Raw genomic sequence first — 288,358 nt, 5'->3', positions numbered from 1 at the left:
GTATTCGCTTCTGTTCTGATTTTTCCCCTTCCTCCCTCCACCCCCTCCCCCAGATGGCAAGCAGTCCTTTACATGTTAAATAGGTTACAGTATATCTAGATACAATATATGTGTGCAGAACCGAACAGTTCTCTTGTTGCACAGGGAGAATTGGATTCAGAAGGTAGAAATAACCCTGGAAGAAAAACAAAAATGCAAGCAGTTTATATTCATTTCCCAGTGTTCTCTCTTTGGGTGTAGCTGCTTCTGTCCATTCTTGATCAATTGAAACTGAATTAGCTCTCTTATCGAAGAGATCCACTTCCATCAGAATACATCCTCAAACAGTGATACACTCCTTATTGAGAGGATCACATATAAATAGAAGCTTTAAATGGGGCACTGCCCATCCTGCTTCTAATATACTTTGATCATTTACCTTTATTTAAAAATTGTCAAAGGGTTTTGCAAAAATCAATGGTAAAAAAATTATCAATTCATATTTTTAGAAAATTAAAAAACTTCAATAAGAAAAACATTTTTTTTAATTGTCAGGCTCTACAAGGAAGTATTATCTGAATTAAGATTTAGGTTAAAATTAATCTTTCCAATCCCCCATAGTTGCAGTCCCTCTTTAAGGTCATCTTCTAGTTCCACTGTATATGTCTCATACAATCATTTAATTTGCATGTTGTCTCCACCAGTAGAAGTTAAGTTCCTTGAGGGCAGGAACCATGTATTTGTCTTTCTTGTATTCCTCCATGCTCATCAGAGTGTCTAGCATACAGTAGGTGCTTAATAAATGCTCCTCATTGGCTAATTTTTTTTTTCTTGAAAGGAGCAACTTTTAAGTGTTGACAGTAAGATAAATGATTAAAAAAAAATCTTATTAAGCACATTTTACTCGATGCTCGGCCAAGCCAGAGGCAAATAATTATTTTTCCCCTCAATGAAAGGCACATTACTTTAATAGTCATCCTGAATGTTTTAGAATTTCGGTATCCAGAAGAACCTTTGGGCAGAGCGGACTTTTCGTGCAGACCTGGTACGCCAATGCTTCTCTCATCAAATCCATCTGGGTGATGGCAATCAGTCAACACCAGTTTTACTTGGACAGGAAACAGAGCAAAGTAAGTTACCAGATGTATTATTGTAGAGGGTGGGGGGATCCAACTCCCTTGTTTAGTTTCTAAATAGAGGATATTATTCAATTGATGATAAGTTGCCTGCAGATGAGAACATCCCAGAAATTTCCTTTTGATGACCCCGTAGTCTTTTTTAAAAGTTTTTCTGAGGGAGGGAAATAAGATGTGGAAACGTATAAATGTGCGAAAACTGACATCCAGTTCACATGCGTCTCAGCATTTGTGCTTCTTCTGTAAGATTAAAGGCAGTGGGTTGTGAAGCTGTTGTGATAGCATGAGTAACAAAAAAACAATTATGAAAAACCAGCCCACATAACAATGTATACAACATTCTGGCTAACAATGTAACTAGTAATCCTTCCCTACAGGTCCCCACACCGCTTGCAACAAAGAAAATGTCATTAAGTCTAACCAACCCAGATCTATCTAATAATGTGTACAACATTCTGGCCAACAATGTAAGCAGGGTTTCTTACCCATAGGTCCCCACACCACTTTTAACAGAGCCTTGGACATTTCTTTACCCCCTCCCCACCAACAGGAAGGATCATTTGCCTTCTGAGACCAAACTGGTTACTTATGTAATCTTTCCATTACATTCTCTAAGAAATCTAGAACCATGTCATTGTCTTTTCCTCTTATCCTTAGTTGGGATGACAATAAAGAATTTTCTCTTGGCCCCTGCAGGCAAAAATTCCCTCCGCCAGGAGTTTAGATGACATCGCCATGGACCTAACTGATACAGGCACACCCAAGGTTTCCAAATTGATGACTTTGGAGGCAAAAACTCAGTTCATCATGGCAAGCAATGGTAGCTTGATCTCCTCAGGTAAGCTATTAGATTAGAATGGCTTCTAGTCCCTTATTCTGCCCATTGTGACTTTGTTAGCCCTCTCTGCCTTTTAAAATATGTTGTCTTAAGCATAGCCGTCTCACGGAATTTGTGATTGTAGTCCTCATTTTTTTTTTTTCAATCTATATTTTCCAATTCAAAAGAAATCCCTCAAATTGAGGGAATCTGAAGGACCTCTCCTGCTTCTTGACATATTCTGATTGTATGACCCTTCACAAGTCACTTAATCTCAGTTCCCCCAACTAGCAGGTTGCAGAGAAGTTGTCAGTCTGCATCAATAGAGGAAATGTTCATACGGGGAATTCTCTGAACTGACGAAATTACAGATCTGAACTCTCAAAAAATAAAATTTAATAAAAGAAATAGCAAATAACAGATTTTAACTTTGTACAAAATTGTATATATTTAGCTTGCCTAAAATAGGTTCTTATCTTTCAAATCTCCTTATATAGTTGAGCTCATACTTAGAACTTTGTGGGAACCCCTCATGACAACTCAGTAATAACAGTCTTCCATAGCTCCCTATTGCCGCTGAAATAAAATACAAACTTACTCCTAAAGTTGACATTTAAAGCCTTTTAAAAGGAGATTTCGTTTCTGTCTACCTTTCCATGCTAATTTATTTTATTCCCTTTCATGCAACCCATGTTTCATCAAAGCTGAACTGCTAGCCCTTTCCTAAATGTAAAATTCCACCTCCCTGCGCCAAGCTTTCAAAAAGGCCATTCCTGCATACCTGGAATTTACTCCCTTTCTCACCTTTGCCCTTTGGAATTCTGTGTTTCCTACAAATTTCCATTTGAGCACTGTCTTGTTTGATGATCCCTTTCCAATTTCTAGTACCCTCTCCTTACTCCTACCCCCAAATAAAACATATATTCTAAATGCTTTCTGTACATTGCATCCATGAGAGATAAATAATACTTTAAAATATGTTTCCTGAGGGCAGCTAATGTTTTGTTTTAAGTTTTGCATTTCCAATTCCTAGCATATAGTAGGAGCTTAATTGTTTGTTGAGTTGAATGAAAGGGAACGATGGGATTGTCTTTTTGCTGTACCTCCCATCTCCATGGGCAAATGTCTCCTCACTTTCACCTCAGAAAATGAATTCTCTTCTTTATTTTATCATAATTTCCCAGAAACACCATCAAATATAGCTTGGCCTGCTGGAAGAGAACTGGATTTGCAATCCCTAAGTGTCAGCTCAGATCCAACTTCTGCTTTTTGCTAACCGTGTGGCCCTAAACAAGTCTCTTAACTGGACTTAACTTGTTTCCTCACCTGTAAAATGGGGATATTAACAGCAACTTCTTTGCAAAGTTATTCTGAAGTAAAGATTAGATAATAAGAGTCAAATACCTGTCAAGTGCTTTGCAAACATTAAGCTCTATGAAAACATCAGCATTATTATTATTACTCTTATTCAGGCCCGTTTTAGCACCAGCGTCTATTCGATGGCCAGAATCATGAGAAAATGTTCTTCTGTTTCCTTTGATTATGTTTAGAAACAAGAAGAGAAGAAATAAGCTCTCATTTAATAGCTGGTTTTGGCTCTATGGCCTTTGTTCTATACAAAGGAAGGAAATTTGATTCTCGAAAAACTCCCCTGCTCTCCCCTTCCCCCCCAGTTTTTTTTTTTAAACAAAGGAATAAATAATCAACCCTCTTTCTTCAGGTTCTCAAGACTCAGAGGTCAATGAGGAACAAAAGAGAGAGAAAATAATGGAACTGAGAAAGAAAGAGAAGCTTCTCCAAGAAAAACTTGTGAAGAAAATGGAGGAACTTAAGAAGATTTGCCTGCGAGAAGCAGTGAGTGACCTCCACTCCATGTCCTCAGCCTATTTTGACCCTTGGGTCAGTGACACTCATCCCATCTCACTTCCTTCCCCTTTATAGGAGCTCACGGGTAAGATGCCAAAGGAGTATCCACTGAATTCAGGAGAAAAACCCCCTCAGGTTAGAAGGCGTATAGGCACGGCGTTCAAACTGGATGACAACTTGCTTCCCAGTGAGGAGGTATGCCCCTTGTCTCGGAAGGTCTCAATGGCAATTGGGAGGAATGGCAGGGGGGAAGAACACTTTTGGCAGACTCTGGTCAGCTTGTGGCTCATTACTCTCCTTCGTTGATCTACTTATTAATCTCAGCAGATGTATTAAAAAAAAAAAATAAAGACAATTGGATTGATTGTTTCCTTTAACCAACAAAACAGGAGCTAAAAGACAAAGCCCTGAGATGAAAATGGAGATTTCTCTCTTCCCTGAACAGTTTTCAGGAGAGAATTATACATCTTCCCTTCTTCCCCTCAAACAAGGATAAATGGACTTGTTTTTTCAAAGCCTCTGGACTAGAGCTCACAGTGATGTACATGGAGCCCCAGGGAGGTACAGCCTCGACGTGGTAGTGATGAAAACACAGTGAAACTCTGTGCTTTGGAAACATGGTAGCTCCAGCCCTCCAAAGTAAATCACACCCCCACCCCACTCCCAAAGACTATTTGATAAATGAGGAAGCATTGTGGTCGAGTGGGAAAAGTGCTGAATTTGCAGTCAGACAATAGAGGATTGATTTGTGGGTTGCCTCAATGTCCCCTTGGGTTACTTTCTGATGAAAGTGGTCAGTCACGAAAATAGAGACTGTCTTGACAGGAAAGTAATAGTGATAGTCTCGAATTGCAGAATGAAATATACGTTCTGCAAATATAATCCATGTGGGAATTTGTTTGACTTAGCTGAATATTTATTATATGGACAGTGTTCTTTCCCTTCCTTCTTCTTTTCTTTCTCTTCCTTCTCCTCTTCTTCTCCCTCCTCTTCTTCCTCCTCCTCCTCTTCCTTCTCCACTTCCTCTTTTTCTTCTTTCTCCTCTTCTTCCTCTTCTTTCCCCCTCCTCTTCCTTCTCCTTTTCTTCCTTCTCTTCCTTCTCTTCTTTGTCTTCCTTCTCCCCCTCCTCTCCTTTCTTTCTTCTCATCTTCTTCCTTTTCCTTTTCCTTCTCTTCCCTCTCCAAAAGTGGAGGGTAGGGATAGGCTAGCAAAAGAAAGAGGATTATTGAGGAATAATCAATAAGAAGAAGAAGGAAACACAGAGAAGCAAGATAGCTTTGAAAACTACATGTTGAATTGATTATATACTTATAAAGGAAAAAGGGAAAATCTATATTTATTAGAGATCTGCATTTCCATGTTCGATTCTCTTTTCCTCTTTTAATTTGCATACGGTAATGACTATTGGAGGGGGGAGAGAGGGGGAAGGCCTCAGTACAAAATAATTTATTTTAAAAGAAGGAACTGGATTTGAATCTGGTCTGAAGTAGTTGTGTTTTGGGGAACAAGTCATTTGTGAGCCTCTCAGAATCTCTTGTTTCCTCATCTGTGAAAAGAGTTAGAAACACCCCAAGAAAGATAGAGTTGTAGTTCTTTTAATTTGGCAAATTACAAAAACAATAGCGGTTTACACTGATATAGTCCCTTTAAGTTTGCCATTTGTTTTCATGTACATGTCATTTATATACCACAAACCCCCACAAGTGAGATTGGTAGGCAGACACTCACCCATATTACAGATGAGGAAACTGACTTAAAGGAGCTTCTTGACTTATTCACGTAGCTAGTAAATGGTAGACCTGAGACTTGAACCAAGGGCTTCCATCTCCCCAAATTTAGCACTGTCTCCACTCTGCTGCATTCCTTTTTTTCTCACTCATGAGCATTCCAATGAGGCAAAACCCACAGGGACTCCTTGTACTCCAATCTAGAATACGCATGGAGTTAAATCCATGGTTCCTCTGCAAAGAACACAAGCTTTTTGAGGAAAGGGACCTTTTATGTCTAGTGTTGGTTTTGTGGCAGGACAGTAGGAATGATTTTGAATGAAATGGAATTATTATTGTGCAGTTCTTGAGTCTGTATTTGTCCACCTGGGTCTTCATTAAAATACTCTCTCATAATCATACAGGATCCTGCCTTACAAGAGCTGGAAAGTAATTTTGTCATACAACAAAAACTGGTGGAAGCTGCCAAGAAACTTGCCAATGAACCGGACCTCTGCAAAAACGTGAAAAGAAAACGGAAGCAGGAGTACGCGGATGCTGTGAAGAAGCTACAGGAGATTGAGAATTCTATCAATGAATACCGAATTACATGTGGCAAGAAACCAAGTCAGAAAGCAACCCTCATTTTACCAGGTAAGCACCAAGCAAGCCACAACTTCTTCGTTTTAAGTTTTCTTTAAGCCTTTCCAATGGGACTGCACAACAAGCCTTTCCAAGTGACTTTTTCACATAGCTGAAGGGTGGATGGAAAAATCGAGGCTGGAGAGGAAACTTTGACAGGCCAAGAAACAATGAATTCAGAAGCCTCCCAAGAATGTGGACTGCTTAATTCAAATAAACCTGATTTTCCAGGGCCTTGCTATGCCATAATTTTGTCATCATTGGGTGGAATCGGTTTGACTTTTCCGGACAAGCCTAGTTTTGTAGATGGATTTTTGGTTTGTCGGACTATTCCTGCCAGCCAAAAGTTTTAATTCATAGAAGAGAAGATGATCTGCATCGGAGCTCTGCTATAATTTGGGGAATTAAGGTGCAGATGCACAAAAGTTTTTCATGCCTGCGTTTTCTTAGGAAAAGCTGGCTCAGAGACTTAGGTAGGGTGGGGCTTTGAACAAATTCCTTCTTTCTGTCATGACCAATTAATCAACCTTGAAGACAGAGGTACAATATCTCCAAGATTTCAGGTATATCCGAGTCTACCTAAGCATATGGTTCCTAAAGCAGTTATTTATTGCTTTCTGATGACAGGAAACATGAAAGAAAGGAAGCTTGCCGGCCATATTCAGCCACAGCAAGAGAGTCTAGGATGATTTGGCTCTTAAATTATACATGAAGCAAAGGAACTTGGTAAATTGGTTCACAGAGGAGCCACAATCTGGGTTTTTATTCCAATCTTTTGTCCATTTTTACCTTTGTTGTTTGATGTAGTGCTGGAAATATTGGTGATATGATAAGAGAAGAAAGAGAGATTGAGGGAACATAATGACAAAGAAGAAATGGCATAATCACTTTTTTTGTGAGCAGATAAGATACTTAAGAGAATGAATGAAAACATTAATCAAAACATTCCAATCCTAAAAATATGACCATGAGTTTATTTCATAGGGTTCTGGATGGTACAGACCATACATGCACACCTGAGCCAGGGAAGGCTCTGCCATTGTTGCAGATTTCAGATGGGCATGCTGACATTTGGCGCACCAGATGGCATAAGCATCTGAGCATCTATTGACGGGAGGAGGGGATTGATGTTATTTTTTTTATTAAAGAAAGAAAACTGATTGTCAGACAGCTGACCAGCTTGTCATTATGCCTTTAGGCTTTAATTCCTGCTAATTAAGAAAAAAAAAAAAAAGACTGCATGGAAATAACCAAGATGAATATTTAAGATGCACAAGGTTCCCTTCTTGGTGACTTTTTAAGGTGGGGAGGTACTCTTTTGTCTCCCTACTTGTCGATCAAATCACTCCTCTTAGGAAAGGCTTACTGCTTTTTCTGCATCTTTTTCATCAACTAGAAATTTCACTGAAGGATTGTCTTTGAACTGGTCTACTGATTTTTCAGGCTTGGGTCCTTCCCTTTGTCATTGTCCTAGTGCACCCCTCCATTTCGTCACTACAGAGTTTAAAAGAGACCTTGAAGAGAGAACTTTTATATTAAATGTGTAGTAAACTTTTTCAGTGACTACTGCTGCTACTAATATTAATAATATCTATTATTTTAATGGTGCTTTAAAATTTTAAAGGCAAAGTCATTTACTTCTGTTAGCTGATTTGATCCTCATTACCCCTGGGGCTGATGTTATTTGTAGATAAGGAAACTGAGGCTAAAAGGTTAACTACTAAAGACACACCGATCATATGACCATAAGATTATACCCTTAGTGATGGAAGAATATTTTCGAGATCACCTAGTCCAACCCTTTCATTATACAGATGAGAAAGCATGGCTCCAGAGAAGTGACTTGTCCAAAGTTGCACAAGTAATGAATGGAGTGGCAAAGTCAAAATTTTAACCCTGGTACTGCCAGATCCAAATATAATGCTTTTGTGACTGAATCACACTAATTCCCCATAGCTTATGAAATCACAAGCTATGATTATGTGAACAGCAAGGTATGATGGAATGAAGTCTGAGTTTGGACTCATAGGACTTTTTTAGATGGTGGCCCTATCATTTCCTACTAGCTAGTTATTTTGGGCAAGTAATTTAACTTCCCTTCTCTTAGATGAGATAACCTTCTAGGTTCCTTCTAGTTCCTAGTCTGTGATCTCATGAGCTACATTCATTAAACTTAAGAGCAGGAAGAGAGCTTGGAAGGATAGTGCTAAAGTGAGGATGATGGGAATTATATTGCTTCATTTTGCAGTGGCTCGATGTTAAGCTTGATAATGGCTTTCATTGGACCAGAGGGTGTCAGATTGTATAAAGGATGGCAGGAAGGAACCAAGATGGGAAATTGAGGAAACATTCATATATGTAATTCACGTTGCTTATCACTCCCCCCAAAAGAAGTCTTGGATAGAAAAGCTAAATAGATAATTGTTCTCAATGTGTTCATTTGAAAAAAAGAAAAAGAAATGTTTTATTATACTTTACTAAATACATTCTATATTTAAAAATTCTTTTTAAGAGATTAAATTTTCCTTCACAGAAGATATCATCCCATCTGAAAGCAGTTCTTTATCAGATACAACAACCTATGATGATGGTGAGTTTTTCCCCCTTTTTTAAACATGACTTTTCTTTTTAAACTTAAAAAAAAAACAAAGTGTTTCATCTTTTCTCACTTTTAAATTCTGTGTATTACTGAGAATTAGAATGTTCTGCCTCTTATATTTTCCCCTCCAATAGAATATAAGTTACCCATTCGAAGATAATGGATATTTTGGTTAATTGAACATATGATATAAGATTATGGTTTTTCAGAAAATCAAAATGGAGCAGAAAAAAATAGAGCTAATTTCAATACTAAAAGTGAATATATTAAATATTTCTTGGATTTCCGAAGAACAGCAGCAGATCATATGGTATAGTATTTCTTGTTTTATAAAACATATCCCTCTTGATATCCCAGAAAAGAGATAGATAGCCAAAGTATCATTATTCCCCTTTTCTACATAAGGACGCTGAGGCAAATGAGTTATCCCAGCATTATATAATCAATAACCATCTTCAGGATTTGAACCCAGGTCTTCTTTACTCCAGATAGCTCTTTAAAGATTGAGAATTGGTAAAACTTTCCCAGAGTCAGTAAGCATTTCTTAAGTGCCTACTATGTACCATACATGGGGCTCTAAACACTGGGAATGTAAAGGAAAAAAAAAATTCTGTTCTCAAGGAGGAGATGATATATAAACAGCTATATATACAAGCCAGCTATGGGAGACAAGTAGGAAATAAACTAAAATTGTGAGGAATTGGGAAAAAGACAACAAGTCGTTTGTTTTAAAAGTGGTGAAATAATAGTCCCAAGGCCATGTTGTTTCAAAGTGGTGAAATAATAGTCCTAAGGCCATGTTGTTTCTCTGGCAAACTTTATAGATAAATTTGATTTGAGAAACCCCAGGTTATGCTCTTGTTCAATATGTCTTCCTTCAAATTTGGTAGGTGACTAAAGTTCCTCCCTGTCAGAGTTACTTTTTTTGTTCCTTTATCTTGGGACTCCTCTTTCTCAATGAAGATAGTCCTGAGAGAGATGATACAATAAATCAAAGACCATAGAAGGGGAGAAGTAAAGGTAGTTTCTGGGATGGTGACAGAAGGATACAGATAAAGGGGTGAAGAAACAGAGGTAAAAAGTAAAAAGAGGGTAAAGTTACCAGAACTGAATCTGTTTTCAGGGCTTGATTTGCTGGAATGTAATTATATTTCCTCTCTTACACATTTTCACTATTTACCCATTCCAATGGAGTGATTCTTTTCGAGGAATTGACCCATTTAGTGACGCAAGAATGGTTTCAGACCCTGGTGGGAGGTGGGGAATACTTTCTTTTCCATTAACAATTTCCCCCCACTTTCTGAAGGAGGATGCCTTTACATTACAAAAGAATGTGTTCTTTGCTAGGTGGTCAGATACATTCCTTTTTAGGTTTTGATAAGAAATCTTCTCATTTTTCACAGCCAACGACTCCTTCGCTCTCCCTTCCCAACGGTCCAGTTCAGTTCCGCATTCTCCAAGAATTCCTCCACCCAAGTCTCTTGGACTGGAAAGAATTCACTTCAGGAAGTCTTCCATGAATGAGCAGCTCATGGAAGGAAGGCAATCCAGGTAAGATGCTGGATGCTAGTTTGTTTCTGTTACCAATTCAGCAAATTTTTATTAGTGCTTACCCTATGGTCAGCACTGCCAGGACCAGCATCACTTTGGGATTCTTTTCTCAAGAAGTTCAAAGCTTTTCCATCTTTGACCTTGTTTATCCTACCCATTTTGCAGATTGAAAAGCTAAGGCCCAGTTATAAAGCTTTTATTTCCTAACAGCAAATAGAATTGTTCTAAGGGACTTTTTTAAATGAAATTTTATTTTTCCCCACTTTATCAAGCAGTTATTTTTTTTCTCCCTCCCATGTCCTACATACACAAGAGGAGGGAGGGGGGGATTGAGAGGAGGAAGTGAAAAGAAAACCCTTATAACAAATATTCATTGATAAGCAAAACAAATTCTTATGTTGGACACAAGCAAAAATTAAAAAGTATTATCTCTGCATATTGGTCCATTGCTTCTCTAAAAGACAATGGTAAAAGATTTTTTTAAGTGGCATTTAACTATTTGTGTCTTTGTTAAATTCTTTTTCATTGCTGTTAAAAGAATGAAGAATTAAAAGTGTTAAATAAAACATGAACAAAAGAATTTTTAAAAGAATAAAAAAAGAATTAAAGAATAATAAATATATTACTGCCTATTTGTTTTTTCCTTGAGGGCAAAGTCTTTTTTAATTTTACCTGTGCTCCCAGCACTTAATATCATGCCTGGCACATAATAATAGCTGCTTAATACTAGAAATTCAAGAAATTTCTTGTTACAAAGTCCATTTTAGAAAGCCAAATAAAGAAATGTTGGGGATGCCAGATGTGCATTGTGTACCTTAATCTCCTCCTCATCTCTAAAATCCTGGCTGCAGACCCGCCGGGTATAGTCAACAAGATCTGGATTCAAAGCCCATCTCACTTATTAGCTTGTTTGTTCAACAAATATCTTTAGTTCATTTTTTAAAAATTATATCTTCTATGACTCAAAAGAAATATGTCCCAGGAGTATTAGCTTCTTCTCTCTATGCAAATGTGAAATCTTTGTAAAGCATTTTCTAACTCTTTATGTGTCTGTGAGCCAGGATCTGAGATTTCTTTCCCTTTTCACCAACTCAGATCACAACCCCATCCCTAACTTGATTGAGGCTAATTAATGTGATTTTATCAGGGGCACCTAGCTAGAGTTGGGATTTGAACCCAATTTTTTGAGACTTCAAGTCTAGTATATTCTTTGGTACTCTACTGTACCTGTCTTGTAAGTATAAAGAATATAATACATGCAAGCGATTGTTGCTGTTCTTTAATATTCATTAATTCATTAATATGAATTAATATTCATAATTGAATAATATTCAATTAATTCATGAATTAATATTCATTTAATATTCATGCATAAAAACAAATGAGGTTCCTTCTTTTTAGCATCCACCCAGTTTCCTTTGGACTCTTGGTAAGTTGAGTGTTAACTGCCGGTTGCTTTATCAAGGGTATTTCGAAACCAACAACTAACAACTGAATCTCTTCTTTTTCCTAGAGAAATATTGTCAACACATAGCAGTCCCTATAGGACCCTGGAGAGGCGTTCCCAGGGAGGCAGAAGCATGCCGACCACCCCTGTTCTCACCCGAAATGCCTACAGCAGTAGCCATTTAGAGTAAGAGTTAGATATTAATTTGGGTTTATATTTTAAATAAATAAATTTATTTATTTATTTATTGGGAGGGGCAAAGGGTGTTGGATGTATTTAAATCAGGAGAAACGTGAATCTTATTTTTTTAAAAAAAATAAGGATTGCCATTGTTCTGTATCAGCTTATATTCATGGGTTTCCTTTTTTTTTTTTTTTTTTTTTTTTTTTGGCTAAGGCAGTTGGGGTTCAGTGACTTGTCTAGAGTCACACAGCCAAGAAATGTTAAGTGTCTGAGGGCAGATTTGAACTCAGGCCCTCCTGACTTCAGGGCAAGCGCCATCTAGTTGGCCTGGGTTGACTTAAAAAAAAAAAAATGTTATTTTCTTACACTCTTTTGCTAAGAGAATGCTGTAGAATTTTTTTCCAGTGGCATATGTGATTTTTTGCTACCAGATAAATAGCGTAGCATCTCCCAGAAGAAACAGAGAACCAGACTACAATCAGATTGGAAGGCTATAGCCTCACTCCTTAATCTTTGACCTAGAAAGAGTGGTTGGATTATTTTTGTTTTTTTCACATTCATGGGAAGGTTGCATGTCCCTCGCTGAGCTTCCCCATCCTCAGAGAAAGAATTTGGATCATATATTTTCCTAGGTTGGCTTTTCTCTGCAGTCCTGTGAGCGTGTGGGATAATAGTACGTGTACATATAGAGAGAGAGAGCGTGAGCGCAAGGTAGAGATGAACTCTCACTGTCGGCCTTTGTCATTCGGAGTATTATGGGAAAGGGAGCTCAGTTTGGAATTGGGACATGTGCTGTGTAATCTTTGACAAGTTCCTCCTCTCTATAAAATGAAGGACTTGGACTAGATGACGTCTAAATTAACTTCCAGCTCTACATCAATAATGCTACCTTGTTTATTTTAGCTTTGATACTACTTTTAAAACACTACTAAGTTATTAAAACTGTAGATTTGATTAATAATCATTAATATAGTTAGTGTTTATTATATTATATATTAACTTATGACTCAATAACTTAATATATTAACAATAATTATATATTAGTTATTAATATGGTAGTATTTTAAATAAATTTACTTATTACAAATATAACATTATAAGCCACAAAAATAAGAATATTATTTTAAGAATAAAGAAGGGGCGCCTCCAGGCACGGTGTGAAACCTTCAGAGGTTCTCTTCTTGCTGGTAATTGTCTTTCACGAGTCCAATTTTCGCCTCTCCAGGCCGGACTCGTCCCCACAGCACTGCAGACAGCGGAGTGGAAGCCTGGAGTCTCAGACGCAGCTGCTCTCTGAACTCGATGACGACAAGCCGTTCTTTTCCCTTTCCAAGTCCCAAAGAAGCAGCAGCACAGAAATCCTGGATGACGGCTCCTCCTACACCAGCCAGTCGAGCGCGGAGTATTACTGCGTGACCCCCAGCGCCGGCCCGTACTACACCACGCAGACCTTGGACACGCGCACGAGGGGCCGGAGGAGGTCCAAAAAGCACCACGTCTCCGCCTCCAATTCCGGGAGCATGCCCAACCTGGCCCCCAAGGACGCGAGGAACGGGGGCTACCCAAAGAGCCAAGAACAGCCCTCCTGCAGCTACTTTATTTCTGGCTACCCGCCATATGCCGACTATGACCTTTATTACAGCGGAGGGTATGTTTATGAGAATGACACGGAGGGGCAGTACAGCGTCAACCCTTCCTACCGCTCCTCAGCCCACTATGGCTATGACCGGCACAAGGAGTACCGCGCCTACCACGAGGACGAGGTGGACCGCGTGCCCCCCAACCCGTACGCAACCCTGCGCCTGCCCAGGAAGGCGCCCGCCAAGTCCGAGCACATCACCAAAAACATTCACAAGGCCTTAGTTGCGGAGCACCTCCGGGGCTGGTACCAGCGAGCCTCCGGGCACAAAGACTTGGGCCACAGCTTGCCCGCCAGCTTCGACTCGGACCGGGGCTCCCAGAGGAACCTGGGCTTCGCTGCTCTGCAGGTGCCCTGCTCCCCAAGCAGCCGCACGTCCTCCTACACGTCAGGTAATGGGGGAGCTGGGGCTCGGGGACCTCTTTTTAAAAGCCACAGAAAATGAATAGATTAGGAGCCAGCAATGGAAAGACTTCCTCATAGAATCACAGATTTAAAGCCAGAAGTGACTTTTGAAAGCATTTAGTCCCAATTAAAATCTCTTCTATGGGAAAACTTTCCAGTCCCTCTGTTAATGCTCTCCTATTTATCCAACCCTAGATTATACCCGGTTGTTTGCTTCTTGTCTCGCCATGCAGACTGTAAGCTTCCTGAGGGGAGGGACTGGTTTAGGTTTGGTGGGTTGGTTTTTGCATTCCTTTGCCTCCCCAGGGCTCAGCTCTGTGCTTAATAAATGTTTAGTGCATGATTTAGCATAATTCCTTAAGAAACGGAGGCCTCAAATGGTCAACTTGCTTGCCAAAAGTTACCCTGAGAGGAAACAACAGAGTTGAGAATGGAGGGAAGGAGGAAGGGAGGGAGAGAGAGAAAAGAAGGAAGGAAAAAAGGGACGGAGGGGAGAGGGATTGATGGAAAGAGGGAAGAAGAAATAGAGAAAGAAATTTTAATTCTAATGGAGAATAAACAACATGTAAACAGATAAGTAAATGCAAATAACTGTGTTTTTAAAAAAAAAATTACAGACACTATGCAGATGCAATTAAGTAAGTTGAAGGAGAGCACCCTGTCCTGATAATGGATGGTTTTGCTAAGAGGGGTGCCTGAGATTAGCTTTGAGAGAAGTTGAGGTACTTTGAGCTGGGATGGAATATCATGCTCCAGGAATAGAAAGTTAGCAGTTCTCTTAGATCTTTGAGGTTGTGAAGGGAGCTGGGTGAAATGAGTCTGGAAAGGGAGATTATGAATGGCTTTGAATGACAGGCTGGGGAATTTGTAATTTATCCTTGGGCAGGAGGGTGGTGCCATAGTATCTGATGTCTGGAAGACTCTCCCTGAGTTCAGACCTGCTCTCATTCATCCACTAGCTGTGTGACCTTGGCCAAGTCACTTAACCCTATTTGCCTCAGTTTCCCCGTTTGTAAAATGAGCCAGAGGAGGGGATGGCAAACCACTCCATTATCTTTGCCAAGAAAACCCCAAAAGGGGTCACGAAGAGTCAGACGTGACCGAAACAACTGACTTTGTTGTTCAAAGTATATCATGGATCTCTTTTGTAGTCTAATGAAGTCTGTGGGACCCTTCCTCAAAGTAACGTTTGTAAATATATGATATAAAAAAGGATTAAAGAAAACTTATCATATGGAAATAGAGTCATCCGAATATTTTTAAGACTTTAGTTGACCACAGGTTAAGACCCCCTATTCTAGGAGCAGTAGGAAGGGTTTTGGACAGGGATGCAACACCAAATTGTTTGACAGCTGGTTGGAAGGTTCCTTGGTGAGAGAAGGGGAGTGAAAGCAATTTGGAGGGATTATTGCAATAGCCCCAGATTGGACATGATAGGACCCTGTACTAAGGCCAGACAAGGAGAGAAAGGGGCATGGCAGATGGGAGCAGTGTTGCGGAGGAGAAATTTGGCATTTGGCAGCTGGTTGGACATGTGGGATAAAAGAGAAGGAAGAGTTAACTGAGATTGCAAAGCTGAGTGATCCTAAGGGTTCGGATGACCTTTCAGAGTAGCCAAGTCAAACTCCAAGAGAAGTGGATGCTTAAGGGCACACATTGATTTAGAAAGCCAGAAAGTAACATTTTTTTGTGTCGTATTACATTTTTATAATTTTGTTCAATATTTCCCATCGATGTTTAATCTCTTAGTCCCATTGGAGAGTTTTGTGGTAACAAGTGATAGGGACCCCACATTTGATATCTGCTTTAGAGAAGTAAGAAAATTTAGTGAAGTAGCTAGATTAGCAGGATAATGTTTTGGATAAGTCTGATTATAAGAAATAAGAAGATAGAAAGTTGCAAAATGAGATTTGATTTCAAAGGGATTAACTAAAGTTTAGCAGAGAATACAATATGGACTAAAAAACCCTCAAAATACTTGATTTATGATATGGGTAACAGGAAGAATTCTGGGAATCAGAGGGTCACTTCTGGCAGAAAACTAAGGAAAAAAAGTCCTCATTGAAGGATTTAGAATCAGAAGAGGAGGAATTATCAATGGAGGCGAGAAGGACCCATTCTCAGAATGGGGGACAGAATACACCAAAGACTGAAAGGAAAGCGCCCTTGGAGAAACTTATTATTCTATATGTTGGAACATAGAATCTAGGAAGGTGTGAAATTGGCCTGGAAAGGCAGGTAGATTGGAGCCAAATGGTGTCCAATGAATGCCTTCAGGCAGCCAATAAGCATTAAATAATCACCTACTGTGTGCTTTTCAAAAATGAGACAGACTCTTCCCAGGAGATTGTATTCTATTGGTAAACCACATACAGAATGGATATAAATTAACTTGGGAGGAGGAAAGCAGTAGTAACAGATGAAAGGGGAGAAGGATGCTATATTTTACTTTTTGAAACAGTAGACCTAAGGAGTTCTTGGTAATTAACTTCCCTCTATTAATACAAATTGATACCTATTCTGCCAATAATCGCCTCAAAGGGCAAAGGCTAGTTACCCAGAATGACACATCCGGTAGGTAACGAGAGAGAGAGATTGCTTCTTAATTCCAAAGCCAGCTCTCTGCCCATGAGACCGGGCCAGCCTTTGAGCTTATGTTCTGTCCCAGTGATCAGAGCGGTCTGTCCTTGTCCCTGCCTGCAGGCAGGACCTCGGGGACATAGGAGGTGAAAATTTGCAAGAACCAAAAATAATAATATGAATTTTCTTTCCTCTGCTCAAGGAACTTGTAACTAGATCTCTCTGATTGTGTTCCATAACTGTATTTCAAAATTGTTAGCTGCAGCACTTTTTCAGCATGCTGTGACATCCTTCTTCCCCAGCTCCTGGTTTTAAGGACTGAGGAACCTTCTTGTTTTATTCATTTCTCAGATTTCTATGAAGCCTTTTCTGTAAAGTTCCTCTGTGAATCAGGAAGTGGGTAAAAGGAGAACATTTCCTGAACATTTTTAAATCCCAAATTGATGGCCAGGGATAGGGGATAGGGAGGGGATAGGGGTGAGGGGGAAGAGGTGACAGTAGGGAGTCAAGGGGTTAGATGGGAATGGGCAATGGTGAGGCAAGGCCAGGATAGGGTCAGAAACTCCCACAAGTTCAAGTAATTCTGGTTGAGGTTGTAGCAAAGTAGGACAAAGGTGAGCTGTCAAGTTGGATGACCTGAATAGGAATTAGGCTGCTTTGGATGTTACCTGTTTCTAAGTAGTTTGAGTTACTCATTTTTTAAAAAATGACTTCTTTCATCGTTATTAGGAGTCGAACCACCTGGCTTCAAATCCTAGTAATCCTGAAAATTTCTTTTTTAAAGTTAGATCTCCTAATGGAATGTTTTGTGCTTGAGAGTTATCCATTGGAGACTTTTGTGTGTGTGTGTCTTTGTATTCTTCTGTCCTGGCAGAGTTGCTGATATATACCAAGGGTTTAATAAATGTTTATTAATTTAATTGAATGGAATGAAATAAAGAATAGTTGACATAATGTCAACCACTGACAATGGTTGAAAAATCATTTGCTATTAAATGAAAAATCAAAAGTCCTATTTCTTTTCCTTAAGACATGGGTTCTTGTTAGTTTGGTTATTGATATAGTCAGTTATGCTAATGGTTTTCCTAATATTGAACCAGCCATGCATTTCTGGTATAATCCTACTTGGTCATAGTATGTTATCCTGGGGATGACTTTTTGTAATCTCTTTGCTAATACTTTATTTAAGATTTTTGCGTCAATGTTTATTAGGGAAACTGGTCTATAATTTTCTTTCCCTGTTTTCTCCCTACCTGGTTTAGGACCATATCTATGTCATAAAAGGAATTTAGGATATGAGGTCTAGCTGGGTCTGAGGCTCTAAGATGGAGGAAAAAACATAATTATTATTTATTAGCATCAACCTCCAACTCATATTTAGCGTTTCTTTAAATTATTTTAAAACACGATTTGCAGACAGGGCCACAGGTTTCATCAGACTGCCCAAGGGGTCCACCAAAGGACAAAATAGTTCAGAAACATGATTTTTAAAGAACTGTTAAAGAAGGTGGGTAAAGAGTGTCATTTTTCAAGTAATGATAACAAAGTATGGATCATTAGCTCTGGGGTATTTGGGTGTTTATTAGTCATGTGGTTTAATGGCTGGTCCAGGCCCCTTGGCTGATTTTTATGAAACAGAACTCTGGCACCATTGCTGTTGCTTCCATTGCCTTCCCTAAAGTTATTTGGTCTTTGTGCCCTGGAAACCAATTAATCAACCATAAAGCTTTTATTAGATATTTCCTAAGTGCCAGGCACTGTGTTGGTGCTAAGAATCCAAGCACAGAAATACAAGTCCCTGCCCTGGAGGATTTCTGATAAAGAGGACTGACCTCTTAAAAACATCTTATGCACAGTGGAATAAATGGAAGAGTAAAAAAGCATTTATTAAGCACTTATGCTGTGCCTTTGGTATACATTGGTGTTACGAGGACTAGCCTCTTAAAAATATTTATGCATAATAGAATGGATGAATGAAAAAGCATTTATTAAGCACTCACACTGTACACTGTGGTATACATTGGTAATTAAAAATAAAAAAGCAAAATAATCAAGGAGGTCACAGTCTAATTGGGAATAACAGACTCTTCTGCTGATTTGTGTTTCTCCACTCTACCAGAAGAGTTGTTATTAGAGACTCCCTAATCATCAGCACTCTTGTAAATGGCCATATTCATGGGAAGGTAGAAGAAAGATCCAGATCCAAAAGCCAGTAGAATGGGCACATCAGGGAGAAGTTGGCATCCAATTGGAAAGAGGGAAGGCAGCCTATTGGCTTTTAAACTTTGGATTTAAACTTTGAAGAGCACCAAGGGTTCTAAGAGGCATCAGGGAAGGAGATAGGCTAGGTCTGAAGGGGAGCGAGTTGAGAAATTAAAACTGTGTGTGAGGAATAGTAAACATTGTTAGCGTTTGATTTTTCAGTCATATTTGTCTATAAATCTGATGCTTTAGGACAGGGGTCCTCAAACTACAGCTGCGGGCCAGATGCGGCAGCAGAGGACGTTTATCCCCCTCACCCAGGGCTATGAAGTTTCTTTATTTAAAGGCCCACAAAACAAAGTTTTTGTTTTTACTATAGTCCGTCCCTCCTACAGTCTGAGGGACAGTGAACTGGCCCCCTATTTAAAAAGTTTGAGGACCCCTGCTATAGGACTTTCTTTGGGGTTTTCTTGCAGAGATACTGGAGTGGTTTGCTATTTTCTTCTCTAGTTCATTTTACAGATGAGGAAACTGAGGCAAACAGGGATAAGTGACTTGCTCAGGAGCTAGTGATTTGTCTGATCTGATGAAGATGAATCTTCCTGACTCCGGGCCTGGTATTCTATCCACCATGGCACCGCCTCACTGCCCTGTGATTATTCTTGTCCTTTCATTACCTACAGAAGGACATTCGCAATCACCTCATCTACTTTTTATTTTACATTTGAGGGAATAGGTTAGAGTAATTATTAGGAACATAGAGTGGTTGGTCAACCCGTGCCAGAAACAGTCCTTGCCCTCAAGGGACTTCCAGTCTAATGGGAAAGGCAACATGGAAACATTAGGAACATACAAGAAAAGACTGGTGTAGAGTAAAATGCCTGTGTGGTCCTGACATGGATCAGCTTCTGACTCCTCCCTAAGTTGTAGGGTCAGCAGGTCCATCCCCAGCATGGAGGAAAACTGGTTTGGTAGAATGCCTGATAGCTATCCCTGAAGCCCGAGATGACGTCAGGCCTCCAGGTTGTTTCTCATTCCACTTTACTCCCTCTGTTGAAATCAGTCTTCTTCCCTCTGAGCTCCTCCCTATTCGGTCACCTGGACTAGGTAGGAGGCAGGCTATAAAATTCAGAAAAGGTTAAATTTCTTCACCCAATTTATTAATGCTTTGGGTTACAAAATAATAGCTAATTGTTCCACTCATTTTGCATAGTGATTCTTTAAAGAGAAGTAAATCAGAGGCTTCTTATGCATTTATCCTTCTCAGAACATCTGCATGAGGCAAGAAGCAAATGTCATCGTTCCTACTTTATTGACAGAAGGAAGATGTGGTACATCCTTCCATCATCCATTCTGGAGTGGGCAGCTTCCACGATATTAAGAAGCTGTGATTTGAACTTTTGGAGGCATTTTTTCTATGATTTGGTCTCCTCTGCCTGTACCCCATTCTAAGTTTAGGGAACTAGGAATTGGCTTAATGATAACTTCAGCGGTTCTTGATATCTTTGCAGACTCAGCAAGTAATTTTCACATTTCTTTGTTGTTTGTTTCTAGTGTCTTCCACGACTGCATCCGGAAACTGGAGGACACAGATAACATTAGGGTTAGCGGATCCTCTCTCACATTCTACTTACAGCAGCTGCTATGGCAATGTCTACAGTCCTTTGCCACCTCCAAGCAGGTGAGAACAGATAGTTAAATAGTTGTTCGAAGCTTCAAATAGTTGTTCGAAGCTTCTCAGTGACCCGCCCCAAAGCTGAAGATCTTAGTTCATGGCTATATGATTTTCTTAATTTTTTTAGAAAAGCTTTCCAGGTTATATTGATAGGAACCTACAGTATGCTGAATGTCTTTTTTCCTGTGTATATAGAATAATATTATTCATATTGAGTTACAGAATTTATTCTTTACTCTATCCCTGACCCCCAATTGCTTACTTTCTGTAGCATAATAGTAAGTGATGTTCATATAGTGCCTTTCAGTTTGCAAAGCTCTTTACACACAGAATCTCCTGTGAGCTTCTTAACAACCCTCTGGGATATGTAGTGTGGGTGTTTTTGTGATCCACACCTCTGATTTCATCGGTAACTTTCCAATATCGAAACTTAATCTACCAGTGTGTATATGTAACTGTTAGGAACTTATCCAAATCTCAGAGGATTCAAAAAATTAAGTAACTTTCCTATATTCATGCAGCCCAGTATGTCAGAGGCAGAACTAAAAAATTCAGGTTTGGGTTTTTTTTTTTTTAGTTTTAAAATTTTCATTTTAAAATTCAGAACCCTAAAAACAGCAAACTAAATAAGCATTTTTAAATGGAAAACAGAACAGAGGGATTAAATTACATTTTAAAATTAAATTATCTTTAAAAGCCTTGAAAGTGCTATATAAACGCTAGCTATTGTTATTAATGAATTAAAAGTAAATGAAATTAAAGCAATTTATTAAAAGTAGATTTCAAACATCTCAATTCCAAAGGAGCCCTTTCATTACCAAAATTCCTATTAGACAGTTGGCAAGCTTAATTTCAAGCAAATGCTAGTGTTTATTTCTGTCTTGAACCTGCTTCCTCTAAGAAGTGACAGAAGCAACCAGCTGTCAATCTACCTCAAAGCCAGGCTTTCATAAGAATTCAGAGAAACACAGAGTCACAAAGACCTAGTTTGTTTGTTTGTTATCCATTGGGGTCTGTGATTTTATTGGTACAGAGAGCAACTTCAAAGTCTTAAAATTGCTCTGTCTACATGATGTCTTTACTGGCAGAATGGAGAGTGAATTGATTGTATTCTGTGGAATCAAGCCTAAAAGGATAATTTATTTCCAAAGCAGTAGCAGCAATTCTCATTCACAAGTATGGGACTAGTTATCCAAATTACAGAGAGTTTGCTCAATTTAAAATTTTAACGAAAATGTCATCACCCGTCATCACCAGGAAGTCAGATAAGTTCAGACAACTACTAGTAATGCTTAGAACAGAGTAGAGGTATAAATCACCACCTTGAACTTAAGCCCAGAATTTAGACTTTTCTTTTTTCTCCCTAAGGGAAGGGTGTTCTAATCAGGTTATATTGTAGTTTCACAAATAATTTTCATATTTATGGGATGTCTCACTCGCCTTTCAGGCTCAGTAAAGATATATGAAACATTTTTTTAAACTGGATCCAAGAAACATTTGTGACTTCTTAGACACAAATCTTGTCAGAGCCTGGAAATATTGTTTCCCCCAAGAGAGCTTGTTCCTTTAAGATGATAATTGTAATTCAGCCTGTCCATGATGCCCTGATAAAAGGGGTTGGCCTTTTGAAAAGAAACATGATTAACTGGAAATTAGAAGCTATTTGCCAGGATCCTTATTGATTTGCTATAGCTATGTACCTATATGAGTTACTAAAACCATCTGATTTGCCTTAACTCCTACCGAGAGGAAATACAGTACATAAAAATAAAAAAGCAAATGCTTGAGAAGACCATCTTTTGAAAGGTTGTAAACCTGTGAAATTTTCCCAAACAGACACAGTCATCATTTAAAACTAAGAAAGGCAATATTTTCCCAGAAGAAAGAGAGCCTCACTGATGAAGTGCCCAACTGATTAAACTTTTTCATGATTTCACAAACTAAAAGAAGTATTTGAGATTCTCACCACCAAATCTCTCCCTATTTCAGTAACTTGAGTATATGAGCCTTAGGAAATTGGATTTGTGTTGTCATCCGAGGCCTGGTAGTCTACCAGTGTAGAGTTTATCTCAATCGCACCTTTTGATCTTGGGACAGAGAGATGCAGAGAGGACTTGGACATATTTCTCCAAACTAGAAATGGCTAGGATAGCTTAATGAGACATATAAAACAAAATTCTGGAAGACTGGTGCCTAGATGCAGAATACAGTATTCATTTGGGATTTCTTTGGCACTACTTGGATGACCTTGAACTTGGGTTCAGTTTTCTTCATCTGTAACACTGACTCTTAATGCTACAATTCAGGTCCTAGTCCTGTGGGCATAACATGGTATGTTTTTCCTTCTTGAAGTGACTCTTCTTTTACTTCCTATTTTCCATTTCCCTTTTCCCCTATCCAAGACCACCTATCACTAGGCAGAACAAAGAGCTTCTGTCCAGGCGAATGGTTGTATCTGCAGAAATGAGCTCATTTTTAAATTCTCTTATGCTCAATATAGCCAACGGTAGTAAGTACAGCCTTTTCCATTTGTGTGCATTGCTTCGTGTGTGACAGATCTGTTTGCTCTTGTTAATAAATAGTGTGTGAAATTGGGGAAGGATCGCCTTTGGGTTTCTTTTTTTTTTTTTTTTAATGCCCAGGAAAACACTCAACAAGTTGATCAGAGTTGCCTATTTTCCCTTCAGTATGCTTCAAAAAAGTTTTTCTCCCCTTCTCTTTAAGGCGTGGAAATAAAAAGTGAATCTTTGCTACTAATCCCTTAACCTTCTAATATTTTTGTGCCATTGTAAAGTGCAGTAAAGTAAAATGCATCATGGTGGGATGGCCTTAGTTTGATAATTTCATCTGCCTGGAAGCTTTCTAATTCTAATTTTGCTAGGAAATTCTGGTTAGTGAAATGCTAAAGGTTAAAAGGGAAGTGGGGAAGAACCTTTGTCTTGCCCCGATACAAGCCCGAAACTTTGGAACACCCGCTGAATTTCAAAATGTTAGTTCTCATACTAATGACATTTGGTTTTTCTACTAATTTTCCTTCTTGTTTTTGGGGAGTTGAAGAGTACATACAGAGATGGTCTCAGGGCGGTAACTTTTTTTCGCATTTCTTTTTATAGACAGTATGCCGAAGCCAGTCAACTGGACAGTACAGATGGGAACCGGCTGGAAAACAACTTGGACAGTAACGAACAGAGGCTCTTTTGGCACGAAGATTCCAAGCCCGGAACATTAGTCTAAGCTGCCACCTTGACCATTTTTATTCAAGCTCTGCATTCTAACCCCAGTGTGCCTTGCCCAATGTGCTGTTTTTCTGAAAAGAAATCCTCTTCTGAGATTCCCCAGACTTCAAAAGCCGGAGACGACACCATTTTAAAAAATATTTTGTTTTTACCACCGCCACACCACCAAAACTCCCTAAACTTGTTCTTCAGACTCCAGCTGGTTGGCGTTAACTGAGCAAGCTTTAGACTATGGTTGGGTGCGTCTTTTTGTTGCATTTTTTAAAAAATCCTCGACAAGTTCGAGCACTTGGTTGAAGTATTTATGTTGAAGAAGCACTTTTCAGGTGTCGTAGGCTAAACTGCAGATCAAAAAGGGGGAGACTCTTTTCAAGAGAAAGCAGGAACTTTCAGAGCACAATTCCGATGGATAAATTGAAGAAAAGCAACACTTGAAATTTTTTTTTTTTTTTTAGGCATATGAGGACTGGCAGATTTTAGACAGTATTGGAAAATTTACTTGAAGTAAGGATAGATTTTAATGGAGGTCGAAATAGGTTTTAATGTTTTTTAGGGCAATGTACAGAGAAATGTTTTTTGTGAGCACTGTGAAGCGGATTCTGGGGGGGAGAACTGGGATGACAGGTGAGGGAGGGAGGGAGGGAAGTTCAAGAGAGGCTTGGGAATTGCTGTTGCAGCTTCAAATATGACTATTTTTTTTCACGGTAGCAGAATTGGGAGATGAAGCAATATGTTCAAATCATTTACAAACGTGCTTTGTGCATTTCCAAAGGTACCATTTCACTGTGCCGATGAGCTCATTTTGTCACACCGAGCTGCATGGTGAGTGACTGTTCGATTGGTAATGATCCCATTGGGCTACCATTTTTCACGGCCACTGGGCTAGGGATTGCCTCCATTGTCATAAAGTTCTAAAGAGGAAACACTGTGATGGCCAGTATTTTAAGGTGATGCAAAAAAAAGAAAGAAAGAAAGAAAGAAAGAAAAAGAAAAGAAAAGAAAAAAAAAAAAAAGGAAAGAACCCAGCACCCAGAACAACTGTGCCTTACAATTGTGGGCATTAGGATAGAGCACCACTGTCTGAGCACTAGGTGCAATTCTAAGTCACCCGGTGATATCAGTAACAGTGTTCCTTTTTAAATAATAATAATAATAATGAGCTCCCACGATGCAATTGATTGAATTATGAGGCGAAAAGCTACCTCGTATTTTCTATGGAGGAACAAATAGAGTCAATGCAGGATTTTTCAGAAGCACTCACTTTCTTTGTAAAAAGGATTCTTGTTTCTCATCTGCACTGTGCTTCAGAATTCCATCAAAGGTGCTCTGTTTTTTTTTTCCTTTTTATACAGATGATTAGTAACTCATTGTATATATTGTGAATAGAAATGTTTCTGATAGACTTTTTCGAACATTTTTTACCTATATCCCAAAGCATGTAATATATACATAAAGATAGATTTGTTAAACTGGTCCTTAGTCATTTGTATCATTAGAAATAAAGTTTTGTTTTGTTTTGGTTTTGTTTGGGGGGGGGGGGTGAGAATTAAAACAGAATAATTAACTTAATTCCTTTTTTTTTTTTTTTTTTTCGTATTTGTATAACCCACTAGAAACAGAAATGCCCTTTTGCATATTTTTTTTCCTTTTCCAGCTCTGAAGACCTATTACTTTCACATAGGTCAATAAACTGAAAATGTGCTACGGAAAATGTTGAAGTATTTGTCACTTTTTAATCAAGGGTATGAAGGAGCCATTGGAATTCTTGTTTTGAGTAAGCATATTAGGTCAGATTTTCCTAGGTTCAAATCTTCCCCCAGACACGGGATCTTTGTGACCCCGGGCAAAATTTTTTTATCTCTGCCTTAGATTCCTGCAAGATGAAGAAATTGAACCAAAGTCCCTTCCAGCTCTAGACTGAAGAATGTTTTGTGTCCTCTGTGGGACCTAATAATTATAGTTTGACAGAAATCTAATAGGATCTTAAACTTGGTGAGAGGTAGCATTGTATAATAGTTAGAGCCAGCGTTGGAACCATATTCTGGCTGTGTGATCCTAGACAGTTCTACTGGCTCACAGTGTTCTAGGAAACTTCCTAAATTGTGGAGGAGAGGCTAATCCTCAAAGGCAAACTCCTCCTAAAGAGATTTTCTTCCTCTGGAGAATTTTGTATAGGAAGAAAATACTGGGTTCAATTCTTTTCCCAAAAAATGACTGGGAAAAGATGTTGAGGGGCATGTGACCGGGATAGTAGCTAGCTTTGGGCAAAAGGACTTTGGGCAGGATGCTGAAGTGCTCTTCCTGTTCCCCCCACTCTCCCTCCACCCCCAACCTCCAAGAAATGAAGTGAGGGTCTGATTCTACAGGAAGATGTACACAATCTGATTTCACCAACTGTCCCTTGGGAAAATCAGTGGGTAGAGGCAGCCCAAGCCACGGTCTGCATTTTATGCTCTTCTGTGAATCGCCGTCTTTCATGAAATGAGCATGTTTTGAATTTTAAACTCATAGCAATAAAGATGCAAGGGAACTGGGGGATTATGCAGCCCAGTTCCTGTTATACATGAGGAAACTGAGTCTCGGTGGTTATGGGACTTGTCCAGATTCACACAGCTCATAAGCATCTGAAGCAAGATTTGAATCCAGGTCTTCTGTCTGCAAATCCAGCATTATTCTGCTGTTCAATAAAAGCATGTCTTACTATGGCATTAGCACAAAGAATTTCTCCCCAGTTGAAACAACTATAGAAATGGGAACATAGAAGACCTGCTTGGGTAATATGGCCATCTTTTAAAAAGTAATAGTGTCAGACACGTTTGTGTGTTAATTATAAAGATAAAATGACAAGACAAAGATGGTATCGAAAGTCTCAGTTTCTTCACTTGTAAATTGAGAGGGTTGCTCTTGGCTGACCTCAAGATTAATGCCTCTAATAGAGCTAGGATCCTTTTGTCTCGTTCTCCCACCAAGCTGCGTTGCCTGTCTGGGAAGAGTCATCCCAGCAATATATATCATCATTGAATAACATTCACTAATGAAGACCATAAATCATATTTCTATTATAAGAATAACAAAGAAAACATTTTTTAAATTTACAAATGAAGACAGCAGAGGTAATTTGCTACATCCAGCTTATTACTTGTTTGTGAAGATAGGTATAATTTAAATGTGGAATGCGGGGGGAGATATAGGGGAAGGGATGAGGATGACGAAAGGAGGCAGGGATTGATCTAAAGAGCATTGGGCTTAGAGGCTTGGATGTTTAAGTATATAATTGTATATTGATTGTAAAGCATAGTGCTTGGCACATAGGAGATATTATATAAATGTTTTCTATTATGATCATTAAAGGACCAGTAATTTGATTGCTTTGGGTACCTCCCTCCAATCTTATAGATCACCACCTCTCTGTAACTTCAGTTGCCCTTGGAGAGTTGCTGTGGCAATTCATTACCCTGAAAGCAATGGAGAATTGAGACAAGAGATTGGTTACCATTATCCTTTCTGGATTGGTCAGAAGCTTGATTCCACTGATAAAGCCTTTGAGAAGCCATCCCTCTCCAATCAGTCTTTCACTCATCTCCCAAAGTAGCCCTCCTAAAAATCATGACTACACCATTTCTCAGTTCAAAAACCTTTCCAGGTATATTTCCCATCATTCCCTTTCATGGACTCTTAATTGTCCTGCTGGCCAACTCCCAAACTCCCCCAGACCCTGTATTTTTGCACAGATGGACGCAGCATCTTGAATATGGTCCCTCCACCTTCACCACTTAAAATCCCAAGCTTTGGCCAAAGCTTATTTCCGATGCCCCTCATGACTTGCCTTTCCAAAGCCCTCTGTTTGTGGCTCTTTATTCTTGTGTCCAGTCTAGTAACCCTAATTCTTAACATCCCCTTTTCATAATATTTTAAAATACATAAAATACTTAGATTGAAAAATATAACCAATTATCTTGAAATACAATTATCGAAATATACCTTTTTAAAGTATACAAATCCCAGATCTAGATTATACACTAGATGCCCTAGTGTATAATCTTTACATATTGTACCCTGACTGTTTCATTGTTTCTTGCTACACCCAGCACTTAGCATACTGCTTGTACACAGGAGACACTTAATAAATGCTTATTGAATTAGATTGTCAAGATGAGACACCAGAGAAAGATTTTTCTGAGGGAATCCATGAACAGAAAAAAAAGAGCTAAAAGGACACAACAAAGATCTCTTCCAAATTTCTCCCTCTGCCCTTTTTATAAATGGGAAAATTAAGCACCAAAGTGAAGTGATTTGGCCCAAACCACTAAACTGAGCCAAGTTAGGACCCAGGGACTCACATGCCCAATCTTGTGCCCTTCCCATGTTACTCCCTACCGGGAAAGGAGGGAATAAGCACTTCTACAGTGTCATCCATGTGCTAAGTACTTTACAAATATCTCATGTGATTTTCACAAGAACCCTGGGAGGTAAGTGCTATTATCCCATATTACAGATGAGGAAGCAGGTTAAATGAGGATCATCCATCTATTAAAGTGTCTATGGCTGGATTTGAATTCAAGTCTTATTGGCTCCAGACCTAATGTTCCATAGATGCACCATTGGGCTGTATAGTCAGCAACAAATTTTAAAAATTGAATAATTTTATAATCAATTTTTTTCCACACCAGTAAATTGCCTTAAGCAATATCACAACACTCAACAAAATATTGATCAGTAGCACTGAAATATTTCCATTTCTCAAGGAAAGAGAAATTGATATAACAGAGTTGGAGCTACAATATTCTAGGTACTATACTTAATTGAAACGCATCTGCATCTCGGATGTGCTTCTGCAGGTTCACCCCACCCCCGCCTTTTTTTTTAAAGCAGTCAGGTGATTCAGTTGCTAGATTAGGAGCTCTGTCCTTAGAGTCCTGAGTTCAAATTCAGTCGCAGATGCTTAATACCTCAGTGATCTTGAGTCACTTAATCTCTGTCTGGTTCTATTTCCTCTACTATGAAATGTGTACCAGCCTCCCAGAGATCATGGAGATAAACTGAAGTAATACTTAGTTTAGCACTGCATCTGACACATAATAGGTGTTTAATAAATGCTTTTTTCCTCTTCCCCTTTAATGGAGTAGGTGCATGGTAATAGGCTGGGTGGAGTAGTGGATAGGACGCAGTAGATAGTGTCTAGGATCTGCCCTGCTGTAGACTAGAATTCCAATCATCTGGCCTCACATCTTTACAAGCTGCTTGATCACCAACAAGGCATTTTTTCCTCAAAGTCCAGGTTTCTTCATCTGTAAAATGGGTATTGTCGGCTCCATCTCAGGGATGTTAAAAGGAAAACATTTTGCAAACTTTTAAAGCACCATATAAATGAGAGTTATCAAAGGAAGCCTGTCCATTCTTTTCCAAAAAATAAAAGAGAATTAAGCCGTGATCATAGTCCTTCAAGAAAATTATCCGTCATCTGAAAAAACAAAAATGACTTTGTATTTGTTCTTCTTATGGAAGTTCTTTCTATTCAAATGAGGCAATATTTGTACAACATTTGGCACAGTTCCCCACTTCCATCCTCTGTTCTCAGAGTACAACCTGCCTTCTTGGAGTTTTGCTTCAAATGCAAGTAGGAGATAGGAGACAATCACAAGCTCTTTCCCTATTTGATCTTAATTGACTCTCCCTGTGAGGTGCTGATACCCATTTTACAGATGAAAAACTTGAGGCTCACAGAGGTTTCATGACTTGTTCAGTCACATAAAAATTAAGTTTCTGAGCTGGGATTGAGAGCCAGATCCTCCTGACTTCAGGCCCTCGTGTTCCTTTCCAAGCAAGATGCCTTACTCTACAAAGGTCAGAGGATTACAGGTTTCAAGTTCAATTGGAACTCCGAGGCTATTTAGAACTATTCCATTTTACAGATAAGAAACATTAGGCCCAAAGGAAGGTATTTATCCAGGATCTCACAGATTTGAAATCTTCTGATTTCAAATTTCCATCAAAAAAGCTAGCGTTTGGGGCAGCTAGGTGGTGCAGTGGATAGAGCTCCAGCCTTGAAGTCAGGAGGATCTGAGTTCAAATGTGATCTCAGACACTTAACACTTCCTGGCTGTGTGACCCTGGGTAAGTCACTTAATCCCAACGATCTCAGCAAAAAAAAAAAAAAAATATAGCTTTTGTCAAGGAAGCTGCTCTTGTGGGCATAGCCTGTCCAACGGTGATAATTGCCCATAATAACAATCCCAACAACTGAAGGAATTCTTAGTATTTCAGAAGAGACCTGTCATTCTTTTGTGTCTGGGGTGGGTCTGGGAGATATTTGTGATAAGCACTCAAGCCCCACCCCTGAAAGGTCCAAGTGCCTCTTAGAGGGTGGAGTAAACAGGTATGGCATTTGAAAAATGTCTGGGGAAGGTGGATGGGTCTGGGACCTCACCTCGTCCAGCAAGTCTCCCTAAAAATAGCAAGACCCTGGGACCGAAGGGGTCTCCAGCCTTTCTGCACCGTGCAGCCAATGGAAGGAAGGCCACGGCTTAGGAGAAGGTAGTGAAAAAAAAAAGCTCCTCTGGGCTGGGAAATGACAGCATCAGTCTGAAACTGGGGAACCTCCAGGGTTAGTCCCGAAGCACAAAACAATCCTTGGCCAGCAAATTTCCCATTGTACAGCAGCTATAAAAATGGAGAGGAGAATGAATGATTCAATGGCTAGATGGATGAATGAATGAAGAAAGAAAAAATAGTGAGCATTTATTATATACTGTTTTCATTGAAGAATGCTGTGTTGCTTGACCTGCTGTTAGGTGCCTTGAGAAAATGCTGAGAGCTCCCCTCTTGATTATATAGCCTTTCCCTGACCCAAACCTTCCGTTCCATCCTTATTCGAGCTCTTCTCTGGGAGGGTCAGAGAATTATTATCTGCTTTTGATAATTATGGAAATAGAGGCCTATAGGAATAGGTGAATCCTGTGAGCACTCTTACTACTCCTCTCTAGACAGGTTATTGTACCTCTGTCTGCCTCAGTTTCTTTGATTGTAAAATGGGGATGAAATCATAAAGTTCCCAGGGTTGTTGTAATGATCAAATGGGATAACACTTGTAAAGCACTTGTTATAGTGCCTGACACATAGTAGGCAGCTAAATGCTTGATCCCTTCTCCCTTCCTACAGTGAACAGAGTTCAAAGCTTAGGCGCAGGGGTCCTCAAACTTTTAAAATAGGGGCCAGTTCACTGTCCCTCAGACTGTTGGAGGGCTGGATCATAGTAAAAACAAAAACTTTGTTTTGTGGGCCTTTAAATAAAGAAACTTCATAGCCCTGAGTGAGGAGGAAAATCATCCTCAGCTGCCACATCTGGCCTGCGGGCCCCTGGAACTTAAAGGATAGAACCTATGGATTCAAATCCCAACTTTTACACTAATTTATGATCTTAGTCAAATCACTTAATCAGTCTGAGATTTCACTTCCTCCCACACAGGCGGATTAATTAATTGATATGTTCATTCTCTCCAAAGACACAGATCACAGCTCATCCTCTAAATGCATTTACCAAAAAACCAGTCGTTTGCAATTCACAGGGTTGCTGTGGCAAAATAAAACACTATGTGTGTGATTATAAGTTGTTTTTATTATTCTCCCAAATGAGAGATTGATAGAAAAAAATGGCAGACAATGGCACCCAAGGGACTAAACAATACATAAATGCTGATGCAGCTCAGCCTCGCCACTGGGCCCCCATGTGAGCAATAAAGAGATCACATGAGATCAATTTTCCTGTCTTTTATTTTTTGAATGTTTTGTTTTCACACTAGTCATTTCCCTTAATCTTTCCTCTTCCCCAATTTAACCCTGAAAGAACACTGCTTTTAGAATAAGGGAACCAGTATTCGAATCCTACCTGGGACTGACCTTTACTACCTGTGTGAACAAGTCCCCTGCTTCCCTCATCTAGAAAAAAAGGAAGGTGCACAGACACCCTCTGAGTTACATTCCAAGCTTGCTTCTGTGACCCTCCACCCCCTGGAGAATCTCTCCTTTTAACACTTAAGCAATCCAGACTTTGGAGAGCATTTTACCCAATCTCATAATCCCGCACCTCTCTACTAAGAAAAGGGAGATGTTCATTGTAAAATCTCTAGACCAAGACTATTCATTGCCTCTTAATGGTGTTATTGTTTATTATATTATATTTACATTACCTTATATTATAAGGTATGTTTGTTGTTGTTCTGATTCTACCTTCTCTATTCTACATCACTTTATTTTTTAATGATTATTTTTATTTAAAAATCACCAATTCCTCTTTTTCTGCATATCCAAAGCTGTTTTTCTTTCTCATTTTTTTATTTTGAAAAAAATTTCTTTACACCATTTTCCCTTACACTCACTTCTGTTCTGTGTCACTTTATACGAATCTTCCCATTTGTATCGGAAATGTTGAGATTCACCACTTTTTGAGGTGCACAAGTGAGCTCTCCAAAGCGGAAGGAGACAGGAGGCGGGAGCCTGGCAGAGAAGGAGGGACCCCGCCCAGCTAACCTGGACGCACAGTCCCTTCCCACTGTTCTCCTGACCCAGCACAAGCTCAGCCTAATGACGTGCCGGCTCCCGGCCAGGATGCTCCAGCTGCGGCGGGGCGGGCCACCTTTTATGTCCCTCCCTGGGGCAGCGGGGGAATTAACGAGTGTTTGCAGATCCCCTGATGAAAAGGGAATGATTGTCATCCCCTTTATTACTATCATTGTCACCGTGGCTGTTCCCATTTATTTACAGCGCCTGTTCTTTCTGGGAATCCTGGAGACCCAAGGAGACGGACTTTGTAATGGGACCGAGTCCGCCCAGAGGTCCATCCTCTCACCTCCCCCATCCGCGCGCGCTGTTTGCTTTTCCCCTAGAGAATTACCGGGCAAACAGGTATGGAAAACAAGGCTTGAGTCTTCACGCTGTCAGATTGACAGGTAGTTAGTTTCCCAGCAACTTGTTGGGTCAACGAGGACACCTAGAGGACGGTCTCTGCAATGTCTTTTGCCTTGAAATCGTGTCCCAGATGTCTTGGATTGCGCCTTACTCTCCTCCGCGCACTCAGTGTTCCAGAGTGCCCCGCGTTCTGTCCTTCCTTCCTCCGGTCCGCCTCCAAGGCTGCCTTCAGAGCTTAGCTCACCCAACGCCACCTCCTACAAGAAAACTAGCCTGCTTCCCTCACCTCCCGTTTTCTGCATTATTTTGTAATACAAATGCTGTAATATTGCATATTGTTTCGTATTCAATACAAATATTTTATCTATTTGCTTCTGCAAATATATTCTGTTATTTATAAACAGAATTTTACTTTATAGTATGTCGTATATATTTATTATTTATCACATCATTTATTTTATTATTTATGTATTATGTATTATAGTGATATTCATTTTATACAAATGTTTTCTATGTAAAACATAAAAATATATAAAACATTTCGTATTTTCTTCTCTGTCTACATATTGCTCCCTCCCCGATTGAATGTAAGAGCTGGAGGTATTTTGTCAGGACAAAGAGGTATTTTATCTTTGTCCTGACATAGTATTGAGTAGCACATAGTAGGTGCTTAATAATTGTTGATACATGAGTGGTTTCCCTTCACTGTTTTATCTTTGTCTTTGCATCTCCAGCTCCTGACATAGTATTGAGTAGCACATAGTAGGGGCTTAATAATTGTTGATACATGAGTGGTTTCCCTTCACTGTTTTATCTTTGTCTTTGCATCTCCAGCTCCTGACATAGTATTGAGTAGCACATAGTAGGGGCTTAATAATTGTTGATACATGAGTGGTTTCCCTTCACTGTTTTATCTTTGTCCTTGCATCTCCAGCTCCTGACATAGTATTGAGTAGCACATAGTAGGGGCTTAATAATTGTTGATACATGAGTGGTTTCCCTTCACTGTTTTATCTTTGTCCTTGCATCTCCAGCTCCTGACATAGTATTGAGTAGCACATAGAAGGTGCTTAATAATTGTTGATACATGAGAGGTTTCCCTTCACTGTTTTATCTTTGTCCTTGCATCTCCAGCTTCTGACATAGTATTGAACAGTACATAGTAGGTGCTTAATAATTGTTGAATACATGAGTGGTTTTCCTTCAGTGTTTTATCTTTGTCCTTGTATCTCCAGTTCCTGACATACTTTAAGTAGTACATATTAAGTGCTTAATAATTGTTGACTACATGAGTGGTTCCCCTTCAGTGTTTTATCTTTGTCCTCCAATCTCCAGCTCCTGACATAGTATTGAATAGTACATAGTAGGTGCTTAATAATTGTTGAATACATGAGTGGTTTTCCTTCAGTGTTTTATCTTTGTCCTTGTATCTCCAGTTCCTGACATACTTTAAGTAGTACATATTAAGTGCTTAATAATTGTTGACTACATGAGTGGTTCCCCTTCAGTGTTTTATCTTTGTCCTCCAATCTCCAGCTCCTGACATGGTATTGAATAGTACATAGTAGGTCTTTAATAATTGTTGAATACATGAGTGGTTTCCCTTCAGCATACCTTTTCTCCCAGGTCATTATTCCACACCTAGCATCTAGAATCTATTCTGAATCCAAGGGAAATTGTCTTATGGAATCATAATTCAATAATAATAGTAATATTTTATAATAATTATTAACATTGTGTTTTTTCTATTTTCAAAGTACCTTACATTTTACAATTAGTGTGTGGAACATTACAATAGACTTGTGAGGCAGGTGCTGTGAGTATTATTATTATTCCTATTTTACAGATGGGGAGATTTGAAATTGAAAGAGCATAGAAAGATGGCACAATGCACGGAACATCGACTCTGACTGAAGTCAGGTGGACTTGAGTTCAAATCCAGCCTGAGACATTTAACACTTACTAGCTATGTGACTCTGAGCAAAGCAACTTAATGTCAACTGGCTTATCCCCCTCCCCCAAAGATATTAGCATTATATATTATATATATATATATATATATATCTCAAAGACAGTTAAGTGGGACCTAGTAAACACTTAATAAGTACTAGTTGACTTGTTGGCTTGGTGATGTGCAATACAATGGTTGAAGGTTGACCTGGATTTCAATGTCATTTCTACCATCTGGATAGCCTTGGACAAGTCTCAGCTTCCCTATCTGTAAAATAAGGGGATGGTTCTTGGGGACTTAAGGTCTCTTTCAGCAGAGTCTTTGAAACCATCCATGGTCACGACACCAGGTCGCCACTCTAAATATAGGGGAGGAAACCCAATCCAGAAGTTGGCGCTGCCATAGCTGCCATATGACATTAGACTAATGACACTTCCTTTCTTACCTACAGAAGGACAGAGTGAATTAGATGATCATAGAATGATAGCCTTAGAGATAATTAAATTTAATTTATTTTACAAGTGGCAAAAATGATTTCTGGACTTGCCAAATCCACATAGATAAGAAGAACTGATGTTTTTTAGAAACAGAATCACAGCAGGTGAATCCAAAATGAATCCTTTTACCCAAGTCTCTCTTTTATAAAGTGATTTGTTCATCATCAAATAAGTATTGGTAAGGACACCTGAACCCAGGCCTTTGGCAGCACGGTATGAATTTTGTTCAAATCCTGCCTCAGCAACTCACTAGTTATATCACCATGAGCGAGTCCTTAGATGATCTGTGCCTCAGTTTCCCCATCTGTAAAACAAGGGAGCTGGAGTCAGTTTCTGCATTCTTTTTTCAGCTCTAGATCTACCAGTCTATGAGTTTTCTGGCTCCAAGCTCAATATCCTGTAGACTCCCAATATCATTCCAATATTTAATGATTCAATGATACCCCAATTTGTATCCAAATTCCAAATGACACAGGTTAGACAAAGTTAGGGTTTTTTCCTTAGGTAACTCAATTCAAGGGTGCAGATTTCCAATGCTTTTTTTCTTCCTAGCCACCTTCCTCACCCCCTGCACCCTGTCCCCCAAGGTACTAGTTTTAATAAATAGATCCCAAGAATTTAAAGATGGAATGTATCTGCTGGATTATCCAGTTCACCCTCTTGCCAATGTCTACTGGAGAGAGAGTCCAGAAATTCCTTTCCTGAGCACATTTCAGAAATATTAAATTGATATGATGCATTGCAGGGGCCAAAAGATATCTGTAACTATTTTGGATAGTGGACTTAAAGGCAGAGGGCACGTCTAGTTTTACCAAATGGCCTTCTGGGTAGTGATCTTCTGGGAAACTGCAAACACAAGTTGAGATACCCCAGGGTTCATGGTTTTGCTGTGTGAGCTGCACAGCGCACACACATTAGTTGGAGAGGAACAGCTTTGGATAAATTATTCTTTTATTTCCTTTGCAAACACATGCTGACTGTGGGATCCTGGGCAGGTCACTTAACTCCTAGTGATCTGGGCAACTTTCTGAACTCTGACTTGCAGAAAAGGCTTGGATTTGGACTGATAGGGGAAGGTCCCTCACCCATGGATTCTCTGCATCAGTGAAATCAGTGAAGATCTGGTCTCCATCCCTAGTGAAACAGAAATCTCTCCAAGGAGACCCTAGTTCTTAGGAGCATAGAAAGCTTACTCTGCCTGAGTCAATCACCCGCGTAGATATATAGAAAACCTGGTTCTAGAAGTTCATGGGGACATAGACTAGAAAGGCACAGTTCTATACCTTTATATGGAGGGTGCTAGTGCTGAGACAAGCAGGGTTGAGTGACTTACCCAGGTTTACACAGCTAGTAAATGTCCTGACTCCAGGGCTGGTGCTCTATGTACTAGAGCATCTATGGTTCTCTACTTGGGAGCATATGCAGGCATTCTGTAACTGGTTTGCTTCTTTTCCCTTCCATTAGCTCTTCATTGTTTTTTTCCGCATTAAAATGATGACTTGATGATCTTCTAGTCTTTTCTCCTTCCTCCCTCCCTCTCTTCCTTCCTTCTTTCCTCCCCTCCTCCCTCTTTCCCTTCCTTTCTCCTTTCCTCCCTTCCTACTTTCTTTCCTTCCTTCCTTCCTTCTTTCCTTCCTTCCTTCCTTCCTTCTTTCCTTTCTTCCTTCTTTCCTTCCTTTCTTCCTTCTTTCCTTCCTTCCTTCCTTCTTTCCTTTCTTCCTTCTTTCCTTCCTTCCTTTCTTCCTTCTTTCCTTTCTTCCTTCTTTCCTTCTTTCCTTCCTTCCTTCCTTCCTTCCTTCCTTCCTTCCTTCCTTCCTTCCTTCCTTCCTTCCTTCCTTCTTCTTTCCTTCCTTCCTTCCTTCCTTCCTTCCTTCCTTCCTTCTTCCTTCCTTCCTTCCTTCCTTCCTTCCTTCCTTCCTTTCCTTAGCCCCTCCCTCCCCCGCCTCCCTTCCTCCTTCTCCCTCCTTCCTTCCTCCTTCTCCCTCCTTCCTTCCTCCTTCTCCCTCCTTCCTTCCTCTCTCTCTCTCTCTCTCTCTCTCTCTCTCTCTCTCTCTCTCTCTCTCTCTCTCTCTCTCTCCATTCCTTTGTTTGTTTACATAGTCATTATTTTTTTTTGTAGTCCCAGCACTTAGCTCTGTTTGCTTGCCATACAGTAGAAATGCTTGTTGATTGATTGCTTGATTAATAGATAATAAAAATTAATAAGAAGAATGTAGGTTAAGAGAACAGAAATAAATTAATGGAAAGAGAAAAATTAAAAGACAATCACTGGGGATACAGAATCTTTAAAAGGATTCATTCACCCATTTATTTAAGAGGATAGATCCTAATCTAGTTAAATCACCTTTACTCCCCTTTCTTTGTCCATTCTTATCACATGCTATTCTCATCTGGGAATGGACTAACTGGGGGGCCTGTGTACCTATTAAAAGCGCCCTCCCTCATTTACAAGGTGGCAGTTAATGAGTTTATTCAGGTGTTTCCATGAAGTGAGTGTTTCCTGAATTCCTCCCCAGCTCCAGTTGAATTCTTTATCCCTACCTTACACTGGCTTTCTCTGTTGGATTTCAGAGATTTAGAACTGAAAAGAAGCTTGTAGGCTTTCTAGTCCCACCTTTCATTTTACAGATGAGGAAATTGAGACCTGGAGGAATGAAATTTTCTGAAGATCTAGAAAATAAAGTCTTTATGCTAAAGTCTTGGCAAGTTCAAATGGTTTAACATCAGAAATGTGGTTTTATCAAAGAAAATGATATAAAAGATGATATTTGACCATATGCTTTGTTGCTACATCTAAGATCCACTGGTCCTTTCCATTTGACTAAATCTCATACAGATTGTCTCCCTTCCATATAGATTGTGAATGAATGAAGAATTTAAAGAACTTTAAAATTTCTTTTTCATTCATTCATTTTCTCTCTGTATCCATAGCTTTGCACACAACTGGTTTTTTAATAAATATAGGATGTCCTTATACTCTTAGTGCCATTTTAAGATATTTGAACTTAAAACGGCAGGGAGACACCCTTGATATGTTGAATTATATGCACAGATTTATTCATAGCGGTGTTAGTTAAATCCTCCCTTAAGTCTATGCTGAGTAGAAGTGGAAAACTCATAATTATTGAAATGCAATTTTAACCTTGCTGTGTTGTTGTGTCCAGTCTTGTCGGATTCTTTTTGACCCTCTGAACTATCCTGTCCACAGGGATTTCTTGGCAAAGATACTAGAGTAATTTGCCATTTCCTTCTCCAGTGGATTAAGATAAACAGAGATTAGATGAACTGCCTTGAGTCCCACAGCAAGTCAGCATCCAAGACCAGAATCGAACTCAGGCCTTCCTGATTGCAGTTCCTGCATTCTACCCATTGAGCCACCTAGCTGCCACCTAGGCAAACAGAGGTTAAGTGTTGTACATACTCCAATAGTACAGAGTTTAAAATCTAGACTCATATGTCTTTTCAGTTGGTTAAGTTTTCAAAATTCGTGTGTCCAAGTTATGCAAATTCCCAAAGCTAATTAAAATGATCCCTTAAAAAAGCAGGGAAATCTCACTCTCATACAATTAAAACAAGTTACAAATGCTATTTGAATTTAACCTCATAGGCGAGAAGGCCTTTTAAGTTCTTCCCAACCCTAAATTTCTGCTCTTTTGATCCTGCTATGGATTCAAAAGATCTGGATTCATACCCAACCTAATGTTTATTATTTACGTCAAATGAAATAATGTGTAAAGCTCCAAGCACAGCGAAGCTATATAAGGCTTTATAAATCCTATTGTTTTTACCTGTGTGACTCTGGATATCACTTTCCTTCCTTAGGGACAGCTAGGTCAGGCCTGGAGTCAGGAAGACTCATCTTCATGAGATCAGACATTTATTAGCTGTGTGACCCTGAGCAAGTTTGCCTCAGAAAATGTCAAGGCACTCCACTATGTCTGCCAAAAAAAACAAAAAACAAATGAGGATCACCAAGAATTGGATATGACTAAAACAACTGAATTACACTAAATAATTTCAGGTTAAATGAAGTCTAAAATCCTTTGAACCTCCTATGACTGCAGAAAAGTTAAAAGAAGATGTCGTACAAGTTTTGTCACTTTTATAATGTTAGTAAAGAAAAAAAAATCAATCAAATCCTAAGTGACATTTACTGTGGATCTGGCTAAATTCCAGGAGAGCTGTCACTAATGACTGGAGAATCAAGATAAATAAGGTTCAAAATGTACCTTCCTCACCACCCAAGACCTAAGGAAATAGAAATGCTGAGAGCACCATTTCCTTTGATGAAGGACACCTTGGCAGAGGGGAAAGTGGTAAGAGGTTAGTTCTGTGAAAGGAGAGATCGTTCTGAAATCTTGACCTGAAGTCCTTGCTCAAATACAGGGCAGCAACTGCTCATTTTTGCCACCAAAGGGATTTCTCCCCCAAAACAGAAAAACACTCTCACTAGATGTAAATTATTAACATTAAAAGCAGCCATAATTTCATAGGCTGCTAAAGGTCATTCAGTTCAATAAACATTTATTGAATCCTAAATTTATAATTTAATGTTTAATAAACAAACAAATAAATAGTGAATGAGTTAAATTAAATATATAATAAAATTAGTCCTGGTCTTCAAAGACCTCAATTCCCTTGGAAAAGAACAGCTATAATAAATTCAAAATATATTCAAGGTAAATACAAAGCAATTTCAAGGGAGGAGAGAGAGATCACTCACTATCTTGGAGAATCCAGAAAGACACTTCAGAGAAAAGCCGAACTGTGAGGTGGGGTGCGTGTCCATTTGCATCAGGATCGCCTCATTTTTGGAGTGTGAATCTCACTCTCGATGGGAACAAGCTAGTTTTTTTTTTTTCAAGTGAGGAAACTGAAGCCAAAAGAGTTCAAGGATTTTGTCCAAGGATTTGAACTTAAGGGATCACTTAGTCCAATCATCATTTTATGGATGAAGAGTTAGTGATGTGATGCAATAGAAATAGAACTGAATTTAAGGTCCTAGGATCTGAGTTGGAATCACAGCTCTGCCATCACTATCTGTGTGACCTTGGGTAAGTTATTTGGGGGGCAATAAGGGAACCTGAGGGGTTATATCCTAGACTTGGAATCAGGAAAATTTGAGTTCGATCCTGCCTCATTCTCTTTCCTCTGTACTATATGCCTTTATGTCCTGGGTAACTGACTGTGTGTACATACATGCGTATGCATCTGTGTATATATGGGAGCATTGAATATGTGCATATATTTTCCTTCAAGAAGAGAACTAAGAAGACAAAGAGCGAGGGATTTTATTCATTTATTTTTATTAAAGCTTTTTATTTTCAAAACATATGCACGATCTAAATTCCTAAAGTTAAGAGAGCTGCAAGAAGAAATAGACAGCCAAACTATAATAGTGAGAGATCTCAACCTTGCATTCTCAGAACTAGATAAATCAAACTACAAAATAAATAAGAAAGAAATTAAAGAGGTAAATAGAACACTAGAAAAATTAGGTATAATAGATCTTTGGAGAAAACTGAATGGAGACAGAAAGGAGTATACTTTCTTCTCAGCAGTTCATGAAACCTATACAAAAATTGACTATATGTTAGGACCTAAGGATCTCAAAATCAAATGCAGAAAGGCAGAAGTAGTAAATGCATTCTTTTCAGATCATGATGCAATAAAAACTACATTCAATAAAAAGTCAGGGGAAAACAGATCAAAAAGTAATTGGAAACTAAATAATTTCATCCTAAAGAATGAATGGATGAAATGGCTAATCCAAGAAAATGACAATAATGAGACAACATATCAAAATATATGCATGGATAATTTTTCAACATTGACCCCTTGCATGTCCTTGTGTTCCAAATTTTCCCCTACTTCCCCCACTCCCTCCCCTAGATGGCAAAAAATCTAATATATGTTATACATGTTAAAATATATGTTAAATTCAATATATATAAAATCATATTTATACAATTCTCTTGCTGCACAAGAAAAATCAGATCAAAAAGGAAAGAAAATGAGTAAGAAAACAAACTGCAAGTGAACAATAACAAAAAAAGTGAGAATGTTATATTGTGATCCACACTTAGTTTCCACAGTGCTCTCTCTGGATATAGATGACTCTCTGCATCACAAGATCATTGGAACTGCTCTGAAGCATCTCATTGTTGAAGAGAGCCATGTCCATCAGAATCGATCATCGTATAATCTTGCTGTTGTCGTGTATAATGATCTCCTGTGTCTGCTCATTTCACTTAGCATCAGTTCAAGTAGGTCTCTCCAAGACTCTCTGAAATCATCCTGCTGATTGTTTTTTATAGAACAATAATATTCCATGACATTCATACACCATAACTTATTCAGCCATTCTCCAACTGATGGGCATCCATTCAATTTCTAGTTTCTTGCCACTACAAAAAGGGCTGCCACAAATATTTCTGCACATGTGGATCCCTTTCCCTTCTTTAAGATCTCATTGGGATATAACACTACACAGTTTGATTACCCTTTGAGCATAACTCCAAATTGCTCTCCAGAATGGTTGGATTCATTCACAATTCCACCAACAATGTATCAATGTCTCAGTTTTCGTCCCCTCCAACATTCATCTTTATCTTTTCCTTTTAGCCAATCTGAGAGGTATGTAATGGTATCTCAGAGTTGTCTTAATTTGCATTTCTTTGATCAATAGTGATTTAGAACACTTTTTCATACAATTAGAAATGGTTTGAATTTCTTCATCTGAAAAATGTCTATTCACATCCTTTGATCATTTGTCAATTGGAGCATGGCTTGAATTTTTATAAATTTGAGTCCATTCTGTATATATTTTAGAAATAAGGCCTTTATCAGAACCCTTAAATGTAAAAATGTTTTTCCAATTAATTGTATCCCTTCTAATCTTGTCTGTATTAGTTTTGTTTGTACGAAAACTTTTTAACTTAATATAATCAAAATTATCTATTTGGTATTCACTTATGAGTTCTAGTTCTTCTTTGGTCACAAACTCCTTCCTCCTCCACAGATCTGAGACATAAATTATTCTATGTTCTTCTAATTTGCTTATAATATCACTCTTTATGTCCAAATCATGAGCCCATTTCGACCTTATCTTGGTATACGGTATTAGGTGTGGATCAATGCCTCGTTTTTGCCATTCTAGTTTCCAGTTTTCCCACCAGTTTTTGTCAAATAGTGAGTTTCTATCCCAAAAGCTGAGGTGAAAGGCATTTCTTTCTATTTGAACAGACTAAGTTGCAGAAGCTCTTACACATGAGCTGCTAAAAGACCACAGTCTCCCACTGCATCCAGGGTCATTTCTGTCATCCCAATCTATAACTGGCCACTGGACCCAGATGGTTCTGGAGGGGAAAGCGAGACGGGTGACCTTGCCCAGCTCTCTCTCACTTAAATCCAATTCACTTGTATGTCAGAGTATCACCTCCCTTATGTCATAATTGTCTTAAAGGTTGCAACCATGCTATGGGTCATGAGATTTCTATCATCTTCTGGGTGTGGCTGAAAGGGGGAGGGCCAAAATTGGAGCCTTATCTTATATTGTATATAATCACTCATAGCAGTGTCAAAAGAAACTGATGAATTTACAAAGCAAATAAGTGAAAAATCACAGGGTCATAAAAACAGACTGCACTTGGAGACAGAGGACCTGAGTTTTGTCTCCCACACTTGCTAGTTCCAGGACAGAAACCTCCCTCTCCTCCCTCAAGTCATTTTCCTCCAAGACTCAGCTTCCTCATCTAAACAACAGGATAATTAATAGTGATTGCTCTATCACCCTTACAGGATTGCTTAGAGTAAGTTGTTCTGCGTATTGTATGTGAAGGTGACTTATTTCAAAATAATTCTAATTTCCACTTGGTTTTGCCATGACAATTTTTTCGTTCCAAACTGCCTTTGCATATTTTGTTTTGGGTAAAATATAAACTATTTTTCTATCTCTAAATCCATTTGTTTTAAATAAGCCCAAGATTCAAAGTACTTTTAGAATTAGCTTCTGAGAGACCCCCAAGAGCCGACTGTGTGAGCATTCATACTTCAGAAATCACACATGCTACTGATGACAACCTTATGAGGGAGGCAGGAGCAGAATTTATAAACTACTTTACAGAAATCATAAACTTTTGGAAAGTAGCTATTTTCCACAGCACTCCATTCTCATGCAGCTTCCAAAGTGTAGACTATGTCAGGAAGCAAGATATATAATAGAGTGTTGGGCCTGGAATCAAGAGGACTCCATGATCTCAGACTTTTATTAGCTTTGTGATCCTGGGCCAGTAACTTCACTCTATTTGCCTCAGTTTCCTCATCTTTAAAATGAACTGGAGAAGGAAAAAATAAACTGCTTTAGTATCCAAGAAAACTCCAAATGGGATCACACAAAGAATCAGAATATATCCTTGTTTGCTGAGACTCTCACCCAATCCCGTATTAGTGATTCTAAGGCTATGTGGAATTGTACCCATGGAAGGTCTTATACTCCTAATTTATTCAGAGAACTAGGAGGATCACTTCCAAATTGACTAAGAATACATTTAAATCAAAACAAGTGCATACTATGGACAGAAATTCTGAAAAAAGCAGCAGGACTTTGTATTCAAATATGCAAGAATCATACATTTGATGCCGGTGTCGGGATTTACAGCAATAATAGCTGGTGTTTATATATGGTGCTTAAATATTTACAAAGCACTTGAAATATGTTTTCTTGTTTGAACCTCATATTCCCTCAATGAAGGACCTACTGTGGATATTACACCCATTTTACAGGTAATTCAAGTTCCTCTGAGATTTGGAGAAACATATAGAACCCCTTGGATAGCTTGTGGGAACGAGCATCATATTTTAGATTTGAGGAAAGGCAAGCTTATTCACAGAATATGGCAAACTTCAGACTGACTCTAGGGGAGGTTGAGACACTCCCAATGGTGACTTCGAATAGCGACTCAGATTTGAGGTAGTGAATTGGATTCAATTCTCTGACTTCCCTCCCTGCCTCAGTCTCTTAATCCCTAAAAGAGAGAATGGTCTCATGCAAAGATCGGAGAAAGGACAATAAAGGTTCAAACCTTTCCTTTGCCTACTTATTTCTCTGATGGTGCTCTGTACATGGAATGTTATCCCTTTCACCTCTGCCTCTTACTTTCCCAGGTTTCTTTCAAATCCAAGCTAAAATGTTACTTTCTACAAAAAGCCTTTTCTGATCCTTGTTAATTTTAAAGTCTTCTCCCTGCTGATCATCTCTCATTTATTGTGTTTTTCTAGTTTTTACATAGTTTGCATGTTATCTTCCTTATTAGATTGTGATAGAACAAGGACTGGTTTTTTGTTTGTTTGTTTTTGTTTATTTTTAGTTATTTATTATTTTTATTATTATTATTATTGCCTTTCTCTATTTTCCCAAAACTTAGCACAGTGCCTGGCTCCTTGTAGGAGCTGTCTGTGGTACATAGACCATAAATAGGACAGGGGTTTTAAGCTTGGTGAAAACTTAAAATAACTATGGGTTTTTATTGTTGATGCAGTTGGAATTTTGTTTTGTTTTGTTTTTGGTGATCTAATGTCAAGTGTCTGAGTCTGAATCTGAACTCAGTTTTTCCTCACTTCAGGGTGAATACTCTATTCCCTGTGCCATCTAGTTGCCCCCTTTATAATTGTGAGAGAATCGCCTTATTTTTCATTAATTTTTTCTAATATCTCTTTTGAATTTTATTTTATTTTTAATATTTAGTAATTATTTATTTTTATTAATATTTCTAATAAAGTTTATCCTTTTTGGGCCCTTTTCTAGATTATTCAAAAGCTTCAGGAACTCTCCAAAAGTGAGGGACCAATAGAGGTTTAGGCCAAAGGAAGATCATAGGTCAAAGGAAGGAAGTCCATAGTCCATGGATAGTGGGGAAATAGAGGAGGTAATGGTCTTAAAGCATCCAGCCTTGCCAGATAGTGCCATCTATTGCCTAATAAATGCAGATAGGGAAACTAAAGCTAAAATGCTACCCATGGTCACATAAATGAAAAATATCAGAGGCAGGATTCAAATCTATACTTTATGTATATTTGTATAATCATTAACATATATTTTATGAAAAATGAGAATGCCATCCTTATTTGATTTTTAGTAATAGAAAATACCCAGAATGGAAAAAAAAAAAAAAAGAATGCTATGAAAGCAATGGAAGATCTTGTAGGAAAACCATTAGTAAAAACTGCCCTATGGTGAACAGATGCATTTTCCTTAAGGTTCCACCTAAGGCTGGGGATGAAAGAAAGCCAAGTCTGCCTTGGGAGAAGATTCATTGGTTTCACAGGCTCCTCCCTTTGGGGGCTCCGATTACTTGGTGTTTGTTATTGTAAAGACACCAAGTGACCCTTGATAATCCCCCTATTGCATTACAGTGGGCTGCAGTTGGAAACAGTCTCCAGATAAATATTTTTCCATTTTTGTCTCCTCCATCATACATGCAAGAATGTTTAAAGGGATTCTAAGTTAATGTTACATGGAAATATTTGCTGAGCAGCATAAAGAGGGGGGGATTTGACCCCAAAAGATAATGAAAAGTGGTTAAAAATAATGTTTATCAGGAGAAAGTATGGAAGCCAATGGTGCAAAATATGTTGGGAAGCATTTAGAGTCAGCATATGTCCCATTAATTATCCTAAAAATAGAATCCACTCAACAAGTCAGGTGCTTAAAGAATGGTTTTTAACCACAAGGTCACGGAACCTAGGAGGCGAACTCCAAAAGAAGGAGCTCCATACCCTTTTATTTTTCTAAAAACTGAGTTCAAGGGCTGGACTCTTGAATGTAAACTCTAAGGTTCAGGGGATTGGGTTTATCCCAAGATCTACTCACATGTTGCCTTGAAGAGACTAAGAGTTTTCATAAAACGGTAGTTGAATTATTGAGTCAAATAGGAAGTGGGAGTGGGGAGGAGAGGAAGCGCACTGGAAATTAAAATAGCTGATTTCCAATGCCTACTTTGCCCCTTATTCTTAGAGTTCATTACTTTGGTCAAATTATTTTGGGCCCCTTAAGCTCTGTTTCTTCACTTGTAAAATGAGGAGGTTTAGTGTGCTGATTAATTGAAAAAACCATAATGATCTTAGAGAACAATGTTCCCCCTTTTTAACTGAAATATACCTTAGTCTTCTGAAACAAGAGGTGGGGGACTATCTGGGCATAATAGTGCATACACTGTTACATTTGGCACATTGCTTTTGCTTGGTTATTTTTGCTTGTCTGTGGTTTGTGAAGAATCAGTTGGAGTGGGAAAAGGAGATATTTCCAGAAATGACCTATATGAAAACCAAAGGCATCATTGCAACATGCACTAAGGTCCTGCTTGGATTTGCCCATTCTAATGGTTTGTACAGAGCATGCTCAGATATTCTCTGCCAGCTTCTAACCTACTCTAATCTTCAGCAAGGAAGGAAGAGGGTGGGTTGGGAGAAAGAATGGGAATCCTACTTCCAGAAATGCATAGATAATAATGGATTGTGTGATGAAGTTACCTAATTGTCTGCTGAACCAGAAATCTGCTCTTCCTTTCGCTTAATGAGTCAATGAATAGAGAATGGAGAACCTACTTCGAGAGAGCAGTGATCCTGGTTCATGACTGTGGCTGGATGCAGGACACGGAAGGACCATAGTCCCTGATCAGCGGCTATATTATACAGACATAGTCTACACACATTTATGTGTAGCATGTGTATGTATAACATATATACATACACATGTGTAAATACATGTGCACATAAACATGTGTATATGTACATACGTGTCTATACTTTTTAAAAAATGAAGCTAAGATCTTCCAGCTCCAAAAGTCTGCTAAAAACACTATATTCACATGAAAAAAGGGCTCAGTTTACATTTGATGTGCTTCGAAACAGAAAATTTTACCTTAAATTTGAAGGCTTTTTTGTTTGTTTGCTTTGCCTGCAATTCTTGTGAAATCATCCCTGCTATTTGTGCAAAAAGAGTGGGAAGAAATGAGTGAGCAAAAACGAGTTCATTGGGAGGGATGCTGGGACCTGCTCGTTATTAATGGGCAACCTCACCCAAAAATGGCTAGGGTGGGCTCCCTCTAGCCGGTGGCTGTGGCAGGAAGCCCATGGTGCCACGCTAGCTGGTACAATGCTGTTATTTTCAGTTCAGCCTACTCAAAAGAAGCCAGGCAACCTCTGACGCCCTCGCTGCCGTGTAAGGGGACACCCTGGGCGCTCTCCAGCCTGCATACAATCCCAAAGCGATAAGAACTGGGTCCTGCTGGGGGGAAGGGGGCAGAGAAAGGAACTGGCACGGCCTTCAGTGCCAGCTAGTTTGCCCCAGGAGAAATTGTGTTGCTAAACCAGAAAACCAAATTAATGGGCCGGGACAAATGAATTTGCAACAGCACTGTTTGTTTTGTCTGTCTTGGTTAATTATTCATGCTCTACAAAGCACCCTATGCCCTGGCTGGCTGGCTACAAGCCCTTCCATTCCCTTTCTCTGTAGGAACCTCGGCCAAATCTACAGAAGACTAGAACTTTAATTTAAATAGTGGATTAAAAATAGAAAATGTACAGTTCCTGGGCTTTCTTAAAAGGGATCCAGATTTCCTGTTGCCTTCAAAGGCATAGAAAGTAACCAGCCCTCGTGAATATCCTAAGTAACTGTACCTTTTAATCAGTTTTGCACACTATATCTAATTTTTAGATTTTTTTTTTCTTTAATGGACTATGGGAAACTCTTTGCAGTTTTGATTAACAGACTAAGGAAGGCAGACAAGACTGGACTAATAGAAGATGAATGTTGTAGTGACATTTAGAAACGATTCTGTTCCCCCCCAATGGCGGCAGCAAAAGCTCGAGGGAGAGTTTCCAAGTGATTATGTGGAAGTGGTACCTGGACAAAAGGAAGATGGATAACCAGAGGTGGAGACTCTTCCCAGCCTAGCTTGTAAGCTGATGCCTCGAGGCCGCCAGGAGGAGAATTGGATGAGTCTTCTGAGCTCCCCCCAAAAAGGAAGGAGGGGGGATGGCTTACATTAGCTGAGCCACCTGGCTAGATTCTGGATAAGCCACTGGTATAAAAAATTCACCAGCTGTAACTGAAAAAGATGAAAATTTTCCATTTGGAACTTGATTTTAAACATCTTTGCAGGAAGAGGAACTATACAAGTAGGACTACCACAAATGGTTTTAAATGTTAGGATTAGCCATTTTATTTCACTAAACATCATCCAATTTCATAATTTAATTCAGAAAAAAAGATGAATATGTTCAGAGAAACATGGAAAAATGGATAGAATGAAGGAGAAGAAATTCAATTTTGTTCTTTTTAATAGAAAAGGGGCTGGCTCTGGAGTCGAGGACCTGGATTTTTTATCTCTCCTTTAATGTTTACTTACCCGTGCTTTCCTGTGCCTCGGCTTTGATTCTATGACTAAATGATGTCCCTTCCTAATTTATGAATTAAGATCAATTAAACATCTTCTACATTCCAGGTATTCAAGATAGAAATGCAAACAAGTCCTGCCTGCCTTCAGAGAGTTTGTCTGCTGGGAAGAATGTGCCCATATATGTAAATACAATATATATATATTGTATATATATATACTTATATAAATACTATACATATATATATAAATACTATATATATATAAAGTAAATATCTAGTGATAGCAGGAGGATAAGAAACACTAACCATTGGGGAAAGGCTCATAGAACTAGGAGAACACTATGTATGTGGAATGCAATGACTAAAAGCCCTGCTCTGAATAGTTATGGGAACCAACAAGTCTTAGAAAGTAAATAATGAAATAATAAATTTCCCTCCTCTTTGCAGCATTACATGTGCAAAATGTTGTAGTCATATCAGATATAGTTACTATCCAGCTATCACTTCCTTAACTATTTTGATTTGTTATAAGACAAGGTCTGTTGATGGGGGTATAGGGTGCTGTATCCAGAAATGACTTTGATGTGAAAAAAAAAAGCATCAATAAAATTTACTTCAAAAAGTTTTGTATCCAAGGCATTATATTAGAAGCTAGAGCCAAAAAAAAAAAAAAAAAAGAAAGAAAAAAGAAAAAGAAAAAGAAAACATTCCTGTCCTCAAAAAGCTTACATTCTGCCTACTATTACCACTACTATTACTATTACTATTACTATTACTACTACTACTATTATAACAATTACTACTATTACTATTACCACTACTATTACTATTACTACTACTATTACCACTACTACTACTATTACAACAACTACCACTATTATATTTACCACTACTATTACTATTACTACCATTACTATTACCACTACTACTACTATTATTACAACAACTACTACTATTACTATTACTACCATTACTATTACCACTACTACTATTACAACAACTACTACTATTACTAATGCCACTACTATTACTATTACTATTACTATTACCACTACTATTACTATTACTACTACCACTACTACCACTACTACTACTACTACTACTACTACTACTACTACTAATTAACATTTAGATGATGTCATGTGACCCTAGAAGGATACAACATATACTCAAATTAGAATAATCAGTGCTGTGTTAGAACAGCACTGTGTTCCAGAGCTGATTGTTAAATTTTGAATGTGAATATTTACACCTTGGAAATCAGCAAACACAATCAATTAGGGCTTGATTTATTGTTCTGTTGATTGTCTAGACTTTGGAAATGAGGAAAATGTTAATGATGCAAATTAAACTTAAATATATCTTGCCTATATTCCCCTCTCACCACCACCACCACCCCAAGCTGGTTGTTAAACATTTACCACCTTGTCACTGAATAATACAGGGGAGAGTATGTGGAGGGAAATCTCAGGGAAATTTTAGACAAACTGCTTTTTAAAATGTTTGATGAGTATAAATTTAAAACTGGAAGGAGTCTTAGAGGCAGTCTCATCTAACCTACTCGTTTTGCAAATAAAAAAAAAAAAAAAACAGTCCCTGTGAGATCATGATTTCCCCAAGACCCAACAGATTAGAAGTAGTTGGGGGAAGATTTTTTTTTAATAGCCTTTTATTTACAAGATATATGCAGGGTAATTTTTCAGTATTGACAGTTGCAAAACCTTTTGTTCCAATTTTTCCTCTCCTTCCCCCCACCTCCTCCCCCAGATGGCAGATTGACCAATATATGTTAAATCTGTTAGAGTATAAGTTAAATACAATATATGTATACATGTCCAAACAGTTATTTTGCTGCACTAAAAGAATCGGACTTTGAAATAGTGTACAATTAGCCTGTGAAGGAAATCAAAAATGCAGGTGGACAAAAATAGAGGGATTGGGAATTCTATGTAGTGGTTCATAGTCATTTCCTAGAGTCCTTTCGCTGGGTGTAGCTGGTTCAGTTCATTCCTGCTCCATTGGAATCAATTTGGTTCATCTTATTGTTGAAGATGGCCACGTCCATCAGAATTGATCATCATATAGTATTGTTGAAATAAATAATGATCTCCTGGCCCTGCTCATTTCACTCAGCATCAGTTCCTGTCAGTCTCTCCAGGCCTTTCTGAAATCTTCCTGCTGGTCATTTCTTACCGAACAATAATATTCCATAATATTCATATATCACAGTTTATTCAACCATTCTTCAATTGATGGACAGCCACTCAGTTTCCAGTTTCTGGCCACTACAAACAGGGCTGCCACAAATATTTTGGCACATACAGGTCCCTTTCCCTTCTTTAAATCTCTTTGGGATATAAGCCCAATAGTAACACTGCTGGGTCAAAGGGTGTGCACAGTTTGATAACTTGTTGAGCATAGTTCCAAATCTGGGCGAAGATTTAAAGCAACTCCTCAAGACTTGATTTGAATCCCTGTACCATCACTTTTAGAATCCACCCCCATTACATTCACTCAGTTTTCTCACCTTGGTGCAAGGATATGATTTGGAAGCTCAAAGAGCACAATGGCCATGAGCCAACTTGGGTAAATACTCTTCCACAGCATAATGCTCATTTGATGTGTCAATGGGCAGGGAGTAGAAGGAAAGCGTGGAGACCACAGCAGACAAAGAATTTTCTGAGCTGGAATGCAGAAGGAAGGATGGCGATCAACAACCTAACTGTACTTTTAGCAGGTTTTAAACAATTGAATGTTGACACTCTAGCAATGAGAATTTACAGCTTTCAAGATGACTCAGTGAGTCCAAGAATGAAAGCCTTTAATCTTGGCTCTGACAATTCGAAGATTTGTTTGCAAGAAAGGGAAGGAATCCATAAAATGCATTAGGTTTTGACAAGCCTCAGCAGAGCTGGTGGAAGATCTTCACATTCATTTCCAGATTTAAGACCAGGATCCTTCCCATCCTTGAATTTTCTTTACCCTATAGAACAGTTACTTCGCCTAATCATAGAGATGGTGTTGGTTTTCAAGTGACTTGAGTTCTACCTGAAATTTCATCCCTAAATAACTAACCACATGTCCTGGGATGAATGCATGACAAAGCTTTCACATTATACCTTTAGTCCTGCAGATTCATCTCTAGAAGCAAATTATTCCCCTCTCAGAAAGTTGCTCCTGCAATTTAAGTATATTGCAGTTTGAGAAAATGAGGGCTCTAGATAGGGTATTGATTCAAGTTAATGGGGAAGAGACTCTTGGGAATTGGGAGATAATTGAAGTTTGATATTCAAACTCACTAGTCTGGGGCTGTCACTGCTCCTCTCATCCTGACAGAGTGACTTGGAGGCCTTGAGCTTTCCCAGAGCTTCTTCATTTAGCAGAATGGGGAGGCTACTAGGATTATTACAATCCCATACACATCTTCACCGAAATACTGTTGGCCCTATTCTCTCATCTTTTGAACGAACTTAATAGTTTTCTTGATTTTGGATTCATTTTCCTGCTGACCCCCAGGCAACTGGGGAAACCTTACTCTTCCTCTCCACTAACAGGGCTCTCTCACTGAACCCACAAATGTGTTCAGAAGAATCAGTCTTCAGAGAGATTGGCCACCTAGAAGAGAGTCTGATTTTTTTCCCCAGCTTTTTGACTCATTAACTCTCATCTCTGCTCATGGGAAAATGACTCCAAGTTTAGGTGTTACCTCGTGTCTGCAGTGTCCCCAAAGGGAGGAGGCCAAAAGTAAACAATTTACAATATTAATCAAGTTGACACAGTTGTGTTTTTAAAATTTTCCTATACATAAAAGAAATGCTTACTAGACTCACAGCTGAGCACTGACAAAAAAGACTCAAACTAAACAAACACCTGTATAATTTCTTGTCTGCAGGGATGTTGATACATAACCTTCTCAAACATGAAGCAATTTGTAGACTGCTGATTAGACATTTTACATTTATCTGTCTCCATCAAAATTATATCTTCTGACAAGATCAGTGATTGGGCTCACCCTTTAGCCAGAAGTCATCCTCTCCAAGAGTGTGGACGGTTACTGATGACTATTTCCAAAGGGCCCAAGTCTTTTACTAACACATATGTTCCGTCAAAATCAGGAAGGAGAGCTTTGAAATATGCTGTTGAAACCCTGGTTATATTTTTAAAATTTTTATGGCAGTAAACAATGTGCATAATGTTTTTTATGGAATCACAGAATCTCAAAATTGGAAGACACCTTTAATGACCATGTAGGTACCTGTACCTGAAAAAGGTACCTTCTATAACACACCTGACAAAGGAGTCATTTGACTTTTGAGGGAAGACTTCCCGTGAATGAGAACTTACTTACCTAAGGTAACCAAGGAAGCTCTACCTTTCTCTCTTTCCTACTTTCCCACAGGATAAAAAAGGGTCAGTCTTCTCCATTGCATCCAGGATCATCTCCAGTTGTCGACAATCTATATTTGGCCACTGGACCCAGATGGCTCTGCAGGGGAAACTGAGGTAGATGATCTTGCTCAGCCCTCCTTCACTTCAATCCAATTCACTTAAAAGTCATGTCATCCCCTCCCTGATTTCATGGTACTCTTCAAGGACAACCCCCCACAACTCCCCACTTTACTACATCCACTTTTTAGCTATCTTTTGTTTGTTTTGTTCACTCATTAAGGTAAGCCCTTTAATGGCAGGCCTGTTTTTCTTTTTGCTTATATTTATATTCTTAGTGCTTAGCTCAGTGTCTGGCATATAGTGAGCATTTAATAAATGCTTGTTGAGATCACAACATAGCATTTTCAATATTTTTGTTGTTGTTTGCCTGCGTTTTACTTTTTTTCTATTTTTTTTTCCTTTTTGATCTGATTTTTCTTTTGCAGCAAGATAGTTGTATAAATATCTATGCATATATTGGATTTAACACATATTTTTACGATGTTTAACATATATTGGATTATTTGCCATCCAGAGGAAGGGGTTAGGAGGAAGGAGGGGGAAATGGAATGCAAAATTTTGCAAGGGTCAATGTTGAAAAATTATCCAGGCATTTGTTTTGAAAATAAAAAGCTTTAATAAAAAATAAATAAATGCTTGTTGACTTGACTTGACTTGCACAAAGCCTAAATTTGCCTCTGTACAACTATCCATCATTGCACTGAGTTCTCTAGGACCAAGTGGGATAAATCTACTCTCTCTTCCATCTAACAACTCTTTAGATACTCAAAGTCACTTATCAATTAAGTCACCAATGAGCAGTCCCTTCTCTATGGCATCATCAACTGGAAGTCCTTTGCCATTTCAATGGTTCCTCTGGATACTACCCAGATGACTAGTGGCCTTTTTCAAGTCCTACTGATGCTATTTTCCATGAGTATTTCCATATTTCAAGGTATTATTTATAGCATCATAATATTCTATTATATTATATAACATAATTTTAAATTATTAAACCATTTTCTCTTTGTAGTACATATAGATTATTTCCAGATATTAATTCAAATATAAATAAAACAGCCTTATATGAAAGTTTTATATAGGAAGGTGCTTTCTTTTCACCTCATCTTTTATGAAATCTTTAGGATAAAGTTCACTGTGTGAAATGATTGTTATATCCTCTCCAAAAAGTTTTCCACAGTCTAGTCTCACCAACAATGTAATAAAGTACAAATTTTCTCAGTTGGAGTGAATTAATGGGGGTGCAGTCTAAAGGTGACTGGTATGGTGGAAAGGGTTCAAATCAGGTCTTGAGGAGCTGCTTTAAATCTTGGCTCTACTACGTCTAATCCATTGGATCTTGGGAAATCATGATCTCACAGGGACTGTTTTTTTTTTTTTTTTCATTAGCAAAATGAGTGGGTTAGATAAGACTGTCTCTAAGACTCCTTCCAGTTTTAAATTTATGCTCATCAAACATTTTTAAAAACAGTTTGTCTAGAATTCCCCTGAGATCTTCCCACACACACCCTCCCCTGTATTTTATTCTGTGGCATCCTGGTAAGTGTCTAACAATCTGCTTGCCAGGAGGACTATGGTGATAAAACAACCTGCCTGTAAAATAGCCCTGTTTATACTGAATTGTATTTTTTCCCCCTATTTTTGCCCTCTAGGATTTAGTGCATTCACTTGAGGTGGTATCTTAAGGTTGTTTGGACTTGCATTTCCCTCTTAAGAAATTTGAGAATCTTTTCATGCAGTTATTATTTATGTCCTTTAACTATAACTCCATTAGGGAATGTGTATTATTTTAAAAGATAGTTATCTGTTCATTTGAACTGCAAATAGTTTTCCCAGTCTGTTTATTTACTTCTCATTCCAAAGATACTGGTTTCTGTTTGTTACACAAAATCTTTTCATCTTAGTATAATCAAACATATTGATTTTGTCTTCAACAATTTCTTCTTTTTCATTGACTAATAAAAGCATTCCTCTTTTCCATTGTTGATATATCTGTATATATTACTTTGCCTTCCAATTCATGTTTTATTATAGTTAATTGTAGAATATAATGTGAGTTATGAATACAAATCAACTTTTTTTTATTATACATCTATCCAATTTCCCAGTTTCATTAAGTAGAAATTATATTTCCAGTGTTTTTATAGCCTTAATTTGTGAAATGCAAACCTCTTTTGTGCATTAAGTTTAATTTCTAGATTTCCTGGTGCTACTTCCTCAAGTTAGTTTCAACATTTTTCCCAGTATGAGATTTTAAAATAATTTATATAAATTTCAAATTGTTTTAATAAATTCTAATCTATTTATTTTATATATGTTCATGTTTAATATACATTTATTTTATATTATTATGAAACATTAATAAAATTTCCCAACATAAAAGTTTTCATATATCTTTTATTTATAAGACATTTTGAAATCTTGTATAGGAAATCCTCATTTTCTCCTTCTCTTTTTCCTGAGTTTGTCTGTCTACTTTTTCTATTCAATTCAGTTCAAACCAACAAACATTATTAGTCACCTATCAGGTGCCAGATAAGCTGCAATTGACAATTGATTAAACATCAACTATGTGCCAGGCTAATTATGCCAGATACTAGGACATGAGAACAAAGAAAGAAACTATCCTAACTTTTCAGGGAACTAAAATTCAACAGAACAAATCATCCATCACCTCAAAGTGTTTTGTTTTACTGGGAAAATATAGCTTATACATAGTATTCAGACTTCATTAGATCTGTTATCTCATCCCTCCAACAATACAAATTGTTACCTGTCCTCACCTGATCCTGTGTAACTCTTGTTGATATCCTCTAATAATCCTCTCTTGGGAGTCCACCCAATGCTGAGGGTCTTCCTCCAGATTTTTTGACAGTAAATGAGTGCTACTGGATCAGAGATCAAAGACGCCATCTTTCTACTTTCTATTATCCTTCATTCTCTTTTCCTTTTTTTCTAATCTCCAATCCCCTGTGGTGATGGAGAAATTTTGATTTATCTAAGACTCTGATAATCTGTAATTTACAGCCATATAACATAGCCAAAAAGAATAATGGGATTTTTTTAAAGATGAAATTTTGTTTCAGAGAAGAAGTAAGAATCATTAAAAGTACTTTTCCAAATGTGCTTCAATCCATTCTCTTTCATTTTTGGGTGTAGCTCATTAAAAATGCACACATATACATATATATATATGCTTCATACATTACATATGTGTATATGTATAGCTATGTATGTTTTAGGAAGGTGTGTATTCAGATGATCAGCTCTCTTGGGGGTCCATTCAGCTATATGATATTATCTAGACATACAGTTTCTAAACTGTGTTCTGATGAATACTACAATGAACTCTTAAAGGCACTGAAGAATATTTTAAATTTCTGAAGCAAACATAGTGGATGAATGTCTGCTGCTCATTGCTAATGCTAAATTAATCCAAATTCCATTTTGATACTATATTTTTACAAAACTGTAATAAAAAGCCAATATTTTTTGAAGATTAATGTGGAATTGAAAAGGATGGTGGCAAACTGATTCTAGGACTTGAAAAGTTGTTCAATGCCCAAAAAGTACATACATTATATTAGTAAATAAATGTGGTAAAAAAATGAAATAAAGCTTATTTTTCTTTCAGATTATGTGTATTTTTTAAATGGATACTAGTTTATTAAGACAAAATTTTATAATTTATATTATATTATACATACATATAAATTATACATGCAAATCTAATCAGTTTACCCAGTCTAGAACATAAAACACATGAAAAATAATAAAATGAAAAAAGTCTAGAAAGATAATTTGGAGTTGGATTAAGTCTTGGTTTGGGTGCTTGAGTCTTTTCAAATTGTCCTGGCTCCCTTTAGCAAATTGCAAAGGTGTCGGGGATAAGGAAAATCCTTTCAATCATTTGTGTTCCCCCTTAGATTTTTGAGAAAATGAATAAAAAGAGGTAGTTGGTAGCAGAGAAGGTGATGATCTTTCTCCTACACCCCACCAACAATCCAATAACTATGTTGGCTTGAATTGCCCTTGAACCGCTCACCCTCTTTTCTGATCCTCCAACATTCACTTTGTCAGGTCTTGCTCCCTGTTGTATTTAAGCACTTTCTAAGGGAAAGCTTCAGGGATCACTAGGAAAAAAGAAAAAAAAAGTTAAAAAGTGCAGAAAATGGGAGAGGGAAAGAAAGGGAGTAGAAAAGATAGAGGAGAGAGAGAGAGAGAAAGAGAGAGAGAGACAGAGACAGAAAAAGAGAGAGAGAGAGAGACAGAGAGAGAAAGAGAGAGAGAGAAGAGAGAGCCAAAGAACAAAAAGGATGGAGAGAGACAGAGACAGACAGAAGCATGGCAAAGATGTTGATATGGTTCAGATTCACATCACACCCATATCTTGCCTCTCTGCCAGGTTCTCTTTTTCCTCTTGCCTTTTCTCCAAGGTCCAAGCCAACCTGCATCTTGAGTAACACTATTCAAAGATCTCAATGTCTCCTGGTATTTCAATCGACTAAAGTGTTCTGTCCTTGTGCCTTTCACTGTTTTATACCACTGAGGTGTGCTATTAACTGTCCTTTTTTTCCATCTGTGGGAGAGTTGAATTTTAATGAGGTAAAATGAGACCCAGAAAGGGGTTCTTTACATTTACATCATAACCCACAAACTTTTAAGTGTAGAAAGTTTAAGGCAACTTCAGAGTGAAAATAACCAGCCCCTTAATCCAAAATAACTCCCAAACAAAAATATTATACAAAATAATTTCCTTCTGATTTCTCTAGGTGAAAGAATAATTAATACATCTATATCTACAAAAGTGTAGTTTTGTCCTTTTGCATTAGCCAGAGTCCCCAAACTTCAGATTTAGAAGGTCTCTCTCTTCACTGCCATCTGTTCTAATCAATATCAGAAAAAATACCCTCTACAACATATTTGGCAAATGTTCATCCTTTGAGTAGAAACCTTGAATGGTGAGGAACGAATCATCTCTAGAAGCAACCCCATTTCATTTGGGGATAACTAATTAAGAAATGTTTTCTTATATATCAGGATCTGAGAGTTTGAGCAAGCAGGGACCAAAAAAGGCAATCTAGTCTAACTCCTTCATTTTGCAGATAAGGAACTAAGGCCAAGAAAAATCAGCTAATTTGTCAGGACCACACAGTTGAGAAGTAGAGGAGAGGGGGATTTGAATACAGGTCTTTCTGATTTCAAGTCCAGTGCTTTATCTACTCTATAACCTCAATGTCTGTCTTGTTCCAATCATTGGTCCTAATTCTTCCTTTTGTGGCCACATAAAAATAAGTCCAAATTGTCTTTAAATTGACAGACTTTGAAAATTGAAAATATTTAGAACAGCTACGAAATCACCAATTCTCCAATAGATCTGTGATGCTTTGATGTGAGCAGTCTCTCCCAAGACACAGTCTGTAATCTAGCTCTATCTGTCCACTCTGTGCTGCTCTCATCACATCCTCCCAAGGGATCATCCCCATGGATTCCACCTTATGCTGAAGATATTCTTTGTGTGCTCTTTACTTCTCAAGAATATTAGTGACATACATTGTTAATCCATTACTTCTTTTCTCCTTCTTATTTATATATAATTATTATACAAAATGATATGGCCCTCATTGTCAGCCATTTCCATGGCATCCATCAATCCACACATTCTTAATCTATTGTATGAACCCATTTTATGAGGAACTAGTTTGCACAGTGGAAAGAGTGCCAGGAAAACAGGAGATCAATTCTAGCCTCAGTTACTGACCAATAAATGTTCTCATTGTTTTTTCCTCTTTCCCTTTTGGCAGTCTGGGAAAGCCTTCTCAGAATAATGTGTTTGAATGTATAAAATAAAATACCTAGTATTATAAAGGAAACCTATTATATTATGAAAAGGTGAATTTTTCTCATCAATTTCATAGATCCCCTAAAATCTATTGAGACTCCAGGTTAAGAACTCCCATTTTAAATAGTTTCTCTTTTGTAATGTGACATATAAAAAGTCTGAGAGACATAATTTCTAGGCAATTAATCATTTTATTAACAAAAGAGGTTGGTGACATTCTTAAATACCAAAGTTTCCTCATGGAACCCATTCAATGCTTATGTGCCCTTGAAAAAGTGGGCATTCCTGAGGATAGTAATGGACTTGGATTAGTTAACATGTAATGAGAGAGAATATTATGAGAGCTGGAACTATCCTAATGAGGGTCTGGGGGGACAGATCTTGGTCATATCCTTTACTTCCAAAATACACCCAGCTTTGGGCAATCTAATCCAAGAAGTTTCCTCAACCCAAATGTGAATAGAACAATTGGGTTTTCTTACCTGGTTGGGCCTGAATAAGACTGAGGAGAAAATTAATCCAATCTCAGTATCAGCAAAGTCTTTCAGTTGCTGGCCTAACTTAGTAAAGAATAAGGTTTCAGGAAGGGATAAATCCCGTGTCTCTTCAATATTAACAATTGGTCATTTAATAATCATTTCTCTCAGGACTTCCTTGGGCCATGAGGACCACGAGTGATCTTCAATTTTATTTCCTCCAAGACGGTGGAACTCCATGTCTCTTAGAATATACAAACACAACAGGAAGAAATCATGGTCTTCACTTTAGCCATGCCCTAATTTATATTTTCTCTATATCTTTCCTTAGCCAAAGGATTTCACTGCTTGAGACCACAAATGCAGCAAATGAAAGGTAATTACTGAGTTAAAGTTTATCTGATTGCTAGAGGCTAACTCCTAACAATATAATAATATAATGACATAATATAATAATAAAAGTACTTTACATTTGGATTGTGTCATTCTAATCTCCCTGCCCCCCATACATTGCTTATGTCAACACTTCCAAAACCGCAGACTTCATCATTTTCAGGGACTTCCTCTGCAAACACAGATTACAACTCCATCTCTGGGGCACGGTCCCATGGGGGGTTCACCAGCTGCTGGCCAGCTTTCTAGGTTTCCATCTCTCTGAATTTAGCAAGGTTGGCCCTTGGAAGATAACCAATCCATGCTTGCTGTCTTGGTGAGGGGAGAGGAGGAAAAAGAAGGAGAACATTTTGGAACACAAGGTTTTACAAAGGTGAATATTAAAAGCTATCTTTGCATGTATTTGGAAAAATAAAATACTATTTAAAAAATAAAGATGGGGCAGTTAGGTGGCGCAGTGGATAGAGCACCAGCCCTGAAGTCAGGAGGACCTGAGTTCAAATTTGATCTCAGACACTTACCACTTCCTAGCTGTGTGACCCTGGGCAAGTCACTTAACCCCAATTGCCTCAGCAAAAAAAAAATAATAAAATAAAAATAAAGATAGACAATCTCAAACGCTTATATTTTAAGTCTTTGTGGACCACAAACAACCCCTTGCATCTCCTCCCCCCCCCCTCAAAAAAAAAACCACCTTAGAATTCCCTCCATATCAAGATGAAGCATGAAATTAGGAGAGGGGTGAAATTGCATTTATGAATTGTCTCATTTACGTGCCTGAACTTTAATGCCCATAATTGGCTAATGAGCATTTTTTGTGACATCAGCTTTGAAATCTTACTTGTCTTGGAAAGAAACATTCTATTGACATAATTGCCTCTTCCTTTTCTGATGATATCTAGATTTGACTATAAATCTTTTGTCCAAAGCAGGTCTATTTACTTTTAAGGAGTCCAACTAAACCTAAAGCTGAACTGGAAACCGGTCAGAAACAAATACCTTACTCTTAAAAATTATAAAATTACAATTTTATAATTTCATTTATAAATTTATAAAATTATGATTTAGTAATTTTTATGGAATCTGCCTGAAATCAGACAGGATAATACACTGATTTAAATATAGGAATACTCCTAAAATAAAATTTAAAAAGAGTGATTTTATTATATAAGGCTGCAAAGGACTTCAGTGGTCATTTAGTCTAACATTTCATTTTGAAGATAGAGAGACTAAAGCCCACAGAGTTTTAATCATTTATCTAAGGTCACATAGGGAGAGGAAAAAGGAAGTGGATTTATTTAATTGAAAAGGATTTTCTCTGACTATCTTATAAAGACCATTTTATATATAGGATGGCCACATCAAGTGCTTATTACAGGATCATAGCCATCATAAATTTAGAAGTAAAAAGGATCTTAGTACTTATCTTGTTCAATACCCTCATTTTACAGATGAGGAAACACTTATAACAGTTCAGAGTCTGTTCTTATGCATGGTCTTAGGAAAGCCACTTTTCAATTTTCTCCTCTGTAAAGAAAAGGTCAGATCAGATAAGTACTAAGTACCCAAGCAGAGTTGGTGAGAGACTGTAACTAACAATTCTGCTTTGGATTGAAGAAAGCTTTGAAAATCAATTTTATATGCCTTTCCTCTGCGAGGATTATCAATTGACACTATATCTATATATATAGTTTGTATGTATGTGTATGTCATTGTACTGTGAGCTCCTTCAGAGCAGGGATTATTTTTGTTTGTGTTCCTAATGCTTCGCACAGTGTTTGATACATAATAAGTGCTTAATAAATGCTTGTCAACTTGTTGATCTATCTATATGAACAAAAATACTTTTCTGGTTCTGGGGTCTCTTATCTAAGAGAACTAAAAGAACTTTTTTCACAAATTCAATTTGATGAACATTTATCAATCATTTACTATTTGTCAGATATAGTGTGAAGTGCTAGGGAGGACAAGATTTAACATTAAAAAGTCTCTGCCCTCAAGGAGTTTACATTCTACTATCATGATTGTGGCAGTCAACTTTTGTTTTATTTATTTATTCAAGAGGCAATTGGGGTTAAGTGACTTGCCTAGGGTCACACAGCTAGGCAGTGTCAAGTGTATGAGGCTGGATTCGAATTCAGATCCTCTTGACTTCAGGACTGGTGGTTCTATTCATTGTGTCATCCAGCTGCCCCAAATTTTATTTATTTATTTATTTATTGGCAGTCAGCTTTGGGAGTGACATTCTTGAGTGCAAAAATATGTGCATTTTTCAGTTACAAAGGTCAATGAAGAATAACTGAAAGATCTGATTGTATCCTTGAGGGACTATTTGGGAAAGTGTTGTCATTATGCATGGCCAAGCAGAACAATTAGCCATCCTCCATTCTTTGACACATGATTTACTATCGGGAGCTAGTTCTGCTGAGGGCCATGTAAGAGAGTTCCTTAGACATGGCCCTTTGCTTAACTACAGAATTCTTATTTTGCTTAAAAGTAGACTTTTTTCTGAGGTCCCTTTAATTTAAATGTGGGTATTTCCATTTTGAAGATTTTTCCCCAAGATATTTTCCAAGATCCATTTTGACCTATTTGAATGCAGAATTCTAAAATGATAAAGAAGATAAAATAATCTCTCATATATAGCAACTCATTTCAAATTTTTCTCTTCACCTATTTTAGTCACTCTGAACTTTTTTCTCCAAGAAGCAATTATAAGTTTTCCCAATTATTTCCCTTTCCTGAGCTCTAATTTCCTCTTTTATAAAAATGAGGGCATTGGATGGACTGACTAGCTATATATTTATGATCTAATCAAATTAGTGCAAATATTATTATTTCCATTTTTATAAAAGAGGAAAATGAATCTCAGAAAGTTACTAAATATAAGAACTAGAAACAAATTCAGGCACTCTGACTCCAAATTCAATGTCTTTGCATTGAAAGGTACCATGCTCATATGGATACACACTCACACATTAGGAATATATGTACCTTTTTTTCCCTTTTTAAAATTCTCTTACTGGTGTGCTTTTCTTAAAGAAAATGCCAAACACTTGTTTCATAAAAATAGTCAAACAAAACTTATTTTTACATGACAATTTTTAAAAAATATAACAAGGATTTCAATGAGGTATATTCAAAATTGCTATTCCAGATTCTGGCTAACCACATGTGCTAGCTCAGCACCTGGGCCCTTTGAAAATATCACTTTGGCAGCTATGTGAAAGATGAGGGAACCATTAGATTGTGAACTCCTTGGGGACAAAAATTGTTTTCTGTTTCTTTTATATCCCAATGCTAAGTACAGTTTAGCATATTGTTGCGTTTAGTCATGCAGTTATATCTGATTGTGGACCATACCAAGTCAATGAGTGATAGATATCATAGGGTATTCTTGGCAAAGATCGTGGACAATTTGAGGCCATATTTGAACTCAAATTTTCCTGACTCCATGTTTATTAACTGTATGGAGGCAGAGAGATCAGTGAAGAGACTACTGAAATGTAGGATAAATGATAAAGGTTTTGTGAGTAGAGGAAAAGTAATAGATATGAGATATTTTGTGGAAGTAAAAAATAAAACAGAACAAGGCAACTAATTGGATATGGGAGGTAAAGGAGAAGAAAAAATTTGCTAAAGTTGCAAATTTACATGGAAGGACGATACTGCCCTCAAGAGAAATAAGAAAGTTAGGAAAAGGAGTAGACTGCGATTTTTATTTTGGGTTTGTTAAGTTTGGATGATATGTTTGTAAAGTGCTTCGCACAATAGCAGATAGCATATAGCAGAGGCTTTATACATACATTGTTCCCTTCCTCCCCATTTTCACCTTCCACTGCAAACAGAAAATCAGGCTGATACAGGTGGTGCAAAATGAAATGAGCATTTATATCTTTATATATAAAAGTCATGTGTTTAGATTTAATAAATGAACCCATGGGAAGTGATGAGGGGGCTAAAAGAAAGAGTAGATGAGAACCCAGGAGAGAGCTTTGGAATATACCCTCACATGGAAAACAAATGGTAATCCAGCCAGTTGACACAGAGAACATAATGCTGGGCCTGGAGTCAGGAAGATCTGAGTTCAAACCCAGACTCAAACCTTTATTCCTTAGGAAAATCAGTTAACTTCTATTTGCCTCAGTTTCCTTATCTATAAATTGGGGTTGATAATAGCACCTTCTTCTCAGGTTATGAGAATAAAATGAGATAATTGTAAACAGTTCTTAAGACAGTGTTTGTCACATAGAAAGCACTATATAAATTCTAGCTATTATTATTGTTACTATAGAAAACAGAAGAAGTGATTAGACAATTAGAAAGAGCATAGAGTCAGGAAAACTCAGGAAGAAAAGAATATGTAAAAAGAGGGAATGGTTAATACCAAAAGCTACCAAAAAAGACAAGAGGGATGAGAGCTGAGAAAAGATCTTTGGATTCAGTAGCTAGGAGATTGTTGATAACCTTGGAGAGAACAATTTGTACAAGTTTATTAGCCTTCTCCTAAAACTATTTCCTCTTCAATAATAACCTGTATGTGTACATGTGCATGAGTATTTGTGTGTGTTTCAGTGTATATATATCTGTGAGCATATATGTGTATATTTATGTGTTTCAGTGTGAGTGATATCAATATTTCATAAATGTGAATGAGTGTTGCATCAGAAAAACTGAGATCTGGGAAGGATTTTAATTTAGAAAGGTCAAGGTCACCTAATGCTTCCAGGATCAATGCTTGTCATTGGACTTTGAAAAGTAGAGGAGAGTGAAGTTGATGACTTTGTGCAGCTCTGCTTCAAGTCAAGATATCTTGTAATGTCATTGATCTTTTTGAAAACTGAAGGAAGAACAACAATAAATGTGAATATTACCATTTTGCTTGATTTCATTACTGTAGGAAACTCCCACTTAGGAGACAGCCTCTTAAACAATGCTGGAGGTTCCCTGCTCTGCAACTTAAAGATTTGTTCAGAGTGGGCTTATACCCCAAAGAGATACTAAAGAAGGAAAAGGGACCTGTATGTGCCAAAATGTTTGTGGCAGCCCTGTTTGTAGTGGCTAGAAACTGGAAAATGAATGGATGCCCATCAATTGGAGAATGTCTGGGTAAATTGTGGTATATGAATGTTATGTTCTGTATGTTCTGTAAGAAATGACCAGCAGGATGAATACAGAGAGGCTTGGAGAGACTTACATGAACTGATGCTAAGTAAAATGAACAGAACCAGGAGATCATTATACACTTCAACAACGATACTGTATGAAGATGTATTCTGATGGAAGTGGATTTCTTCGACAAAGAGAAGATCTAACTCAGTTTCAATTGATCAAGGATGGACAGAAGCAGCTACACCCAAAGAAAGAACACGGGGAAATGAGTGTAAACTGTTTGTAATTTTGTTTTTCTTCCCGGGTTATTTTTACCTTCTGAATCCAATTCTTCCTGTGCAACAAGAGAACTGTTTGGTTCTGCACACATATATTGTATCTAGGATATACTGTGACATATTTAACATGTATAGGACTGCTTGCCATCTGGGGTAGGGAATAGAGGGATGGAGAGGAAAAGTCGGAACAGAAGTGAGTGCAAGGGATAATGCTGTAAAAAATTACCCTGGCATGGGCTCTATCAATAAAAAGTTATAATTATGAAAAAAAGATTTGTTCAGAGTATTAAGACATTACATGACTTGTTCAGAGTCACAAAGTTAGTCTGGGGCAGAGTAGGTATTGAACCCAGATTTTTTTCTCATTCTATACCCAACTCGTGCTATTCCTTAGATTATTGTTGTTTTTGTTAACATGGCGCTTATACACTTCAAACTTAGCTACAGCTAGTTCTTTTCTCTGGATAAAGCATCTAAATTCTGATTCTGCTTTTCACATGTCCAATTTAAGACTCGCACATGTAAGATGATACCAAGAGGAAGCACAGAGAAATCATCTGTATGCTAAACTAGAATAATTAAGCCAGACAAAGTAATCATCGTCAGAATCCAGATAAAGACTACAATAGAGGCAGCTGGTATAGATTTCCCAATTTCCTTTACTCATTTATTCTGAGGCAAGTTAGTTTAAAGAAGCAGTGAGTGTTGAATCATGGACTCAGCTTTATCATCAGCAGCATATTGGGTTAGGCATAAATGGAATGGAGTTCATCAGAACAGAATTTGAATCTGAAAGCTGTTAAATCCCAATTCAGATCATTTTCCATATGACAGCACTCATATTTATATGCAAATAGCGATTTCTTTGATTCTCTTTACAAAGACCCCTCCAAAAAGTTGCTCAGTTGCTTTCTATTGAAGGCAAGAATGGGGGGGGGGAGGTAAGGAGGAGGATGGAACATTTTCTTGCTCATTCCCACCTTAAAAGGAATGTTTTCTGTCTCAGTAGCATCCCATGCAACTGATTGAATTTGATAACTGGATTGATTTTGTTTTATGAAATTTCTATGGATACCATTGAGGAAATAGGGAAATAGGTAAGAATTGGAAATGTTTTAGAGATTATGGCTAAATTTAGTGAAACCATAAACAGTCCCTTGCAGGTTCTAACCAAGGAGCCATTTGTGATGCCATTATCTGTGATTGATTGATGGTGACGCCAAAGAGACATGTAGGTGTAGAAAATCAATAAATTGATTTTCAAGTGCCTCTAACTTTTCCTTGTAATCCAGTTATTCAGGAAATTGTCCAAATCCTTTTAAAACCTACTTATATTTTCAATTTTATACAAAGTGGAGTTTAGCAGAATTTTAGAATGACAACCATTATTTTAGATTCCATATTGTATCTTTTTTTTTTTTTTGCTCTTCAGTACACCTAGAATACTATACACATCTATAATACATTAAAATCATATCATATCACACAATATCCATAGTAGATCCTAATGTTGGTTTCCACCCTATTAGGAAGAAGAGAAGTTCATGACTAGGGCAGAACTTTGTATCAGCCTAAAGTTCACTTCATGGCTTCTTGGCCTGATCTCTCTAAGTTTAAGGTAGCTCCATCCTTGTGTTGCATGCATGAGGTAAGTTGGAACTCCTGTTGCATCTTGCAAGTTGGTGAATATCTCTACTGCTAACCTTCTTCCATCATACATTTTCTCTTAAGGATTTGGGGACTTTGGATGTACTCTTTCCTTCTTCTACCCCTACTAAAATACACTTTCTCTCATTAGGAATTGGAAAGAGATGACATCAGCAGCTAAGGGGTTGTTAGAATGAACTATAGGGCTTTGAGGTGAAGGCATCTTGGCCATAATAAACTCTTTTCCACTAGATATGGATTTAGTGTGCATAGTAGAAGTGGCATTTCTGAACAAATGTATACAAACAGTACTTTACTTTTACCTTAGACTTCTGAGCATTGCTTATTTCTGCTGGTAGAACTCAAAGCAGATGTTGCTTACAATGAATCTAGGAAATTGGTTTTATAGGAAAATTGATAGTTTTTTTCCTATTCTCCCTCTTTCTCGTCCTCCTTATTTCCCTTTTTTCTTTTTCTATCTCTCTTTTGCCTTTCCTTAGTAGGCCTTCAATCCTTTTCCCTTCCCTCCTTTGCTCCTTCTTTTCTTCCTTCTCCTTACCTCTCCTTCTTTCCTTCTTCTTTACTTCCATTTTCCTTCCTCCATTTCTCCTTTCCATTTCTCCTCTTTCCATTCTTTCTCTCCCTTCCTTCTTCCTTTACTTCCTTTCTTTCCTCCTTCCTTCCTTTCCTCTTTGTTTCTTTCCTTCCTTCCTTCTTTCCTTTCCTCTTTCTCCCCTTCCTTCCTTCCTTCCTTCCTTCCTTCCTTCCTTCCTTCCTTCTCTTTTCCCTCCTATCTTCTCTCTCATCAACATCTCTTAATTAACCTTATTTGTCACTAAGGTTCTTAAATTTTCACCTCCCCCAAACACACCATTCCTCTTTCAACACCTTGTGATTAAATATGACAAATTATGTCCAGACTAGGGTCATGCTGTACCTGTTACAGAAGATTCATTTGTACTCATACCATCTAACAGAACTGCCAGTTCCATGGGGTATGTAGTTTTAAGATTCTCATGGAGGAGTGGAGTCAAATAACTCAAGGATATTTGTCTTCCATTTCTCTCCCAACTTCCTGCCAAAAAACAAACAAACAAACAAACAAATTCAGCATATAACATCTCTGAGCAGGGGCTCCTAAGAACAGAGTAAATACCTCAGGAAAATCTTTCACTGTAACCTTTTTTCCAATCACCTTACTGCATGGACCAGAAATCATTTGAGAATTTTCACCACTAGAAATGATCATGCTGGGTCCTTCTATTATGATCCTCATTTTACAAATGAGGAAACTGATGTGTAGGACAGTGACCCTTATCCAAATTAAAATCAGAAACTCTCAAGGTAAAAAAAAAGCAAAAAAAAAAAAAAAAAGAATTTATTACTATTTCACGAGAAAGGGCAACTCCCAACAGACAAGGTGAAGTACAAATCACAAAGTGCAAAATGCAAGATTACATAGAAGCCTCCTCCACCTCCTGATCTTTTCTCCCATTGTCTTACACTCTAAGCACAGAAATCTATTTCAAAAACAAAAGGAGATTAGTAAATAACAAATCTTAATTCAAATTTTCCTATAGAAGTAGATATTCTTGGATGAGGGAATTCTCAAATTCCCAAAGCCATCATTGCCTTTAAAAGAAGTTCTCATATGCTTATTAAGAGGTGGGGGAAAACAGGAGGAGAAATGTTCATCCAAGACAAGCAAACACCTGCAGTTTTTTAGCTATAGCTCAACTTATTATTGTAAAGTCTCAAGTCACAATTAAGGCATAGTTCAAGGCCCTATTCCATGAGACATCTTTACTCAGTTCATCCCATTCACTGAGGTACCAAGACATCAAGCGATTTGTCCATGATCACGCAGCTACTATGTGTCTGAAGCAGGATTTGACTCAAGTATTCCTGACTATGTCCAGCCTTCTATATGCACTATGTCACACAGCCACCTAATAGAACATGTCTATCTTGTGTTTAAAGTTCAGGATAGGACTTGGATTGGTGTATGTTATTGATATAGGGAACATTCAGATGAGGAAATTCTCTCTATCAACACCAGTTAGATTTTGTTCTGCAACTTAGTCTTGAAGAGATGATAAGAACATTAAGAGGTAAGGTGACTTTCCCAGGATGTCATAGTCAATATGTATCAGAGGCAGATTTTCTGAATCTGAAGCCAGCTCTCTGTCTCTTATACTACCTCTGATTTAAAAAAAAAAACTTAAAATTTATAAAGAATATTACCTTCATTATCCCATTTGAGTCTACTGACTCACGGTATGAGGTATTTCATCCTTCTTTTTACAAGTGAAGAAACAGACATTCAGAGACAGGGTGAGGAAGTATCTGAGTTGAATTTTCCTGACTCCACATTCAAGGCCTTATCCACTACATGGTTCTGCCTTTCATGGATTAATGAACGAGGGACTTTTGTGCAGAGTCCAAAATTCAAGCCTAGGCAGCAAGAATTCAATACCAAATTTATTGACAGAGCATCACACTTCCAGAGTGTGAATAACCTTCTAGATCTGTTCCCTTTTCAGAACGGTAAGAATGCTCTGCTTTTGAATGTTCATTGACCTAGAAAATTACAGTAGCAGAACTCACTACTAAACGCAAGGAACATAAAATGCTTTTTCTATGAGAGTTACTGATATTCACCCAAAGCTAGGATTGGAAAACTAGGACTTTTTTCAAGGCTGATGAATTTAGAGGGTTCTATTTTAGCAAATAGAACTTAGGACCTAGTTAATAAGAATAATTAAAATAGAGAGCTACCAAATGGTTGGCTTGGGGGAAAATTTTTTGCCCGCCCTATTCAAGCCTTGTCCTCTTGTGCCAGATTCTGAGAGTTTCTACCTTGCCCATCCCCTTCTTCAACCTTCACTTCATTTCATATCACTTGTCCCTAGCTTGTTTGAGACATTTTTCCTTTGTCTCCAAGTTCCTAGTTATATCTCTGTCGATGCTGAATGTCTAGGATCCCAAGGAACCTAGTCTCCCGTTTCAGACACAAGACAGAGCAAAGATGAGCCCAAGATGGCATGTTTTATTCATGAACCATGTTTGAAGTTTGAATGGACAAGGAAAAGTAATCCTTACTTTATATAAAATGTCAGCCCAACTGCTTTTCTTGATGTTTGAATGGATGAGGAAAAGTAATCCTTACTTTCTATAAAATGTCAGCCCAACTGCTTTTCTGATTCTCCCTCCTCCTCACGTCTCCCTCCACAAAAAGTACCTTGTGTATAATTTGCGTAGACTTATGTACACACATGCTGTCTCCATGGATAGAACATCATTTCTTTGAGGGCAAGAACTCATTTATTTCTGCCATTATATCCCCAGAGCCTAAGGCGGTGTCTAACACATTTTAGCTCCTTAATAAATATTTGTTGACTGACCGATTGTTCAGCATCCAGTCTAAATGAAGCAAATGAGATTTAGACAAAATGAACTGACCATTTTCATCCCAAAGCATAAGGCATTCTATTGGTATAGTCTGGTGCTCAGAGACTTTATTTCCTTTCCCTCACCATTAAGTAACAACTCGATGCTTGGGGATGGAAGGATGGAATTAATGCTACCAGGAAATAACTAGGCAACAAGGAGAATAGAGTCCAAGATCCAGTTGCCAAAGACCAATTGGCCATTCCATTCTGACAATCCTCATTCAAGGATTGACTCTGACTCTGCAGTTACCCAGTGTGTTACTGATTATGGGGTGTAGATGTCAATAAGCACGTAAGGTCTCAGCTTACTCAGCTAGTAAATTATAGAACAGAGCTCCTACTCCAGTAGGAGAGGGCTGCATCTGGGCTGCTCTTGCCCTCCTGAGTTATATTTTGAGCTGATTTAAAGACTTCAAGATTAAAGGGGAAAAAAATCATCTTCAGGTTTTTGCCTCTGCTCCAAAATTCATTTTGTGGTTTGGATAGCTCCGGGAAAAGAAGGGGAAACAAAATGTAAGTTTGTTTCAACACTGGCTTTAAATTAAAAATGAATCTACTCTCGGTCACCCTTGAAAGATGAGTTAGTTGGTAACTAACTGTTAAAAGTGTGGGGAGGGGAATTGGAGGAAGGGAGGGGGATATGTCTATGTCTTTTGGATTATCAATAAGTAAAGATATAAATTCAGTTTTGTTCCTCTCCACTGTGTTACTCAATGGTGTGCATAAGCAGCTGTACTAAAATGTCAGAAGGGTTTGCACAGCTGACTCTAGTCGCTGAAAAGAGAGGAGAGTAATAGTCCCATAAATCCCTTCTTTCCAGCCAAGCCCTGCTTAATATAGAACTAGCATGAGTCCAGAATTGGACGAACTCTCAGGCTCTCTTTGACTAGTGTTCCGGGGGAGGAGGGAGTGGGGGAAGAAAGAAATACTTAAAAGTTGGTGTGGAAGGAGACCGTCATATTGCCTGAGAACCTTCTTGAGGCATCAGCTTCATCTGTCAATTTCTCATTTTCCCTTCCATCACCTAGAAAGATGTCTGAACACAGCAAAAATTCTGATCAAGATGAATCTCTCGGGGAGGATATTGATGAAGATGAAATCCTGGCTAACTTGTCCCCCGAGGAACTCCGAGAACTGCAGTCAGAGATGGAAGTCATGGCTCCCGACCCCCGACTCCCAGTGGGAATGATTCAGAAAGATCAGACGGAGAAGCCCCCCACTGGCAACTTTGATCATCGATCTCTCGTCGATTATATGTATTGGCAGAAGGCATCCAGGCGCATGCTGGAGGACGAGAGAGTCCCCATCACCTTTGAATCATCTAAGGTAATAAGCAAAAGCTCCAAGTGCATCTTCTTAGATGTTTTGAGCACAAAATTTGTGTTGCCAATAATTTCTTGTTTCTTTAGGACACATTATAGATGAATGTACAACAAAGGATTCCACCCTGAGCCTGAGCTCCACAAAAAAAAATATATATATATATATATAATATATATATGCATATATATGTATATATATACATATATAATATATATTAGACTTAAATTATATATATGTATATATATGTATATACATATATATATAATTTAAGTCTAATTTACAAAAAAGGGAATGAGGATTTCTTTTGAGTTTTTCTTTTTTTTAAAACTTGATATTAAATTTACAGCATAAAATTACACCGTAGAAACTGAATGAGTATATTAGATATGCCCCAAAGCCAATAATTAATATTTACATAGAACTTCAAAATCTGCAAAGTGCTTTATATACATTATCTTATGTGAAACTCAACAACTCTGTGAAATAGTGGATAGAGGCTGGTCTGGAGTCAAGGAAGAGTTGGCTTCAAATTTTACTTCAGACACTTTGTGACTAAGTGACTTTGGGCAACTAAATCTTGTTTGCCTCAGTTTCCTCATCTGTAGAATAGAGATAATAAAAGCACAAACCCCTCAAGATTATTGTGTGGAACAAATGGGATAATGATTTAAAAGTACTTAACATAGTGCCTGGCACATAGGAAGTGCTATATAAATGTACCAATTAGGTACTTACAATACCTTGACACTGTAGGTATTATTGTTCCCATTCTGTTGGCAGAGAGGTAGAATGACTTGCCCATACTCATAGAGCTAGTGAATGTAAAAGGTAAGAAATAAATCCAGGTTTTTCTGACCTAAGTTTAACACTTTATCCATTATTCTGTGTTGCAAGGAAACAAGACAATTCCAACAAATATTTAAAGAATCATACAAAGATAATTTGTAAAATACACACCAACAATTAAAACACAAACTCTTGCAAATAATCCAATGTCATATGTTTTGGACTTATTTATTAAAGTTTTAAGTAAAAGAAAAAAAGAAGACAATGAAATAATTCTTACAACTCATGTAGTACCTATTGTGGCTTATCCTATAAAGGACATCATTGGGTGATGTGACTATTACTGTTATTGAGTTTAGTCATGTCCAACCCGTTAAACCCCATTTGAGGTTTTCTTGGCAAAGATATTGTAGGAATTTGCCATTTCCTTTTCTAGCCCATTTTACAGATGAGGAAACTGAGACAAACAGGGTGAAGTGACTTGGAAGCCAAGGGTCACACAACCTCTAAGTGTCTGAGACTGGATTTGAACTCAGGAATATGAGTCTTCCTGACTCCAAGCTCAACACACTGAACCACCTAGCTAGTTATCAACACCAAGAAGAAATTGATGCTAATTCTCTCTGTCAAATTCTTGTCCTTAGAAGTGTCCTTAATAAACTTAAATTCAACTTTTTAAAAATTAAGACTCGAATCGGTATATGGCTCATCAGTGTAAAGATGAAAAGTAAAAATAATAATAACTAGCATTTACTAGCAAATAGCACTCACTACATCTCAGATTGGGCGCTAAGCACTTTGTATAAATATGATCTCATTTGCTTATCATCACAACCCCAAGAGGCAGGGGCTATTAATTATCTCCCCTCTCCACCACCACCATTTTATAGTTGAGGAAACTGAGGCAGAAGTTAAGTACTTGATGTTTTGAGTCCAGGCCTTCTGACTCAGGAACTAATGCTTTTCCTACCATACTATGTTAACAAGTGCCAATAAAATGATTTTATTCAATAACTTGAATGTGAATTAATCTCCTTGCTGGGTCCAAAGATTTATTTCATAGGTGACTTATATGGATTGACTGAATTAATGAAAAGATCCTCTGCTAAAGTAACTTAGAATTTCACTAGCAGACACAGATACACCTTGTGACCCTGTGATCAGGCCGCTTGTAACTCAAGATGATTGTAAATGGTTTCCTAGTTAGTGGAGTACACACTTTATATTCAATGAGTTCCACAGCGTGACTTTTCCAAGACAAACATGGCCCCAGGTCGCATTACATGCTGTAGCAGGATTTTGTATACACTTTTACCATTCGTGGTCCAGGAACTAGCAGCCAGTTTTGTCCCCAAACCCTCACAAATGCTCTTCTGTATTTAAAAATAAAAATAAAAGTGTCTCACCACAATTTAAACAACTTGACTAACAGCACCCCCTGCTGGAATCAATAAAAATGTGACCACATGTCATTTCCAACTCACCTAGATGAGGTCAGGATCATAGATTATCTTTTATTTTAAAATTGTGAATATTTGATATATTGCGCAGGAAAGGGATTCTTAGTTCATTGTTCAAAAATATTAACATCATGTTTAATATTTCAAAGGTTTTAGATCTGGAAGATCCGAGAGGGGCTTTAGTTTAACCCCTTCACTGTAAATATGAGGAACCTGAAACCCAGGGCTATTATATATCTTGCTCAAGATGATATAAGCTGTAGGTAACAAAGCCAAGGTTCAAACATAGGTCTCTGACCCCAAATTCTCGCTCTTTATGATATATCACACTGCTATAAAGAAGGAAACCGTTCCTCTCTCATCCTAATCAATTATTTACAAATACTATTATTATCTGTGCTATCTCTATTTCTTTTATGGCTTTGATCTGCCTCCCCCAACTCCCTCCATTGAGCCTTCATTGAGGAATTGAACTGGAGATAGTCAGCAAGGAAGAGTCAAGTTGATTTTCATAAATCTGAATGGCCAAGAATTTTATTGCATTCAGAAATGGACATATATTGTTATACTATTTTTTTTTTTTTTTTTTTTTTTTTTGCTGAGGCAATTGGGGTTAAGTGACTTGCCCAGGGTCACACAGCTAGGAAGTATTAAGTGTCTGAGATCACATTTGAACTCAGATCCTCCTGACTTTGGGGCTGGTGCTCTATCCACTGCACCATCTAGCTGCCCCTTTGTTATATTATTAAAAAAAACAAAACAGTGTAGTGTCTGAAAATGTAATTTAAATGTAGAGATAGAGATTAAGATGTTTCTGAAGAATCATGGTTTTAGCTTTGGTGGAGACTGCAGCACAGTAGAAAGAATATTGTTTTTAAAGTACTGGGCTTCACAGGAGATCATTGTGCACAGAAACAACAAGATTATACAATGATCAATTTTGACAGACTCTTCAGCAATGAGATGATTCAAATCAGTTCCAAGTATGGATCACAACCTAGCATTTTCATTCTTTTGTTGTTGTTTGCTTGCATTTTGTTTTCTTCCTCATTTTTTTCCCCTTTTTGATCTGATTTTTCTTGGGCAGCGAGATAATTATATAAATTATGTAAAGATAATTGTATAAATATGTATACATTTCTTGGATTTAACATATTTTAACATGTTTAACATATATTGGATTACTTGTCATGTAGGGGATGGGTGGAGGGAAAGGGGAGAAAATTTGGAACACAAGGTTTTGCAAGGGTTAATGTTGAAAAAATGTCCATGCATAAAAAATATCCATTCACAAAAAATAAAATAAAATATTGAGGTTCAAACCCTACCTCTCATATTACTCGTGAGACTTTTCATATAGTTGAAATTTCCTCAGCCTTAAAATGAGGATCTCTAAAAGTCACTTCCAGGTTTAAATCTATGAATAACATAATATTTTATCCATCTAGACAGATGGTGGTAGTTGGTGGTAGTTGTCCTTTGTCTTTGAAGAAGACCAAAGTGACATCACAATGTTAGAATCAAGTTACTGTGTCCGACTTTGGCTGATCCGACAATACAAACTCAGAGTGCTCTGCCACAGGTCAGACACGAATAGTCCATGTGAACATTTGGAGTAGCTTCTCTAATTTTGCATATTTTGCATTTCCTTTGGGCTAATTCAATTCTGCTTTGAGCTACCTGGACAGACCACAAAACATAAAAAAGAAAAGGCAAGATAGCAATTTGTCTTTATTTATTTCTATTTCTATTTATTTCTATCTGAATTCTGTTGGAAAAAAATGAGAATAATAATAACTGACACTTAGAGAATAGAGCACTTTAACATTTGCAAGTCATTTTAAGAGCACATTTTTATATGATTATTATGAAGAACGGACATCTTGTTTTGTTTGGTTTGGTTTGGTTTTTTTGCTGAGACAATCCCAATTAAATGACTTGCCCAGGGTCACATTTCCAGCTAGGAAGTGTTAAGTGTCTGAGACCATATTTGAACTCAGGTCCTCCTGACTTCAGGGCTGGTGCTCTATCCATTGTACCACCTCGCTACCCTACAGACATGTTTTAAAATACAGAACCACCTACATAAAGACTTCCATTTTGTTACTATGCAGATTTATAATTCTGTTTTTAAAACAGCAGACTCCAATTGTTTTGGTGATTTAGGATGAATGCAATGTTATTTTTGAAAGAACCTAGGAAGACTGAAGTCATTAAATTAACAAATGTTTATTATGTTCCTATTGAGTGACAGACATTGTGCTAGGCATTGAGATAGAATAAATTTCTTGTATTATACAAGACAAATTATATTTTAGTGTTTAATCATTTCTCTTACAGGAAAACACTGCAGATGTTCATGAAGAAACAGACAAGGACAATACACATGCGCCAAGGGCTTTAATGACAAAACTCACTAAAGAAAATGAGAAGAACGAACCCAAGTCAAATAACACCGAAAAGATTCAAGAAAAAAAAGATGATGATGGAGGTGAAGAGGAGGATGAAGGTGAGGAGGAAGAGGATGAAGGCGGTGATGAAGATGAGGAAAATGAAGATGCAGAGGATGCCGGAGAAGAGGAGGACAGAAGAATGAAAGAGGAGGAGGAAAAGAAAGCCAGAGAAAAACAGAGGGAGGAAAATAAAAACAATTTAAAGTTACTGACAAAACTCTTTGCAGAGGCAAAAGAGAGCCCTATATCCCTAGAAAAAAGCGAAAACAAAATCTCAAAATTGGATCCCAAGAAATTGGCCCTGGATACCAGTTTTATGAAAGTGAGCGCCAGACCTTCGGGGAACCAGACGAATCTTGATGAAAGTTTGAGGCGAGTGCGCAAAAATGATCCGGAAATGAAAGAACTCAACCTGAATAACATCGAGAACATCCCCAAAGAGATGCTATTGGACTTTGTTAATGCCATGAAGAAAAATAAGCACATCAAAACATTTAGTTTAGCCAACGTGGGTGCGGACGAGAGCGTCGCCTTCGCATTGGCCAACATGCTACGGGAAAATAGAAGCATCACTACTCTCAATATCGAGTCCAATTTCATTACGGGCAAAGGCATCGTGGCCATCATGAGGTGTCTCCAGTTTAACGAAACATTAACGGAGCTCCGCTTCCACAACCAAAGGCACATGCTGGGCCACCACGCAGAAATGGAGATATCGAGGCTCCTGAAGGCCAACAGCACTCTCCTGAAGATGGGCTACCATTTTGAGCTTCCCGGTCCTAGGATGGTGGTCACCAATTTGCTAACCCGAAATCAAGATAAACAAAGACAGAAAAGGCAAGAGGAACAAAAGCAACAGCAACTTCGAGAGCAGAAGAAGTTAATAGCCATGTTAGAGAATGGCCTGGGGTTGCCTCCTGGGATGTGGGAGATGCTCGGAGGTCCAATGCCGGATCCCAGAATGCACGAGTTATTGCAGGCTCCTCAAATGCCCGGCTCCCAAATGCCCCCGTTCAACCTTAACCGGAGAAATGAAATCAGCAAGAAGCCTGGTCCACCCGAGCCATACAGAACTGACCCAGACTCCTTCAAAGTGGTCAAACTGAAGAGAATCCAGCGGAAATCTCGGATGCCGCCCGAAGGCCAAGAGCCCGCTGAAAAAACCAACCTCAAGGATGTCATCAAAACCCTCAAGCCTGTGCCTAGGATTAGACCTCCGCCTCTGGTGGAGATCACGCCCCGAGACCAGCTTCTGAATGACATCCGGCACAGTAACGTGGCCTATCTCAAACCCGTGAGTATGATCGGAGGGTCGGAAATGGATTTCTTCTTTCTGTATTGGGTTTTGAGTGGAGGAAAAAACTCCTCATTCAGTCTAAACGGGGGAAAGGGTCATTTGAATGAGCGAGAACTTTGCATTTTCAATCTTTTAGATCAAAGGAACATAGATTTAGAATTCTGGGGCCATATAGCCCACCCCCTTCAGATGAATAAACTGAAGGCTAGGAAGACTTGACTAGAATCACAAGTGTCAGAAATGGGATCTGAGATCAAAATATTTAAAAAAGAATGTTAAATGGTTTTTACACGCAATTAGGGAAAAACAAAATTTTAAACAAGTATAAATTTGAAATAATATAAATATAAAAATGAAATGAAGTTTTCCTCTACTATGCAAAAATACCTCTTTATATCTATAGAAGCACAGTTTGATTATCAAGATTTAGTAAGAGGCAGCTAGTTGGTGTAGGGGATAGATTACCAGCCCTGAAGTTAGGAGGACCTGAGTTCAAATTTCACCTCAGACACTTAACACTTCCTGGTTCTGTTTCTATGGGCAAGTCTCTTAACCTCCATTGCCTCAGTGGGGAAAGGATTTAGTAAGTGGAAATTGTTATGGATCTAGTTGAAGGGAAATGGTTTGTAAGTAGTGTGTTACTAGCTCAAATGTTAAATGAATATTCCCAAATTGCTTTAAAAATATATGGGAAGGACTGAATCCAATTCTCCCTGTGCAACAGGAGAACTGTTCGGTTCTGCAAATATGTATTGTATCTAGGATATACTGCAACATATTTAACATTTATAGGACTGCTTGCCATCTTGGGGGGGGAGGAGGGAGGGAGGGGAAAAAAATCAAAATATAAGCAAGTGCAAGGGATAATGTTGTAAAAAATTACCTTGGCATAGATTCTGTCAATACAAAGTTATTATTAAATAAAATAAAATTTAAATTAAAAAAATATATGGGAAGGAATCCTAGTGGAAATAAAACTCTTACTGGAGCTAGAGGAGCTGCCCTCCAATCTCCTGATCCAAACTCTGATGAACTTGGGTAGAACACTTACCCTCAGTTTCCTCTGCTGTAAAATGGAGGTAAAATAATGTCTACCTCCCAGAGTTGTTGTGGAGATCAAATAACATGCTTAATACACAGAGCTGGAACTATACAAATGTTAGACTTTTCCTTCCCTCCCACTAGGGATAACATGATAGGTCTCTTCTAGTAATTGAAGGATTATAAAAGATTGTACAGAAGGGATTAGACCTTGCTTCATTTGGGCCCAAAGAGCAGACCCAAGAGCAATAACCTAGAAGACCAAAGAAAAAAATTTGGGTTCAGTATCAGGAAAATATCCCTAAAAGTTAGAGAGGCCTTAAAGAGGAATAGGAGATGGTGGGCTCCTCTTTCTTGGAGATGTTTGAAGACCACTTGATAGTGGGAAATGATTTCATGTATGTAAATAAAATAAATTATGATGATGATGATGATGTAAATCATTAAGTATGGCCACTGAGATCTCTTCCAAATTATATTATCTTATACCTTTTATGTGGACCACAGAATCTCTTGAAATCCATCTACTAAAACACGGCAGGGCTGTGATCTTCATTCACAAATGATTGCTCAAATTAATGCAATCATGGATCCTTGTATAATTTTACTTTTTACAAATAAGGGAACAGATATCCAGGAAAATGGCACGATTTCCCCAAGCTCAATGGGTAGTAAGTGACAAAGCTAAAGACCTGAATCCAGATCTTTGAAGTACAATTTCTATGTATAAAACAATCGAGAGAGGTAAATGGTGACATTATCACCATCCCCATCTTGTAGATGAAGAAACAGACTCTGAGAGATTAGCTTCAAATGACAATGAGCTGAAAATCAAACTTAGGTCTCTTCACTTAAAGTTGGAGGAATAAATGAGCCTAAGTAAACTATTTTTGCAAATTTGCAATGTTAATAACATGTTTATTAATAACATTCTCCTTGTATTTAAGGGGAGAGAGAGAGACAGACAGACAGAGACAGAAACAGAGAAAGAGACAGAGAGACAGAGAGACTGAATTCAACTCTGAGAGTCAGGGAGTTTCATGAAGAAAATGGAATCTGAAATGGGTTTTAAAGGAAAGAGAGACACTTCAGCAGGTGGAGATGGAGAGGGTCTTTCCAAGCGTGGATTATGGCATGAACAAATATATGGGGATGGGAATAGACAATATAAGAATGGAAGACTCAATCTAGTTTAGTTAGGACATAACAAGAGAAGGGAGAGAGTAGTATAAGGTAGAACTGGAAAAATAATTTGAAGGCAGCTTGTGTAGGAACATCAAAAACAGGATTAGAAATTCACACTAGAAGTCAGTTCAGTAGGCAATAAGGATCTACTAAAGATTTTTGAATTAACAAGTGATATGATTATAGAAATTCATTTGAGATTTTAATTAGGTGATGCAAAGGATGGACTAGAAAAGAGATAGATCATGGGTTGGAAAACCAGTGAGAACTATCTTCTTCATTTTCTTACTAGAACATTTGTGTCTGAATAGAATAACATAGAAATTTAATTCAGCATCTAATGAAGTTAGTAGGGTCACATTTAATGAGGATTTATCATATTTTCAGAAAGATTTTTATTTTGTACACATGGGAAGATCTCTCTTCCTTGACATTATTTTGTAGTAGCATGGCTCAATTTCTAGCTATATGACTATTTGTTTTGTTAATAACAAACACAGATGACAGTTAAAGAAATGTCAGGTATCTTCACTCCGATGGCCATTATTTGAGACAGAAAGAAATCCATGTTCAGAGTGCACAAGGACTGCAGAATTGATCTTTTAGTGATTTTTAAGATCTCTCTTCTCTCTAAATCTAAGACTCTATGACTCTATTATCTTATAATCCCACAGCTAAATGTTTGATTTGTCTAGGAAATATGATTAATAGCAGGTTCAATACTGTGAATAGGATTATAATGTAGAGGCTCTTTATTTAAAAATTTTTTTTCAAGTTTCCTGATAAGCTGCCCTGCTTTAAGAAAATGCAGGTGGTAAACCTAATGTAAAAGCAGATAACCCTAGATAAAAACATTTTGTGTTTTTATATTTTATAAAAATACATTATATATAAAATAGTACAGCCCCAGTAATCTCAATTTGTCACCATTCTGATCTTTTTAATTCATCTCTGTCTCTGATCTAGGTAAGACTTTAGATTCAAGATTTAGTTAAGAGACTTCAGGGATCATTTTATATAAGTTTTCTTATTTTACAAGTAAGGGAAAGGAGACTCTGAAATTTAAAATGATTACTCTAAGGTCCCATGGGTTATAAGTAGCAAAACTGAAGATGCAACCCAGATATTCTGAATTCAAATCAACTGTATTCTATGTGAATTTCTCCACGAATTCTACGTGAATAAACTCAGGCAAAACAAAACAAAAGTGGACCATGTAAATAAGGTCATTCCTTTTCAGGGCATGAGAAGTTGCTATCTTTACTTTTTCCTAGTCAGTGCCATCTTTAATAGGAAAATTCCTGGTATGATCCTGGGAGGGACTGGTTATTACAAAGTTTTGGTGATTCTTTCATATTTCTGACCAGTTCTAGTAGGAGACAATAATAGAAAATTTACAGTTTCTTGAGTGTAACATGACAATTTTTCCTCTTTCCATATGCATTCTCCACTGATCTACCAAGCTAATATTCCTTAAAGTTACATCTAACCATGTCGTTTCCTTACTCCAGGTTATTTCAGAATGCCATCAAGGTGATGGTCACCTGAAATCTCTCCTTTTTAATTGTATGTAAATCATTTTTCTTATTTTTGGACTTCTATGGAACATGGAGGATAACTGATTAGGATTTCCTGCATAAAACCCTTCTTCTATTGGGAGGCATCAGAGATCCATTTATGGGGAAAGCTGTAAAAATCTGCATGACCAGCCTTTTAAAAGGTTTTGATGGTGGTATTCTAACATTTCATTTCATTATATTACCACATGAAACAATTCTTTATGTTCAATAATCCAAGACATAATATGTCTCATTTTCCAGGTCAAGGAGTTTTCTCTTTTGAAAAAATAGCCAAAGTCATTGAATTTTAAGTAATTATCATGACCAAATTTAGTCTCCAGAAAAGAAATACAAAAATGGACCTCCCTTCTTTCTTATATAGGTTTTGAACACTGCATAAATTATCACATTTTGCTGAGGTCCCAGTGGGTTTCAATACATTGCATTTTCCCCCTTCTTTCTTCTTTTATTCTTTGTGATAAAGGATAACTCACTAGACAGAAGAAGAGGAAGGACATAATCAGAAATGAAAGTGATGGAAAAACAAAAGACATCAATAAAAATATTTTTAAAAGAAAAAGGGTTAAAGTAAGTAATCCCCAAGCTGTCGTCCTTTCGAGTATAATTAAAAAGCGACAATGATTTGACAAATAAAATTGGGCAGTGTTTACTCATGTTCCTAATTTAAAGGGTATCCAAACCCAATGGAACACATTTTTATCCTTCAGTTAAATATTGAGGGAGGCAGGGTCAGAACTCTGCTTTGGTGATGAAAGCAGGGGCCAAAGGCTAGAAAGAAGCAATTCATGCTGTCCCACTACGGAATACATGCCTTATTTCTGAGTTCTATGTCCATAGACTCCTGGGTTTGGTTACTCTGCTTTGTCGGAAGGACTTTTGATCTGCACTCACCAGTGCCCTCTGCTTTGTTCTTTATGTACTTCCTCAGTTCTGCCCCTACCTGCTCCTGACTGGCAAATACTCAAGCTTTAGCAGTTTAGTCAGGCAGAGTCTTAGAGATCAACTCTAATCCAATAATTCCTTAACTATTTTTGTATCATGGACCCTTTTGGCAATCTGATGAAGCTAGAGACTCCTTCTAAAAATCATGTTTTTAATGCATAAAATAAAACATAAATCTATAAAAGATATCAATTCTATTGAAATACAGTATGTGTGCATACATATACACATACTGTATTTCAATATAGTATATTGTATACAGTAATATATACACATACTGTAATATATTATATATATTACACATTATATATAGTATATACACACTATATTTAATATGTTATAGTAATACTCTCTCTCTATGTATATAATGTATCACTGTACACTATATTGAAATACAGTATGGGGTTTTGTGTCTATTTTTTAAAAGTTCCCAAACCCCAAGTTAAAAACACCTAATTTAATCCAATACACTTATTTTACAATCAAGGAAAATAAAGCTTAGAAAGTGACTTTCCTGAGTTCATATAGGTGGTAAATAATATAGTCAGAATTTGAACCCAGTTCTTCCAATTCCAAACTAGAATTCCACTATAGAATTTCACCTCAATCTATTTTCAAACTTCTTTGGAATATGATTTTCATTCACTCATTCACCAAATATTTGTCAAATGTCCATTGTTTGGTTAGTCCTTGGGAGAGATGAAAAGTTTGGGATGAATAGGTTAAAAGCATAGCCTCTAATTTCTAGATTAGTAAGGGAAATGACAGATAATATTAAATTATAAATGATATGACAAATACCCTACAGATTTTCAAAAAAAAAGTGATTGAGGAGAGAAACAGACAAGTAGGTTCAGGGAGAGGGTATTTTTAGAGGCCTTTAAAGGATGGGGACAAATTTGACAGGTACAAGAAAATGGGAGACCGTTCCAAGGACAAGGAACATTCTGAGCAAAATCATGAAGACAGGGAAATTAGAGAAGTTTGGTTGAAGCACAGATCTTAAAGAATAATAAAGTAGGAGTGAAATGAGCAGAACCAGGAGATCATTGTACACGGCAACAACAAGACGATAGGATGATCAGTTCTGATGGACGTGGCTCTTTTCAACAATGGGATGATTCAGGCCAGTGCCACTGGTCTTGTGATGGAGAGAGCCATCTGCACACAGAGGGAGAGCTTGTGGGGATTGAGTGTGGATTACAGCATGGTATTTGTACTCTTTTTTGTTGTTGTTTATTGGCATTTTGTTTTCTTTCTCATTTTTTCCCTTTTTGATTGGATTTTTCTTGTGCAGTGAGAAAATTGTATAAATATGTATACATATGTTGGATTTTACATATATTTTTAACATGTTTAACATATATTGGATTACTTGCCATCTAGGAGAGGGGGTGAGGAGAAGCGGAGGGAAAATTTAGAACATAAGGTTCTGCAAGGGTCAATGTTGAAAAATTATTCATGCATATGTTTTGAAAATAAAAAAGTTTTAATAAAAAAAGAATGATAAATTATAAGGCTAGAGAGAAAGGCTAGAACTAGATTAGAGAGAGTCTTGAATGTCAGACAAAATAATTTTAATTTTATCCCAAACAAACAAGATCCACTAAAGATTTCTGGGCAGAGAATTCCAAGTAGATCTGCATGTAGGGACAAAGTAAGAAGGATGGCGTGCAGCGAGGAGAGAATAGGGCCAATTTATCTGAGTTGTCATTCAAATAGTTCAAAATCTATGTAACTATAAAATCATCTGGCCCACGTGGAATTATCTTGTCCACAGGAATAGTGTGAGAGACTGTCACATACTTTGCTAAAAATCCAAGTATACTTTATCTATACTAGTCCTAATTTACCAGTCTAGTAATCACATAAAAAAAATGAATTTAATACCCTGTATGCCCTGTACTTTATGAAATTATGATGCCTCCTAATAATTACTGTTTCCCTTTTTAAATTCTCTCAAGCCAATCCTTTCATAATATGTTTTGGAATAGGGGTTACCAAACTTTTGGAGTATGAAGATACTTTTATTTTTAAAAAACTCCAATTGTCTGATCAGCATCCATTTATTGACAAAACACATGAAAAAAGAAACTACGTATTGATCATGATGCCATCTATGTACATTTGAAAATAGTTTTCAATAAATATGTAATATGTATTAGTTATTCAGTTTACAGAAGGTATTTTTGCTTATTTATAAATTAAGTGCTCTTTGCAAAGGTACCTATCTGTTATCTTCCAGGGGTATATGGCCTACAGATTAGAAACAACCATCTTAGAATTTTATAAAGAACTAAAATAAAGCTCTTTAGTCATTAGTTTGCAAATTTGACTCTTTTTCCTTTCCTGAAATTTGGACAACATTTATCTTTTTCTGGTCCCAGAATGCCTCTGGTATTCTCCACAATTTATCAAACATCTTCATTGGCAGCTTATAATTATATCTTTCTTTTCTTTCCATACCCTAAGATGTAATTCACCAATTGTTCAGGGCCTCTTCAGATGTAGTCCCACATTACCATCTTACTTATCTTGAGTTTCAACCCCTGTTTTGCTTTTTTTTTTTGTTCTACTGTTTATATTCTAAAAAAACATTCTTCTTGAAGGAAAAAAGGGAGCAAAATAAGCATTGAGTTACTCTGCATGTCATTTTCATCGTGTCAAAGGCAACCGCAACATTTTAAACCTGGTTGTCTGGAAACATGAATCCTCATGTTCTCAGCCATAGACAAACATAGTGAAGTTGAAAGGAGAAATAAATTGAAATATAAAGGGGGAAAATGAGCATGATTTGGGACACATTGTCTATGAGGGAGAAAATTCAGGGAAAATTCATAATGGCAACTAGAAATGTGGACCTCAAGCTTGAAAGGGACAGTGCAGAGCTCAAGGCATAAATCTGGAAATCACTGGCATAGAGTTGCAACTTCAGGTGTGAATGAGATTGTCAAGACAGTGAGGAGCTGAGAGAAGAGAGATGAAGACAGATTCTTAAGGAAAGGCCACGTTAAAAGGTCAGGGAGAAAGTGAAGAACAGAGAAGAAGTAGGGGGAGAAGAAGAAGGGAAGGAAAGAGAAGGATATTCAACAAGAGAGAGCTTTGGCAAAAGTAGCGGAGATCAACAAGGAAGAAGACCAATTGGGGACTGCACAATTAGACAGAGAATGAATGAAAGGATAAAAAATAATATCTTACATTTATTTATTGCTCTAAAGTTTGAAAGCACTTAACAAATATGATCTCATTTGAAACTCACAACAACCCTGAGAAATAAAAGAGAAAGGAACAAGCATTTATTGAGCACCTAACACGTACCATTAAGCACATACCAGACACGGTGCTAAAGGCTTTTCAAATATTTGATCCTCAAGACAACCCTGGAAGGTAGAAGCTAGCAATAGTCCTGTTTTCTAGAAAAGGAAACTGAATAGAGTTTAAATGTTTTGCTCACAAAGTTAGGAAGTGTCTCAGAGGCAGGATTAGAACTCAGTTTTTTGTTTTTTTTAATTTCAAATCTGGTGCTCAATTCCTAGCTCTCTCAAAAGATGAAGCACGTTAATCACAGTGCAATAATTGAGAGACATCATGATGTAGTGCTGGTTTAGGGTTTGATATTTTTATTAAGTATTTATTTTATTTTATTTTTCCCAATCACAAATCAAGACTTTTTTAGCATTCATTTTTACAAGATTTTGAATTCAAAATTTCCCCCCTCTTCCTAAATGGGGTTTGATATTAAAAGAGACTGGGCTCCATTAGTTGGGGGTAAGGAGGAGATTTTGTTCTGTAGAATGAGCTGGAGAAACGAGCAGTGAGCCATTTCAGGACTGCTCATGTCTATGGAGCATATTTCTAATTAAAGCACTGGCAATCGTGAGCCATTACACGAGGTTTCTATTTTCTCTTGCCACAAAGTCAGACGGGTGATTTCTTGATTCTTCTTTTTGGTTGGATGTATGGGGAGGCATTAGGACACTGAGTGAGGAAGGTCTATAATTAGGAACGGTGTAGAAAGAAGCTCTTCCCACTCTGTTCCCCCTTCTCTCCCATTTTCCTTATGGTGAGAGTCAGATCTGAAGTCTTGAAGCTCCGTTCCTTGTTTCTGTCTAATTTTTGGACATCAGGTTGACTTTGGATATGTGAAGCCCAACTTAACCTGTACCAAAGTATTGAGGGGGGAGAAGGAGTTTGTTAAAGAGGATGGTAGAAAAAACAAGGGTGGTCTACCCAGGATTTTGGACCCCTGGAGATGACCGTTAGAGGTTCTACCCAGAAGCATAACTGGGAATGTCTGCCCATCCAGGGGTGTGCAGAAGCCAGCTCATACTGGTTCTATGAGAGCTGATTGTTATTTAGTGTAAGTATTTATGCCTCAGAAATTGGCAACTGTTCCAAATCAGAGCTTTTTTTTATAATTGTTTTGTGAATCTGTTAATAATGCAGATTAAATTTTAAAATGTGTTGGGCATGCATTTTTTTCTTCCCAGAGCTGGTTGTTAAACATTTAATGCTGATATACATTAATGAGCCCAGTGTTTCCTAAAGTTCATCAAGCTAGGCAAGAGTAGGAGAGCATGCTCCTTTATCAATTCCTTTTGTCAGCCAAAAAAAAAACACTATTAAGTGATTACTGTGTGGAGAGAGCTGAAAATGAGATGAAAAGCTTAGGTATTCTCATTGAGCACAATGCCTTCTATGTGCTTAATGGTACATGGCAGGTGCTTAATAAATTCTTATTCCTTTCTCTTTTATCTCTCAGGATTGTTGTGAGGATCAAATGAGATCATATTTGTTGAGTGCTTCGCAAACGTTGGAGCATTAAGTACAGATCAGCTATTATTTTTCATCCCTTCATTCATTCTCTAATTGTGCAATGGAATTTGTAGTCTTAAGGGACAAGGACACAAATGACTATTACATGAAAAGTATATTAGAGAAGGATTCAAGACCTGGGGTCCAGGGGAGAAGAAGGCAATCCACAAAGGAGGATCATGCATGAAGGCAGAAGCATGTGGTATTGTCATTATTCAATTTTGTTTGCCTCTCCATTTTCTTAACAAAGATACTAGAGTGGTTTGATATTTCTTCCTCTGGCTCATTTGACATATGGGGAAACTGAGGCAAACAAGGTTAAGGGACTTTCTCAGCTAGTAGGGGTCTTAGACCAATTCCAATGTGCTCTCTACTATGCCCTCTGATTGCCCAGGTGGCATTTGAGCTTGGGCTTTAAAAGGTGAGCAGGAGTTCTACAGGCAGACAGATCCCAGCTGGCAGCCCCTAGAAGAGATAATGACAGAATCTCCCTGAGTTCAAATCCAGCTTCAGACATTTACTAGCCGTGTGACTCTGGGTGAGTCATTTAATCCTGTTTGCCAGGGTTTCCCCATTTGTAAAAAATGAGCTAGAGAAGGAAATGGCAAGCTACTGCAGTATTTCTGCCAAGAAAACCCCAAAGGAGGTCACAGAATCAGACATAAGAAAAAAATGACTGAATAACAATAATCTGACACTTTCTAAGTGACCTTTCTTGGTCTCAGTCTCCTTTTCTGTAAGATGAGGAGGTTGGACTCAAATGACTAGATCTCTGAGCCTGGGATCCTGCTTCAGCTGTATTCAAGCTGCAGCATCAAGGTCTCCTCAATTTGGGCACCTGCCTGGGAGTGTTGGGTTGCTGGGGCCTCCTGGTCTGTCTTCCTTTGTTCCTTGGCCAAAGGCCTTCTGTTGCCTAGCACCACACTGGGGCTATCTGTATTTTTAACTGAGATAAAATCCCATGTACTGCAGCTGTCTGAGTGATTAGAGTGAATTACATTTAATATTAGCTAATAATGTTAGCTACATTTATAGAGAGATTTAAGGACTGCAAAGGGCTTTCTTTGTTTTTTTATTTGATCCCCACAACATATCCTGTGAAATATAGGGGCTATTATTATCTCTACTTTACAGATGAAGAAACTGAGGTTGAGGGATTAAGTGATTTATTCAGAGACATATTACTAGTAAAGGCCTGAAGCAGGATTCAAACTCATCTTGGGCTTAACCCTATTGTTAGATAACTGTTTCAACTCTTAGTGAACTCCAAAGTGAGCTCAACATCTTTTTAATTTAGTATTTTTATTTTCCTCCAGTTACATGTAAAACCATTTTTCTGCATTTGTTTTTTAATTAAAAACTCTGAGTTCTAGTTTCTTTTCCTTTCTTCCACCCTCCACTCTCCACTGAGAAGGCATATGTGAAGTTACGCAAAACATTTCCATAAAAGTCATGTTGTGAAAGAAAACATAAATCTTCCTTCTGCCCCCCCCCCCCAAAAAAAAGCCTTTAAGAAAAATAAAGTGGAAAAAATGCTCCAATTTGCATTTAGACATAATCACTTCTTTCTCTGGGTATAGAGAGCATTTTTGTCCATTGTAAGTCCTTCAGAATAATCACTGTATCACTGAGAATGGCAAATCCATTGACAGATTATCATCCTACAACATTACTACTTTGTACACAGTACATTTCACTTTACTTGAGCTCATGGAGGACTTTCCAGGTTTTTTTGAGAGCATCCTGCTCATCATTTCTTAGAGCATAATAGTATTTCACCAAAATCAGCTATTCTCCAATCAATGGGCATCCCCTCAGTTTTCAATTCTTTGCCCCAGAAAAAAAAAGCTGCTATAAATATTTTTGCTACATCTAGATCCTTTTCGTTTTTTTCATCTCCTTTGGGATTCATACCTGGTAGCAGTGTTGCCCAATGTTATCCATGATTTTATAGCCCTATGGACATAGTTTGTTATCTTTTGATTGAATGGATGAACTCAACCTCTTGAGTGAATTCATGCTCACTGATAATAATAATAACTCACATTAGTTAAGATTAAAGCCAAACATGAACATGTTTTGCGTGACTGCACATGTATACTCTATATCAAATTGCTTGCCTTTTCAAGGAGGGGAGAACAAGAGGAGGGAGGGAAAGATTTTAGAACTCGAAATTTTACAAAACAAATATAAAAAATTGTTGTTTGCATATAATTGAGAAAAAATTAAAATTAAATATATTTTTAAAAAGATAAAGCCAGTTCACCTGGGTTCAAGTCTTTAATTTGAGCAAAAACTAGTTATATGATCTTTGAATAAATTACTTTAAATCTCCAAGCCTTGGTTTCTACTTCTGTAAAATGATGATACTAATACTTGCACTCCTTATATGGCAGGGTGGTTATGATAAATAAGAAATTTATGAGTGAAATGCTTTGTTAAATTTATGCAAAAAATGCTTTGTGATAATAATGACAACAAAAACAACCGCAATCAGAGCTGGCGTTTGGATAGCCTTTTAAGTGGTCACTGCATATTGCCCAATTAGCTGACTGAATTTTCACAACAACCTAATGAAGTGAGTAGTACAGCTGTGACCATCATCACTTTTACACCTGAGGATACTTACTCTGAGAGAAATTCAAATCCATTCAAGTAAATGCCCCCTCCTTGCCAGGCAACTTCACTAAGACTACTAGTTTCAGAGTAGATGTCTATCTACATTGGAAGAAATCCCCTATCTCACTGAAATGACAGGGCCAGTTGTTTTTCAAGTATTAGACACTGTGTAGATGATGGGAACAAGGAAAAAAAATAGAAACTGTAACTGTAACTCCACTGTGCACTCCCAGATGAGGAAAAACCCTCCCCCAATGCAGAACAGCATCTTTGTAACCTAGAGAGTAATACACACACACACACACACACACACACACACACACACACACACACACACACATATATATTTAAATAAAATTTAAAATATATTTAAAATATAAATAAAATAAATAATTATAAAAATATTATTAAAAATTTAATAAATAAAAAATAAAATAAATTTATAAATTAAAATTATTATATATATATATCCCAGCACCCTCCTGGGAACCACACAAGTCCACTTAAAGAAGGTAATAAAAAATGAGTTTCTCTTTAAAGCTCTCCACCCTTCACACAGGCACACAAATCTATCTCTTTCTCTCTGTCTGTCTTTCTCTCTCTGTTTCTGTCTCTATTTTATATAAATATATTTACAACATTGAGAGGAGGATTAGCTTGCCCAGTTTCACAAAACCAGCATGAGTGAGAGGCTGGACAAAGAATTAAAATAGTCCCTGCCTTCAAGGCCTGTAACACACAAGCATCACAGCAGCCAGCCTTCTTTTTATTTTGGGTTTTATTTTTGTTTTTTAAAGCCTCGCTTTCATTCAGGATCAGGCCAACCAGGATGATGTAACATTCCACTAAATTTTTACACTCTGAGTCGGAAGGGTCCCCGGCCAGAAGTATGAATCCTTCTGTCACCCCCCTGACAGGTGATCATCTAGCAGGAATTCTTCCAGTAACTGGGGGATTAGAACATTGGTCGGCGGGCCCAGTGGTGATTAACAGCCTGGCCAGCTGGTGACATTGCTGGAAAGAGGGAGAGAGAATGGGCTTCTCCTGTGTCACGTTACTAAACTTACCTGGGAAAATGATCATTGCTTGCACTTACACGTGGTTCTCAAATCTGTACAGTATTTTACAACTCATGTAAGGTGTGTGTATGTGGGGCATGTGAGATACCTATTACACGAGTCATTGACAGGTGGGATCTGAAGTTTCAGTCATCTCTAAAAAGAGAAGGAGGAGCAGTATAATGGCTGCCGGGATGGGAAAGAACAGGTTGAGTCCCCAGAGCCCTGTCAGGCTGGGGCACTCTTTCCTGCTGTAGCCAATGGATATTGAATTCAGATTATATTTATCTACTTCTCCACCTCAAATATTACCCATCAGGAGTTCAAGATTCAAAAAGAAACAATTCCTGATTTCTCTCAGGGGGAGTGTAGTTACCTCAAATTTATGCTAAAGGTATATTCCTTTCCACCAATGCTAATGACACAAAAGATCATCACAAATATGAATAATAAATAAAGTCATTTAGTCAAGAAAATAGCAAGCACAAAGGAGAGGAGTTAGATTTAAAAATATCGGGAAATATATGGAGTGAATGTACTCTTTAGATGGCAGAGATTCAACTGAGTCAAGAGATGGATTTCCACCAGGGGAAATTCCCCAAAGCAAGAAGTAGGAAATGACAGAAAAGTTGGGCTGGCTTCCCCTAAATGTCTGCAGCTTCCCCAGTCTGTGTGTCTGACTGTTTCTACCTATCTGAAGTCAATCCCCAACAGAGTTTGGTATCATGGTGCAGGGGTGGAGGAAGGGAGCAGGGCAAAGGCAGGGGACAGAGTAGTAAATGTTTAGCCACTGGTTCTACAGGAAAAGCAACTAAAAGTGTACGTGACTTTGAGGTTTAATCAGTATTAACAGTTTTTTAAGTCTAGGCAATTAACAAAACAACAAATCAAGACCTGAAATGTAGCATTTGCCGATTTATAAGGTGTGAATACTTACACCGGAAATTTAACAATGAACTCTGGGAGCCATTTTGAGATGGCTCCGGCACACTCCTGGGAACCACACAAGTCCACTTAAAGAAAGTAATAAAAAGTGAGTTTCTCTTCAAAGCTCTGGGCCCTCCCACACAGGCACACAAAGTGCACGAGCAGTCTCCCCACCAATAAGTAGCACACAAATCTAGCACATTCAGTTCTCTTGTCCTACAATCTCCTGTGATCCTCAAAGGTACCCTATAAAGTGGGTGCTATCACTAAATTCATTCTATGAATGTAAAGATTGAAACTCCAAAAAATCCTGTCCACTAGTTACACGTTTCCAATATTAACAACCCCCTGCCCAACTCACGCTATCACCCTTCTTTCTTCCCCTTGCAGGTGCAACTTCCCAAAGAACTGGCATAGGGGACACAGAAGGACAAGAAACACAGGTTGTACCACCATTGCCAGAAAGCGTTTCGAGGGCCCTTCTTCAGGATCTTGGTGTCGGACATGGGAACAATGCACAAAACAACACGTGGCATTCGTTAAAATCCGTGTGTTTGCCCAACCACAGAAGAGTGTTTGTTGTGAGATCTGGAGAAGAAATAATCCTAAAAGTTTAATTTCTTGGGGGTATGATTGCCTTATTTCACGTGTATTTTGGTGAACTAGTTAAACATACAGTAACATTTCCAGAGGAGAAAACAAGTGGAAATTGTATGAATCTCTTCATTCGATTGTGTTGTCTTGGACACTGCTTTCTACCAATAAATACGTGAGAAACAGTAATTATGATATTGCTGTCACTTTTTCTGCCTTCACTGCTCCTTTTCAGTACAGATTACTATATCCAAGCAACCCATCGTGCCTCATGATACATGAGTACAGAGTTCTTTACCCTGTGGGAACATGGGTTCAAATCTGGTTAGGTCCCTAAAATACTTGCAAGTGACCAGAAAGGGCTGATCCCCGACAACCTACTCTGGGTCCACTTGACAGCATCATCTGTCCCCCTCACTCTCCACCGATTCTAGATAAAAGTTTTAACATGTAAGCAGCAATCACATTTACCATAGGATCCATTACCAACGTTAGCCGTCCTATGGAGTATTGGCAGATGATGAGTGACACAAAAAAAGAACGGAAAAAATGGTTCCATCCTGAGTCCCCTGCAGCTGGATTTCCTTCAAAGCTCAGGCATCAGTGGAAAACATCATGAAATATTTTTAGGGAGAGAAAAATTTTGATGAATAAAATATCTAAGGAGCAGCTACTTGTTTTGTTATGCAGTCTCTTTCATAAAACAAAATTTTAATTTGTGAAGGAAAAATTCTGCAAGGGGCTTGTGAATTTATGTGTGTGTGAGAGACAGAGAGAGAGAGAAGGAGGGAAAAGGAAGAGGGAGAGAGGGGGAGAGAGAGAAAGAGAGAGAGAGAGAGAGAGAGAGAAGAGAGAGAGAGAGAGAGAGAGAGAGAGAGAGAGAGAGAGAGAGAGAGAGAGAGAGAGAGGGAGAGAGAGAGAGAGAGAGAGGGAGAGAGAGAGAGAGAGAGAGAGGAGAGGGAGAGAGGAAGAGACAGAAAGAGACAGACAGAGACAGGGAGGGAGGAAGAGAAAGAGAGAAAAAAAGAGAGAGAAAAAAAGAGACAGAGAGAGACAGAGACAGAGACAGGGAGGGAGGAAGAGAAAGAGAAAGAGAGAGAGAGAGAGAGAGAGAGAGAGAGAGAGAGAGAGAGAGAGAGAGAGAGAGAGAGAGAGAGAGAGAGAGAGAGAGAGAGAGCGCTTTTCCATGCTGTTCAGTCAGCTGAGAGGGTGCCATGGTCCGTGCTCAATGAGAATGCCGCCTGAAGCTACAACTCCGACCATGTCCCACTCCAGCTTTTCACTGTCTCATCCCCTTGTCAGAATTAACCTGTCTCTTGGAAAAGAGAAGGGCAGCCCCTGGAAGGGAGGGGTTGTCTCCACCGCAGTCCCAAGCAGGACTTCTGCAGCCTTTCTCTTGGTCCCGTTCATGGATCAGAGGAACAGACCCTCCCTCAGCTCTAGCTCTCTCTCCCCCCTCTGGCAAGCCAAGAAAGCAGCAGCTTTTCCTCCTTCCAGCCAGATTTGGCCCTCGGACAATATTTAGCAATCCCTGCTTTATGTGATGTGGGAATATAACTAGTATTGACTGGGACACTGACATGTTCAATACTCCTTTTCCCTCGAGGCGCCCCCGGACCCCCGTCTTCCATCTGGGAACCTTTCCATTGCTCACCACACCTAGAATACACTCCTTCCTCACCTTCACTTCACAAGATCTTTCTGCAAGCCCTGGCCCCTCCAGCTTCCAATGCCCTTCCTCCTAATGGCCCTGTATTTTTCCTCCTTATATTTCATCTTGTAAAACAATTCTTGAGAGGAAGGATCGTCTCATTCTTTATTTGCCTGCCGAGTCCAGTCTCAGGTGCAGAGTGGGCATTTAACAAATATTTAATGATTGACCAGTAATCATCCATAACAATTATATCTCAAGCAATTAATCTATGTCCTTCCCAATAATACAAAACTTTTCCCCCCTCATCTGAACTCTGTAATATCCATTGTCACAGTGGTTCTCCACTGACTACCGAACAAAGTCACGGAGTTCTCTCCAGTGGTCCAGTCTGCCGTCTCCAAATGAATCCCATGGCTGAGTCTCTGGCAAGTAACTGCCTCTCTAGCCTTCACTGGAACACTTCCCATAGGAGCTCCATGACTTCCTGAGATACTTTTATGTGCTTACTATATGCCAGGGACTATCTAAGAGCTGGGGATAAGAAGCAAGTCAAAAATACGGTTCCTGTTCCCAAGGATCTCACATTCTAATGGGGGAAAAACACACAAACAACTGTACATAAAAGACATACAGGGAGGTAATCTCAGAAGGGGCACTATTGGGGGCAGAGGGGAGAAAACAGGAAATGCATCTTGGAAAGTAGAATCTGAACCATCTTGAAGGAAGCAAGGGAAGAGAGATTGGGTATGGGGAGGGACCGCATTCTGGTATGGGGGTAGCCACAGAAAAGGCACGTCACATTTATTAAACACTTGCTGTATGCCAGACACCATGCTATGCTAGGGATACAAAGGAAGGAAGAACAAAGCTCCTGTTCTTAAGGAGCCATCAGTGTAATGGAGACCATATATAAACAAGCAACAGACACAGTAACATGAAGGCAATCAACAAAGGGAAGAGACAAAGGGAAGTGTGACTGGGGAAGGCTTCTTGCAGAAGGGGAGGTTGTAGTTGGGCCTTGAAGCAGGGAAGGCAGGAGCCTCTGAAGTCTAGGACTTCTGCTCCTCACACTCCTACAGATCTCATCCCACTTTTCCAGCTCTTGTCTTTGTTGTCACAAATTGTAAGATGAGATTGCCGTTTCCTCCTCCGCATGCACACAACTTGTGCGTGTATCTGTGTGTATCCATATTTTACAGTCATATACAGGACTTATTGTATGTAACAAACAAATAAGGGCAGAGGAGGAAGTCCTACCTCCAATAGCAGTTCTATAACAGGCTCTCCTGAAATTGAATTTTATTCAATACTGATATTTTAGCTAAAAATCATTATCTAAAAGTACTTTGCCTTTTTGTCCCTTCTTGGAACCCCACCCTCCCCTTCAAGAGGACTGCCCTTGTTGCCTAAGTTACCTTAAAATCACTTTGTTTTTACTCTCACTATATACCATATAATCGGGAAGCCATAGTGGATACAGGGTCAGGGACATAAAGCTAAAACATGTTACTAGTAATAATTTATAGTCAAGAATTAATATAAAAGATATCATTGAGCATTAAAAGAGAGACAAACTGACATGATGGACAGAAAGCATATTAGGCAATTAATAAATGTTTGCTGACTAGGTGATTGATCTGCATTGGTGAAGCAGTTTCTTTACTGTGGAGTTCTCTTTCTCATTAAAATCCCAAGTCCAGTCCCTATCCCCATATCTTATATTTACTTATATATGGAGCTCTCCAATAGAATAAGCATCTTGAGAAGGGATCATCTGCCTTTTTAAGGGCTTACACAATGCCTGGCACATTTTTAAGCGTCTAATAAGGCTCACTGACTGATTGAAAATGGAGGTAATTCCATGAGTCATCATCACCAGTCACTTCTTCTTTTAATGGTTAAAAAGGCATTTTCCTCCAAAGCCAAAGAGTTTAAACACTTTGATCAAGTGTTTAAGAAAAACTGATAGCAAATCTTATATCCCATATTCGTGTACTTTTCAAAATTAGAGAGCATTATCACCATGACAATCATGACAGGCGATACTGCAGAACTGTGAAAAACTAAACTGCAAGAAAAAGGAGTGTGTTTTTGCTTCCTACTTTAGAATACAGAGATTTCCTCTGGTAACCCCTGAGCAGCATAAGACACTGTCGTGGAAAGAAGTGTTTGAAATGACTGAACACTTCCACTGGGAGGGAAACACACTTTCCTTCCTAGAGAGTGAATCTCATGCTATAGAAACCCTTTTCTGTAACATATTTCTATAAAATATTTAATCAAGTAGTTGTCACAGTTGATCTGAGCACACAGTGTCTTTATTTGGACCTTTTTTCCTTCTCTTAAGTCAAACATTATTTTAGTTTAATTGGTATTTCAGAATTAAACAGAAATAAATTATTTTCCCACTAATTATGAAATATCTTTTTTTTGTAAAGAGTGACTCTATTTGCCTTTGGATGGAAGATGAAATTGGTCATTGTTGCCTTTCAATAAAATACAAAGGAATTATTTAAATGAATTATTTATCCAGAATATTTATTTCACGGCGTTCCAAATGGTACAATTAGAAAGTAAGGGGAAAACCAAACCAAACAAACAAGAATCAATTACTGACATGAGTTTTCCACCATTCTTCCTAGAACCACCACAACAAAAAGTGATATGAGTAATATAAATAGTACTCAACAGAACTCAAGATTTGTTAATATATCTGGTCAAGCAGGACACAGGGTACAAAGCTGCCTCTTTTCAGAAAGGCAACACTCATGCTCATTTTGTAGCACAAGCTTGCTGGTGCAAAACCGATTACGCCAACTTAAAGAACTTATAGAAATCTAACGATCTATTTTGCTAGCCTCCCACATAGCAGACTTCAAATCTGTAAACAGAGTGGGGAGTGTGTATCCAGTTTTCATTGCATGGAATCAAGCAGAGGGAAAAGCAATACATAAACTCGGCTCTTAAAAGAGAACAATAAGCAATTTATATACAAAAGCTTACCATCCCAGGGTTCGGGGGAGTAGGGGAAAAGGTAGGTGTCGTATGATCTATTCTAATTAATAGACAGTTTATTCACCTGTATATATACCTCCATAGTTTTGTTTCTTAAGGCTGTTTGGGACTCCTTTAAGATATAAACAATATTCATCATCGTATTAGACATTATTAACACTGATCAATACTTAGAAATATGTTCATTATAACAAAGACTCAAGGGTCATTTTATCCCCTGAAGAAACACAGATTTTGTTCAATTTATCTAAACGAGTACAGACTAAAAGACTAGAAATACCTTAGGACATAATAGGAAGGTGGGTAACTTTTGCTTGGGGTCTCCTCTTCTCCAAAACATCAAGAGTTGGATATAGTTTGGCCTACCCACATCTTGCCACCTACTTAAGTCTCACAGGGCTCTCTCTAGGGCACCTCACATTTCAAACACACACACGGGAAGCGAGTTCTGGACAGGAGCAAAGAAAAAAAACTATTCCTGCCGCGGTTTTACAGAACACCAGGCTAGAGACACTTATTCTTTTCCTTTACTGATATAATCGGCGAATTTGTTGAAGTTGTCTTCCTGCTGCTCCAGAGCATCAAGAATGATGCCCATTGGGGTTTTCTTCAAGCCGATCCCTTCCATTTTGTTTTCTAGTTTGTTCTTGATGTTCCGAAGTCTCAAAGAAGCATGGATGAACATCACTAGCAAAACAAAAAGACAAAAATATTTAAAATTCGTGTTCATCCTCCCCATGAACACTCCCTCCCTCGTTCTCAAAATTTATCCAGCCCCTCGAGGCTTAGTTTTCCATTTTATCTGGAACGTGGGCTTCTCTTTCCTACTTCCCCCTCACCGGAAGAGGGGCTTTTCCCCGGCAGGAGCATTGCAGGGTGTTTGTTTCTCAGGTTCCCTCCCTCCTGGGCCAGCTTTGGAATCCCACTGAATCTAGGTTTCCGCTACAGGATAGCTGCTCGATCAGGCCAGTAAGTTATAGCCAAACCCGAGGCTTCTGACTTAGAGTCTACGGTTATATTTTAGGGGCTCCGTGAAGTTAGGGGAGAAGACATCACCTCTTTATTTTCACCACCTCTAACTGAAAACGAATATTCCCCTTCACTCATGATTAGAAGCGATGAAACATTATAGAAGGGATTCATTTATGGGCTGAACCAAACCATCCACAGGGTCCTTTAAAGGGGGGGGGGACATACCCCGTAATAGTTTTAAACCTTTTACAAGGGTTCTTGTCCCTATTTTAACAGAAGATCTGCCAGTGTGATTGTGCAGAAATATTTGAAAAGCAGGGTGGGAAAAGCGCTCTTTTAAATCTGCCTTTCAACAAAGCCCCAGTGCATTATTAAATGACTTCTCTCTGCAGAATTCCCGTGAGTCCTGGCAGAAGAGAGCCGAGAAGGCGGGGGAGTGCCCCCCCATAGTCTATCCATGGCCCCCACGGGGGAAGAACGTCGGGGTACACCAAGGGCCACCAGGAGACAGGCTGAGCCGGGCTTGGTTTGTCTTGGGAGAAGTCAGAGCAAAGGGAAATTCTCTGTCTGGATTCGGGCCAGATTCAGCCGCCCGAGGCAGCGGGAGGCAGCGGGGTGCGGCATAGGGGCCCATGCAGAGCCCCCCAAACCTCCCAGCTGGCACATGCAGATGGCTGGCGGAGGCCAGTGACTGAGAAGTGCGGGTGAGGGATGGGGGCGAACCCCCCTCTCCCATTTACTTTGCAGCTTTCACCCCCTAGTCTCGGCTGCCGTCTCAGCCTGAATCACCTGCCCTGGCGGCAGCCATTCTGCAGAAGGCCGCGGACTGGCCTCCCTCCCTTTCTCTCCCTCCCTTGGGCCTCTCTGGCCTCCCATGGCCCTGCTTTCCAGCTCCTTCTCTGTATTAAAGTAGAAGCTTCCTGAGGGCAGGACCTGTTTCATTTTGCTTGTATTTCTACCCCTCCCCCCAGTGCTTTGCACATTGGCTGGAAGACAGCAAGTGCTTAATAAATGCTTGCTCTCTTCCCAATTCATTCTTCAGTGGTCGCTGTAGGTATTTGGGAGGAAACAGAACTATGGTCAGCACAGGACGTGAAGTCAAGAAGATCCGATCCGAGTTCAAATTCTACCTGACAATGACCACGTGATCCCGAGCATGTCAATGACCTTCTCTGCACAAACAGGAATATTCACCTGGGGCCCCGACCCCTCCCAGGGCTGAGGGAATGACAGAAATCCTGGAAAGGGCCGTGAAGCCGCCAGGATTATCCGGATGGAAGGGCAGTGGCCAGGACCAGGGAGTTCTCTCCAGCGGCGCCAACTTCCGGATAAGGCCGTGGGCGGGGACCACCACAGGGAATGCCTGAGCCTCGGGCCCATTCTCGCCGGCTCTTAGATCCGCGCCCCCCCCTCCCCGGGCACTGAGGGGGCGGGGATGGGAGACAGGGCTTCGGCCCGGCCCCTGCCTCTGAGGCCGGCCCCCTAACCACCGGGCTTCTGGCCTTCCTCAGCAAGAACCAAACATCCGGAGGAAAGCCGGAGAGACCCCGCCCCCGCCCACTGTGGAATGGGCCCCTCTTCAACAACTCCTCCCACAGCCCCGTGGGGCGGAGCTGAAACTGGGCGCTCCCCTAGGTGGGAGGGGCCCCTTCCGGCCCCGGGACCCCGGGGCCTATCCAGCCCGAGGGAGGTGGGGAAATGCAGGCCCAAAGGGCAGCGACAGCATGAACCCGGCTTCCACTCGGCCTGGCTCCCAAGCCTAGTTCCGACTCTCCAGTCCGAGCACCCTGAGACACGGATTCAGAAGCAAAACAGGAAGAACAAGGGGCTGATGGAACCCGGCCGGCTAAGGCAGAAGCTTCCAAATGGGGCCGACCCGGAGGAAGGAGGTCACCGTGAGGACCACGTGAAAGGAGCCGCAGCAAAACGGAGGAGGGGGGAGGGAACAAGCATTTATTAAGCCCCACTGGGGGGCGGGGCCTGGGCGGAGCCTTTCACCAACATTGGAAAAACTCTATAATAAGGAGGCGCTATCGCGGTCCCAACTTTACAGAAGAGGAAACTGAGGCAGGTAAGTGACTTATCCAGGGTCACATGGCCAGGAAGGGTCTGAAGCCGGAGGGGACCCAGCACTCTAAATGCTGCCAGCTACACAAAAGAACCTCCGCTCCTTTGAGGGGGACATTACCTGTCCTCGGCCCCTAAGCTTCAGGGACCCACAAGACTTCCGATCCAGGAGGTGTGTCTGAAACTGGCCTGGGGAAGGAGCTACAGCACAGCGGCCTAGCGGTCACCCAGGCCCCCCAAGACCCCCAGTAAGGAGGACCCCCCAGTCAGAGAAGGAGCTACAGCACAGCGGCCTTGGGGTCACCCAGTCCCCCAAAGGCACCCAGTGAGGGAGACCCCCTAGTCAGAGAAGGAGCTACAGCACAGTGGCCTAGCGGTCACCCAGCCCCCCAAGACCCCCAATAAGGAGGACCCCCCAGTCAGAGAAGGAGCTACAGCACAGTGGCCTAGGGGTCACCCAGTCCCCCAAAGGCACCCAGTGAGGGGGACCCCAGGACTTCCCAGGCCAGCCCCAGGAAGCTTTTTACTGGCTCACATTTCCCTGTGCCCACTGTTTCTGCCCCGGGGGGCTGAGGAGAAGCAGTACTGTACTCTCTTGTCCACAGGAGGCAGAGGGGTATCCTAGTAGAAGAGTGTGGACCTCGGAATGAGGTTCAAACCCTGCCTCGGGCACTTAATGGCTGTGCCATCCTGGGTAAGCCATTTGCTCTAAACCTTAGTGTTCTAATCTGCAAAATGCACATGACTCTCACATGAGACAATCTTTGTAAAACATCTGCAAACTCAGAGAGCCGAGCTCCCTTCCAGCCGAAGACCCTGTGATTCCCCTTCAAACACTTGAAAACAGTGACCATGTCACCCTAATTCTTTGCCACTCTAAGCTAGACGAAGGCACTTCCTTTACCTTAGCCCCTGCGGTCCCCTCACCATTCTGATTTCCTTCCTCGGGGCACTCTACAGCTTCTCAAGGTCCTTCTTAAAGGTCCAGAAAAGAGGCAGCTAGCTACTAGCTAGGGGCTGACCAGGCCTGAGAATCTGAGTTAAGACTACCGGCTCCTTCTTCCCAGAAGCTACAACGTCTCTTGATGCAGAACGCATCTGGTTCTCTCTGCCGTTTGCAGGACAGACTCACAGTGAGCTTCTGTTCCACTAAGGCCTTCATTTCTTTTTCAGCTCCCATGATGTTTAGCCACACTTCTCCTATCTTGTACTTCTACAGGTGATGCTTTTGAGCAGTGGTTTACAATTAGTCCTATTAAATGGTTTCTTCTCTGAATCAAACTGGCTGAAATCCCTATGAAGCCTGATTCTGCCTCTCAGGCCTCGGGCAGCCCCACCGGCCTTGGGCCACCTATAAGTCGCAAAGGCGGAGGCGGCGTCACTTACGCAGCAGAGGAAACGTGATTCCAAACACGAAGACCATGACGCCGCCAAAGAAGGAGATGAGGAAGTAACTGGACAGCATGACGGCCATGACGAAGGTGGTGGGGTAGCGCTTCTTCAGGTGGCGAAGGGTGTCCTTATTCTGGGCGGCGCAGACAAAGCCCGTGAACACCAGCACCACCACCGTGCCCCCCAGGATCATGTTGAAAGGACTCAGGAACCTGCGAGAGGCAAAGGGCACAGAAGAGTTAGATCCAGACAGGGCGCGGGATCGTGTGGGCGATTATTGGAATTATTAGCGATTTTTACAGCATCTAAACAGTGACTCGAAGCCCCAGACTCTGTACAGAGTCAGAAGGGCACAGGGGGGAGAGAGGGCCCTATCAAGTGCCTCCTGAGCTAGATGGCCTGGGGAGAGGGCACGGGACCATCAGGAAACCAACCTCAGACACTTCCCAGATATGTCCCCTGGGCAAGTCCCTTAACCCGTTTCCCTGATCCATTGGAGAATGGCAAACCTCTCCAATACTTTGCCAAGAAAACCTCAGGGATTTCATGGTCCACAGGGTCATGAAGCATTGGACATGACTGAATAACAAAAACAAGAACAAAGTGCCTACGACGTGTCAGACCCTGTGCTAAGGGCTTTATAAATATTATCGCATGCCAAGTGAAGTGGGTAGAACCAGGAGAACCTTGTGCACAGCAACAAGATTATGTGAGGATGGGCTGTGATGGCCCGGGCTCTGTTCAACAGTGAGGTGATTCAGGCCAGTTCCAACAGACTTGTGCTGGAGAGAGCCGTCTGCACCCGGAGAGAGGGCTATGGGGACTGAGTGTGTAGAATATCTTCACCTTTTTTGTTGTTGTTTGCTTGCTTTTTGTTTTCTTTCTTATTCATTTTTTCAGAATCATTTGATCTGATTTTTCTTGTGCAACATGATAAATGTGGAAATATGTATAGAAGAATTGCACATGTTTAACATATGTTGGATTACTTGCTATCTAGGAGAGGGTGGGAGGAAGGGAGAAATTTAGAACACAAAAGTATTACAAGGGTGAGTGTCCAAAACTATCTTTGCATATGCTTTGAAAATAAAAAGCTATTATTTTAAATAAACAAACAAACAAATAAATATTATCTCATTTGATCCTCCCAACTACCTTGGGAGGCAGGCAAACACAGGAAAATAAACTTAGAGATGAAGGGATCTTATTAGCCATCTAGTTCAATGAGGAAATTGAAGTTCTGATGAAGCTCACAGGATCTCAAAGGGAATAAATTAGCTGAGGGAGGATTTGAATCCTGGACCTCAGATTCCAAATCCAGGACTTTCATCCCACTGCATTTAAATCTTATCACTGATACCCAGAGCTGTGTGACCCTGAGTCACTTAGCCCTGAGGAGGACAAGACATTTAGCAGCCCAAGCACTCTGCTGACCCGAAGGCCCTGTGCAAATTGCTCGTGTTATTACCATTGTCTGAGGATCTACTAGGGGCCAGCTAGTCTAAGCCCCTCCTTTTACAGGTGGGGAGATGCCTTGTCCACTGCTGCCATAGCACTGCAATGCTTCTCACCATCCACTCTAGGTCTCTCTGGCTGGAGTATTTTCTTTATCTTTTTTTGATTCTTTTTCAGTTGCATTGGACTCTGTTACCCCATTGGTATAACTGGAATGGCTTGACATTTTTTTCTCCAGCTCATTTTACAGATGAGGAAACTGAGGCAAACAAGAAGGAAGTGATCTATCCAGGGCCACACAGCAAGGAAGGGGTCTTAACTCGGGTCTCCTAGACTCCAGCAATTTATCCAATGCACCAACTTTTTTATGATTAGGAGCCAAAATTCTGGAATCTAACATTGCAGTTTGTGACAGCTTGACATTTAGTTTTTTAAAATAAATTTTATTGATAATCTTTTTTTTTTTAAATCACCAAAAGTTCTCCTAGCATTTCTTCCCTCCACGTGAGCCATCTAAATATGATGAACATGTTTTTTAAGAGAAAAAAAATCAGCAAAACCGATCATTAAATTTTTTAAAAGTTTGAAAATAGGGTCAATGTGCCATACTTGTGAACCTCACATCCCAGGGAGTGTGCCTTCTTGTGACCGCTCTGCAGAGCCCTGCTTGTCCTTTGGGATTTGGCAATGTTCCCTTTTGATGGATGGCTGCTATTCCTTCCCCTTAACATGGTAGCTATTGCTTTCTTGGCTCTGCTTGCTTGAATCTGCATCCCTTTCTATTAGTCTTTCTAGATTTATCCATATTCATCCTATTCATTAGCTGGGTTAGTCTAAAGTTTAATGTAATCAAATGCATCTAGCTAATAAATGAGAGTCTGTGTGACATAGTAGAAGAGGACCAGTAACCAAGACCCCAAAGCACTCAATCTTTCCCATTTTTAAAGCTATTTCGTAGCAATTATACAGCTCTTGGGTATGGGGAATATATACCATAAGGTGGAAACAAAGTGCAAGCACAGAAGCAGGAAGGTGTGGGCTTAATTCTTTTTGAAAAATGGGAATTGGGCACTAGGTACCATTAAAAATTGTTTTTTTATTGATTATGCAATTAAACATTATATTATTATAAATATTTATACTGTATACAACCCTCGGGAATGGGGAAAATACCACAAGGTAAAAACAAAGAGAAATACAGGAAGAGGAAGAATTGGGCTTCATTCATTTTTTAAAATGGAGTTAAGTCACCAGGTGCCATTAGAGTTTGGCTTTTTATTGAGGTGAAAGGCTAAATGGCATCTTACTGCAAACAAGAGTCTCATGGGTTCAGACTCTCTTTCTCACCCTTGAATATACCTGACACTAATGGGAAATTAGACAATGAGAAAGGATATCATAGCTGAAATGCAATGAGAACCTAGTCTAAATATCTCTTCCTTTTTTTTTTTTTTTTTGCTTTCAATTTCTTTTATTTTTTCTTTTTATGCTTTTTTCTGTTTACACAAGTACATTAATTTTTTTTAATACACATTTCTTTATGAGTGATGTTGGGAGAGAAAAACCAGAACAAAAGGGGAAAAAACCACAAGAGAGGGGGGAAAAAAGTGAACATGGCATGTGTTGATTTACATTCAGTCTCCATATTTCTCTCTCTGGCTGCAGATGGCATTTTCTATCTAAAGTTTATTGGAATTGCCTTGGATCACTGAACCGCTGAGAAGAGTCTTTCATAGCTGATCACTGCACAATCTTATTATTACTGTTTACAATGTATTCCTGGTTCTACTTGTTTCACTCATCATCAGTTCATGTAAATCTTCCCAGGCCTTTCTAAAATCATCTTGTACTTTTTTTTAATAGAACAATAATATTCCATTACTTGTATATACCATAACTTCAGCCATTTCCCAACTGATGGGTATCTACTAATTTTCCAGTTCTTTGCCATCACAAATACCTTTTCCTTCTCAAAGAAACATTGAACAAACTAACTTTTGAAGAAATACAGCATGTGATTAATGTGAGTATTTTCCCTGAAATATCTTTGAAAAAAACCTTTTGTTTACTGCTTTTACATCTTCTTTATCTCTAAACAAAACTTTGTTCTCCCTCACCAACCCAGAAAGTATTTTCCAAAACAAAAAAAAAAATGGAAAAAAGAAAAAAAAAAAGTGGTTCCATAAAAGTGACTTATATATAACTGAGTCAGACAACATAGACAATCCCCTACTTCTACAGAGTATCTGGCATATACTGATATGAAAGGAGATATTGTGAAACAAAATAAAGGAAGAGAAACTATAATGGAAGAAAGGGTCTAAAGTGCTATATGAGACAATCTTCTATGCTTCTTTGTATGGCCAGCACTTCACAACACATGTTTTTAACATTCCCAACAATAGAAGACAATAAAATACACGTTTGCATTGATGATTCCCCACTCCTTCCCTGGGATGTATTCCTTTCTCAGGAATACATCCGCTTCGGAGGGCTCTACTCAAGTGCTGTGTCTTAGGGGAAGCCTATCCTGGATTACTGGAGTTCTCCCTCAAGAAACAACTTTATATATTTCCTATTTACTTATATGTGTTTGTATGTAGATATCTACACACAGGCATATCTATACCCCTATATATATTTGTATATATGTGCGTGTGTGCGTATGTGTGTAGCTCTCTCCAATTTTTAGCATGACACCCAATACAAGGTAATTATTTAATGATTGTGCATTCATTCATTCAATTTACCTTTCAATAGAATATGAGCTACATGAGAGCAGGGACAGTTTCATTTTTGTCTTTGTATTCCCGGTATATACTCTAGTGCCTGGCATACATTAAGTGCTTAATAAATGTTTGTTGACTGAAAGAACATTCTTCTCTGAAGAACTGGAGAGCTCTGGGTATGGAATGTTGCACATGCTCTAAGATGGGGCTGTTTTACCAGCTGGATCAGTTTTGCTAATCTTTTTCTTTGTTTTGAGAGAAGGTTCTAGGGCAGTATACTGGAAAATCACTGATGTTTTCTCCAGTGTACCACCTTTTTTTACTCTGAGAGTAAATTCTCCTAGAATCTAATAATGTGAGGTGGTGCCTTGGATGGAGTAGGGGCCCTGGAATCAGGAGGACCTGAATTCAAATCCCATTTCAGACACTTCTTAGCCGGATCCTGGGCAAGTCACTTAACCCTGTTTGCCTCCCCCTAAAAATAGTATATAGAAAAGATTTCAATAGAAAATAATACCTTTGTTGCTCCCTGGGTGAAGCTGAGGCATAAGGAAACTACTGCCTTACCTGGAGTCACAGTCACAGCTAACATCTCTCTGTGTCAGGTATGGTGCTAAGAGTTTTACAAATATTCTCTCGCTTGGTCCTCACCAGAAGCCCGGGTCAGAAGTACTATTATCCCCATTTTATAGATGAGGTTCCTGGGGCAATCATAGGTTAAGTGACCTGTCTAAGGTCACACAGCTTACTAGGTTCTGAGACAGGATTTGAAGTCAGATTCAATTTGATTCCAGGTCCAATGCTCTATTTCACCAACTGGCTGCAATTAAGTATCAGAGGCCATTTAATGGCCCAGGGCTGTGGTCAGATTTGATTTTTCATGAACATCTTGGCATTTTCCCCACTGAGTGTACAGCTGTTCTCATAAGAAGCTGAGGCAGCAATTGTATGACTCCTAGCTGAGACCAATCAATGCCAGCTGTCTGCCTGAACTATATTTCCTTAATATCCTTGAGATCAAAATTTCCTTAAAAGTGAAAATAAAGCTATGAAAAAAACCAAAGAAACAGATTTCTCCTATTTTCCTCCAGACAAGTAAATAGTTTGAATGTAATGCCTAGATATAATGTCTATTTCGTTTTAAAGGATAGCCTTCCCTCCCCAGTCTGCTTCTCACTTGCTCCAGCTGCTCCTGTGGTCACTACAAGAACAGCACAAAGGCCTAAAGAATCTGTTTTTGGTTTACAACACACCCAGCCCTAATCTATAATTAGAAGAGGAATGAAGCTTCAAGACTGGAAAAAATGAACAACGTTGCTCAGGGTAGAAATCCTTTTCAGCCGTGTGCATTCTTTTCTATTACTTTTTTCATGGGATGCTAGATTTTCTGGGCAAGGCAATAAATCTTGCAGAGCAACTGCTGGAAAGACCATTATCACCAAAATCATTCCAAAAAAGAAATAAAAGACAAAAACCCTCAGAAAAAAATGGCTGCTTCTTTTTCCCACCACATCAGTACAAAAGCTGAAATTGGTACTAGGTATAGATGAGTCAAACTTTAGTAACAGTTGTTGTGTTAGTCATATGTCATAGGAAACCCCAGGAAGATTCATACTCAACTTTCCATAAATATACCATCCATATTTCGGGCAGACAACTGGCATTGGTCTCAGCTAGGAGTCATACATCTGCAGTTGCTGCCTCGATTTCATATGAGGACAACTGTACACTCAGTGGGGAAAATGCCAAGACGCTCATTAAAAAAAAGTCAAAAATGTTTAATTGAATCATTTTCTTTTGGAGATATTACATTTAAAAGAGCCTTCCTTATAATGAGTAATAAAGAGCCCTAACCGTCAATTACAGATGAGAAGGATTGTTGGCTTTTAAAAAATAAGCTGGGAAAACTGGCCAACTTGTCTGGATACATAATGTCAATATCACATAGCCTTGTTTATTCTACGCTATTAACCAAGTGTAAAAATAAAAAATCAATTTCTTCATCCTAAATAGAGTCGATTTCTCCATTATAACTAAAGAGTCATCAAAACTGGGAGGGGTGAGGGGAGAAGGTAATGAGCACTCCCTGTTCTAAGGAAAGAGAAGTTGGCTATTCATAGGTACTGACACATCACAGAGCCGGCCAAAGTAATTCAAGAGAGTTGACCCTCTTACGAGCTTATTATAATTTACTGAAGAAAAAAAAACAAAATAAAGTAAAACTGCAGCATTCTATCCTAATCACCAAAACAAAGATCTGTGGAGCTTGAAATTATCTTGGAGCAGAGAAAGTGATTTGTCCAAGATTATACAGCTTCATAAAGTAACAATTTATTTAAAGGCAGAGAAATGTGAATAGACTAAGGAGGTGATCTATTTGGAAGATTTCTAAATTATTCTGCATAGGAATAATGCTAAGAATTCTACATAAGATTCATTTAAATCTAAGTAAATATATACCAGGGAGCAATAAAATGTAATATTCCCTGCCTTCAAAAAGCTTCCATTCCTGCAGAGTGGATAATGGATTACAAAAAAGCATATACAAAATGAATAAAAGTTGCCTTGTTTGTGTTTTTTTTGACATGGGAAGGCACCAACACCTGGGAGGGACTGGGACAGATTGATGTCACTTCATCAGAGTTTTGAAACAACCAAGTGAATCTATAGAAGGCAAATACAAAAGTCTAAAAAAATTAATTTCAGCCTGAAATCTATGTTGGAGTGAGGGTAAATAAGTAGCATCAATATTTCTTCAAGGAGAGATGCTTTGAATCATCAAGTACAAATTCAATATATTAAAATGTAGTTGGGAAATATTTAACAAAATAAAATACAGTAAAACATAAAACATATTCTTAGAAAACCACTTATAAGTGGAGATTTTCTAAGTCAATATGTGACCCACAGGGATCCTTACATATGATTTGGTGGCCCCCATTTTGATTTCAGCTGATTGGATCATTACTGATCTATTCCAAATTATTTTTTACAAATGGAAAAAACTAGGACCAAGCAAAGACACTGGATTTGCAAGGTGGGATTTGAACCCAGAGGCTGACTCCAAATGCTAACAATTACACTTTAAGCACTTTATACAATATCCCACTGATACCCACCACAACCCTAGAAGAGAGATGTTTTTATTATGTCCCTATTTTACAGATGAGGAAACTGAGGCAAGGTGAGGTGACTTGTCTAGAGCATACAGCTAATAAATATTTGAGGGAAGGCTCTGAATTCAAATTTCATCCCTCTAAGTCCCACACTCTATTCAGTCTCAGATAAACTTAGCTTAAAAAAAGGCCAAGGTCCTCCATTGCATCCTGGGCCATTGCCAGTCCTCCTAACCTATGTCTTGCCACAGGACCTAGATGCCTCTGCAGGTGAGAATGGGGCTGATGATCTTACACTCACTCACATCCAATCCACTTGCAAGTCAAGCCTTCATCCTCCTGATGTCATAGGTCCTCTTCAAGAACAAAGGAAAAACATTCTATCCACTATGCCATCTTGCTGTCTTCTTTCAGTTCAAGTCCAGTTCTTCCATGACATCATTCCTTTCAACAAACATTATTAAGTGCCTACTATATGCAAAGTACTACGCTAGCCGCCACAAATTCAAGTCAAAAAAGAAATAATTTCTGTCCCCAAGAAGCTTCAATTTTACTGGAGGACATAAGAGGTACACAGATACAGAAACACAATAGTATTAATTCGTAATCACTAATTAAATAATTTAAGTACTAAATACCATTGGTCTAATACTTTCCTAATTATTCATTATATTTATAACAGCCATTTTTTTCAACTTAAAACAAGGCAAGAATTATGTTTTTAAAAGACATGAGTTAATTTTTAAACCTAAGACCTTAACACAGATTTGAATTCATAAATTACTCTCAGCATAGAATGGTTCTTTTTACCTTCTCACAAGGTTTCTACCTTTCAGCAAGGATGCGGGCTGGTGAACAAGCCGCCTGTAAACACTTCAGATTAGGTGGCAGTGAACCAATGAACCTTATGAATGGAAGTATGAAGGGAAGAAGAATAATGTGTGCATCTGTAATCAGAAGACTCATCTTCGTGATTTCAAATCTGGCCTCAAATATTTTTATATGACTGTGCAAGTCACTTCACCCTGTTTGCCTCAGTTTCCTCATCAGCAAAATGAGATGAAGGAAGAAATGATAACCACTACAGGATCTTTGCCAAGAAAACTCCCAAATAGAGTCATGGCAAGTCGTACAAAACTGAAATAAATGAAACATGAAAAATTAACCCTATGTACCAAGGTGTTCCAAGGGAAGGACAATACGTGCATTTAAAATCAATTCTTCATTGCTATCTTAGTAGACAACAATTATCTGAAAGTATGATTCTAAATCCTTTAAAGGCTCATAGAGAAGTTTGGTATTGTGGATAAGCCACTGTAGTTGGAATCTGCAAGACTTATCTTAGCATTTATTAGTTGTATAACCAGGGGCAAGTACTAAAAAAAAATTATATATATATATATACATATACATATATATATATATAATACATAACATAGAATAACTAATATATTGTGCTAAAGATTTGATAATTAATGGCTATTAGAAAGTTAACCATGATATATCAGATGTTTCTTATATCTGAACAATATAGCCACTTAATTTCTCTGGGTCTCATTTTCCTCATCTATAAAATGGGAGCAGGATTGGATTGAGATTCCATCTTGTTCTAAATCTTAAGAGCTTATGAACATAATAAGTAGAGTGGGATCTTAATTCTACTTAGTCTGGCATTGGTCTCCAATACCAACTTTGGCATTCTCATTTTTCTTCTGAAATAATTAAAACATGAATGTAGAATTTTTCACTAAGCAGGTCACGGTTATATACTCTTTACTACAATCCTTCGAGGTAGGTGGCTAAAATATTATTTCCACTTTACAGATGAAGAAAGGGAGGCACAAGATGAGGAGATTTGTTTTAATTTACAGAACCAGCAAGTTTGAAGCCATGTTTCTTTTTAAAACACCTAGCACAGACTTTAGTGTTCTTTTCCTACTCTGAGTGGGCTGGCTAGACACATCACATCCCTGTATTAGCTAATGAACTGAAAATGGAAGAAGGGAGAAAAATAACATCTCTTTAACAGGAAATGCTTTCAAAGCTGGGACTCAGATGTGAAAAAGCAAAGACTCAGAACAAGAGAGAGGATATCTCTAGGGACAAGCAAGGTTCTAAGATGTCACTTAACTCTGAAACTGAATAGTGAGAAAACAAATGAATAATGACAAAATTATACTCGGTTTCTTTAGAGATAGGCTCTCTTGCAAATATGATTTTTTTTTTAAAAAAGGATTCTAGTTCTCATATTATATTTTATATAAACTGGAAAAGTCACTTTTCATCTTCAATTCAAGATTTTCCTAAATCAGGGGCTCCTCACCTTAAGAGGTTCCAAAGACTTGAATGGAATCCATAATGGGGGCAAAGAAGTTTGGCTACTTCTCTGTCTGATGCTAAGCAAAGTCACTTACCCTCTATCTTAGTTTCCTCATCTGTAAAATGGGGCTAAGAATCTTATGTCGTAAGGTATTGAGAGGATTAAATGTGTAAACAGTAAACACTTCAAAAACTTTAAGGCAATATAAAAATACTAATTATTATTGTTAATTATGATTATATCTGCAAATACTCATTTTAGTGACATTTTCCTTAGAAAGGGTGGTCAGCTCAAATCAGTCTAAATTCCTCTTACCAGGACAAAAGGGGCACGAATTTGCCATGATACCTGGGGGAAAGAGCAAAGGTTAAGACAAGAAACTGAAGAGGCAAGGAGGGCAAAAGGAATTTGGGAAACAGAATAAAGTTATAAAGCATAGCCATGCGGACTGAGGAATTGTGTACTTGAGATCCCAGAGTCCTTATTGTGAATATCAAGATCCCAATAATTCGAGAGATCTAATAAGGAACATGGTGAGAGAGAAATGTGTTTTTATTCTATTGGAGAGGTGTGTAGCTAAAACAAAAGAGAGGTCAGCCATCTACATTTCCTAAGCCAGCAGAAGATGAATAATCCGTGATATCTATGTAAAGTCAAGTGATCTCAGGCTAGACTCCCACCATATTGGGTGACTCCTCTACATAGTTCACAGGAAGACATTTGCAAGAGTTAATTATCATGAGATGGACAAGCATTGCTGGGTTGTGATCTGCTCATGTGGAGGGACTACCCACATCAATGAGATAGACCAGTAAAGACATGTTATTATGGATGGAGATTGTTATTTGAGTTCCAGTTAATGGAAATCTTAATTCAGTCAACAAGCTTTTATTAAGCTTTTATTCTAAGCCAGGCACTCTAGGGACACAGAGAAATGCAGAAACATTCCCTGTCTCTCAAAGACGGCATTTTCTAAAGGGGGAGGCATTTAAAGAACTAGGCGCGTACATGACATATGTAAAGCAAGTAACAAAACAGTTCTGCTAAGGGGTATCTGTTTTTAAAGGGTCTTGTATTAATGTCATTAACCACCATTTGGGCTAACTCCACAAAGGAAACACCAAGTGGATGAGAATGCCTATTGTCTAGTCTATGACATGATTAGTTTACAGCCTACAGTATATTGTTGGGACATCCCCCTATAAGAGATAACTGTATCAGGAGCCAGTTTTCAAATTTAAATAGAAAACTTGTTGAATTATCTATGTAAAGTTGTAGAATTCTTGTAATGGCCCCAAGCTTCTCACTGCAACAAAGGCCCACCTTGTTAATACCAATTCTAGTGTTGCTGAATGGTCGCAAATCATAAACAATATAACTTTGGTGGGGGGCTGTTAATTATGAACTTAAAGACAAAAAAAAGGTACATTTATATACATACAGAAAACAAATCCAAACACAAAATGATTCTGCATGAAATCTTTGATTTCAATTTCATACCTCTTTGCTTTAAAAAAAAAAAAATCTACAAAACTCTACATATAACTTTCAAAACTGGCATTCTAGTCTGGGCTCCTGAGCTTCCTTCCATGATCTTCAGACTAATGACTGCCAAAGACTAATGACTAACATAACAGAGGTAATGGCAATAGAGAGGTATGTGGTTAAGTGAGAGCAGATCCCAACGTGTAACAAGTAAGGAATTATAAAGAATCAAAGCAAAAGATGTCAATAAAAAGATAATGCTTCCAGTGGTCACATGGCGAGAGAGAAAATAACGAGTGGATGGTCTTTGGGCCTCCTTATGCCAAGAGAAAGTGTGGCAATAACAAGAAAAGAAAAGAAATCCAACAGTGCATTTATGGTAAATACAAGAGCAAGAATGAAAGAATATGAGGAAGCATGGACAGATTTGGATCTGCATTAGGGAAGAAAACATTCAAAAGATCACAGATCCACTGGAGCAAAAGCTCAGAGTGATCTGAGATTCTCCTTTTCTTAGCTCTTTGTCCTTCCCTTCTCAACTCCAAATTGATTTTCTCAAGGGAGGCTACTAAAAACAAGAAAGTTGAGAGATTTGTCTTCTGTCTTCTTCTTTACTAGGAGGTCTCCCAAAGGATTTTCAAAAGAAGTATTTTTTGGGAAAATAATAACTGATCCTTACAAAATATATTAAATTTAAAAAAATAAACGTGATAACTTTTTAAAATGTCACTTATATCTCCCAAGTACCCCTCCCTTCTCCTCAAAAGTCAACTTCTTTAACAAAGCATACAACAGATTTTCTTCAAGTCTGTGAGGAGAAAAAAAACCCAACCATCACAATGAAAAAAATCTGACATTGTATTATGTGTTCCACACCCATAGTCTCCTAACTCTTCAAAGTAATGCTTTCAATTTTGCAAAGTGGCTTGTATGAATCATTTCCCTTGGGTCTAGCAGAAGCTGAGAGAGAAAGGTCTTACCGGCATCTTTTTTACAAAGGAGCAAACAACTTTGACAACACAAATATTAAAACTAAGAGGCAGCAGGGCCTCTGACTCTGTGTAGCAAACTGTCTTATTTATGTTTAGGAAACTTTAAATAGGAAATCTTGGGAAGCTTTAAATAACTATATATATGATTGTTTGAGTCAGTTTAGAGTGGCCAACATACACTATTTACCTACCCTTTACTTGGACTTATAAAGACTTCAAGTCCTTATAAAATATATCATGAAGTAAAGCCTCAATTCAGATGGAAACCTGAGATCATGGAGCAGAGGGGTCACTCATGAGCAGCTAGAGAGAGAACCCAGCACATGCCCAAAGTCATCCAGCATTCCTACCTGACAGAATGAGGTGAAAGGTGAGAATTAGAAAAGGATCTGTCATCCAAGATTTAATATCCCTCTATTTAAAACAGCAAAACTTCTATATCACCTTTGAGTTTGAGGAGTTGAGAGCTAATACAAGCAAATGGTAGATCTCTGTGTTGTTGAAGAGTCTCAATCTGTAGGACTAGTAGAGAAACTGGCTTCAAACAATCCAACAAATCAGGATTAACACCTGATCAAAGCAATATGAAGTTTCAAGTTCAACTTCTGGCAGCACAGTATTAATAGAAGCAATATGCCTTGTACTCAAAAGGCTCAGGTTTGAGCCCAAGCTTCTCCATAAGATTGCACTGATCAATTTCTAGGTCCTTTAAAGTATATCTTTAGAACATTGTTGTTACTATATAAATTATTTTTCTGGTACTGCTTACTTCACTTTGCATTCGTTCACACAAGTCTTCCTAAATTTCTCTGAAACTGTTTCAGTCATCATTTCTTATATTATAAAAGTATTCCATCACATTCATATACCATAATTCATTTTTTTTTTGCAATGGATAGGCATCCCTTCCTTCTTTGCCATAAAACCCCCCAAACTAAGCTTCATTTTTTCTCATCAAAAGAAGAACTACTATAAATAGTTTTGTGCAGAGATCTGTTTCCTCTTTCTTTAATCTCTTTGGGATAGGATACTTACTGATGGTCAGGCTCTCTCTCTCTGTCACACACACACACACACACACACACACACACACACACACACACACACTCTTGGACAAACCCTGCAATGGTCAGTGAATTGTGCTCTAATTGAACAGACCATAGGCTGGACTACCTATGGGAAATGGCATTTCCCTGAAACAAAAGCTCATTAATTTTAAATACCAATGTCCTATGGGTGTTGTCCAATTGAGTCATAAACATTAAGTCTCTGAAAAACTGAAAGTAAGGATCACCCAAAGGGTGATGGAGAGACACATGCTGGGTATGAGCCAAATGCAATACATGACATATAAAAAAGTCCAAAGGATGCAATCAAAGAAACTGTGTAATCAAAAAAGATGAAGGGTTAGTTGATGGGAGACCACAAACAAGCATTAAACTAGATGGGCAGGCATAGATCAATTGTATTCCATGCAGATGGAAAAAAAGACCTACTATTTGAGTGTACTACTACTGTGTGTATTATTTTCCTAGTTCTGTTTACTTCATTCTGTATCAGTTCAAACATGTCTTCTCTTACCTCTCAGAATTCCACATAGTAAGTATTTCTTACAGGGCATAAGAGCACATTTTGCCATTAGCTGTTTTGCAATCATTCTGGAAGAGAAAGTTTCCCTTTTTTGAATGCTCATATTTTGCAATTCTTGGGTATTTCAGTAGAAAGTATGCTGGATCTGAAGAATCCAGCTTTAAAAAGTAGCTCTTATTATACAAACTGTCATCAAGTTTTTTGCCTCTCTGACACTCAGTTTCCTCATCTATGAAATGAAGGAGTTGTATTAAATTATTACTCAGGTTCCTTCCAGACATAAATCTATGGCTGATTCTGTAGACTTCAAAATGAACTATATTAGAAAGAACAGAATGTAGTATTTGGATTTTTTCTTTAGTTTACTTATTTCATTTCCACTTCCAAATTCTCTCCCTCTCTCAACTCCTTTCCCCATTCATTGAGAAGGTTAAGAAATAATATACCCATTATACATATGAAGTCATGAAAAATATATTTTCACATTAGCTATGTTGCAAAAAAAAAAAAAAAAAAAAACAAGAAAAATTACAAAGGGGAAAAATGTTTCAATCTGCCCTTTGTGTCCATCAGTTCTTAGTTCTCAGTTCTCTATCTGAAAGCGAACAGAATTTTTCAACATGAATTCTTTGAAATTCTCATGGAACACTGTATTGCTCAAAGTTGCTAAGTCTTTCACACATTTGATCATCATACAATATTGCTGTTTCCATGCACCCTGTTCCCCTAGTTCTGCTCAATTCACTTTGTATAAGTTCATGTAAGTCTTCCCATTTTTCTCAAACTACTTCATCATTTCTTATAGCATAATAGTATTCTATTACAATCGTATAGCACTACTTGTTCAACCATTTCCCAATTGATAAGCAGCCCCTCAATTTCCAACAATTTGCTCCCACAAAATAACAGCTAGAAATATTTTTATACATATTGGTATTTCCTCCTTTAAAAAAAAAAAAAACATAGAATGTAGTACTTGTGCACATATCTCTCCTGCTAAATGTTAGACTACCTGAGGTCAGAAACTAGTTCTAATTTATCTCTGTAGTCCCTACATTTTGCAGAGTTCCCCCATATATAATTGGTATGAAATAAATGTTTGCTGCATTGAAACAAAGATTTATCGAAGCATAATAGGAGATATTGGGAAGATTACAATATGAAAGGCTTTCTTTTGTCCTCACAATCTGAATTTATAATTTAGATGGGGAGAGTATATACACATACAAGTATGTATATTTTGTGTGTGTGTGTCTGTGTGTGTGTGTGTGAGAGAGAGAGAGAGAGAGAGAGAGAGAGAGAGAGAGAGAGAGAGAGAGAGAGGAAGAAAGAAACAGAGACAGAAAAAGATACAGGAATATTTATACACAAAACAAAAAATTAAATAACAGCATAAGAGAATCAAGAATATAAGACAGAATTCAAGAATTTTAACATGGCAGTCAAAACACAATTAATTTCCAGCTGCTTATAGGCAGCTGAGTCAGCAGGACCTACGTACAAAATCTAGCCTCAGAGACACTTATAGAGTTATGTGACTCTAGAAAAGTCATTTAATCTCTACCTCACTTTTCTCAACTGTAAAATGGAGATAATGATAGCACCTATTTCATAGTAGATACTATATGAATACCTATTCTCTTCTTCCCATCTTGAAAGTAATTATTTATTAATTTCCTTACTCTATTTATTCTAAGTACAATTGTACTCATATTTATTTGTTTGTCGAAGATACAACTAGGCAACTTTGAAAAATAATCTCAATGTATATAATTAGAGGGAAAGAAATCGCTATCTAGTAGAATAGTACCTGCTATTATTTGTGAAGAAGGCATGTGGTTAAAAAGGCTTTAAATAGGGATGGGAATGGAAAAGAGGTTAATTTGAGAAATGTTCTAAAGGCCAAAGTGAACACTGGCAGACCATATGTGGCCATGGAGGTTGGGGGGAAGTTGTAGCCAAAATGGCGCCAAAGTTTTCAGCTTAGATGACAGAAAAAAGAGCAGATATAGCGCAGTCAGGAGAGGCCATCTTGGGAGAGAAGATGTGGGCACCATTTTGTACTAGTGAAGTTTCAGATGACAGCGCATTTAAGTGGCAGCTGATGACCCGCAGATTGCCATAGTTTTGTTGGGACACTTGAAGGGTCTGGAACCCCTTAAGTGAAGACTCTGCCTCAGACTCACCTGTAAAGGCCCAAGGAGATGCTTGAAGCACAGAATCATCTGCTGGCTAACTCCCAGTCCAGCCCTCTCTCCCCGAAGCCCAGCTGCCTTTATTACTTCAGTGACACCATATTATAATCCCTGATGAAGATACAAAGCCCTCTAAAGCTAGGAGGCCTTTGTAACCTAGCAACGGCTACAGGAGATGTAAGACCTAGGGGGTGATGAGATAATTGTCCTCAGATAGCTGAAAGGCTGTCACAGAAAATGAAGATTCCTTCTTTTGTTCTAAAGTAAGAAGACCAATGAGACAGGAAATACAAAGAGGCAAATGTCAGCTCAGTCCAAGCAAGGACAACACTCAGGATTCAGTCAAGAAGACCTGAATTTGAATCACTTACTAGTGATATGACCCTGAACAAGTCAATTTGTCTGCCTCAACTTCCTCATCAATAAAACAGGGATAGTAGCAAGCACCTACCTTCCAGGGTTGTGGTGAGGATAAAATGAGCTAATATTTGTCAAGCATTGTTCAAACTTTAAAAGTACAATATAAATGCTATTTTTTTTTATATACTGCAATATGGGAATTTGTTTTTCTTAAATATATATACCTGCTAAAAAAAAGGTTTTGTTTTTCTTCAAGGGGATGAGGAGAGAAAATAAATGCTTGCTAAATGAAGAAACATGTTTTAAAATACAGCACAGGTTAGAAACTTTTCAAATATGCTGAAATATTTATATGAGTATTTTTTGTAGTAATAACTGGAGAGAAAATCCATGCCTATCTATCGGGGAATAGCTAAATAAATTATGCTGCAAGAAACAGTAAATATGAAGCATTCTGAAAATAAAAGGGAGCCTGACACAAAGTAATGTCCTTTTTATTTTTTATCTAATATAAAAAATATCTACCTGGTTAGGGAAAAGTTATAATCAGAAATAAAGGTTATGTAATGAACAGAGGGTACCTTTTTTTCTGCTGATTATCTCCAATTTAATCTATACAAAGACAGATTGATTGAGGGATATCAGCATATCTCTATCTGTCTTATCTGTGTATGGTTATTTGCATTTTGTCTCCATGGGAATGAGAACTCCTTGAAGATAGGAGCTGGCTTTTATATGCCCAGTACTTGGCAAACATTCACACATGCATGAGTACACGTGTGGACACACACACACACATATATACACAAGATCAATAAAATTTATTTAAAGAATACATAATGTAGAGCCAAGAGAATGCTGTATGCAGTAATAGCAATATTGTATGAAGAATAATTGTGAACCAAATTGTTTGAATATTATACTCAAATCAACTATAAGGGATCCATGAAGGAAGATGCTATCTACTTCCAGGGAAAGAACTGATAAATACAAGTATGCATAGCATGATTTTATATATGTATATGTATATATGCAAATGTATGTGTATATATGTAAGAATACATGCACATATACAAAAACATGTGTAAAGTGAGAAGGGAGGAAGACAGAACAAAATATAACAAAAAAATAAATTAAATTTTAAAAAATAAAAAAGTATATAATATTTTAAAAGTACTATCTAGCCATTAAAACAAAGAATGAAATAAGTTAGCTATCAAATAATTAATGAAAAAGAATTTATTAAATTCCTGTTATGTTCCAGGTGCCATGCTAAGTACTAGAGAAATGAAGAGATATAGAAAACAATCAGTACTTGCATAAATCTTAGATTCTAATATAGGAGATGACATGTATATAAAAAAAGAATACTGTTAGCAATGAAGAAATATTAGATCGGCTTAGATGGCCCCTAAAGATCTTTCCCAATTCTAGGTCTTTCAACCATTTCTCCCCGCCACCCCCACCCCTCCCTTCAGGAATGCTACAGTTAGAATTTTATCCCCTTACTTGGAAAATACATGTCCACACCCAATGTTCTCTGACTCAGAGATCTAGGGAAACCAGAGTAATTGAACTATATTCATTCACAGGCCCTGATTTATCTTCTTGAACCATTTGGGTGGCCTACCTGATAAGAGTCCAAAAGGACTTGGAGTCAAGACTTGAGTTCAAATCCAATCTTAAAGGCTTACTAGGTGTGTGACTATAAGCAAGTTACTTAAATCTTGATGCCTCAGTTTGTCTTATCCATGAATGGAGATAATAGTATTTCACTCAAAGGACCATTTTGAGAATTGATAGAATATTTATGCTTTGAAAAATTTAAAGTGCTCTATAAATTTTAGCTATATTATTATGACATCATCATTAGATTCCAGGAAAGCTCTATTTAGATTACTACGCTTATTGAAGACACACAATACAATAGGGCTTTGAGAAGTCAGTAATAGATAACAGAATATTTTTTCCTTGTCCCAAATCTCAGTTTCTGGAGTTATGGAAATCCTATGTAGTATGTGTATATACATATATGTATCTAAATATCTGTAGTTATCCATCTCATTTATCTATCAATCGATCCCCTGACTTGTGTCAACCAGAAATTATTTTCTGTTTGCTTTTTAAATACTAAATTCACATTCTTATTTCAGAAAATTGATCACCCGGCCCCTACTTCCTTTATGAGCAATATGATCCAGTAATAAAGCCTTAGAGATTGCTGACTCAAAGTCAATTTTGCTTTAAAATGTCACAGATCTTGAGCCACAAGGAATCTTCTAGTCCAAAGTCTCATTTTACAAACTAGAAAACCAGTGCATTATCTACAAGAACCTGATCTGATTGGGGTACTGCGGCCATATCTATCCATAAATGAAATAATGCTGGGAAAGAGGTTTTTAATCTTCAATAGAAAGAAATGCAAGTTTCTAGAGACCAGGGACGATTTCGTTTTTGCTTTTGTTTCTCCAGTCTGGGGATAGAGGGGAAGTGGCCTGGGAGTCAGGAGAGCCTGAATACAAGTTTGGCCTCTGACTCGTATCTGCCCTAAGGAAGGGGTTCCGATAATTAATAAAACAATAATCGATACCGTTACCTAGCACTTGCTCTGCACCAGGTATGGTGCTAAGTGTTACACAAAACTCCAGGAGGCAGGTGCCATTATTTCCACCGAACAGCCGAAGGTAGGCAGACAGAAGAAATGCCCAAGGATCCGAGGCTGCCTCTGCACTCGGCCCTTTCTGCCGCCAGGTCCCGGGCTCTGGAAGCTCTATGCATCCAAGGGCAGCTGCTCCCCAGGCTGGGCGAAAGCAGTCAGATCACGGGTCCCCCCCGCCCCTTTCCTCACAGCCCCCAGCCCGGGGCCTGGCGCACAGCCGCTCTCCTTACTGAGTGACTAACGTACAGTTATCATTATCCTCACCAGCCAGCGGGGAGTGGGGGGTGGGGGGAGGCGGCAGCCCGTCCACTCCCACGGCTCGTACTGTGGCGGCGGGGCCCCAGGGACTGTACTAGCAGCCACCAACCCGGAAGCCTTCTGGCTCTTTGTGGGGAACCGGCAGGCCCTTCTCTGAAAGGGACAAAGATGATTCCGCCGCCCCAGAAGTCTCCCATGGGCATTGGGTGTCCAGATCCCCTCAAGGCCCAGGCCGAAGCTGCCTCAAGGCACCACCCGGATGCTAGGAACGGCAGACGTGACACCTCCAAGCCAGTTGGGGGCCTGCCGGACACACCCACGCACCGACAACTCGCTGGCCCACCCACGCCCTCACCCACCCGCTACTTTCTCCCATTTTCGGGGCCCTCGCTCCCCAGCTCTCCCGGCCCAACTGGGCCAGCACAGACAAGGCCCCCAGATTCCGTTTCCTCAAGAATTCGCCCCGAAGCGCTCCTAGATTTGGCCAAGATCGCAGTGGCCCGAGGCCTTGGACCTGGAGGGGCTCAGCCCGCGGCAGCCCCTGCGTGGGCGTCCCCACCTTCGCCATCCAATCCTCAGAACGTGCACCGAGCGCCAAGCGCAGGCGAAAACAAGCCGGCCCTGCCCCCCAAAGCTGATGTTCCACCCGAGGCAGAGAGAGAAACCAAGGGTCACGTTTTTAGGAGGGCAGCCCACCCGCAGCCGGGGGGGGGGGGGGGAAGGAACAAGAATCGCAGCGGCCCGGGCTCTCCCGGGAGTGGTGGTTTGGGGCGCCCCGGGCCGGCCCCTCCAGACTCCGGCTGAGGCAGTGTGGGGGAGGGGGCGGCACCGCCTCCGCCTCGCCCCAAAGGCCAGTTCCTCCGCTCCAGGAAGGGGTGCGGAACATCGGCCAGCACCCCGAACCCCGGGCCCCCCGGGGCGCGCACTTACGTACCCCACGATGGAGATCACTATGGCTGCGACCACCATGTAGTTGGTCTGGTAGTAGAGCAGGTTGCTGACCACTCGGTTGTTCCATTTGGAGATATCTCTGAAGTCGGGGCGCGCGAAGCGGTCGGAGCCCGGGAAGAAGTCGTCCCAGGCGCGGAGCGGGGGGACGTGGACGTCCATGGTGGCCGGAGCGCAGCAGGGGCTGGGGCAGAGGCGGCTCACGGATCCGCAGGCGGCGGGCGCGGGTCAGCTGAGCTGGCTTAAAGCGCAGGCGAGCGGCTCGGCCGGGGCGGCTCTCTGGTTGGCGAGTCGGAGCGGGGCGTGCGCGGACGCGGGAGGGCGGGTTTGGGGGCTCGCCCAGGCTGGGGCTCCGAGGCCTGCGGTTGGCCAGTGAGCCCCCGAGCGGCTCCGCTGGGCGTGGAGAGGCGGACAGAAAAGGGGAAAGCCGAGGCACCCCCTTAGTAAGGGAAGTGAGGGCTGCCTGCCTGCTCTTTTTGTACAGTAATGCCCCCCCATGCCACCGGGAAGGGGGGAGCATGAATAATTAATACAGGGAGAGGCTCAGCAGCGCGTCGGAGCCCCGAGTTACACGTGCGGTCGGCAGAAGAGTGGCCGTGCTGGCGGGGTGCCCGGTTTGAAAATAAAAACTAACCCCCCTCCCCGCGCTTCCCTATAACCCACATCATACCCCCCAATCCCCAGCGCCCCCGAGTTGTTGGGCGCCTCCTGCTTTCTCATGACTGGGGCGGGGAAACTTTCAGAAAAGCGAAGCAAGATTTGAAGCAGCATTCGGAACTTGGGTCAAATCTCCCTTAGCACCGAGCCTGGCACAGAGTGGCTGCTGAGGAAGCCTTTGCTTCGGGCGATTCCATCAGAATAAGATAGCTGGCCTCTACTGGTACCGATAAAGGGACAATTTGCAAAAAAAAAAGGATGAAACACTACAAGGAACAGTAGATGCTATGATGCAGGGTAAATAAAAGGGGGATGATCCTGACACTAAAGTACGAGATAAAGTCTTTATGAATTTAAAAGTCTTGCATGTCAATAATGATGATGGTGGCTGAGATATGGGGAGAGGGAAAGATTTCCTGAAGATCCCTCCCTTTGTCATCTTATACCAAAAACCTAACACTGGCACTTACTAGTGCCTCCGGACACTCCGGACTCCGGACAAGAGAACCTGGGCAAGGAAGAGGGAGATCGATTGAAGGCAAATGGATCCTAGAAGTAGAGCTGAAAGGAACCACTGAGGCCATTTAACAGATGAAAAAACTAAGGCTCAAAGACTTTAACTGACAAACTCAGAGAGACAGTGATGCCTCTAGAGTGATACCAGGAGAGGAGGCCTAAAGAACGTAGGTCCACAGTCAGCACTTAGTTACTCAAAACAGCAAACATTAATTAGGTGTTGACTTTGTCCCACCACCTACAAAAGCCGTATCTGATCCTTCCCAGTTATCTTCAAATTGGACAAGTGGATAAGGCACAAGACCTGAAATCAACAAGGGGGGGCAGCAGCAGCCCCGGTCAGGAGGACCTGAGTTCAAATCTAGCTGTATGATCCTGTTCAAGTTGCTTAACCCTAATTGCCTCATAAAAAAGATCTGACTTCAGCTCAATCTCCAGTGCTTGTATCAATGTGATCTTCAGCAAATCACTTACCCTCTATTTGCCTCAGTTTCCTCAATTGTAAAATGGAGACAGTAATGGCACCTATCTCCCAAGATTGCTGTGAGCTTCAAATGAAATATTTGTAAAGCACACAGCACCATGCCTGGCATCTAGTAGGCAGTTAATTAATGCTTATTTTCTTCCTTTTATTTGGAACATCAGTTATCATAAGTAGTGAAGACAGTTGTCTCAAACTCTAGTATAATATATATAAAATATATATTCTATAATAATAAACATGTAATATGTAATACTATGTAAAATGTGTTGTAATTATAGTGTAATATGCACTGATTACAACATTCTTTGTTACCTTTTAAAAATAAAATTCCTGATACTAGTTTGTTTCCTTGGATTTCATTTCTTTTTTTCATAAAGGCAAGGTAATATGTTTTAAACGCTCCTGGTTGTTTTGGGCATTCAGGCTGTTAGAATCCCAGATGAATAGGAAGTTTTGTTGTCATTGTTATTCGGTATAGCCCTCATCACCTCTACAGGGATTTCAAAACTTGACTAATTCCCTCAATTCCACACATCCAAATGGGCCTCTTCTCCATGACCAAGTATTTCTATTTCCTAATTGGGACTGGATTCATTCTTTAAGGATGTAGTAAGTGCCGACTCTACTCTGGACATCATGCTCAGAGGTTTGGGGGATATAAAGTTAGTGATAAAGAAAAAGTCTTTAATATTTTAGGGAAGCTTATATTCTATTGGGGGTAACAACATATAAATTATTAAATTAAATTAAAATGTTCAGTTGAAGTCACAGGTGATTAGGTTTAGCAGATATAGTGGTCTATGGGTTCATGTCCTGACTTGAACTCGTATTAGCTATATGACCCTGGGCAAGGAAAAGGGAATCAATTGAAGGCAATTGGATCATAGAGTTGAAAGAGACCTAAGAGGCCATTTAAGAAATGAAAAAAGCTAAAGTTCACAGAGTTTAACTGACTTATTCAAACTCATAGAGGTGATAAGCTCCACAAGTTGGATTTGAACCCAATATCCTGGGTAAAGGGGCAATTGTTGCTCTTTCTGTTGTCCCATTAATTCTTTTTCAATGATTTCTCAGTCAAAGGGGTGAATCATCCTATCCACAAAGGAAAAGGTTGGAAAAAAGAACAGTAACCCATTTCTACAGTACTTTAATCAATTCAGTTAAATAAAAAGCAAGATACTTTGTTCAGTGTGCAAGTACAATGACAAAAAAGGAGCCAGCCCTTGCCTTTACAGAGCTTACATTCTACAGCATGGATATGAGACACTTGGCAAGTAAGTCCAACATGTATACAAAGAATTTTAAAAAGGGAGAGAGGGCTAGTTGAAGCTGCACCTCAGCCCTTAGAATGAGAGTTTCAGGAGTTCTGGCTGCTTAGGCACCTGGAGCACTTTCCAGAGGCAGGCTTTCTGGGAAGCTGAGGACATGAAATCAGAGGAGCACATCATCCATTGTGCTTTGGAGATTCTAATGAGACTTACCCATGTTACCCTGGTGATGGAATGTCCATTGACGGCCTGCAGGCCGGGGACAGACAACAGCTTTCCTTCTGCTTTCCTATCGGGTCCTTCTCATTGGGATGTGAAAGGGACCCAAACACTCAAGAAAAGCTCAAATATTTTCTCTATTTTCAGAGCTGAACTTACTCAGAAACATGTCTTGAATTTTCTGCATATTACCAAAAAGGAAATTTAAAGAAGAATAGGAAGTATATTTCTTTGTAATATAAGGTGGGTGTTTGCTGTTATAAGACATTTATGTCCATGCGGGTTGTTTAAATGAGGCTTAGGGGAGGCCTATTATGATAGACAGTCTGGAGTTGAGATCCTCCCTGAGAACAGGAAGAAAGCTGGCCTAATGTCTGGGGTTGAGGGAGGTGGGAGAGAAGGGGAAGGCAAGACCCAACCAAGCACTGGCAAGCTGGGCACTCTTCCCTCCAGAGTGCAAGGAAGAGGATTATATCTGTCTGTCCTCCTAAAGATTTCTATCTAGTGGACGTGCCTTTCTTGAATATTGAGGTGATTCAGGCCAGTTCCAATGGTCTTGTGATGGAGAGAGCCATCTGTACCAAGAGACCAAGGGGACTGAGTGTGGATCACAACATAGTATTTGTTGATTGATTGCATTTTGTTTTCTTTCTCATTTTTTCCCCTTTTTGATCTGTTTTTTTCTTGTGCAACACAATAATTTGGAAATATATATAGAAGAATTGCACGTGTTTAATACATATTGGATTACTTGCTGTCTAGGGAAGGGGGATGGGGGAAGGAAGGGAAAACAAAAACTGCAACATAGGATTTTGCAAGAGTGAACGTTGAAAATTATCCATGTACATGTTTTGAAAATAAAATGCTTTAATTAAAAAATTTCTGATCTAGGACTATAGGAGATTGAAAACAAACCACTTTGGAGGGCCAGGGGCTCCCAGTTTACTATCCTGTCTAGTACCTTTCCACCAAACACTTGACTACACAAAAGACTGTCATAAATTGTGAATAGCAAGGAAAGCTATTTATTAAAGCAAATGACACAAATTTGAAAAGTACATTAGACCAGGTGTTGGAACACTAGGACCCTTGAGCCAGATCCGAACCACTGCCTGTTTTTGTATAGCCTGCTAGGTTTAAAAAAAAAAAAAAATATCATTCTAAGCTCAGGAGCTATACAAAATCAGGCAGAGTACAGGATTTGGCTGATAGTATATAATTTGCAGTCTTCTGAATTAGACTATATCAGAAAATTCACAGAACAAATAACTTCTTTAGATGGGAGAAAACTAGATCTCAACTCAATCAAGAGATTCCAATTGTGGAATCTACAATCTCACCCAAAGGGAAATTCCTCAAGGTCTCTGAGGAAGCAACTTAGAAATCAGGAGAAGTATTGAGGATCCAGTTTCCAAAGTCTTTCTCTCTTCAAGTGTCTGGAGTTGGCCCAGCAGAGAATCTGGAACCAAGAAGTATCTCCTCTCTCAAGCACTCACATCAGTGCCATCCTTTGTTAAGGTATGCTTTGTGTATCAGCATTCTCCCTAACAATTATAGGCAAATCTTCTGTAAAGTATCTCAAGTATGTCATGAAATTCAGCTTGCACCAACATGAAAGTATAACAAAGCAAAATAGAAAAAAAAAAATAACATTAGCTCTATGGAACAATGTATGGCCAAGTGAGTGCCCTCATTAACGGCTTTGGGACAAAGGCTAGATGAACTTTTGTTGGGCTTGTTGTTGAGGGGATTACTTTTTAGGTAAGAATTGGACCAGATGGCACCCAGAGTCAATTCTATCTTAAGTGGTGTGATTCTGAAAACAAGATAAAGTTTGAGAAGAAAAATAAGATGTGCCCTTAGGTCAAGGGATGACAAGGGGCCTATCACTAAACTGCCCAAATGGGTCTCTATTATAAAAAGGTTAAAAATTCCCAAGTAAGGCACTCGGAGCAGGGAAATATTGAAGGGGAATCATTTTATTCAACTAGATTTTATTAAGTGCTTATTGTGGGCCAAGCTTTCACAGGAGACCATAAACTCTGGCAGGTTTTATCTAGCCTGAAAGGCTTCTAATTCAGTCCCAGGGACTCACAGAGTCTGCCTTTGGGGGACCAGATGAGCTAAGATTACCAAGGCTTTATCACCACCAGACCGGACACTTGGTAACAAATACTTTAGATACTTAGCTATGAATTCTTAGGCCATGAAAACCCATGAAACAGAAAAATATAAAAAATGGCTTTTAGTCCTGTTCCCTCTTTTTGCTTCTGAAACGATGATAACCAATTAAAAGAAAGGCGTACACATGGCTGGACTGTGACCTGATTCTCTGGCAGGAGAGCCACATGTGGTGGACAACAGGCATCCAGTGAAGCCCTGGATTATAACTCATCTCATTTGATGGATGTTATCTTTAGAAACTATGAAGACTGCATTGTATCGATGACAAATCTGGGCTTTGGAGGCCCTGGGGTAATGTTATAGCAGTATATAAGCTAGAACCACACATTGGATAAGTATGACTTGGGTAACAAGAAAGTTAAGAAAAAGCCAACTAAAAAATCTCATATCCAAATACCAAAGACCAGGCCATGGGCCCAGCTTTGGAGGAGTCTCAGCCACTAGACAGTCTCATCTCTGTTTTTTGTAGGTGCTTCCCAAGTTAACCCCTTCTCAGCCTTTCATCCTTGTCTTTGCTCTTGCTGGCCTAGCAGAGTTTCTCTATTGCCCTCAAGGGAAATTTAATGGTTCAAGGAGCTCTTGATAAGGAATTTAAAAAAAAAAATTTTTTTTTCTCATGAGGCAATGGGGTTAAGGGACTTGTCCAGGGCCGCACAGATAGGAAGTGTTAAATGTCTAAGGCCAGATTTGAACTCAGATCCTCCTGACTTCAGGGCTTGGTGCCCTATCCACTTTTGTCACCTAGCTGCTCCTCAGAATTCCTTCAAATAAACTCATCTAGACTAAGAACCACTGCATAGAATTCCCAATCCCTCTATTTTTGTCTGCCTGCATTTTTGATTTCCTTCACAGGCTAATTGTACATTATGTCAGAGTCCGATTCTTTTTGTACAGCAAAATAACTGTTTGGACATATATACTTGTATTTAATTTATACTTTAACAAATTCAACATGTATTGGTCAACCTGCCATCTGGGGGAGAGGGTGGGGGAAGCAGGGGAAAAATTGGAACAAAAGGTTTGGCAATTGTCAATGCTGTAAAATTACCCATGCATATAACTTGTAAATAAAAAGCAATTATTAAAAAAATAATAATAATCTCATCTATAACTGCCCTGCGAATTGAAATTTTAAAAGGTTAACTGGGCACTGAGAAATTAGGGGACAGCCAATATGTGCCTGAGGCAAGACTTGAGCTGATTCCAGATTTTCTTAGTTCCAAGGCCATTTCTTCAACAACAGGGTCAGGCAGCCTCCCTGACAGGCTCCTTCCTAATACAAATCCAAGGTCATAGGATTGTTTTAAATTAGAGCTAGAAAGAACTTTAGAAAACGACCAGGAGGGTCAAACACTGATGTGCTTCTCATTATTAGCGAGATCTTGATAAATTGTGTTATTTAAAAAACAAAGAAAAAACTCAGGTTTAGGGAGAACGTGAAAAACATTACCCCTAAACTGGGGCATGTGACACAGTGGATAAAGCAACAGGTGTGCAAACAGGAAGTCATGAGTTCAAATTCAGCCTCAGGTATTTGCTAACTGTGTGATCTTAGGCATTAATTTATTCCTAATCTATAAAAAGGGAATAATATAACTTTTACCTGCCAGTGAAATATCCTGTTTGATCTTCACAATCAAATCAAACAAAATAATCAAATGAAATAATCAAAGTGAATAACAGAGCATCCGGCACTGTTCAGTGTTATTATTGTTAATTTTCCCCAAAGGTCTCTGGGGAGGAGAGTGGCAGTGCTCAAGCAGAAACTGGAATGGGATTCACCTGGTTGAGGAGCTGGACTATGCTTAGGAATCCCTGGCTTCTGCCCTGCATAAACTAGAAAAGATAGAGAAGAAGGCTGATGACAGTGAATGAGGTAAGTCATTGAAAATCAGGCCCTGATAGGAATAAAAAAAATAGATCCTCAAGAACTCTCTGCTAATCCCATCTCAGGAAGTAGGAGGCTGCCTTATCATTTAGTGGATCTTGGAACACTCAGATGAGCCAATGGAGCCGGTTGTATCCTATTGCTGGCAGATGCATGAGCCCTTTAGATGGAGGGGCCAGAATCTCAGGTGCCTCAAATACTGCTAAAGAAAAGTATTCTCAGAAATAGGAGGAGGACACTGAAGGAGACAGAAATCTTGGCTGAGTTTGCAGAAACATCGGCTGGAAAGAAGTTGATTTGGGAGGTGGAACATTCTCAGATACTGAAGGAGAAGGTCATGGGCGAGGACCTGGCCCAAGGCCTCAAGGACATGACTGCTCTATAAATGGAGGTCATCCTTTCTGAAGGAAACCTCTGAACTCAAGATACCCAGCCCCACCACCATGCCCCTCCCATCAGCTTGACCAAACTACCCCTCCAGCTCTCTTCTCAGAGACTGGTGGCTCCCAGAGCCTGGGATCAGGAAGAGCTGAGTTCAAATCTACCCTTTGGGGCTGCTTCCTATTAGTGTGTTCTAGGCAATTCACCTACTCTTGTCTGCTCCAGTTTCCTCAAATCTAAAATGGGGCTAATATTAGCTCAGTCTCTGGCACCTAATTGGTGCTTAATCAAGGCTTATTTTCTTCCTCTAGTGTTGCCCCTTGAATTAGGGACAGAGCGCTTTTGGAGACAGCACTTAAAGGTACACAATGCAAGCACTACAAGCATTCAGTGTAATACAGACACAGATGTGTGTATACATATATGTCAATGGGTGCTCCACGCACATGTATATACAATGGTAACTGCCAAATATTCCAGGTAATTCTCCAGCTCCTCTATAATTGCTTTCTCACTTTGGGATGATTCTTTCTACATCCCCTAACAAAAATGGAAAGTGCTATCAGCCTTTCTGAGAGCTAAATATAGCCCAAGAAAAAGACTCTGCCTTAGGAAACCTCAACGTTCTGTGCCCAGTACCAATCAGACTAGAAACGTCTTTTGCCCCCAAAAGAGCACTCCTCAGCCTTTTAGAATAAAGTTATCTTGGAGTATCTTAAAAAAAATTTTTTATGAGTTCAACTAAACAAATTATACAAACAAAACTTCTTTGTGACCAAACCGGGTTCTTTTTCTTTACACACATGCAGAATGGATCATGTGCCCCTGAAATTGGTGTCTCCTATCTCCACCTTAGCTCTTAAAGGGTTTTTTTTTTTTTGGCCACTAATTAAGTGAAATTCATCTCATGACTCATTCCTAGGCCCAAAGCTTCTGTTAAAAAAAATCATTTCGTTGTGCTTCATATATATAGAACTGGAGAAATCATGGCTTATTGAAAAAACCTGATTTTGGGGGGGGTAATATTTTATGTCATTTGGCTCTTCACCTGGCTTTGAGTGATTTCTGTTGTCCAAAGGCTGACTATATGCTGTTGTATTGCTAATTCTTTTCATGTGATGTTTCTATGAGGTCTAATTTGGATTTCTGTTGTGTCAATCATTGGCATAGAATTGTGCATCCTTTTGATATGGTCTCTTATGTATGAACAAAATATTTTTCAAAGTAAAGGATTAGACCCTCAAAAAAAATCAAAGAAAACCCTCAAGCTTCTTGGGGAGAGTGAGCCTAAAAGACAATGGCAGTGAGAAACTAGTGTAGGGAAGGCATGTGGCTAAGGGGAACCACTGAAGCCCTGACCCTAGAAGTCCTTTTCTCCCTTTGGGAATACCTCCTGAGGTTCCCCTTTGGTTTTGCTCTCGGTGAAATCCAAAAAGTGTTATTCTTCCAGTCTAAAAACAGCACTTCTCTGTCACTTATTGTCTCTTTGCCCATTCATCCTACGGGGCTTACTTTGTGGTTGGCCCCTTCCTTTCCAGTGGTCACTGCCATACCCTTCAACCACCGGTGAGACTTCTGATTGAACTTTTGGCTCTTCCAGACTTACCTAGGGACCAGGGACCGAGAGCAAACAGTAAAGAAACACAGTGGCCCATGTTCATAGCCATTTGCCAGCCCAGTGGAAAAGGGAACAGTCGCTCAGAAGTTCAGAGAAGTTCTGGCTTCATTCCATTGCAGGAAGGGAAAGGAGAAACAAGCAAGTCATTGCTGCTGTATTCAAACATGGTGCCTGTCTCCTACGACACAAGTTGTTCATCATCCAACACCAGCCACTCCAGTCCCCCATGGCTGGAAACTTTTCCTAAGTTTCACATGCTGGATCAGAACATGTGTATGTTTTGTACCCGTGAGGAAGGACAAATCTGAGCGTGTTCTAAGGATTAATCCCCTTAATGGCCATTCCACCCCTCGCTGCTCTGCAGCTAAAATCTTTATTTTCTAATCTATCCTGAGAATACCTCTTCCCCACAGTGTGCGGGCAATCATGGTGTGACCTTGACAGTTCTGACCTGAAGAATTCATTGAATGACGGATTTTGAATTCCGAGAGACATCAGGAAGGAGGTCACCCCCACCTTATTTTAGGGAGGAGGAAATCGAGATCAAGGGGGGAAATTCCTGAAGTCAAAAACAGTCCTGATTCCAGTGTGCCTCCTTGAGTTCTCCCTGCTACAGCTGGCAGTGAATTAGTTGGGGCCCGTAACACCGAGAGCTCTCCTTCCTGCTTACTTGGTCACGTTTATATCCATTCTACATCCTGACTTCTCTGTGCAATTCCTTCCCTTGCTTTGTTGGGGTTCCTGTCTCCTCACCTTCTCTCCCAAATAAGAACCCACCAGATGAGACGATTGGAGCCTGAATTCTTTGGGAAATGACACCCCAGCAGGGTGTACCCCCCCCCCCCGGTACTTTTGCTGGAGGGCATTCTCTTGTTTTTTGTTTGTGTAACCCCAGTGCCCACTTCACAGGGGCAGTGACTGGGCCTTAATGATGTCAGGGCTCTGGGAACTCCCAGGTGAGGAAACGCTCTCTACCAAGGCAGGTTGGCCACTCCTGGGCACCCAGAAGCTAAGTGTGTTGCCGAGGATCACAAAGCCAGTCCGGGTCGGAGGGGCAGCTCTGCCTATCGTCCAATTATTAAATAATCGTTAATTCTTGGTAGCAAGAAACGGGATTCGAACCAGTGTCTGTCTGATTCCAAGATGGGGAGCCTAGTCACCTTTCCCTCGGAGGCGCTCAACTTCAAGAACTGCCAGTCACGGGGGAGGGCGGAACCCGCACTCAGAGCCCCGCCCCCAACGGGCGGTGCTGGAGGACGGATTGGGGGGAAGAGGAAGCGGAGGGAATCGGTGCATTCTAGACTCCGCTCCCTGCTTCCTGCCCTTTGCCTCACGTCCTTACGCGCTTGCGTCTTCGCGCCTGCGCTCTGCGCTTTTCCGTGCTGGCCTCCGTCCCCCTCTCCGTCGCCGCCTCCTCCCGCCGCGGAACCCCGCCGGGGCGGGAGGGGCTGCCGCGGTGGCTTGTGGGAAGAGGGGGAGAAACAATATGGCGGATGGCGAGGAGCCGTAAGTATTGGGGATCGCCGGAAGAGCCGGGCCGGGAGGGAGGGAGGGAGTGAGCGGCGCCGCCGATCCCCGGGCCTCCCCCGACTCTTTCCCCGCTGCCCTCCCCCTCGCGGTGCCCGGTGCGCGGCGGAGGAACGCTGACCCTTCTTTTATTCTCTCTTTCTTTTAGGGAGAAGAAAAGAAGGAGAGTAGAGGAGCTGCTGGCGGAGAAGTTAGTGTTGCCGGGGGCGGGGCGGGCAGGGCTGGGCCCGGGAGGCGGGGGGCCCGGGGTCCCCGCCCTGCCCCCGCCGCCCGCGGGCGCGCCAGCCAGCCCCGCCCCCAGGCACCCCCCTGCTGCCCCCCCTGCATCACCCTTTGCACCCCGACACCCCCCTTGCTGTCTCTCCGCCGCTTCCCTCCTCCATTCCCCCGACACCGCTCCTCTGCGCCCCCTCCTCTTTTCATTCCCTCCCCGCCCCCCTATTGTTCTCTCTTCCTCTTCTCTCCTTCCCTCGCCCTTCTGCTCTCCTGTCCCTGTCACCTCTGAGCTTCCCGTCCCACGGGTGAGGGAGGGCCGTGGGTGGGGACGAGGTAGCCGTCCTTGGCCCGCGCAGTCCCCTGGGCTTGGCGGGGGCGGGGAGGGGGGGTGTCCGAGCTGGACCCTTGAGGTCATTGCGGCCGGGCCCGAGAACCGGACTTCGTAGACAGAGGTGCTTGGTGGGGCCTCGGGCTGCGTCTCCTCTTTATTCCTTTCGCGTCCTCCGCGTGGGGGGTGGGGGGGAGTCCGTGCGTCCCCCTGCTGCGCGCTCGACCCCTGACAGCCTCCGTTCAGTTGTGCCGAAATAAGGAGATGCCCGCCGCTCCCGGGGTGGGGGGTGGGGGGACGGCCCCGGTCGGGGCTCAGGTCCTGCTCGGCCCGCAGTCCGGAGCCGGGGGTAGGGGGGATCCTCTTGGAGGTGCGGTGGTCGCGGCATCAGTGGCTTTAGTCCCGTGGCTTTTCCACTGGTCCGAGTTTTGATGCCCCGCCCCGCCCCCAAGTGGTCGGGACTGCCACCCCAGTTAAATTGCCCGACGGATTTTTGTTCCTTTTAACAAAATGCAAAGTTAAACTTGATTTGAAAAGACTTGAAAGTATGTGGCTACCCAAGGAAGGTAAATGGTTTCAGATTCTTTCATTTATTATCAGTTGAGTACTATTAAGTAGCAATTAAATAACTAGCAATTCTAAACAAAGTATTTCTTTTAAACCGACTGTTGGATTTTCCTCTTGTGGAAAGGCTGGAGAAACTGGGCGTAGTTGTGAAATATCGTACTTAATTTACCAGCTACGAACTTATCTCTATTTCTCTTCAAAACTTGTGAGTTTAAATGATTAAAAGTAGAGTTAAGCCTTAACATTAAAAAACAAACACGAAAATGCAAATTTTCCCTCGTGTCCATACTGTATGTGCAAAATTAGTTTATATATTTGTAAGTTGTAGGAATGTTTAAAAAAAAAAAACCCACCATCCAAATAATCGGGTAGCATTTGTTGGTTGGGAAACAGTCTTTATTTAGTGACAGCTGTCATCAGTAATGGAATGTAAAGCCTTTTTGAATAAACTCTTTACTGTGTTTGGTAGTGACAGGAAATTAATACATATATGTAGTGAGGGGCTAGATTTTATTTTTATTTTTTGGTTGTTGAGAAGTCTTTCTACTCATGTCCGGTCAACTTATTTTAGAGTTGCCTGGAACCCTTGAGAGCTTCAGTAAATAATGGTCACACACTTACTGTTTAAGAAATAAGACACAAGCCTAGGTCTTTGGCACTCATACAATCATCATATTGACTAAGTTGGTGTGAAAATATGCTGATTATTTTTGAAGTGATTTTTTAAAATGTAAAGTACTCCATACCTTTAAAGTTCATATAAATTATTCCATTGTGTTTTCAAGTATCATGACTTTCTTGAGATAATTAATTCAAACAAATTGGAAAAGCTTTCAAAATGTGCCCCTTTGAAGACGCTGAAAATTTCTGTTTTCTTGGCAGCCCAAAGGGTTAAACTTTAATTTTTATATTGCTCTACAGGACTTAAGAAAAATAAAGGCTGATTCTAGACTTATTTTTTAAAATTCTTTGTCATGAAATCGATTGAACTAATTGATTAAAACATAATTTCAAATAATGAGGATGTAAATGTGCTGTAGGAGTATTTCATAGAATGAATAGATTTTTTTTGTGAGACGTTTCTAAACTTTTAATGAATTGAGTGAGAAAAAAATGTGAAAGAATCATATGCTCTTGGAATATATTTTTGTAGTGTTTGGGCAGATTGTTTTCCTGGAAACGTAAAAAAATCACAAATAGCTGTAGGTACAGTTTTTTTATACTGATTTTTTTGCAGCTTAATTTACTGTGTTCTATGCAGAATGGCTGTTGATGGTGGGTGTGGGGACACTGGAGACTGGGATGGTCGCTGGAACCATGTAAAGAAGTTCCTCGAGCGATCTGGACCATTCACACACCCTGATTTCGAACCAAGCACTGAAGTGAGAAGTATTTATTTTAAATAACTGCTCTTGTAGTTCTGCTTGTTTTCTGATTTAGGACTGATACTAATCACAGTGTTTAGAAACTTTAAAATCTTTAATCTTAATCTTTTTCACTATTTTAAAAAATGTATGTGTATATGTACACACAGAAGGATCTTTAATTATCCATTTCATCCTTATGTTGCTGATTCAGTTGAAAACCTTTTCTGTAGAGTAATTAAATTTACTCATTCAAAATTCTAGTAAAAGTTCCTTTAGAATTCCAGTGAAAATAACCATTGATCATTTAACATGTCACTTTTATAATATTAGAGCATACACTCCAATTGAGCACAGAGTGACACTAAATCATGTACTCATCATTTACAAATCATGTAATTCAGTTCTTGGCTTATAGACATTTAAATATTTTGAATTGAAATGTAATTTAGACTCAAGCATAGTTATAGAACTAGAAGAGATTTTGCTTGAAATAATTTTATTCTACATGTGTTTTTTTCCTTTCACTGCTATTTGTTTGACTGAATGATGGGGAAGAAAAGTGGGTACTATTTGTATATATTTGTATTTGTTGAGAATTGTTTTTTAATTTTGAGAGACAAGTATGTTCATAATGCAAATTTGAATTTCTCTTTGTTGATAGTTCAAAGAATAGTAGAATGAATATTTGTTCATTTTTTTTTTCTTGAAGCTTGGAGAATATCTAATGTTTTGATTTATCAATGGGTCATTTATTTTTTAATGTTTTGCTGCAGGATGATTGTATTTTAAATAATTTGATTTCTTGTTTTTTGATTATATTTGTCTAGAGAACACTTTAGCTAATTTTACACACTCACCCTTTAGAACCCAATATTATTACTATTAATTTTTTTTAATAGATTTGTCTTTTGTTGAATATTGTCTCCAGGTTTTACGAACTGTTGGTTTAGGGTTTTTATATTTGAAAAAACAATTTCTAACTTTGGAAATTTACTTAAAAACATTAAAGACTTATTAAATATTTAATGAGAAAGAACCCTGCCCCTGACACCTTTTGGTGAGTGCCTGAGGATAATCTCTAAAGCTGTGATTTGAAGAGAAGGTATTGACCTTCTTTGGTCACCCTGGCCCCACCCAGTGAAATCACAGGTCCAATCCCTATCCCTGTCCTACCCTTATTAAAGATTATTGGAATATTTTTTGTGTACATTAAGTTGTCAAATTTCATTTGTGATTAAGAGGCTGCTTTTCCTACTTCTGCATTAAAAGAGAGCAAGATCACTTTATCAAACTTGATAGGGAAAATTAAAGTAGCTTTTAAAATTTCATTGATGAAAATTTTTAAAAAGAAACTAAAAGACAACCAAAAAAATTAAAGGTTTAGAATTTAAGTTTTAACTACTGAATATATTTAAATAGCTTAAATGTGTATGTGTGCTTTTTAAAAATCTTACAGTATATTTTTCTCAAACATAAAACAGTTAAGATTTTATGAATCTTTTAACTTGATTCCTTTCATGGTGTGCAAATTTTACCTTATCTCTCCATATTGTAATGTACTTTTCTGTTCTTTACAGTCTCTTCAGTTTTTGTTAGATACTTGTAAAGTACTAGTCATTGGAGCAGGAGGATTAGGATGTGAACTCCTGAAAAATCTGGTAATGAATTGCTTTTCTTTATTTTTCTGAGAGAGAATTTAAAGTTTTCCCATTTCTATTCTGAGGAACACTACTGAATTTGATTATCATTTTCCCTTTTTTCTTAGATGAGTTCAATTGTTTAAATTCTAGGAGTTTATTAAGATACATCATAGGAATTTTGGTTACATTTCAACTCTTAGGTTTCAACCCTCAAATTTGGTAAATCTGAGTATTAAATAGCACTTCTTGGTTATATTTTTCTTAGTGTTTTACCAACCAAATTGTGGATTTGTTTTGGAAAAAGCTTGTGCTGATTTCAGTGAAATTATTGCAGAACTAGGAATTTTGAAAAAATTGGTGACATTTGGTTGTGACCCGCATCATCAGAGGAAGTATTCACATCAATGACTTCATATATCCCCTGGTGTATTGAGAAGGTAGAGTCTTCTTGAATCAGGAATGCCAGTTCCCCTTTTAGTATCTTGGCAGGTTTGCATTTTAATAAATTCCATCTTGATGAAGGATGCTATTTAGTGAAGTTCTTACTGTATCTTATCTGGTGACCAGCAGATTTTTATTTTAACATAATGCAACAATGATTTATTTTAACCTAAAACACCTGTGAGTCTGCTTTCCTGTAGTTTGTTGTGCTTCATTAATCTTTCTGCTGCAAGGTCTATGTGGGATGCAGAATGGAAGAAGTGAATAGTACAGGGTAGAGATGGAATTAGATAGTAGAAGACTGTATAAATATATATTTACTTACAGCAGCATTTTAATTAGCTATAAATGTAAAACTCATCCTTAAGTGGAATTGCAAAAATGTGATTGGGAATACACATTTCTTACCTGCTTATTTTAAGTAGTCATTGTGAACATTACAAAACAAATACTCCATCGTGTCCAGCCTTCAAGAGGTTTACGTTATCTTTAGGAAGATTAGACATACATGAGTCACAACTTCTAGTTAGTGACTACAATACATGGTTAGTTGCCAAAGGGGACAGCACTCCCAGTACAAAGTCTCAGGATGTTAGAAAGGTCAATATGTATATTTGAACAATAGCTGGACAAGGCTATATTTATGAAGGAAGAAGGATTTGCAGGGATTCTTGAAGGCCATAGAAATTAAGTAAAGGGGAAATTCATGTTCATTCATCCTCTATTTCCAAGAAGTTATTATTTGCAAATAGGGAGTTGTACAAATGATATGTCTTGATACATAATTCTGGGATAATTGGACAGTTATTTTCTTTTGAATATTATTATAATTAAAGGAAACTTCATTTATAGATGTGGAAGTACATGAAATAGGAATTTTGTCCCTAATAATTTGAGTTGTTTTAACAACTTTAGTTGTTAAGTCAACGAACTTGCCCACTTTGTGTGTAAGAGTAAACTTTTTGAGCAGAAGAATTGAATTTTTTTTTGAAAAATTTTCTTTTATTTCTATTAATTTGTGCTTCTCCTGCTTTTTAGAGATAGTCATATAAAATGTAAGCAAGATTTCTGTCCTGTTTGTTACAGGATTAGATTAGATTAGAACCTGAGGATTGTAGTATTTCTTTTTTTTTAAAAAAAAAGTTTAAATGTTTTATTGTGATCACTTAAACATGTTGGTCAAAATTTAGTAATGAAAGCTATTTTCAATGAAATGTCACTCTTGGGAATGATTATTCTATCAGAAACATGAAAGCAGGGTCAGACCTCCTATCTGGTGAAGATGAAGAGTAGCTCTATTTTTCTGAGAAAACTGTGGTACATTGAAAGTTGGCTTGATTGATGTAAAGCTCAGAGTAGGAGTTCTTTTTGCAGCATCATACTAGAAGACTAGCTAGAAATCCTGCCTCTCCATAGAAGTTGATAGCTATAAGCGTTACCCACTTCTGCATTTAAGTGTAAAAAGAATTGTAGTTCCAAAGTAGAAGGTGCTACTTATCTTCATCAAGCCAAATATCCTGTCAGGCAGATTTTTTTTTTTTTTTTAAAGATGACTTCATAATTTGAATAGGAACTTTGTTTTAAAACAGATTTGCTCAGTGAGCTTTCTGGATTGTGGCCCTTAAATTTGGAATATTGGTTACTATTTTTAGAACTAGATAGTTAATGTTAGGCCTTTTTGCTAAAAACTGAAATTTATAAATCTTGCCGAAAACTGTTTGAATTCTTTGCCATTGGGTAGAACTTGGAGTGGTGACCAGAATTTATTATTGCTGAGTTAGAATTGGTAGTGTGATGGCTAGTCACTGAAAAGTAAGAGAGAAATCTTCCCTTTGATTAGAAGTCAGACAATCCCCCACTGTTGTATTTACTAGATTTTTTTTTTTTTTCATTCCTACAGGCCTTGTCTGGTTTTAGACAAATTCATGTAATAGACATGGACACCATAGATGTTTCCAATCTAAATAGGCAGTTTTTGTTTAGGTAAGTGTTGTCCTAAATTATTTCTTTCTTAGGATTCATGCTAATTATTTTACAAACTTTTATTAACAAGTTTAATTTCAGAGATTCTTTAAAAAATAAATTGATGTATGGGTGATGATGAAACTTTTTGTAGAAAAATATTTTAGATTACAGATTAAATTTTTTTAGAAAAATAAAACACTTTTAGGGTGACATTTTTACTAAAAATAGAGTGAATATATATTAGTAACTCTGTTTCAATGATGAGCTGTTTCCATAAATATATGTACAGATTTATAAATATTCTTGACCTGATAGGCTAGATAAATCAATATGCAATTGAGTTGGAGCTACAATGTTTTTCCAGCTGAAGTTGTTTGGAACTTCATTGCACTTGGAACCCTAACCTACTGAGTCCTGTGCCAGTTGCGTAGATATAAAGTTGAAATGACTTATTTTCTGCAATAACGAAAGAGTTTATAATCTGCTTGGGATACATTTATAACTCCTTTACATAGAATGATAGTACAATGGAAATGATGATATGTGCTTTATGGAGGGAGTGCTACGACAGGGTCTAGATATAGTGTGAGGTTTTTGCTGCTGAGGGCCTGGAAAGCCTTCCCAGAGCTGGTAATATTAGTCAGGTGTTAAAGGAGAAAAAGAGAGTTGTTTGTTTAGCTGGGAGAGTGTGGAGAGATGGTGATGGTAGTGATTTGGGATCAGGGGTTTTTAACCTGGTATGGTGATGGTGGGGATGTGGAGTTGTAGACTTTTAGCTAAGAGAAGCCTGGAAAATTTGAAGATGAAAGAGTGTGAGAAAACCTGATTGAGATGAGGATGACTGGTTTTGAGTTCATTAGGAGAGCATGAAAAGTAGGAACAGATGAGTGGTTGGAGAGGTAGCTGTGAGTGACTGGCAAGCCACTACTCTCAGAACAAAGAAGATAGTGAAGAGAATTCTATGGGCAGAATCCTGTGGGCAGCATTTTGACCTGAAGTGAACAAGTGTATCTTGTGGTTCAGAAAGAAAAGGACCTTGCCTCTCAGTGCTTAAGATTGCTGAAAGGATTAGGTATGGAGAAAGTCAGGGCCTTATTAAGGAAGGCCAGTGACTTAAAAGATCCTTGGAGAATGACACAGGGAAGATCTGAGTGGGATTGAATAAGAAATAGATAAGTCAATTTAAGACCTGGCTGAAACCATTTAGGAATTGTCTTTTTCTCTTGTGTAGTTTGTATTCTAAGGTTCCCCTATAGCTTTTTTTCAACCAATTAAACTCTTATTTATCAACTACTATGTAAGAGGCTATATGCAAAATTGATTAATGGAAGTTAGATTGTGTACCTTTGCCCAGTAGTCTGGAGAAATGAAAGAGTCTGACAATTCATTTATTCTCAAATGTATACATCTGGTTAGTAGCAGTAGAAATTTGCCTGGACAAAGCAGAATCTACCAGTTGATGAGTTTTTGTTTGAGGCTGTCTTATAGGCCAAAATTTGCCGCAGTCATAGGTTACAAGTCTGTCAGACATTTGGATTATAGTATTTTTATTTGTAAGCATTTTTCATCACAGCATAGAATAATACTCAAACTCAGAAAATATATTAGAACATTGCTTTGTTGACAAAGAAAGATAATGGCAAGTCTATTTTAAATCTATAAGAAACACTAATTGGCAAGTTGAAACAATTTTTAATCACAGTTGGCAGTGAAAATTAATGTTATATATAAAACTGCTCTGATCTTTTCCATGAAAGGAAGTTTTTAATTATTAGAAATGACCATTACCTATGTGTGGCAGCTTGTTTTAAGGTTTTCTATTCTTTTTAGCTTTTTAAAGTCTCTAATTTTAGAAATTCCAAATACACCTTTATGATTGCATAATAATAATAATATATGATGTTGCTGGTGTTCCTGGAAAAGGAAGTACAACAGCAACACATAATGCCTTGAAAATGGTTACTCAACCTTTAGAAATCCTTTGGAGACAAATGATTTTTTTAGGCTTTCTGACAATCCATATAAACTGAGCATAAAGCTCAGGACCTGGAGAACATTCTTGTTACACCTAGTCATTTCACAGATGAGCGGTTGGGGTCCATAGGGTTAGAGTGATGGAGTTATCTTTGGGTGGCTATAGAATGTGCTCGAAAACAGCTTTTGAGCTCTCATTTCTGAGAGCCCATCAGTGGGTTGATGGGACCTCTAGAAAGGAGCTTGAGTTGGGGGTGTGTGGGAGAGTCACCTAAGACCTCGTCTTCTGGAAATCTTTCCATTCTCTAAAGTATTTGAGTGGAAAGATGGGATCCCCCAGCTCTTTTTGCAGTAGAGGCGGATAGAATTTGGTATAGTTGATGTCAGGAATGCCGTTTTTATGCAATACCTCAAAAACAGTATACTCTCTACAAGTTTTGTCATGAACACTTGTTCTTGGCCTGGTCACACTGCTCATCTTTGGGGAAGACCAGAAACAGCCTGACGAGATTATACCAACTTCGTGATGATTAGAATCTTGCAGGTATACTTATTAGGAGTCTGCTGTCCTTCCTATGGGAAAGTACAGCAACAACTAGCTTCATGTAGCACTTGGAGGCTTGCCAAGCCCTTGCCCAATAGGATCTCATCTTACTCTTGTGAACCTCTGGGGAGGTAGGTGCTGGCCTGATGCCCAGGTAGGCCATGAAAAAGAGATCCCAGAGAAGATAGAGATACAGCTGTTCCACAGCCCTGAAGAAGGAGGAGTCTGGGGGGTGGACTGCAGTGTCAGGAGCCCCTAGAAAGTGAGGCAAGCAGGGAGGCATCACCTGGGATTGGAAGCGCAGGAATCTGCAATGAAAAGCCAGGAGATCTGGGCAGGAGCCTCTAGTCTGCAGGCAAGAGCTCAGAGCTGGAAACACCGACCACTTTGCCAGGCTTCTTTAGTGCTGTGGCATTGATGTATTTTTCACAGTACTCACTAAAATCCTGTTGTATGGAAAGCATTGAATGACAAGACAAAACCATGTAGTTGTTAGCAGACTAGCCTTTGAATCAAGAAAATTTGAGTGCAGGGCCTGCCTTGGACACTTACCAGCTGTGTGACTGGGCAGGTGACCTCTGAGAGTTCCTGGCAAGTTGTTAACCCTGAAATTATAATAGAGAGCTACAGATGGATAGTAAACATCTTTCCTGAAGTGTTCCCCACATTGAGGACATCTTTGAGGGGGGAAGGGAAGTTTGCACCAAATGCAATCAGTTTTTTTACTGATGTGTTTGGGAATTTAAATAGATTCTCTGGAAGAGTTTGCATCTGTAGACAGTAATTATGACTTATTTGAGCTTTGTAAATGGTATGTTTTTCCAGGCCTAAAGATGTTGGAAGATCCAAAGCTGAAGTTGCTGCAGAATTCCTCAACGACAGGATCCCTAACTGTGCTGTAGTTCCGTATCCTTTTTTGCTTTGAAAATATATTATTGAATCTTTTCTTCTAAACTGAAATGGCTTGTTAGATACCATATTTTCTAAGAATCTTGATCATTGACAGAATTTTAAAATTATAAGTATCTAGAAGAGATTAGGCAGATGGTGATGAGCCTGATACATGTTTCTTAGGAGAATCATTTATAGGAGCTATTATGTTTAGCCTGAATAAGAACAGTCCCTGGCACACGAGAGAGGAGCTTTCCTGTAGAAGCTATGGAATATAGAGCAGCACATGGTAATTGAAAAGAGGTAGAAGATTGAGGTAAGGAAAATCTTCTTATCAGAGGTATTCAAAGGGTAATGAACTGCATTGGAGAGAGTACACTTCCTCATTGGAGGAAATTTTTTTCAACAGTTTTGATAACTACTTTTCAGATATGTTGTAAGTAGACTATTTTCAGGTATGGATTGAACAAATGGTCACTGAGGTTTCTTCCCGCTGAAATTCTGTGGTTCTCTAGTTAGATTTATTTTGAAAATTTTTTCATATCATTTGACTGTTGATTGTGGAAGACTCCTGTCCTTAGAAATTTGTGTCAATCCCTTTTTTATTTTGGATACTAGACTTTTATCAGGCATACTTGGTACTTTTCCAACAATTTTTGCCATTTTTTTTTCTTTTCCAGTTTTCCCATTGACTTCACTAGGTCTTAAAATCTCTTATAACATTAATTTATCTTTATATTGTACCTTAATCTTTATAGTTGTGGTCAGCTTTGCGGTGATGAGTATTTCCTTGGCTAGGCTGGCTCTAAAATGGCACCTTTCAACCGTGGCAGACCCTGTCCAGAACTTAAGTTCCGCTATGTGGCGGAAAAGCCAGGGTTCCCCAATATTAGGAAGAAGCCATAATTAAGATAGATCTTGGATGCAGCAATTTAGTAACTCTTGAGTAGCTGATAGTAGACAATCTAGGAAGAACCAGCAATAAGAATAGGGGTTTCTTTTGTTGGTGATATGTAAAGTATTGGAATGAAATATGGAAGTTAGGAAAAGATAAGTGCTCTGAAGTTTGGGACTGCAATCTTTTCCTGGATATTTGTATAGAGCTTTACACACAATAGATGTATAACACTATTATCTAGCTAAAAAAAAAAAAAAGATTGCATTGCATATGTACATGAAAGTAAACTCTTTATTTTTGTCCACCGTTCTGACATTGTTTGATTCTCTTGCCCTACACCTTTGGATGGAGGGAATTCTATAATTTAAATAGCACTTTGTATATTCTGTTTTCTTAACATTTACATGTCCTGTCACCTCCTTATGTCATTAGAATATTCTTATGCTAAGTTTTTCTACAAATGTGTTTCCTGGTTTGGTCCTAGAATTAGAAATAGGAATGTAGCTCACACTGATCCAGACATGGCAATCCAGAGGTCTACTTACTAAGGTCTTCAAATGCAATTCTTGGATTTCTGTTTCACTCTTCTACTGAAGCTTGGATTCAATCAAAATCACTTAATTTTCTGAAAGATGAAAACCGTGCTAACTTCCTAGAGCAGGGAAACAATAACTTGCATGTGGACAGCATCCCATTGAATGGAAATGATTAGAAAGTCTTCAAAAAAATTTTTTTTCTCTTTATCCCAGAGTAATACCTTGGAGCTCAGGGTCTGAGTCAGCACCCCAGAAGAAGAAAATGCCCTTTTATGAAAGACTGTTCTATTAACTTTCTGTTCAGGTCCTATTAGCACTCCAGAACCAAAAGTGATGACAAGGTGATTCATTCAGTTAGAACTTTGGTAGGGAAAAGGAATCAACAACTTTATCTCAGTGTTTTTTGTCAGAACTTGTCTTCTTGTTTTCAAATTTTGAGCATCAGAAAGTTCCTTAATATAGTCACTGTGTAGGTTCTTACGTGCAGAGCCATGGAAGGGGGTGTAATTGAGGGCCGGCCATTTCATTGCTCCTTGGACAGAGTCAGACCAGCCCAGTCATGAAAAGAGCCATATGAGAAAGTCGGAAAATTCTCTTTTTCACGGATCATAGAAATAACATGAGGAAACCAAGCCTACCGCTCAGTGTGGCAGCCCAAAGCTCTGTGGAAGTTCTGTGGAAGGCCTGAGTGAAGAACACTGTCCTATCTTCAGGAGCTGACAGTCTAGTTGTGGAAGTGGCTTATACATAGGAAAATTTCACATAGTCAGAAAATAACAGGTCAGGACATTGGCCAAATATATTGTTGAGTTTGAGTTTTTCTGTAATTTCATTGTCATTGTGAGACAGTTGAGAAGATCCCTGACTTTGGATTCAGAAGACCAGGCATCAGTTCTTGATTTTAGTGTGACTTTGGTCATGGAGGCCATCTCTTCACATTATTTCTTCATCTGTAAAATCAAAGGAGTTGATTTAGAGTCTCATCGAAGTCCAAATCTTATCTCTAAGTAGATGATTCTCAGTCTATCAGAAGGAAAGCTGAGCCCAGAATTCATTGCTTAGGGATGCTTTTATAGAAGAAGTAAGCTAGGTGTCTGATAGTATTTATAGATAGCATTCTGCTTATGCAGTCTGTATAAACTGTACTGAGAGCCCCAGAAATGTTTCATGATTGGGTCTCTTGGATCAGAATTGTTAATCATATTTAATCCTGAGCCTAGATGCTTTAGCCAAACTTCTCAGCTGATAGATGAAGAACATGTGGTATGGTAAATAGAAAGGCTCATTACACAACACAGAGGAGATGACGATTTAGTCTCCTCTCCTCCCGAAACCCAAGTAAAACATAATTGCCATTAGCTTTTCAACAATTGTTCAGATCTAAAATATGTAAATAAATGGATTTGCTAATATCTTATAAGTTTCATTGCTTTGAATGCTGGCGAGTTTTATTTATAACTAAATTTTGAATGTGTCTACCTCTTTATAAATATGTATACATACACATTAGTTCCTTTACTCATATTCAGACATTTCAACAAGATTCAAAATTTTGATGATACTTTCTATAGACGTAAGTTTTCTCTTGAAATCTCATAATTTTACACTAAATGTTTACTAAGTCATTGTTTTAGTTCTTTTTCCCTTGGAGATATTATTAAATTCTTTGAATGCTAATTAATGTTATTTTCTCTTTCTGAACTGGAATCTTAACAGCTACTGATAATGTAGTAAAAGAGAAGAAAAGGTGCTAATGTTTAAGGGTTAAATTTATCCTTGATACATTCAGCAAAACTGGAGTTAAAAGATTAATTTGAAAATTGCTATTTTTACATACTGATAACATACACTGTACTGCTGTGTAAATTTGAATTGTTTACATTTTATAAATTAATGAAAACTCATTAAGTGCTTACTAGGTGCCAGTATTGGTACAATAAGGAGGGGATATAAATACAAGCAAGCAAGACTGCCCTAAAGGAGTTTATATTCTAACTGGGGAAAGCATAAAGGGGTGCTTGACAGGATTGGGATTAGAAGTAACCAGAAAGTGACATATGAAGCTTTGATTCTGGGCACAATTGTAAAAATTCTACAGTGAGAACCTAGGACACAATACAGGTTCTGGAGGGAGGGGGGAATGAAGATGTCTTCCTTTTATTTTTAATACTTTTAAAAACTAAAACACTATCATTTTTCCAGAATTTCATATCATTGTATGTGGTCTGGACTCCATTATTGCTAGAAGATGGATAAATGGCATGCTGGTAAGTGCGTGTGTGTGTGTATGTGTGTGTGTGTGTGTGTGTGTGTGTGTACACAAGCAAATTAAGAATCACATTGGTGGTGATTTTGAAAACTCAACTATTTTGCTGCTCAGTGGTGAATTAAGAGAGTAGTTATAACTCACTATTTAGTGAGGAAGGGATTAGCTGATTATGGGGCTCTAAATCTAGCTTGCACAAAACCATAGTATTGCCTGTAATTGACCTCTTAGTTACAAACCTCTTGGGACAATAGATTTAGAGGTAAAAGGGCCTGAGGCTCAGAGAGGATCCAGCCCAGCTTCCTCTTTTCACAGAAAACTGAGGTTCACTTAAATTGTGATGTGCCCAAGGTCCCACATAACGTCCCAGGCTTCTAGCTCAGGCCTTCTGGACTCTTCTGCACCTTGCTGTCTCCCTGTTAGGAATCTAATAACAGAGCAGTTACAATACAAATGAATAAAAGAGCCTTATTTTATTTGAAAGACATGTTAAAATAAATATGCACATGTATATTATTATTATTAATATGGTAATTAAAATTTTTTAGTGAATCCCTAGTTTTTTTTTCTTTTTAGAGAAATTTCACTTTTAAGGGTGAGAGTCGTATTTAATGATAGCATATATTCAGACCAATATGGTAATTAATATCTGATAACACTTTTATTCATAAAACTACTTAACTTTAAAACAGCTTTCCCCTCCTCCCTCCCGCAAGCAGTGATGTTACCCTGAAGGTTCTGGGATAATTTTGTCATTAATTCTGTTTTTATAGTTGTTTTATATTCTTCTAGATATCACTTCTAAATTATGAAGATGGTGTATTAGATCCAAGTTCCATTATTCCTTTGATAGATGGGGGAACGGAAGGTTTTAAAGGAAACGCTAGGGTAATTCTACCTGGAATGACAGCTTGTATTGAATGTACACTGGAACTTTATCCACCACAGGTAATTGGTTTTACAGACTATTGAAAAAAAATTAAGATTTAATTAACATGTTTTAAGACCTACTAGATATAATTTGGAGAAGGAAATAAACATAGACCAAACGTTTTTGTCCTTATGCTCATATTTGGCTTTCCCTCCCTGGAAGACTTTAGGCAAAGACTTAAGTGTTGTTTTGGTGATTTAGCAATTCTTGGCCAGTTTGTGTGTTTGTTCCCAGACCAGATTCTAGAGTTCTGTTTGTTTAGAAGGCCTCTTTTATAATTTGAATTTAAAAATGCTTCTGTAGTCAGTAGTTTCCAGTACTAAGCTGATGTGTTTGATTCCTTGGGTTCATAGACCTGATGAACTCCAGTCTTGGTCTGCTTCTTCCTCTTCTGCTCTGACCATAGCTGGGTATCCTTGCTCTAATACTTGTCTTCTCTTTCCCGTCTAGTGCATGTGTTAACATACTTCAGATCAGCAGTGTGCTTATTTATTCATATGGGAAAAGAATAATACAGAGAAATAATAGTTGATTTGCAAGTAATTTCAAGTGTGCAGTCTACATGTACTGGATAGAGTTTGGGCTTTGCGGTTTTCTAGCCTATTCTAATTAACTTAGTCCCTGATTCTCCTACACCTGTCCCTTCCCCCCCAGGTTGAGGTGTCCTGCTCCAAAACAAGATCCAGTCCCTCTCATTCCTTTCTTACTTGGTTACAGTTGATGGAGACATTTTGTTATGCCAAATGTCAGTGGCACTCTGTTATCTTTGGATTTTCTCCCTTATCTTGCTATACAGTCACTTGTCCATTTACACTATCCTCATGGGCAAAAAGGAAACTTCATATTCAAACAATATTTTTCTGTCACCCAGAAAAAGAATGACGTCCCAGTATCTAGTTCATTTCCAAGATTCACCAAAGTTAGCTTTTTGTTGACACATGTTGAAATGAAGGTATAATTAACAATCTTTTATTTCTGCCAGTGTAGACACCAGCAGTAGGCATTAACTTAATACAGGGTTATGTCATTTAATCACAACATTTCACAGTTACTTAATAATTATTTTAGAATTTTGGAGCTGGGTTTTAACAAATTATATCAACTGATACTTGTTGCTACTTTTTTTTCCTGTGAAAAGTTCACATTTTTTTAAAAAAGTTCCAATTTAAATTTATGAGAATAGGATGGTTGTGTATATAAATCTATTCAGTAATTCTGTTTAACCAGCAAAAAGAAAAGAATTATATAGCTCCATTTTAAAGCTTACTGTTAGATCTACTGTTTAAGGCTGACCAGGCATTTCTGTTACTCAGTTCATTTTAGAAAACTTTATAATGATTTTAAAAGTTTTAGCTGCATTAGTAATATATCAAGGTTAATTTTTATAAATCAGATAATTTAATATAAAGATAGTTTTTCATGCATGTAGTTTAATCAAGAAAAGATATATGTTCTTCTAAAATTATATTTGAAAGGGAAAAGGGCACTCTTTAAATTCTCAGCTAAATACAATTTTTTTTTTTTTTTTGGTTTTAGGTTAATTTCCCCATGTGTACCATTGCATCTATGCCCAGACTTCCAGAACATTGTATTGAGTATGCAAGAATATTACAGTGGCCCAAGGAACAGCCTTTTGGAGGTAAAAAGCTCATTTTAAGAATTCTAAAATAATTAACAAAACACATATTCAATTTTGTTGAGCTATAAATTCGTTTTGATGATGTTCAATGTATTTTGAATTCTCATTTCTAAAAAATTAATGTTTTTATGTATTTGTGTCTTTTTTTTTCCCCCTCTAGAGGGAGTTACATTGGATGGAGATGATCCTGATCACATTCAATGGATTTTCCAAAAATCACTAGAGAGAGCATCACAGTTTAATATTAGGGGTGTTACCTATAGGCTAACCCAAGGTAAGCCAGTGAGTTGTTAGATAATCCTGGATGAAGGCACCTCAGATAAAAATTTCAATAAGGATCTATTCAATTTGATAAGTACTTATTAAGAATTTTTAATGTGCAAATCATTGTGCTGCCTTGATCCATGGACTACTAGGGAAGAGGAGCTTATCTGATAGGGAGGAGGAGGAAAAGAGCACAGAAGGGGGAGTCATTTTACATATAAAGATGATTGGGCTCATGGCATCTGATGAGATTACTGAAAACTAAGCCATTAAATATAGGCAGATCAATACTTAATGAATCATAATGGATGATTATCCAGATATCACAGATAACAGGAGAAACAGGAAAGCTGTATCACAGAAGTCATCTGAGGAGAGAATGAACAAGTTAAATGAAGATTTAAAAAGACCTTTGGCTTCCCTACTTACATAGGAAAAGCCAAGGAAGCAGCCCTGAGTCTGCCAGCTACCTGAGAAATGTTTAATGAAGAGCTGCTTATTTGCTGTCTGTTTTGTATGAATGTCATAATTTAATGCAATATTAATAAGGTTCATTAAAATTGAATTATCTTTATCTAATCCAAGTAGTTTCTTATCTATATTAATAATGATTTATGTCTACGTGTGTATATACACACACGTAAAATGCTTTATGGTTAACAAAAGATTTTGCACATGTTTTAATTAGATTCTTGAAATAACTCTGTGATACAAATAGTAAGAGTTTATGACCTTCATCTTCCAACTGAGGAATGACATTAGAGAGATTAATATGCCCAAGGTTATCTAGTCACAGATTGACCACATATCCTCTTTCCTTTGGAAAATATACTGTATTGTTAGATAGGCAGCTAAGAGTTGGAAGGTGAAAAGGATCAGCTGACTTGGAAGCAAGCCAAGTGACATTTAAAATTACATATTGTTATTAATAATTCATTCATTTATCCAGATAATGGTGTTGATAAATAATCTAGTATTTTTTATGCAAGCAATTATCCAAATGTTTTGTGTGTTATAGCTGTCCAACAAGTTTTGAATTAAATATGTTTGACAATGACATTTCAGGAATAAGTCTTGCTGCATACATTTTACAGATTTATATAAGAAGTTTTATTTAGAATTATAATGTTTCCTTTTGCCACTGTCATCTGTTTAAGAGATTGAAATATTGAGCAGATTCATAATAAGGTAGTATAAGATTGAAGAGTCATATTTATAACCAGATTAGCAATGTTGACCTATTATTAGAAGTATCTAAGTATCTACTTGGAATTATTCTTTCTTTCTCCAGGGGTTGTAAAAAGAATCATTCCAGCTGTAGCTTCCACAAATGCTGTCATTGCAGGTGAGGAGAAAGGCCACTCTTTGAATGTGGTATTTTTTGTATCTTTTGCTTCATAATTATATGAGTTTCTACCTATGTTCAGGAGTTTACTAGCTGCAGGGGAATGGCTTTCAGCCAGACACATGTTCAGTGACTGTCTGCCTGTGTCTTAGGGGAATTGTCAAAAGCTTGTCAGTGGAGGAAGTCTTCAGAAAGATGAAAGCATAACTTTTTTGATTAACTTATTTCAGTAGAATTTTTTACAGTTGCCTGATTTCAGAGAAGTCATTTGTTTCAGGGATTTGATATTTTTAAAAATTGTGACATAAGGACATTGAGTACTGATTTATGTCAAAGTATTAGTAGATGGGAGGATTCAATTTAAGTAGAAATTAGGTATTACTCTAGAGCTACTTTTTTGTTTTTAACTCAAGACAGGGTACTCAGCATTACTCATCTGGCCAAAAGAGTTTTTAAAAGAAAAGGCAGCTTGGATTACACAAACAATATAAAGTAACCTTTTGACAGTTGAATTTTTCTAAGAATTGGGTTTTATTAGAAATGAACAAAGTTTTTCTTTTCCATTAATAGTGGTAAGAAATCTTTCCTAGTACTAACCAATTATAAGTGATTTTAAGTGCTGAAAATTTCACAGAACAAGTAATTGTATTTTTTCCCTTTTCCAGCTGTATGTGCCACTGAGGTTTTTAAAATAGCCACCAGGTAACATATTACTTTTTAATAAACAAATATATGTATATGTATATTTATATATACACACATTTTAAACTGGCGATATTATATAAACATAAACATATTTTTCATTACAGTGCATATATTCCCCTTAATAATTACTTGGTATTTAATGATGTAGATGGGCTGTACACATATACATTTGAAGCAGAAAGAAAGGTTAGTATGACTACTAATGAATAGTTATTGCTGTGCATACTTTGATTTGAAAATATCAGAGCCTGCTTCAAAAGCATGAGAGAAAAGCTTGTTTCATAGTTTAACTTTGCCAGACTTGTCCCTTCAGTTTCTCCACTTTGTCTGGCCTTATGTCCTGCTGCATATGAAATCTTATTAGTCAGGAATTGCTTCTGATAAATGGGATGACCAGAGGACTTAGACATGAACATGTTCAAGCTAATTTTTAGACTGAAATGCTAAATTTTCAGAATGTCTGCATGGTAGTTTAGCCTTCTGAAGGATTTTTTAACAGACTGGTATGATTTGTATCATGTTATTTGTTTTTACGAGGAGCAGTGAGTGTTGGACTGAGGGTCAGGGAGATCTGAGTTCAGATTCTGCCTCTTACACTTAGAGCCATGTGACCCTGGAAAGGTCATTTCATGTCTGTCTGCTTTGTCACTGTAAAGTTGGGGGTCTTAACAAAGTCCACTTTACAACTTTGTTGTGAGGATCAAATGAAATGATAGGTATAGAACACTTTGTAAATATCAGTCATCATTATTCTTTCTCCTTAAAGGAAAATTGCCCAGCTTGCAGCCAACTTCCTCAAAATATCCAGTTTCCTCCATCAGCCAAACTGCAAGAGGTTTTGGATTATCTAATAAATAATGCCTCATTGTAAGTATAAGCTTTTAGGAGGGGAGGGGAAGTTGAAGGTTGAAACAGTTTTATACATCTTGAGGTACCCTGCATTTAAAAAAACCTGTTCTTAAGACAAAATATTTCCTTTCTAATTCACAGACAGATGAAATCTCCAGCCATCACAGCCACTTTAGAGGGAAAGAACAGAACGCTTTACCTACAGGTGATGGATGCTTATTCCTTATGTTTCCATTAGGAAATACTAATTTATTTGTGAATTTTAAATAAAATTTATTTTTAAACTTTTTTTTAGACAATAACTTCCATTGAAGAACGAACAAGGCCAAATCTTTCTAAGACATTAAAAGGTATTTAAGACATTTCCCTAATATATTTAAATGTTTTTAATAACAGTAGACATATAAAGCACTTTTACAAATAGTGTTTTGCTTGTGAAGTATTTTCTTTTTTTTTTCTTTTCTTTCTTTTCTTTTCTTTTCTTTTCTTTTTTTTTTTTTTTTTGCTGAGACAGTTGGGGTCAAGTAAATTGCCCAGGGTCACACATCTAGGAAGTCTTAAGTGTCTGAGGTCAGATTTGAATACCCATTCTCCTGAATTTAGGGTTAGTGCTCCATCCACTGCGCCACCTAGCGGCCCCATGAAGTATTTTCTTTGAGGATAAGATCTATTAATTTGTAATTATAGGGAATAAGTTTATTTCCTCTAGTTCCTCTAAATTACTGTACCTTATAGTATTTTCATATTATATGTACTTGGAATTTTTGTTGAGATACTGACTTGAATTCTCTTCTCCTTTATTTTAGAGTTGGGCCTTGTGGATGGACAAGAGCTTGCTGTTGCCGATGTAACAACACCACAGACTGTACTGTTCAAACTTCATTTTACTACTTAAGAACAATAAATGTACAACTAAAAGAGGATTGAAATCTACTGCAATATTGTGCTCTATGTGGATGCTCAGAATAACCCAATTGATGTCCTTTTTAAGTATTAGTGTTCATAGAATTTGACTTTGGTAATGGATCACTTTTTCTTACTTCAGAACTGTCTCTCCAAACCAGAACTTGGGGGATAGTGTTGGTAAGAGTTTTCATTAATATATGGGTAAAGAAACCTGGAGACTGAGATTCTGACTGTTAGTGCTCCTGTTTCAATTTGGAAGGCAAAGGCCATCTTGTACTTGGGGGATTTTAGGATGGTCAAATGGTGTAAATCTTTAGCTTTCAGTTGAATAACCAACCATATATGCAAAAGAATGTCCTTAAAGAAAATTAAGATATTAAATGCCATTTTTCAAGTCAGATAAATATAACCTGTGTGAAGTTAGGTACCTATAATATATTGAATTTAGGATGTTTCCTGTTTGAATTAATATTCATTTGATTTTGACTGTCTAAATGAATATTAAGTATCGTAAAGGGATTGATTACATTGTCCACGACGTTTTATAAACAGTGTTTCAGCTAAACATCTGTGCATGAAAATGGAAAATGTTTTTATGTGTATACTTGCTGTGCCATGGTAGTTAATATGCACAGTGTTGAAAGCCAGAAGCTCACTGATGTTCTGTAATAGAACTTAATGTTTGAACAATTATTGAATCTGTCATACTATTTATTAATAAATCATACCTTATATACATTGAGATTGGGCGAAGTTTAGTGAGGTTAGTAAATATTTCTGTACTAGGGTAGGAATGTGTGAAGCAATTTTGTTTACAATTTCCATAGGATGGAAATTAACATGGCTGATAATTCGGAGTTTGCCGGGTAATCTCTTATTCTCTAACAGAAAATTGTGGTTTCTTAACAAAAAAGTTTGCCCACGGGAGGGGTGGCTTTGTAATGCCTTTCGGCAGTTTTCTGACTCGCCTTTGAGATTCGGACCCGGGGCTTTTGACTTTTGACAACACCTTCCAGACGCTGAATCTATGACCTGGTTGGGGGAGGGGTCTGGGTGTGCTGTAGAGGCAGTTGGGGAGGGAGTGACTCGGGTCCCTGGGCCGAAGCTCGCCAGCGGCTGGACTCTCAAACCGCCGCCCCTCGGGCTCCATAACTCGCGCCCCCTGGGGCAATCCCCGTGTTGGGCGCTAGGGACGCCGAAAAAAGCGAAAGCTCCCGCTCCAGGAGGGACACTCGGAATCCTGGCTGGTTCGCCAACGCGGTTTCGCCCGCGGTTCCGGGTTGCCTCGGCAACCAGAGGGGATGCTTGTCTCGGAAGTGACACAAGACTCCCGCCTTCTCGCTTCCGTCTCCACGCCCCAGAAGTTAGTTGTTGTGGACGTGGAAGACTTCCGCGCCTGCGCAGTGGCGACGGCGGGTCCGGCTTCGGCTTCGGCTCGGGAGCTGTAGGCGGTGGTGAGGGGTTGCGTCCAGGGGGCCATGGCCGCTTGCTGACCGCTGACCGCGGTCCCTAACCCTCGCGGGGAACGGCGGGGAGGCCCGCAGGGCGTGGACATGAGCTGGTTTAATGCTTCTCAGCTGTCGAGCTTCGCCAAGCAGGCCCTGTCCCAGGCCCAGAAGTCCATCGACAGGGTCCTGGACATTCAGGAGGAGGAACTCGGCGCGTGGGCCGAGGCGCGTCCCTTCGGGGACCCCGGTAAGCAAAGGCGAGGGTGGCGGCGGGAGCCCCTGTCACTCCGACAGCTCCCGGGAAGCGTCTCCCGTGGCCTAGGCCCGGCCCCGCCCCCCAAACGGCCCGGCCCGGGACGCTTGCGGCCTTCCCCTCCGGCTTCCTGGGAGAGGAGACGGGGGACAGGGGACGGACCCTCCTGACGTGGCGGAGGGCAGGCCGGGGCTCTCCGGGGTGGCGGCGGGGGCGGTGTCCGCAGCTTCCGCTACCCCTGCCGCTTCCCAAGAGAGTCCGGAACTCGCCTGAAGCCCCCGGGGACCGGGCTTGGCCTTAGATATCACGGTGGGGGCTGAGCCTCCTTCAGGAAGTCTTGGGCCGTACTGAACCGCCCCTGGAGCTCCGTTTGGACCCAGGGGAGAGATCTCCTGTAAAGCCGCCATCATCCGATTTTATTTACGACCCTCCCCCCCTCCCCCATTTTTAGATTGAATTGGGAGTCTGCAGGACGAGTTTACTTACCACCCCCCAAAAAAAAAAAAAAGTGGATTTAGGTTCTGTTTTGAAGCGCGCATCTAATATCCAATGAGCACTCGGGTTCGAAGTGGGGAAGCTGATACGCAAAAAAGTCTTTTTAAAGACTAAGCGACACGATTCCCTTTGGTTTGGGACCCAGACACCTGTCCCACGCCCGCAGTAACAGCTTTGGTGGCCCTTTTGTTAAAGTTCGGCTTTCTCTTCACCTTGGTCACCTTTTAGCCATTAATCCTATACTTAACTCTATTTAAACCCTATTTTAATAGTATTTAATTCTGTTCAAATGTGAGTGTTTTTCATTTTCTCAAATACAGAAAATAAGAGACACTTATGTGGCACAGTAACACGAACCTGAGGCTTCATTCAGAACCTTTTGTGGCACCAGATTTCATTGACTACCAATCTCAGGTGGAGATTGTGATAATTTGTAGGCTCTCAGGAGGTATTCTTACATCCCTGACAGTAGTCATGCAGATGTTGCTTCAAGTTGTCTTTGGTTGACATTTTGGACAGATCAGGCCAACATTTACTTTCCTAAGATCTGTACATAAAAAAGTGTGACATCAGTTTAACAGAAAAAAATTACAGGAAGAAATATTTGAGATATTTTAGATGATAATGTATTTGCCAACACTGTCAAACCCTTTAGAAGCAACCATTTATATAGAGTCGATATTTGTTTCATATTTTTCTCTGTAGTGTATTTCTACTAGGATCTTTTACTAGAAAATGCTTTATTGTGTAGCTTAAGGACTTAAAGTAATCTCTCATTTTCTTAAAAATGTGCTTTGATTGTATAAGAAATTATGAAATTGTTATTTGTTCTAGGGAAGTATAGTTGTCACCAGAATCCTGCATGCATTTTTGGAGTCCCGTGTTTTTTCTTCCAATTTGGAATTGTGAAGTGTAATTAAAGTTATTTTTAATATTTTGGAGATTGCGCTAAGGCAACTTGACTTATGATATTATTGTTCCTTCTTTAAATGATTTAAATCTAATATGCCTTTTTTATGTTTCTAATTCTATTTTCACAAAAGGTAAAAGTTCCCCTGTAAGTGGAGGATGGGATACCTCCACCTGGGGGTTAAATTCAAATACAGAACCTCAGAGTCAACCAGTAGCATCTCCTAAAGCAATTACAAAGCCAGTTCGGAGGACTGTTGTTGATGAATCTGAAAGTTTTTTCAGTGCCTTTCTCTCTCCAACGGATGTGCAGCCAATCCAGCAGAGTCCAGTGGTGTCTAAACCTCCCACCAAGTCACAGCGACCTGAAGAAAAAGTCACAAGCAGCCTGCAGGAACCCCGGCAGCCAGGACAGTCAGAAATACCTGACTTAACAGAGGCAGAAGTCACAGACTCTTCCCTTCTGGCTCTTCCGGAGGACTTGAAAAACCATCCTGCTTCCTTGGAGAATGTGGAAGTGGAGACTCCAGCAGTTAATGATGAAGTCAAATGTGAAGAAAGCAGGCAGGATGCTGTTGAGATTAAGGTGTCAGCTCTAAGTGTGAATGTAGCAGCAGAAAGTACCACTGATGTGAATGCTTCTGTGGAAAGTGCACCCAATAGCCAGTCTCCTGTAGTAGAAGCAAAGGATCTGGTTTTGGATACTAAGGAACAGAAGCATGAAGATAGACAGAGCAATACTCCCTCCCCTCCTGTCAGTACTTTCTCCTCAGGTACTTCTACTACCAGCGATATTGAAGTTCTGGACCACGAAAGCGTCATCAGTGAGAGCTCAGCAAGTTCAAGACAAGAGGCCACAGACTCAAAGTCAGCTCTCCACTTGATGCAGACCTCCTTTCAACTTTTGTCTGCCTCTGCCTGTACTGACTATAATCGTCTAGATGATTTCCAAAAACTCACAGAGAGTTGCTGCTCCTCTGATGCTTTTGAAAGAATAGACTCATTTAGTGTTCAGTCTTTAGACAGCCGGAGTGTGAGTGAAATAAATTCCGATGATGAATTGTCAGGCAAGGGATATACATTAGTGCCTATAACAGCTAATTCTTCAACTCCAAAAACTAAGACAGCAGAGACTATTGAAGGAAAATCTGAAGAAGAAAATGAAACGTTAGTTGTACCAACTGAAGAAACTGAAATGGAAGAAAGTGGGCGAAGTGCAACTCCTGTGAACTGTGAACAGCCTGACATCTTAGTTTCTTCTGTACAAACTATCGAAGGACATACGGTCCCAGAAAAGGTGACTGGGCAAAGCCAGGATGTTGAAAATCAGGCAGAAGTACCTTCTGAGAAGGAAGATTTTTGCAAGGTAACTAAAATATGGAAGTTATTTTATATAACATCTTATGATGATTGAAGTATCTTATATACATTTTTGGTATTGCATAATTTTTGATGGTGTCTGAAATAGATGTTTTTGTCCATTTACTCTTAAGAATTTTGATATCTGAAGAATATTAAGTTTACGTTTGAAATATCATGGAGAAAAGTACTGGAGAAATAGATTAATATTTCAAAATATGGTTAATAGTTGCCTGACTATACACATTTATACCAGATTGCCTCTTCCATCCAAAATGCTTATTGTGTTGGCATTGTTTATGCACACCAAAAAGCATCACATTGGATTGTTTCCTTCCAAAGTTAAACCTCTACCTCTTTCCATGCAAAGGGAGGATTATGAGACACATCAGTGTGAATTCTTTAGATTTTTTTTAATGTCTAAAAATAGTTTTGATATGTTGCTGTATCTATTGACATATTAAACAGTGATGTTGACATATAAGTGAGAATTGATAAGTGTATGGATTTGTATAGAGATAATCTTAATAATCTTAAATTGCAGTTTACCAGTGTCTCATTATGCCTGACCTTCCCAAAAAACTCTTGACACAGGTAGCTCAAGTAGTAGTATTTCCACTTTACAAGTGAAGGCAAAGAGGTTATGACCATCCCGTGTTCACATTCCTAGTAAATGTTGAAGTTAGGAGTCAAACCTAAGTCTCCTCACTCCAATTCCAGATTCTTTCTACTCTGCCATGTTTCTTTTAGAGACAAGAATCCCCCAGTTTTTTAATAACACTGGCCAATAAATAGGTCATAATGGGAGAAAAGGAAATAAAAAATATAAATGTGGTTTAATTTGTGCTAAAATGTACTGATATCAATCTTACAGATAACATTTCATCTTTTAAATGATAAAAATGAATCCATTGAATAAAACCAGTGTGTGATTCTACCTGTACTCTGTGTTGTACATTATTGATGTGCTTCAGTTTGTTTCTGTTACCTGTGATGTAATTAAAAGAGCACATTATCATATATAATAACTTGCACATGGATAAAAAGAACAGATTAGAAAGGTAACCATCCAAATTCAAAGGAGAGTGGAAAATCTAATGAAAAGGTCAAAATCTGGGATATTAGTACCTACTTATAATCTCTATTACTGAGACATCTGAGGCTTAGGGGTGCTGAGCAGTGAGCTAATAATAAATATGTTGAATGTCTTCCCCATAAGTCTGACTTCAGTATGATGAATTTCTAGTTGGTTATCAGGCTTCTTAAGGAGGTGAGGATTGGCCCAGAACAGAAATAGAGTAAATCCAAGTTTCCATTCTCAAATAGTGGGATCCATCATTATAAGTGACTGCTGTGCTTCCAACTAGTGCCAAATAGGGAGATCTTATCTTTATGAGAAAAAAAAAAAAGTTTTTTAAATGAATGGAATTTTTTCACAAGCAATAGCAGATTTGATCTCTCCTATTATTTTTGGATGTGATACTTTAGTTTCTGGTATCTTCGAATAATTCATGTGAATTTAAGTGATGATGTCTCTTAATTGCTGTTTAAAGCTATTTATTTTACAAATAATTTGAATTCTAATTCTATCAAGTGTGGGAGGGTTTGTTATTGATTCCATTAAACACTTATTTCAGCAGTTGGAATTCCCATTTATAAAACACTGAAGAAGACCAGCTGATTGTTTTAATTACTTTTTGGTTATTTAAGGTAGTAAATGATGCTAAACCTATCTCACGCATGAGTCAGGAAAGAGATTTTGATTTGTATCTTTCAACAGAAAAAAAAAGGTTGATATCATTGCTATAGCAGAAGTGAAGAATTAATGTATTACAAATGTCACTATGACTGTTTCTATGTTTCTAGTGACTGACTTATGCTGATATGATCTAGAGATGATTGTTTCATATTTTTATTTTTTAATGTTATCTTTTTGGCAAGGAATTACATATTGATTATTATATAAGATTATTATACAATGGTTAGAATATTTTAATTGTATATAGTATATATAAGTAAAAGTATTAATTTTTCTGTATCAATATTTTTATTTAGACAATTGACCTCCTGAATGAAAAATTGGAAAAAAGGGAAACCCAGTTATTAGCTATTAGTAAGGAGAAAGCAGCTCTAGAAGAAGCTTATGATAATTTAAAAGAGTAAGTAATAATACAAATGAAGTATTATTAGTGACTTATTTTCAAAGTCCACACTTAAAATAGTTGCTGTAATTGCATAAAATACTTTGTATAGTATCGTTTTTCATAACTATCTTTATTTTGACTTTTGCTTCAGTTATACAATGATCTGATGGGTGGTAGTTGATTCCAAAATAACTGATAGGTCTACAATCATTTGTTTTTTGTTCTGAATTAGCATATTTAAATTTTCCTGCCTTGAAGTGTCAGACAACATTGACTTAGATCATTTTAATTTTTTTTATTAAAATATTTATTTTCTCTGAGAAGAGAGGCATTTTGCAAGAATTTTTTTAAGTTGTGTTATTGATGGTTCCAGGTAATGTTAATAATAATTCTTAACATATTTGTGAAAACAAACAGGTTAAAGTATAGCAGTTTAGAAAAAAATTTTGCTTTCTTTTTTTTTTTTAATTGGAGAAAGCTGAACTTAGTCACATGGGAAGTTAGTTTTTAATACTTTTCAGATGTTATAAACTAAATGGTATAGTTTCAGTAGTTGGTAAGTTTTCTCTGTAAATTATATTAAATTTATGCCATGTAAAGTAGATTTTTTCCCTTTAAATTTCATATGCCTTAAAATTAATTTTTTTTTACTAACATAGAAACATGTGACCTTTCAGTTTAAATGTTGAACTAATTATATCATCTTTCTATAAATGTATAATTGTTCTCAATCTTAAGTAATATTTTGTATGTAGTGAAATGTTTAGAGTCAAAGAAGAAAGCAATAGCATTTCATCCTTGAAAGAGGAGTTTACTCAAAGAATTGCAGATGCAGAAAAGAAGGTTCAGTTAGCCTGCAAAGAAAGAGATGCTGCTAAAAAGGTAATTGGTGTTTTGTTAAAATTGTTACAATAAACTTTTTAGAGACAAAAAGTTTTGGAGAAAATAGGAATAGTTTTGGAGGTTAGAGCAATGTGAGTTTAAAGGTTTAGTGTTCAGGCTGTTAAACCTCAAGTCTTAGGTCATACATGTGCATGAAATTGCAACAAATTAATTAGGACTTACTAGAACTTTTCCTCTGCAGAACATGGCTTATAAGTAAGTGGCTTATTAGTAGACAACAGGAATTTACTACTCAAATACAATATGTGTAAACATTTTAACCAGTTTTAGCTTTTTTGAAGAAAAGCTCTATGTAAATGTAGGGTTTTATAATCAACTTCAGTTTATCTAGCTTCTGTCTATATAAGAATTTATGTATTTGCTTGGCTTAAGTACTTATTTAAAAAAAAATCAGTCTTAGAATTGTAGAAAGGAGCTCAAAGGTGTCATAATTCAGTTTCTTAATTTTATAGGTAAGATCAGGAGAGGTGGACTAGATTCAGGTCACCCTCCTAATTAGTGGCAGAGTTGAAACTGGGGGGATTCAGCTGCCTTTCATCTGGTGATGAACTGTCTCAGAATTGCTTTGAATCTATAGTGGGTCTGTGTTTTAAGAAGGAAGAATCAGTCACTGGTAATTCATTGTAAGGTAACATGCATTTGAATTTTGTTTTGTTTATAAAAAGAGGGAAGGGACTAGCCCTCTGATTTTGCTGGCATAGGGAGCCCCAGGAAGAGGACATACTTTTTAAATTCAGATTGGTATCTCTGTAGCTTTTATTCTTAAAGAATTGCCAAGAGGAATGCCAGGTGAAATGTCCCTCAGCCAGGATGCTCAGAGGCTGACCCAAAGGCCTGTTCTCTGCCACTCCTGAGGACTGGCTGCCTTCTTGTGCAAATGCAGAAACTAATCTTGGGAAGAAAATCAATTTGAAAAGTCTTTCAGATGTATAGTTTACTTAAGAGAGAAACTCTTACAGTTTCTCACAGTTGGGATGCAATGACAGTTTATTCAGGAGACATGCTTATTAAGTATCTGTTGTCCTGGGCCCTGTAATAGGTGCTGGAAACAGAAATGGAGCAGGCCTGTATCTCGGGGATCTTTAATTCCAGAGAGATTCTTGCTTGTCCTTTGTTCTCAAAGAGGACCATGGCATTGGGCAGGGGATGCCATGGCATACAAGTGAATTGGGATAGGAGGGACATACAAGATCATCTGTCTCACTTTCCCCTTCGGAGCCGCTGAGTCCAGTGGCCATTGGAGGTGGTCCTGGATGCAGTCAAAGCTTTTTCAAGTTTAGGTCTTCAATAGTTCTGGGTGTATAAGGAAGGGAGGAAGTGGTGGTACCTGAGCATCTTGGAAGGAAGTCAGGGATTCTGAGAGGCAATATGGGGGGAGATGTGTCAAAGATGGTTAATGTCTGCTTTTTTTAGTTTTTGCATTTGATATGGCTTTCAAGGCTTTTTTCTTGTATTTAGCTTGGGGGAATATAAGTTATTTTGAACAAATTTATAGTTTCTTAGGTAAATTTGAATGTATTTAATTGCCCTGATATTATTGCTTTTGGGAAAAAAAAGTATTTTGAAGGAAAGTGGTCATTTAAAAAATACACATAGATGATATTTTATTTTTAGGAAGTAAAAACTGTAAAAGAAGAACTTGCAACTAGGTTAAATTGTAATGAAACGGCAGAACTTTTGAAAGAGAAAGATGAGCAAATAAAAGGATTAATGGAAGAAGGTGGGTATGTTCAATAATATGTTCATCTGACTTACATTATTCTTAAATTGTGAAAAGGAAATTCCTAATTGGCATGTGATCATTTTTTCCCATTAGAGATTTTTGAAACCCAGGAGATCTGGGCAAGAGAATTAGATGTCATAGTTTATAATTTGCAGAGAAAGTTGATTGTTAAGAGATGCACAGAAGTAGAGCAATATTCAGTCTTCTTTGTTTTTTATTCCTAGAGGACTGACAACATAATTATCCAAAGAATAAACTGCTTTTTGAAGAACAAAAATTTATATGAAAAAGCTATGTAGTAGGTTTAAGCCCTGGCAGATGAGCAAAGATTTTTGGGATATTATTTCTGTGAAGCTTTCCAGTCAGCTATGTGTCACAGAGAAGAGAGTACTGGACTTAGAGTTAGGAAGACCTGATAGGGCAAGTCACTGAACCTCTATTTGGCTTGATTTCCTCATCTGTAAAATGGAGATAATACTAGCACCTCCTTTCAAAGGTGATTGTGAGCATCAAAACCCTAGTATTTTTAGCTAATTCATTTTCACAGTTGCGTTTTGACAATGCATTTCAATTCCTTTCATTTCTTACGGATGATTATTTTCCAAAACTACATTTCTTTACAATTATGTAGAAATTTTTGGTAACATTGGGATGAAATTAAAGGCTTGTGACAGGATAATTTGTTCTAAATAGAAATTCTGAAACTAGAATGTGTCCAAAGTGGACTTTGTCCACTGCAACTTCTTAATAAAGGAGTGATGGACATTTGGTGGACCCTGATGACACCTTGGCTCCTTAAAGGAAAGGTTGGAGGAGGTTTAAAAAGCCATATTTAAAAGCCATTTTTTTGAGTTGGTGGCAAATGTAGACATATTATTTATCTCTTAACTCAGGGCTTCAGAGGTGAATCTTAGGTCCATAAGTCTTAGATTGAGAGCTAGAAGGGAACCGAGAAGTCATCTAGCCAAACTCCCTTCTTTAATGGATTTGAAAATGGACCCTTAGTCAGCAGATCACTTGCCCCTACTCTCACAGGTTTTAAGTATCAGAGCCAGAATGCAATCTCAGGTTCACTGACTTGAAACCCATCATTCTTTCCTCTGTACCATGTTGCTGAAAGACAGGATATGGAGTCCAGAAGATCTAGATTAAAAATCCTGATTTGAGATTTATGATCATAGCTGAATCTTTTAATATCTCTGGGCCCAAGTTTTCCATTCTACATTGTTTGTAAGATAATAATAAAGATAGTCTTATCACCAACTGCCTCATAGGGTTGCTGGAAAAAGTTTTTGTAATTTTTAAAACTTTATAATATAAGTATAATATAAAACTTATAAATGGGTTATCAGTGCTTAAGCTTATTCCTGTTTCAAAATATTTATGTTGCCCTGACCTCCTGAAGCTCTGCTAGTCATAATATATAATAAATTTGTGAGGGACCTCATTTTATTATTGAAAAACTAAGACCCAGAGAAGTCGACTCATTTCTCTCAAATCACAGAGACAGTGACAGATTCACAATGAGGACTATGTACACTAGATGAATTTTGGAGACTTTTCATTGTTGTACACTTACACTTTTTTCCTTCTTTTTTTAGGAGAAAAACTTTCCAAACAGCAGCTGCATAATTCTAACATTATTAAGAAGTTAAGAACTAAAGAGAAAGAAAATGAAAACATTAGTGCAAAGCAGAGTAAGAAGATTAAAGATCTAGAAGAGGAATTGCAGCATTTAAAGCAGGTAGTGATGTTGATTGGCAAAGTTGTGTCTTTTGTTCAGATTGGACCTCAGAAGAGCAGTAGTGGAAGACGAGATTCACCAGGCAGTTAGTGGGTTTCAGTTGGGAAGTATATGTGCAAGTTTAAAAATGAGATTCTCTGTAATTAACATTTAAGACTTTTCTTCGTTGTAATTTGAGATTATTTACTGACCATTTAATGCAGGTTCTTGATGGCAAAGAGGAGATTGAAAAACAACATAGAGAGAACATTAAAAAACTTAGCTCTGTAGTGGAACGACAAGAAAAGGATCTTGGCCGACTTCAAATTGACATGGATGAACTAGGGGAAAAAAACCGAAGTGCTCAGGCGGCCCTGGATAGTGCATATAAGTAAGAAATCTGCACCCATTCACTCCTGCATTTGACTTGTAGGTGTCCCTGACCTCCTGTTTTCTATTGGAAGCCTTTTACTGTCCCTTAAGGCTGGGGGGGTGGGGGTGGGGGTGGGGAGTGTAGGTGCTATCCCTCTGTTAATTGTCTCCAGTTTATTCTGTTTATACCCAGAGCATTCATAACGGTTACCATCTTGCCTCTTCCACTAGTGTAAGCTCCCTAAGTGCACGGATTATCTTCTGTCTTCATGTTCTTAGCACTTAGCACAGGGCCTGGGACATAGCAGGTGCTAGAAGCTAGTTGACCTTAATAACCCTCACAGCAGAACATTTTATAAAGCCATGGTTCTCAGCATTTGATTACTAAGTGCTTCTTCTATAAAGCTGCAGAGAATAAGTGCTTGATGCTCTTTGAGAGGGGTAAGATGTGTCCATTTCAGGCCTTTTGGTATATTTGACATATTTTGGGTTTGTAGTGTGACAGGATATGTTTTACTGTTAAAAAAATTATACTTTAGAGAGCTTGCAGATCTTCACAAAGCTAATGCCATGAAGGACACAGAGGCGCAGGAGGCATCTTTAAGTCGAGAAATGAAAGTTAAAGAAGAGCTGTGTTTAGCCCTTGAGAAGGCACAGGAAGAGGCTCATCAACAACAGGAAGCATTAGCAATTCAAGTAAGTTTTAAATGAATAGAACAATATTATCTTGTAATTATTGTGATGTTTCTTAATATTAAGAATCTTAATATTAAGAATTAAGTAGCTTGACCCAAATAGCTTGAACCTCCAAATAGTGAAATTATTGTACTTCACAATTCATTGGGACCTATGAAGTATTTTTAGTAGTGCTGAGCTAATACCAACTTGATGGACTGAAATGATGTTCGCTAATTGTAAAATGAAAAAACAAAATTAAATATTCTTTCTTTGTAGGTTTAATAAATATTTAGAGATAAGCTCATCCTGAGCATTTAAATAAGCCCTTTCTTCACTTAACACAGCTATCATCTTAAAATAAATTGTTAAAATAACAATAAATGTTTGTTGAGTGAATGAATGATATTAATGCATATAAGAGAGAAAATTTAAAATATAGGGCTTGAAATGTGAAAGATGAAGCAATATAGCATCTTTCAGTAATTCAAATGCAAAAATGTTTGGATTATTGATTGATTGTAACCTTTTCCCTTTGATGTAGGTGGGAGACCTTAGATTGGCTTTGCAGCGGGCAGAACAAGCTGCTGCCAGAAAGGAAGATTATTTACGTCATGAAATCAGTGAACTGCAACAGGTACTATGAAGAAGAATTTTTGTAGATAACCATTCACATCTATCTAAGAGTTTTCCTTCTATCCTTCCCCTTTATAATGAAATGATAATAAATTTATAATGGCTTAGAAAGGTAAAAATGACTATGAGGTCACATACCTCACAGTGGTGAACCTAGCGAATTCACCTGGTCCTTTGATTCCAATTTCAGAACACCTAATGCTCTATTTCTTCTTGAGACTTTTTAAAAAATTTAGTTTTTCTCATCTTAAATACTAAATTTGAAAAAGAGCATTTTCATGAAGTAGAACACAGAAAGAAAATTGCAAATGAACCCATGAATCTTTCTCCATACCACTTGCTTTTTTAAAAAGTATATAATAATTCAACAGATTACTTTCCAAAACTCCTGTGTTAGTTCATGCTTTCTTTTGGACTTCATTCTGTTTTCTATATTAAAAATAAAAAGGTTTCATTGACTTCTTTTTCTTTTTCTTTTTTTTTTTAATCACCATAGTTACTTTCCCTAATTAAAAATAGAAGAAAAATTATATAACAAAAAGCAGTCAAGCAAAAAAAAAAAATCTACACAATAACCATGTCAAAAAATATACTTCATTCTGTACCATGAATCCATCAGCAGTCCCTTAGGTGGTAATACCTAATCATAGTCTCTCTGTAAATGAGGTTGTTCATTGCTTTGATTAGAGTTCTTAAATCATTCAATCATTTTTCTTTATAATGTTGTCATCTAAATTATTCTGCTTCTGCTCACTTTTAATCAAGCTATATTTCCCACAATTCTTTGAATTCACCTCTTCTGTTATTTCTTACAGTGCAATAATATTCCGTTACTTACATATTAAAATTTGTTCATCCATTCCCTGATTAAAGAACACTCCCAGTTTTCAGTCCTTTGGCTCTCCCCCTACTCCCTTTAAGGAAATTTTTATTTCCTTCTTTTCATTCCCAGAAATATTCCTTTTTTCTGTATCCTTGTCTGTTGTTCAATGTATTTTCTACACCAAGCTCAGTATCTCTGTGTTCAATCTTGTTTGTTCACTTTAGGTAAGAATAAAGTTCATCTGGTGCTTTTTCCCTTCCTCCTCCTCCTCATAGAGTGCAACATGAGATCTACCCTGTTCTTTCTATACTAATATATTTTTCTTTTGTCTTGCCCATCTTTCCTTTCTTAAAACTTCTAGAATTGGAACCAAAGCACCTCAGACCATCTGTTTTTCTTATTTTACTAACTAACCTTTGAAAACATTAAAATTTTAATGGTACACTTGTTTCTTCTGTACTTAATAGAATGTTAACATTACCTTATCTTTCAGATCCTTTAAATTGCTGAAATAAATATTTTTCTAACTTTCTCTTGACTTTTTCTTGACTATGCCATAGTTCTCTTTTATTGTCTTGACTCAGTTTCCCTAATTATCCTGACCCAATCCTGATTCAGTTTCTCTAATTGTTCTGTCTCAATTTATAATGGGTCTGCTCAACTCTGCTTAACCACCCCTCCCTCTTAATCATGATGATCCAGATAAGGAAAAAGACCTTCTATCTTAGGCATCATCAGAATGTTGGGAGCTTCTCCCAACTCTGTAATCCCTCATGCTTCCCCTCATCCTGTCAGAACTGGATTGTCAGAATCCCATTCCAGCTCTCAGCACCCCAACTCTGCCCCTGCCTCGCTCTATCCCCTGAGTCTGAGCCATATGTATATATGTCATTGAGAACTCAGATTGTTTGCTGGATTCTTGGAGACGATAGTCTCATTCAGCCCTAGGACCAAACCATGGATCCATTTAGTCCCAGTACGTCTTTCCCTTTTAAATAAATTATTAAATACTCTTTAATCGCTATCTTGCCTCAGTTTTTTCTGGCGTTTTTTAAAAGAATATTTGCTTTTCCAAGTTCTATTCAGTTCTGTTCATTTGATCAAGAATGCTTGAAACTCCTTTATTCTATTAAAGATCCATTTTTCTTTGTAGGATTATGTGTTCATATCTACAGGATTAATTATATTTGATTGTCAGTTTTTATATTGAGTCCTTTGGATTAGTGTTGTCCAAGATGCCTAGTTATAATTGAAGCTGCCAGGTCTTGTATGAGCCCATCTGTGATTCCTTGTATTTTTCCGTGATAGGGAAGCTCTGGATTTTAGCTTTTAGTATAATCTATAGTATAGATTTAATATAATCTTTGAACTTTTTTTTTCCCAGTATATTTGCTAAAAGCTCCCTCTTTCTCATATCATTCTCCATAGGCTTCTTCCCTATTGTCTCTCTCACCCCACTGTAGACTGTGATAGATGGGCCTCTTTGCTAAGGAAAACCCCTTTGTGTGTGCCCTTGTCCCATCCCCTCACATCTTCTCCAGCAGATTGCCTCACTTTGATGCCCACATTCTTCCATCTGTATATCTAAAGGCTCCTTTCCTACTTCTTGGAAAGCCACCCAGACCTTTCTCATGCTTAGAAACTTGAACTCACAATCCCCCTAGGAGCTATCATCCTCTCCCTCCCTCCCTCCCTCTCTCCTTCTCTCTCTCTCTTTCTCCTCTCTTCTCTGTTTTCTCTGTCTCTTGTGTCTCTGTCTCTCTCTTTTTTTTTTTTTTTGGCTAAATTCCTTGAGCGTTAAACATTTTGTATTCTGGTGTCTAATCTCATTATTTAATTAAAACTACTATCTACAAAATCATTAATGATCTTTTAATTGCCCAGTAAACTAAGCCTTATCCTTGTTAGGTTGATGCTTTTGATTACCTTCTCCTGGATGTTTTCTGTTTTCTAGGCTTTTCTGATACTTTCCCCTGGATCTCTTATCTGTCTGACCTATTCCTTCTTAATCTTCTTTGTTGGATTTTCTGGTTTTGCTCATTAGCTAACTCCCTAAGGCTTTATTCTGGACTCTTCTTCATTTCCTTTTTCTTTTCTTCTTCTTTACGGATCTCATTAGTTTCTATGAGTTCAGGTCTCATCTTTACGCAGATAATTCCCAGATCCCTATATATTGCCTGACTCTTTCTCCTAAGCTTCAGTTTTATATCTTTAGCTGCCTCTTGGACATCGCATCTCAAACTCAACATGCTAAAAACAGAGAGCATTATCAGAGGACTGGAGGACCTAAGTTCAATCAGTTCTCAGACATTTAACATTTCCTAGCTGTGTGACCCTAAGCAAGTCACTTAACTCCAGTTGCCTCAGCAGACAAAACAAAACAAAAACAACAAAAACCAGAGAGCGTTATCTTTTCCCCTCAACCCTCTCCTCATCCCATACTTCTTAATCCTGTGGAGGGGAATCATTCTCCACCCATTAATCAGTCTTGCAGCTTCAACATCATCTTCATCTGCTCACTCTCCCAATATATCCAATTCTTATCAGACTTGCCTTTTTTCACTTAGATTTCTTAGCTTCCTTGGATTTCTTGTACTCAGATTGAAACCTACCTTTTACAGGAGGCTTTCCCAGTCCCTTCTGTAAGTAGTCTCCTCTCTTTAAGATTACCTTCCATTTTATGCCATATATTTTTTAGCTACCTCATTATATTTGTATGCTGTTTCCCGTTAGACTTCTGAACTTGTTGGAACCAGGATCTGTGTTTTAGTTTTTCTTTGTATCCCTAGTGTTTAGACAGTGCCTGGCATATAATAACACTTTTTAAATACTTGTTGAATAACTGTTTTCTTCTGATTTTTATTTAACCTCTCTGGATAGTTTTTACTTATTATTTGTTGAGAGATATTTATGCATTTTAAAAAATCATGGTGTAGAGGGATTTTTATGATTCTTAAATGAAGTCTTCTTGATTTGATTTGTTTTGGATAGCAGATCCCTTACATTGTCTTTTATTTCTATGGATTCCAAAATGTTATCTAACTAAAGAAGGAAAAAGCTAAGTGGCAAAATGGAGAAAAAATAGGATTCTAATGAAAAAAAAATTAACATCATGTACCATGTTTTTTATTGATGTGGGAATTCTGGGATGCAGATCATAATCTATCTTAAATTCTAGAGTTTTAGATTTCATTCTAATAATTCTTGCTATCTCATAGAACCATTGATTTCTGTTTTATCTATTTCAGTTTCGGGAAATCCATTACTTTTGGGGTAAAGTTTGCCACTTTTTTCCTAAGCTATTTAGTTTTTCAATTTTTTTTTCTGAAAAATTCTTACTTTTTTTTTTTTCTTTTAATGTTATGCTTCATTTTTCTCTAAGTATTCTTGTCCTTCTGGAAAATCCATTAATTCTTTTTTTTTTTTTTTTTTGCTGAGGCAATTGGAATTAAGTGACTTGCCCAGGATCACACAGCTAGGAAGTGTTAAGTGTCTGAGGCCAGATATGAACTCAGATTCTCCTGATTTGAGGGCTGGTGCTCTATTCACTGTGCCATCTAGCTGTCCTCATTAATTCTTTTAGTCTTTGTTTATAGCTGTCATGGAGTTGTTTTCTCCTTTTAGGCTGGAATTTTGGATATTACAAAATCTATAGTAAGTCATGTTGTTTTCTGTTTACTCATCTCTCCATCCTTGTTTCTTGAATTGGGAATTTGTGTCACAATACTGCTCTGCCTATTGATGTTCATTTAGCTGTGATGAGTTGTTGATGATTGGTTGTTCCTGACCTAGGTCTTACTGTTTTCAACTCTACCACTTGGGTATGTCTGCTAAAAGCACCAGTTGATTTTAGGTGCCCATGAATCTTTGAACTTTGTATGCCTGGTTTTTCAGGGGTCTTTGTGGCATCTCAGCACAGAGTACTTGAACCCTTGGAGCCCTTAGGCCTGGGCTTTTTTTTGTTTTATTTGTTTTAATCTTAGTACTAATGCCGTTTCTGAGAATCACGCTAGCACTTTCATCTGGGAGGAGTCCTCTTACTCATTTTGGCTAAAATGATAGATGTTTCTGGATGGAAGACTGCACTTTGCGATTCCCTTTTAAATAGATTTCAAGCAGTATTTTTGGAAGGAAGAATAGGTTATAATACCATGTCTTCTGGTGCTAATATGAACCGAAAGAGGTTAGCTTTTCTAAAAAATTTAAATTGAGTGGTTATATTTTAAGTTCCGAATCATCTCCTTCCTTCCCTCTCTACCCCATACTAGAGAGAGCTAGCATTTGATAGAGATATACATTTATATGTCTATATTTATATATCTATATCTACATCTATATCTATCTATTAGGTAGGTAGAGATAGATATAAAACTATGCCATGCATACCTGTGTTTTCTCTAGAAGTGCATGCCATCTTAGGTCCTTTGTATTTGATTAGAATATTTATAAAACTCAGAATAGCTTCTTCCCTCACAGTTATTCTTTAAATAATATTGCTGTTATTCTTGGTTCTGATCATTTCACTTTTCGTTATTTCATGCAAATATATATATATTTTTTTTCTCTGAGGCAGTTGAGGTTAAGTGACTTGTCCAGCGTCACACAATTAGGAAGTGTTAAGTATCTGAGGCCAGATTTGAACTCGGGTTCTCCTGACTTCAGGAGTGATGCTCCATCAGACACTGCGTCACCTAGCTGCCCCTCTGTATTTTTTTAAATGAACTTGCTCATCACATAGCACAGTAGTGTTCCGTCAGGTCTTAGCTGTCTTTTAAAATAAATCTCAGAAAACATTATTTTAGAAGAAATTGCTATATACTCCTGCAGAATTTTTAATATAAATATTTTAATGTGCAAATAAGCTGCTTTATCTATAATTATCAACATTGCATTATTCACGCTATATGTCTTATTGCCCATCCTTTTGTAGGTTGTTTGAACATTCCATATTAGATAGATGTAGTAAAGGTGAAACTCAATTTAGTTCATCTTTCTGTCTCTATAAACCTAAATAAAAGATGTAGATGAGGAGATATGACTATATTTCATTAGCAAACATATTAAATACCTGTGTTATGTCTGGAAGTTTTTACTACTAGATAGTGTCCTAGTTGACAGTGGCATAGCAAATAGCTCGATAATCAAAGCAGTGCTCATTCTCATGAAACTTTTAAAGTCCAGTAAGTGGGATGGAGACAGACTTACAAACACATACTTGCACACATCCTTGATGCAAACTAGAGTTAGATAAAAATAAATGAATAAGTAGTTCACATGTCAGAGTCAGTTTGTTAAGCTGAGAGGTACAAAAAACTTATGAAATCCAAGGAAGGCAAGAAGATTATTATCAAGTGTGGGAAAACAGGAAAGGAAAAGATCTATGTGGCAGTTTAACTGAATTTTGAAGGATGGGTAGGAGTTAAACAAGTACATGTGAAATGGGAGGTTATTTCAGCTATAGGGATTAGTATGAATGTGGCTTTTCCAGGTTCATTGTCCTATCGTCACCTCAAACATAATGACCCCCCCCCCCATTCCCTAACAGCTCATCATTCCCCCTTACTCCTCAAACCCCACTTTCTTCTCTTTAGTAGGTTCCACAATCCTTCTTTATTTCTCATTTTCTCTCCCCCCAACTAGAGAAGTAGTCGCTAGGTCTCTCTGATTTTGCCCTCCTCATCTCTCAACTAAACATTTGAAATAACTTCTTCCTCTTTATGTGCATTCTCTTCCTGGCTGCTGGTGTGCCCAGAGTACCCGTTGGACCTTGTCAGGCCCCTGGTCACTGACCGCTGGCTCCATTCCTGCTAGGACATCCTTGGTTTGGCCTGTTAAAGCCTGGCAGGAAGCCCCCTCTCTCCAGCCTTCTGGCTTCTCATTCCTTTCTACAGACTCTTCTGCTCCACAGAACCCGGGGCTTCCTGCCTTTGACACAAGAGTGTGACCTTTCTCTCCGGGATTTTGCCTGGTCTTCCTCCCCTGGGATGTGCACACTGGTCTCCTTCACTCTCTAGGATCTCTAGTCTTCTGTGCTCAAGCATCATCTCTTTGATTAGGCTTTTCTTGTTTTTATCCTCACCTCCATCTGCTCCTGTGACCCTCTCAAAATCATCTTTTATATATATATTTTCTTCTTGATGACATATATTGTTCAGTAAAATGCAAGCTTCTTGAAGGAAGAAGTTCTTCGTTTTTTTTTTCTTTTTATCCATATTGCCCAGTATGGTGCCTGACATGTGGTTGGTGTTTAATACATATTTGCTGATTAGTTGATTTTCCTTAGAAATGAAAATAAAGGCAGTAGCGTGTAATGATGCTGAATGTTCTAAATAATTGTGGGATTTTGTTCATTGGTCTTAATAATCTTAGCAAAGTAGTCTAAATCATGCTGTTGGGGTTAGGCTTATCAGTGTGAAGGGAGAGGAAAAAAGAGCAGCCTCCAGGCAGTGAACTGTAATAGCAAGACAATCTTGTTCTATTTTGTTATTTGTATGCTGGACATAAAAAGGAGACACAGTTCTATCTCCTAAGCATTATTTATTGGGAAAATTTTGTTTCAATATGTAGAAATTTTTCTATGAAACCGTTATCTTGATTATGAATTTTGTTGATACCAGTGGTAATGAGATAAGAATTTCATAATCTAGAGACTCCAGGAGGCAGAGAATAGGAACCAAGAACTAAGCCAGAGTGTGACCTCTACCACAAGACCACTGCTTCGGCAAATAGAAAATCTGCAAGCAACTCTGGGAGCCCAGACACTGTCATGGGAGAAGTTAGAAAAGAATCTCTCTGACAGGCTTGGTAAGAAACTTTGACTTTTGTGATCAAGTTAACAAATTGGAGAAGTTTGAGGGAATTAACACAATGACAGTTGTCTATGACAATTGTAAGTGGATCTATTGGAACATTTCAGTTTATTTATTGTTTAAGGCATCCCTCAGAGCTTGCGATGAGAGGCAGTGCTGCTAAAACTTAGGATCTGACTGCCCCATGCATTAGAGCTTCAAGGTGGCACAAGTGTCCTATAATTATTTTTTCTTCATTGACATTTCATTTTAATCTTACTCCCTGAAGTTGTGGATCATAGTCTCTCATTGCACTCTCATCCTGAGAGAGTCTTGTCTGCATTTTCCTAGAATTGCTCCATGGGGCCTCCCTCAAAAAGGCTTTTCATAGTAAGTGTGTAGATGGGTGGTGTGCCTGCTGCCCTGTTTGTCTCCCGGGCCACCTTCTTTTTTCAGATCAGAGGGAAAAAGACTGATGAGATTTCACTGATAAAGGAAACCTCCAGATGAGATCCACTCTGAGAACCTAAGGAGCCTACCCCAGCCCATAATCCTCCAAGGAGTCCTGCTTGATTTCTCCTCTGCACTAGGTTCAGTGCCTGTAGTTACTGTGTTCCCTTTTAATTATTGAAAGAGCAAGAAGACTTTACACCTATTTATGGCTCTAGTTTGAGGTTATTGGATGGGAACTATAACTGACATTAACATTTTATGTCCAGTTTCTCTCCATTTACCTTTGCAATTAATATCACATAGGTAATTCTTTCATGTCCCTTGTAAAACTTATCCTCATGAATCTTACTTGTCTATGATTTGCACTTGTTAGCCTTTTAAGGGCCTGATTAAGTGTGATGAGACAAGACCTCCAAAGGCCAGGAGAGCACAAAGTTGGAGGAAAGTTACAGTTACAGTTTTACCAGGGAGGCTAAACCTAGGGGTACTCCTATGGGTATTAAGACTAAAGATCTCTCTATGGATTTGGAGAAAACATTGTTTATATGTAATGTATCTGCACAGAGATAGCACATGTTTGCTGTATGTATTATGAAAATATATTTACAAGTTAAATTTCACTTTATTTTTATTATTCCGGGCTTTAGGTAGATATGTTCCATGAAAAATGTGCTCTGGCGATGTACAGAACATATAAAATTGAATGACTGTTGACTGTTAAAATGTGAATTTACTTGAGGCAATAACAAAGGATCCTTTTTTTAAAGTAATTGTCCCTGGGAATAGTATGGTAAATTGAAAATTTATGAAATTAATAAATTTTCTTTTATTGTCAATAATACCAAGCTAGGCATATTATAATGTGTATATTTAGAAATGTCCACTTACAGCTTAAAATTTTTAAAGTTAGAATCTTGGTGGTCTAGAAACATTAGAAAGAGGTCATTTTCTTTTGTTTCTTGTCGTCAGGTGAAACCCAGGCTTCATTGGCAGCAGCAGTGGAGAGGGAACGTGCTGCTGTTGAAGAGCTTCTTAATAACAAGATGCAGGTGTCTTCCATGGAGTCCCAGAATAGCATCTTGAGACAGGAAAATAGTAGGTTTCAGGTCCAACTTGAAGCCGAGAAAAACAGACTACAGAAATTGGAAGATGAAAACAGCCGGTGAATGTCATCTTTTAAGCAAAGCTTTATTTTTTTCTAGAAGAGATAGAACCCATTATTTGTTGATCTAGGGAACTCCTAGATAAGGAAACTCTTTCTGCCAATGCAGATGACACTTCTTTTGGACTTTTATGGTTCGGGCCTTGAATTGCCTGGGCTCTCACGTGATGCGGCATGCAGGTCTTCTTGGCCTCAAAGCCAGCTTTCACCCTCAGGGCATTTTGTGTCTCTTGTTTTTATGTGTTTTGTAATAAATTTAGAGAGGGTAGTGAAGTAGGACACAGCCTATATCTATTTTGCAAGAGTTTTTAATATCTGTTGAGTTGTTCTGAATTGAGCTCTTGTTTTTAGAATTTCAGCTCATTAATCAAAAGTGGCCTTTTGTGTACTCACTGAAGTACTACCCAGAATATATAGCAAGTTAGTAAAACTTATTTTAAAGTCTTTTTTTTTTTTTTGTTCCTCTCAATGTTCTTTTGATTTACTGTAGGTACCAGGTTGAACTGGAAAACCTAAAAGAAGATTATGGGAAAACCCTGGAAGAGGCTCGGAGAGAAAAGGTAGAATCTTTAGGGCTCTGCTACCCTCAGTGTGATTTGGTTTGGAGACTGGGAGGGGAAATTGAGAGGAATGGTGCAGAAAGCTACAGATAGGAAGCTGCCAGATCCTTGAGACTGTGATCTATATCAGTAAAAGGGTCCTGAGTATGTTTTTGTGCCTCTAATTTTATCAGATTACTTTTATATAACAATTTGAGATCCCTTCAAATAAACAATTGAGCTTTATTTTATTTTTTAGACATTATTAAACAGTCAACTAGAAATGGAGAAAATGAAGGTTGAACAAGAAAGAAAGAAAGCAATTTTTTCCCAAGAAATGATGAAAGAAAAGGTATTGCATTTTGTCTGGCCAAATAATTATTTAGGAATTATAATTCAGTCATTCATTTTTTAATAATATTTTATTTTTCTAATTATGTATGAAGATGATTTTTAATATTCATTTTTAAGAAAATCGAGATCCATATTTTCTCCCTTATTTGCTCCCTCCCTTCCTCCATTTTTAAGATGGTAAGTAATTTGATATAGGTTACAAATAGGTAGTCAAAGCATTCACTCTTAAATCATTTAAGTATTGATGTTGAAGTGTCCTGCTGCATGACCAGAAGTCACGGAGGTATTGTTTGGAAACAGGCAGATTTGGTGGAGAGACCTTCTTCAGAGTTAGAGGACCAGGCTCCAATTGTGATTTTCCTCTGTACTTTCTGAGGTTCCTTTGGAAAGTCTTTCTAGGGTTTATATGTAAAATGAAGAGGGAGTTGAACTGGAAGATCCCCAAGGACCCATCTAGTTCTGAATCTGTCACTAGTTGTCACTGCAGCATTCTGATTCATAGTATAGTCAAGACAGTATTGAATTTGAGGATAATTTAGAATTTCTTGAATCTGGATTAGCATGTAAGCCCTTCCTACTGTTACAGTTAAAATTAACTTTATAGTTATCCAATAGAAAAAATTCATTTTCCCCCCAAAACTATAATGATGCTAATATAAATACCCTGAAGTCATGTGAGTAATATTTACTAATAGTTTAGTTGTATTATATATAAAGGTAAGATGATGTTAAAATATATCTCTTTTTTGATGGTAGCATTTCAGAAGTTTACATTGTCTTTTATGTGAAAATTATTGTTTTTTTTTTGTTTCAAAAACTTAATAATTTATTTTTTTTTCTTTTTTCTTTTTTCATCTGATTTGGATTTTTTATTTTTCAAAGGAGCGTAAGACATTTTCTTTTTCAACACTAGAAACTGTTTCCAGCACTCCTACATTATCACGTTCTAGTTCTATAAGTGGTATTGATATGGCAGGCTTACAAACATCATATCTTTCCCAGGTAATGGTTTATTTCTTACTGTATGTTTTCTTTCTTTCTTTCTTTTTATTATAGCTTTTTATTTACAAGATATATGCATGGGTAATTTTTCAGCATTGATAATTGTAAAACCTTTTGTTCCAATTTTTCCCCTTCTTCCCCTCTACCCCCTCCCCCAGATGGCGGGTTGACCATTTAATGTAAAATATGTCAAAGTATAAGTTAAATACAAAATATGTATACATGTCCATACAGTAATTTTGCTGTACTGTACATTTTCTAATCAGAAAAAGGAAGAACAGGAAATGGAGATTTGCCAATACATGCTTCTCCTTTGCCCCTCCATTTCCTACGCATGGCTGTTTCTTACTCTTCTTGGTATGATTTAAGTTGGGGAAAATGTGCCTGTAATCAGTGATACCTTAAGTTCATTCTTCAAAGTAAAATTCTAAGAAGTTATAAATAATAATTAGAATGGAAAATAGTTTTTTTTTTAACTGTTAGGTGAGTTATTTATTCATGTGTATGGCTACATTGATAATGCTTAAATAATAAATAATATGCTGAGGTATTGATTGGGGTAGATATGCAAGACTATGAATAAGTGATGAATGGTGTGCCCTGACTGTTATAGGTATTGTAGAAGTTCATAGAATAGAAAAGAAAGTATGTATGTGCCAAAATATTGGGAAAATCACTAGAGAAAAAGAGACTTTGAGCTGGGCCTCAAAGAATGAGAAGGAGTTGGGTAAGTTGAGGAAAGGTTGAAAGGCATTATGATAAATTTTTACTGATTTAATTAGAACTGAGAGTTTGAATTGAGGATTATTGGGAAATGTAGAATCAAAAATGGCAGAGGGATCTTGATTTGATAGAGTCTTTGGATGCTATTTTAATTTGGAAAAGAATTGTAACCACGAAGATGAGTTAGAAGGACTAATTGGACTGGGGAATAGCTGTGATATAGGAAAAGGAATCTAAGACATTTTGAAGGAAAATTGGATAGGAGTTAGTGAGGGATTATAGAAGATGATGGAGAGGAAGAGGGCTTAATGTTTCTAGCTTGGGAGACAAAAAGAATGGGAGTACCAGTGACAGAAGCAGAAAAATTTAGATAAGGGAGCCATTTTGGTGAGAAAAAGGAGTTTTTCAAATCAAATGCAGGATTTTAGGTGATAATGGAATATCCAAATGGTAATGGGAAACTGGAGCATAGAGATGTAGAGTTGAGTGATATTCCCAAAGACGAGACAAAAATTGAAGCCAAGTGGTGATAGGAACTTCTTGGAAAATAGTCACAGCTAGAAAGCTGAGAAAGATGCCATTGATAGAGAAAAAGAATTTAAGTATAAAAGTCAAAAGAAAGGGGAAGCCTCTAAGTAGGAATTGCATTCTTCCTGGAATTGCTGAATTTATTTGTATTCCCACTTAGCTATAGCGAGGAAATAGATGATATTTACAATTGTATTTACAATACAATTGTATTTATAATATAAGAGTTCCTTTCTACTATCTGGCAGGTGCTATTAAATATTGTGGAAAGTAAGTAACCATTTTTAATTTAAGCCTTTTGCAAGTTTAGTTTAAACTTGAAGCATTTCATGGAAGTGAGAATATATCAGTACTTTGTTTCATGGTGATTAAAATGTGAATAATATTGGAATATACATTATTGACATGTCCCTGTTGAAATGAGAAGAAGAAAGGTGTTCAGGCTCAAATAGAAAAATCTTTTCTATGTATCAATGATGATTTTTGCACCATGTATCTGAATGTTTTGTATAAGTGTGTATGTGCATATTAAAGTGTGTGTCTATTCTTTTTTTTTTTTCGTAATAAACATAGGATGAATCTCAAGATCATTCATTAGGACCAATGTCAGTGTCAGTAAATGGAAGCAATCTCTACGATGCTGTAAGAATGGGAGCAGGATCAAGTGTTATTGAAAATCTTCAGTCTCAATTAAAGCTAAAGGAAGGAGAAATTACTCACTTACAGGTAATGATTAATCCCAAGTGTGTATCCAATAAAAATTGATGTAATCAGCAGAAGTTAATTTCTATCTTCTCAGAAGCAAACTTGCACAGAAGTATATATTGGATTTTCTGCTTGAATAAAGACACTTTTGGTTTTCTGATTTTTAAAAAAGTATGAGAATCCAGAAAGTCCTTTTCTGATACCTCACTGTGGTATGGAGGTGATCTCTGGACTTTTGAAGGCTCTTCCAGGAGAGGACAAGCAAGTTTACTGAGCTGGAAAGATTTCAAGTCAGCCTTTAGGGAAACAGTTTGCTAAATTGGGAAGACTCATTACTAGTACACTAGTCACTTGATGAAATATATGCAATGACAATCAATGAAATTTTAAAAAGATTTATCATTCAAATTGTGTCTGTATTGCCAACCAGAAAAAATGGGAATTCTTCATTTATTGGTATTTTCTCCTTTAAAGTTTTTTTTTAATCACATACTTTTTTTTGAAAATACCATTACAAGAATTTTTCTTTTACAGGTGAAGTATTTTGATTTGTGATGTTTGTTCTCTTTGTAGATGGAAATTGGAAATTTGGAAAAAACTCGCTCTATAATGGCTGAAGAGTTGGTTAAATTAACAAATCAGAATGACGAATTTGAAGAAAAAGTGAAGGAAATACCAAAGCTTCGTGCACAGCTAAGGGTAAGCATTTTTAAAATTTCAGATTTACACAGTTTGTAGCATTTTAAACATTATGACATTTGGAACTACAAGAAGTTAAAAAGACATTTTAAAATTAATAGATCTTATGTTTATTGCATTCAGTTCTGGCAATGGATGGATATAAAGAGGTTTTTAATATGTTTAACTCCAACAGAATTAAGTACTTCACTTTTTAAAACTATTTGGAATTAGCCTTAAATTCATGGTAAAAATCACACAAATCAAAGTGGTAATACAGAATACCTCCTTCTTCCCCCCATGCATAATAAATCAAATCAATTATCCAGGGAACAAGATAGAGTCCAGACAGTATAGACAGTTACCCAAACTTTGCCCATTAGTCAGACATCACAGCCACCACAATTTCTGCTTTTTCTGTAATGAATCTTCATTACTGCAACAAGAAAACAAACATGACATAAATCATTTAATACTATGTGGATATAGAGGCAGTTAGATGGTGCAATGGATAGAGCACCAGCCCTGAAATCAGTAAGACCTGAGTTCAAATCTGGCCTCAGACACTTGAACACTTCCTACCTGTGTGATTCTAGGCAAGTCACTTAACCCTAATTGCCTCAGCAAAACAAACAAACAAACAAAAATACTAGTGGATATATACCTCATATATTAACCTGTTATGGAGAAATGATACTTGAGTTGAAGTTTTGAATTTACATATGCAAGTAATTGTTCTTTCAAAAAAAAAAGCATTATCTCAAAAAAATGTTACATTTAACTTGGAAATCAAATGAAATAAATTAAGCAACTTGAAAAATTACTGTTACATTGCAATAGAAATTTTAAAGGAATATTTTGTATATCATTTTGTATTTTCATAGTAGTTTTTAATTATGTGTATTGGTTTTGGTCTAGCACTTGAAAGGCAATGAAAACTGGGCACTTTGTATCATCAGTTAGTTCATTGCCACTAGGTCTGACCTTACAATTGCCATAAATCTATCCATGCTATTTTTTGTGAGGGTAAAATTTCTGTTTATACCTTAAATGGGAATAATACTTGTGAAATTCGCTAAGGATAAGTTACTATGGTTTATTTCCTAGATATTGCAAATATCAGTAAATGGGTTTAGATTTAACTGAATTCTTGGGCAGAAGAGATGATAGTTCTGTTATATAGTTTGGTAAGTCTTTTTCTTAATCCATTTCATGGCTAAGTTTAATTTATACTTGGCTTGTTCTATTCCAAATGAATTATATATATGTGTGTGCACATATATTTTTTATAATAACTTTATTTTTCAAAATTCATGCAAAGATAGTTTTCAGCATTCATCCTTGCAAAATGTTGTGTTCCATATTTTTCTCCCTACCCACTCTCTACTCCCCCTCCTCTAGACAGCAAGTAGTCCAGTATAGGTTTAATGTGCAGTTCTTCTAAATATAATGAAATATATTTTTTATGAGCTCTGCTTACAGGAGACAGTGATACATACTGTATTAAAGTTTGTAAAGGTCTTTCTATACCTTAGCAAAACCTTCATTACAACTCTGATGGTTAGTATTGCTATTCCATTTTATAGATGGAAAAAATTGAGTCTTATTAAGGTTACGTAGCTTTTGCTTGGTCCCACATCCAAGTGCATTCAGTGGTAGTACATTCATTTTCTTAACTCTTCACTTCAATATTCACTATATCAGCTACCTTGTACCCAGCATTAATGGGATCATGGGAAAAGTTCAAATTAGAGAGGCAGATGGCCTAAGCTGGAGTCTTGGTTCTGTTGTAACAATTAGCTTTCAAACTTTGGGAAATCCACTTTATCTCTCTGGACCTGTTTCTGTTTCATTGATTTGGGCTGTACTCTTTTCACCATTCCAGGTCACAAGGTGGCCTCTGATGACTCCTCTAGCTTAAGATTGTGTGACATAGGGGTCTATAGAGGGTTACTGGAGTAATCACCTGAAACTCACTCTTCTGGTGATGGGGAAGATTGGTCTAAATTGGACCTTGGATGGCAGGGCATCCATTACTTGCCCAGGATTTGCTAAAGTTTGTGCATTGGTCTGGAAGAGCCCAGGATCAGTTTCTCCTCTGACCAGTCACTAAAAGAAGATTCAGGAAAAAAAAAAATAAGCCACTGTGTTCCAAGAAAAAAGATCCTTGAAAGGTGATAAGTGGATATGATGCTTTATGGACCGTTGACATAGCTTATGAAACAATGATGGCACTAGTCTATTTTAAGACATTTGCTGTAATGATTTATAATATGTGAAAAATTCTTTTTGTAGGACTTGGATCAAAGATACAATACTATTCTGCAAATGTATGGAGAAAAGGCAGAAGAGGCAGAAGAGCTTCGATTAGATCTTGAAGATGTGAAAAATATGTATAAGACTCAGATAGACGAACTCTTAAGACAAAGACTGAACTAAACTGGTGAAAAATAATTTTATAGTGCATCAAAGAAATTGACTATGTAAATGCAGAATTCTAATAACATGTAAATTCTATTAAAGTATTAAAAAGTGATTTTCTTATAGAATTTAGAAGTTTGAAAGATTGTTTTATAATATGCAGTACTATTTGGAGTTAAGTTATTTGGTGCAATATCTGAATTTTATTTTTGAAACAATTTTCTCTTTATTTAAAATTAATTTTAAAACACCTGATTTTATGTCTGGACCAACATAGAAGTTGATTACTTTGCCCTCATAGCAGTAAATCAGTCTATAATGAAATGTTATGGAAGAATATTTTAAAATGGAATTCATATATATATTGTAGATATATAATATAAATATATCTATAATGTATATGTGTGTATATAATGTATATATTGGGATACATTGCTCATCATAGCCTTGGAATCTTTGATGTGATAAAATCTTTAATATATCTCATCTGCCACTCATGAGTATGTACATATGTGTTGGACTAAAAAAAGTTACTCACCTTGAGTTATGTTGTTAAATCTGGCATTAATTTTTAGAAAGTATAAGTCCTAAAAACTTGCTGTCTGAAATATAAAGGGCAGATAATTCAGACGTGGCTTTTCTTTTTTGATCTAAGCATGACTCCAATCTGCTCTCTGGTGAATTTCATGTTCTCAGGCTGACATTGGCATTCTCACTTAATATATGGAAGAGTTATTTCACCAAAGTAATAGGATTTAGTTCTTTAAAAATGTCCTTTTTTGTAGCCAGCAAAAGAGAGCTCTAGCTATTTTACATTTAGTTGAGCAGAAATTTACCTGTAACTATAATTTTAGTTTTGTGCTTGAAAACAGTTTCATTTAAGTATTTTTGGAAAAGAGAGACTGTTTTATAGCATAGCTAAGAATAATAAAAATAAATTCACTTATTAAAATAATTGGTTCTTTTAGAACTATCAGTGCTCTAATTCTATAAAGCAATATTTTTGGCACTTTAAAAAGTGAATATTTGAAGCGGTAGAACTTTAAAAATTTATAGAAACCATTTTAGTTTGATATTAATGTAAATCCATGTTATTTATAGTTTTAATTTATTTTGTAAAACACTTTTATATTAAACTTTATTTTTTGTTATTTTTCTTCTATATTCCCAAACCAATTATGTCATAGGTTGTTTTTGACCTTCATTCTTAAAAAAAATCTTGTGATTGTGTGAAGACAGTGTTGATCATTGTCATTTTCCTTTCATTTGGAGTGACAATTAATAACCATCCTTTTTCAATTCTGTTTTTGTTCAGAGAATAGCCAGGTGAAGTTTTAGATCTGTGAAGGGGTTTGATGCATTTATGTCACTGGCCAATTGTGGCTATTTCATGTAGTTTTTAGTTAAATTTGCAATACCATCAGTTTACTATCACAGAAAACCCAATATATTGAAGAACCTTTTCCAGGGTAATTACAAATGACCTCATTTTCTTTCTCTTTGCATTCCAGACAGCAGCTGTATCACTTGGTCTCTGATTTGTAGCACTAATAAATATTCTTTCAATGTGAACTATGATGATGAAGTTAATTTCTTGTGTTTCATTGCTACAAAGCAATCTGATTTCTTTTGGGAAATGTGGTAATGTGAATATTTAGGGACAAAATACTGTAATTACTGGAATGAAATAGATCTTTCTTAGAGACAATCCAGTCACATAACTTTTTTTTTTTTTTTTAAAGGTTTGGCCAGAAGAAAAGTATAAAATAAATTTTTTGAAAGTTAAGTTGAAAGACTTTAAAGAGTGCAGAATACAACATTAGCGTTTAGGAATTATAAAAGTCTCATTGAAAAGGTTCTTTATAAACGTTGGGGGAAAAACTCCAATTCGTTATACAACTTATTCAACAAATTCTGACATAAGGAACATTTCCTGGGGAAATTAAAGTGAAACATCTATGTACATTCTCTTAAGCTTTCTAGAAATTGATTTTAGTACTTAAATATTTTAATAAATGAATATAAGGTGGTAGTGTCTGATAGTTTAATCACATTCTTGTTTAATTTTAAGTTGCCAGGAAAATATATATGTATCACTATTAAGTATTGATTTAATAATTTGAATTTATTTGAATCATTTATTGACAAGGCTACACTGTTAGAAATTGAACTGTTTTTTATTTGTAAAAACATGTTCTAAAATAATAATTGAATTTCTATTTTAATCCACAGTTAAATGCTATATTCAACTTGATTATCCTATTAAAAATCTTTTTTTCTCATATAAAAAGAATTCTAAATTTACATATTGAAAAATAGGTAGCCCAAGAGTTAATATCAGTAATATTTTCATGTCTCCCTGTGTTATTTAACATATTTTAGAATTCCTGGTGGATAAAATGAATTTTTGTTTCTGGCTGCTTTCTACCTTGTTTTTTAAAAACCTTGTTTTTGAAATAAGCCATGTAACTTAAGATAGAATAACTTTAAAAATGTAGTATAACAAACTTTTAAGTTATCACTTATATTTTTCACTTCAAGGAACAGAAATAAGAATCTGACACTTTCTTGAGTTATGAATTAGGTCCTTTATTAACTCATGAAAAATGCTTATTTTGAAGTTCTCTAAAAGCACATAATATAACTAATTTATGGACAGCCACAAAATAAAAGTAGGAGATGACTGGAGATGTCCAAATTTTACCATATGTGCATATGTAATATTTTTACTTTTTATTTTTGTTACAAATAAATTAATTAAATTTCCCATTGACTATGCCAGATTTTATCTCCTGATAGTTTATATTTTTTAAAGAATTAAAAAAAACAAGTTAATATGATAGAAGACATTGCTAGTCTTTTAATTTAAGTTGTAAGATAATGTAAATAACCGTTAAAAAAAAGTGTGGGGATTGTTTAAATAAAGATTTTAAAATAATAGTGCATTTCATTTGTAAGCATATAAATTAAGGTAATACAGATTGGGAAAGTTAGCTTCTATGTAGACCACTATATAGGACTGAAATTTTTTTGGGGGGCAAAAAACCCAAGTCACACAAACATTTGTATGTGGTTTTTTTCTGATTGTGATCATGTTTGTCAAGCATATTTATTTGTGTTTGGTCTCTTTTTCTCCCTAGAAGTTATTCTGTAAGTCTGCCTTCTTTTAAATCAGCAGGTAGCAGTAGTTAATGACCTGCAGGCTGATTCCTGAGACATGTGCCTTTGCAAGACAATTTGCCAAAGCTGAACTTTCTTATCTTCACATCTTTTTTGCTCTCCACCTCCCTTCTCCCTGTTACAAACTGAAAAATAGTCCAAGAGTTAAAATGTATAGCATCCCATGGAATCTTTGTGTTAGGTGGGGCTTTGAGGCCATTTACAGCTTTGCTTAGAGAGTTCTGGTGGGAAAGATAGTGCCCCTAGTACAATACCTAACATTTCATAAATCTTGAAATCCCATCCCATTCCACGTTTGAATAACTGTTAGAAAATTTTTCTTTATGATAAGCTTAAACTTAGGCCTCCCCTTCCCCCTCTCTCCCAATCTAGTTTAAGTACTACCTTCTATGTTGAAATAGAATAAGTCTAATCTCTCTTCCAAGTGACAGCCTTTCCAATCCTGGAAAGCTTCCATGACTATCACCTCAAACATCTATTTCAAGTTAGAGTTCATTCACCCAGTTGTCCATTGACATCTGGAGGCCCTTCTTCTGGATGCTCTCCAGATGTTCTTCCTAAAATGTCTTGCCCAGAACTGAACCTACTGCTCCAGATGAAGCCCATGCAGCAGAAAGGTCGATTTACTCAGACACTTTGTCAGCCCCTGTTTGCATTGGTCTCTTTTGGCTAACTTATATCATAGAATTATTGACATACTGAACTTACTGTCCACTTAGATCCTCAAACTTAATGCTTCCATAACTTAGCCATGACTCTTCCCCCATCTTGGATTTGGAAAGTAGATTTTTGGGAGAGACTTTACCTCTAAAATTTTATCTTAGATTTGGCACAAATGCCCGTCATTTTCTTTTGGGATCTTGGTTCTGTCTTTTACTATGTTGGCTCTTAACATAATTATGACCATATATTTCTTTTTGGAAGTCATTGACAGAAATGTAGAACAACACACAGTGGGGCAGATCCTTGGGGGCAGAGAACATCCACTAGAAACCTTCCACTGAACTTGAGGTCAGCAGAGACTGGATCCCAAATCTGCCTTTGCCATTTGGAGGCTGTTGCTACAGGCTCTGTGAAGTTCGGTTTATTAAAAGAAGACTATGTCAGTTATACCTGACTGAGGTTATTGTGAATATTATAAGTGAAATAATGTGTTTTTGCTAACTTTAAAATGTTACATAAGTGGCATCTCTTAGAAACTTGACACCTCCCCATCATTACTGTTTAGGGCCAGTCACAACCAATCCTGCATTTCTTTTTCTGGGTACTGTATTCTAGCCCCCATCTTTCCATCTTGTCCACAGAGAGAGCATTGAGAGTCTTTTGTCAGTTTTCTGAAATCTAGTTAAGTTTTTATTTTTATGACTTGCTAATAATCTTATCAAGTAAGGAAATTAAGTTTATGTGATGTGATCTATTTTTCAACAGTCATGGATATTTTTTCTTGTATTTATTTTTTACATTATGACATTCAAGTTATTTAATTTGAACTGTTTCTGGGAGAGGACTGTGGTCCATAAGTTGTTTTGACCTACTGTCTCCAAAGCCAGTTTTCTTGTGTAGAAGGAATGTCTTCCAGTATTTCCTTTTGCTTCTTTTCAAAATTTTCTTCCATTCCGGTTTTTCTCCCCTCTGAACTCAATTTCTCATAGCTTCTTTGGAAAGCTTCAGTTTTACTATCTTCAAATTAACTTATTTTGTGTTTTTAAATTATTTATTGAGAGCTGTAATATCTGCTCTGGATTGATTGCTATTTTTTTAATGGATTTTGTTTTGAACTATTCTTTAAGGTTTTTTTTCTTTTGCTGTTAAGTGTTCTCTGGGAAATTCATTGGATTCAGCTTTTCATCAGGCAAATGAGGATCAAGTGAGATAATATATATAAAGCATTCTGTAAATCTCAAAGCACTCTGTGTTTGCTAATATCCAGGCAGTATTAATCCATGTCTTCCCTTCACTTAATATATATTTAGAGTACTTAAATAACTAATCTTTCCATTTGTTTGTGAGATTATCTTTTCTCTTGGTTTATCTCCTTGTGTGTTACTTTGGATTTTTGTAGCCATAAAACACAGGAATCAGTTTTATTTTGTAAGACACTTTATATTAATTTTTTTGTTATTTTCCTTCTATATTCCCAAACCAATTATGTCAATTTATTATGTATGTTTTTGGACCTCATTCTTTAAAAAATTTTTGTGACTTCATGAAGATTGTGTGGATTGTCATTTTCCCTTTATTTCAGAACTTGTCTTTTTCTCTTTTGATCTCCTCTGTTTGTTCTTTTGTTAACCTCCCGTTTTACTAGGACATGACCTGTGAGGCCTGGCTACTGGCTTTTGGCTTTCTTAGGTTGTGAACTTATCAAGCCTGTCTCTACCTTGAATAACTTCCAGGAGGAGGTTTGGAGGGGAGAGAACTGGTCTGAACACTTTTCAAAAGCCCCCTTTTTCTCAGGTTCCAAACACTTCTTTCTAGTTTTTGACTTGGAATGCTGCTCTAAACACCCCATATTTGTAGTCTGTTCCTATCCCAATCCTTTTGACAGTCTAAGAGAATTAGTGCAAACTTTTGGAATGGGAGTATTGGTGTTCAGGCAGCATCATGCCTACAAGTGGGCTCCTAGTTTCAAGGTGGCCTCTGCATGTTGGTATAATGGTTGTGCTGATAGTCGAAGGTGGCAATAGTGAAAATTCAAATATTAGTTGGTATTAAAATATGAGAAATAATGGGTAGGATGATTTCAGAAAAACAGTGAAGTGATTATAGAATCAAGAAAACATATATACAAATGGCAATGTTGTTCTATGAACAACTATTCTCAGCAGTTTCATTATACAAGACACTCTTAAAGGACTCATGCTGAAAAATTCTATCTCCAGAGCAAGAACTGATGGAGTCTGATTGCAGATGGACTTATGTTGTTTTTCTTTTTCTTTTTTTTTTAGTTTGAGTTTTCTTCCACAAAATTACTCTCATGGAAATATATTTTACGTGATTACATACATTTAACCTATAACCTCTATTGGATTGCTTACTGTCTCAGGGAGGGAGAGAATTTGGAACTCAAAATAAAAATGAATGTTGAAACTTTTTATATGAAATTGGGAGAAGAAAATACCGTTAAAAATTTTCTTCATGGGGAAAATAACTCCTGGCCCAATTTATCTCATCCAATGAGATTGTGTAAAATACTCAGCAAACAAGAATTGCTATTTCTGATATCCCTTATTGTTTTTATTTTGTTTTCAGTTAGCAAATTTATGGACACCATCACTGATCAACTTGCCATCATTTTTCTCATCTCTAAAATAAGGATACTTTATTTGATAGAACATCTCAACATACAGGAGCCCCATAATCATTAGAAACAGATGCAAACATTTCAAATATAATACTTGAGGTATTTTTTTCTAGTGAACGATGTATTCTGCTCTATTTTAAGGAATCTGCATGGTATTTGTGCCAAAAAGTATCTTAGTATATAACCAAATGGAAAACCAGTTAGAATTAAAAAAAAAAAAAAATCTTCTGGACCATTTGACAAGAAACTGCAGTATGTTTCTAGTGTTTGCCAAAAGTAGTGTTGTGGCAAATAAATTGGGAAAATACAAAAAATATGTATTTGTTTTTTGCTACCTTTATTTTCATTGCCAATGAGATTGGATTAGAGTATCAAATAAACCCTGGGCTTTTGGTACAATTTTTCCCCCTCTAAGTGAGGCTCTCCTGTAAGAGACCCAAAGAGCTCTGATAATTATTTCATTCCTAGAATTATTTCCCATAGTTTCTAAGCTATTTAGGTTGGCTGGGGGTTGGAAGTGAATTAAACAGCAATCAATAAGTATTTATTAAACATCAGCCACATATTGGGCACTATGCTATGTATACTAGATAGGTGAAACCATCCCTGCTTTTGAGGAGCTTACATGCTAACATTTGTTAACATGTATAATTGCATTTGGTATGATGGGATTTAACCTCAGTTGTTTATGGGGAATTGTGATTTGTAGTTTTGTTGGCATATGGAACTAGTAAACCTTATTTCATCAATGAAGTAACAGAACAAGTTTCCCCTTCCTTGCCCAAACAAAAAGCCTGAGGGAAATTGTCAATATGCATGGATCTTTAGTTGAACTGCATTTATACTTTGAACTTCCCATTTCTAAGGATTAAATTATTTCAGGAGGTCAAATGAAATTACCTCGAGGCTGGTTGGTGGTACTGTGGATAGAATGTTGGATGTCGATACAACTTTAGATTTACTAGCTCTGTGACCCTGAGCAAATTACTTAAGCACTGTCTGCCCAGCTTTCCTATGAAATGAATGGCACCTGGGTCTCAAGGTTGTGAGGGTAAAATGGGTTCATTGGTAGAGCTCTTTGTAAACTTTAAAAAACCACAAAACTTCATTAATGCTTTTTAATGCTATTAATGAATGCTGTTAATGTTACTAATAATCACGGTGACTCCTACCTACCTCCACAATATTATCTCTACTCATACAGGCTTATTTTAGTTTTAAGCCACTTCAAATCTCCCAATTGGTTTTTGCACCTCCAATCTCTGCCAGCACTCTCCATTTCATTTTATACACAGCAGCAGAATTGATATTGCTACAACACAAATCTGAGTGTCAGATTCCTGAATAATCTTCAGTGGTTTCTGGTTCCTTACAAGATAAAGTATAAAGTCCTGCGTTTGCCATTTAAAATCTTCTACAGTTAACTCCCAATTATCTTTCTGGTTTGTGTTAACTAATTTTTTTCTTCTCACCAAGTCTTGTTGATTCTATCCCTGAAACATCTACTCGTTTCCTCTGAACATGGCCACCGGGCTGAGACTTGGTTACCTGGCACATAGAAGGTTCTTAATAAACGTTTGCTGCTGTTGACTAACGTTCTCGTTTGTCAATTTTGGGGTGGTTTCCAAATTCTGAAGTGCATTCCAATTTATTAGAATCCTTAGCTTCCATTAGGGCAAAACTTCTTCAACTGTGGGTGCCCACTCCATTTGAGGTTTAATACCTGAATATGAAGATCTCAAAATTATGATTTCTTATCAGTAAAAGTTTGATTTGTATCCCTATTTTATGTACCATTGCATAAAAATTTATTGTGAAGATGAAAGGGTCAAGAGTGGACAAAGTTTAAGAAGGCTTGTGTTCCATCCTCCTCTGACTAGTCTCCTTGACATTTAGTTTCTCGCTCTGTATCCTCCCCTCTCTTGGGAGGCTAGTTCTGCCTTTTTTTTTTTTTTGCTTCTGAATCCACAGAGCTGGGGGATCACACGCAGAGCCGGGTAGAGTTTGATAATCGATTAACCTGTTTGATCCTGGGCAAGTGCCTCGTTTCCTTAGGCCTCATTCCCACTCTTCCCACCCCCACCCCCGCCTGAAAGTTTAAGGAGTGGTTCTAATTGTTCAGTCCTTTCCGGCTCCACAGCTGCTACCATCTATCCTAGGATTCCATGAATTGAATCAGAACTAAATTATTTCAGGCCAAATCAAGCCAATATACTTCGGATAGCAACAAGATGAACTAAAAAGAGGAATGACTCGTTGGCTGAGGCTTTAAGACTCAAGTGGCTCTTTATTAAGAAGGATCACCGACGTGGATTCAATAGTCTAAAGAAGCTGCAGACAAGACGGAGGGCGCGGAGGGGAGAAGAAACGGCTCACTCCCCGTGCCCTCGGCCCTGAGGCGGGACCAGGGGGAAGGAGCGACGAGCTAGGTTGGGAGCCCGGGCAGATTCGCTCGCTGCGGACTTCCCAGGGCGCAGCCGGGGGGGCGGCGGCGCGGTCCGCGCTGCCCAGGGTCTCGGCAGGACCAGCAGCCTCTGGCAGCTGTCCCGCCTGGGCTGGGCGCCCCCTGGCCCGGCTCTGGGCTCCGGGCGCCGGAGGTTTCCGGTGAGCTCCCCAGGCCGGTTATGACGACTCCCTCCTCTTTCTCCACCTCCACCGTTCCCTCCTCCTCCTCCTCCTCAAGAGCTAGCCCCAGGCGCCGCCTCCTCCTCCTTCGCCGCCGCGCCGCCGCCGCCGCCGGTTCTTGGGCTCCAGGTGGGACGCGCTCGCTCCGGGCTCTCCGCAGCCCTGCGCCCCCGACGCCGTCTCTCCAGCGCTCGCCGCGGCCCCCAGGCGCTTGGCTCGGGCTCCTGCAGAACCCAGGGCGCTTGGCTCCCCTAACCCTCCTCCTCAGCTTGCGGCCGCCGCGCTTCTCCTTCCCGGCTCCTCAGCTTCCCTAGTGGCCGGCCCGGCCCGGCTCTGCTCGGGCGCACGGGGTGCACTTGGCTGGCCCGTCCCGCCGGGCTTGCCGTCTCGCCTCCTGCCCCCTCGGCTCTCCTCGCGGGCTCTGCGCCGGGCATCTCTCCGGCCCGTCCCACCTGGCCCATCGGGGGCTGCGCGAAAAGGGGGCCTGGGTCCCTGGGGCCCGCCCGGGAGCGTGGGGAAGTTCTGCTTTCGCACTTGCCAAGGCTGCCCGTCCGAGGCGGGACCACGGGCACCCCGGGGCCTCTCCGCCCGTTCCCTAGCTAGCTCCCAGCTTCGGCTGGCACGAGGAAGAGAGGCTGCTTTGGCCGGGTGTCAAGGGCAGGACCTGAGCGTGAGAAAGGCTTCTCAGCATTGGGAGAGAGAGAGGGGGGCGAGGCGAGAGGGAAAAGGGGAAAACTGAGGACAGGGGAGGGGGAAGGAGGCAGGAAGGGAACCGAGCGGGAGGCAGAGGGAGGCAAGCCGGACTGGCGGGGGCAGGGGGAAGGCATTGTGGGAAATCTGTGGACATCCTCTATTCCTCAGCTGTAGGGTCTCTCGGAAACTTGCCTCTCACCAGCAATGGGACTCTCAGCTTCGCTGTAGCAGCAGGGCAGAGGGCGTTAGCCTGGGTGATGTATGAGGGAATTAGCTGGTCTTGGGCGCTGTCCCTTTGCATATGCTTTCTATTTTTCGGGACGTGGGAGCACCTTAGATTTAGGGGTAGAACGAACCTTAGAGGTAATCTAGTTTAATTTACTTTTGCAGGGAGCGAAGGCCCAGAGATGTTTAGTAAATTTGCCTGTCACACAGGTAGAGCCAGAATTTAAGCCCATGTCTTCTGAATGTAAATCCAGTCTTTTTTTTCCCCCAACTGTAACTGGCCTGCTCCCACAGTAGCCCAGTAAGGTAGGTACTGTCTCAGTTGTGCCCCTTGGTATTCTCTTCTCTATCTTGTCCCTAATTTTCTCCCCTCTTTCCCCTTGCAACCTTTTTTCCTTCTACTGGCTCCTGTGGAAATGGAATGGACAGCATGAGCATTTGTGACAAATTAGAGAAAAGTGGCCCTTCTCCAACGGCTGCTGAACTGTTCCCCAACCTGCTGGGAAAAATCTCTCCCTAACCCTGTGGGCTCTTCCAAGGCAGGCAGCCAGGTGCCCCAGGGCCCACTTTTTCAGCAGCAGCCAGCTTTCTCTGCTTAGGACTCGTGGGTACATGTCCCAGGCAGGGAGCCAAGTTCTGATCATGCTTCTCTGCTTTTCTCCCATGACCTCAGAGCTGAACTTCCATAGGGAACTCCTTGAATTTGGGATTTTGTTAAGGTCAAAACACTCAAGGGCCGGTCGAATTTGAAGACACTGACTTTAGAGAAGGCATTAGTCTGGGGGTTAGGAAACTAAGGGGTTCAATTTCTGCCTGTGAGCACATTCTAGTTTTGTGGCCTTGGATCAATCACTTAAACCACCAGGCAAATTGCTAAGATTTTGGCTGTATAGTTCTGTCTCCCTTGATGGAGGGAATTCCCCACACATATATACAATGTTGTACCGTTTGCAAAGTGCTTTACAAATGGTATCTCATTTGATCATTTGAAATGCTATTCACATTTTACAGAAGAGAAATATGAGATTGAATTACCTGACCATGAATCTGGATCAAAACAAAAACCAAGCCATTATGACTGATGAAGTTTGGGGTGACCTCTACATAGTGCTTTAAGTTTGGCAAAGTGCTTTATTTGCATGTATGCCTGATTCTTATAAGAGCCTTGTGAAGCTGTGGTTATTCCCATTTTACAGATGAGGAACTGTGATTCAGAGAGGTTATTTGATTAGCCCTGGGTCATATAGGTGGTAGTGGATTTGAAGCCAGTTCTTTTGTCTCAAAATTTAGCCTTCTGTATACCATACTAATTTATCTAACCTTGAATCTTAGACTGTGGGGTCATTAGCTTAGGGAAATTGGGGAACTTGGGGGAAAGGAGAAAGTTTAAAATGGAAATGCCATGGGACATCATTGAGATAACAGGTTTGCCACATGGTGGTGAGGACCTAGTGGAAGTTACCAATTCAGGTAAAATACTATGATTCACTGAATCATATTCTAATAATGAGCCATTAACAAAATTACTCATTGCTTAGGAGGCTCATTAGGGCTTGGTATGGTAGCCTCGTAAGTACAGTAGATACAGAGAACTTGGATTTTAATTCACCTCTAACATTTACGGGACATTTCACATAAAATCATTGAACCCTCAGCTTCTTCGTTTGTTAAATCTGGATAGTCAAAGCTGGTATCTGTCTCACAGAGCTCTTGTAAGGAGGCTAGATTAAGTCCTTTATAAGCCTGAAAAGTATCTGGCTATATGCATATGTATGTGTATGTGTGTGTGTGTGTGTGTGTTATGTGGATATCTAGATGTTAAATATTTTTAAACATTTTTTTTAATGTTTTGGATTCCAGATTCTATCCCTCCAGAAGCCTCCCTGGGATGGTAAACAATCCAAATGCGGGTGTGTGTGTGTGTGTGTGTGTGTGTGTGTGTGTGTGTGAGAGAGAGAGAGAGAGAGAGAGAGAGAGAGAGAGAGAGAGACAGAGACAGAGACAGAGACACAGAGAGAATCTCTTCTGGAAGTTTGATATTTATAGTATTTATATTTTAAAATTTTTTTAGGGAATTTTAAGTGCATCAAGGGCAGCTAGATGGTATAGTGGATAGAATGACAACTCCAAAATCAGGAAGATTCATTTGAATTCAAATCCAGCTGTAGACATTTACTAGTTGTGTGACCCTGGGTATGTCACAACACCATTTCCTCATGTGTAAAAGGAGCTGGAGAAGAAATGGCAAACCATTTTAGTATCTTTGCCAAGAAAACCCCAAACAAGAGTAAGATATGACTGGAAACAACTGAAAAAAAAAAAGGGCATTTTTCATGGGGAAGATCTTAGTTTTGGAATTAGATCTAACCTCAGATGGCATCTTACTTCCTGATTTTATGGATGAGGAAATTGAGTCCCAGAGAGTTCATATGACCTGATCAAAATGTTACAGATACTTGTGCATTGGTCTTTAACTCCAAAATCAGCATCCTTCCTTCTTTCTGACAGTTACCAAAGTGAAAGACGTAACCTGCCTCATGTGCTTTTTATTTCTTTTATTTTTTAATAGGTTTTATACTCTTAAAAACATTACAAGCAGCTTCTGACCCTCTGAGATTAAAGTGGTAAAATAACATTTTCTTATTTGTTATTATTAATATGGTCAATTTGCAAAATTATCATATCACTCTATGATGATAGTTTCAATTAAAGACATTAATTCCCCTTTGGCTTCACATAGTCCCTTGATCCCTCTGAGCCACATAGGAGAGGAAAAGAGAAGGTCACCACTGCTGACCTCAGCGCAGTACTGGCTTTCCTCCATGTATAAGGTGACCTTCTTGGTTGGCCCAAATCTATCAGCATCTTTCTAAAATCTGTTCACCCCGAACTTGTTAGTGAAGACTAATATTAAAATCAGTGCTGCTGGGGCAGCTAGGTAATGAAATGGATAGACATATGGCCTTAGATTCTGAATTCAAATCTTGATTTAAATAACCCCAATTGCTTCATTCCAACCTCCCCCCCAAAAAAAAAACAAAAACAAAAACAAAAACAAAAACCCAACTCTAAACAATCATTGGTGTTTTGAATTCCCTCCCCCTCCAACACAATATGGCAGAGATAAGAACATGGACCTGTTGACTATTTGGGGTGTTTGGTCATTGATGCCCTTTAATAAAATTGAGGGAAATGAATTAATGATGATGATAATTTCCTTTTGTGTGGCAGGCTTTCTTCCTTGGTTATAATGTTCTGGCTGCTTGTGTTTGGGGTGCTGCTTCATGACATTCTGCAGAGCAACCAAGATCAAACTTCTCACTTGAAAGACCTTCCGGGGCCATTGTCCTCCACTTCTTGGAGCCTTCACTTACCTGATGAGCACGTGCCTTACTTTCTCCACAACAACAGACATCTTGCTGCAGTCTGTGACAAGGATCCGCAGTGTCCTTATAAAGTAGGTCTTTTCCCCTTCTTGTTTGTTTATGGAAATGTTGAGGTTCAAAAGAGACCCCAAAAGATTGGGATCACAGACTGGTATTATGACGTGTCTCAAAAGAATTTGCAGCTTTGAGCCTATCTCCAAGTCAAGGGGCAAAGTTTATTATAATTGTAACACTAGTTGAAGAGGGCTATGTTCCAAAAGGATTTCGCAAAGAACCAGATGCAAGAAGATAAATTTATAGGAAAAAAACAAAAGATCCAGTTCTTCATGTCACTGATATGCTAATTTTATGGCTTAGAGGTTGAACTGAGGAGTGGTCTGATATGCACCTCACTATTTGTCTCAGAAACTCTTGTTATTATGAAACAACAGACTGTTATCTGGCAGTCAACAAAGTTTGTAGGATTATACTATAGTATTCCTAAGGCCAGGAGACTTTAGGATCATTGACAAACAGATTGTTAGAACAATAGCACTCCTAAGGTCTGGGGGACCTCAGGATTCCTGCCATATGGCTGCTAGTAGCTGCACCCTATCAGAAAGATGTTGTTCCATGGGGAATAAATAGTTAAAATAGGATTGAAACCTACATTTTTATCAACTCCAAGTAGTATTCTATGGATCACCTGTCAACATTTACAAAAAAAAAAAAAAAAAAGCCCCAAACAAACCGATATACAGGTTTTCACAAAGTTTACAATAGTGTAAGCTATCAAAACATGATTTCTACACTTTGAAGAGGAAGGAAAAGACCCTCACCAGGGTGATGGAGGAATCTCTCTTCGTGAAAGTTCCTTGAGACCCTTGGCTTCATCATTAAAGTGTCCATGTAATTAAGATGACCCTATTGCTGCCTCCTTTCTGTTTTAGCAGAGTTGAAAATGCTTCAGTTTGGAGCCCATTAAGGCATTGTTTGTTTGCCAGAAAGATCAAAGCTGAGCATTGTAAAGCTTCCTTTCCCAGGCTTGTTGGCACAGGATATGAGGTGGGAAAGAGCTGCCTGGGAATCCTGAAGGATCTCGTCTGTGACCCAGCTGCAGAGCTGCCAGCTAAGCTCACCCACAAGGGGCCGCCCGTGTGTTTGCCAACAGCAAACGTGGTTCTTTTTGGGGACCAGGATTGGTCTTGATGATCAGTGGAATTTCCGATTCCTTCGATTTGATTACTTGCCTCTCCTAGGTTTCCCTTTCACAAGGAAAACAAGGGAATCTTGCAAATACAACTTCAATTGAAAATAATCTCTGAGGACTAAATCCAGGTCTAGGGTCATTTTTGTTAGTGTGAAGAAGTTCCTTTTAAATTGGCCTAAGGTGCTACAGGTGTGATGGTATTTATTGGCAAACCCAGCAATGAACATTTTTGGGGAGTGGTGAGGAAAACAATCTGAGCACATCTCTTTTCAAAGAATAATTTCTTTTGTATTGATTTTTTGTTGTTTTTAAATTGCCTTCATTTCAAAATATTTTCTTCCCCTTTCACCCAATTCCCACATTTAAATTTATTACTTGATTAAAGAAATCTAACAGAGTATTTAGTAATGCAAAGCCATAGTCTCCCTTTCCACAAAGAAGGGAGAAATGATACACTTTCTCCTTTCCTTTTTGATCATAAACTTGATCCTAAATTGCATAATACTTTTTTTTTTGTTGTTGTTCCATTTACAATAGTTGTATTCATTGTATTATTCTGGATAGTAGTGGTATTCATTGTAATATTGTGGATCTGCTTGTTTCACTTCCTATAAGTTTTCTTATAGATCTCTAAGTTTTTCATATTCATCATTTTTTTAGGCTTTACTAATATTCTACTATGTTCAGACGTCACAATTTGTTTCCCCAATGCCCCAGTTCATGGGCATCTTCTTTGTTTCCAGAAAGCTCAGTTATAATTATTGTAATGTGTTTAGGGTCTTTCTTTGACTTCCTTGGGGTATACATCTAGCAGTGAGGGACATGTTTGGATCACAGCACATTTCTTTCAAGTAACTTTTTAAACTTTTAAACATAGAGAACATGAAGTCTTTATTCCTAAGATCCTAGTCTTGTTATTGATGGCATTTATTTTCTTAAAATGAGTCTAGTAGAATCAAACTCCTTTTTTGTTTCTGTACCTCTCTCACTTTGGACAGTTCTCAGCACATAGGAAGGCTAGGGGCCCAGTGGTGGTATTGCTGGGTCAACATAACAGTTTAGTGACTTTTTAGGTACAATTCCAAACTTCTTCCTAGACCAATTCATAATTTCACCAAGAGTGCCTTACTGTACCTGCCTTCCCACAATTCTTCATTTGCATTTTTGGTCACCTTTATCAATCTTATAAGTGTTTTGTAGAACCTCAGAGTTATGTTCATTTGAATCTCTAATTGTTAGTGATTTGCAGAATCCTTTTTTCAATAGTATTTTATTTTCCCCAAAACATGTAAAGATAAGTTTCAACATTTATCTTGGCAACATCTTGTGTTGCAAATTTTTCTCCCTTCCTTCTCTTCTCCCATCCCATCCCAAAGTCAGAAAGCAATCATATGTTAAACATGTGTAATTCTTCTAAACATATTTCCATACATGTCATGATGCACAAAAATAATCAGATCAAAAGGGAACAAAAACATGAGAAAGGAAAAAAAACTAGCAAAAACCCAACAACAACAAAAGAGAAGATACTATCCTTTGATCTACATTCAATGTTCATAGTTTTCTCTCTGGACATAGATGGCATTTTCCATCCCAAGTCTATTGTAATTGCCTTGAATCATCTTATTGATGAAAAGAGCCAAGTTCATCACAATTGATTATCAGATTTGCAGAATTTTTCACATATTTGTTGAACACATTTCTTCCTGTGAAAACTGCTTTTTTCATATCCTTTGATATTGAGGAATGGCTTTATTTTTATATATTTGAATACATTCTTTTTATATCTTGAATGTGAGACCTTTATTGTAGAAATTTGTCATAGAAATTTTCCCCCTTTTATCTATTTTCATTCTAATTTTAACTTTACTGATTTTATTTGTGGAAAACTTTTAAAGTTTTCCTATAATCAATATTGTTTAATTTATCTTCTATGATCCTTTTAATTTCTTACTAAGTTATGAGAAATTGCATCAAGATGGGACTTTAATGTTAGAAGATTATGAAAAGTGTGTGTGAAAAGCCTGGTTCTGTTTATATTTTAGAAACATTTAAAGCATCTTGAATCCTGTTGGGGCTATGAGAAAGCATGCAGACCAGAGTCTCGGTTTGGTTATCCCATTTGTAATTATGTGGATATGGGATGGTAAGTTTCTCAATCATTTTTTTCTTTTCTGTTTTTAAAATCTTGTATTTTCTTTCTCTTATTGTATCATTTCCTTAGATACTCAGGCAATCAATAATTGAATATTGATTAAGTACCTATTATGTTTCAGAAACTTTGCTAGGTAGATATTCAAGGTGGATGCAAAAGCTGCCCCACATGTTAATAAATCTGACTCCCTCTCTTCTCCTGACTTTAGATAGAGATAGGCTTCAGAGAGACTTCTCTATAGAAGATAAAACACTATTTCTATACTAATTCTAAAGGGGAACATTAAGTATAAAAAATCTTTTTAAAACCTATTAAGTAAATGAAGTAGAACTGTACCTAATTAACAGCTTGTTATCTTAGGTTTCAGGATATAATTCTTTCGTTTCTATTTTGGATTTTATTTTGAAGCCATGAATATTTGCTTAGGCTTGATTTTTATTCTCATGATCACTATTGGATAGCTTTTAACTTTGGAAATTAGAAGAGTAAAAATTAATTAATTTTTTAAAAAAGGATAAATATTCTCAACTTTTAAAAAATATTAGGACTAATACCATTGAATCAGCTCAGGAGATATTCTGGAAACAAGCAGATTTTGGTTATGCAAAGGAGCGCCTGCATGAATTACGGACCCTCTGTCAACCTATGGAAACAGTAGGTATTTTGGTCTTAAAAAGCCTACATTTTTCTTCTTTTTAAAAATCATCTGAATTCTAATTTTTTAAGAAAAATCATAGATAGCGCTGTGGTGTGTGTCATTATGATACAAAGAAGAATTTGTTAATATGCATATTTCTTTAATTTATATCAAAATCTCACACTAAAACTTCCTCAATAGTTCTTTTCCATCCCACCTATTCAATAGCAATAGAGACAGCGTGTCATGGTTTACTCTTTGAGCCTATCTGGTTGCGATCTGTGGAAATGGAAGGGAATTCCTACATCCAGAACATAGATCCTTGAGGTATTGATGACATTGGTAATGCTTTGGATTTAAGGTACTTTTTCCTTCTGGAGAATATGAAAACATTTAGATTTATCTTTATAAATTCCCTCTGAAATAATTTGAAAACAGTCATGTTTTCTTCATTTTGCCAATGGCTATTGAATGGGTTAGCCAGAGTCATTGATTTATCAACTTATGGAGGTTGGGTTCAGGTTTCCATATTTGTGAGGTAATATTTTAATCTTCTGATCCCAGTTTGGGGTTTGTACTCCCATCATCTCTCAAGAGCCAAGCCCTAGAGTTATAAAAAGAACCTCAGTGGCCATCTAGTCCAACGTCCTCATTTCTACATATTAAAAAATGGAGCCTCAGAGAAATTAAATAATTAGCTCATGATGTCTCCCATTATCTCTTGGGGGGGATTGTGAAATTTAAAAAAAATTGCCTAAACTAAATTAATTCAAATTATATGAAATTGTAAAACTCTACTTTCTCTTTCCCTCCAGCAGTTTGGATAGTTCAGTAGTAGTTCTCCTAAATGAATAATTATAGCACAAAACTGAGCTGGCTTTGGCTGAGCCTGAGTTAGCTTTGTGTTGGTAATGGTGATGTTGCTATACTTTGGCCAGAGAGAGACTAGCAACAGATCTGTGGATGACCCTGGGAAACTTTTCAGCTTATTTTGAATGACATCTTCCAAAGTGATGAGTTAGATTTTATCTACGCCCAAATGGCACCAGTAAAGAATCTTTCTTCTATGGAAATTGGGGAGATGAATCTCATGAAAAACTTCAGTTGTGAATTTTTCTAATGTTGATTAGTAGGATTTTAAAAATATCTTTGTTGATAGCTTGGATTTATTCCTGTGAAACTGTTTTTGCTTGTCCTTTGATACTGAGAAATGGCTCTTATTGTTGTGTATTATTTATTCCTTCAGGGTGATTCCTGGCTACTTTGTTCACGCTACCTTCAGTACTGCAGAGCATCAAACCTATACATTGATCTAAGACAAGTGAAGAGAAATCATGACAGGTACTTTTATGGCTCATCTAAATCTTGATGGACTCAATAAGCCAATCAATAAACATTTATTAAGTACCTACTACATTCTAGGCCTTGTGCTAAATTCTGGGGATGCAAAATGTGGTGCAAAGCTGTCTTTTCCCTCAAGTTGCTTACAGTCTAACTGGAGAGAGAAGCAGCAAACAAATATGTGCAAAGCAAGTTATATATACAGGATAAATTGAAATACAGTTGTCCCTTCCATATCTTGGAGCTTAGAGGTATGATGCCTCCATTATCTGGAAAAACCATGTAAAATATTTTGGTTCTTTCTTCATACCAGAGGAAAAATCTTTTTTTCTTTCTTTTTTCTTTCTATTTTATGGAGTGTTTACAGAACCTTATTGTAAAATTTGGGTTGATATTATATGATATTGTACAAATATTTCATGCATTTCTAAGTTTCTAAATTTTTTTTTTGTATGTCAGTTAACCCCCAAATGCCTTGAGTAATTCTCTAATATTTCAAGTTGTAGAGCAATTGTTCATCTCCATTGTTAGAGGGAACTCACTAGGATTTCCCTATATCAAAGAAATCACAACTTGGATTGAAAAAAATAAATGTAAATGTTGTATTCCTCTAGCAGATTGTAAGCTTCGAGTGGTTTTTTTATTTTGTGTTTGTGTTCCCAGAACTTAGTGTAGGTGTTGTATCTGCTAAGGGCTTAATAGTGCTTGTTGGATGGAACTGAATGTGTATATTTTGATAGTCTATGTATTAAGCCATATCTGAAGCTACTGGGAATTAACTTGATGTTTATTTGTTGTGAAACAGATTTAAGGAAAACTTCCTACAGAAAGGTGACATAGGAGGTCATTGTAAACTTGATGTTCGTGCATTGATATCTGAAGGTCAACGGAAAAGCCCTCTACAGTCTTGGTAAGATTTAAAAAAATTTTTTTTCTCCCTATGGATATGTATCTTTGACAAGTATGTGTGGAGTATTTATTTAATCCATCTATCTAGTTTATCTATCTATCTGTCTGTCTGTCTATTTCTCCATCTGTCTATTCATTTATCTATCCATCCATTCATGTATCTGTCTTTCTGTCTAATCTATCTATCTCTCTATCCATCACTTATTTATCATCTATCTATCCATCTATCTGTCTATTTATCTAATCTATCTGGCTGTTTGTCTATCTCTCTATCTGAATGTCTATCTATCATCTATCTATCCATCCAACCATCCATCCCTTCATTTGTATATATGTCTGTCTGTCTATTTATCTAATTCCTCTGTCTTCATCTATCTATCTCTCCATCTAAATGTTCATTTATCTGTCTATCCTCTATCCATCCATCCCTTTATTTGTATATCTGTCTGTCTGTTTGTCTATCTTTTTAACTATCTCTTTACTTAGTTCCCTTCTCCCCCTACCCCACACATATCAATGAGATCACAGGTTCTTTTGAGTGTTTGAGGATAGAAAAGGATTGGCATTGGGCCTGTGATTATGCGACTATAGGAATACATCCCTATGTATATTTTCAGATGAGGAAATTCCTCCTTCTTTGCAACTCATAGCCTGAGAGAGTTGCCTAGAACATGGAGAAGTTAAAGGGCCTCCCCAGGGTCACACAGGTGATACATGTCAGGGTCAGGACTTGAAATGAGCTCTTCCTAGAGCTGAGGCCAGCCTTTTCTCCAAATTGTTTTCTATCCATGCTGACATATCCTAAGATTTTAGTGTGATACTTTAAATGAGGAAAATATCAATATATTTCTAGAGAAGACAGAGCTGGGCTTATCTATAATACCCCAAAACATATATTTATTAGAAATCTAAGTTGTGTAAATATCTGCCACAACATTTAACTGGTCATAAATATCAAGGGGGAATGGATGCGTGTTTATCAATTACATTTCATTCATCAGAGAATATCTGTGACTTCATACTTTAACAGTGATGGGAGGGACATACAGAATGATAGAATCTCAGAGCTGAGGACCTTAGGGACCAACATGTAGTTAGATGGAAATCCTCCCTACAAGATCCCAAATGAGTGTTCGTTTAATTTTTACTTCATGGTTTCTACTGAGGGGGAAACTCAAGGTAGTTCATTTGGCTTTTTGAAAGCTTGGATGATTAGGAAAATTATTCTGTCATCGAGCCATAAAACCTGATGCTGAAGAAATTCTATAACTGAGTGATGAGTTTCATAGTTTGTAGGGATAATATAAATGAAACAGTGGTGTCTGTTTATAATATTGATCTTATAATAAAAATAATAACATCTGTATGTGGCAAACCATGATATAAGTGTTTTCTACTATTCATAATCACTGTATTTGAGAACACAGTTTGATTCATAATGTATATGAAGCAGTGGAAAGCAAGCTGGATGCAGAGGAAAAGACACCTCTGCTATTTAGTCCTTTTGTGACTTTGAAGAAGCCATTGCTCCTGGAAAGGTGTTAATCTCTTACAGCTTTACTCCACTCGCAATTCCTGCCACTTTCTGAACCTAAATACTCTTTAGCTGTTATTCTTGTTATGTATAATTTTTCATTATAATGATATGATATAATATGATGCAATATTTTATAATAGTACAGTATGATATAATGTAATTTAACATAGCATATGACATAGTATAACATAATATGATATAATATAACATGATTTTTACTTTTTTATAATACAATAAATATATATTTATGTATATAACATTTATTTATATATATTTATAATATTTATATGTTTATTTATAACATAACATAATAAATATAATATAACATAATATAATGTAATATAAGCTTCTTGAGGTCAGTATCTGCTTTTGCTTTGTGTTTATGTCTAAGGCACATAATAAGTGCTTAACAACATTTTTTAATTCATTCATTTTAGTCATTCACTGCTTAAAGTCACCTAGTTAGGTATCTGAGGCAGCTTTTGAGCCTGTCTTTCTCACTTCAAATCCAGTACAGTATTCACCAAGGCACATTCATTTTTCCTTTACTCTGGAAAACTTCCCTGATTCTTTATGCTACAGAGTATTTATTCTTGAGTAACTTAAATCTTTAGTTTTACAAATAATGTTACAACAGAATATAACTCAATGGTTTAAATTTAAGTTTAGTTTAATCAGTAGATTACATTTTATAACCTCTTAATATAGTTTGTATCTTAAAGTTGACAATTTATTTAGATTCAAGTAGTAATGATTGTAAGTCATCCATCTCTCCACCTAGTAAGAGTCCCAAGTTGTTGATATGGCAGGACAGAGAAGAATTCTAATTTGCCCAGTTTTTCATCTGGATACGAAAGAGCTATTTATTTCTTAGGTTAAGTGTAAATTGGCCTCATGTAACCTCAACGCCACTGCCTCAGTTTCCTTGGATTAATTAATGTTGGTTGCCCCAGATAAGTAATCTGTCTCCTGGAGCTTGTAAGTTACCAGCTTGCAGTGGGAAAATCTCAGCAGCATTTTGAGAAGGATCTCATCATTGCTCATTTCAGGTTTGCTGAACTACAAACGTACACAGAGCTAAGCTTCAGACCTATCGAAGACGGCAAGTGTGACGTCATAATAGAAAAGCCAACTTACTTCATGAAGTTAGATGCAGGTAATGGAGAGCTTGTCTGTCTGCTCCTTTTGCAGCCGCCTCTTTCATTGCTGAGCTGCTCTGTGAGGTGTTCCTCATTAGTAACAGTGGAGATGCTGTATATTCACTAGTGGTCACGGATGGCAATTTCCTTTGGCCATTATCAGTTGGGAGTGGAAATTGAACTTGGGTGGTGATAGGAGCAGGGAGTTTCTTTTCAGTCTTTCCTAGCTAAAGGAAAGTAGGTTATGTCTCTGGGGAAGGAATTTAACTGGTGAGAACTTCTCTTTTCTCTGTCATATCTTATGAGGAAGATTCTTCAAAGTGACATAGCTGTCCCATGATCTTCTTTTGATTATGCTTTGTGAAAACTAATTTCATTAAAAGTCATTTTCATACTCAGGGTAGAAAAATACTTTTAAAAACCTTTTCAAGGTGAGCTTTCTAACGTGTGTGTGTGTGTGTGTGTGAGAGAGAGAGAGAGAGAGAGACACTAAAGATTCACTCTTGTGAATTTTAAAAAAATAAAATGATTCCCTCCCCCCCCCCCCCCATAAAGAGCTGTGTCTCTTGACTACAAACCTATTATTTTAATTTTTAAAATCATGGCCTACTTCTCAGGTTGAGAGGCTATATAATACATTATCTTCCTCATTATGAGAGGCAGATTATTCTGCTACACCTGATCAAAATTCATGAGAGGCTGGGCTTAAAGTGAAATATAGAGAACTTTCTGTCATGAATCTTTCAGAATTATCACAATTTATTGATAGTATTTTTAATGTGCCCCACCTTTTGAAGACATAATTCTTATGTAAGAAAGTTTTGGGTTTAGAACTCAGACAAGTTCAGGTGTTTGTTTTTTTTTTTTTTAAAGTAGGCACAGCAAATGAAAATGAATTGATCAAGATTCTGTAAAAAATGCAAATTAAAAATTGGCAAGAAAAACAGTCTGTGAAAGAACTGATGCCACAGTGAACCTTTGAAATTTATGTACACACTGATAAAAATATGCCAAGTAAAAGCAAGATGCTAGCATGGAGATGTACTTCACCAGATTCCTAACAATTAAGGTCAAAACTAGCATAGAACAGTCAGGGCTTTGCTCCAGGCTGCCGAAGTTTAGAGGGTATTGATAGCCTTTGCACTTCTTCCTCACAGAAACAATTGCATTAGCACCCAATTAGAGAGGATAATTAATTATAAGAGGAAGTTACTAGATGACTCATTCTTCCCCCTCCCCCTAATCCTGTTAGTTTCTTTGTGACCTGTTCCCTTCCAGGTATGAGAAGAGGAGAAGGTGCTCCTCCTTCTTTCCCTCCCTGGTTCCATTCTCCTTCCTCCTCCCACAAAGATCTGGTTATGGCTTAATGCTATATATGAATCATGATTGCTACTTGTCTTTTTTTTTTTATTTTGGGTTATGAGTTTGAGCATCTTTAAGTATAAGATTTATTAGATTACAAAATCTTCAAAGGGAGCAAGGCCTGTGTTTTCTTTTTTTCTTCCTTTTTGTCCACTTTCTAGAACATCTAATAAAGTTTGGGACCATTAAAGGGCCTTGAGAAATATTGTTGACATACTAAATGATGAATGAATGGATGAAAAAGCACCGATTAAGCACTTACTATTTACCAGGTACTAAGTTTTTGGAATACAAGAGCAAAAGTTCCACTCCCTGGGCTCAAGGAACTCACATTTTAATAGATAATATTTATATGACTATATTTGCACATATTTATATTATATGTGAAGACCCTTTGGGCAGTCTAGTAAAGCCTATTAAACTTTTCTACGAACAGTGTTTTTAAGTGTATGAAATATACATAGGATTAAAAATTACTATGAAATGCAATTCAGAAATATACACATATATTTTAAAGTTCATTGATATCTAGCTTCAGATACTTAGGAGCTGTATAATCTTGCAAAATTTATGTAAATTCCACAAAAATTGCTTTTTTTCTCTATAGAATGGGAATAGCTTAGCACAGGATTCTTGTAGTGATCAAATGAGTCTACAAATGGAAAGCACTATATAAATACAGGCTCCTATTATTGGGATAAGAAGCCACATTGAATTAATTTCAAGAAAAGAGTTACTCCCTAATTGGTATGGGGTTAATCTGGCATCTGGAAAGTGTTTGTTTTTGTCTTTGGACTTGTAATTTCATTGTTCTAGGGAACTCCTTCTGCCAAGTCCAGTTTGCACTTGAAAGGGTTATATAGTCATATATATATATATATGAAAGGTGGGATTTATGCCCAAGTCTTTCTGACTTTGTGGCTGGATCTCTAATCACTACCCAACACTGCCTCTCATTTGGACAGCATGAACATATATCCTTTGTGAAAATCCAATAAATCTGTATCTGAGAAGGTAGAATTAGAAGAACTGATTATTTTTGTGATTGCCATTTGTTTCACTATAGGAACAAAGCAATGATGCTTTATGTTTTTAGGTGTTAAAAGGCATAGAATTTCATTTTATATTCAACATTTGTCTCCCTTAAAATATGTATTTTTAAAGTCCTAATCTTTGGGGTTCAATTTAATCTTACACAATTCTACAACTGCTAAATAGGTGCCTACTAATGGAAAGAAGAGAACATGGATATGAACTTTAAAAGTGCAGGCAGTAACCAAGTAACCTTTATCAAATCCTCAGTGTACCAACCCAACCCCCTACTCCCCTACCCCAATACCTAGTGTATCTCCCTTTAACACCTGCCTTTCAAGGATGGAAATACCCCCCTCTGAAGAGGCAGGAGGGGAGAGTTTCTCCTATCTTGATTTGCAACTTGGTAGGGATTTCCCCAATGAAGCAGTGTTCTATCTAAACCAGCATTTCTTAAATTTTTTCACCCAAGAAATTTTTACATGACTCCAGGAATATAGGCATATAAAATAGGTATAAAGCAAACATTTACTGATAATAAATCATAAAGAAATTTATTTTAAAGCCATTTTTTGGTATGCATATAATTTCACCATTATTAAAAATGAAACAAATTTATATACTAATTAAGATGGACGTGCGTATTTATTTTTATATAAAAAATTAAATCTTGGGGCAGCTAGGTGGCTCAGTGGATAGAGCATCAGCCCTGAAGTCAGGAGGACCTGAGTTCAATCAGGTCTCAGTTATTTATACCTCCTAGCTGTGGGACCCTGAGCAAGTTGCTTAACCTCAATTACTTCAGGCCAAAAAAAAAATTAAATCTTGATGAAATATTTCATACCTTTTACTGTTGCCAAATTTTTTTGTCACCCCAGCATTTCGTTACCTACAATTTAAGAAGTAGTAATCTGAATGGCAATTGTGTTCTGTAGTACCATTTATATTACAGTTCAGCTCCATTATGGATTAAATCAGTTTTAAATCAGTTTGACTTCATTCACTGATTTTGAACTGGAAGAGGTTTTAAAAGTCCTTTAACCCCACCCTACCTGATCCTATTTTAGGTGTGAAATAATTGAGAGGAGAGAGATCAGGTGACTTTGCAGAAGTGGGATTTGAACCTGAGTCTTTTGCCTCCAAATTCACAATTCCTCTTGTGGATTAGGTAGAAACCCTAATTCCCATTTGCCTATAGCACTGTGTATTTTTTTTTTTTTCCAAACCAGTCATTCGACAAATGCCAGATGCTGTCCTTTGTGCTAGAAATAGAGAAGGGTTAAAAAAAAAAAAAAAAAAGCCAGGTGCTGTCCTAGGTGCTGAGAAGAGACAGAAAGGTAAAACCCAATTTTAAGGAGCTCACAGTTGAATGACAACATGTAAAAAAGCAAATACAAATAAGGTATAGAGGAGATAAATTGGGGGTATTCTCAGAAGAAAGGCCCTGAGATATGAAGGAGGGCTTTTTTGCAGAAGATGGGATCTAAGCTGAGGTCTGGAGGAAGATGGGAAGGGACATTCATGCATGAGCGATAATGAGGAAGGGGAAATGCTTAAAGTCCAAAGATGGAGTGTTGTACCTGAACAACAGCAAGGAGCCTGTGTCACTGGGCTGTAGACTACTTGGAAAGGAGATTGGAAATACATGAAGGGACCAGTTTGTGCAGGGCTTTAAAAGCCAAACAGATTTTTGGTTTGATTCTGGAAACCATAGGAAGCCATTGGGGTTCAGTGAGTAGGATGGGGACACAGGCCTACCTACTTTTTGGGAAGAACAATTCTATAGCTGAATTCAACTTCAGAGGGGGAGAGACTTGAGAAAGGGAGGCCAGTGAACGGATCATTACATTTTCCAAGTGCCAGGTAAGGAGTGCCAGCAATAGGATTCTATCAGAGGGGAAAAAAAGCTTGTATAGGAGAAGGAAGCTTGTTGTGAAGTTAGAAATAACAGAATAGAAGAGCTGATCAGATGTGAGGGTGAGAGAAATTGGAGCTTAACTCATTATCTTTGATAGAGGCAGTGTGGTACAGCAGTGACTTGTATTCAAGCTAGTCTGATCTTCATTGCCCTTGTGACCTAAGGTAGCGAAGAAGACAGGAATTTCAAATTAAAAAAAAAAAAAGGTAGGGAATGGAAGTGATATTACAAGGAGGGGAAAATGGCCAATGAACACACACTCTAATAATTTTTGCACAAATTTTTTGGACCTCCATTTCCTCTTTTCTAAATGAGGGTACTGGAGATGCTCTCTGTGATCTCTTCCAGTTGGAAATCTGTGAGGAGTCTCTGAACTTCTCAGGGTTCCAGATCCTCAACTATAAAACTAATGTCACTGGAGGTCCTTTAGAGCTTGAAACCTCTGATCCTTGATTCTTTTTGGTTAATGATAGGTTTCTTTTCTTCAATACCAGGTGTTAACATGTATCACCACTTCTGTGATTTTATCAATCTCTACATTACTCAGCACGTTAACAATTCCTTCAGTACAGATGTCAACATCATCATGTGGGATACTGTGAGTAAGAATATGCTGTGTCCAAAGGCATTGCTTCCTTTAGTTCTCTCCTTCTTTCCCTCCCTCCCTGTCTTCCTCCTTCTCTCTAACTCATTCCACCCCTCCTTCCTTTCTCTTTCTCCATTCTTCTTTCTCACTCTCTCCTGTTTCTCTGATTCTTTCCCTTCTTCTCTCTCCTCCCTCTCTTCCTCCAACTTTTCTATATCTCTTTTGATGTTTTTCTCTCTTTTTTCTTTATCCTCCTTTTTCTCTTCCTTCCCTGTTCTCTTCTCTCCCTCCTCCCACCCTAGTCTTTGTCTTTCCTTTTCTCTCTCTCTTTTTCTCAATGTGAATATAATGGATGCGAGTGGCTTCCATGAGACACACAGAAATCTAAACGTTTGTCCTTCATGATTTACAGTGATACTGTTGAAGGTAGAGAGAGTACATTAAATTTAGATTCAAGACAAGGTTCTATTTTGGCTTTACCACTTATGCTGAAGACCTTAGGGGTGTGAATCACTTAATTTCTTCTCATTTGTAAGATATAAAAGGGTGGATGGGGTAGATTCGAGAATCTCTAAGGCGTACTATAATTTGAAGTGTTATGGTGTTACTATTTTGGGGGGCAGATTGTGTTGAAGAGATTTTAGTCTTTCCATACGGCATAAAATTGAGAATGACCTTTTGTTTGAGTAAATTTTATTGATTCCAGTCTTTTCTAGACACCTCAGTGATTGAACCTCAACTAATTGAACCTTTTTTTGTAGCAAAGAAAAACAGGTAAACAAAAACTTGATGATAGTGACTGTTCCTGGCTTTGGTTTCAATGCTCTCTTCTCATTCTCTCCCACCTTTCTACTGAGAGGAAATCTCAATATTTTGTTCTCTAGAGCCAAGGTGGATCATTGAAGTTACTAAGATCCCTTCCCTTTGGGTATTGTTTTTGTCTATTATTATGGTCTTTTAGCACTGTGCTTGGAACATAATAGGCGCTTAATAAATATTTATTGGTTATTGATTGATTATTATTCCTCTGGCTCTGCTTTTTTTTGCTCTATATCCATTCAGATAGGTTGAAAGGTTCTTTCTGCCTTGCTTCTGTTGACTTTCTTTGTGTGTGGGCTGATCCCTTCTGGTCCTAGACTATTCTGGTTGGATTAAGACAAATTGAACAGCTTTTTCCAACTCTCTCATCCTTGTTCATACAGGGTCACTCATGCATGGCCTCAGAATGACTTAAGTCTAATAGTTTTCTTTTTTCCAGACTTCAACATCTTTAATCTCTTTGCAACATGTGACCCAACTGATCCTTTCCTTCTTGGTGCTTTTCCCCCAATGGCTTCCATGTCTGTTCTTTCATGGTTCTCTTCCTACTCCTTCATCTCTTCCTCTGGCTTCTCCTCTTATATCTTCTCCTTAAGTGTAGGTTGTAGGACCTTTTAAAAAATGCTTCAGAGATCTTTATTCCCCCAGCCCTCCAGTATTTTACTCTTTTTTTCCCTCTCCCTAAAATTGGAAAAACAAGCCCTTGTAGCAAATAATACATAATCAAAGAAAATATGCTCATGTTAACTCTGTCTAAAACCTATTCAGCACTGTAATCAACTATTTGGATGAAGATACAGAAAGAATCCTTAGGACATTTTCAGATGACTCAAAACTGGGAGGGCTAATACACTCCCACACGGTTGGAGTGTGAGTTATTTTTACCAAGATACGAAATGTTGCAGTTGGGTTCCAAAGATTGAAAGCACAACTATTCAGTGTGGGGAGAACTGTCTTATGAATAAGATCTAGGGATCTGAGCAAATGAACCAAGATAACTCTTCTTTCTTCTATGAAGGTCCTTAGTGCAATACTTTCTGGGTGGCCTAAATTTCACAGGGTAGGACTTCTCAAGTCACGTTTAAAAAATAGTAACAAATAATTTTCTATGTTATTTTCATGGAATATCAGTTTTCTTACATGAAAATGGAGTGGATATTAATAGCTTATTAGCAAACTTGACATAGTGTTCTTAGGCTCACAAAAATGCTTTTACATACATTATCTCTTTTGATCCTCAAAACAACCCTGCTACATTATTCCCATTTTACAGATGAGAAAATTGAGGCTGAAAGAGATTAATTGAGACAACTAGTAATTATCTGAGACAGCATTCAAACTTGGGACTCCCTCACGCTAACATTCTATCAATCAATCAGTAAACATTAATTAAGTTTTCTTTTTGTGCATTTATAGAGTGCATGAAAGGTTGCAAAGTGTGTAACATGTTTTTTTTTTTTTTTTTGATATTACCAACAATTAGGGGCTATTTTCCCCCCTAAAAGCACACATCAAAATACTGTGGGGCAGGATTTGAACTTTGGTTGTCTTATTTCCAATTTCTGCACTCTAGCCATTTGACACTTAGTGAAGAAGGCACTGGCTCCAAAGGGACCAGAAGAAGCCTTTTGCAGAAGGAAGCTTTGCAACTGAGTTTTAAAGGAAGCCACAGATTATTAAAGGCTGAGATGAGATGGGAAATGATTTCAGACATGGGATTCAGCAAATGCAAGTCCATAGAGATGGGAGATTTGATGGGTCATGTGTGAGGAAAAGTAGAGACGGTGTCATTCATGTTGGGGAAGAAAGGGAGGAAGAGACCAAGTTTTGAAGAACTTTAAATATTAAGCAGAGGAATTTCTGTCTGATCCTTAGGGTAACAGAGGCAACAAAATGGGCAAAGTAACCAGACTTGGAGTCAGGTTGACTCATCTTCCTGAGTTCAATCTAGCCTCAGACACTTACTAGCTGTGTTACCCTGGGCAAGTCAGTTAACCTTGTTTGCCTCAGTTTCCTCATGTGTAAAATGAAGTGAAAAAAGAAATTGCAAACCACACTGCTATTTTTGCCAAGAAAACCCCAAATGGTTAACAAACAGTCAGCTATGACTGAAATGACTGAACAATAACAACAGCAAAAGTGGTAATAAAGGGAGTAATAAAGAGGTAATAAAAGGAAGTGGTGCAGTTTATTGAGTAGGGAGATGCATGATCAGATCCGTACTTTAGGAAAGTCCTTTTGGCATCTGAGTGGAGGCTGCATTAGTGACAGGAGAGACGAAGCAAAAAAACAAAATGTCACGAGTCTATAAACAGAAAAGAATTTCCATAATATTGCTTGTTTATTTCTCCATTGTAGAAGACTTAAATTTGGTGGAGAAGGGGCAAAAAAAAGTATCCAGAGGGAGATCTTACTGAATTATACATCAAGTCTTTGAAAAAGAAATGAATCAGAACTACTCTTTCATTATTAAATTTCCTTTCCAAATGTACCTGATTTTGTTTAAAGGCAGGGTCTTTTCTAATTGTACCTCATTCATTATTGAGCCTTGCCAGTGAGATGTTTCCCTTTAGGTGATAATGAAGAACCTTTCTTCAGAACTCATGATAGAGACTTGGAAAGGAAGAATTTTTTTTTAATCATCTCATCGAACAAAACTCAGTGGTTTTGACAGGGCTGAGACATCTGCCCAGATGTACACCAAGATATAGAATTACTATCATCATTGACTAAAGCTTACAATTCAATATATAAATGAAACAAGTTCTTTTCTCCGGGTGGATATTTTTATATGGTATTGCTTACAATGATTTTATAAGGAATTAGGCAGGTTACCCATCAATCATTGATGAGGTTAATATCACAGATTTCATATAGGTTGTATCTATGCCATTACAGTATTTCAATGACCCATTATGGGATTTTCTTACTATGAGATTCTTTTTCTAAAAGTGAGGGAATTAGCTAAATTACCCATCAATCATTGATGAGGTTAATATCACAGACTTCATATAGGTTATATTTATGACATTACAGTGTTTTATTGACGTGTGGGATTCTTTTAGTATGGGATTCCTTTTCTAAAAGTAAGGAAATTAAGCAAGTTACCCATCAATCTTTGATGAGGTTAATATCACAGACTTTGTATAGGTTGCATTTATGATATTACAGTGTTTTGGTGACTTGTAGAAATCTCTTACTGGTGTCTAAATCCGCATAAAAAATTGTACACAAATAATCAATAACAACAATGTGAAGACTGGCATTTTTAGAATAAAAGCCAGTGTTGTGTAATGGCCAAAGGTCTGACCTCAGAGTTAGAAAGCTGTCTCTTACACATGTTGTCTGTCTGACCCTGGGCACGTCACTTAATCTCTCAGTTTCGGCCAGCTCTCTAAGACTAATTTGTGGTTCAGGGACTGCTCTTCATTGATAGAGGGGGTCTTGTTAAAGAGAGTTACCTATGCTAATGAATTAAGTCCAGCTCAGGAAAAAAGGCATTTAGCAATTCAAAGCTCTTTCTATAACACCCCTTTTATCATTTCATTTGAACCTCACAACATACTGTGAAGTGGTTACCCAGATACCATTATCCCTAGTTTACTGATGAGAAAACTGATTCAGAGAAATTAAATAATTTTGCCTACAGTCACACTGTTAATAAATGTCAGAGACAGCATTAGAGCTCTCATTTCCTGGTTCCAAAGTTAACTTCAAATCCAACAATCTGCAAGCCATCTTGCTTTCTTTCAATTATAAGTACCACCTTCTTCATGAAGCTGTTCCCAGCCCCATAAGCCCTTGTTACCATCAGAGCTCCCAGTTCTACTTTGTATTTTTTATCTCTTCTCTGCAGATAGCCACAAATGTATATGTTGTCTCTTGTGTTAGAATATAAGCTCTTCCCTTGTCATTGTAGCCCCAGTGCCAAGCAAAAAGCCTGATATTTAATAGATGCTTATTGGATGCTTGATTATGAATCACAGGGAAAACAAACAAAGGGTAAGACAGAATATCATGAAAATTGCCCAAATGGGCTTGATGGGAAAAAATATGTAGCAGACTGAGGAGGCTACTTTTGTTGCCGATATATTACTTCTGATATGATTCACTATGGCAAAGACACTTTCTCAGGTCTTTTATTTTTATCTTGAGTATCGGTACTCACAGTGAAAAAATGATCAGTCATTTGGTTAAGTGTTTTAACCAGTATTCCTTTAGATATTCTTGACTACTTTAGATCACCAAATGGAGAATGTTGAATGCCTGGACAACCACTTATACACTCTCTTTGAAAAATCCAAATTTCTCTCCAAATTCTAAATTCCCCCATTACAGTTATGTGTGCATGTTTGTTTTTATTTGTACATTTTCAGAGCTCCTATGGATATGGGGATCTATTCAGTGAGACTTGGAAGGCATTCACCGACTATGATGTCATCCATCTGAAAGTATATGATTCAAAAACGGTACTGAAAACTTTATACAGATATGTGTCATGGGCATATGGTTTACCTGTGAAATAAGGGCACATCTTTGGTATAGATTTTTAGGTTATCATTATAATTTTAAAAATAGAATGTTGCCACTTATTGACAATTGAAAAGTATGTCTTTTAGAAAGTGTCAGTTTTTTATAATGTTATAATATTCACTTTCACAGAAATATGAAAAAGTGCCCCCCCCCCCCAATTCCTATTCTTTTGCAGAGCTGGGCAACATTGTTTTTTAAATGTTGATTAGTTTGATTGAATTAAATTTATTGGTTAGTTTCATTGAATTTTTTTCTCTTCTTCCCATTTGAACAAAAATAGGATAACTCTCTAGGTATAGTAAGGGAAGAGACACAGTAGGAAATATAGGTAATGAAAGAACAAATTTTATTAATAAAAAATCCAAAATATATCAATAAAATCTATTAAAATATCATCTGGTGGGGGAGCAACAAACTTGGGAGACAGAGAAATGCAAAGGAAAGAAAGCTAAATTTGGAGTAAGGTCATGGATTCAGATTCTGGTATTGCTATTTACTACAAGCTCATATATAACCTTGCACAAATCATTAATCTCTTGACTCAAATTCTCAGGGAAGGAGTAGAACTAGATAATCTCTAAAATTTATTTAAGTTCTAAGTCTATGATCTTTGGGTCCTTTAGGATGTGATCCTAATTTCTCTTATATAAACATTTGCATATATCTATGTCATATACAGACATATCTGCACATGTATATTGTGCATGGATGTATCATTATATGTATATTATATATGTGTGTATGTATGCACACATATATAAAATAAATGATAAGTCTAACATAGGTAATACTGATTTGCAGTTTTCTAAATCACTATGTGACCTATAAGGCTTGCATCACTTTTAAACTTTTTCCTCCAGGTGTGTTTCAAGGAAGCTGTCTTTTCCTTACTTCCCCGAATGAGATATGGATTGTTCTACAACACGCCATTGGTAATAACTACTGAATATCTGGGTATATAAATCTATATTACAGGGGCTCGGTTATTCAAGATATAGATTATGGGCCAACAAAAACAGCTTTTGGGAGAGGGACTGTGCTTGGGTGTGACAGCTATGACTTTGATTTTAGATCTCTGGCTGCCAAAATACGGGATTATTTCGAGCATTTTCCCAGCATGTGTTGTACAGACTGAACATCACACGGGATGGACCACAGGTAATCTTTATGTTGTCTTTCTTAAGCTTGACTTTTCCCCTCAGTACAAGTTAAAACAAATAAACAGGAGAAGGAAAAGAAGAAGAAAAAGGAGAAAAAGGAGAGAGAGAGCGAGGGTGAGGTAGAAAGGAAGTGAGAAGGGTCTGTTTATCCTTTTTTCCTCCTCCTTATCTGAGAGGATCGGATTTCCTTAAGTCAGACTCTTATGATTCTGTAGAATGATGAGTCTTCAAACATGTATCTTGGAGAGAAGAGAGCAAATTCTCCTCCAGTTGGTCCCCCTCACTTCTTTGCCCATTGACTAAGCTAAATAAAACAGATAGGAGCAGTGAAAAGGAAGAAAGATATAAGCTTCTGTTAGAATGTAAGCTTCTTGAGGGCAGGGCAGTTTTGATTTTACCTTTGCACTTGTACTGTCTGCACATACAATAGTAAGTCCTAAGTGCTTGTGAAATGGCCATGCTTTATCCCTTGGCTGTGATGGTTGTGCTTTGTGGTCACCACGAGACCTGGTTGGCTAATGATCCAGATGAAAAGAATACTTAGAGAATCCTAATCAAAAGAATTTTCCAAATTGTGTCCAATTTAGTGAGTTTCTTTACTGAGTGCAGTCGGGAAGTTATTACTTGGTATGTTCCCAAAGTTTTAGATACTTAAAATTAAAACCACACTAGTGCTTTTGGGACAATCTTTTTATTTAGTCAGTATTACAGCATAAATTGCCTTTTTTGTTTGAATGCAGGATGGAAAAATCCGTGTCACTATCCTTGCCCGCAGTACAGAATATCGGAAGATATTAAACCAGAACGAGGTTGGTTTTTGCTGAATATTTTGATCACCATCACATTGAATTTGCTTTGTAGTTCTTTTTCATATTAAAGAAAAGTTTTCATCTGAATTAGTAGTTTCTTACAAGCATACTAAAGTGAGTGTTGGACTCGGGGTCAAGAGTATCTGAATTTTGTACCCTTACTAATTTTGTAATCCTGGACAAATCACTTTACCCCTCTATCTCAATTTTCTCATCTATAAAATGGAAATCATAACAATAGCTACTGTATTCATGATAATCAACTTCCTACCCAAAACCTGATGAACTGGACCCTTTTAGGGATCAGTTTTCATGCAAATAATCTCAGAGAAGCCATTTTGGATGAGAACTACCCTTTGAATCCAGGTCTGTGGTCAAATTCTGAATCTCCCAAATATTGGTCGAGTGACCCTCACCTCAGACAGCTCTTTAAGACCATACGTGAAAGAGAAATAGTGTCATAGTTCTAGAATTAGAGATCATTTCAGAGGTCACCCAGTCTAGTCCTCTCTCCATTGCCTGCCCAGACACATTAAGGACTTACTGAAGGCCACGCTACTAGTGAGCATCAGAGGCAGAATTTGAACCCTGCTCCTCTAACTGCAAAGCCTCTAGGTTGCTTCTAGGATTGTTGAAAGTTGATCATAAAAGGGCACGAAAAGCAACCACAAATAGCAACGGACTAGCTTGGAGCTGAGAGCTGTTATTCCGCTTTAGATTTGTACATGATAGATAATACAGGAGGAGGAGGTCTGGTGCATTTGGGAGGACACTAATTTTTTAGATGGATTTTTTTTTTTTCAAATAATAAAAATCTGTTGTCTCTCTATCTCATCTTCATCTCTATTGGAAGATGGAAGAAAAATAAAAATAAAACCCTTTTAAATAGTAAGCATAGTTAAGTCAAATTAATTCTTGAATTGGCTACGTCTAAGAAATATGACTCAGTCTACACTCTGAATCCATCACCTGTTTGTCAAGAGGCCTTTAATCGTGGGTCCCCTGGAATTTCACTGATCCATTTCAAAATTGCTTGTCTTAGTGCAATGTTTTTTTTAATCATAGCTTAAGCTAATTTTTTGGTTCTGCCAATGTCGTTTTCTTTCTTTCTACACTTTCTACAAATCTGTTTTGAGACACTCCCTGTGCGGAGGATAGGTCTAAGTAACAGAACAAGAAGAAAGAGTGGGGTACAACTCTGGTAGGGACATCTGGTCTGGTCTCCAGGCCTCTTCCATGGGTGTCGGCTCACATGCCCTATTTAACATCAGAGTGAGGAGTGGAGGTGCCTTTTGTGAAATCCTGGAGCACAGTGGGTCTCTAGAATGATGCTGAGAGTATTTCTTCTCTGAGGGACATGTGCAAAATGTTGTTGATGATTACCATCTCCTAGAGCGTGAGCAAATGGCTGCTGAGATGGATGTGAGAAAGGGTATCATCAAAGAGCAGAATAGCAAGATCAACTTCCCCACAGCAGATGTACTGACTTTGGGGGATGCAAAGGGGCCCTTGTTTGAGGTCAGCTCATAAGCTAGAGGTGGGTTTGGAGGAAACACCAGGCTATTGGGATGAAGATAGAAAGCATGATATTGTGCCAAAAAAAAGTAGATCTTGGATTAAACTTTTTCTTCCTCTCATATTTTATAATTATATATCCCTCCTTTTCTTCCTAAACAATGGACCATTCCTTCATATAATAAAATAGAGAGAAGAGAAGATTGTTGGATTTGAGTTAAAGGTTTGGGTTTGGATTCTAACTCTGGCCATTGCTACTTCTATGATCTTGGGTAAATAGTCTTTTTGGGCCTTGAAATCCTAATCTATAAAATGAAAGCTTCTAAAACTATAATCTGCAAGTTTGTTTTACTGATAGCTTTGTTTTTGTTTATGAGTCATGCTTTGTGACCCCATTTGGGGTTTTCTTGAAAGGCAAAGCTACTAGAATGTTTGCCATTTCCTTGTCTGGTTTATTTTACATATAAGGAAACTGAGGCAAACAGGGTTAAGTGACTTGCCCAAAATCATACAGCCTGGATTTGAAATCAAATTATCCTGACTTCAGACTTGGTGCTCCATCTACTGCATTACCTAGTTGCCCATTATGATAACTCTTTTTGCATAATTGTTTTCCTTCATTATCCTATAAATCTTATTTTTATAAATTCAAACTATTAATTTGAGAAAAGGTTCATAACACAAAAAAGAGTAAGATTGGACTAGTTTCCTTCCATCTCTGATTCTTGGTTTTATCATCCCATGATCTCTCATTTTATAAACACAGTTCAGTGAGACTAGCCAACATGTCAAGGCCAATCTGACAATATGGACAATGTTCCATGCACAGACTTTGGGCACCGAGGTTTTCAGGTGCATTCTTCCCTAGCTTTAGTTCATGGATGGAATTTGCTGTTTCTGTTACTGATTTTATTCCAAATATGAAGTCACCATATTCCTTTTAAGGTATAGACTTTATGAAGAGCTAACTGATAGACATCAGAGAAATGATTTTCTTTCATAATTGGATTTGTAAATTAATGATAAAGCCCACATGCATTAATCAAGTTATTTTTAATGAAATCACATCGTTCCTCAAGGGTGAGGAAAGGCTACACATTTGATGACAGCCTTTGTGGAACGATTGGAAATTTGGGCCATAGTTGGAAGGGACCCCAGAAATTATGTAGTCCAATCTCCTTATTTTACAGATAGGAAAACTAAGATTCACAGAGATTAAGGGTTTCTCAAAGTTGCAGAAGTAAATGGTAGTATGAGAATTTGAATTGAATCCATATCTCCAAGTTCAGCATGATTTTCAGGGAAATATTCTACTTTCCAAAAAAGTACATTTCTAGTTAGATGCTCTATGACTGGGAAGTTTTTTCTAAGATTAATTCTTCTAAGAGAAACTCAAATTCCCTTACTCATCTACAGATTCCGAGTTTAGGAGCATGGTGATACTGCAATGTGGAAAACCCGTGTAAAAGTTTTTGTCCCTTCATGCACAGATAAGAAGTTTGATTTTTTTCCCCCATTTTTATGGGGTGCTTATGGTATCATCTTGTACAATTTGGGTTAAGCATTTGGTCATAGAATATATTATAAAATTCTATATACATACTTTTTTACATATTTCTGAGTTTCTAAACTTTTTCTGTCATCTGCCAACTATTACATGTTATCTGTGGCTTCCATAAGACCCCCTCCCTCCAAATCCCATATAATTTCTTATGCTGACCTGGGATATATCAAAACTGCGATGAAGAAAATCGAAATGTGGAAGGGATAACTGTAAGTTCTCCTTTAGCTCTGATGGAAATGGAGCTGAGTAGGAAGGAAAACTGTCTTACGAGCATTTGGTGAGGGAGGAGAAATGATTTCTATCCCACTTTGTCATTGGTGCAATCCTGTAATATATTACAGAAAACTTGCTAGTTCAGGGCTTTTGTCTTTCACTATTACCAAATGGAAAGTGATTTATAAGTCAAGGCAACACAATTGTGGTTTTAGCAGGATGAAACCCAGTGACCTCTTTTTATTAATGGAGTAAATGTTTCAGTCTAAAAAAACATCCAGAGGGTTTCCCCAGCAAAAAATGATCTTGGCTTGCATATTCATATGACAGGTTAACATTTCTAGTGCTGGGGAAAGGCTCGCTTATAGCTGTTAAGGCTGTAGAGCCCATAGCATCCTGAATCTCAGTCCCCCTTTTGTGTTCTGGTTGTGAGTTAAGGAGAGAAAGCTTTTGTTCATATAAGATACACCATGTGATTTTAGCTTTGATAACTTTTGGAGATGATGAGAAAGGAGATGAGAGAAGGAATAAATATTTCTCTTTCTTCCTAGCTTGTAAATGCATTGAAAACCGTGTCTTCATTTGAGGTCCGAATAGTAGATTACAAATACAAGTGAGTATGAAGCTACCCCTTCTGCCTGTGCTGACTTTTACTTGAACCTCATTAATGGGGAATCAGAACCAGAGAATCATTAATTTTTCACGTGTTTATGGAAAGCAGGTTTGCTTTGGGATTTTAAATCCATTCTGCCTATAATCTAGAGGGCCTTAGTCTTTGTCACATGGTGATATTCACACCCATCACACATGTCTATCAATAAATATCACTGGGCTGCCGTTCTGCCGTAGATGCTAGAAATATATGGGAGGTGTTTGAACAATTACCAAAAAAAAAAAAAGCAAATATTTATCATGCACCTACTATGTGTTGGACACTGGAGACTGAGAGAAATGATTATTATTTCTCTCTTGTGTTAATAAGCAATTATTGAATTAGGCTCAAGGGTCTTTCCTCTGTTCTACTTCCTTATTCAGATTCAGCCCCTGTAGATTTTTCAGGCAGCCTTTGAAGTTCAGTGCTAAAAATGAGAGGGAAAATTCAGATCTGTTCAAAAGGTAAAGAAGTTTTAGTTTAGGTGAATTGATGGATTTCAGCCCATTGTATTTTACTGAAACAGGTCTGGGAGAAAAAGTAGATAAGTCTCTTTGACCAAAACTGAGTGATCAGACTCATTCTTCACTCTTATACCCTCATTAGAATAAACCTCTCATTATAATCGTTCTCATTATTTATTAACCAATCAGAGTTTATTGCTACCCTCAGGACCACTCATTTTCAAGAGCCTGTAAGTATTGAGTGGCTTCCATGAGGGGTCTTTGGCATTTAAGAGTGTCACTGACATTTTTTATTAATTATATGCTAGCATGATTAATAAAATGATTAATTACTGAGAAACTATGTTTTGCAAACGTTTTATATGTCACAAGACAGAAAGATAAAAATGAAAAATAGGTCCCCTGCTCTCAAAGAGCTTCCCCATACCAGTAAAGCCTTGGGTTGGGTCTAAAACAAAACCTGAATGCGCCCCACTCCACTCCAGAGGGTCTCTTGGTTAAAATAGGGAGACCATGTAGGGGTGGTTATTTTAGGTCCCATCCGTGGATGGTAGCAGTGGAAATAGAAGCAATGGGACAGATTCAGCAGGGATTATGTTGGTAGAAATGGCAGCTCATCGAGTGTTGGAGGGGAGGAAGAGAACGAACTCAAAAGAGGATGATTATGTCTTAATTCTGCGATACAGGTTTTTTGTGTTTTACTCAAGTGGAGGTTTCTAGGCTTGGGCACCTGAAAATACGGCGATACTGCTTACGCAGTTCAGAGTTGTCAGACATTTATTAAGCACCTGCTGGGTGCAGCTGGAAGAGTTAATAAAGTAAGTGTCGTGGCAGCAGACTTTAAATGGCCTGATGATTGGTTCAAATCTTCCCTCTTATTCACACTGGCTGGGAGACCTCTCAGTGCAGCTGTTAGTTAGCCCTCCATGCCAATGAATGCCACGTCCGGTCCTGATTTCTGTAGGAGTCCGATCAGCGCTCATTGAGGGGAACTCTGTAACCTGACAAGATGGTGAAACATTCCTCGTTTTCCGGCCCTGAAGGAAGGCTTCCTTCCGGCCTCCCACATTTTTCTCTCCTCTCTGCAGGGAGATTGGGTTTCTGGAGCAGCTGAGGATCACGCACAACACGGACATCTTCATCGGCATGCACGGCGCGGGCCTGACGCACTTGCTCTTTCTCCCAGACTGGGCTGTGGTTTTTGAACTGTGAGTGGGCCCGGGAGGACCGCGGGGCTGGGCCCTCGGGCGGGTGGGTGTTGTCCGCACAAGGAAGACTGACAGACTTGTCCAGGCCCACAAAACTAGTTAGTGGTCAGAGGCAGGTCCGTCTTTTCCCAGCTACCCATGGCCTCGTCTCTATGGCTCTAGTATTTATTTTTTAGCACCCTTACCCTAAAGACAGACCAAATAATCCATTTCTAATGAGCTTTCAAAAATGTTTTTCTCTTTTCCTTATTGTTTAGAGATGAAAATGTATTTGTCTTTTTCAGGAAGGCTTTTTTTTAGGCATTATTTTCAGATTGCTGAATGATAAAGACTTTATGGAGCCATTAATGCTGAAAATCTTTGTGTCTCTAGGTACAACTGTGAGGATGAACACTGTTATTTAGACTTAGCCAGGCTGAGAGGGATTCACTATGTCACCTGGAAGAAAAAGAACAAAGTCTTCCCCCAAGATAAGGTAAATCCTTCCCATCTCATATTCTTGTTTTTAATTTGACTCTCCTTGATAATAAAGGAAAAGGGAAGGGAATAAGTATTTATTATTAAATCCCTACTATGTGCCAGGCTCTGTGCTAAACACTTTACAAACATCATCTCATTTGGTCTTTACAATTCTGGGAGATATAAATAAATATAATTATTCCCATTTTACAGTTGAAGTAAAAAAGAAGTCAAATTACTTTGCCAGGGTCACACAACTGGTGTCTGAGTTCAGATTTGAACACACGAAAACCTTTATATACTTTAATACTATATATTTTAATTAGGTATATTTAATGGATTAAATATTCATGTATTTTAGCCCAAATAAGTTTTTCTCCTTTTAAATGGTAAGTTATTTTAGCTTAAAGGAACAAGAGCTAAAACAAGGAAGTCTTGTTAGTTTCCTAAGTCAGTACAAAGATAAACTCTGAGGGCAGAGCAAACTAGCACTTTGCATTTACTTATCTTTCTACTGGTATCCCTGTTGTATTCCCATGGAAGAGAATGTAAACTTCTTGTGGGTGGAAACTATTAGGGCAATATTTGCTGTTTATTTACGGTACTGTACAGCAGGCTATTTTTCCATTTGTTCAATACTCACTATCCCAAATCAAGTTCCTTAAGGTTTGGGAAAGTTTTGTTTTTGTGTATCTAGATAGGAGTATGGTGCTAACTTCCCAACTCGCTTTCTCGTGCTTTTTCTCTTCTTGGGCTAGCTTCACTCACTCCAATCTGTACCTGATCTGGTAGTTGGAATGGTTCCCCATGTAAGAAACAAAATATCTTACCAAAAACTCCACTGACTCACTGATGAAGGCAGGAAAGACTTATTTTACATCCTGGCAAGAATGGGTACCTAGGTTATAGACATCTTTGAAACTCCTAAGGCAGCCTTTTATTTCCTATTCTGAAGCACAGATCCCTCCCCTGATTCCTCATTAATTGGATGTTACTGAAGTTACAGGACCCGAATCTCCATCTCTCATTACATAACCAGTCCCTGCCCCCAAGGAGCTTACATTCTAGGAGGAAGATAATTGTGGAGGGCTAGAGGTAAAGAACAAAAGATTATTTTGAAATCTCAGACCACTACCCTGATTACAAACGTCAGTCTCTGCTCCCAAAGAGTTTAAATTCATTTACCCTTGATTATTCTTTGATACCCTTGTGGGTTTCAATTTTCTAATTTAAGTTTCATTTCTCCAATTTAATTTTCATAACTGTGGAAACCAAATGAATGCCTGTATATTTCTCATACCCAGAATGGGATAGCCACACTTACTCTCAGAATCTAAGGAATTACCTATTGTGGGAGACACATTTTAACCCTTAAAATTGTAATTCCTGAGCCCCCACTGGTATGCTTCCCATTTATAAAATTGCTTGCAGTAATACCTTTAATATTAAAAAAAATATTAATTGATATAGATTTTTCTTTTTATGTGTCCTAAATTTCCTTCTGCAGCCTGTCTCCTTCTTCCTCCCAGAGAGCCATTTTATATGAAAAGAAATTATACCAATAAAACTTAACCATGAAACATCACTAAATATGAAAGTAAAAATAATCTTAAGTAACATTTACTCAATAGAAGGCAAAAATAGGAATAATAAAAATATAACAGTCCACTTGTGAACCTGATCACCACTCTTTCACAATGTCCAAGAGTAAGAGTAAGCACCAAGTTCTAGGAGCTGAGACACATGAATAGGAAATCCCATATTTTCCCAGGAAAATTCAAGACTTTAGGCTGTAAGTCTTGATATCTGTGATCCCTTTAAGGGACAGATTGTACCACATCACACTTACTGAATGACACTGTTCCTTTTCTGAACCTCTCTACTCTCTTCTTGGATGAAACATTTTCATGGCTCCTATTATTCTTCTAAAGCTTCTTTTAGCCAGTTAGTAACTTTAAAAGTTTGAGGTAACTTGACACTCTTTAAGCAAAAGGTTGTTCCCTTTAATTCTGAAACTTGTAAAATATTCAGGATTTGTCTCCTTAAGGTCTTTTCCCCCTGGTACAATAGAGGACCTTAAAAAGCAACATAGGCAAGACTTTCAGGGCTTGCTCAAGCTGGAGATGGGAGATGCAGAGGGCCAACTCTTGACTCACAATGAAGGAATTGACTTGTATATCCAGTCAGCTCTTTCAACCAGCAGCATTATCTCCCAATCACATCAAGTCCCTGCATCCCCCACAAAGCCCCTCTGGACTCAGCTGCTGTCAGAGTCTTGGCTCACGGGCTTCTCACCGTGGTCTTCTGTGTCTGTAGCCTGATGTCTTGGCTTCTTTCATCATCTCTGATTTTCCCAGCTTTTCTGGTTTCTGATATCTGATTTAGCTTCTGATTTCTAGTCTCATTCAGCCTCTAATGACTCAAATCAGGGATCTCTTTGTGCATAGGGAATGTCCTATCTCTAATGTAGCTTGAGAAATTACGATTCTACATTTCTGTCAGAGACAGCATATAGTTATTATATAATAATCCCATAGTCCTAGAATAGATCTTTGATCCAGAATTTTCCAGCAGTAAATATAATAGTTCTGAAAAGTCATATTCAGAATAGTTGCTGGGAAATGGATGCCCTGGAGCCTTTTTTTTTTTTTTTTTACAAGTAGAAAGATCCTGCTTTCACCCAGTTTTCTAAGAACTTAGTGCCTTTTCTCAGCAACCCCTCTCCCCTTTTTTACTTTATTTTCCCTTTGGGGGATTGCTTTCCCCTCTGCTTATTTAAGCACATTCTACGTTTCTCCCCTGCTATGTTTCTTTGTGTTTCACAAAAAAATTTCCCCCATCCCTGCCCCTATCAACCAATAAAATGTCCACCTCAGAAAGGGGCAATACCTTGCATGGGCTTTGTATCTCAGGTATCTTTTTCAGTCCTTCACACTAACAGGGCTTGATAAATATTTCTTGAGTTATATAATTGTAATGATCAAGCCTGGTCTAAGAGATCTAAGATTTCACCTCCCTCTCTTGTTTTACAGGGATAGAAGATTATGGGTATATAGTATATTAGTCTTAGTTGGTATTTTAGTCAAATTTCCTGAATTGCTTCTTTCCCCTCCTTTCTTTTTAACTTTAATATATAATGGGAATTATGTTTTACATGGCAAATAATAAATCTTTAGTCAGTAGTAGTAACATATTGGTTAGATTTTTCCTTTAAGAAGAAACCAAACAATTTGTAAAGTGATTCTTTTTAAAAAATGATTTGGTCTTCTTGATATGCTCCTTTCTGGGTAAGGAAGAAGGAAGATTTTTTTGGGAAATGAATATAATGTTAAAACAAATATCAGTATTTAAAAAAAAGATAGGCTGAGTATTGGGACTGGAACTCCTTGGCAAGGAAACTCATTAGACAAATGTAGGTGAACATGTTCTCTATAAATAGGCTTATGGGGTTACCTAAAGCACTGAGATTTGCCCTGTTACATAGGGTGGATATGAACACAATTCTTGGCTTTGAGGGAAATCTCTAACTATTGTGCCATCTTGGAGAAATTGAAGTTCCTAAATCCTTTCCAATTTTGTTCAAATTTTCCTGGCTCTTTTAAGCAACTGCTAAGCACCAGGACTTGGTTAGACCTGGGAAGACAAAGACAACAATTAAGCAGTTTCCACTCTCAAGAAACTTACTTTTGGGAAGGGCTATTTAGCCTGACCATGGGATGGGAAGATAAAGATTGAGCCTATGATTTCATTGGTGCAGGGAACTCCCAAAGGAAGCAAGTTCCTCTACTGGTGAAGGTCGGCACAGAACAGTAATATGGCCACTAGTCCATATAGAAGGATCCCTGGGGACCACAAGGTGTCTGAGTTTACAATGTCATATAATCAATATTTTATTGTATTTTTATTTATCTTGCTAAATGTTTCCCAATTACATTTTAATCTGGTTCAGGCTGTATTCCCACTGGGATCTGGCAATATGTTTGACTCTCTCTAAGAAGGTTACCTGGAACAAAAGTGCTGAAACCAGATTAAAATGTATTTGGGAAATGTTTGACAAAATAAGCAAGTATAATACAACATAGATAATGTTAGCTTTTGGTTTTATAAGTCAGCATGTTTATTTCTATCTGAAAAAATATAAGTGATTTGCTCAGGGTCACATGTGTAGTAGAAGTGGTGCCTGAGTTTGAGATTCTCTCTCTATTCATGATAAGCTTCCTCTTGAATACTCTCCCCCCAACACACACTTTATATATATATATATATATATATATATATATAATATATATATATATATATATATATATATATATATATATATATTATATATTATATATTTATGTGTGTGTGTGTGTAGACAAACCTACACACACACACACACACACACACACAAACACACATAAGTGAAGTCAACAAATAAGCAAGCAAATATTCATTGGATTGAATTTTAATTCCCTGCCAATAAGCTATCTGTTTAAAAAGAGCCATAAATTATGGTTATCAGCAAATTAATATATCCAGTGACAGAACTGCAGTTTTCTTCCTATATGGGAAGCACAGACCTAAGGAACGTTGATTGTTTATAAATGTTTTCTGTTTCTACAGGGTCACCATCCAACTCTAGGAGAGCACCCCAAATTTACAAACTATTCTTTTGACGTAGAAGAATTTATGTCTATTGTCCTTCTGGCTGCAGATCATGTATCTCAACACCCAAAGTGGCCATTTAAGAAGAAACATGATGAACTATGAAAAAGAAATGTCAATGATTTTTTTTCCATCAATTTCATTGGAGTGAAATGGAAACCAATAGGATCTAAATACATGAGCCCCCAAGCTCACAATTTTTTTATACCAAAAAAGTGCCATGTTTATACCAAAATGCACATCTAGAATGTGGAACTATTTGGACTATGGTCTTTATTGACTGTTTTTTCTATATTATTACTATTTATCAAGATCATTTAAAGACTTTTGCACTGATCATTTGAATCCTTCCATTTTGTAAATATATTCAGGCTCCTAAGACTGCTCATTTCTTTTGGTTAATAGTAATGAAAATTTCATGGGTGGGTTACTGAGCATTTCAACCTCAAAATCTGCAAAGATTTTTGTTGTTATTTTCAGATTTATGTATGACAGTAATTGTAATTTCAATCATCACTTCATCTTATTTCTGACATATTAGGATTTAGAGGACCAAAGGAATCTTAAGAATTCATAGGATTAGAGGAGCATAAATTCTGGGCTTTGTGTCTAACTAATTCGTAAGAGCTTGGGCACTTGGAGAGAAAGAAAATCATGAGAGAGGAAAACTTGGAGTCTGACTTTCATCTAACAAAGAGAGTTAATTCATGAGAGTGACTCATTTTACAGAAAAGGAAATCAAGACCAAGCAAGGTTAAATGAAATGATCGGGTCAACAGCTAATAAAGGGTTTGGGTCAGAACTTGAAAATAAGTCTTAATGAATCTAAATCCAGTACTCTATTTCCCCCCACCCCAACCTTGACAAAGAACTTGCTCTTCTCTATAAACTAACAAGTATACTGAGATGAAATTATATCCTATGCAATTGCAATAGATTGTATGTAACTAATAGGAGTCAAATTTTAATGTGAACTATGTATTGTATGATAAAGTATTTAATTTTTCTTTCTTAAGTAGCAGTATTTTGGTTAACTTTTCCCTTTAGGGAGGGAAAACAAAACCTATTAGTTTGTAATGTATCTATTTTTAAAGATGGCTTAGATTCTGTCATTGGGGTAGATAAAGCCCTACTTCCCTAGGTTACCATCCCCATGGAAAGATCCAACTTTTAGATTTTTAATATGTTTTTGTATTCAATCTCAATGTCAACATGTAAAGAGTATTTTTTTTCCAAATTAAAAAAAGAAAGAATCCATTAGATTAGAAGGATACTATTATGAAAACAGGTTAGTTTTTACTTAACTATATAAGGAAAAGGTATTAAGATCAACTCTGATACTTATGCTCTTCTAGGATGCTTCATTTCTGTTGTTAAGAGTTCGTTCTGCTGCAAAAAGAGACGTTTACAAATATATAAACACTTGTAGAGTTTAATTTTCCAGGTTCTTGACTTCCTTTTGTTAAATGATTGTAAAAGTGACTTCCTAGAGGTTAGGCCTATTTATTATATTGCCTGTGAAAATCCAGATGAATGGCTGTGGCGCTGACTGATACACAGTTTGGTTTGGGCCTTAGAAGAATCCTATTCTCAGAAACTCAGCTAATTGTAATGGATTTTCTAATTATGGTTGTTGCTGCTTTTAAAGTATGTACAGAATAGGAAACAATTATTCAGGAAAACATACTTCACTCAAAATGGAAACAGAAAAGCAAAATCGCACTTTGGGGAAGGATCAAAAATTTTAAATGCAGTATTTCTGTATTTGTGTTATTACCTCATTTTGCAGAAGTGTCTGGGACAAAGTTGTTTTGTAAAATAGCACGAATTTCAGAACATTTGGCTTTTTTTAGAGGAAAGCTATATTTATTATACTTTGCACATATTTTAGAGAGAGGTAAATTTTATAGAACAGGATATGCATTTGATAATTATATAGTTAACTTATCAGGTTTTAAAAAGATAGCAACAGAAGGAGCTGTCCTAGCGTTTGGCAAACTTTAAAAAGTTTAAAGTGCAAAGCTTAATATTTAAAAATTTTGATCAAAATTCTGAAGATTAACCTTTAAAAAACCTGTGATATCCTTTGCCATTTTGGGGGAGGTAGGGGATCATGCTTTTGAAATAAATCTTTTTGTATTTTATTTTGAATGTCAGTTTTATTTTATTTTTAAAAAAATGTATTTCTCTCTTTGAATATTATTATCTTCTTTCCTTGGAAATCTTATTTAACTGCTATATGGAACATAAACTTTGCCCTATTTAAGAGATCTTGGTTTAAACAGAGAGCAAAGGAAAATATACTTTCTCAATGTTATGAAATTACAAGAAGACCTAAAACCTGGGGCTATTTTCTTTTCAATTAGTATTGGGAGAGATATGAGAAAGATGGTATATCTCCCAACTTTTGTATTATTTTTTTCTCAGCTGTTTTTGTTTTTGTTTTTTGAGATTAAAATAAACTCCTGACAGTCCTGACTCGGGGTGGCAATATGAATGAGCAAATCTCTTAACATTTCAGGATCTGATAATAAATAAAAATAAATAATAATAGTAAAAGCAGATAGCTTTCTAAGGCTGATGCTGCTGGGTCAATTTAATTGTATGTGAAACACTGAGTTACATAAAGGAAATCCCAAGTCTGATTCCAATTTCCTTGTCCTTAGTGATATTGTTTCCAGATTTATATAAGAGACAGCCTGGTTGGGGTTAGGGGGAGGCCCCTTTAGGGTGGGGAAGACCAGGGTTCCAGTCCCACCTCAGGCACATAATGGTTCTTGTCCTTTAACTCCCCAGTGCCTCAGGAGCTTTCTAAGTGTTTAAGTAGCCCATGAGCTGTTGATTGGTGTTGGTGGAATGAGTTTTCCTTTCCAAACTGGGAGTCAGATGCCTCTCAAAACAAAATAAAATATATATTATGTAAAAATTATTATACCATACTATATCATAATTATAATTATATATAACATATTACATCATACATAAAATTAAAACAGAAAATGACAGATTATATTTCCCTGCATTTCACTAGATAAAGAATTTAGTGAAAAATTTTATGAGAATCAGAGTTCTACTTAGATTGTATTTTCACACTGATGCTTCAGAAATTCTGGAGTAGTTTTCATAGTCTACTTCCTCCACAAGTTGGAGTAATAGTAGTAATAGTAATAGCAGCAACAACAGTATTAGTAGTAGTAATAGTAGCGATAATAGCAATAATAGTAGCAATAGTAGTAGTAATAGCAGTAGTAGTAGTAGTAAAAGTAGTAATAGCAGTAATAGTGGTAATAATAGCAGTAGTAGTACTAGTAATAGTAGCTGCTGCAAGCAGTAGTAGTAGTGGTAATAGTAATAGTAATAGTAGCAGTAGTAGTAATAGTAACAGTGGTAGTAACAGTAGTAGAAATAGCAGCAGCAGCAGTTGTAGTAATAGTAGTCGCAGTAGTAGTAGTAATAGTAATTGTAGTAATAGCAGTAGGGTAGTAGTAGTAATAGTAATGTAGTAGTAGCAGCAGTAGTGGTAGTAGTAGTAATAGTAATTGTAGTAGTAGTAGTAATAGTAATAGTAGTTATAGCAGTAGTAGTAGCAGTAATAGTGGTAGCAGTAGTAATGGTAATAGTAGCAATAGTAGACTACTATTCGTAGTTGATTCTCTTCTCCCATTAGCATAGATATCCCTTCAATTAGTATCATTCACCATCCTTCGATTGCCTTCTTATTATATGTGATTTTTGGCCATATTCTGTCATATATCTTCCAGAGAAGGTTGGTCCAATGTTCTGGGAACCTTTGTCTAGCTCTTTTGATGTTCCATGGATACCAAAGAACCTTAAGGGGAGGACTGAGGATCTGTCTGTTATGCCCTGTTCTGCCTATATTTCATCTCTTTTTCTGATCACATATTTCTTATGTAGCCAAGGATTCCCCCCCTTCCATAAAAGTTTTATTATTGAGTGTAATAAAAAAGTTTTATTAATTTCTCTTTTTTATTATTTTGAACTTGGCAAACACCAATCATTATGAACCTCTCCATATTCAAAGAAGAGAAGAAAAAGAGGACCAGATATAAAACTAAAAGTATTATATAGCATATTACATATTATAAAGCTTTTTTGAAAAAGTTGATATTAGATGTATTAATATAAAATATTCATGAAAATATTAAATTTAGCATGGTGATACATTCTTTCTGCCTTCTGAACTTCCTTTGCCTCTCTTTTGTGCCTTTTAAAATTGCCTCATTGATTCTTCTTTTTTTTTTTAATATTAAGATATCTCTTATAACTATCCCCAGAGAAATGAATTCTTTTGTTTAAACTTTTTATTTTCAAAACAGATAGATAGTTTTCAGCATTCACCCTTGCAAAACCGTGTGTTCCATTTTTTTTCTTCCTTCCCCCCTCACACCTTCTCCTAGATGGCAAATAATTCAATATTTTAAATGTGCTATTCTTCTATACATATCTCCACATTTATTATGTTGCACAAGAAAAATAAGATCAAAGGAAAAAAATGAGAAAATAAACAAAAAGCAAGCAAACCACAACAAAAAATGAAATTACTATGTTGTGATCCACACTTAGTTCCCACTGTGCTCTCTCTGGATGTAGATGGTTTTCTCCATCACAAGACCATTGGAACTGGCCTGAATCGTCTTATGGCTGAAGAGAGCCACGTCCATCAGAACTGATCATCATATAGTCTTGTTGTTGCCGTGTATAATGATCTCCTGGTTCTGTTCATTTCACTCAGCAGTATTATGTAAGTCTCTTCAGGTCTTCCTGAAATCATTCTGCTGATCGTTTTTTATAGAACAATAATATTCCATCATATTCATATCCATAACTTATTCAGCCATTCTCCAATTGATGGACATCCACTTTTGCCACTACAAAAAGGGCTGCCATAAACATTTTTTGCCCATGTGGATCCTTTCCCCTTTTTTATGATCTTTTTGGAATTCAGACCAGGAGAGATACTGTTGGATCAAAGGTATGCACAGTTTGATAGCTTTTGGGCATAGTTCCATACTGTTCTCCAGAATGGTTGGATCAGTTCACAACTCCACCAACAATGTATTAGTGTCCCAGTTTTCTCACCTCCCCTTTAACATTCATCATTATCTTTTCCTGTCATCTTAGCCAATCTGAGAGGTGCATAGTAATATCTCAGAGTTGTCTTAATTTGCATTTGCTGGAAGAATTCTTAACCAAATAAGGAATAAAGAAGATCATAGGAAATAAAATCAGCAATTTTGATTACATGAAACTAAAAGATTTTTGCACAAATAAAGCCAATGTAGTTAAAAGGGAAATGACTGACTGGGAAGGGGGCATATTTATTGGCAAATTCCTAAATAAAAGTCTTATATCCAAAATATATAAGGCATTGATATTTATAAAGATGAGAACTTTTCCCAAATAGAAAAAGTTGTGAGTTCTCAGATACTAGTTGTGTGAATCTCGGTAAGTTAATCTTTCCCCTCAGTTTCCCCATGTTCAAAATGGGGATAATAACACAGGCTTATGATAAAGAATGATATTTGTAAAGTGGGAAGAACAGTGGGGAGACCGATTTGTCTTGGTCTGATTGTAGGAGGAGAATTAATGTCCATTGTGCGTGGAAAGAGCTTTAAGCTCGTTGGCTTGTTATTCTCCAGTAGATTATTGGGAAATGTTGAAGAGTAATAGGAGAGCTCGTGTGACAAACAAAAAAACAAATGGGTTGGAATTGGTGGTTGAAAATGATGAGCTCATCTGTTGATTTATGTCCAGTTTGACCAAGTGAAGGGACAGCTCCTGAACGTAATTCAAGATTGCACCACTAGGTGTCAATAGAAGCCTTTCAAATATCTCCATGATTCTTTGGCCCTCTCCAACCTTTCATTGTGAATTCAGAGTGTTTCACAGGCAAACAATGGAGCAAGCATTGAGTAGATGAATGATGAGTTGTTGGATTTTTTGTTTGTTTGTTTGTTTTCCTTTCCCCAGTTCTGGCTTGAGAGGAAGTAGAAAAAAATTATTATAGACAATTTTTAGATTTAATGTGGAATTTCATAGCTGCGTCAAATAGCCAAATCCTACATAATTTCTCCTGATCATCTTATGAAAAGCTAACCTGAGCATAGGAAAAGGATTTTCAGTGATCAGAGCTGCATAGTCAAATACTTTCTTGTTTGATTTGGAGGAACTTTGGAAGGCTATGTCAGTAAAAAATAGTCCACTTGCTTTTCTATTTATATACCATGACAGCATACTTTCTAGTGGAAAGTCGGATATGGAATCAAAGGACTCAGAATTCAAATCTAACCTCGTCCAAGTCTTAGTTGTGTGATGTTAGACAAGACACTTAATTTCTCCACTTGTAAAATGATGGGGTTGGGCTAGATGGCTTATAAGGTATTTCCTAGCTCTCATTCTATGATTCACAAACTTATCCCATACTTAGGATACTCCTTCCTTATCTCGATGCTTTTGGAAACCCTAGATTATGTGAAATTTCTCTTAGAGTCTATGAGATCTTTTCTAATTCTCCTAGTTCATTGAATCACATAGGATCAAGGTACTTCAGAGGCTATTTAATCATTCTATTGGCCAAGAAACTGAGGTCCTGCAAGATTAAGGCCACACAGATTGTCAGCAATAAGTAGAAGGATTTGCACCCAGGTCCTTTGTCTGGGGGAATCAATGCTCTTTCTATTGTGCCACGTTATTTCCATTTTTTTGCTTTTTTCTATTTAACTGGGATTTTATAATATCTAGTTTGTACATACTTCATATTTACTTATCTATATTTTCTCTCTCTTCAAAAAGAAGCTTCTTGGAGCCAGGTACTTTTTTTTCTTTGGTTTGTTTTTTTGTCACTGTATTCCCAATGTGTAGTATAGTACCTTGCATCAGATTCAAAGATTAGAGTTGTCTGCACCTTGGAGATAATCTAGTTCTCATTTTTCAGATGAGGAAACTGATATTCAGGGAAATTAAATTATTTGCCCAAGATCCTCCCAGTTAATAAATGGCAGGGTCTGGATTTGAACCCAAGTTCTCCAATTCCAGTTAAGTGGCACAGTGGATGGAGCATCAGACCTGAATTGGAGAGACTCAGCTTCCTGATTTAAAATCCAAACTCAGTCACTTACTAGCTACGTGACCCTGGGCAAGTTATCTAACCCTGTCTGCCTCAGTTTCCTCATTTGTAAAATGAACTGGAGAAAGAAATGCAAACAACTCCAATATCTCTGCCAAGAAAACTCTGAATGGGGAAACATTGAGTAATATATGACTGAACAATAACAAACACCATTCTCTGACTCCAAATCCATTACTTTTTTTCCTACTGTGGAATGAAAAAGAGAAGATTGGAACCTAAAGATTATCATTACAGTCCCCCAAAGAAAATATGCAGGGCAGAATGAATATATGGATAGAATAGTTGATGAATAAAATAAGAAAAAGAATTGAAGATACATTACACGCTGAAATAATCAGAAAGCTCAAGGAGAAAGCCAATACCAACATCTGAAAGTCAATTAGAAAGATGGGGAAGGGAGAAGCCTTAGAAAGATAATAACAGAGAGGTAACAGAGAGAAAGTGGTGTGGACACTGGATGGCAGCAGCCGTTCAGTTCTGCAGACCCAGAAGAAATGAGCAAAGAGAAAAACATCAGTTCCCAGTGTGGTCGGCATCAGTAGGGTCTAGAGGAAAGAAAACTTGAATTCCAGTGAACAAAAGGGGCTTTGGAGCCACATGAATTTTTCTCAAGTATAGCCCTCCTAGAACTTTCTTGTGCACCATTAAAATTTTGTAAAAAGAGCACATTTACAGGATATTTGACAGGAAATAGAGTCAAGTGCATCCTCCTCATGGAGACAGCAGCATGCAAACAAGCAAAGAGGAATCCTTTGGTATTGTTTCTTTTGGGGGTGACTAGGGAGCTTAGAACATCTGTTTAGAGGTAAGAGACTATGGGTGAAGATCATTGCAGATAATGTCAAACTTAATTAAATCGATTTTGTGAACAAATCTTTTGTTATTTTTTATTTTAAAGTTAAAATCTTTGTTATGAGGTAGAAGAGATGGGAAAGATATTTTCAGAAAGGAAGATGATATAAAAACAAAAATATCAATAATTTAAAAAATCTGCAACATCTCACTATAAGACTTAAAAAAATTTGTAGCTGACATTGACTTTTGGGACAGTACATTAGGAATCTCAATGTAAATAAAATGACTTTCAAAAATCAACTCAATATGATCATATTTATTTTTTACTGGATTATACATTCTTAAATATTCTGGATTTTGCAATTCAAATAATAGTATATTGGAAGAAAAGTTTTATGGCTGCTACTGCCTCTTGTGCAAGTAGTAAATCTTTGGGACAGGAAATAAAGAAATAAACCCAGAGAAAGGGCCCCATTCGTTTCTTTATGGCTGTGATCTCAGATTATTGAGCGAGCTGGTACCTGGGAAAACGGTTTCATTTGGCCTTTATTGTTCTTTTACTTGCTTTTCATTTACTTTAATATTACTATGGAAGGAACCATGGTCATAAAATCTGGAGATGTCCCCTTTCTTCCATAGAACTGAGTGTCATGGTTTGTTCAAGGTAGCCTTAGCAGCAGCTCCCTCTGTCTGACCCCAGCCAATCTCATGAGGATAGAACAGAATTGTGGAACTGTATAATTTTGTATTTAAAAATAATTTTTGATATGAGTTGTTTTTATCTCAAATTAATTTTTGATAAGATTGCTTTTTCCCTCCCAAGGGTGTCATCACTTGTAACTTGTAGAGATAAAAAAAGGGAAAGGAAAGACAGAGAAAGACAAAGAGAGACAGAGATAGAGAGAGACAAAGAGAGACAGAAAGACAGAGAGAAACAGAGAGACACAGAGAGAGAGAGAAAGAGAGAGACAGAGACAGAGAGACAGAGAGAGACAGAGACAGAGAGACAGAGAGAGACAGAGACAGAGACACGAGACAGGGAAAGAGAGAGAAGGGAAGGAGAAGGAGGGAGGGAGAGAGGAAGAAAAGGAGAAAGGGAGGGAAAGAGAGAAAGGGAGAGTAAGTTTTAAAAATTTTAAAATTTTTATAGCTTTTTATTTACAAGTTATATGCATGGGTAATTTTACAGCATTGACAAGTTTTAATAAAATTAACCAACACATTGGCTGTCTCATAACATGTGTAACGTTTCTTACTCTTAATCCCTTTGACTCTTTTTAAAGCAGAGAGAGAAGATTTTCTCATCTTTTCTCTAGGGACAAGCTTTGTGATTATTTATAGACAGCATCCTTTCCTCCCTTTTCCATTTATCTTACTGTAATCATTATGCATATTGTTTTTGGTTTTGCTTACTTCACTCTGCATCAGTTCATATAAGTTTTTTTTTAATGATTCTATATTCATTATATTTTTTCTTGCAATAAATACAGCAGTATATCCATATCCATCATGGATAACAAAAATAAAAAAAAATTCCACCTCACTGGGGTATAAGACTAGGAGTGAGCTCTCTAAGTTGGAGGTTGTAGACATTTCAGTCATTCTGATTCTGTGAGAATGTATAGGTTAGTACGGGGCAGAAATAAAGCTGGAGTAGCCATTCCCCTAGAGAATTTCAAAGCAATAGAGGTGAGACATTACTAGGGCAAGCAGTACCTGAAAGATAGTCCTTTCTATACAATCCCTGACAGATGGTCATCCAGACTTTCAGATCAAATAATAACTTGCCTTGAAAACTTCATTTTAGCCTTAGTAGAGTGGGTGAGCTGGACTGGTTGGTCTTGGGGTTCTTTCTAGCACCAAAACTTCTGGCTTTAGTCTAATAAGTAATAAGTGATGCTCAATTATGACCCCAAAGGGCTGGGACATTATGCTCTCCCCTTCTTCATTAAGGGGTCTTTTTGCTTTAGACTGATGCATAGAGTGACTGGGCTCAATTCTAGGGGAGCCTGATTTCCTAAAAGAGCACCCAGGCTTCTTTTTGCTTACCCTTTGGCTCATTATGTCTCCATCCTGGCTGTCAGTTTTTGGATCAGGACTTAAAGTGTCTCCAAAGTGGGTGAAGGAATTTAACACCCAATGGAAATCGGTTTTGCAGCAGATATTTATTTCCATTACACAGAAGAAATGCTGACCACAAAGGCTCTCCCAAATATTCATTGACAAGACTGAAGCAATCAGTAACTTAAAACTGCTGTGATATTCTGCTGGGAGTTTGAGACTTAAACATTAGAACTTGAAGGTATTTGTGAGACTTCTTAAGAGGCTGTAAAAATTACCTCAGCTCTTTATTAATCAAACAATGGCTTCCAGATCCATGTTTTCTGCTAAAGCAGGTCAGGAGCTTTTCTTCCTATGGTCAGTTAGCTTCTATCATGGACTCAGGATATCTGGATTTCCAAAGTCCCCAAGCTTCTAGCCTGGGTAGGTATGTCTTGTTAGATTAAGAAAGGAATTTAGATAGAAAACATAGAGGGAATCTGTGATCCAGTCTAAAGCTCTTCCAGTTCAGAATGAGTCATGGATGCCCAGGTGTAAGTTGCTTAATCTTTTAAAACAGGGTAGTTTGGGAAAAGGGTATTTCCCCCTTTCCATGTTTCTCCCCTTCTTTTTTCCCTTCCCTCTCTGAGAGGCAGAGACAAAGGCATAGAAAGAAGCAAGGAAAGAAAGGGGGGGGGGAAAGGAGAGAGAGAGGGAAAGGAAGGACAAGGGGAGAGATGACTCTGGAGAGTTGAAAGAAGAAAGAAATATGGAGAAGAGAGGAGCAGGAAGACAAGGGAATAAAGAGAGAGAAAAGAGAGAAAGAGACAGACAGACACACACAGAGAGATAGAGATAGAGACAGAAAGAGAGAGAGAGAGAGAGAGAGAGAGAGAGAGAGAGAGAGAGAGAGAGAGAGAGAGAGAGAGAGAAGGAGGGAGGGAGGAAGAAAGGAATTGGAGGGAAAGGCAGGAGAAAGGGAAAAGTAAAGTACAGTTGCTGCTATTCCTGGCCAATGGCCAGCAAGTTTAACCCTTCACCATCTCCAGAACTACCATTACTTTCGATGCTGAGGCATGCATGGTATCTATGAAGCAATTAGGGACTTGGCCACTCCCAAAGTGCTGGAACTCTGAGCTAGCACCCAGGGTTTCCTGAAGCAGAAAGGCTCTTTCTCTGTATGCCTTATTACACCGGGATGGGGCCCGACTGGACAGATGCTGAGAGGCTCCTATTTAGCCCCGGGCTCTTCAGTCACCCAGAGGGGATGGGAACTTGACGCTTCACATTGTGTTATGTGCACACATAGCTGTAGCTACCTTATAGTGAAGGAGCCCCGAAGAATCAAATCACCCCCATTTGAATCCTAGCTCTTCCATTTGTTTGGGTGATTCGGATAGGTCGCTACTTTTCCGTGCCTCAGTTGACCAATCTGTACATTAATACTTTGGTCACCCCTTTCAGGGCTGCTCCTCCATCTTTGGTGCCCACCTTCACCCTCGCCTGTGGCTCCAAGAAGCTACAGCATGTGCAGCTGCCGCACCCTGGCAGACAGGCTACAACAGGGTGAAGGTAACTAGGAGACCTCAAAGCTGTCAGGGAGTTAGAGGGTGTTTGCCCCAAGCATGGGAAGAGTTCTCCTGGTGGAGTGGGCAGATGAGAACAGTTTATTCCAATGGCCATCCAGGTGACAGGTCTTCCTGGCTCTAAGCCCAGCCCTCTATCCACCTAGATATCTCACTATCTAGCCCAAAATATGATATGTAAGAAATATCTTAACCCTATAAGCAAATACTTATAGGTGCTGTGGAGGCTCTGAATACCCTAAGGTCATCCACTGCACCCCAGGCCAGCGCTGGTTCTCCTGATTTTTGTCCTGGATGATTCAGGAAGAGGGAATGAGGGTGATAATTTTGTGCAATTCTGCCTCATTTTAATCCAATTCACGCATAAATCAAGACTTTATTCATGATGTCACAGGTCCTCTTTGGAAATGAAGGATGGACAACAAAACAAAAAGGACACTTCAGTGGTCCACCTGGAACTCACCCTCATTTCTCCTGTTGCTAATAAAGAAAATAATGGGCAAAGGCAGCAGAAGAGAGAGGAAGATGGGAAATAAGGGAGTGATAAGAATATTTCTGGTAGGATTTCTTTTCGATCTCTATTGACGGAAACTGCTTGAATTCAGGTTCTATCAAGCTATTGGCAGGGCTTTGCTGATTATTGATTGTTCCTACTTGGTTGTTTTTATCTGATTTGTTGTGTATTAAATGTTTTTACATCGTTTATATTTGGGAGAGTAGGAGATTTATGGAAGTCTTAGAAACTATATTAAAACTTTGGGTCCAGTCAAGACCTTTTGGTCTTGAGGTCTTTTCCAACTCTCTAGATCTATGAAAAATTTAAAAGAGATTGTGCCCCCCAAAATTTCTGGGTTTGAAGTATTTGTTTATAGGGTCATGATATTTTTATTTTGGGCTAGATAGTGAGATATTTAGGTGGATAGAGGGCTGGGCTTAGAGCCAGGAAGAATGTGGCTCAAATGTGGCTTCAGATGCTTTCCAGCTCTATAATTCTGAGCAAGTCATTTTTTATCTGCATCAGTTTCCTCATCTGTAAAATAAAGTTAATAATACCAGTTACCTTCCAGGATTGTTGTGAGATTCCATGAGATATTTGTAAAATGCTCAGCAGAGTGCTTGCCATGTGTGCAATGATTAATAAACACTTGTTTTCTTCCCCTCTGAGGGTATCCCAAAAGTTTCAATGCAATTTTAAGCTTTAATAGGTATACTGTCTGTGTGAATGGGAAAAGATACGACCCTTGCATTTATTACATTAAATGTGCAACTTTTAATTGAGTTAACACCTTAGTGGGACTGGCAACACAATAATGTTTCTTAAATAGGAGCGTTACCATATTCATTATGTCCTAATATAAAAATGCTGGATGAAAAATATTACTCAGAAATATTATTCCTCTCTAAATATAATTTGAACATCCAATGCCCCTATAGTTTATTTGAAAAAGTGGACCATCTAAGAGCACTTAAGAATATTAATAAAGACAATTCCCTAGATAGAAAACATTTTCTCCCATATATTTTGGATTCTGCAGGTAATCAACATGTTCACTGGTATAGTGAAGGAGGAAGATTCAATTAATTGAGTTCACCTGGAATTTATTAAATGCCTACTGTGTTCCAGGTACCTGCTAGTCCCTGGAAGACTACTCAAAACAGTTCCTGTCCCCAAGGATTTTCATTTATTGAGGGATGAATGCAGGATACACGTAAGGAAGCATATACAAAGTACATACAGAGTAATTTCAAGGGGAACAATCATGAGTAAGACTAGAAAGGAATACCTCAGGAGAGCAATGGAAAGACACATGGTGAATGTGAGCTGGCTGTCCAGAATTTTGATGGAGTCAGGGAGGGGCAGCAGAAAAATGCAGCCTCTCAAGTCCGAGGACCTGAATTCAAATTCCACCTCTAATGATTACTGACTTCCAAGTCATTTGATGTCTCTTAGTCTTAGTTTCTTTATTTGTAAAATGGGGGACGGTGAATTAGACTCTGAAATCCCTTCGTGCTCCAGATTTATGATCCTTTCTCATCAAGAAAATAAATGAGAGGCAGAAGAGCAAACAGTTTGGGCACATGGCAAGGGATGGGAGGTGATAAGTGGATAGCCAGAGTTTTCATGAGTACTCTTGGGAGTAGAAGAGAAAATGAAGAAGGCCTTTGGGTAGGATCTGCTATACTGAATTTACGGGAAGGCATTGACAAGAATATGAGGGTTGTCATTTGCATGGCTGGAAATAGCTTCAAAATTGATGAGAGATTATAGAGTCATTTTATGTTGGAATCTCCCCAGCACTTAGCACTTTGGTACATAGTATGTGCTTCATAAATATTTTAATAAATGTTTGAATGTTTGGGGGCAGCGAGGGTGTGTGGTGGATAGAGTGCTGTTCCTGATGTCAGGAAGACTCATCTTTATGAATTCCAATATGACCCCAGAAACTTCCTAATTCTGTAACCATGGGCAAATCATTTAACCCTGTTTGTCACAGTTTCTCATGTGAAAGATGAGGTAGAGAAGGAAATGGCAAACTCTCCAGTCCCTCTGCCAAAAAACCCTAAATGGAGTCATAATTGGACATGACTGAAATGACCAAACAACAACAAACAAACGTGTTGATTGAGCTATGAGAATGAAGCATGTGGACAAGTAAATAAATATGAGCGAATAATTGGCTTGGTCAGATCTGTATTTCAGGGAAAATAATTTAGCAGTTGCTTGGAGGATGAATTCAAGAAGAAAGAAGCTGGAGACAGAGGGACCAATTAAGAAGTAATTACAATAGACCAGGTAAGAGGTGATGAAAGTCTGAATTATAATAGAGGTTGTGTAAGAAGAGAGATGAACAAAAGATAATTGTATTGTAAAGATATGATAAAAAAAACTTGGCAATTGATTGAATTTGGGACTTGAAGGGCCAGGAAAAATGAAGGATGAATTCACATTTTAGAATCCAGGTGGCTGAAAGGATGATGATACTAACAATGGAAAGAGGAACTTTGAAAGAGGGATGGTTTTAGGGAAATTGCTAGTCCCCCTTTAGGTTTTTTTTGGGGGGGATTTTTTTTGTGAGGCAGTTGGGATTAAGTGACTTGCTCAGGGCCACACAGCTAATAATTATAAAGTGTCCAAGATCTGATTTGAACTCAGCTGCTCCTCACTCTAGGGTCAGTGCTCTATGCACTGTGCCATCTAGCTGCCCTACAAGTCCCCATGTAGATGATATTGAATTTGCAGTTTCTGTGGGACTTCCAATTGGAGATTGTCCAGTAAGTAGATGGTAACGTGGAATTGGAAATCAAGAAAGAAGTTACCAATGAATAAGTGACTCATAGAAGGTCCACTTGAATAAAGTTAGCAGACATGGCTAATAAATTCCTGCCCAGGAGCGTTCTATGACATTTTGGAGCAGGGACAAAGATTCTACCAAAAGGGGATCCAAAGTTCAGAGACACTCCAACCTTCTGTTCTTGTCTTATTTGGGAAAGGACCCAATTTATAAAGGACACTGTAGCAAGGACAAGGTGCTAGGAAAATATGAGGTTGTTCAGGTGCCTTTATCCGGTGCTTTTGGTCCCATTAAAGACTTTGAGTCCTTGGAAAGGAGGATAAGAATAGGGTCACAATGGAGAAGAGAGGAGAGCCTCAAAGGCTGCTTTTTTGAGGGTGGAGTCTGGACATGCAATATTATCAGTGTAGAAAACTACAGATTTTGATCTGGAAAGGATATTGTTGCCCATCTAGTCTTAAATTTTAGAAAAATAAACTAAGGAGGGACTTGCCCAGCTGCTACAACTATTTCCCTTGCACCATCATGGAGCCGGAGTTGGGTACCTTTAAGGTTATCTATTTTATAGATGAAAAACTGAGGACTTGAGAGGTTTAATTGACTTATAAGGTGACACAAATCAAAAATGACAGAGTTGGGATTTGATTCTAGCTTCTCCAACTCCAAAACCAGATTTCCACTCCTCTATTCTTCTGCCTTCCTCAAGCATTCAACAAACATTTTTCTAGATGGAATAGCTTCTGTATGGATCATAGATTATAGAAGTGGAAGGTGATTTGGAGATCATTGACTCATAGCAAATGAAGGCTGGAAGGATTCAGTCTCCATCAACATAATCTAGCCTATGCAGTTAAGGAACTTATTATAACATACCCTGCCTCTCCAATCATCATATAACCTCTGTGTGACACTGCACAGAGAGGGTAAGCCTGTTCAGGTTCATATAGAAATCTTTATGATCCCCAGTACAGTGCCCTATCCACTGCCTCATAGAGCCTTTTTAGCTATCTTACAGACAGGGGAATATACTGGATGACTATAAAGAAAATGTACAATGAAAAAAATTGATGGGTACTACAAAGTGAACTAACAACCATCCACATTTATTTTTTCTTATTTGTAATAAATATGTAGTCAAGCAAAAACAAATCCCCTCATTGACCACACACACACACACACACACACACACTCTTTCCTAAATTTATTACCTCCTCTCTGTCATGGGTAGTACAGTTCTTCATCAGTCCTCTGGAATCATGGATGGTCATTGTATTGATCTTAGTCCTTTGAACTTTCAAAATTGTCTTTACAATGTTGTTGTCACTATAGAAATCATTCTCCTGATTTAGTTTATTTCGTTCATCATTAGTTTATAAAAGTCTTCAAAATTGTTCATTTTCTAATATTGACGTTATTGTTTAAGTTGTTTTTTTCTGGTTCTGCTCACTTTTTTTCTGTATCAGTTCATATAAAACTTCTCATGTTTTTTTTTAAATAATCCATTTTCTCACCTGTTACAGTACAGTAGTATCCCATCATACTCATAGATCACAGATTATTGGGTCATTCCTCAATTGCTGGGCAATTCTTCAGTTTCCACTTTTTTTTCCACCACAAAAAGAACAACTATAAATATTTTTTGTATACATAGAACCTTTTTCTCTTTCTTTTATCTTTTATGGATATGGACTTCACACTAGTATACCACATGTCAAAGTAGAAATCCAAATTGCTTTCCAGAATAGATGTATCCATTCATAGCCCAACAAGCAGCGTATGAGCTTGTCTGTCTTCCTACAGCCTGTCCAACATTTATCATTTTTTTCTTTTTCGTTATCTTTGGCACTTTGACTGGTGTGATGTGGAATCTCAGAATTGCTTTAATTTGCATTTCTCTAATTAGTAGTGATTTGGAACCTTTTTTTTTTTTTTATACGGCTATAGATAGCCTGGAAATAACCCACATTTATAAAGAGCTTCAAGGTTAACAAAACACGTTTCCTCACAACAACTTGATGATGTAAATAGTCAAAGTATTATTACCCTAATTTTTTTGAGGAATCATTGGCTGAGAGATTAAATGCCTGCCTTCCCAATGATCATACAACTAGTAAAGGTCAGAGTTGGGTTTCTCTCTCTCTCTCTCTCTTTCCTCTCTCTCTCTCTCTCTCTCTCTCTCTCTCTCTCTCTCTCTCTCTCTCCATCTACTTATTGCTGTCTCTGTCTTGGTCTCTCTGTCCTGCTCTGTCTCTCTTTATCTCTGTCTGCTTGTCTACTTCTTGCTTCTCTCTCTTACTCCTCATTCTTCTTTCATTCTATTTCTTCTCCTGGCTTCTCTCTCTTTCACCTCCTTCCCCCACTTCTCTCTCTCTGTCTTTCACATCTCTCTCTTTCTCCTCATTTCTCTTATTTTCTTTCTTCTCCTGGCTTCTTTTTTTTCTTTTTCACCCTCCACCTCTCTCTTTGTCTTTCTCTACCCTCCTTTCTTCTGATCTGTTCTTCCAGAAGTTCTTTCCATTTCCACTGTTGCTTTTCTTGCCCTGAATCTGGGCAGCAGTATAGTACAGTGGGAAGCCATGTTGGATTTTGAATCAGAGAGATTTGGTTTCTCATCCTGGCTCTGCTATTGATGACTTGTGTAAATTTGGATAAATTACTTAATCTCTCTGGGTTTCAATTTCTCTTTTAGAGAATGGAGGAGTTCATCTTTAGGGACAGGGTGGTCCCTTCTGACTCTCCATCTTTGGTGCTAGGGCTGATGTGGTACAATAGCAGGGGGTGTACTTTCAATACAGAAGATAACCCTCTGTATCTGGATCGTTCGTTTGTACCTCCATTCAGTTCAAGTATTACCTTTGGGAGTGGATGACAATCTTTGCTAGTCCTCGGCTTTTATAATGTTTCTGTTGTAAACATTTGGGGCAAGAGTAGAAGCCTTCTACTTCCATACACTACAGAGATAAGTGGATTGTTCATCACTCCTGAGATACACTCCATGGTGACTGAGGAGTTGCGTGCCCAGAGATGTCAGTGGGAACAATTCATTACTCCATCAAGCACTTGGTGTGTCAATCAATGCAAAAAAAAAAAACTACTTTAAGTCTGACAGCTCAAAATAGGCTCCTCACCAATTGTCGTGCCAAAAATCCTGATAGGATAATGAATTATTCTTTATACCTATCATTTCATCCCATCAGACTGCCCAGATAGCCATGTTTGTTTGGACTAGATTATTGAAGTATACAAAATTGCAAATATAATAACTTTACAACAGAGAGACTACAGGCATGAGGAGCAGACTCAAAATGAACATTTCTTGGGAAAGATATTGAAGTTGACATAAAAATACACAATTCAAAATGGAATGAGAAAAGTTGACAGATTTTTTTATGTCAGCTGAAAGAATAAATTGTAAGATTGAGCATTTATTAAGCACCTACTTTTTGCAAGACATCAACCTGGGAGTTGAGGTTAAAAAGACCAAAAAAAAAAAAAAAAGAGCTCCAAAAGCACATATCCTGCCTGAGGTCTTTCCATTCTATTTAGAGGCAAAGGAACCTCAAAACATGTGGGGTTCAATCCTCTTATTTTACATGGAAGGAAGCTGAGAATTTCTTTAACCATCAGCAGAATGTTAATCCTAATTTTTTAAAAAATAATAACATAGGAGATAATAACTTGCATTGATAAAATAGCAAATGTGGCAAAAATGGGCTTTTTGTGTTCTTTGGTGAGCTAGAAGGACAATATCCAAAGTGATTAATTCAGGACACACAGGTATTTCTGATTTTCTCAAACACTGGGGGCAATCAGGCTTCAGATTCTGATGGAAGAGAATTTTTAGTAGGGTAAATCTTCACAAGGATGGTTTTTCCCACACTTGATGCATCCTTTCTTTGAATCTCATGTGAGCTAATTAATCCCATTCCTTCTGGTACTTGACCTCTTCAAAGAACTGTGCCTAGATCATCTCCCTGGAGCCCTCTGTAACCAGGGTGAGCAAATGTATAGGGCCCATGGTCTCCCATGTTGGCAAGCATGTGGGGAAGCTTTTATACACGCTACAAGGCATGTTTGGGCTTCAGCTAATCAGATTGTTTTCTCCTGAAAATGTCGGATTTATTTCTAGGATCTGCAGCTGCCAATTTATCTTGTGTAACTCCTTTGAATTGCTTGGTCAAAATGGTTATTTTCAGTCCTGCTAAATAATGCTGAGATGCTACAGTAATGGTCATTCCAAATGCCGTTTAAAAAAATACATCCACACATATATGGTTAGACTAATTTGTTCTCAAAATTGGGTCTTAATTGTTCCCTCATTGTTTAAAAATAGAGGACTGCAGCATTAATCTACTGCAGAATATTAAACATTTCATTAAAATATTGCCTATAAAGGACAGCTACTTCAAACCTCCTTCATGTGCCCTTGGCTGCTAGCAATATTATCTATTTTGCATTTTTAACTATCCACCCAAAGAAAAATCTGGGCATACGAGACCTTTTAATTTGGGCTTCAAAGAAAACATTTCTTAATGTTATGTAATAAATCAATCATTACTTGCCTAATAATCTTAATGCATCCCTTTGAAGTCAGAAATCCACAGGAGAGGCAGGGATTTTTAAAAATTGACAACTTTCCGGTCATTTGATGTAAACTGTGTTTTATTGATCAGATGGGAAACGGCATTTGATATTAATGGAATCCAAAGACGTCACATGTTCATGAAGAATAATGAAAAATGAAAAGTATCTTTTGTCCCAGAAGCCACATCTTGCAGAAAAAGCAACTTACTAGTATTTTAGTGTTTCTTAAATTGAATCAACTCTGTGCTAGAATCCTACAAATCTTTCCTCCACAGCTTAGGAGAAATATGCCTTGGAAGATGCCTTTTTTTTTTTTTAACCTCCTGTCATCTTGATGGAGTCGTCCTCATCTATGTCTTTTTAGTCTATTTGCTATCAAGCCTTCTATGTCCTTTTTGTGTTTATTTCATCTTCCTTTTCTAGTTGAAAAGGATCTCTGAGGCCATCTGGTCCAATCTCCTTGTTATACAGGGAAAGTACTGGCGATTTATTCAGGGTCATAGAGATAATAACTATCAAAGGTGAGAGACAAATTCTGATTGTAGATACACTATTTTCCCCACTGTATCAAATTACTTCCTTTATTTTATTGTTGCCTTACTACCACTCCCTATGTACTTTACATTTCAGTAAAATTGGTCTATTTCCTATTTCTTTACTTGACAATTCACCTCTGCCTCCTCCCCATTTCCCCGACTTCACACAAGTGCTATGTCTCAATTTCATCTTTTAGAAACCTTTGAAGCCTACCTTAAATTACCTCTTATGAGATATCTTTCCCAGTCTTCTAGTTATTAATTAATTAACCAGACTTAAACAACTTCATATATATATATTTTATAATTACTCATCTATGAACATGTTGTTTCCTTCAGATAAAAAGGACGAAAGTTCCTTAAGAGAAGGGATTTATTCCTTTTTGTTTTTCTATTCCCCAGTATCCAATACAGTATTTGGTATGTAGCAGGAACTTAATAAATGCTTATTGATTGATAGATTACAGAACTATCCAACAAAGTATTTTTAGGACTTCCAATCTAGTTATTTATTATTAATGAATGGTTTAAGATATAAAAATTTTACTTTCTGCCTGAAAGATGAGATGCTGATATCAGATTCACTGTAATTTGAATAATTTCGATTCAGTAGACCCAGAGGTCTTTAAGCAGAAGCTATATAACCTCGTGTTAGGGTTGTTGGGAAGTGAATTCTTGTCCAGAAATGTGTTTCAATTTTTTATTGTTCAATTGTTTCAGTTCTGTGTGACTCTTTGTGATCCTACTTGAAGTTTTCTTGGCAAAGAGAGTGGAATCATTTGCCCTTTCCTTCTCCAGCTCATTTGATCTGTGAGAAACTGAGGCAAACAGGATTAAGGGATTTGCCCAGGGTCAAACATCTAGTTTGAGGCCAGATTGGAATTCCTGATTCCAAGCCCAGTGCTCTAGGTTTACTGGATCACATAAATGGCTTCTAAGGTTTGTTCCAATTCTGAGATCCTGTGATTCTGTAGTGTAGATCCAACAGGTAGATATATTATAAGGAAGGCTAGTTGAGAATAATGAGAGATAAAGAATATGATCTAACCATTTGATTTGTCCTTTTCAATAAAAAATATATATCTATATTAGTATAACAGTATAGATTTATTAACTACCAGTTAGCCATTTTAATATGCTAATTTAAAACAAAATTACCATTTAAAGTAAGATTTAAAAAAAAATGACACTTAAGCATACCATGTCTCTAAATTCAAACTCCAACTCCAGCCCGGCCTAGACTCTATAAGAGGATCATAAGAATCATAGATTTAGGACTGAAAGGGAGCATGGAAGCCATATAGTATGACCTTTCCACTTTACAATTGGGAAGGGCAGAGTAGCCTAGCCAGCATTTGAAGCCAAATTTTCTTCTTCTATTCTTCGATTTCAAAGGCTTGAATTCCTTTCCTTTTGAGTAAAAAGCCTTCTAGCTAGATTCATTCTTGACCTTGCTGTGATGGAGCTTCAGAATGACTGGTTTAAATCATTCTCGTTTTGGCATGTCCTAGAGCTTTTGTTTCTTCTAGGTCAGCAGAGAATTAGGAGATTCTATTTCTTTGGTCTGTTTCTTACTCTTGTCAACATCAGATTTTGAATCACGAGTTTACTTTAATTTTTCTCCCTTTTAATTTCAAGGGAGAACAACTTCCTAACACAGCAGCTCATGCCCCATAAACTGGCCTTTTGGAAATCCCATTCAGTCTTACTCTTCTTTCCCTTTTCAAATCAAAACCTAGAAACTCATGATCCACAGTGACCTACGGGGATCTCTGCTTAATTCTGTGGATTAAACCTTCTAATTATTTGATTGTTATCTGTGTGGATATGTCATTAATGTAATGTATTTCCTACTTACTCTGCTAGATAACTGCTTAATTCTTCCTCCTTTTTAATTGTCAATTACTATTAAAATATATATTATTTGTAGGGTTATGCATTTATATTACATATACTACTATTTTAATGACTTATTTTCCGAACTTTGGATCAATCCCCCCCTCCCCTTCTTGCATACTTTAATCTCATTTAAAATAATAATCTAAATGCTATATGTTTACAGGGCTCAGAATTGGGATTTAGAACTTCCATGTTTGAGTTCCAGTTCAGTTATTTTCTAGCTATGTAGGCAATATCTTTTGGCTAAATCATTTCATTTCTTAGCCTCAGTTTCCTTATCTGAAAATTGGAAGGTAATAACACTTGCACTACTGCATTGGATTGTGGTGAAGAAAGCACTTTATAAACTGCAAATCACTATATAATCCATGATTATAATGAACACAACTAAATGGAAATTATCTACTGTTCCAGAGAGAGTACAGCTTTGTAACTGGAGAGTTGTTTTTAATAGGCTTGATAGAAAGAGCACTGAACATTATCCAGATCACTACCTAAGTGGTTGTCAGGACTCAAACTGGGTTAAATAAAAAAAAATAAAAAAGACTACATGGGCTAATTAAAAGATAACACCATGTGGTTGAACATAGTGCCTGGATAATTGTTTCTTCCTCTAAGATAAGTGTACAATATATATTATGGAGTAAAAAATGCTCAACAAATCCCCAAACAAAAGCCCCAAACTTAGGATAAGATAAGATTTCTACTTTAAGAAATGGAATTCTTTCTTCATTGAGTGTGGCTCTAGCATGGTCATATAGAATGAGTTTGAGTTCTCAATCTAATCTGTTCATTGCCAATGGTGAATTTTAAGGCCAGTTAGATGGTACAGTGGATAGAACACTGGAGTCAGGAGGAAAAGGTGAATTTTAATTAATTAGACCAAGAAATCTGCCCCCTCCAATTTATCCCTATAAAAAGGTTATAAATAATTTCAACTTTGTTGATAGATGCCATGTGAGATAGACAATAGAGCATAATTGTAAAGATACAAATTCAGTGTCTTGAGGAAGGTGGTATAAAAAGGGAGATATGGATCAGGTAGCAAAGATCCTAAAAAAGATATTTGGAATAGGAGTGAAGTGGAACTAGTAATGTTTTTTCTGGATGGGGGTGAGTCTATCTTGAGACTAACTTTTCAGCTGCTGTTTAAAAGGTTGGGAAGGTCAAGCAGCACAGAAAGAAGTACTAGTGAAATTTTCTACTTTACTATAGCTTTTTAAAAAAAGGTTAATTTAAAATTTTTAATGAGAAAAATCTATTTTTGAGACTTTCTTCTCATTAGAAAACAAAAAAATATAAAACTCTTGTAACAAATATGTATAGACGAGCAAAACAAATTCCCTTATTGGCTCTGGCTCTGGCTCTGGTGCTGGCTCTGATTCTCTCTCTGTCTCTCTGTCTCTTTCTGTCTCTCTCTGTCTCTCTGCCTCTCTGTCTCTGTCTCTCCTCCTTTGTTTCCCTCCCTCCTTGCTTCTCTCTCTCTCTCTCTCTCTCTCTCTCTCTCTCTCTTTCTCTCTCTCTTTCTTCCTTTCTCTCTTCTCCATTTCCTCTCTTTCTGTCTCTGTCTCTAAATCTGTCTCTGTCTCTATCTCTCTCTATGTGTCTTTCTGTCTGTCTCTTTCTCTCCATACCCCCGTCGTGTGTGTGTGTGTGTGTGTGTGTGTGTGTGTGTGTGTGTGTGTGATTTTGCACTGAGTACTATATTTGATACAAAGAAATTCTAGTTCAACAAAAAATAGAAAGTTCCTTACAGAGGGGGAATAAAGGGAGTTTCTACTATTTGGTGGGCAGACAGAGGCTCCAGGAAGCAGTCAGTATTAACAGGTTGTAATTTCTCAGTCGTCCTCATCAAGACAAGAGAACTGAGAGTTCTTCTCCCCCTTCTGTGCCTCATCGCACTTTTCAAGTTGCCTTTTGGTCAGTTATTTTTTCCCTTCAAAGTTTTCCTTATGTTCTTAATTTGGTCTGTACAAGAATGCTTAGGAATAACTGTACCCTCCATCTTCCTGCCAGGATGGCTTTAGGCTCCATCTATACTGAAAGATGCTCTTGGTTATGATTTGAGCAAACAGATTAAAAACTATCAATGGATTTCATTGCTGAGAGTTACAGACGTAGGTCTGGAAAGGATCTCAGGAAAGAATCTTAGATACATGTGAAAGGGGGATTAAATATAAAATATATTCTGATTAACCCCAATGGGCTTACTGAGAAGCAATGGGTAGAATTTTCAAAAAAGGCACATTGAAACCTTAACTGAGGAAGAACTTTTCCCAATACCTGGATTTTTCCAAAGTGGATTAGGATGCCTCCAAAAGGCATGGCTTCCTTTTTACTCAAGGTCTTCAAGCAAAAGCTGAGTGACCATTGTTGGGTATGATGCAGAGTGTTTTTTTTTGTGTGTGTATGTGTGTGTGGATATGGGTTGTATGAGTTGACAATCTCTGAGATGCTATGAAGAATGAACATAAATTCTAGAGTCTGCCTTCTATCCTTTGCTTGGTCCTGGCTACTGCTGACTTCAGCTTTTTAAAATTTGTCACATTACATATTTAGTAAATTGAATTACTCAATTAGCAGTAGCTGGCCAGCAATCTGGTTATCTGGTACCAGTTTTCTTCAATGTAATTGAATTAATTTGTGTAATTGAAATGAAAATAATTATGATATTTTTCCATCACAGGGACTTTGAAAAACAGTGGATGTAGAACTAGAATTAAATTGTACTGTTTGATATAAAGAGAGGGACTCTATATAGCAATAATACTTTGTCATTAGTCACGTTTCTAAGATCTAATGTCAATACATGGAAGGCTGGGGTTTTCAAGAAGACAGAGACTGTTTTCTCTATTGCAGAATAAACAAATATGGTTCCATAAAGTCTTTTCCTCCCAGTGTTGCTTTTTGTAAGGCTTTGTTTAATAAGCAGATCTCTGATAGTATTTTTCTGGGCAATGATCTCTTGTTTATCCCTTTGATATTGACCATGAACTGGCCCCCTTTCATTTAGGCCCTCTCAGAGACTGACATCTGCATTTGAAGGTGATTTTTTAAAGAAGCCAGCCTTTAAAAGGTCATAAAACACTTGGCATTAGGTTCTCAGAGTGTGTGATGAATATTTTAATAGTTAAAAATGTAGCCAGGCAGCAAAGAAATGATTTAGCGTTGTAAATAAATCTCTTTGTGGGATTTAATGTGCAAAAATGGACAGCAATGGCTTTAAAAAATCATTCTCCGAATGCTGAGATCTATACAATAGCATACTTTGTATGTTGGATCCATATCGGGAGGGAGTTCATTATATCTTTTTTAGATATTGTAGGAAGACACTAAAATCATTCTCTCCTTCAGGACTTCCATCTGTCTTCTCAAAACTAGAAACATGTCGAGTAGACTTTCTGGGAAATATCACTGATACCAGATTCCAGAGGGGATATAGCATTTATCAAAGTATCTTAGAGACTAAGAACTTCAAATGCATTAATTCAAGGCATTGAGTGGAGAAAAAAAAGAGAGAAACATTCCTTAATTCACCTGTTTATTTGTAATACCATGGCTCTCTCTTGATTCCCATGACTATCAAAGATTCTAAGGATAAATAGGAACCTCCACTGGATAGTTGTATATATACCATTCATGGAGTCCAAGGATGAGGATTTGTCATTTACCTTTCATCCTGCAAGTTTTCCCAACACATATACGGCGCTCTTGTTAAGCACCCTTGTATTCTCCGGGGATTGGGAGCTGTTAGGCCAGTAACTGGTTTCCTGCAGTAAGCAGAACAGAAAGGGTGGAGAAAATGTCAAGGACATGAAGATAATTTCTAGGTCTGCTATAATTGAACTTTTAATGCCTATGTAGAGGAGTTAGGAACTTTTTTTTTTAATATCTCATCCAAAAGTCCCTGCCCAGATTTGGCTACGTGTGGTATTCAATTTATCCATTTCAGAAGATGAAAGTGTGAGTCGTCTGCCAGAATTTTACTTTCAGTCGTGCGATATCATTGCATTTCTAATCTGATGCTTGGATTTTGATGCCAACCCCTCTGCCATCAAGACCATTTCCTTTTTTGTGATGTTGTTAAAAGGCTCTTGGTGTGGAGAGGTTTCAAACAGCATCCATCACAGTCAGCCTGAAATTGCAATCCTTAATTTTTATTTTATTCCTTTGGAGTTTCATCTCATTCCCCTCCACCTCCTACCTCCTAAATCCCACGGGGACAAAGGAGGAACAGGGAAGGAGGTGGGTCAGAGCACTGAAACAGTGTTTTATTAGGAAAAAAAGAAAAAAAATGTGAACAAATGAATTGAAGAAAGTATTTATTATTATGCTTTTATGAGCCTTTATGAGTAAGTTCAGAATTATTCTATAATAATCATTTCTAAGTCTAGATTTTTTGAATCCCGAGCCAAGCTTATACCTTTGCTGCAAACTTAGATCATTCTCCTTATTTCCTCCCTCCCCCCTCCATTCTGCTGTGGGCAACTGTTTTCAGGCCCCATAAGAAAAAAATGGTACTTAGCCCTATAAATAGTTGGTGTCAGAAAGGTAATCTTTGTATCCAGGTCTCACTTCATTATAGACACTGTACTGATTTACAATTAAATAAGAGGAAAGAGAGTTAGAAAAAAATGGAATATATTTAATACATATTTTCCAGAGCTTGCTAGGAGAGTGATATTGTAAAGATAAGAAATATTACATTAAAATAAACATTCATTGGTCGGTATCATACATCATGTCTCCAATACAAATTTCAAGTCTCAGATATGAATATTTCAAGATCAAGTTGCTTTCATCATTCTCTCCCTTGCAAGAAGGAAGATTGCAAGCAATCTACCTTAAAGTAAGCAGCTTTAATCATTGGGTTTCTAAATCAACTGAACTATGGTAGAAAAAAAGATGGAAGAATCCTATAATCCCTGGTTTAGTTGTAATGAAATTGTTCGGGATGAGAGGGAAACAGATGGATTCTGATTAATTTCCTACCAAGACCAGGAAATATAAACTTTAATGTTCTTTGTAAATTTGCTAGGGTAAATAGTGTCTATATGCGAGGATGTGAAAAAAAATCATGCAAGATCAAGATGAATTTCCTCTGGTTGCTGGACATCAAAAGCATATCTATACCTCATGTTTCTGTAGTGCTTTAAGGCTTACAAAGCACTCTATATACATTTCATTACATTTGAGAACACCATACTCAGCAAAATCTTTGAAATCCCAGATTCATAGTGTTTTTGCTGGTTGACCCGGAGAAACATCCAGACTTATTTTCTAAAAATGGCAATAAGTATCATAGTTTGCTCTGGAATAAGCTCTGAGCTTATTCTAGTGGATTAAATATCACTCAAAGACATTCCATGGATTAAGCTCTTGGTGGTAAATAGGATGCAAATTTGGGATCCATAAGTTTGAGTTTCTTTACTTCAGACTCGACATTTATGATGCAAGGACCATAACCAAAAACAAAGATGAACTTTAGGAAGATGTAATTTGGAGTGAACTTGGATTCCTGAGTTGTCACAGTCCATTGGTTTTATGGTTACTATTTAGGGGGCATGAAAGAACTGAGGGGCAGCTTCATGGCTATCTTCTGACCTTTGAAGTACCTTTTCACTGTTCCAGGCCCCTGGTGGACCCACTTCAAGTCACTCTAAGCTAGCAACTGAGTAGGGAGGGGGAACAAGAAAAGTTGGGAGGCTAGAGGTGTACCTTTGGTGTTAACCTTGAAACTGAAATGAGAAATTCAAAATAGATAAGGAAAGAAAGTAGAAATCTGCCCAAGTCCCACAATGTCACTGGACTTCAGACGTCCTCTTACCTCAAAAGGAAAATCAATAGTTTCTTTCTCCAAACTTAAAAATACCCTAGTTGCCAAGCTTTGCCTTCTGAGGGAAATGTTATTCTCTCCGTATGTATGGATGTTATCTGCTAGGCGAGCTTACTCCATGGAGTCTGGTGAGTGGTAATCATGATTATCCAAATTTTGAACCTAATTGTGACTAATTTCAAACAATGAATGAACAATTTCAAGGGCTAACCATTTGAATATGGTTATTCATATAATTTGAATATCTTAATTTTTTTTAAGGCAGGGATAGGGAGAAAGGTTTTCATTTTAATCTGGGCAGAGAAGAGATTGACTATTTGAAAATATGCTTAAATTATCTGTCATTCAAGACTACAAGAGCATAGCCTTTGTGGGGAAAGGGTTATGGAACTGTTAATAAAATATATAATAACTTGCAGTCTGCACCCTGGAATGGGGTGAGATGGATAACAATCACTGGCGATTTAACACCAGAAACAAAACATTCTGTGTTATTATCTTGTCGTGATGGTTGTGACTTGGAAACAGCTTCTCCTTTGGGGTCACAGTTGCTCACTTTAATGGAAAGGTATTGTTTGTGAAATTTGACCCAGAGGATCAAGTCAATTTTAGCTTGATATCAGTATGATGTTTTTAGGCCTTCTGGTCATTTACTTTGTTACTGTCTGGGGTGTATGTGCTTTGTCATGTAGGAAATGACACTTTTTCTATTTAATCCCTTTCTTTAGATTTGGTGACTGAACTCTGCTCTCCCAACTACGTGAGACATATAGGCTTTATGTAAGAGTTGGGGAATGAGGGATATAATGAACTACACTAGCTATAGGGATTGCCTGATAAAATACAGAGACTCAACATCTCCTATAGCTCCATCATTTTTTCTCTCTGTTCATCTTCTGTAGACTACAGGGGCTCAATTCAGTACATATGAAAAAATGAAGCATTATATTATAGTTATATGCATGTACTTCATTCAAGTCAGTTAAATCAGGGGTTCTTACTCCACTATCAGTAAATTAAAAAACATTTTTTTTTGGCAACTACATTTTAACATAATTGGCTTCCTTTGTAATCCAATGCATTTTATTTTATGCATTTAATAACATTATTCTGAGGAGTTTATAGACATCATCAGTCTTTCAAAAGAGTCCAAGAAACAAAAAATTGATTAAAACTCTTCAAATTAAACAGATATTTGTTTAGTTCCTACTCTGCACTTTTGGCACACAATGATTAAAAACAACAACAGCAACAGCAACAAAAAACAACACAGGTCATTCCCTCAAGGAGTTTCTTAACTGCTAGGGGAGAGATGATGAGTATATAGATAAATCAAATTCAAGATAAACAAATATAAGGGTAGAGGAGCTATCCAAAGTACTTCAGGAAATTGAAAAGAAGGAGACAATGCTTTCGACTGAGGAAGATCAGAGGAGATTTCATGTAAAAAATGGTACTTCAGTAGGGATTTAATGGATGACAAGGAAATATTGATGGATGAGTAAATTCCAGGAATCGGGGGTTTGTATAAAACCATAGTGGGTAGAGATGATAGTCATAGCTGATGGGATAGTTTATATTGTAGTTTGACTGAAATGTAAAGTGAGTAATATTAGGCAGGAAGGTAATCTGGATAAAGATAACGGAAGATCTGAAGATTAAAGAGTTTGTATTTTATTCTAGAAGCAATAGGGAATCATTGAAAGTTTTTGAGTAGCACAAAATGTGGTAAAAGAAAGAATTGGATAGAGGAAAGACTGGTGGTAGAGACACCAGTTAAGAGGCTAGAGAAATAGTTCAGATGAGGGGGATTGAAGGCATGAACTAAGGTGGTAGTCACAAGTGGTCAAAATATTGCTTGAACAGATAGAATTAAAAGGCCTTAACAGCTGAATGGATGTTGTAGGGTAAGGGGAAAGAAAGTGCCTAAGATGATTCTGAAACCTATGTGACCAGGAGAGCAGGGATGCCTTCAAATGATAGTCAAATTGGGAGGAGGGTCAGGTTTTAGGGGAAGGAGAATTCCATTCTGGACATGTTGAGCTTGAACTGACAAAGAACAACCCATATGGATTGATTATTGAGAGTTCAAAGGGGTTTAGAAGTCGAGTCCAATGCCTTTATCATCTTACAGATGGCCAGTATGAACACCAGCATGCTGTCCTGATTCTATGTCCAGGAGGTAGTTAAATATATGGAATTGAATCTGTGCTGTATACTTCTAGAGTATAAACTCCATGAGAGCAGGAACTTTGTCTTACTCAGCTTCATAGCTCTTCAAGTGTATAGTAGAGTGATTTACACATAGAAGGGCTTAATTGAATAAATTAATGACAAGACATCATTATAATGCCTTATTAAGACCACCCAGGTATTTTAGACTTCAATGTAACATATAAAATTGTAGATTTACTGATACTCTTCTTAGCTATAAAAGTCTGAAAGAATGAATCTTGTATTTAACCCAGTCTGGCATTCCTCATTTCTATACCTCCCATTGGGGCAAAACCAAAAGGAAACATCACTTAGGCTGGGCCAGGACCAGTCAGGGCAGAGCTCTAGTAAGCCCCATCTTCCGTTGATTCTTGGAGGTAGAGTAGAGTGATTTCTGACTCCATCACCCCTTCATTGGACTTCCCTTTTGGTAGTCAGGAATCAGGATGAACAGGGCAAGCAACAGGAAGTACAGGGCATAAGTTAAGTTCTCTCTCTCCTTCACTGCCAGTTTTATCCTAGATCTAAGGAGAGGGCTTTATGCAATGGAATGAATACTTTCCTTAGAATTAGAGGATCTGACTTCAAATCCTTTCTTTGATGTTTATTCCCTATGCGATATTTTGGTTTCCTCATCTCTAAAATGAGAGGGCTGGATTGGATAAGCTGCTTTCCTAAGAGTGAGCCTGGTATCTCTTTCAGCCAACTCAGCAGATGGAGAGCAAAGACTCTTTGGTTTTGGTTTTTGTATCCAGATAGTTTCATATAGTGCCTTGCACATAGTAGGACCAGCTTGGCTAAATTTGGAGAGATTCAACAGCAAGAAGAGGGGGGAATCATAAAATTTGCACTGCAACAGTGGCTGAAGACTATATACCAAGCCCTATCAAGACCTTGGGATATCATTGAGTAAATTTTATCATCAAATGTTTACTCAGTATGTATCTTGCAGTTTATATATTGTAAACACTTAACAAATGTTCTGTGTATATATCTATATATCTGTATATCTACTACATCCATGTATGTATGTAGATAGCTAACTAAGTGTCTCTCTGCCATTAGACTATGAGCCTTGGAAAGCAGGGACACTTGGTGGCTTTATTTGCATTTCCAGCACTTAGTATAATATTTGGCACAAAGTTAACACTTAAAAATGTTTATTAATATTTGATTATATAAGATCTGGGGATATTAGTAAGCTGCAAGTTTAATATGTTAGCAACCTGACATGGTAGCTGGGAAAACTACTGTGATTTTATTTTACTTTATGCAAGACAATGAGAGTTAAGTGAATGGCCTAGGGTCATATGCTAGTAAGTATCTAACTGAGATCGAATTTGAACTCAGGTCCTCCTGATTCCAGAACTGGTGCTCTATCCACTGTGTCACCTAGTTGCTTCAACTACTGTGATTTTAGGCTACACTTTCTGGGAAAGATAGGTACAGTTTCTGGGAAAGAGGAGATGATTGTCCCATTCGCCATTACCTTGGTCAGCCATCATTAGGAATATTATGTTTAATTCTAGATGCTGTAGTTTAGGAAGGACACTGACAAACTGAAGGGCATTTGGAGAAGGACTATGGGAGTTTTTAGGTTCATTCCATATAGGAATCAGTTGAAGGAAATGGCGTTTTTAATTTGAAGCAGAGAAAAGCCGAGAGGTAGGTTGTCATGATAACTGAATTCATGTATTGCTGTATACTTATACATTGATATCAGAAACATTTATGGTTTTTTTTAATGGCAAAAGATATGGCAGTAGCTTTAATATATCATCTTATTTTGCAAAAATAGCATAGTCTCAATGGTAGTTACTGGATGGTATCCAAAAGCTAATTTCTTTATAATGACCCCCATTTGTTAATAGTCTTCCTTCCATACTTAAAACAAAAGGCACTAATCACTATTTATGTAATCATCCTTGAGAGCCCCTGAGTCTTGCGTTTATAGGTTTATGGAACAGATCCTAATGGTGGGTAGACATAGATTCTACCCACCATTAGGATCTAATACTCTGTAAACTCCATGAGGTCAGGGACCATCTCATTTTTTGTCTTTGTCCCCTCAGTACGTACCATCATTACTGGCACATAACATGTTTTGTTGCGGTTGTTTTTGTTGTTCAGTCATTCCAATCATGTCCGACCCTTCGTGACTTCATTTGGGGGTTTTCTTGGCAAAAATTTAATTTGTCATTTCCTTTTCCAGATCATTTTATAGATGAGGAAACAGAGGCAAGTAGGGACGAGTTCCTCCCCCAGGCTCACACAACTAGTAAGTGTAAGAATCCAGATTTGAATTCAGGTTTGTTCTGACTCCAAGCCTGGCATACTATCCACTGTACCAACTTGATTCTCTAAGTAATTGATTGGTAGCATCATAGCAATGGTTTCCATAGGCTATTTTCTACTTTGGAATCAATATCATGAAACACTAGTTTCTCATTTCATAGGTGATGAAACTGAACTCTAAAGAAGGGGACTAAAATATTTAAGATGATGCAGCTATTCAGGTGAGGACCAGACTTTATTTGCATCTCCCAAGGCTCCCTGATTCTCAGATTATGCACTATCCATTATAAACACTGCAAATAACTCTTTGCCTTATGACTGCTCTCATTTCTTAGTCCTATGGTGTTTCAGATCATTTCTAAAAAGTCTGGCTTTGTATAAAAGCTTCCTCAGGAGAGGTCCAGATCTCTGTAAAATCTTAGCTCCCCAGCAGGTCCTAGTGAGCAGCATGGCATCTTAAATAGAGTGTTGCACTTGGAGTCAGCAAGATCTGGCTTCAAATCCTGGATCAAAAATATGCTAGCCTAGATACCCTGAGCAAGTCACTTCAATTTTCTGTTTCCTTCTCCATAAAAAAGCTTGAAATTGATAGCCTCTAGGTTCTCTTTCATTTCTAAATCTATGATCCATGATTTCCCAATTATATCATGACATAGCAGAGTACTATCTAACATTGGATAAAAAGTAAATTCAGAAATCATCTGTGAATGAGCCAATCCTTAAGAAACTGAGATCTAGCTTGGAGGGATACAAGTTTAGCACTTTGCCTTAAACTTGTTTCTCAGTTGTTGGAAAGGACAGGACAGGATTGTGGATTGGAAGAGCCTAGGAGTCTAATAGCTGAGAGAAACATTCAGGAAAATTTTATAAAAAATGGGAGTACCCAAAAAAGGTGTCTGTGGAGTAGTTCATTAAAAAAAGTCCATACCCAGAAAGAACTTTAATTAGTTGAAGAAATGAATTATATAAAACAGGGTTCTAGGAAATAGGAAACCATTCCATATGATCCAAAATTTACTCATTTTCTAGGCATTATGAGAATGAAGTGAGACTGGTTCAAGGTTTGTCCAGAGCCCTAAAGCCTGATACCCAAATCAGAGTGTGTCAATTATTCCTCCATATGCAGTGAAGATGTTCACTTATTATTAACTGATAGTGTAAAGAATCCTGGGGAGGGTAAGCTAATTGGAGGTTATGAGTTCTGTCTGCAAGGACAATTTAGTTATTTTCATAAGTATATTTCAAGCTTAAGATTTTTCTGTATCTAATCAACTAGTTCCATTTTCCTTTGCATTTGATGAGGTCATTCATTAGCATTACACAGGACCAGAGAAGTTTGGGTCAGAATGAAATAGAGCACAAAATATGTTGCAATATCATGTTTCTATAGCTCATTTAAGCTATTATTAAGCACCTCGGGTTTTTTTTTTCTCCTTGAAGGGAAGAGAAATTTATTTACTCTCATTAAAACTTTGTATCTAAGTAATAAAGGCAATTCTTTTTTTTTTTATAAATCAAAATATGACACAAACATGGATTTGGACATAATGAATGTTGTTTGTAACCTATGGTCGGAGAGTTCAGATTTTAAGCAATATAAAATATTTAGCGGCTAGAGAAAAAAAAATACTTGTAATGATTCGGCTGTTTCTCCTCAGTAAGAAATTAGCAAGCAATAAATTTGTGTTAGAATCTAACTGGGAATAAAACCAGACTGTACAAACTTAATTTGACTTCAGGAAAGAGAAAGGAGCTGATGCAAAATTAGTATCCTTGGACATTAATCCTGCACTTGTGGTCTAGACTAGTGGTGGAATTGTCATTTTAGAAATCGTTCAGTTGTTTCAGCTGAGCATGACTCTCTGTGACTACACTTGGGTTTCTATAGCAGATACTGGAGTGATCTGCCATTTTCTTCTCCAGCTATGTGGGAAAGCAGAGGCAAGCAGGGTGCAGGGACTTGTCCAAAATCACACGTCTTCTAAGTGTCTGAACTCACATTTTGCTGACTTTAGCCCTGACTCCATCCACTATGACATTTACCTACCCATTTTAGGAATTTGATTTCCTTAATCCCTGATGGGGTTGCTAGTGGGAGCCATAGTGCACAGAGTGTAAGATGAAGTTAGAAAGACACATTTTCCTGAGGTCAAATCTGCCCTCAGACATTTCCTAGCTGTGTGTCACTGAGCAAGTCCCTCAACTCTGCTTGCCTCAGTTATCTCATCTGTGAAATGATCTGAAGAAGGAAATGACAAACCCTTCCAGTATTTCTGCCACAAAACTCCAAAATGGGGTCATAGAAAATCACACATGATGAAAATGACCAAACCACTATAATAATGACAATACCTAACTAATAACAATAACCTAATAACAAACAGCAAGTTTGGCTGTAAATTTGGTAGCTATGGAAAGCATGTGCATTCTAGCAAAATAATACTAGATAAGGAGTCTAGTAATGGGAATGGATTTGATCTTTTTTTTTTTTTTTTTCAAATTCTCCTGCTCTGTTTCTCTGGTGACCAGGGTCACATTTGTGAGTTGGTGGCTCGTGTTAGGGTACAGATAGTGACGCCAAGTGGGTCACAAAGAGCTTGAACCATGTAGTGTCTTTCTTTATGAAAACGTAGCATCCCTTTCCAACTAGATCTTTGAAAATCTACCTTAGCTTCAATTCACAGTGGGCCAATGTATGCTCAGAACAATAACTCACAAGCCCCCACCAATGTATTTCTTTAACAAATCATCCAGAAGACATATTGATTCAAAACAAAAGATATCTGATTAAATAGTATAGCAAACTAAGCAACAAGAAGGATCTCCCTCTATCTCTCCCCATATGTACAGGATTCATACCTAAAGTTTGCCATGAAACAATGGAGAAAGGATACACAGCTATTTTTGCTTACTTTGAAAAATATGTGAATGATTTTTTTTTAAAATTAGTTTCAGTATATCCTCCTCAGACTGGGAATTGAACAAACAGCATTCAAATTATCAAAGTAAGCAAATATATATCTATGTTTCTCTTCTCTACTAGTTGTATGGCAAATTTTGGGCATATGTGTTTATATATATATGTCTGTATTTTTCTTCTCTTTTACTTTGCTATGATAACTCACCCATGCCTTTTAGTCCTTTGTGATTCTTGTTCATATTTCCAAAAAATTATCATGTGAAAGGCTCACCCAATGTGATCAAAAACTTCCTCTTGGTCTTCCAGCATCTTGGAGACATGAATATATTTCTGAAATGGAACATCAATTGCTTATTGTTTTTTTTTCTCCTTTTCTGCTCACACATGTTCTTGAAAATATCTTTTAAATGTACAAATTTCTTGCAAGTCATCTTTGGTAACATGCTTCAGACTGATTATACCCACCTTACAGTTTTCCATTGTTAGTTATTTAAAACCTTGCTTTTTCTTAAATTATAGTGTCCCAGTATTTATGGCTATATAATATACTTAGAAAAATATTGAACTTTTACTGGGACAAGAGTTCAGGGTGATTGAAAGCACTGTATAATTTCCCTAATACAATCTATTTGGATTTCTTCTTCCTGATCAGCTTCAGGCTTAGCTCATAACCCACCTGGCGGATTTGTCCAAGTTATGTATATTGATGTAAGAACTCACTGGTTACCCATTGATCTGTCTTTTATAAACTCAGCAATCATCCACTTAGTTTTTCCAATGTGTGGATTTAAATTAATTAATTTCCTATTTCTATGCTTTTGTACTGAGTATTTCCATGATTGTTATGGTGTGAATATGTGAGAATTTTTAGTTTTCTTCGAAACTTAAGTTCTATTTTCGATATGAAGCTTTTCCTGATCCTCCCAGCTGTTCATTTATTCTCCCCCAAATGACCATGTATTTACATTATATGTACTTTGTTAATATTTATAGATACATTGTCTCATCTGATATAATGTAAGCCCTCTGAGGGCAGAGACTATTCAGTTTTTTCTTAGTATCCCCATTACCTAAAACAGAATCTGATATATAATAGGTGCTAGATGAGTGCTTGTTGATTGATAGATTGTGAGCTCTTTGAGGGCAGGGACTGATGGATTTTTATTTGATCTCCCCAGTGCCTAATATAGATCCTGGAATATAACAGGTGCTTAGTAAATGTCTTTGCTTGGTTCATTGATTTCACTAGGGATGTTTTATAGAGCAATTTTTTAATGCAATTAGTTAAATGTCATCTGGGAAAATGTCCTAGCATATGGAGACCCTCAGCAGGAAACAGAAATTCTTCTTTTGTTTGTCCTTATTAAAGACATTTGTTGAAGGTACTGGGAAAAAATTTTTGATGAACACTTATCTATCCTGATGCTTAACATCTGACTTGATGTCAGTATCATGTAAATAATGCAATAAAATTCTATTGTTTTGTTTGATGGGCATTTTTAAAAATTTTGAAGCAGTTAGGGTTATGACTTACCAGGGTCATGTAAGTAGTAAATGTAAGTAAGATTTAACTTGGGTCATCCCAACTCCAGGGCCAGTGAGCCACCCATTGTGCTACTTAGCTGCCTCCTTTTTTCATGGATTTTTTTGTATGATATTGATATATACACTGGAGACACTTCATCTGAGAAGATATTTCAAGCTGCCTTTTTTGTGAGGCTGAGTCAAATGCTTTTTTCTACAAATACAAATTATAAAGATACTTTATTTTTTTCTGCATCTCTCATTCAAATTCAAATATTTTTCCAAGTAAACAAAAAATCTGTGTATCCTCTCTCCATTTGTTTCATGATAACAAATTCAAATATAAGTTCAAAAAACCTGTAAAGATGGGGACCACTGGAAAATTGCCTGCAAAACTCTTCCTCTTCCTTTTTCATATCTTTAGTGAGGATGGTCTCGACATAGCAAACAGTTGCTCTCATTTTCCAGAGATGAGAAAAAAGGCATATATCTTGGTACCTGGAAATGTCTTCTTGGTTGCTCTTTTTGGAATACAATAGAGAGGCAACAAAGTGTAGTAAGTAGAATGCCAGAACTGCAATAAATAAGACCAGAGTTCAAATTCTGCTTCAGACATTGTATGTATGACCCTGAACAAGTTACTTGAGGCAAGAGGAAAGACCCTTCATGCCTCAGTTTCCTCATCTGTAAATTAAAGGGCTTGAACTTGATGTCTTTCAGCCCTAAATAATTATTTCTTCCATTCTTTTGAAATTTGTCTTATTTTACTCTATTTTGATCATTGAATCCGCAAAATTTTTTTAGTTATTGCCTCCTATACTAATTTCTTTCATTTGTACTTGGGGCAGGCTTCTCCCCTTGAGTTCTCATACATACACAGACAGTCCCAAATACTTTCAGAGTTGGTAGGGAACTCATAGACCATACAATCAAATCCATATGTGATCCATAGTGAACCAAGCAGAGACCATCAAGCAGGAATCCCTACTATAGTTAACCTGGTCTTTGTTTGAGGTAAATGCTCGGTGGACTATTAAACAAAAGTATCTTCAGTCAAATCTGCAAGAGTCTTGTATAAATTTAACATATTAATGGGTTTAGGAGAGCAATCAAGAATGCATTTTGTTCTACCCAGTCAGATGCTTTTAAAAGAAATCAATAAATAATAGACACAGTGATATCTTTCTTAAGAGCCATTGCATTACCATTTCATCACATAAGGAGGTGGATGCAGAGGTGGTAGAATCCAGATCTGGTGATTCTACTCTGGTTGTCTGTGAGAATAGATTGTTCCAAAATTGCTGCCAGGTACGTTTTATTTTGTGTTTATTTTCTTGATCATCCCATTGCTTTCATAGACAAACCCTCACAAACCCTGTATTTTCATGGATTCTCTTAAGGTTTGCTTTCTATCAATTATCTTTTATAATTCTATGAAACAACCAATTAGCAAGCATTTATTAAGGGCTTCTGTGTGTTAGGCATGGGGGCTGCAAGCCAGTTTTATTATAAGATACTTCATCATACCTACATTCTACACCTAGGGTTCTCCTCTGTGGTGTTCTGTAAATGAGCTTTTACCACTTGTTAGCAGATACTTGTTAAATCAGTTTCTGGGCTCCTTGGGCCACTTTGTTAGGGGGACTTTTATCTTCTCTAGGAAGTGGTAATAGCATTCATGACATCAGTAGATTTAAAACTAGGAGTAGATCTTAGAAGCCATTAAGTTCAACCCTCTCTTTTTACACCTAAGATAACTGAAGTTTTTTGACATTAAGTACCTTGGTCAACGTTACAGAGCCCAATAAGTGTCTGAGGCAAAATTTGAACAGAGATTTTCTTGACTACAAACCCAGTGGTTAATTTACTGCACCCCTAGCTGCTAGAAGCATTTGCATTTGAGCTGCCATGATTTCATTCATTTCATTTCTTTTTGTCTTTGTTGTTCCTTCTACTTTGGTGATTATTTAAACTTTTGGTATGACAAACTAATGGACTGTCCATTCAGACTGCTTATTTAAAAAATTCTTTCATCTATAAGCATGTCATTATAGATGCAATGCAGTCAAAAGTCTCCTTTACCTTTCCTAGATTTACCACTATTCTAATCACAAAACATTTAAATTCTAATGACAGTGAACTCTAATAACCTGATAAGATAGAGCACTATCATTTAACCTATTTATTAGCTTTGTAAGAATGCCAGATATAGTTTGATTCAGTATTCAGTAAGGATAATGATCCCTTCAAAGCAAAGCTGACCTATTTCATAAGATGCAGACTTTATAATAATAATAATCAAATTGTATATAGTTTTTAGTGATAATGATAATCACAATAATGGCTAGCACCTATAGAATGCTTTAAGGTTTTCAAATTGTTTTTATAAATGTTATTGCCTTTTATCCTCACCACAACCCTAGGGAATAGGTTCTATTGTTATTATTTCTATTTTATGAGGAGGAAACTGAGACAGAGGGAGGCTAAATGATTTATCCAGGATCACACAGCTGGTAAATGTCTGATATGGAATTTGAACTCAAGTTTTCCTGACTTCAGGTCCAATGCTTTCTGCGATACATCACCATCTGTAAAAAAATTCTTTATACATATTGTCTCATTAAGGCCTCACCATAACTCTGTATGATAGGTGTTGGAATACACAGGAGAGCTGCTGAAATACATGACAGCCACCTAACAGTGGTTGCTTGGAGTTCCAACCTAGAATGGACCTCCTCTTGTGAGAGGATGATACAAGGAGACTGAGAGATCCTTGTGTTGTCTGATCTCTCTCCTCTTCCCTCTGCCTCTAATTTATCTCGTTCCCAATCTGCAACACCTATGCCAGCAAAGGCTGCCTTGCAACTTCTTCTGATGTTATGACCCACAGCTGTGGAGGCTCTCAGAGAATTGAACTCTCCCTTAACAGGTAGGTACTATGGATTTTATTATCCCCATTTTACAGATGAAGAAACTGAGCCTAAGAGAAGTAAAATGATTTTCCGATACACAACCATTAAGGCAGAATTTGAACTTAGGTCTCTATGATGGAATTTTGATTCAGATTTGATATCTGGGTGATCATGGGATATAAAATTTAGAATTTCTCGTTCATACAGCTAGTTTTTAAAAAGTATATAAAATATACTATGTTAGTTTCAGAGTTCATTTGCTTGTCTGAATGTCCTCTTGAATTTTATTAGAGTTTTTTTTTTTGATATTGCTATCAGTATCTCAGCTTTCCCCACCCAAATCCCTGCCCTCCTTTTACAAATAAACATAATCAAGCAAAACAAATTCACACATTAGCCCTAAATGTATGTCTCATTTTCTAAACTCTAGGACATTGCTCTTTGTCAGGTTGTAGGTAGCATGCTTCATCATCTGTTTTCTATAGGAATGATTCATTATTGCACTGATGAGCTCTTAAAATCCTTCAAAGTTATTTTTATTTTTTGTTGCAGTCATTGTATACGTTATTCTCTTGATTCTGCTCACTTCACTGCATCAGTTCATTTGGTCTTCCTAGGTTTCTCTAAATCTGTCCGTTTCATCATATTGTATTGTAAAATAATATTCCATTATATTTGTATATCATAATTTGCTCAGCCATCTTGATTAATAGAAACTCTTCTAATTTCTAATTCTTTACTACAACAAAAAGTGCTACTATATATATTTACAAATGGATCATTTCCCTCTTTCTTTGATTTCTTTAAAGCATATGCTTAGTAGCAATATCTCAGAGTCAAAGGATATGCAGATTTTATTGACTTTGGATATAATTCCAAATTACTTTCTGGAATGTTATAATTTCATCAACACTGCTTTAGTGTGCTTGTTCCTCTCATCTCCTCCAAATTTTTTATTTTCTGTTTTTGTCATTTTTTCCAATCTGATGGATGTGAGGTAGAACCTCAGAATTACTTTGGCTTGAATTTTTCTTTATATTAATGAGTTGGAACATTTTTTTTTATGTGATTGATGAAAGCTTGATTGTTCATATCATCTGATCAATTTTCTTTGGGGGAATGGCTCTTGGTTTTATAATATTCGATTCAGTTCCTTAGCTGACCTTTATCAAAAGAACTGCTTACAAAGATTTCCTCCCAATTCATTATTTATCTTCTAATTTTACTTATATTGATTTTTTTTGACAAACACTTTTCAGTTTTATGTCATGAAAATTGTCCATTTTATCTTCTATAATCTTTATATACCTTGTTTAGTGAAACACATTTTCTGTATCCAAAATCACAAAGGTATCTCCTTCCCTGTTCCTCTAATTTGTTCATATGATTTTTTATATGTCTATTAAGTATGTATTAGGAGCCTATTGAAATATATGATACAATAGGCTGCTAGGTGGCAAAATGAGTATGATATTGGACCTGCAGTCAGGAAGTCCTGAATTTAAATCTTCTCTTAGACACTTACCAGCTGTGCAATGAAGGGCAAGCCACTCATGGCTCGGTGCCTCAGTTTCCCATTTGTAAAATTGAGCTAATAGGCATGGTTGTTGTAAGAATAAAATGAAGTAATATTTGTAAAGAGCTTTGTAAAACTGAAAATATTATATTTACCAATTATAATTATAGCAATTGCAGTTATATTTTTTCTAAATCTAATTTCTGTAAGACTACTTTCTGATTTTCCTAATAGTTTTTGTTGAATAGTGAGTCTTTAACCAGGCAGTTGAGATTTATCAAGCATTATGTTGCTATGTGTGTTTGCTTATGGATCTTGTATCCATTGATCAAATTTTCTGTTTTTTTTTTAAACTAATACCAAATAATTTTGCTGACTAATGCAATATAATATAGTTTAAGACTCGGTCTTGCCATGTCCCCTTCCTTTCTACAATTTTTATTATATCTCATTATATTCACAACCTTTTGTTCTTCCAGAGGAATTTTATTATTTTTTTCTAGTTTTATGAAGTAACTCTTTGGTAGTTTGGTTAGTATGGCACCAAATAAGCAAATGATTTTAGAGATGTTATCATTTTTAGCATATTGGCATGACCCAATCATGAACAAGTGCTATCTCTCTAATTATTTAGATAAGCCTGTCTTTTGGTAATGTTTTGTAGTCATAGTCATATAACTCTTGTACATTTAGGCAGGTGGGCTCCCAGGTATTTTATATAATTCTACAGTTTTTTTTTTTTTGAGTAGAATTTTTTTTTAACTCTTCTTTATAGGTTTTGTTGGTACAGAAGAGCTAATGGTTTATGTGAATTTAGTTTATACCCTAATGCTTTGCTTAAGTCATCATTGCAATTAATTTTTATTTGAATCTCTAGGGTTCTCTTAGTAGATTGTCACATTATTTATAAAATAAATATATATTTTTTCTTTTTTGACTATGCCGTTCTCTCTTTTTCATGTTTTATTACTGTAACAACACTATGTCAAATAGTAGTGCTAATAATAGATAATTTTTGTTTTACCTCTGATCTTTTTGGAAATAAAGCTAACATTTCTCCATTACATATATTGCTACTATTTGGTTTTAGTTAAGTACTATTTGTTTGTATTAGATGAATAAAAACTGATTTCCTCTATCTCCTTTCCTTCCTTCCTTCCTTCCTTCCTTCCTTCCTTCCTTCCTTCCTTCCTTCCTTCCTTCCTTCCTTTCTTTCTTTCTTTCTTTCTTTCTTTCTTTCTTTCTTTCTTTCTTTCTTTCTTTCTTTCTTTCTTTCTTTCTTTCTTTTTTTCTTTCTTTCTTTCTTTCTTCTATCTATCTACCTCTCTTTCTATCTTTTAACAGAAGTGTTGTATTTTCTTAAAAATATTTTCAGCTTCTACTGATATAATCATGTAATCTGTTTTTAAAGAATTTACATTGTTTTACGATGTCCAGTGTCTTCTGTTTCCTCCTAGCTCCAATTATAGTTTCTAATGTGAAGATTGTGCCAAAGTAATACTCTGCTTCCTTCTGAACTCTTGCATTAGTTGTTTATTCCTGAGTTCTTCATCTAAGTATGACAATCTTCCTGCCATTGGGCATAGAGTGCCCTGAGTTGGTATACCTCTAGAGTACTTCTAGTCTGTGCTAACACCTTTCTAGTTTTTTCAGCTATACTTTCAGATTTTCTGTAAGGATCTCTTGTTTTGGACTGGCTGGTATGGACTTCTACCTAATCTTTGTTTTTTTCTTCATTCCTAATTTGGGTAAAGATGCTGATTAAAATGTTTCAATTTAGATTTCATAATCATTATTCAATTTGGTGATTTTATTAAGTTTTTGCTGGAATATATGTATAAATGTTGGGTTTTTTGGTGACCATTCATCCACAAAGCCATCTTAATTAGAGGCATATACTGTCTTTTCTTTTTTAAAAAAATATTCATTTTGAACGTAAACAAAAAAAGACAAAAAAGAGTATTTCCACATGCACAGCACAACATAAAAAGAGAATTCAGTCTAAAACCATGAATTTCCATTTCACACTGTTTAGATTTAAAAAAAATTAATTAGTATTACACATCATTTTCAAAGCTATATCTTTTATTCCTCCTGTACTTCCTCCTAAGTTTTCTTTTTTTTTTTCTGCCATGTACTTCTTATTTTTTTCTCCCTCCCTTTTCACTCTTCCCTAGAGAATGCTGCCATTACATGCAAATATGTATGTATATGTAAAACAATACCATATAATTTTTTAATCTTTTTTTCTCTGGATATGTCCTTTGTAGTTAATTTGGGTAATGATTTATTCAAATTGTTCTTAGAGCAGTATTTCTGTAACTATTTACAATGTTCTCTTGGTTCTACTCATTTTACTACACTTTCATTCAAGTCTTTTCATGTTTTTATAAAATCAACCAATTCATCATTTCTCATAGCATAGTAGTATTCTATTACTATTATATATAACAACTTATTTAGTCATTTTGTAATTGATGGGACACTGCCTTTATCAATGTAGCTTGAGATCACAATAATTTTCTGGGCTGCTGTACCTAGTGTTGATTCACAGAAAGCTGCATAAGACCCTTGGACCTTTTTCAGATATATTTAAACCTCCACCATCTTGTACTGTGATTGATTTTTTTGAACTAAACCCATTATACAGCCTATTATTCCCCAGAAATTCATTCTCTTGTCTATTATCCCAAGAAATACCTTCATTTTATACCATAGATCTCCTTCCACTTTTCTGGGTCACCATATATTATGGGAATTTAGTAATGCTTATATTATTTTTATCTGTTCAAAAAGTAATATTATATATTTGAGCCATTCAATAGGAGAAGGTAAAAATGAACCTTTTGGTGCTATTTGTATTAATTTTCATTTTATTGAAGTTTCGACTAAGAGTAGGTTAACTGACAATAAGACCATGAGTTGAGAGGGAGAAGACAAGGGAGAGAAGACACTACTCAGAAGTGTTTTTTACTTTATTAAAGATCATGGAAGGGGCAGCTAAATGGTGCAGGGGATAGAGTACCAGCCCTGAAATCAGAAGGACCTGATTTTAAATCTGGCTTCAGACACTTAACTCTTCCTAACTGTATGACCTTAGACAAGTCACTTAACCTCAACTAACTCAGCAAAAAAAAAAAAACACCCCAAAAAATCATGGTAAATTTGGAGAGATGTGGGGTCAGTAGTAGTAGAAATCAGCTTAGAAATCTACCAGAGAAGATCTTCAATACATGGTTTCATATTTTGACAAGGGCATTCTCATAATGAGAGTGTCCAGAGGTAGGCAGTTAGAATGTGAAGGGCATCAAGTTTATGCTAAAGGAAGATAAGATGAGATACCTGGGAATGTTTAGATTGGAGAAGAGGAGAATATGTTAGCTATGTTTATGGGGTCAGAGGACAGCCATGTGAAAGAAAGTTTTGGATAGTTCTATCAGTTGGACTGATAGAGCAGAACTAAAAATATAGGCTGAAAGTTGCAGGGAGGTTAATTTAAACCCAATACAAGAATAAACTACCTAATAATTAGATGAATTGCTTGAAAAAGTGATGGGATCACCAAGAAGATGCTGGGAATTCTCTGGCAAAGTTTATATAAGCAATAGACTCACGATCTCTGGAGTCCCTTTACAATTCTGACATTCTATGATGCTGATCTGAGATTCAGGATCAAGGTTATTGCAAGTATGAGAGGTACAACTCAGAGATCACTAAATTTTCATCGGAATGTAAAAAGGTATTATAGAGATTTTCCATTTTCTCTGTGTTCTATGTTTATTTTACACAAAATCTCCATATTTTATGTAGCACTCTAATTAGACTATCAATGACCAGAATGTCTGAAATGACTCTGCTGCAGAAGGATATGGATCCACATGACTACAATTAAGAGAAATCAGAGAGTAAATCTTAAAAGAGGTTAAAGAATTTCTTTCCTTTCTGGTTGTCTTCTTGTGAACTCTTAATTCACCACTATTTTTCTTTTATATCTTAGAGGATTTATGTTGGAGAGGGAGGAAGAAAGTATTTGGAATATATTTGCTTTCCAGAGGTAGAAGCTCATGTTTCCTTTTCTCAGTGCAGGAGGCCTGGTTAACAGGAAAGAAGGTGGTATAAGTGAACTGGTACCAGGACTACTGTATAGTGGAATTAGGAAGATCTAATTACTACTAAACATATCTTTTTTTTCAATTTCCCTGATCCTCACTCCTTCTCCATTAGCCTGCCACAAAAACTGATATTCCCACCGTCAAAAAAATAACATTTTGGAGTAAATCATTGAATTTAGGAGGCCTCTTAATGAATCACTTAATTGACAAGCACTTACGAAATGCCTATTATGTACCAGGGACTGTTGGTTGATGGTTATTCTTCGTTCTTGAAGAGGATCACAGTGACATCACTATATTAGAGTGGAATTACAGTGTATTTGACTGTGGCTGATCAGACCAATATGAGCTCGAATGCTCTGCCACAAGTCAGACACAAATATTCCCTATGAACATTTGGGGTGGCTTCTCTAATTTCACAGATCTTGCATTTCCTTTGGGCTAATTCAAGTCTGCTTTGCTCAAAGAGCATAGCACCTAGTTTGATGAGGGCATACCATGGTGGGTGGTACTTTGCCAATGTCTCCCATGTTATACATTGATTTTTAAAGTTCTTAAGAACTTTTTTCTTTTTTTTTTTAAATTTTAAGAACACGTTTTTTCCTGACCACCATGTGCACACTTCCCTGGTGAAAGTTCTCCATAAAATAATTTTTTTTTTTTTAACAAGTACACGTTTGGCCTCTGAACAATGTGGCCATTCCAATGGAGTCGTGCTCTCTGCAGTAGAGGTGGAATGCTTGGCAGTTTAGTTTGAGAAACAACCTCAGTGTCTGGTATCTTACCCAGATCTTCAGAATCATCCTAAGACAATTCAAATGGAAGTGATTCAGTTTCCTGGAATGGTACTGGTACCAGGTACTAGGTACTAGAGACACAAAGACAAATATGAAACAGTCCCTACTCTTGAGGAGTTTAATTCTCTGGGTATAAATGTACAGATGCTAATTAGTTAATTAGCATTTATTAAGTGCCTATTGTGTTGTGCTTGGTGCTGGAAATACAAAGAAAGACAAAAACTGTCCTTGTTCTCAAATAACTTACTGCCTAAAACAGACACAAAATAAATGCAAGGTAATTTTGATGAGGGAGCTCTAGTTTGGGGGAAGGTCAGAAAAGATTTCATGTAAGAATCAGTTTTTGAGAAAAGCTCTGTAGAAGACTTGGGGTTTAAAAGGGGTTCTAAGCCTAGTGAGCTGCTTGGGCCAAGATGCAGAAATGGCTGATGAAGTGTTACATGTGAGCAGCAACAAGAACAGTTCAGCTGAACCATCAAGAGTTACTGGGAAGGCATGACAGGCTGGCATTTATTAATTTGGACAATTTTATCAGAGTAGCTGCAATTACTTGTCTGGCCCATAGTAAGCATTTAACAAATGCTTGTTGACTGACTGACTCATTGACATATGTAACAGGAGATGGGATAGATAAATTTCAATGGAAGGGAGGGAGATAGGGAAGGTATGAGCAAAGGATGCAGGATGGGTTAAAAAAAGGAAAACCATTGGGGTTTTTGGCAACCGAGGAGCAACTTAAAGATGCTGAGTGTCTGTGGAGGGAAATCATTGCAGAGAGGATGTCCAAATGGAAGGTGATGAGTTGCCTACTTCATAATTTTTCCTAGGGCTGACCGTGACTGGAATCTATCTTTGAGGCTGTTTCCATTGTATAATCATTAAAAATGTTCTTCCATTGTGGTTCCATATATTCTTATTATGCTAATTTGCTCTGAAGTAGTGCTCTCATACACACTGTAAATTATTAAAGTGGTGTGGTCAGGAACAGGAAGGATGGCTACACCCACCCAGGCCTTCCTCCCAAAGATAATGGCCAGACCTTGTTTGATTTCCAGAATTTTAAAACAAGGTTGACCAGCCTTCAATGTAGGAAATAATAAAGAGGCTAAAAGGCTGCCCACTTCCTGGTTAAAACTGGGATCCTGGGCTGGGCAGAATAAGCTAATGGCTTTAGTTTCACATCTTTTCACTGCTACAAGTTCCCTGGTTTTCCTCCTGACCAGCAAGCACCATGGGGAACCAACCAGAATAGAATCTGATACACATAGCACAGATGTGGCCGTGTTTAGATCTGCATTCCCATTGCAAGATGGTTTATCCTTCTCTTTGTAAAGCAGCCAGGGCTCAGATCTATCCTAGAGTTAGGTCAGGCAGCCTATTGGAGAAAGGGGAAAAGTCTTCTCCGTTCTTCTGTATCATATTGAAGAGGTATTGCTGTGAGTCAACGAAGAATCTTGCTCTGGGAAGGGCCAATAACATTGCCTCTGAGCACATCGAGCAACAGAATGGACAATGAAACCAGACTAAATCAGGTGTTTCTTTTATCAGAAAAATTGCAGGTTTCACTTTGAGACAGGAGGAAAATAGAACAAAATAAAAGTGAATCTTTAATTCTGGATATTTACAAGGAAAATAAAGAGTTGAAGAACAAGTCGTTCAAAGCTTATGAGCTACAAGAAAATAATGTACTATTATGTAAAGGGGATAAAGGTCTTGCCATGACACTGTCACAGTAGACTGTCAACTTGAATCTCCCCCTCCAGTGTTTTTGTTATTCCCTGGAGACTCCAGGTTGCATTGCAGAAGTTGGAAGGACAAGTGAAAATTTTTGCCAAGACCCAGAAATATTCACAGGGGGATGTTCATTTGGGGGAAGGAAAGTCTGCTTACACATTGAACTGGGGGAGAATTGAATGAAATTTAAGTTTTCTTACCTGAAATAGGAGTAACTGAGGAGGGGGAGAGGTGAAGCTGAAAGTCTTATACTTGCCTATGTAGTTTGGCCCATTTTTTGTCCCGACAACTCAGAGGCTGCTTACAGACATCTCTAGAAGCATGTGACCAGCATATTTATACCCTAAGAAACAATGCTTACCTGAAGCAACCACAGTAGTCAAAATTCACCAGCTGACAGCAGCAGATTTGTAAATGATAACTATCAGCAGAAGGTAGAGTTTGAGTAGATAATATTTATATTGTTTGAGTATTCAGAGCTTCTTAATTTTTTTTCCTACTGTATACCCCATTTCATGTGAGAAATCTTTATATGACTCCAGGTATATAAGGTATGTAAAATAGGTATATAACTCCAACATTTACTGATAATAAATCATAATTTCCCGATCCTCATGTTCAGTTACTTGACCACGTTGCTTATTTAATTTGCAGTTAAATACTTTATTTGATTTATGCCTCTTGTCTGGTCTATTGCTCAAAAAAAAAAAAAAAAAAAAATGAAGAAGGGAGACTGGAGCCAAATATCTTCTCCTTACATTGAATCCAGATTGTGGCATGAACCTAGAGTTGAGTGAGATATCCATTACAATTGTTTTGTTATATACGTGCATTTTGCCTTTTTAGTTTTTATTCAGTTATTTTTGATAGGTACAAATAAAGAGTTATGCTAGACTAGGAAAGGAATTGGTAAAGCTTTGCTACATTTCACTTTGGGGTAACAAAATTTTGTCAGTAGGATAGGAAAGCTGAAATGTTTTTCTTTACAGACACAAGCGAATCGTAATAGGATGGATTAAATGGCTGGACATACATGGTACTGAATAGAATATTGTTATGTGAACAAATAAATAGAAATAATTCTCATTTTCTTGAAGTTTACAATGGAAAATTCACATATCAGTATGGATGAACAGATGGAGAATGTTCACATAGAGATCTAGGCAAGTAAGGCATTTTTGGAAACTTCTGTGGCTGCTTCCTTCATGTGTCCTTTCTATTTGGAAATATGGAAAATTTGAGCCAATTTTTAATAGCCTTTCCATTGATGTGCTTAGTCTCAATGTAGTTTAAGCTGACAGCAAACAGGACAAATGTGAGGGCTGCAGAGTGAATAAAAGGAACCTTTCTAAGAGCAAAGATTAAAATGGAGGACTGTCCTCTCACCTCATTCTACAGCACCCTCGTATCCTGAATTTCTTGAAATCTTTCCCTTCTTATAAAGCTCATCTCAGATGCTACAATCAAACTTTCCCATTTTCCCCACAGAATGATGTCTCCTTCCCAAGTCTCTTAAAATGTTTGGCACTTCTCCCCTGTATTTATTTCAATCTAATATTTATAATAATCATTTATGTGTCTGTCATATCTTCTACTAGTGACTGTAAACTTTCTGAGGGTAGAGTCTATCATTCATCTTTGTACTTCCCCCCATCCCCTTAGTCAGGGGATTACCATAGTCACTACTCATAGCAGGTGCTTTGATTAAATGTTTGTTGAATGAATGAATGAGGACTTATTATAAGATAAGATGTATTAAGATATCTTTCTGCCCTGCATTATTTTATAATGATTTAGTCTTCAAAATTCAGTTCATCAGTAATTGGCAAATCAATGGAAATCGGCAGGTACCTTACATCAAGATTATTAGTGAAATGTGCTTCCACTCTATTGTTATCCTGTTGTTGTTTGTTCTTTCTTGAAGAGGACTGAGATATCAGGGAGGTGATACCATAGCATGCAAATGAATTGGATTGGAGGGAGGGAGGGCTGTACAAAGTCACCAACTTTACTTTCTCTTCCAGAGCCAGCCGGGTCCAGTGGTATCCTAGAAGACAATATTCAAAGGTGGGTGGTCTTCCCAGAAAGAGATACAAAAAGATCTTTAATGCTAGGTTATTGGAGGGATATCAACTTGTCCTTTTTAGAAAATCCAAAAGAAAACTCAGAGATAGAAAATTGGGACAGTAAGACCACTCTTTGCTTCAAAGAATACCTCAAATCTCTCAGGATGTCACATGGATGGGATTTTTCTGAGCTTCTGAAAACAAGTACCACAATAGAAACTATTTATCAAGTGCTTGCAACATGTAATCTTCTGAGGATATGAATGAGAAAGAATAAAACAATGAATACATAGAAAATACATACAATACAAATATAAAGTTTATAAGCACAAATAATACACAAAATGTGTAAGAGAGTTTATAACACTTGGGGGGACTCAGTAAAGGCTTCATGAAGAAGATGGAGTTTAGTTTCATTTTAAAGGAAAAGACAGATTCTTACAAAGTAAAATGAGAATAAGGCAGCTAGGTGGTGGAGTCGATAGTATGCTGGGCCTGGAGTCAGGAAAACTCACCTTCCTGAGTTCATATCTAGCCTCAGACACTTGATAGCTGTGTGACCCTGGGTAAAATCACTTAACTCTGTTTGCTTCAGTTCCTCATCTGTAAAAAAAGATTTGGAGAAGGAAATGGCAAATTACACCAGTGTCTCTGCCAAGAAAACTCACATGGGCTCCTGAAGAGACCCGACTGGACAAAAGATGAGTGCATTTTGGACAATGGGGATGGAGGGTCATTGATGAGGACCAGAGAAAATGTCAACATGGCTGGATGGCAGGGGTGGCAGAGGGAGGAATGTTCCAATGAGATTGGAAAGATAGATCGGGGCAGATTGGGAAGGGTTTTAAAAACAATAGTGGAGTTGATATTTTCTTCTGGAGGCTCTAGGAAGCCAGTGAAGTTGGTTGTTAGGAATAGCCCAATGCGGAATCTATGATTTCGGGTCACCTCTGAGTCTTTTACTTTTGGCCAAATGAGGATAATGAATTTTTCTTCAAGTTTTTTTCGTTTGATGTCAATTTGGCAACACTGCAGTCTTGGGCTGTGTTGGCCCACTTTTCCAGTGGAAGAGCTTCGGGCTTAAGTGTTAAAGGATGATCCAAATGATATGGTAAGAGTAGGTGGTGAGCGCAGCTGAGAGGCCAGAGGTGGTTGGCATGAAACTCATTATGTCAGTGCAGAGGGCAATCGAGGAGGACCAGACAAGCTTTGGGGTATTCGAGGGTCTCGGAAGGGAGCTTTTTTTTTTTTTTTTTTTTTTACATTTTGGAGACGTGCGAGAAGGTTACATAAGCTCATGAATTATATATGCATGCACTACTTGCTGCTGTGTATAATAATGCTTGTTTGTAAACTGCTGGAAGGCCCGGGGATAGCGAGGGCGTGCTCATCTAAGTCCAGATACCAGGAGCTCCCTCGGAGGCTTTTTCCCAGCTCCAAGTAGGGAGGAGAAATCGCCGCCCCAACAAGACTCTCCGTCCTTCCCTCCAGACCCTTGGGATCGCGTCCCTTCCACCCCTACCCGCACCGGCTCCGTTTCCCGAGTGAGGCTGTTTGGAGAAGGAGAGGACAGAGCAATAGAGGAGGAGGTGGCCGGGGCGGGGGGGGGGGGAGGGGGGTGGAGAAAAAAGAGGGGGGAAGGAGGGGAATGAAGGGACGCGCCAGCAGGCGGGGGCGGTGAGTGACACTGCCCACGTGGACAGCTGCCGAACGGGCGGAGGGGTAGAGGATGAGGTGGGGGGGTTGGTTGTCCAGTAAGGCCCTGGCCAATCAGGTGGGTCCTCCGCAGGGGCCGGCTCCAGGCAGTGCTCCTCCGCTCTCTCCAGGCTCCAGCACTCTGGCTGAGTGGTTGGGGATCGCGCCCGCTCAGCTGCGCCCTCGACGGGGAGGCTGACCGGGAAGGAAGACACTCGGCCCATCGACATTCAGCTTTCTCCCCAGCGTTCTCCCGGCTTGCTTTTCTCTGTGGTTATTTACGTCGCAGTCCCGCAGGGAGCCGGGGTTCCCGCTTCTCTCTTTGGCGAGACTTGCGAACTTCTGTCTTTTTCGCGCCTCCCGGGCAGGGCGGCAGAAGATGGCAGAGTTGAGTAGACCCAGGACCCCGGCTGGGTTTTCTCAGGCCCCTAGTGAGGCGAAGGCTCAGTAGTCCGGACACCTCGGGATCGGCCCCAGTTTGCCTGACTCTTAAACTCCCCGTCCACTTCCCCTTCTAGTCCCCGAGTTGGCATCAGGGGGCACTTCTCCCGGCCCCCTCCCAAACTGGGGGTACCTCGGCCACAGCTCTTCCTCTCCCGGGACAAAGCTCGCTGCCTCCTTCATCACGGGCTGAAGTCATGTAAACAAGTGGCGGAGAGCGAGGGGGCAGCCAGACAGTCAGGCTGGCAGAGGCAGAGGTTGGTGAATCGCGCAGCTGTTGGTCCCGACCCTCCTCCGCTACGGTCCCAGCCCGTCTGCCTCTCGGTTGCTTCTCCCAGGTAAGAACTGGCCCGGGGGTCGGAGCAGCGCTGGGCGCTCGATAGATGATTGTTGGGGAGACAGAAAGGGTCTGGATGCCTGCCCCTGGAGCGCAGGCAGAGGAGCCCCCCGAATTTGGAAAGCGGTGTAGAGAAATTAGGTTGGGCAGGAAGAGTACAGGGAGCAGCCGGGGCCAGTGGAACGCCCCGAGTCGGTGCGCTGCATCCCGGCACCTAGGCACATTCCGGAAAGCTGTAGTGTGGAAAGGGCTTGTGGTGTTCGTTTTGAGGGGAGAGGAAGGGTCATTCAATCAGCCTCGCCGCCGCGGTTCGGCTCGGCGGCGTTGTGCCCCGAAGCGGGGAGCACTTCGAGGCAAGAGTGAGGAGAGCTGGAGAGTAGGAGGATGATCTCTCCATGCCGGGCAAAATCGCCGGGGGATGCGCCCGGATGTTGCAGTACACTGACCAGCAACTCTTGGCAAGAGGGGATTGGGGTCGGCTCGTTGGGCTGGCTCTCTGGCTCGTTTCCTCACTCCTGGCCACAGCACCCTGGGGAGCTCCCAGGCTGAGGGGAAAGACGCTGGAGCAGCTGGACTCAGGATGTGGGACCTGGGGTCAGCGGTTTTCACCTCCGCAAGGTACCCCGGGCTAACCTACCTTCTTCTACTGTTTCCAGTTGGAGATGCTCGGCACCTCAGTCCCAGAGGAAAAGGGAGCAACATCCAAGTTGGCGCAGTTGCCAGTCCCACACAGAACCTGGCTGCTCCACGCCCCCGCACCCTCCCAACCCAAACCAAGCTCCCAACTTAGCCTCTTTCCCCAACCTTCGAGTGCTCCCAGGGACATTGGTTTGGGTGCTTCTCAGAGAGAAATACAGACCCAGATCTCTCCCAGCTTGACGCTCCGTTCCCCTGCCTCCCCGCTCTCCTCCTCCTTTATTCTCAGTCCATTCATACTGACAGACAGTTCGATTGCTATGTTCTCTCTTCCCCTCCTCCTGTGCCTTCTCACTTTGTTTCTTTGAGACTTGTAGAATCCAAGGGAGATACCCCGAGCGCCGCTTGCTTTTGTTGCAAAAGAACTTTAGCACGCGGAGATTGGAGTGGTTAAGAATGATCTGATAATAGCTCTGGCAAGGAAAGGAACGAACATGGGGGAGGGGGAGAGGAAGAGAACGAGGAAGGAGGACTAGGGGAACACAGGGGAGAGGAGGTCAATACATTGGGCAGGCCTAGGGGAGGGGAAGAGGAATCTGGGGAGTGATGGGGGGGGGTAGCCTGATGCCCCGAAAATTTGTCAGTAGTTCAGTCCTTTCCGATCGTCTCCCCTTCGACCTTTAAGATGCTGGAAGCATCCACCTCTCCAGTCTTGCTGTGGCTGATTTGATTTGACAGGCGAAGATGCGCCGCTGGGATGGATGGATCCGATCCTTTATCCCTCGCCTGATGCCTGTGACATATCCTGGGTAGAGTGGCTGAAGACAATAGCTCGTGTCCCACTTGCAGCCCCCAGCCCCCTCCGACTCCCACAAATGAATGGCTCTGCTTTCTGATCACACACTCTAGATTGGGTTAGATCCCTCCAGACGCCTAGCCCTAGGAGCGATTTGTCTGGGATGTGAGCAGAGGTGTCGTAGGGAACGACTTGAAAGTCTATTTTCGAACCTGCTTTGTATGTGGAACTCCCTCTTAGAATGAGAATATCAGCGGCGACCGCGGGCTCGTGGCGTTACCGGAGCATTCTCCCAGCCTCCCGCCGGCCAAAGGCATCACAATATGGAACACGCAGCGTTTGTGAGAATAAATCAGTGGGCAAGCGCGCGCGCCTTTCATAGGGAAAACAACACTTGAGAACTGCAGTGACTTATTTCCGAGGGCATTTTGCAGGCTCATTAGAAGTAATGATAACTTAAATGCTCTAAAACTGACCCCAGGAGTTGCCTTGGATGGCGCTTCTCACTTGCCTCCAAGCTTTTGCTTGGCTGCTTCCTAATTTACCAATCAGAATCCTGGGAAGCCGAGAGCTTCGGCCAGGGCTCCTGAAGTGCAGGTGTCCAAGTCTTGGACTTTCCCTGAGCTGGCCAGATCGGTTGAGTCTTTCCCGCAATTATCTATGCTTCCCTCATTGAGCGTTAATGCAAGCAGGAATCATTTGCTTTTGTAACAATACTTTCCACCGGCTCCTGGACTTTCTCCTGCAAAAAAGCCGCCCAATTCAGAGAATCACTTGCTGCGCATTTGTTTGAGTTTAGTTTGAGTTTGCAAACATACAAATAACTCGGGGGAGTTTTTAATTGTTCTCGTCAGCTTCAATCTGTATTTTTTTTTAAACAGTAGGGTTTCTATGACCACTTGTATGCCAAATATTTATAATCAGTTCTTTTAGAGAGATGTATTGTTGGGTGACCTAGATCTACTGCATTTGATCATGATTATTTGCTTGGTCCATAACTCTTCTCAGATGGTCATATTATCTATTCTACTCATTTATTTATTACAGTATTTTCTTATGTAAATGATGTATTGATGCATAAGATATTAAAACTGCATTTGTGGAGATTAACACAGGAGTATGACATCATCACCAGCCAATCCTGTGACTGTCTTGAGCAAACATTGACAAAAGTCACATTATCATACAAGCAAGGGAGTCCAAGCTACGTCTAAGTATGAAAATGGGGAGGGGGGGAGTCATTATTGTAACACTCAGTTCTTAATTAAGGGCTGAGGTGGAGAGTTGGGGGATTTCTGTGTTCATAATACAGTTTCAGGATTGTGGGTTCACAATTATATAATGAATTTTCATGAATATACTTTTCATATCTTTCATTTGTCATCTTCCCCTTCTCTTTTGCCTCCCGTCCCTAGCCTATATTTGAGACTGTTGTCCCATAACTATTTTGAGATTATTTTGGTAAATGGGCCAACCCTTTGATATTTTGTTCACAGGACAGATGAAACAGTTACTTATAATGCAGATATTTGATATTATATAAATAGCATGCTCAGTACACTGGAATGGCTTTTAGCTCAAAAGACACCATCAAGGAGAGAGTGTAATTATTCAACAGGTAATCAATCAATAAACTTTTATTTATTAAAAGTGCCTACTATGTGCCAGGCACTTTTCTAGATGCTGTCATTTTTATCTAACCTAATGTCATCTTCCGTGAGAGGGTCTGATGAAGTAGAGAAGTCTGTAAAGGTACTTGTGAAATTGTCTTCCACAGGTTAGACATTTTAAAGCAATTTTTTTTTGTAATGAAAATGTTTTTTAAAGAAGAGCCCTGGCACTGAAATACACACTAATCCTGATAATACGGTGGCTGAAATTGGAATGTGTGGATATGCCTCATTGTTGCCTCCTGTCTCAGGCGACACCTTAAAGCCCTCAAAAATGAAGGCTATATATCCCTTGATAATAACCATTCAGCTTAAATTAAGTCAATGCTCTTCTTTTTCCTGTCTTCTCTCCCTCCCTCGCCAATCCACTAGAACTTCTCTCTCTGATATAATCGTGAAATAGCAATAGTTCACATTTATATAGTGCTTAAGGTTTGCAAACTAGATTTTATACATTATCTCATATGATAGCTGAATTATATCTTTTTTTATTTTGAAATAAATATGGTTTGAGGATCCAATCCTAAGACTCTAGAAGGTAGGAAAGGGCCTGAGAGAACATCTAGGATAATGTCTTCATTTCACAAAAGAGGAGATTATGGTCCAGGGACACAAGATGACATGCCTGTAGTTGCGTAGAAAACGATGAGGGAACCAGGACTAGTGCAGGTCTTTTGATTGATCCCAGTGTGTTTTTACAGTAAGAGTTGTGGGTATGACTTCATTAGGATGCTAAAAGAACCTTTTTCTTTGGCTATGTATATGGCATAAACCAGTTTGACATCATCCCCTTATGTTGCTACTAACGCAATCACAGTCATGGTTGTGCCTCTAGCTGAGTATCTTGATAATTGAATAGACCCAGGAGGCAGCAAATGTGGTACTGGGAAAGGTGCTCCAAACCTAGAGCCCTGATTTTCATTCTTATTTCTAACACTTCAGATTTCTGGGTCTTAGTTTCCTCATCTGAAAAATTCAATTCAATCAAATAAGCATTTGTTAAGTGTCTGCTAAGTGCCAAGCACTAGACTGGATTCAGGGAATATAAACACAAAAATAAAATAGTTTATATTCTACAGGGATGATGCTACTTATATAATCCATATCAGTGGGTTCCTGTGAAAAAAGCGCTTTGTACACCTTAAAACATGACAATGAGAGCAATCATTAACAGTTATGTGAATTATTATGAACAATCATGTAGTCCTTTGAGATATTTGAAGCATTTTATATGCATCATCTTAGCTGAGCTTCAAATAACACTGGGAGGCAGGTGTTATCATCCCCATCTTACAGATAGGGAAACTGAGGCATAGAAAAGTAAAGCATTTCACACAGGTCACACAGCTAATAAGAGTCTGTGACAGAATTCTGACCCAATTCTTGTTTCCAAGCCTAGCATTACACTGTGCTGAAAAGACTAGGATCTATAAATGTGTGAGATGGAGCAGCTATCTCAGTATAAATATATTACCACTGGGGGGAAAAACAATGGTGTTTCAGTAATGTAACAATTTTTAGACAATTTTTAATATTTTAAATTCATATTCTCTTTTTTTCTTTTAATACACTTAAAAGTTCCTTTTAATTCTGATTTTTGAAAAAAAAAAAGAAGAAATCCTACATATCCACTGACGTGATTAAGAATAATGGCAACTGACATTTATATAAGGTTTCAAAGTTTTAAAGGAACACATATACATGATTCCAATGAAACTCTAACATTATCCTTTGAGGTTATTATTGAGGAATTATTATCTCCATTGTACCGATGAGAAAATAGCCTCAGAGAAGCTAGTGAATTTAACCAGTCACATAGCCAGTGGCTGTCAAAGATAGAATTTGAGTTCAAGCCTTAGCTTCACTTTCAACACTATTACACCATGTCTCTTGTTGCCTTGTGTGCCATGGGGCAGATCGCTTACCATCTCCGAACCTTTTCTGTAAAAGGAGAGAGTTGGACTAGATGCTCTTCCTACGTAGATTGGATTCTTTTATTCAATATCAAGAAAATGCAGAAATTCCAGAAATGTGTGGATTACCAATTTGCAGAGTCAGAATAATAAAATCAGACTGAACATAATTTATTATTTTTTGATGCTTCAGAAAGCACTTCAGGGTCCCACAGGGCCTCTGGGCCATGTTAGTCTGAGCATCAACTGTCATTGCTCTGGAGCTTGTGATAATCTTGGTTGGTTGAGAATTCTGGGTAATTGAATCCTTATGATAAAGAAATACACTCTGTCCAGGTTATGATATACAGGGGTGCCATATGTATCTATTGCTGAGACTGTCGATTTTATTTCTAATACTTCCGATTAAAATCTTTCTTGAGAGGGGAGAAATATGGAAGCTCTTTGTTTTTGTGAAAGCAATAAACTGATAAGGTCAGTTTTCCTTGCAGATTTACAGACAATATCAAGATGAGTACACTCAATATTTTATTTTGGCCATTGTCTTATAGAAAATAAGGAAGGTTGATGCAGGTTTGTTATAATAGTCTCCCGAACTCTAGTTGGAGAGTCATATTTACAGAGACAGCTAGAGAGATTGGTGAATATCCATGATTACACCATTTAACTTTAAAGGAATTTTACCATTTACTTATAGATTAATGTGTTGTCAAAAGACCCCAGCTTCCTATATCCAACTCTATATAAAATTAACCCAATCTCTATGCTATGGAGGCCTTTCAGAAATTAGGCTGTAAGGAGTGGATCTAGGAAGAGTTAACCTCTGGATAATTTCTTCATGTCCCCTAACTAGACAAGAAGTAGTATGCATCTGGTGGTAGTAAAGTACCCTTCTTGTATAAATGGCTATGTAAATGTGATTTGTGAATTTTTAAAATCAGTTCCATAATTGGATTAAAGTAATCAGTACTTGAAATCTGCAACTAAAACAAAAACTAGGAACAATTAAAAAAACAAAAATGTCTTAATAAAAGGAGGTTTGTCAGGAGAAATCTGACAGCATTCTGTTTTTTTTTTTTTTTTTTTGTGTGTGTGTGTGTGTGTGGCAATTGTATTAGACAAAGAATTTAATAGGTTTATTTATTTATTTAAATGATTTATTTTAAAAAATGTTACAAAATACTTAAATAAATATTATAATTTAATAAATAGGCACTCTGCTTAGCACTGAAAATACGAATACAAGCAAAAAGATAGTACCTATTCTCATAATACAGAAAGACAACAAACAAGAGGGAGAAGGTAGGATGTAGGGAAAAAGTCCTCATGTTAGGACAAGGCTGCTAATAAAGAGGTGGATAAATCTGAAGAGTGACTTGATCTGGGAGTAAAGTATTACTGGGATTTCCCATGAGATTGTAGTCTAGGATAGGGACTCATTGATTCACCAATCAGAAGAGCAGCTCTCAGTATAGACTTCATTTGCTTTCATAATCATGAGATATGATAGAAGGCCTTTTCTTGGAAATTTCACTCTGCCAACCAGATAAGCAACAAGCATTTATTAAGAGTTCACTATGTGCCAGATATTGAACTAGCTGTACAAACAAAAAGCAAAACCATGATCCTTGCCCTTAAGGAGCTCACATTAGAGAATGAGAAATGTTTTCTTTTACTTTTTTGCCTTCTTTGTTATAACATCATAAGTTAAGAGCTGGAAAGGACCTTAGAGATACAATACAATGACTCTTCATTTTACAGATGTTGAGAGATAGAGAGACAGAGACATACAGACAGACAGGAGAGAGACACATACAGAGAGATAGAGAAGATGGAGAGAGAAAGAGAGAGAGAGAGAGAGAGAGAGAGAGAGAGAGAGAGAGAGAGAGAAACAGAGAGAGACAAGAGACACACAGAGAGAGACACAGAGAGATATGAGAGAGATGAGAGAAAGACAGTGACAAAGGCAGACAAGCAGAGAGGAGAAAGAGATGGAGAGACAAAGACAGTGAGACAGAAATAGAGATGGAGAGGAGAAAGAGAGAGATACACACAGAGACAGAAATAAGAGACTCAGAGAGAGTCAGAGACACAGAGAAAGACATACAGTGAGAATGAGAGAGAGAGAGAGAGAGAGAGAGAGAGAGAGAGAGAGAGAGAGAGAGAGAGAGAGAGAGACAAAGACAATGAAAGAATTGAAGAGATGGGGCGGGGAGAGGAAATTACAGAACTTAGACTACCATGCCAATGTAACTTATGACAAATGGCCAATGGGTTTTCTATGTTTTTTGTAATGGTAATTTATTAGAAGCTCTAAAAGTCCTTATTTTATCTTCCCAAGAAATTTTGGCCCCATATCCTCAGAATTCTTTAGCCATAACTGGGGGTTGGATGAGATTGGATTGGTCATCTAGTCCAAACATCTTTTATAGATGAAAAAACTCAAGTCTTTGAGAGGTGAAGAAAAATTTCTAAGGCAATTCAGCTTGAATTTGAGAAGGTTCAGCTCCTTAACCTTTGTCAGTGGCCTCTGGAGCCAGATACTTGGTCCTTGAATTTGAATTTTGGAACTGAGTATAATCTTTCCTTTATCTTTTCCTCCCTTCCTCCCTCCCTCCCTTCTTTCCTTTTTCCCTCCCTCCCTTCCTCCCTCCCTCCCTCCCTTCTTTCCTTTTTCCCTCCCTCCCTTCCTCCCTCCCTCCCTCCCTCCTTCCTTCCTTCCTTCCTTCCTTCCTTCCTTCCTTCCTTCCTTCCTTCCTTCCTTCCTTCCTTCCTTCCTTCCTTCCTTCCTTCCTTCCTTCCTTCCTTCCTTCCTTCCTTCCTTCCTTCCATCTTTCCTTCCTCAGGTAAGTATTTCTACCCCAATAATCTTAAATTGAGATCCCAAAGTCTACCTTTCTTGCTGTTGAGCTGCTTTCTCCTTTAGAGCATATGAAGATCCTTGAGGCACAGGATATTCTGCATAGTCCAGTGCTTAAGGGATGTGACCCGCTGATGCTGACTAGGAGCGACTTCTCTCCATTATATCTAGGGCAACAAATGAAAAGGACTCTAAGTTGGGTTACTATTTCAGCCATTTGGCAGCTCTTACAGCAACAGCCAGATTGTAATATAAACATCTGTTACCTTTTCTCTGCTTTCAGAACTCATTATGCAGCCTAGTTTCACATTGCAGACACTCGGCTTCCTTCGTCTATATTTTTGGATTAATTCCTTCTCAAAGCACACACATGCACAGAGACAAACCAAAAGAGCCATAAAATTGGTTACCATGGGCCCAATTCTCCCAGGGTAAAGCCCATCTAGCTCCGTACCTTTCAGACTGCTCTTTCCCAGCCTTACAGACCAGCTTGGAGCGTGGGTCTCCATTAAGCAAAAAAGGAGGATATGAATCTAGTCCCTTGGTGCTAATCTCTTCTTCCATGTGTGTGCTGTATTTCCATCAATTCATATTGGAAGAAGAAATGCACAGAGCTTCAGAAAACTCACTTGTTAAAGTTTAGGATTTTTTTTTTTTTGGAGGCAGAAGGCAATTGCTTTCCCCACCTGCCACCCCTACTCCTGAAAAATAAGTAATTAGAAATCCAAGATCTTTATTTTTTTGAATTCTTAAACTGGAGTCTATAAACTTTATAAAACATATTTTTATTACTGTATTTCAAAGTAATTTATTTCTTTTGTAATCCTACGCATTTTATTTTTGAATTTTAAAAACATTATTCTGAGAAGGGAACCCTGATATAAAAAAAAGGCTAAAAATCCCAGTTTTAATGAATTAGATTTAAAACAATGAGTATACGTTGTATAGAAACTTTATCAATGAGTAAAGTTGCTATTTTTACAAAATAAAAAAGTGCTATTAATTTTAATATGTAAATGGCCTCATAATATCAATGCTAAGCGATAGTGTAGCATAGTGGGGTCAGTAAGTAATGGATTCAAGTTCTAACAGATCCATACTTGCTGTGTAAACATGTCAGGTTACATTTCCATTGATCTAAGATTAGTTTAAGACTCTTAATTTGCAAACAATAAGTTGCTGATCTGCCTCAGTGAAAGTAGTTTTCAACAATGAAATTGCAGACAAACACACACTATTTTCTCTTTCTCTCCTCCTCTCCTAAAAAATACAGCCTGACAAACAGTGCTGATTCCTTTACTCCAATATCTGCTCCAACAACCAGGAAGATCATGATTTTTTAAATGTCAGGACAATTTTTGCTTCAGATGAAAAAAAGAACTGAGGGAAATAATTAAGATGAAGATAAGCCCTAAATTTGATCCAAACTGTGATTGTATTATTGCTTAAAAAGGAGTATATGACTGGAGGACATGGACATAGTCACTAGCAAATGGAATTTGATTTATCCATTGCCAGTGAGGACAAGTTTCAGTCCTTTATAAAATTAATAGATCAGCATCGTGTTGAACTATGGCCCATTATAAATACTACATTTGTTTTACCTTGTGCAAAAGTCTTGGTGTCCTTATTAAGGAGAGAGAGACCATAAAAACCTGGACTCAGATTTCATCTCTGGAACTGTTTGGCTTTTTGATCATGGGTAAATCATTTTACATCTCTGAGCCTCATTTTCTTGTTCTCTAAGATGGGGATAACAG

The 288,358-nt window shown here is 37.9% G+C and overlaps 6 protein-coding genes across 13 annotated transcripts in view; 5 read left to right on the top strand and 1 right to left on the bottom strand.

Annotated features, from left to right (window-relative positions):
- The window catches only part of FRMD4B (FERM domain containing 4B), a 350,691-nt gene extending 325,317 nt beyond the window's left edge, over positions 1–25,374 (top strand). For both annotated transcript variants that reach the window (XM_051980657.1, XM_051980648.1), the window contains 11 exons: positions 971–1,109; positions 1,812–1,953; positions 3,653–3,786; positions 3,874–3,993; positions 5,930–6,158; positions 8,680–8,736; positions 10,149–10,296; positions 11,810–11,929; positions 13,152–13,957; positions 20,307–20,433; positions 23,541–25,374. In XM_051980657.1, coding sequence (XP_051836617.1) covers positions 971–1,109; positions 1,812–1,953; positions 3,653–3,786; positions 3,874–3,993; positions 5,930–6,158; positions 8,680–8,736; positions 10,149–10,296; positions 11,810–11,929; positions 13,152–13,957; positions 20,307–20,433; positions 23,541–23,661 — 2,143 coding nt within the window. In that variant the 3' untranslated portion in view covers positions 23,662–25,374. The remainder of the gene's footprint in view (positions 1–970; positions 1,110–1,811; positions 1,954–3,652; positions 3,787–3,873; positions 3,994–5,929; positions 6,159–8,679; positions 8,737–10,148; positions 10,297–11,809; positions 11,930–13,151; positions 13,958–20,306; positions 20,434–23,540) is intronic.
- Positions 25,375–70,415: 45,041 nt separating this feature from the next.
- On the top strand, positions 70,416–92,332 carry LMOD3 (leiomodin 3). 2 transcript variants are annotated; one of them, XM_051980636.1, is made up of 4 exons: positions 70,416–70,576; positions 71,092–71,389; positions 75,973–77,379; positions 91,940–92,332. In XM_051980636.1, the coding sequence occupies exons 2-4, from the start codon at positions 71,096–71,098 to the stop codon at positions 91,964–91,966; spliced, it is 1,728 nt and encodes a 575-aa protein (XP_051836596.1). In that variant the 5' UTR covers positions 70,416–70,576; positions 71,092–71,095; the 3' UTR covers positions 91,967–92,332. The 2 variants fall into 2 exon arrangements, with proteins under 2 accessions (XP_051836596.1, XP_051836586.1); XM_051980626.1 differs by lacking the exon at positions 70,416–70,576 and having other exon boundaries at positions 70,964–71,389.
- A 3,973-nt stretch (positions 92,333–96,305) lies between these two features.
- Positions 96,306–122,039, bottom strand: ARL6IP5 (ADP ribosylation factor like GTPase 6 interacting protein 5). The gene is made up of 3 exons (XM_051980614.1): positions 121,337–122,039; positions 101,238–101,455; positions 96,306–97,499 (listed from the first exon to the last, which is right to left on the bottom strand). The coding sequence occupies exons 1-3, from the start codon at positions 121,510–121,512 to the stop codon at positions 97,327–97,329; spliced, it is 567 nt and encodes a 188-aa protein (XP_051836574.1). The 5' UTR covers positions 121,513–122,039; the 3' UTR covers positions 96,306–97,326.
- A 2,538-nt stretch (positions 122,040–124,577) lies between these two features.
- On the top strand, positions 124,578–153,106 carry UBA3 (ubiquitin like modifier activating enzyme 3). 4 transcript variants are annotated; one of them, XM_051980593.1, is made up of 20 exons: positions 124,578–124,737; positions 125,928–126,012; positions 128,408–128,554; positions 132,241–132,282; positions 134,465–134,585; positions 136,148–136,228; positions 138,552–138,634; positions 141,960–142,040; positions 144,989–145,032; positions 145,662–145,726; positions 146,518–146,673; positions 148,193–148,295; positions 148,456–148,569; positions 149,851–149,904; positions 150,570–150,606; positions 150,714–150,795; positions 151,376–151,476; positions 151,600–151,663; positions 151,754–151,808; positions 152,265–153,106. In XM_051980593.1, exons 3-20 carry the CDS (start codon positions 128,550–128,552, stop codon positions 152,351–152,353), a joined length of 1,377 nt encoding a protein of 458 aa, XP_051836553.1. In that variant the 5' UTR covers positions 124,578–124,737; positions 125,928–126,012; positions 128,408–128,549; the 3' UTR covers positions 152,354–153,106. The 4 variants fall into 4 exon arrangements, with proteins under 4 accessions (XP_051836553.1, XP_051836547.1, XP_051836554.1 ...); XM_051980587.1 differs by lacking the exons at positions 124,578–124,737; positions 125,928–126,012; positions 128,408–128,554 and adding an exon at positions 131,945–132,071; XM_051980594.1 differs by lacking the exons at positions 124,578–124,737; positions 125,928–126,012; positions 128,408–128,554; positions 132,241–132,282 and adding an exon at positions 131,946–132,071.
- A 647-nt stretch (positions 153,107–153,753) lies between these two features.
- On the top strand, positions 153,754–182,758 carry TMF1 (TATA element modulatory factor 1). Its single transcript, XM_051980573.1, has 17 exons — positions 153,754–154,059; positions 155,604–156,835; positions 158,884–158,987; positions 159,728–159,854; positions 161,490–161,595; positions 163,200–163,342; positions 163,546–163,712; positions 164,233–164,389; positions 164,913–165,005; positions 172,475–172,631; positions 174,038–174,230; positions 174,721–174,790; positions 175,029–175,121; positions 176,006–176,125; positions 177,950–178,102; positions 178,655–178,780; positions 181,055–182,758. Exons 1-17 carry the CDS (start codon positions 153,918–153,920, stop codon positions 181,196–181,198), a joined length of 3,327 nt encoding a protein of 1,108 aa, XP_051836533.1. The 5' UTR covers positions 153,754–153,917; the 3' UTR covers positions 181,199–182,758.
- Positions 182,759–189,623: 6,865 nt separating this feature from the next.
- EOGT (EGF domain specific O-linked N-acetylglucosamine transferase) lies at positions 189,624–228,585 on the top strand. 3 transcript variants are annotated; one of them, XM_051980561.1, is made up of 18 exons: positions 189,624–190,418; positions 191,373–191,513; positions 193,777–193,831; positions 194,439–194,664; positions 197,828–197,928; positions 198,483–198,591; positions 199,821–199,915; positions 200,721–200,825; positions 203,411–203,517; positions 208,307–208,410; positions 213,594–213,686; positions 214,611–214,682; positions 214,822–214,908; positions 215,651–215,719; positions 219,563–219,624; positions 221,216–221,335; positions 221,708–221,810; positions 226,400–228,585. In XM_051980561.1, the coding sequence occupies exons 4-18, from the start codon at positions 194,458–194,460 to the stop codon at positions 226,544–226,546; spliced, it is 1,581 nt and encodes a 526-aa protein (XP_051836521.1). In that variant the 5' UTR covers positions 189,624–190,418; positions 191,373–191,513; positions 193,777–193,831; positions 194,439–194,457; the 3' UTR covers positions 226,547–228,585. The 3 variants fall into 3 exon arrangements, with proteins under 3 accessions (XP_051836521.1, XP_051836512.1, XP_051836503.1); XM_051980552.1 differs by lacking the exon at positions 193,777–193,831; XM_051980543.1 differs by having other exon boundaries at positions 193,777–194,664.
- Positions 228,586–288,358: the final 59,773 nt, after the last annotated feature.

Source organism: Antechinus flavipes, chromosome 1 (assembly GCF_016432865.1).
Source record: "Antechinus flavipes isolate AdamAnt ecotype Samford, QLD, Australia chromosome 1, AdamAnt_v2, whole genome shotgun sequence".
Taxonomy (NCBI): domain Eukaryota; kingdom Metazoa; phylum Chordata; class Mammalia; order Dasyuromorphia; family Dasyuridae; genus Antechinus; species Antechinus flavipes.
This window is presented reverse-complemented; position numbering and strand designations above follow the sequence as displayed.

What these genes read in the sequence shown, in the direction of transcription:
- LMOD3 (XM_051980636.1), top strand. Translation starts at nt 71,096, where the DNA reads ATGTCTGAACACAGCAAAAATTCTGATCAAGATGAATCTCTCGGGGAG. An exon ending in TCACCTTTGAATCATCTAAG is followed by an intron (nt 71,390 to 75,972) that starts GTAATAAGCAAA and finishes TTTCTCTTACAG; the next exon opens with GAAAACACTGCAGATGTTCA. An exon ending in ACGTGGCCTATCTCAAACCC is followed by an intron (nt 77,380 to 91,939) that starts GTGAGTATGATC and finishes TTCCCCTTGCAG; the next exon opens with GTGCAACTTCCCAAAGAACT.
- ARL6IP5 (XM_051980614.1), bottom strand. Translation starts at nt 121,512, where the DNA reads ATGGACGTCCACGTCCCCCCGCTCCGCGCCTGGGACGACTTCTTCCCG. An exon ending in ATAGTGATCTCCATCGTGGG is followed by an intron (nt 101,456 to 121,336) that starts GTACGTAAGTGC and finishes TGCCTCTCGCAG; the next exon opens with GTTCCTGAGTCCTTTCAACA. An exon ending in AATCACGTTTCCTCTGCTGC is followed by an intron (nt 97,500 to 101,237) that starts GTAAGTGACGCC and finishes TTGTTTTGCTAG; the next exon opens with TGATGTTCATCCATGCTTCT.
- UBA3 (XM_051980587.1), top strand. Translation starts at nt 132,052, where the DNA reads ATGGCGGATGGCGAGGAGCC. An exon ending in GAGGAGCTGCTGGCGGAGAA is followed by an intron (nt 132,283 to 134,464) that starts GTTAGTGTTGCC and finishes TGTTCTATGCAG; the next exon opens with AATGGCTGTTGATGGTGGGT. An exon ending in CATTTGAAGCAGAAAGAAAG is followed by an intron (nt 150,796 to 151,375) that starts GTTAGTATGACT and finishes TTCTCCTTAAAG; the next exon opens with GAAAATTGCCCAGCTTGCAG.
- TMF1 (XM_051980573.1), top strand. Translation starts at nt 153,918, where the DNA reads ATGAGCTGGTTTAATGCTTCTCAGCTGTCGAGCTTCGCCAAGCAGGCC. An exon ending in GCTTATGATAATTTAAAAGA is followed by an intron (nt 158,988 to 159,727) that starts GTAAGTAATAAT and finishes TTTTGTATGTAG; the next exon opens with TGAAATGTTTAGAGTCAAAG. An exon ending in AAAGAGATGCTGCTAAAAAG is followed by an intron (nt 159,855 to 161,489) that starts GTAATTGGTGTT and finishes TTTTATTTTTAG; the next exon opens with GAAGTAAAAACTGTAAAAGA.
- EOGT (XM_051980552.1), top strand. Translation starts at nt 194,458, where the DNA reads ATGTTCTGGCTGCTTGTGTTTGGGGTGCTGCTTCATGACATTCTGCAG. An exon ending in TGTTCTACAACACGCCATTG is followed by an intron (nt 214,683 to 214,821) that starts GTAATAACTACT and finishes CTTTGATTTTAG; the next exon opens with ATCTCTGGCTGCCAAAATAC. An exon ending in TCACACGGGATGGACCACAG is followed by an intron (nt 214,909 to 215,650) that starts GTAATCTTTATG and finishes GTTTGAATGCAG; the next exon opens with GATGGAAAAATCCGTGTCAC.